Genomic DNA, 240,445 nt, shown 5'->3' with positions numbered 1-240,445 from the left:
TTCCTCTTCGAATACTGGACCAATTGCTTTGAAATTTTCAGTGGTTAAAGATTTATTTTTTTGCCAGAAGGCTATTACTTTTACTTATTTTAAAAATTTCTGTGGACTTCAAGAGAATCGTTTTTTATTTGTCAGAATAAAAAATAGCGACACTTTGTGACGTGTACATATATTTGAGCACAGCTCTCTTGTTAGTATTATTCTTCTCTTTCGTCATGACGAAATCGCTTTCTCTTTAAATACTGGACCAATTGCTTTGAAATTTTCAGTTGTTAAAGTTTGATTTTTTGCCAGAAGGCTATTACTTTTACTTATTTCAAAAATTTCTGTGGACTTCAAGAGATTCGTTTTTTATGTGTCAGAATAAAAAATAGCGACACCATGTGACGTGTTCACATATTTGAGCACAGCTCCCTTGTTTATATACAGCATGGACCAGAGGCCTCGGCGACCTAACTGGTCTGGCATACTGATCCTCACAAATAGGTATCAACCAATTATTGTAAAGTTATATATATTTTTTCAATTACTTCAAATGTATCATAGTGTTGAGTCCACACTGTTGACAATGTTTGTGGTAATAAAATCTTTCTCTCCTACTGGAATATAGAGCATTCACGTTAAAGTGATCAACAAAGTTAACGATAAAAAAAACATAATGTAGTTTAATTATAAGGGTAGATGAAGAAAGAAAGATATTTTGCGTTCGATGTAATTTTTTGTGGGCACTTGCTGAAAATCTGCCCCAACAATGAGTGCAAACTCTGCCAAAACAAAAAAAAGCAACGTTTGTTTTAATTGTGTTCTTCTCTGTTTTTGTTTTTTGTATTGGTCTTGATAGATTTTTCAGGGTGTCCGTGCTTGGTGATCAGTTTCAATTTTTGCATTTGTTTACACCCGCAATCGTTCGTGCAATTCATTGAAAACTTAAACAGCTAATTATCGATAAAAATAGGAATCACGATGAAGAAGATAAATATAATTTATTGTTATACCAACCGAAAAACAGAAACGCATTAAAAATGTATGTGAACAAGTGAGCGCGGCTCGTGGGTGTGGCGCATCGTGCTTAGCGTCCGGAATACGCTCGCCACCACATCTGATATTACCCTGTGTGCGGGTTCATTTCCCTGTGATAAGTATCAAAATCCTATCCTATCCCACGAAAATCTAATCAAACAGTATGTCCTCGAGCAACCATACACGAAATGTCCCTTTCGTTATCGGAGTCCGTTAGCAAACATATGATCGGCTTTTTTCACTACTGTAATGAATATGAAAATCCTATCCTATCCCACGAAAATTTAATCAAACAGTATGTCCTCGAGCAACCATACACGAAATGTCCCTTTCGTTATCGGAGTCCGTTAGCAAACATATGATCGGCTTTCTTCACTCCTGTAATGAATATGAAAATCCTATTCTATCCTACGTCAACTTTCTTCACACAGTAGGTATTCGAGCAGCGATTCACGAAATGCCCTTTTCGTCAACGGAGTCAAATGTTCCTTTCGTCAACATCCAATGTTTATAAACGCGGGAAAAATAAATAATCCGATTCAGATAAATACAAGACACATACACAATGGTCCTTTGGAATGGCTTATTTTATCGAGAAATAGAAATACGTTGACTTTCGCACCTCCCAAAGCCCAATACACGAAATATAAGAACCATATGAAGACTTCGTGTCCAAAAATCAGCAAATCGTTGGATCAAATAACAGGCCCCGGAGAATCGAATATAATAAAAAATATTAAAATGAATTGCCATTTAGCGACTATCGTTTCATCTTTATGTGCTGAACAATTGAAGTCCATTTGCCCATTAATTGCAATTTTTCACATCACCATCAACTTACCATAGAACTTACCAAAACGATCTATTAAAGTTTATCTCACAGCAGACTCGATAAGACGTTATATCTAAAATGTTCAAAACAGGTTTTCACATACATAAATATCAAGTTTTACATTATTAAATTTCAATATCACTTTGTGGTTAGAATATAAGCCCTCCAAGTCGACTTTAATGAATACAAATGAGACAATATATTACGGCAAACCGATGATTTGTAATAACTTTGCCATACATGTATAATTATTTTATTGCCAGGAACGCGCTATTGACAAGAAATCCAATTCAGGTATGAACCACAAGAGAATCTGAAAATAATCGCGTCATACGGATGACGGTATAGGTCACAAAATTTGGCATTTTTCTTATCAGAAAGACAAAGATTGCTGAAGTTGTGAGGAGTGAAGGCGTTTTTCCCCATGTAAACCCCTGAACACAAAAATCGAAACACAAAGGGTATAAGGCCCGATAGCAAAAAAGTAACTTTGAAAAAAGGACTGTTTTATTTTATTTTCGGTATTCAATAATTAAGGCAAATATGTAATGATATTAGGGTGGCACTAGTACCATATCATACGCCGTTCGTGGAGTAATCCCACCAAAATAGATGGTCGGGAATGTTTAGAGGTGTCCCAATAAATGGATGAAAGATAAAATATCTTTGATTATCATTTAACAAGACAAGCAATTTCTGTCCAACAACACTGCTAAAAGGAGTCACACATCCATTTCTTAAACTAATAACGACAAATCACATTTTTGTTCAGATTTTTTTTTTCTATTTATTCATTTGTATCATTTCACATTGTCCATTAGCAATTTGTATATTGTTACAAGTCTGCAATTAGTTTTTCCTTCGGTTTGACAAATACGTCAAATCACACTTTCAATGCGAAATTTACCATCGTGATTGTGTTTTATAGCGTAATATCAATAATAAAAACTTAGCGCTACGTGGAGCAAAGTGTTGTTGAGTCTGGCGTCAACGGCGGTTCAGTTACCACAGCATTAGCCCATTTACCTTGCGCTTAGAAAATAAGTATGACAAAAGAACAATAGGGGACAAAAAAGATCTTTCTGTTTGAACTATTAAGATTTCCGTTGTTCTAATTCATAAAATATAGCCCACAATGGGCATTTGGATTGGTATATTTTATTAAGAATTGGAAATACGTTGGCCTCCGCTACTCTCATAGGCCAATACATGAAATATCAGAACCATTTGGAGATTTCATGCCCATTAAAACAGCACAACTCTGGGTAAAATAACGGGACCATGCATTTAGCGACTATCATTACATCTTTATGCACTGAACATTTGAAGTCCCTTTGACCGGTAATTGCACTACATACAAACGGGTTTATACGTACATATCTTGTTTTACATTATTAAATTTATCAAGTTCAATAATATGAATAAAATCAATATTGTGTTGTGGTTAGAATATAAGCCCTCGTGTCGACTTTATTGAATACAAATGAGACATTATACTATGGCAAACCGGTGATTGTAACATTGCCCAACATGTATATATAATTATTATATTGTCAGGAACGTGCTCTTGGCAAAAAAAATCAATTTAGTTTAAGCACCAACGGATTATATGAACGGTTGCAAATTATCGCTTTATGCGGAGGACGTATGATGGTATAGCTCACAAAAATGTGTATTTTATTTTTCACGAAGGATGAAGCTCGCTAAATTTGTGAAGAAAGAAAGCGTTTTCTCCCCTTGTAAACCTCTGAATAAAAAAAAAATCGAAAGCGAAGTGATACGAGGCCCGATAAAAAGGAATAAGGTTGAAAGGTTGAAAAAAACTGTTTTATTTTTTTTTCAGTATTTAATAAAGAGTAGTTTTTTGCATATCAATTGCTGGTCGTACAGGGCCTAGTTATGAATAAAATTCGCCAAAAGACTTTAAGGCATAACTTTATTGATATTAGGGTGATACTATTACCAGTACTAGAATCCGCAGTAGTATATATTTACGCTAGAATCGATTCTCGAGAATCGTCAGACTTTGTCCCAATTGTTTAAAATCTTCGGTGTAAAGGTGAAAGCACCAGAAAAAAATAAAATATCTTCGATTATCGGTTGACATGACAACCAATTTCTGTCCAGACAACACTTCCAAATTGGGTCATACGTTCATCCTTGGGCTAATTACCCCAAATCACACTCTTTTTAAAGCTTTTTTTTAATATATATTTATTTGTATCATTTCACATTTGTATATTGTTTGTTGAAATTTTCCTATATATGATGAGAGACTGTTGCAAAAGTCTGCCACTGGTTTTTGCTTCGGTTTGACAAATACCTCAGATCACAACTTCATAGCGAAATTTAGCGTTGTGCTTATGCGTTATAGTACTAATATCAAGCAAAGTGATGAGTCTGGTATGAATGTCGGTTCAGTTATCACATCATTACCACCTTTACCTTGCGTTCATAAGATAAGTAAGATTAAAGATCAATATGGAACAAAACAGATCATTCTAGTTGAACTAATAAGATTTCCGTTATTCTAATTCATGAAATCTAGCGCGCGCGATTGAGTGTTGCAAAAGAGAGTTTTTTGCGATAAATAATGAGAGCATTTTGAGGCGATGGAAATTTACATACGTGCGGGCATTCAGATAAAATAAATAATTGGTTGGTAAATTGAGGTTGTATATCGTCGTACGTTTGACTCATCAACATATGTTCGACTTTTCTGGAAATGGTTGGGGATCATCTCACGTTTTCATTAAAATTTAGGTAATGATTAGTTCGATTGAATACAGTATTAGTCGAAATATATGGGCGAACAACCCATGTATGGAGTTTTTTCAATCTTTATTTCCGTGTGTTCTTACTTATTAAAGATAAATTAAAAAATCTGACTCAAAACTAACGGCGATTTACATCGTAATAATTGAATCGCCATATGTTTTTTCACCGAATTCCGACACTAAAATTTAGCTTTACTCTTAACAGGTAGATATTTCTTACATACAAAAATCAAGGAAATATTCACACGAATGTTTGAGTTTAGAAAAGTCTTGCAACCAATCGATTTGTTCTAAATAAACCTGACTTTTACTATGTGCTTGAGAATATGGACGTTTGTTCCTGGTAATGTAAAATGCACGTATTGAGATTTATTGTAGAAATTTAACGCGCGAACTTTAGTGTAGGAAAACAAACTCTGTGTATATCTTGTGTCTCAAATTACATGCAAATAGGATTTAGTTGTTCGGTGGTTGCGTCAATTCCACATCAACGGGTATGATTTATCATATCCGTAGCGTACATGATGTAACAACCAATCTCCAAAAATAAATGAGAGTGGTCTGCAAAATATTTGACATTATCATGCAAAAGGTGATATCGAGATGATGTAGGCTAAGCAGTGACATAATACTGGAAAACAACAATTTGGTACAGGACAGAACAAGTAATTGGCAAGCTTGAGTATTTAGCAAAAGTTTCAAACTATTAACGTCATTGCTATAAAATGTATACACGGTTTTAGGACCAAACGCTCAATGTCTATATAATTGTTAAGGGATATCCGTTAATCCGTCGTTTTGTCGTGGGATAGGATTGGCTTTGTCCATAAATATAAGAAATAGACATCGTACTCAACATATAATCTAGTAAAATGCAATACTATATTGCGCTGAACAAAACGGGTTTCGGATTGATGTAACATGATTTGAATATATAAGTTTATCCATTCTTTTGTGCAAATTAAAAACTGAGTTTATATATTTTGTTCGCTAAGTGTTGACGTGCTAATCACCATGAAAGGTACAGGTGATAATTGAAAATGTCTACTACCAAAATGGAATAAGCTGGAAAACAACATTTTAGTCTGCTTATAGGGTTATTAAAAAAATTTAAATATGAACATTTCATCTTCAAAAACAACAAAATTATTTAGTTGACCGCATATGTGAGTTAGCACTCATTATGCGAGAATGTGAACAATAAAATATAGAAAGTTAAAAGAAATTTTGGATGCGTTCGTTCAACAGCTGTCTATGAAATCATTCTAAATAAAATTGAGACATCTGTAACAAATTGTATCCTGGATAGCTATTAAAAATCTCAAAACTGAGACACGGAGCTTTTGAAAATTTTCCATCTAATCTGTATCCTGATACGGTATAAAACTTTGTCACCACAAATCAATAAACAAGCGACTGGGAATGAGCAACAAAAGAAACATAGATTTGTTGACAGAGTGAGGTTTCCAGAAACCATGATTTCGGATCTCGCGTCTTAGAGATATCTTTTAGAGCTGTTAGTATTTGGTAGTTTTGCAATGTTTAGCAAACTAGCAGACACAAACATTCAATTATAGATTGATCGACGGCCTACTACAGCGTCTACTATTCTACTCAACTTCGTCCTACTATTTGTCTCAAGTTCGAGTTAGCATGCCTCGTATTTAGTCGACGAATTGAGCCATTTATTATCTGGGGACAATTCAACCAAAATCTTTCAAATTTGGCGAATGGTTGGTAGCCTACCTTGTTAAATAATATGAGCTGCGCATGTTTATAGTTATAATACCTTTTCCTCGCTGCATTTTCAGTGTTTGGGATTCAACGAAGTTTTGTAACGCTGTTTGCATTGTTCAGTGTACTATATTAAGGTCACATTGTTCTTCAGATTTTCATACTAGTTCTAAGTATATAACAGAAATATGAAGACGATTCCTGTTTTCGTGATGTTGATGTTTCTTTGTATTCCATCAAGAAATTCAGCTGACATGTGAGTATTAAAACCTTGTGCTAATGTTTTTCCAATGCTATATGAAATAGATATTACCCACAAAATTAACTTTTTTCATGTTTTGGCAAACATAAAAGAAACATTGCTCAAATCTCATAACAATACATATATTCCACTCCTTGACATAACCGCTATCAAAATCATATTTCTGAATATGGTTTCTCGCAAGAATTGAATCACCATAGTAATGCCCGGCATATATTTCAAAACGTATACCAAGTATTGGCACATGAAAAAATAATAAATCTTGGTTGCATGTTCCAAACATACATTATAAGTTTGTTTTAGAGGACACTTAAAACTCCAAAGAAGAGAAGATACAAAGAAACACGAGTTGACTACTATACAAAAGAAACTAATCGTTGATAAACATAATGAATTGAGAAGAGTAGTCAATCCACCGGCAGCCGATATGCTATATATGTCATGGGACAACGATCTTGAAAAGCTTGCTACAAGTTACTCAAGAAAATGCATATTTGAGCATAATCCGGTAAAATGTTCATTTGATATACTAACAGTCCAAGCGTCTTAGACAGTACACTTAAATAGTGACTTCCAAGCAAGCCTCGCACATACGTGAAAAATATATATATAGTAGGGGTGGCTGAATGTCGTGGCTGCGTAAAGTGTTGCCAAATTTCCAAACAGTCATCACCATAAAGCGTATATTCAATAATATTTTACTGGTATGCCAATTTATATAATCATTTCCTCCCGTGCGTTCAACAGAAATTATTCGTATATATATAAATGTCTTCAATAACTCATAATATTAGATAAGGTACGGTAATAAAATAGCTTTTATTGGACTAATAGACTTAATCAGGGATAATAATAGAATAACAAAGAACGAAACGTAATAAGAAAAATGTATTCAAGCCAGTGCGACCCGTGTCTAATCATATTTGCACTAAAGAGGTTTTGCTCCAGCAGTTTTTTATTCTTAGAAACAATCTGTTCCATCTCACTTTTAAGTTGCATTTTGATTCAAGTTACACGAACTGATTTTGACCGGTAGGCTATTGTTTTGTCATAGTGTCAATTAATTTGCTGTTATTACGTAATGAATGCGCGTAGCAATTAATGAGGTTGTAAAATATCATTTCTAGCAAATCAATCATTCGAATTGACCAATCTAAGTGCCTGGTATAAGGACAAATATATTTTCTAAGATAAAGACCTTCGAAATAAGGACAAATCTTAGAAATAAGGACGTTGTGCCAGCCCTGCCTACAGCAATTTTACCCCACAAAAAATCGCCCTAACAACAACAAGATAATAACAAATAAACAGTTGATGGAATTATGATATCAATTCCCTAACAGGATAGAGCGTTAGAAGGATACAATTACATCGGAGAAAACCTGCACGTATCAAAAGGCCACGGAATAACTAATGAGTATGGTGCGAACGCTGTTATATCATGGGATAATGAGAAGCATGATTACACATACGCAACAAGATATTGCACACCGGGAAAGCCTTGTGGGCATTACACGCAGGTATTGATAGATTCACGGCGACAAGGAGTTTAGAAAAGAGATCATGGGTTCTCATCTTTTTTATCAAAAAACTCTTAGGATCGGGCAATGGTCATGATTTCATATACCCAATATTCCATTTTCAGGATTTATATTTGCTTACCAACAAGTTGGGGAACGATATTTAAAAAGGTTGTAAAAAGCAATTTTCAAGTCATCATCATCCTATATATATTTGTTGCAAATATGCATCATGAGCTGTTTTATTTAACCTTTTATAAAAATCTATTTTCCGCAGACTGCATGGGCTAAAAGCTACAAAGTTGGCTGTGGAATGACCACGTGTGACATTATCGACGTATTTGGGGCAATTTGGACAAACGCGATATTATTTACGTGTAACTATGCACCAGGAAGAAATTCTGGAAGTGAGTGTTATTTCCTAATATGTTTGTAAAATGGAACAAGATTATGTGACATGACATCTCAATACCTTGCTGTGGAATAACTCGCCCCAATATATCGCACTTATATGGCAACGAGTTGCATAGATTATCTGCCTGCATCACTCTGGAACCAATATTGATGGAATCATTTGCGATTAGTCTCTTGAATCATCTCTTACATATGTAAGCTATTCAAAGTTCAATTTGCAATTCAAAAGTAATTGGAACATATTAGCTGAATATATATATAACAGTTCACCTAAACATAGGGGGAACATCGACCAGAACACAAAGGTTTTGTTTAATCCACTCTCTGTAAAACAGTTACTGCTTTTCATATACCCAAGGTCAAGCAATTTATACAGCTGGAACGCCATGCTCCAAATGTCCAAAATATGACAAGTGCGTTGAGAAACTATGTACCAATACAACAAGGGACTCATCAGGTCAGACATTTAATATATATATATATATATATATATATCATGCAGTTTATGGTCATTAACTAAATATTGCGACTTTTTCGAATTTAAAACTGTGGTGAGCATTTTCTGCAGTAGCAGCAATTTGGCACGCGCTAAAGATGCTTGGATAAACGTTTTCGTTTCCTCAACTTCGGATTCACAAAAAATTTATTCTTTAAAGTTGTATGCATATATATATATCAGATTCAGGAGTACATTATATTTTACATTACATTTATCACCCAATTTTATTTCTGTATAGCCCTTTTTGACGGCGCGTGGTCTGTGATCTATATAAAAACAAGGCCACATTAATTGATCGTTTGATTTATGAATAGGCTCTATCAGAATGACATCGGCGAACTCATGGAAGTTTGCGTTTATATTCACCGTCATCTTGCAATACGGAATACACATGTTTGACGACTAAAGATCAGCATGACAGGATCTACATGCATTGAAATCTTTCGATAGTAACATGAGACTATTTTTTGTGACACACACGCTGCTATTGGACCTAGAAAATTTGTTAAAAGTAATTTTATAAACAGAAATCTACATTTTCGATTGAATTGTGGACTAAATTTGATTATCTATGAGCGCTGTTCGAAAACGGATTCGTGTGCATAGTAGATGTACACCGCCAATGCGCGAGTCATGATCTACAGAGCTTATGAGCTAATAATTTATATTCTAATTTTTAAATGAAATAACGATACTTCTATCAGTTGAATAGATTTTGGTTTGATTATAGTCACAGGTCGTAGTTATTGCATCTGTTTTCGATAGAATGTCACAATATTCCTGTTTGTCTGTTTTTATTATATATTATTTTGCACCATTTATGGCTATAGACTATTTGCACAACAACATTCGATATTTTGCACTTTACAATAGTTTTTTTTTGTTTGATTTTAAACGCTCCGTAATATTTTGATTGAATGATATAGTTTACCTCAGTTTCGAACTAATTGATCTTCAGAAAGCACTGTAGAGCTTGCAATCAATTGTTTAAAATGAAATATCATGGCGCTGATTTTAGCAATAATTTTTAATGGTTCCATTACATTTGAACCCATGACAATTGCACCTGTATGCTTTTGCACCTATGGAATTTTTTTTGTTTTTTTGGATAGTTGAACCCACACTAACCCTAACCCATGGGTTTTAGCACCCGCATATAGATTGAACCCGTGGATATACACATGGGTTCAAATGTACGGTCACCATTTTTAATGTATATCTACCCCAGTACTCACATGCCTGTCTATAATACCATACCTATCCACATTTGATGTAAGTGAAGATTAATGTCTACTTGGTATATATATAGAGATGTAGGCTACTAACATCGATATTTTTGAACGATAACAATACAATATCTGACAGATACTTGACAGTTGTTGTTTGTTGATATTATAAATTTTATTTCTTATTTACTTTTGATTTAAATATTTTAAAATCCAAATTATTTTGATCTGTCAATGAGTTGTATATATCTAGTCTAAGACAGTAGTATTTCGATTGTAGCTATATTTTTGCTGCTCCCACATATATATATCTCATTTGTGAGGAGGAAATGAAAGAAGATAATTATGGAATCAAACGAACAGCTTGCTTACACTTTTGTACATGATGATATACTTATGTATTTTAATCTTGTTAACTGATGCCGAATTAGAATAATTATGCAAATAAATGATTCACGAATTATTTGAATACTTACTATTAGCAATTTTCCGGCAATAGGAGTAATATGATTCAATTTTAATCTGTCATATCGTAAAGTAGTCGACAGGATATGTCTCAATGGATACATTGTGAACGATGTGTCATACATGATTGTATCGCTATTTAGTTGAATCATTGCTATTGCCTTTGACACAATTGGATGGTTGAATATTTGAAGTTGACATCATTTGTCAACTGGGTAAATAGGTTATTTTATTGTTGGCAACAATCTTTCTAATTACATGGCCGAACACGTCTTTTCGCAGGGCCGACTTGTGCGAGACGAATTGTGCGGGGCCAAGTTTGGTTATGTATAATAATACTAAAAACTGAAAAAAAAAATTCTGATAGAAAATGAATTCTTTTCTCACTTCAAATACTACGATATACTATCAAGTACAATTTGGGATTAAAGTAACGTTATCTTACGGGCACCGCCTGCCGCGGAATATCTTCGTAAATGGCCGACCTCACATATTTTCTTGCATAGTTTGGCGGCGCGAAAAGATCTTTTCACCAGATTCCACATAGGAAAAATGTGTGCATCACAGTAGTTGGGAAAAGCAGTGCATCACCTGGAATTAGCATGGGGTTACGTTAAGTGTGGAGCCCATTGCGGTCGGGTGGGTTTGGTACGTACGGATATATTGATCCAGAATAAATTTCCAGCTGCGAGGAATTCAGCAAACTTTAGGCAGATGAAACTTCTTCTGTAGGACGACTCTAAAGCATTTCAGCAACGACGCGAGCATTCTTGTGGCAGCCGCACATTGACATAATAATCTGCTCTGCATCGGTTCAATGTACACACAAAGCATTAACAGGAAATCATAAAGATACAGAATATGGCCGGTATGATGCCACATATTAAACATATAATTGCGCCGACCGATCCCTAACTACAATCGAACTATTCAATGACAAAAGTTATATTGATACTCTATAAAAACTTAATTATAAAATATTTTATGGCATAAAAACTATGGAAAATTGAAGGTATACAAAATTAATAAAACATTGGATTGACTTCTGCATAAACGTGCATATAAACTACAGGTAAATTTTGTGACAGAAGCAATATTTAATAGGTAAAGCTAATATAGATTCAATCAGTTTAAAAAAAAGGGAATTTCGTCTTTGTTCACAGAGATGTACACATATTATACAATAACAGGAGTGAGGATAGGTAGGCATTACCTATATGGTGGGAGATAAAATTTCAAAAATAAATATTTTCGGTGGGCTAAGGGTATCCCACAAAAATTAGTTTTCAAATTTGTCACAGGTTAAAAGCATGTTTTTAATAATATAGGCAGTAAAAATTATTGCTCTCATTATAAAATTTGCCACTTGGTTATAATTGAAGGTGACCGTACATTTGAACCCATGTACATTTTAACCCATGCGTATATCCACGGGTTTAATCTATATGCGGGTGCTAAAACCCATGGGTTAGGGTTAGTATGGGTTTAACTATCCGTGAAACAAAAAAAATTCCATAGGTGCAATAGCATACAGGTTCAATTGTCATGGGTTCAAATGTACGTGGGTTCAAATGTAATGGAACCATAATTGAAGCCTAATTATAACCATGTATCATATGACTTATATGGGGGATTAAACGCAGTGTGCAGGAATAAAAATATTCCATAGAAAAAAGTATCTACCTATAAAAAAAGATTAAATCATTTAGTGATAAAAATCATTGATGTATAATCATTTGGGATAGGGATACTATCAGTATAAATTTACCATGTATGGTATACCCTTACTGATAATGATTGGCAGTTCATTTTATATTCTAAATTAAAATAAAACAATCACATCTATGACAATTATAGCATTGTTGCACAAAGCATAAGCTACTGGTATAATTCTTGAAAACTACTTTTGAATTTTCAATACATTAGTTTTGATAATGACTAAAAAGAGACATGGTCTAGGCCAAAAAATATGTGGAGCTTAAATAGCTTGCACTTTGATCACTGAGTTTAAGAAAACTTTAGCACAGTGGTCAGGGCGTCCAGCTACCTCTTCCCATACTATGTTTTTTTCCTCTTTTAAGTAATTACCAAGACAGTACAACAGCACCAGGGATCTAAAATTGGCGCTTGTTAGTCATCCACACATTAACCCTCCACCTTGACAGGCACCATGAGCGCCAGCAGATCATCAGGTGGTGGATTTTTCTTTGTTACTATAATAAAAAGGAAATCGTGCACCCTGTCAAAACTATTAATCTCATACAGATCGCCATCTTCAGGTTTTACGAGTTGCATGTATCTGTTGATGAGAAAAATATTTAAAATAAAGGGAAAAAAATAGTGAGACATAAGACTCTTGAAGTTGTTTGCTTTAGTCACAAATTAACCTTAAGCATAGGAAAGTACTATAGTTGAAGCTTTTTTAAGCAGATATGTCTGAAACTGATCAATATGGAATTAAGTATATTCGATAGCTCAAGTTCTCAATTTGAGGATTAACTCAAGAAGTTTTGTTAGAAAAATTGTAAATTTAAGCAATTAAGGTATGACACTATAAATAAAGAGCCTTCATTTCATATTTGTAAACTGTATAAATTACAGAACCAATCGGCTTATCGTCTATCTCAAGTTTTCTGCATTTCCAAATTCAAATTCACGTAATATGAATCTACTCATGTGTGTCTTCTGTTCAAATGGCTTAATTTAGAGTATAGTCAATATTTCATATTTGAAAATGATATTATAGAACATATTCAGAAATGTATATTTTGATATTGACCATCGAAACTTAATAGTAAGTGTTCATTCTATTATTTTACGCAGAATCTTTACCACAAACCTTAGCTTGAATATATTGAACAAAATTTGCACTATATTTCACCATACAAACTACTAAAGTCTCAGCATAATTCATAAAAGGTTTCAAAATAAAGAAATTTTTTTAAAATACAACTTACTTTTCCTCTTCCAACACCTTTTTGTTCATGACATCTTGCATCAAGTTTGGCAGAATATCATTGACATTTTTTTCAAGAAAATGATACATATCTGTGTCAAGCATATCAATCACAAACGGTTTTCCAAACCTTAATAATAAAATGTAAACATTTAGTGAGTTTATCTTATCTCACTTCAATCCAGGATAAGATTTTCATTTTTATTCTGAGGAGGGAAAAGGTAATAGGGTATAAACCAATGTGGACAGAAAGCCAATCTTTAGATAAAAAACCGGAATGATATCAAATGATCACATTCAAAATGTCAACTTCAATTTTCTGATTTATTAGTAACATATACTTGAAATTTATTATATTGAGACAAAGGAAATAATCATATGGAATAGAAAAATTAATTGATGGCATATCTAGGTATCAGGTGAAAATCAATTTTGCCATCAAAAGTTCAAACACTGCTTTTATGTCTCAAGGTTTAGGGAATATATAGTAGTGCATTTATATACGTGGCATGTCTCAGATAGTCAGACAGCTTTTCGATATACAATTAACGTCAAGTGTGGTAGTTTTGAAACTATTACCTTATAGATCCAATGAGGGCCCTTCGAATTGTTTCAGGTTGCATATCATTAGAATTTGCAGTACAGAGATAATTGGTGTCCTGATAGCGTAAAAAAGTAGTAGCATTTCCTGCTGAATCGATCAGAAGTGGCCACTTTCCTGATTCTTTTATTTTAGTTGTAGAATCTTCCAATAGTACTTTACTGATTTGCTTCAAGTTACATGTGACACCTTCAGGTTTTGGAGGTTCAACTAAAAACATCTTAACAATATTAGCTTGATGGTAAAATAACACCAATTTACGAGTAAGAAATCACAGGAGTCAACTTACACAAAACACCACATTGAAGTTAATGACATTTGAATGATGATTCTCTAAAACCCAGTCTCTCGAGATAACTTAGGCCGCAGCCTCAAGCGGTTTCAATTCCTTAGCACAATTTGTTTACCAACAAATGGTGAATATAGAAGTGGAAGAGTTTCAGATTGATATCACTTCAAGTCGCAAACATATTGGAATAATTACTTGTCTGTATGTAATTCATGATAGCTAAGCTGCTTTTGTTTTCGCTGAATAAATTGTTTATAATATATATTGTATTCTTTATAGATGAAATGAATAAAATTACTTCAATAATATGAATGTTTAAAATTTCAAACAGCGTGAGTAAATGCAAGAAGATCTGGATACTATGATGAAGTTATATTATATAGGCATATTAAGCAAAGACAATTTTAAAAATCAATATGCAATATATGTCTTCAGAAATGCAAGGCAATATAACCTGCAGGTGTTGGTGCAATTTTTGCACTGGATGATCCTGCAGGTCCACCCTTCTTTACAACTTTTTCTCCAGTTTTTGCTTTACCTTTAGCAGGACCAGATGTTGGTTTCACTTTGTGTTTTTGTGAATTCATGATATTTATCATATAGCAGAGTAAGCTAGACTATAAAAAAAAGCTTTGTAGTAACAGAAACTCGACTGCTTTGACTGAACGAGTAAATATTGTTTAATGAGATGACAAATACAATGAATAGTAGTCCATCCAAAAATTGATTGATTATTATATATTTTATTATACTTCAATCATATTAAAAAGTTTTCCTATTTATAGTTAAGTATGAAAAATCAAATTGAGTCACACAAATCCATATTTCTGTATTTCGACTAGATCAAATCCATGCATCTGGAACAAATACGGTAACTGACTAACTGATCTCATAACTGATTCCTAACATACATACATACCGGTACTCGACATGGACTGCAGGACTGGTAAATGAATGGGAGGTGACGGTTTGTCACATTATTGAATCTTATGGGAAATATCTTGTCCTAAGTTCAGATAAATAATTCTAGAACTGAAGCTAATTCCGTTGCTATGACAACGTTTTATTCGTGCCCCTTGACCCTTCACCACAGTTTTTACATAAATATAGTGGCTTTTTACGTATTTGTTTGTTCATGTTCCATTGTTGCCTCGCTACGCTTGAATGCGAATGCTCTCTCGGCCACCGCGATTTTGTAGTTCCTAGTCCTTGGTTGAAAACAACGGAGAATATCTGGTATCCAGCATTGGTCTTCTATTTGATGGTAAATTTAAAATTTTCCCCCAAGACCGGAAAAGTTCGAAATAAATCGATTATAGTATAAGTAGAAATGAGTGTTCACATAATTGAGAACATTAAAATATGAACGAGTTTGAATCGAAAATGATTCTCACTCACCACAACTTTTTGTTGCTATAAGTCAAGGGTGGCCAACCTGCTTTTGACCACGATCGACTAAATTCTTCAATATAGCTCGCGATCGATAATAAGTACATACACACAAGGGAACGAGTATTGAATATGCAGATACCTGCGCAATATACAAAAAGGTGCCATTACATTTGAACCCACGTACATTTGAACCCATGACAATTGCACCTGTATGCTATTGCACCTATGGGATTTTTTTTGTTTCACGGATAGTTAAACCCATACTAACCCTAACCCATGGGTTTTAGCACCTGCATATAGATTGAACCCGTGGATATACGCATGGGTTCAAATGTACATGGGTTCAAATGTACGGTAACCATACAAACATTCCACCGCCGCCAATAAGCTCGGCTCTGTGGGCGAATTCTGAAATCGCCACGAAAATTTGTATTTTAAATTTTATTTGATTATGTGATTGTACCGGGAGTAGTATGTTGAATTCACTCAACATCAGACGCGATCGACTAAGCCTCTAGGTCTAGGAGCATAAATGTTCGAAAGTATTCGTGTAAGGTGGTAATTACTTTTTATTTTATATAAAAACACGTTTAAATGGAATTTGGCAGTATGGGTTTATTATTTTGATGGCGTGACTGTAGTCAGCTAAGGTAGGATGTGCTTCTTGGAACGAATTCAGGTATAGCGCTTTCTGGTACGAATACAGGCGGAGCGAGTACATAAGGATAATTAGTGTGGATTTCATTGCTTATTGTTAATAGTGCATGTTATTTGACTGTAACAAGGTCGTTGCTCGATTTCATTTCCTATATGATATTTCCATGTAACGTTTTATGTAAAAAAGTTATTGACGTATTTACCCCCCTCGCTCAATTGTTGCTTGTCTTTGTTTTATGGTTTTGGGTTAGTCAGAAATTAGGTTTCTTCCCGTATATATACTTACGTTAAGGTTTTCAGTGTATACTTCAATATATATCTGTATTATTTTAATTCGATCGTACAACATCGAAATATACGAATATTTGGCATTACAATTGTGTGCTTAGTTGACCTCTGAAGAAGTCACTCCGGGATTACTTCGCTGAAGTACGTTTAATAGTACTGGAGAACAACACGCTGATAATAGTGATTATCTTTCCCTATTCAGGCATCACTGACGGATTGATGCCCTTTGTGAGTTTGGTCAGGATTGCTCAAATGAACAGTGAGAGCTCAGGACATCTTTTTAATTGTCTGTATTTGTGACGACCCTTGTTTTATTTTTTAAATGTTGTCATGTGATAATATTGCTATATTTTGTATTTTTAACACCGAAGACCCTGAGGGCGCTGTGACACTGTCGATTTGTTTTTTGGTAACCTGTTAGCCTATGCTGTGGTTTGCAGCTGTGCAGTTGTGATTGTTTCAGTTAGATTTTGAGTGTTTAAGGGTATTTTATATCTGCAAAAGTGCCTCTAAGTCTCAAGTAGGTTATCAAAGATGTTTACTCTTGGTTTTATGACTATTATATTGGGATTGTTAGATATTTCGATGTTAGACAGTAGGATGATATTATTGTTTAGTACCGGTACAGTGTACCGGTTACAGTTGTTTTGGCGTTGTATTTTTAGTTTATTCATGAAATTGGCTATCAACAATGCTGTTCAAATCTTGTGCACCTGTGGAATTGTTTGTGGTTTTTTTAAAGTGCCCGTCATGGGTTATTCTCAGCCTATTTTGCAAATTGTAAGTAGCTGGTTTAGTGTACCGGATTATAGGGGTTATTTTGGCTGCTATTGAAAGTTGTCTTTGATTGCAGGGTCCGTCTTCAATTTTTATTGTTTTCACATATTGTACTGTCTGGTATTTGTTATTTTTATTGTATGCTTTTTGTTTCATTAATTTGATTGGAGTATTTGATTGTATTAAGATTGTAATTATTAAATAGAGCAAAATAGTATAAATTGAAGTGAATATTGGGAGGAAACCTGACGTCAGATCATATTGGAAGATATTCTGAACTTGGATAATTATTACATAAACTGCCGGTACGCTACAAAATTTGGCGAGAGCACGCCAGGATATCTTCTAAACATAATATGTCACGCAGAAATAGAAAGAACGCTCAAATAAAGGGAGAGGATGACTTCGTTGCTCGAATGAAGGTACTGGAGGCTAAATGGACAACGATGGAAGCGCGAGTAGAAGGGATCGAAGGAGCAGTAGATGAACTTGGGAATGATGTAAAACAGTGTTATGACCAGTGTTAACTCTAAGCAAATTATGAGTGCGAAAGTGCTTCGCAGTCGAAAAAAAAAGTGCGAAAGTGCTTTTGCCGATTTTAACAAGTTAGGTGCCCTAGCCTTTCATATAACCCATTTAAAACGGCATAGATACTCGAAAAAGCGCTCCTCCGGTTAATATTATGAATTACAGAGAAGCCTTTTCGTTAACCGAGTTCCCTTTAAGCGAATTCATGTTTAATTGGAACAAGCGAATTCATCGGCAACGAAATGACATCTGCTAACACCCGCCGCGGACAAAACTTCCATGCAATGTATCACGGTGTCAGTTGCTTACTCGCATAAACAGCAAAGACTTTCACATTTGTTACTCCTTCCATCTAACAGACACGAGGCGGGCTGGAAACCATATTAGTTACAGGGTGGATCGTTTGTACAAATCCCGTGCAAAATAATCCCCCCCCCCCAAATATAAATAGCAGTCAACTAATTAGGGTTAGATGCGCTGGAAATTCAACTTTTCAATTTATCCCTAAACCTAATCTGATAATTATTAATTTGTGATTTTGATCCACTTTGAAAGTCGCCACCCGCTGTTGTAAAAGATAGGTTAACCTACGTTCTCTCCGAAATATTACGCAGGATACTCCCCTGTTTTAGGAGATAGGTTGACCTACTTTCCTTTCAAACTTTTTCCTCCGAAATATTACACAAGATCACTTTGAAAATCCTCCCGGTTCGTGAACTAGCGTGACCTAATTTCTCATTTACATTTATATTATACTATTTCAGAGCTTACCCAAAGACAAGTAATTTTTAAATGTCGACATGCCTTGGTTTGCGTGCGAGTTAGTTTAAATCGGGCAGAAAACATCATATATTGGCAAAATGTTCAGTAATGTCATGTACTTTCAGCATTCATAAATAGCACTCTTTGTAATGCTGCTGACCTAGTATCAAATATTCGCATCACAACGCCACTTGCGAGGTTCCCAAAATTTCAATTACACTAATAGGAACGATGACACCAAAGAGTTTTCTTTTGCTAAGGTACACTAAATATAACGAGGGTGATTCTTGAGAAAAACATGAATATAAAAAATAAACGAATGATATGATAGTGGATCCCAAATAATTTTGAGAGTGTCTCGAAATACCAATCCATTTGATAAATAATTTTTATTCGACCACATGACCGCTGATATCCTGAAAATTAATGTTGAGAGAGAATTACGCATTCTCAGATATCGGACATCCAGTCGCGATATTCAATCGTTTATATGCACAAATCTCACTTTAATAGTAATTGCTACCCAAGTTTGTGAAGTTTAGAAACCAACAAACAGAAAATAACTTATCCTAAAACACAATTAAAATTCAGTCGGCAATAAATTCGTCGCCAAGACGATGTCATACAAAACAAAAAGATTTGGTCGCGAGAGTTACGTGCGTTGTTTTTTAAGCAGAATGTAAAAAAAATTATAATTAATAAACGGGAGTTACGACGCCCTTAACACATCGTGTGTATTAAACTTCCCTGGTAAGTACTATTATTATTGTACTTATACACCTGTTGGAGTATTTCGGACAATTTCGAATTTAAAATAAATGAAAACCCGACACATAATAAAGACGCAAAAGAAAAATGAACATTTATTGAAAAAGTTATTATTTAAGAAAGACAACATGATCGTACAATTCCGCCAAAACCTCGATGTTCGCAAGTGAGATGATAAATAAATACTTCCCTGTATTTGATCAATTAACTTTAGCGTATCGTTGTTCTGCCAACAAACAGCCGGGTGCAAAATATTTCCGTCCTGTGATATGCTCACAAATATTCTCGATATTAATATCATACCCTCGCGTATGTACTTTCTATTAGCTCTTTAGTGATCCCTTCCATCCTCGGCCAAGTCATGTTTCGAATATGTGAACATTTTATTCGACCATACATGGCCGGCGGGATGTTAAAATTGTAAACAAGAGAGAGGTAAAATCAATCGCGAGTTTCGTTATAACGGCTCGTTTACGAATTGTTGCGCCTGTTACCCTCGAAAATGATTACATTTGTTGTATTTTGAGGCATTTAATTAAGCAGTAATAATTAGGGCATGACATCATCAAAATCGTCAAGTGACATCTTGAAATTGCAAATTCCGTAAATAAAATTGTGAATTATTCGGTAACGAATTCAGCTTTAATGACCGTCGGGGTATTGTTTTGTTGAAAATTATTATTAATGTGAGAGCGCCAAAAACATACAGTCCATACCGATGCGACTGCAATTTATACGGTCGCAATTGGTGTGGCGCATTTATTAATAGTGTAAAACAAATTAAACGAATATCAATTATAACCAAGCCTGTCAGCGTGTTTATTTTCTGTGGGCAGGAATCGTGAAATACCACCTTGAGACAAATTCACTTCTATTATAAAATCTTAATTTTCAGTTATTATCGTTATACAAATACCGTGTGGCAACTTTTTAATTTATCGTCGACCGAAAAACCGCCCCACACTCGTCCAAACGTGTGTCGAGCTTGAACGACAGGAACAGATTCATCGACGACCTTAATTAGGGAAAATATGTATTTTATTGGGAATGCAAAATAAAAGTAACAAAACGCATTTTTTTGTGATATAACTTTGTATTTTCGGAAACGGGTTGCCGTGAAAGGTAAAATTCGATCTAAATTAATCGCAAAAAGGTTTTATTTTAAATGTAACAAAACACATTTTTCGAGATACAACTGTATTTTCGGATACCGGGTGTCATGAAGAGTAAAATATGATCTGAATTAACCGTAAATAATGTTTCATTCCAAATGTATCATGACGCATTTTTTGCGATATAACTTTGTATTTTCGAAAACGGGGCGTCACGAAAATTATTAATCTAATGTTTTATCTATCGTCTAACTAACGTCTGGAACACATCATTTTCGGGGAGAACTCTAGCCCGCGAAACGTCATTTAATTTAAAATAGAGAATGTTTCACGCATTTCAAAACGGAAAATCACCAGTAAGTGGACAGGGATTCAACCCTCCGGATTCAGTATTCTATATCCCCCCTGTCAGAACTTTCTGAAGTATGGAACAAAGAACCCGTCAAACCGCCGCCGAAGGAGGGGAGTATTTTTTGCACTAATAATTAGGGCGTGACAATATCAAAATCGTCAAGAAACTGGTGAATTTGCAAATTCCATAAATAAAATTGTGAATTGCTCGGTAACATTTTAGCTATAATTATCGCCGGGGTATTGTTTTGTTGAAAACACGTTGAAACTTGAGGGAATTAGTTACAATTAGCGCCTAACCTCTATTAGGCACTCGAGCACTCGAAAAAAAAGCACTCGAACCCAATCTTTTTAGCATTAAGTCGCATAAGTAAAATATCCTGTAAAAGAAGTGCTGTTCATTAACGTCATCTCGTCTTATGACCACGCAGAAATGCCTTTATTGCCGAATTATTCAATCACTATTTTAAATCAACATTCAGGATTGTCACAATTTCAGATTTGCGAAGTTTATCACCATAGAAATACATGAGAAAGTTAATTATCGTCTTAATAAATATCTGCATCACGGTATGGAGTTATGGACAATAATATTACCATTCCCATAAAATTGGGACGGTAAATTTACAAATCTTGATAGGTAATATTAAAGCCAACGCAAATGTTAATTTGAGTCCTCAATGTCTTCAACAGCTGTTGCCGATGTGAACGAACGGGTAAACCCGAAATATAAAACTTCGATGTCCGCCGACCCACAAGAATTCATATTTGTAAAAAAGAGAGGGCGGGAATATAGATTACCCAAAACCTGGATATCGCCGCCAAAACGATCGGTGACAAGAACAATTAGCGATTACAACGGAATTAACCAGTAAAAAGGCTTTGTTGTCGATTTTATAATGTTTTCACCACGTTTATTCGGTACTCCTTAAAAATATTCGATTCAAAAAAATATTGAATTTTGCCCACCGTCCTCGCATATCAATGAGAAATAGTTGTGTAAATATTGCAAAATTACGGAAAATGACACTCCTTTCAACATTGTGATTACAATAAAATGGCACTTAATGGTATTTTGTGAATTTGGTGATTTTGCAAATCTGTGACATGCTGCTAAAAGTTTCGTCTGATTTGAAAATCGTGCAGTTTGGTCACAATTCATCCGAAGTGACTATAACACATAACACTTTTATAGTCATTTTGAATTCATCGATATCATTGATAGTCACATGACCACTCACTTCAAAGAAAGGCGCACTGCACTGCCTATTATTCCAACATCTGGTTTCAATCACCCGGGAGCGTTTTTTGCGGGAGAAGCGGAATCCGTGTGCTTGTATAATAATCATATTATAAACAAGAATTTTGCGGTTAATGCAAAAGCTTTATCTCCTATGTCTGCATCTCATAGGTTAGAATTCCTGTGAATATCGTTATGATATGCAGATTTGAGTTACAAAAGTACTAGTATGTTACTTATTTGTCAACTTAATACTCGAAAATATTTATTCCATTCAAAATCGGAAAAAAGTGCTATTTCTCTTCAAAATCGGAAAAAAGTGCTATTTCGCAGTCCCTAAAAAAAGTTGCGAAAGTGCTTCGCAATTTTCGCAAAAAAAATTGCGCTAATAGTGAACACTGGTTATGACAGTGCGATGGTACTTAATCAAGATGTGAGAGATTGGCGAGAGGAGCTGCAAGTGACACTGCATGGTTTTCAGGAGAACGTGATTGAGACATTAGTGAAAAGCAAAAGTGCCGAAGTCGGTTTGAACGAATCCGGAGGAATAGCTGAAGGGGCAGGCGAAATGGCACCACAGAGTTATGTGATGAGGGAGGACCAGAGTGGCAAGGCAGAGCACACTGAGTCAAAATTTACACCACCTGACAACAACTGCGGAGTAGACCGATGCCGGAAATGAAGTCTCCACCTATCATGCCCAGGTATCAGGTTGGTTTTTCTACCCCTATGACAAAGGGTTGTACTAGTGCATGTGGGATTATGTTCAGGCCAGAAAGACAGCCGGAGAAGTTTGATGGATCGGAGCCTTGAGGCTCATTTTTGTACCATTTTAAAGCTATAGCCAAGTCTAATGGTTGGGATATGGACACGATGGGTAGCGAATTGGGCCTTTGCATGGTAGGCAAGGCCCTGAGTCATTTATTAGAATTGTCTATGGATGAGCGTGAATGTTTCGAGTCGATCGTACGCCATTTTGAGAAGTATTTTGAAGTGGAAGGTGGTATTGAAGCGCTTCGAGCCGCTTTTAGTCAGCGCGTGAAGTTGGCAAGAGAAACCTATAATGAATTTGGCGTTGCATTGAGACAGATTGCTAGGCGAGCTTATCCATACTTGAGACCCGCTGACCGAGATGACTTGGCAAAATCGCAATTTTTGCGAGGATTAGACGACAAAGTTCGTTTGCACATTGGTCTTTTGCAACCCGCCACATTGGAAGATGCAATGTCGTTGGCTACCAGATATCAATATTATGAGAAGTCATGGGAACCTGCAAAAGAGGTGATCATACCAAGGGCTACTGTTGCAAAGATTTCTAGCGATAAGGCCGAGGTGACATTTGGAGCTGATATAGTCCAGGAGATTTTAAACCGCCTGGCACAACTGGAGGCCTTAGTTGCGGAAATGTCGAGATCCCGCGTATCTCCGACTTCTCGTACCTCGTGTTTCAGATGCGGACAGGTGGGGCATAGGATCAGTGATTGTCGAAGTCCACAAGCTCTTACACTACCGTCCACACCATGTCCCCGCTGTAAGCAAACGGGTCATTGGGCTCGAGATTGTCCAAACAACACGGGTGGACCGACTTGTTTCCGATGCGCACAACCAGGGCATATTAGCCGAAACTGTTCCCAGGCCACTGAACAAAGACCAGTAAGTAGTGCTTCCACTCCCAACCAGTCTTTAAACTCTGAACAGCAGGGATGAGGTCCGCACTCCCTGCTAACATGATTTTAGATGATGATATGGACCCACTTCTCTCGACTATGATTTATTCTCTTACATGGACTAATGGATGGCATGTAAAGACTTGGTCAATAACGTGCCTGTTTTGTTTCTGATTGATACCGGTGCGGGTGTCTAGCTCATTGACACCGCTGTTTACCCGATGTTACAGGAAAATTCGGACATTCCAAAACTGCATTCTTTTCAAGTACCACTGCGTACTGCCAGTGGCGAGTCATTAGTGTCTCATGGTGCACTTGATGTCAACCTGACGATTGAAAGCTGGTCTGTGGAGCACACGGTTGTTGTCGCTGATCTAGGGTCACGAATGGGCATTCTAGGTATGGACTATCTTGGCAAATGGGACTGTGTTCTGTATCCCTCGTCGGGTCGCTTTGTTCTTGAGGGACAAGATGTTACTGTGCAGCACCAAACATCGGTTCCTTGCTGTCGTGTGACGGTAGAGGAGAATGTGGTTATACCGGACGGCTCTGGAATTGTTGTACTCGCTCAGCTACAGCAGCCGTGGCCCGTCCAGAGACCTAACATAGTAGCCGTTGTTGAGCCAGTGGAGATAGGCAACATCAATTTGGTCGCTTCGCTGACGTTGGTTGACCCGTCTAAGAAGGAGGTACCCGTTTGGATGAACAATGAGGCGGACTATGATGCTGTCCTACCCACAGGATCTTTAATTGGCATAGCTCAACCATGCTGCTTTCAGTCTTCCGGGAAAAGGACACTATCAATTTGTAGTCATGCCCTTTGGTCTATCCAATGCACCTGCAACCTTCGAGCGGATGATGGATCGAGTGTTGGGTGGAATTATCGGGAAATGATGTTCTAATTATTTGGATGGTGTTTTAGCCCACGGATCCGATTTTGACACTTCATTGAGCAGTTTACGGAAGGTTTTCCTTCGACTTTAGGGCGCTGGTTTGAAACTCAAGCCGACTAAATGCCAGATGTTTTGTAGATCAGTTACCTACCTGGGGTACGAAATTTCTGCTGGAGGGGTTCGCTGTGATTCTCACAATGTAGCAGCTATAGTCGAGTGGGAAACACCTCAGGGGGTATCAGATGTTAGAAGTTTCTTGGGAACTGCCAACTATTATAGACGTTTTGTACCAGGTTGGGCTACTATAGCTTCGCCTTTAGTCCGCTTGACTCGAAAGAATGTGAAATTTGAGTGGAGTAGTGACTGTCAGGAAGTATTTGGAATCATTAATCGTCTTTTGACATCTGCTCCTATCCTGGCTTTTCCATTGGTTCAGGGAGAGTTTATTTTGGACACCGACGCAAGTGGCTCTGGTACTGGTGCTGTGTTATCACAATTGCAAGATGGGGAAGAACATGGTATTGCTTATTTCAGCAGAACTCTATCCAAGACGGAACGCCGATACTCTACCACTGAAAGGGAGTTGTTGGCAGTGATTCAATCCGTACGACATTTTCGCCATTATTTGTGGGGAAGGCACTTTTTGATTCGCACTGATCATGGTGCCTTGAAGTGGCTTTTAAATTTCCGAGAACCCGAAGGGAAGGTGGCTCGCTGGATCTCTACAATGTTCACGTATGATTTCAGCATTAAACATCGAGCAGGGACTAAACATGGTAATGCCGATGGTCTATCTCGTCAAACCAGATGCTGTAAGCGCCCGGACTGCCCAGATTGTGTGTCTGCTTCACAGGAACCTGATATCAATGTTCGTGTAGTAGCACCTCTGTATAATGCTGACTTGCCTGGGATACCAACAGGCTGTAACTGGATGGACACATACACGGAGGAAAGGATTCGAACTTGCCAAGCTGAGGACCCTCATCTTTCTGCAGTTATTGCCTGGAAGCGCCGTTCATATCATAAACCCCAGCCACACGATTATATGCATGAATCTCTAGAGACCAAGCGTTATCTAGCTCAATGGCATTTATTATATTTGACTGGTGAAATTTTGTATCACAAGTGGATACCCGAAACATTGACTAGTGCTCCCGCTTACCAATTTTGCATTCCTGAGGCATTGAGAAGAGAAATCTTCCAGCATTTACACAGTGCCCGTACCTCCGGACATTTAGGCTCTATTAAAACATTCAAGAGTGTTCGTGCTCGTTTTTACTGGCCTAGTTTTGAAAGAGATATTTTGCTCTGGTGCCGGTTTTGCAAACCTTGCGCTGCGGCTATGATGACTCACGGGCGCAAACAGGGGGATTTACAACAACTGCTCTGCGGATCTCGCATGGAACGGGTCATCATGGATTTCTTGGGACCACTACCACGTACCAAGAATGGAAATGAACATCTTCTGGTGCTATCAGATTATTTCACCAAGTGGGTGGAGTGTTATCCACTTCCCAATCAGACTGCAGAGGAACAGCCGATGTGCTGGTCACCCAGTTCTTCGCAAGATTTGGAGTTCCTCGGAGTATTCACACTGATCAGGATCGAGATTTTGAATCTCGGTTGTTCACCGAGATGTGCGACTTGTACGGTATAGTCAAGACGCATACGACACCTTATCACCCTCGATCCGATGGACAAGTGGAGAGGTTTAATCGAACGATTCAGCAAATGCTCAAGCCTTATGTGAACGATCATCGAGACGATTGGGATGACCATGTTCCCTATCTGTGCATGGCTTACAGAGCTACAGTGCATGAAAGTACGCAGTTTACACCCAATTGTCTTATGCTTGGCCGAGAGATTGACCTCCCTATCGATGTCATGTATGGGCGTCCGACTCAAACTCCTCTACATCCTTGTTATACCGAATATGTGGAATGGTTTAAAAATGTCACTGAGGAATCTTTTGTATGTGCCAGAAATCATTTGAATCAAGCTGCCTTGCGACAGAAGAGAAATTCTGATGTTCATGTGCAACCGCAGAAGTTTGAAGAGGGAGACCTTGTATGGTACTATTACCCACTCAAGAAGAAGAAGCTGAGTTCTCCATGGCAGGGTTCTTTTACAGTTAGGAGATACAACGGAATCCAGGCGACAAGACGCGTGTGGTTCATGTGGATAATTTGCGACCTTTTATTCACGAAGAGACCCAGGAACCAAGTGCTTTCTTAGATGATAGCCCGGCGGATTCGGGGGAACAGACATCGGAAGAGGCGATTCTGCGGAACACACACCAGGAGAGGCGAATCTTCAGCCTTGTGAGGAAATAATACCTTGGTACGAGTTGCCCAACCCAGAAGGACAAACTTTAAGGATGTCTAAGCGTGAGCGTAGACAACCTGCATATTTTAAAGACTTTGTGTAAATATTTTGTGTTAACTACTGCTTCTTTCGTTGTTTAATATTTCTAATGAAGATGAAAACATTCTTTCATAATGTTCCATCTAGAAGAGGGGGGTAATGTGACGACCCTTGTTTTATCTTTTAAATGTTGTCATGTGATAATATTGCTATATTTTGTATTTTTAACACTGAAGACCCTGAGGGCGCTGTGACACTGTCGATTTGTTTTTTGGTATCCTGTTAGCCTATGCTGTGGTTTGCAGCAGTGCAGTTGTGATTGTTTCAGTTAGATTTTGAGTGTTTAAGGGTATTTTATATCTGAAAAAGTGCCTCTAAGTCTCAAGTAGGTTATCAAAGATGTTTAATCTTGGTTTTATGACTATTAGATTGGGATTGTTAGATATTTCGATGCTAGAAAGTAGGATGATATTATTGTTTAGTACCGGTACAGTGTACCGTTTACAGTTGTTTTGGCGTTGTATTTTTAGTTTATTCATGAAATTGGCTATCAACAATGCTGGTCAAATCTTGTGCACCTGTGGAATTGTTTGTGGTTTTTTTAAAGTGCCCGTCATGGGTTATTCTCAGCCTATTTTGCAAATTGTAAGTAGCTGGTTTAGTGTACCGGATTATAGGGGTTAATTTGGCTGCTATTGAAAGTTGTCTTTGATTTCAGGGTCCGTCTTTAATTTTTATTGTTTTCTCATATTGTACTGTCTGGTATTTGTTATTTTTATTGTATGCTTTTCGTTTCATTGATTTGATTGGAGAGTTTGGTTGTATTAAGATCGTAATTAATAAATAGAACAAAATAGTATAAATTGAAGTGAATATTTAATGTACTATAAATATAATTTGGCCAACATGAAAGAATATAAGCATGTTCGGCTAAGATTCTACTTCAAAACGCGACCTTCAAAATTTTTTTACCTAAAATATTAGTGAAAATAATAGGTATGTTCCAATAATTGTGTTGGAACTTCTCATAAGGCGCCGTGTTAAATTGCCGAGAACTATAGGCACAAGATGGCGTCCATTGTCTGAGCGTTGCCTCGCTTATATTATATATACGCTTTGCCCTAACCCACCAGCGGTTAAGTGAACCCGGTGTCTCGAAAATGTCGTGTCCGACTTGTCTTACGTGTCCCAATTGGACAAGTTGCACACACATCATTTTTGAGCACAACACACACTTCTGGAACGCCCATTTAACAATGTCGTTCAATGATCAATTGGTTCTTTTTTTGACTCAGGCATTGTTGAGCTATTTGATATCGAGTAGAAAGTAGAATCGCATTATAAAAATCGCAAAAATTTTGTAAAAATTTTTTTTTGATATCGAGTAGAAGGTAGAATCGCATTATGAAAATCGCAGAAAAATTTTGTAAAAAGTACCGAGGAAATACGTCAAAAAATTCGTCATGTGGATTATAATTCAGCAATTCGGAAATTTTCGTAGAAGTGAGGGGTTTGCACCTTTTTAATCGCTTTTACAGTTAGATAAGTTTGAACTTTTGTTGGTATTTCCGATATAGAAATGTAGCATTGCTATCTCAGGCCGAGGTTTTATCGGATAATACACACGTCGTTGATAAGTATACGGGTTAGAAGCTGGTTCCAGAAAGTAATGTACCGATCAAATATTCTAAACCAGGCGTAGGCAATCAGCCTGCAAGTTTGAATCTAAATTTATTTGCGCATCGCCCTTCAAAACACTTCTTTTACTCAACTTGAAGGTCCAACTAAACTGTATAACGCAAGCAAATTCTATTGTTCGATATTGATTAACGATAAATTTTCTTTGTTGACTATTGATTTGCGTAAACTTATATCATTTCATCAGACCGTGGTCGAATTTGAGATAAACAAATATATATCATGGTCATATTGCCTCTAACGGTTTAATATTGCACTGCTTCCCGATGGTTGCGACCACTGTCTCAAACTACGTACAACGCGTAAAATATATTTTAACTATTAGTTTATTAAGATCGGTAAGTATATGTTGATAGGTATTTGTCCGTCTGTATGTGTGTTAGATGCACGCGATATCTCACGGAAGCGAGGTTGAATCTGCTCGAAATTTTGCATGTGCATTCATCATAGCTCGGATCAGAAGCCTATTGGTTTTGGATGGATTATGTCTTATAATTAGCGAGTTAATATTTAATTAGTGATAGGACACACGGTGTCACTATGGAGTAAGACCATTGTTTTAGGGGATCCTCTAACCTTCGATCGATAAGTCTTCGGTTTCTAACCGATATTCTAGTTTTATTAGTGTTGTGATCTTAAAAGATTTTGGAATTGGAATTTGATGATTTACGACAGTGTGCATAAATATCGTCATCCTTCGACTGAGACAATAGAAGAATATTATTAAAAATGTCTGATTTAGTCAAATCTGAAGTCAGTCGATAACAAAAATCTCTGATTATATTGATAGAAATGTGTATGAGATAATAGGTTTTTTATGCCACCCTTATGTATGCAGGGGGCGGTATGCATGTAACAAGGCCGTCAAAGATTGGTAACCGCCGATTTTCTGTATTTTTTAAACCATAAATATACAAATTGGCAATGACAAAACATTTCATTAAATAGTGTTAACGAATAAGGTTCATTTGTATTGTTTACGTCTACGATGATGAAATAATATTATCTTATCAACGCCAATCAGCCAGGTCTTAAATTTATTTGATACAAAGAAAGCAAACCAACTACGATTACTCGTACGTTCTATCGTCTATTTCGATCCACACGGCGGGGTCTTTGTAACCATTTCCTGTGATTGTTGGGGCAAACCCAGAATCAAAGGTGAATAAAGCGTGCGTCAAAGCGTGAGTATATATACTACTAAGTCAAAGCATAATTTTTGATAAAACTAAACGCTGCGGATAAACATTTTTTTGACTTCGAAACGAAAGCACTTCAATAATAACAGTATAATGAAAACAAGTGGGACACGTGGTGTGACTAGTGTAACAAGCGGCACGCGACATTTTTGAGACACCCAAGTGAACTACCCGAAGGCAGTGGGGAGTCCCAACATCCTCACATAATTATCCCCCACGCGATTCATACTTTGCCGTTACAAAACTTTTGTTTATTATTTTAGGAGTGTTTTCGCAAGTTGACGCTAACAAACTGGTTTACATTGTACCCTGGTACTTTCCGCGTTATGCTGTTAAAATAACGACGCTAACCTTCTGAATAATTATATTTGTCCTAATATCCACTTCATACGCAGAATAGGATATACAAGACCGAGACTATTTGGGGGAAGATTTCTGGTTTGAGACATCCTCCAACCAACCAGATTCGACATGTCTCGTAATTGATGATATCGAGTTTGTACTGAATACTTTTTACCAACTACCAGATTCACTTTTCTGAATTGGTATTCGGAGAGCAATATATAATAAGAACGTTATTGCGAAAGCCCTGATGCGCTTATGTTTATGCTTCAATGTCACAAGAAACGAGGTTTGTACTTTTATAATCTTCGACTTGTTTTTGTACTTTTCTCAAGTTTTTCCAATTCCGAAAAATCCCAGGATTGTTAAGGAGAAAATCCCGATTCCGAAATTGACCTCAGAAAAATCTTTATATATATATATATATACTTTATATTGCAATTTTTATGCTTATTTTGAAAGTACTTCCGACGTTTAGAATGTACGAATTGGTTTAGGCCACATCTTAAGAATCACCTTTTTTTCAAAGTTTTCATTCAACTGTCAAGAAAAATACTACAGGTTGTGACCTTTTGTATTTTAGCTGAGTTATGTGATTTATTTCAAATTTATCGAAGCCCGACTGAAAAACTGTTAATGTTTTTACATAGTTCGCTGTAATCTGTGTGATTGAAAAAAACTTCTGATGCCATCAATTGGCCAAGCATTTTCGGAAATGGCCGGGAGGTTGTGCATCCGAGGGTCTGACTCACAGACTCCATACAAAAGTTTTCTGTTACTTTTTATGGCTTTTCGCGGTCTCGAAAATTGAGCAACTCGAGTGGTCATACATTCCTTTAGAACGTGCCATAAAGGACGCAGTGTATGTACATGAATAGCTCATGTATGAAAAATGATTAACATCCATGGGGAAATCCATAACCTATTGGAATGCTGTTAATTTGGAATCGCTGATTGTTTCATTTCGCAACCCAAACGTTCGACTCTTTTCGTTTCACACATATTCTCACCTGCCACGAGGGTGGCCAATTCAAACGCACAAGTAGCTTCTATTGAAAACGAAACATGCATTCAATAGTTAAATAACGCGCATGTTAGTCCTAGATTTCAGGATTCCATTCGGGCCCATTCCAAGTGCACGTAGCCTACTTCGAACCAACGCTTACATGGTATCGTCAGGGGTTGTCACGCATGGCGTTGATAAATATCTGTTAATTAAGAAAGATTTTACACTGTCGAATCTCATCGGTGGCAGTGGCGCAATGGGAGCGTAGAGGTGCGGCTAAACGTAAAGCCTATTTGTAAGGGGGTTCGCAGAGAGGGCAACGAGTTAGGCAGTAGAAGCAAGGAGTTGAAATTTAGGAAAAGCAAGAGACAGTAGAGATGATGAGAGAGAGCAAAGGCAGAGAATTAGGCAAGGACGCCAAAAAGAAGGGTGCAGCAAAAGGAGGTATAAGTAGGAAAAGCAAGCGACAGGAGAGATGATGATGGGAGAGTGCGAAGGAGAGATATGAAAAGACAGTAAGCATGCAAAGCCTAGGATGATCAGCGAGTGTCAGGAATACAAGGCCGGCGTAGAAAATCTCCCTTTCTTTCACAATCCAGCTACCGTAAAAAGATATATTATATTCCGAGGCTGCACTTTTATTTATTTGCAAGACCCACCCAGCAAACGGAATTTCACGTTAAAAATTACGAATCCCGATTGCATTTTACATTCCCTTACAGACAAGAGGAAAGAAATTCCGAGTTCGAGGCTAAATTTCGTCATTTGCAAGACTCATCCATTGGCATTTAGCGTTAAAATTATGAATCCCAGATGTAGGCTATACGTAATAACAGGTGCTATCACCTGACTATGATATCGTGTGATCCAATGTGCGGTAACACCAGAAATACCTAAAAAGCCCGATCCCAAATAGTTCATCCACCATTTGTTGCTTTGACTTGATTGCATTCTCACAGTAGTAATGAACATCAGTGAGTTTATTCCAGTAATTACACACAATTTAATCTAGTTAGACTACTATCACTTCAAATATTAATTAAATAAACAAAACAAATATGAAAAATAGGACCTACAAATGACAAATTCCGGAGCCTAATGACAGAGGTGCGCTCAATAAAACCACAGAAAGAAGAGAGCGACGTGCAGGAGAATTTAAGGTTGCCAGATTATTGGTCGGAATATATAGCCAAGTTGGCTCAATAAAATATATAGATATTTGCGACTCATCATGTATAAAATATGGAAATAATATATGCGATGAATTATTAGTATCAAATTTTGGATATGAATCACTTCATTTAACCGAATATGAATGTACTACGCTTATAAAATTAAACGATTAACGTAAGACTGTCCCACTTGTGCCACGTGTCCCACTTATACCACGTGTCAAGTGGGAAACGTGGTACAAGTTGGACACGTGGTACAAGTGGGACACGACATTTTGGAGACACCGTAAGACTGGCATGACTGCAAAAAATAGATATTGCAAAACACTTTCCTGTAACACAACCTAGTGCCAAAAATTAAAATGAGGGAACATTTCTTACACCAGATTTCGATTGCATTTTTTGTCTGTATCAATCAACACAGGCAAAAAAACACGATGTCATTCTTTTTTACACCAGGCATTCACTCTAAGTTTGGTTTCGAAGGCGTGAACTTGTCTACAGGCGCAGTTGAGCGAATATCCTGTGTCTAGCTTTCCAAGCTGACAGGTTTTCTGTCAGTACAAATTTCCTGGTGTGGCAGCCATAATAAAAGCCTTGAGGCGCTCCGCTTCTATTCAATATCACAAAAAAACTGGGGTACATTTCAAACTTTCAGCTTATTCGTGCACTTTTTCAAATCTTTTTTTACCCGAATCGTTGAATGAAAATACAAAATCCGAAACTTCAAATTCAGTCCCCGATACACTAATCATCATTTGAGCACCAGTTGCTTAATTTTCAGCCAAGTATTTTTATTTATTTACTTGCGGCCAAGCGACTTGACACAATGTAAAGTTCATTAATGCCGTTTGATATTGAATCAAGTTATTCGGCACCGTTAATTTTTGTTAAGGCACAAAGACGGTTCGACATCTTCAAGTATATATGAGTTATTTGAATACTAGATATAAATCACACTTCCAAAATACCGAAACAGAAAAAAACTCATGACCACGCCCTAATTGTTGTATTGCGGCTTTGTAGACATTGAATAGGAAAATCCCATTCTTCTTTATGTTTCTATATCTAATACGTTCGATATATGTTGGTGCGTGTTAGTAGGCCTAAGCATTTATTTGAATATGACGCTCACTCGTGTCTTTTTCGTCGAACAAGGCCAGGTATGAGCAGCCACTGATACCTAACGAAATCCTAAAACAAGAATATCGTTCGGAGACCGAAGACGTATCGATCGAAAGTTAGGGGATCCCTCAAAACAGAAACTGCGGTTTCGATTCATTCGCTCTGACTCTATAGTGACATCGCGTGTCCCATCACTAATTAATCAATTACTCGCTAATTATAGGACATAATTCATCCAAAATCAATAGACTTCTGGTCCGAGATGATGAATGCACATGCGAAATTTGGAGCAGATTCAACCTCGCTTTCGTCAGATATCGCGTAAGATACGAAAGTGTCTAACAGACAAACAAACAGACAGACAGACAAACCTATCAACATACTTACCGATCAAGATCGATAAAAGTAAAAAGCTCTCTCGCTGTTGAAGTTATCCAATCGAGCAATTTTATTCATCTCGGTTGGTTCGTATGGAGGAACGATCGATAATCAAAACAAAACGTCGAGTTATCCGCGAATCGCTCGCAAATGTAGTAGAATATTATAGAAAAAGACTTACGAGTTTGTGTCTCATTGCACATGCCGCGAAATAGTTTTTCAAAAAAATATCAGAAGCATGTGTGATGCTTTTCAATAAAATCACAACTAAGCAGACTACCACCACTGTATTATCCGAATTCAGACAAGAATCACCGACAGCTGTTCCAAGCAGTCATCATTTATAGAGTATATACACAATATTTGACGTAAGGCAATATTACGATCATCTCATATAGGCCCAGACGTTAGCGACTCAAATTAAGTTAGCTCATTGCTTTGAAGCTGGAGAAAATCACATATTTTGTAACATTAATCGTCATCATATTCGGTGTGCATATTAACTCTCACTAGCCTAATCAGTTGGACAGCTCACACACGCATATAAATCACTAGAAGGCAGGGTTTTTTATAAACCAAAACTAAGTTTGGTACCAGTCATTTATCATACATCCACACCGCCAACCACAAATATAAGCAATACGATCGTAAACTCAAGATAGAAGTCTAAATAAGTGATCGTAAATTTAACGCCATCATGTTTGCTTGCAACATGAGTAAGTCAAACGTGTAACTTACTTCATGACTTATCACACCTTCATCCCGAAAAATTGAATAATGAAGTCATAATAATAATATTACTATAAGCTAATCAACTTCCGCAATTCTGCCGCGAAGCCCGCCAATATGATGCGTAATTTCCTTTTGCGAAATAGATCATCAAAAGTTCCACAGGTAGGCGTAAGTTTTGGATCAGTGAGACCTGAGTTATTGACGTTAAAAATCAATTTTACTTATTAAGTTGATCGTTGGCGACATGGCCTTGAAGTTCCAGTCTATAATTCTCTTACATGTTTTAGCAGTGGTGCTATGGTGCACGAATGACGCTAATACGGTTGAACTGTAAGCTATTTTTCCTGATTATATATGTTTAAAACTTAGTATGTGACTAAGCGGAAAATGGATTAAGAATACAGTATTTTGATTATATGCTTTCTATATTATGTGATTTAGTTTTATGTGAAATGTTTAAAACATTCTCGTATATACAATACGATTTGTTATTTCAGTTGAGACTCAGTAAATATCAAATAAGTTCAAGGTACACCGTCATAGAAACAGATAGATTTATTTATTTTCATATGCAGACTTTTACCTCATTACCATATACCTGCTCATATATATATATATATATATATATGCAAATCTTATTTAAATTACTATGCTGCGGTGTTGAACCTTCTCTGCATTAAATACGATTCCAGAATAATCAACTTTAATGTTTTGGTAAACCGAGATCGCAAGTAGATGCGAGTAGTTACTTTATTTATTGCACACAAATCATCCCGAATCTTCTTTATTAAAGCTAAAAGCATATACATTTTTTGTCAACTTCTCACAAGGCTTAATGGCAGATCAGTCAATATTACCTTGAATTCTTTTTTCAATATGGATGCCGATGTTTAGAAAACAATTTGTCTGGTGATTCAATTTAATGAATTTGCTTCGAAAATTTCAAGAAATTTAAAACCGGTTAAATACTCCAGCCCAAAAATGGCGTTCTTGGCTGCTCTTTCGAATCTCTCAATATTCGAATGTGTGTTTCACAGGCGTTCACATAATCTGGAGCGCCGCGCCACAAATACTCACCTACAACTTACAAATAGTGAAAAGGAATTGATATTGAATAAACACAATGAACTTCGACGAATTGTTTCTCCGTCGGCTGCAAATATGCTGAAAATGTCGTGGAATGACGATCTCGAGCGATTGGCGTCTGACTATACAAAGAAATGCATATATGAACATAATGAGGTTAGAGAACTCAAGACTTGGTATAATAAATATCAAAACTTTCAAACGATTATTTGCTTCAATAAATACCAAGTATGAACAATTAGGTATTAGAGATGCTACGTAATCGTATGATTTCAGACAGACAACAATTCGGGATGTAAGTTTCAAATATTCCATCCTCGAATCGAATTTTGCATCACAATGTTTCAATTTGAATATTTCCGTATCTGATTTTAACAGGTTAATCATAATGAAGCAAAGAATATATGAAGATGGAAGTAGTAAAAATATATTTAAAGGATGCATTAAATGCATTTATAAAACATAAATTTTCGTTTGCAGACATTACCGGGCGTACAGTGAATATTTTGTTTAATTTGTTCCTTGAAATTGATCAAAATGCACTTTTTTTATATGCCAATTAAATGTTGTTTAATTAGTATATCGCAAACTTTGTTTATTATTTTTAACACGAAAATATTGTACATATCGTCTCTCATCTTCCTCAGAAAAGTGAAAAACCAGACTAAATTTTTTTACACCATGAAACATATTATTTTTTTTTGTGTTTGATGTACACATTCAGGATCGTAAATTGGACGGATTTACGTATGTTGGTGAAAATTTGTATATTTCGATGGGGAGGAAAATAGACGAAAATTATGGACCTGGTGCGGTTGTGGCTTGGGATGATGAAAAACGTGATTACTCATTTGATACACTGACTTGTACTCCAGGAAAAGTTTGTGGTCATTATACTCAGGTATGGTATTCTATTTGAATAGGACCTTGAGACTATACGACTTTTCTCGGTGCGGCGCTGTTCTCCATATCTACGAATGCCGGTATATCTTGATGCAGTGATCGGCATTCATAGAGCCGCGTCATGTTGCCAGTTTGCGGGATATTCGTCGCTGGGTCGTTCTCTCTTTCAGGTTACATTCTTTAAAACGTTATGTAATGTTGGACGAAATTTTTGCTGACCTGACATTATGCCAAAAGATCCACGATCGTCCGATTTTAACTTTTTGTGGTGAGGTAATGCGAATTGTAAAACGTATGACTGCGGTAATACAAGCGTACGGTTCTTATTGATGATTAAATACGAATTGAACAAAATTGTCCTCGATGAATATTTGTTACTTCCACTTTTTTTCTCCTGAACTTCGCAACGACGCATAAAAAAATGACAGCACACAAGACAATCCGTCTTACTTTGATTGCGGAATCCTTTCGTTTGAGCATTCATTTTATTATAATATTCCGGACGATAAGATGTTAAAAAATTATATGCAAATTTTGTTTTAAATATTATGTATGTATATATATACATATATACATTTGACTTTATTTATTGCCAAAATTTCATTCCCAGCGCAACACAAAATAGGCAGGATGAAAAGCGGGTAAACTATCCTATTTTCAGGTGGTATGGGCTCAATCATATAAAGTTGGCTGTGGAATGACAACTTGTGAATCTGTCCTTGTCGACGGTAAAATATGGACAGACGCGACTCTATTTGCCTGCAATTATGCACCAGGGGGAAACATACGAGGTGCGCTACCCTACGTTATCTACTGAGTAATTGATTTCATTAACAATATCACTAAACTAAAATCCTCCGCAAAGCCACCAATGGTGGTTTTTGGTGCCCATAAGACATTTTTATCTTTACAACCTTCAAATAATTAAAAAAAGGGTAAGTTTTAACAACACCGAAGCCGTCCTTGGCGAGGTTAATGAATTGATTGTAACTTGATTCATCAATTTACATTGAGAGAATTTTGCAGTATATACTTGACATCATTAGAATGTGCGAATTTCATTTCTCAGGATACAAGCCTTATATAAAAGGAACATCCTGTTCACAATGTAATGACCAAGACGTCTGCGTTGATAAACTTTGTAGTAATCCTGCTAGAGGAGATGTCAATATTGAAGGTATAGTGATAACGCATTATAGACTTTAAACCAACCATCTTTTCGTTTTCCCATACATTATTATATGAAATCATCTCATTTCTCAACCTGCAATTTTTTTAACTAGTTCACTAGTTGCCTAAATAAATCAGTTTGTCCGTGAACGCATTAATTCCAGGAAGGTAAAACATATTGACAAGTTAATAGTTTGATACCCTCGATTATGAGTGTATTGCTCACAACGTAAGCCATTGATTTTATTTGAAAGTAACAACACAAAGCCTGACAACTTCAATAACGCATGTATACCCAGATACCACTACGATTCAACACGAAATCACCTATTTACACGGAAACATGAGCACTGATGCACCAACTAAGACAAGTGAACAAAGCACCACAGGTTTGTGACACAAATGTGCAATGAATGGTGTACATTTACCAATATTTTAGACTTTTCTGGTTTCATAAAAATACATGCCTCACCTTACTATCACAAGATTTTATATGTATTCTTCAGCAAGTCTACCATCGCAAACTGGCTATTCATTTCATAAACAGCATTTCGTTGGAAAATAGTCATAAAATTGGTATTAAAAAATCTGGCAACTTATGTAAACCTAGTCTAGCAGCTTAAACGCAACTCTTTCGAAAACATATTGGCATTATTTCGTTTGGACCGAAATTAGAGACACCTAAATAAAACTCGCAAGTGAAGCCCAAAGGTACGAAAAACTTCAATGCAAAGAACTTTGTTTTCTCAGAATTCGACGGAAAATTGTTCAAAATGAATAATAAAAAATCTTGCCCATTACGCCCGCCACCGCATACGATTGTACGGACTGCATACTGATTTGAAGTGCTAGCACCAGTTTGTGTTTCAACTCACCATGCCTACTGTATTCAGGCATAGATTATATTGATCATTGTTTTTCGTCAAGATAATCGAACATTTCTACTCCATTATGTGTTTTATTTCAGGATCAGCAGGCTGTTCCCGTCCTTCAATCTTCCTCTGGATAGCTTTGTCAAGTATTTGGGGCACTGTAATGAACACGTTTGGCTGAAGCCAGCTACAAATCACGATGTTTTAAAATATATCAGTCATTATACGTTTTTAAAATATAAAATGTTTCAAAAGTAGCGTAGATAACATTCTGTTTATATATAAACTAATGTATATATATACTGTAGGCCTACGACAATTGATTCGGATTCAACTGTTTGCAATCAAGTTTAACCCTGTGTATTAAATACCGTAATTATGCTGCGAGTGGTCATATTAATGTGACGTTCGACAACGGGACACAGTAGGATAAAATATACAAACAAGTGTTAATCTTTTATTCGTAACACAAGAGCGTTGCAAACAACAATATGAAATGCAATAATACCGTGCGTATTCATGCTGTGATACAAACGTTCCGACCGCAATTGACGAGGAGCGCGAACGACAATCAAGTTATCGTGTCAGTGACATAATAATTACCTGGTTCAGCAGCGGATGACGTCAAAACAAGTCAAATGATTTTACTAGTTCTCAAACATGTTATGATGAATAAAGAAAATTTGAAAAAGTAAATTGAAGCGAGAGTGTCAGTCAACGAGAAATGTTTAAATGGAAAATATCCATTGAATCGAGTGGTCAGGAAAGAATTTTTATATAGCCTATCAGTTTTGTCGTTTCCTTTTCCACACCACCATTCACTTCTGTTGAAAATGAAGACTAATTGATGAACACTGTCTTTGTCCGCGATTCAACTTATGTGCTTCAATTTCCCGGCCTTCTTGGTTATTGCGTTTGACGTATTTCTAAAAATTCTTTATTTTTCGTCCAGAAAAGTAGTATATATTATTGGACACGTAGTGGACATAGCGATCGTTTCAATATTATGTTGTTGTTGTTCTTTGACACGTTTTTAAAAAGTCGCTTTTCTCTTCGAATACTGGATCAATTGCTTTGAAATTTTCAGTGGTTGAAGATAAAATTTTTCTCCAGAAGGCTATTACTTTTTTTTCGCTATGACGTCATCAAAATTATTCTCACTGGGTGGCGCTACGTGTCCATATATTTGAGCATAGCTCTCTTGTATTATCCTGAGCTGCTAGGATAGGATTTACATACTCATCCCGAGAGAAAGGAAAGTCGATAATACGGCTTAATCATATGGCAAACCACGGCCTGTCGTCCGGTTACCAGTCCATCTCGGGTACCGTATGGCGTATGGGATTAATTAGCCCAAGGGTCACCAAACTTTTTTGACCGCGGGCCGGGTATAACTCAAACTGTGCCGAAACGGGCCGGATGAATTTTATAAATGCAATACAATAAATTCACAAAAGTTGGAAAATCCATTCAATTTATTCGACAATATATATTCTACATTTCTGAAGACTTGAATATTAAATTATATCTATATCGCAGAATAGAGAGAGATCGAGAACATCCTAGCAAATCAAATATACGAATAGCATTCAAACTCGCAAAAACGAAGTATTGTTTACAACCTCAACCTAAAATCTGTCAGGTTGACAAAAGTGTCCTAGCGCAGGGGTTCTCAAACTTTTGGTGTTGCGGAGCCCTTGAAAGGTTGAATATTATTCGCGGAGCCCCAAAATAAATTTTAAAATTGTTACTTTCAGATTATTATTCCCGAGCAAGTTAAAAGTACTTTATTTATTCTAAATGCTGAACCTTTTTTAATAGGGTTAACACAAGTCATAAATAAATCTAAATTTTATACTAAAGCTGTAAATTTGACACTTGACGAACATATTAATAAATTAGGGATCGAATCTTTTCTTTTTTGTCATTTTTGGAAGACTTAATTAAAAGGCCGTTAGTAACGTGCGCTATTTCATTTTGTTACAATCGCCGATTTTTTTTCCGTCAGCATGGCGTGTTTTAAACATCTTTACGCCGCTGTTTATTCTCCCTAAATCAAAAATTTCCCTCGGCATATACATGTATTGTTACACAATGACGACGTTAATTGCTTTTTTGTTCTCGTGGGGAATTATGAGTTCAATGTGAAAAACATGTTACCATATTATAGTCATCGGCGACGAAATGCTAAAAATAATAATCGATAAAAGGTAAATCCACAACTCAAATTTTTTGATTGAAAAGCGGCATTCTAAAGTATTTATAAACTGAAACTTAAAATGGAAGATCACACTTTGGTTTTAGCAGACTCACCTCAGATTGAAAACGCTTCTATAGACATTGTAAATCACAAAATTTGGTGTTATGTTAGGTTTTCATCGTAGTAGCTGCGAAATCGAAACACAGTCAATTGTGCGCGCGATTTACCTTTTTTTTTCATTCTGAAGCTACCGACGCAGCCGCACGCAATCAATGGTGCGCGCGATCCGCGATGTACCTTTTTTCATTCTGAAACTACCGACGGAGCTGAATGCAATAAAATAATTTTCATTTGTTCGTATTTTCCCCAGACATTGTGATTTTTTAAACAGCGATATCTTGCTTAAAAATAATCTCAAGTGCGAAAGAACAAATCAAGTTTGACAAATCGCAAAAATACGACACCAATTTATTTATAGTTGGCAGTTTATCACATATTTTATGTTATTTTAGAATAGTATTCTTTCATTTTAGTAATCCTAATAGTAATCTCGAATCAAACGTGAGTAACGATGAGCACAACTACATTATACCGACGAGACACGTCAAATGCTCCATCGGTCTTGGATTGAATATTTTACGCAACAGAAATCTCGTTATCCGTTTTTTTAATCGCGAAAAATGTTGCGCAGAAATTTCCGATTCCAATTTTGAACCACCTCCCTCTTAAGAATCCCGGCTGCGCTACTGCTCATAAATAATGTCATTTTTTAATTCCGGCCCTTTACCATATTTCGAGGCTATATTGTTGTCAGATGTTATCAAAGCTGTTATTGCTTCTTTGAACAGTTACAAAATTTTGAGTCAGTATTTTGAAGAGCAATCGAATAGCTCGCGGAGCCCCTGGGTTTCTCTCGCGGAGCCCTGGGGCTCCGTACGGAGCACTTTGAGAACCTATGTCCTAGCGGATGCGAAAAGGCCTATTATTACGTCACTTTCTTTGCATCTTTCTGATTGGCCAATGTTACGAAATAAACAAGAAAGAAGATGCTCGGGGAAAATCTCCCTTGGAAAAAATTTGGTCATTTCTGTGTGCTATTGCAGTATTGCGGGCCGGATAAAATGACGCCGCGGACTGGATCATGCCTGCCGGTCGTAGTTTGGTGACCCCTGATTTAGCCAGTTATTTGTTTTTCATATGCATGAACTTGATGGTGGAGGCAGCCGACCAACGGTTACACGAACCATCCTACGACGGCGAGGAGTCCAGCAATCCTCACATGGTTGTATTCATTGAGGTGTATTACAATAATTTATTGTATGTATTTGTGAATATGTATTTGAAAAAATTGGATGATACTGATGCTGAATTAATGGAACATACAATGATGATGGGGATTATATTGGATGATGATGTGTAATGTGATGAACTTTATTGTATTTTTGTATTAAATGATATTCGAAATGTTTTTTCGGTGCTATTCTAGATTAGTTTAGTAGACTATTCGGATACGGACATCCCTACTGTTAATGTTGTATGTCAGTGACATCAATTAGGCTACTTCTGTAGGCTACTCACTGCAGCACTGTCTCACAACAAAAGGCACTAATAGCTGAATACTGGAATAAACTATTTGACAAAATAATTGAATCAACAAATTACTGAATTACAGTTAAGTCTGTAAGTTAGTTAGGTACAAACAGACCCAAATACAGAAATATTCATTTTGAAAATGGAGTTACCAATTAGAAATGAAGCCAAGATGCCGAAAGAAGCAGCCGAAAAGAAGGTGATTCATCCAAAAAGTATGGCCGAACTACAAAAATTAAAAGTTGAAAAACTCATGAAAAATCCTGATAAACCTGTTTACATTCCTGAACCAAAAAAAATATGGAAGCCACGTGATGCACCTGAATTTGTTCGTGATGTTATGGGTTCAAGTGCTGGTGCAGGAAGTGGTGAATTTCATGTTTATCGTCATATCAGACGAAGGGAATTTGCCCGGGAGGAATATCATGATAAAATGGATAAAAAACAAAGACTTGATCTTGAATATGAAGACAAGATACAAAGTATAAAGGATAAAGAAGAGGAATCAACTGCAAAAAAGAGAGCTAAAAGACAAAGAAAAAAGCAAAAAATGCTCTTCAAGAAAAAGCAATTGAAGAAGCAGAAAGAGGGAGATCAAAAAGAAGCAAGTGATTCTCCTGAATCAGAAAATGATGAAGCAAATAAGGAAGAAGACGATTCTGAAGAACCAAGATTTGTTATCGGAGGAAGATGACATAGCAGGGTTTATTCTGCATTTACTTCATTAGGGGTAGTGAAATGATCCCAGTTATGTATCGACATCAACTGATGATTGAGAGAAGTCGATTGCAATTAATCGATGAAGATGCTGGTAACTGTCAGCAGTTTCATGAGCCATCTTGCAATGATAAATCACAATATGGCATTTACGGCTTCTTGGATTGAGAAACTGAAATTTTTAATGGCGATCAGATCATAACTACTAATATTTAAGTCATCGTATCTATAAATGATTCAGGAACTAGGAAAATTGATAAACTTTGTTTAGTTAGAGCATTTACAAGATATAATGTAATTTAAATCATGTTTTTATATCAATATTGGCCATTTCTATATTTGAAAATGTGCAGAGTTGTCAGTATTCTATCATATCATGTCATTGGGATAGAAATGCATACGGTGCATTATGTTTGAAGCTATGCGTTAAGCTTGCGAAATGTATTTTGGCCATTTGTACTGCTAAATACCTTTTTTGTATTTTTGCAGCTATAACTACAATTTTTGTTAAATGTGGCAATTTATCCATGAATTTTCACCGCATTATGCGCCGGGTTGTGAGCCGTGTTGTGTACAACTTCACAGGTGCAAGACTTAGCATGTATTCAGCTTTGAATAATGGTGATGTAGAAGTTGGCCAAAGCTTGTGGTCTTCAGCCAGTTCATCTGTACCTGATGACAAGGAGACTGAAGAATTTGGAAGCCTTGCGGAAAGAAAAGGTACAATGAGATAATTTGCTTTTGTTTTGTCAATAGGTCTCTAGGTATTGCCTTCATTGTTTAATTTGCTACTTTGGTGGCATAAGTTCTGGTATGAGTCTTTTTGACTTCCCTTTGATCAAATTATAAAAAACGTGTGGGCGAAGTCCCGTCACTATTGATTTGTGTCTTGAGATGTGCCTCACTGAAGATAAAAACACTTTGTTCGAGTGATCCTCATAAGATGTAAATGGGGTCAAAATTATATTTAAATATGAAAAACGACAAAAAAAATGTGAATGCAGATTTTTAATTGATAAATTTTTGTTTCAAGTTTAGGTTTCTCTGTATTCAAGCTTCCAGCAGAAGATAGATTGCCTCCTGAAAAAGATGAGGAAGATATTCCGAAAGCAAAATTGTTTTCTAATTATACACCTTATTGGTATTTCAAACAATGCAAAAAACTGGCAAAACAAGACAAGGTCAGTTAATAATGTTCTACACTATCATGTGGAATTGTATCTAGCATTATTGCAGTGGTAAAGGTGTTGTAGACTCAATGACGGAGCATTTCGTTCTTCACAACATCTGTCATTCCAATACTTATTGTATGAACTTTATTATTGTTGAATGTTTTTACTGTATTGACAAATAAAATAACTCTGAATCTGACTCAGTTGTAGTTGAAAATGATTAGCCCACTGACACCTTGGGTGTATGGCCGGATTAAGCTTCTATATCGACTCATTCCCAGTATAGATATTGTTCGGGCAGTTCATTTTTTATCATTTTTTGGTTGTCTGTTTGGAGTCGACCCATTTTTCATCCTAGCTTGTTGTACTAATTTTACACCCAGAATTATAATATAAAGTCTGATTTTTTCTTATTTTTTAACTTGAATATTAATACTTTTCAGGCAGTAGAATGTCTTCAATTTTTTCAACAAAAAATGCTTAAAGAAGATAGAGTTTTTCCAGAAGAAATGAATTATACAGTTGTTATTGGCGCATTAGGTAGAAAGGGATATGTAAATAAGGCATTTCAACTATACATACAAGTAGGTAGTTTTAAGTGATATTCTTAATGAAGTGTCTTTGTTGGATTTAATTACTTTTCCGATCCTAGCAATGCCCTGGATAAGTAGTCATTTTGGTTTAGTGTGAATAAAGGACAACGTCATTTTTTCAACACATTTCTTACAAATACACGTATTTTGAATGTCAGTAATATTCTTGGTAGATGTTATGTTTTTGATGGATTCAACTATATTTATGCTCCTATAAGGGAACTTAGCAAAGTACTCGCTTGACATATTATCGTTAGGGAGAATTGTTAAGAGATCTTTTTACAGACTGATTATATTTTGATACCATGGTGTAATTGTCTTCAAAATCCTAATTTTAAACGGAGATCTGTAAGACTGTAACCCTAATTAAAATGTCCACCTCTGATGATATGCTAACTAAGAGTGGTCCAAACCCAAGCCTGCGGGCAACATGTGGCCCGCCGCTTCATTATCTGTGGCCTGCGTTGCATTTGAGCGAAAGTGAACAAAAATCGCATTCGGTGTTCTTTTGTCACAAAAATAACTAGAATCTTTCGACATCACTACATGTCAATGAATTGACTAGTGTCATGGTTAGCTGAGGCAACTAGCGAAGTGATAATGTACTTTAAAACTCTAAATTGTTAACTGGCTTTCTATATTTTTGGTCCGGAATATATGCTAACAGAATAGGTTTCATAGTAAACTAGAAATCGAATGGGAAATCTATTAGCCTAGGTTGGGTATGCCTGATAACTAAATATTGATGTAATGGCCGAACATTATAATTCCCGCCGAGTGGTTTTTTGCAACCAGCCTAAAAGCCTCAGTTATTTGTGAGTTAATTTTTAAACATGAGTTTAAAAAGCAAGTTGACTAATAGATTTTGACTGGATATGGGAGATAAAATATCACAATGCTTGCTTGATATCTCTGCAAGTTGTGTCGGTGACAATTTTTTTTCCTTATGGCACTTTTTCCGAGATGAGGAGTTTGAAATCTTACACCAACTGTAGATATAGTAAGATTTTTGCACCTTTTATTGAGTTTTTTTGGTGGCTTTAGCTTGATAATTGCAAATAATGATCAGTGTGTTTGGACAATAAAAGTGTATGTTTTGTATTGCACTATTTACCTATTCTTGGCACCATTGTGGCCCGCGAAGCCAACAACCTTGGACCACCCTGTGCTAACCACTTGATATTTTCTCGAATGAAAGACAAACTCTGGATTAAAGCTGTTATCCTATCTTGGTAGAACTGTCAAGCATTTGCTGTATTATAGTAGCTAAGAATTATCACAGAAATTATATTTTTCGTTTACAGATGCGGAAACGAGCAATAAGCCCTTCTGAAGCTACATATACTGGGCTATTCAATGCAGTCGCACAATCTTCAAACAGGTAGATCTTTCATCTTATTTGGTAATTGAGCTTCTTGCAGTGGGAAACTACATAGCACATGACTGATATATCTAATATGAATGAGTTTGAAGAATAAGTTTGAAATTCATGAAAAGGGATCTGTATAGTTTGCCATAATGGGTTAACATTGTAATTAAAATTTGATATGTGCAATCAAAAAGTACATAGTCTTCTGATGTCCCTTGACTTTTGATTTTGTTAAAAACATCAAAATGAAATGTTCTATTAAAATAATGTAACCTTTTTTTGACAGCTCAAACCTGAAAAAAGCAATCAATTTATATGCAAAGATACATCAATCAAATATAAGAATTTCCAGAATAACATACAACGCTATAATTAAGGTTAGTCACCATAGCAATCTTCCCTCAATTAGGTATAATGAATAAAATATTTCCTCCATCCTCCCGATTTTCAATTCCAGTATAATAAGCGATAATCCAATGAGTTTTGATATTCTTGGTAAAAGTTCACTCTAAATGCAGTTTAATTCATGGTATGTTATTTTTTTTTTCTAATTCCAACTATACAATATTAGGGTTGGATGATGATTGTTTAGTACCGGTATTTAATTCTTCATATTTCTGGTTTAATTATGTTAGTGACTTTCTCTATTTGATGAGTTATGAAAGTCTTGCCATTCATATTCATTGAAGGCTTTCGGTAAACATGGAACCACAGAACAGATGATGGGAATATTTCGTGAATCGATTATGGCTGGGTTTGAACCAGATTCTGAAACATTTAATATGATTCTGTTATGTTTACAACGAGATAAAGAAGCTGGATTCAGGCATGCAATTGAGGTTTGCATTTTATTTTTTATTGCATTTGTAATTATTGCCAGAATACAGACTGTTACTATTTCCTGTATATATTTTTGTAAACTCAACTCTGAAGAAAGACGTTAACCCTTACCTACACGGTTGATATCACCCTCCATGAGGTGGTTGATGCGGAGTCTGATCTGTGAAGCCAACATAATTCAACTTGTTATATTCTGACTTTTTCTTATAGACCAAAGGGTTCTATTTCAGTGTGTTGCCTAAAGCATTTACAATCGATTTATATTCGGTCAAAAGATACTCAGATATACTTTTAACACTATTTTCAGGTTTGGAGAATGATGCTGATGTTAAATATAAAACCAGATGGAAAATCAATCATGTATTTATTGAAAGTTTTAAAACATTGTGGAATTGGAAATCCGGATTTAGCATACAGGTATACAGTGATAGACTTGTGTTGATGAACATATAATCTTAGTGGTCCTTCGCATCAAGTCATATTGTAAAATCGGGCGTTTTTCTCATATTGAAAACTCAATAGTGTGTCTAAAAAGACCGGTTGTTGAAAATATCATTTGGTTAACTTTATCATAGGATGTGTCATGTGTTATCTCATTAAATTATTATTTCAATAGAGTGTGTTGGGTGATATTATTCGACTACTAAACATATAAACACTAAAAACTTTCATTTTACCCAGAACAAAGGTTTCCCATTTACTGAAGTTTAGTTGAAACTGTTGAGTGTTGATGATTAATTGTTGTTTTTTTTTTTTTTTCAACTATCTTACAGTATTTGAACGTATTATGTGATTTTGTAGTGGAGTGTCCTACAATGATATTGCTTCTCTTGGCCTTGAAAGAATATTTATGTTTAAATTAGGTTGAGTGAGTGACTCAATTTAAATATAAATTGTTGTCCAACCGTCACATATTCTTGATTTCAGGAAACTTGTCACTGAACTTCCAGACCCTGCCGAGTATAAAGATTTCTTTAGGGATAATTTACGAAGAGTTTACTGGTTGAAAGGACAGGCCGCCACAAAGAAACAATTACCGGGAATTGATGTACCTTCATCACCAGAGATTTTAACAATCGATGCAGGCATTATTGAAGAACCATTGTCTGAAGATATTCCAAAAATTGAGACAAATTTACAGTCTGAAACTAGTAACAAAATAAACAAAGACGACAATTTTTCTTTGTCATATAAGCCGGTTTCTGATATTGTTATTGATGCGACAATATCAACTGCATCAGACTCATCCAGAAGACACATGAACCTCTTACTACTGCCTTTTCAAAATGATTTGCAACCTGCTCCAAATAATAATATTCCTGTCAGTATTGCAAGGTGCGATCGGCCATGGTTAAGATTACAGTTGATTGGAGGGCACAAGCATGTATTTGAAATATTGAAAGAACACGAAATTAACCCAACCGTGATGGTAAATAAATAGTATTTTTTATGTTATACAAAGACCAAAATCCAAACCAAAATGAGCAACTCTTATGTATTCATTTTTAAATTGTTGATAATTAAAATACTGAATCATGTTAATTTCAAATTAATGCGAATATTCGGTTTGTTTTGTACATCCCTGTCGAGATGCATTTCTACTAAATATGCAGTCGTAAGTCACAGTCATTAGCAATAATAATGAACCATATAAATTCATGTTGAAAATCGTGGCTTTTGAGGTTTGTCACGATCACGACCTGGACTTATAATATAGCATGTGATCTTATTGATAATATGGTTAAGCATCATGTATCAAGAAAAAAAAAAAGTTCAATCATACTTATCAAGGTCTTATATTTCAGTGTTGGTCTTAAATATCTTTTTCTAATCGGACCTTACAATGTACTCACAAGTTTTTGTTTTCTGTCAAGCTCTTATCAACATTAATTCAAGTGTTGGAATCGAATAGAGAAGCTGAAGACGAAGTGATTGAATTTGCAGAACAAAATAACGTAAAACTTGATGCAGATTTTTTCAACTTGATTATAAGGAAAAGAGCAGGAAGATTTGATATGAATGGAACAAAGGTTGTTTAATTTTTTTTACAGAGTATTTATATGCTTTTTGCTTCAAGCAAGGCTCTATACAAGCAAATATTATAGTTTGGGAAAACTGGAATGGTTCAGTATTGCCTATCCGATTTATTACACCCTGACTGAGGTGGTGGGGGTGAGATTTGAATATTCAATTCTAAGGCTATTCAACCATTATTTTTTTTTTCACAATTGGAAGTTTCCCAATATAATTAGGTGTTTTCAGCCTTTATCCCAACTAATGTAAATTTGTTCAATACATTATAAAATCTGATATTAATCATGTGGAACAAGTGAACTTCATAAATGATGTAAAACCTGACTTTGAGTTATGCACATGCTAATGACAAGTCTCAATTTGCATGTATTGGTTTTCATTCTTAATCGAGACGGTTCTATTCTATGTTAAACAAATTTAAATTCAACAATGAAGCATATCTCTTAGAACAAATACTCGATATCACTCCAAGTTGATTTTCCTTGCATGTTTTTATCCAAGTTGTTTTTCTGTTTTCTCGAATTATTGGAATGCCCCCTTTTAAGTATTCTTGGTGATTTTGATTTTTGTTAAGGCAAATTAGCAAATCTAGAAACAATATTTTTCTTTTTTCAGTTGATTTTGAGCAAAATGGTGGCAAAGGAGTTTGCACCAAATTATCGTACCTGGTGCACAATGGCATTAACATGTGTGAAAGGTCACTATGGAGTAGCATTGATAAATGAAGCTAAAAACGCCAATGTAAGTTGGATAATGAGGTGATAAGGATTAGTATGAATAATGAAATGCCGTGCATTGGTTTGGTAAAGGTTCTCCAGTTTAAAAGCAAGTCAGGTGTAGGCCTATGTATGAGCGTTCGTTTCTATGAATAAAACCTTTGTAAATACTTACTTTCAATTCAAATCAGATTACAAGCATCGTGCCATAAGCCCATAACAATGTAAAATTTGTAAGATATAGTAGATTAGAATATTTCTATAAGGTAAGCTAGCTGTGAGTACATGTGCGAAATATTTACTATGTCTTAATTATAGGTAATAGTGGTCTACCAGCCCAAAAGCATAGAAAAGGCAATAGATGGCCTTGGCCCCAACCCTATTGATGGAGTATACCCTAGTTTTGTTACATAACCAATCCCATTCATTTCAAATTTCAGGTTGAATTTGATCACATATTTTTCAACAGTTTAATATCTGCAGCATTGAAGAATACTAGAGGAACCAGAATAACAGGATATGAAGGTTTGCCCATGTAGTCAATGCGCGAATGCGAAATAATTTATTTCGTTTCAAGGTTTTATTAAATGTATATAAATGATTGGCGCTTTTGGAGCCTTCCATAGGCCTACTATCTTAGCGTTTCAATGACTGCATCACGAAATTGTAGTTTTAGTAAAGGCATCTGCATATGCAGAATACCACCCGACATGTTGCTCAACACTATAAAATTGATCTGATAATTTTCATCATTTTTATTTGCTTCTGAGAATATTTTACAGCCTTTGTGAGTCTTGACTATAGTGCTATTTCCGTTTGATGCTTTATACTCAAAGTAAATATTTGTTATACAGATGTGAAGGGATATGATTACAGATATCTCAGTCGAATTATTTATGAAATGAAACAATCTAACGTGAAAGCTGACCATCAAACGATTGAACTTTTGGAGAAAGCATCGGAATGGCCAGAGGGATATAACAGGGTAATAAAGAATAATTTAAAACACAACCTTCATTAACTAAGTATTATTTTACTCAATCAGAAAGTCAAAGTTTATAAACTATAGAACTTCAGTGCACTGGTGTAATTCGACTACTTTCAAATATACCATAGTTTGACAATTTTTTTCACTTTACTCTGTTAGTAGCTTTTGCAGCCGGTTCTGTTACAAAAAGAACATTGACAGTAAACAGTAATGCTAACCGGTTCACTGATCTCATAAAATTCTGTGAGACGGTTCTATAAAAACGGTGCGAACCGGCTGAATCCCACTACTGCTTGTGTCTTCAGAGATATTTGACTCTGTATGGTAATAAATCAGAACAGATTCTGATATTCAGTTACTTCATAAACACCTATGCTTGATTCTGTTTTTTTATGACAGTGGAAATCTGCTGATCCAGATTTTGAACATAAAGTTTTCAATTTTCGCAAACAGTATAAGGAATGGTTAAATCATATGGAAATTGCAACAGATGAAGAGCCTGTTCTTTCATGATACCGGTGGAATGGAATGCCAAGATAAAATTTATTATTTGAATGTTCACTGCCATTTATGCTGATCAATAATAAAATACATTTTTTTCTAGCTTGTTTTTCAATATTCGTCTCTCGTATATGTACAGTATTAAGTGTGATCATGACACTTGACTATGGGGATTAATTATCGTTTAGTAGAATCAGGCCATGTTGGAGTGATCCCAAGTGAACAAAAATGAGCGGTGCTCTTAAACTTTCACGATTCATGGCCCCTTTCGAGCTCGCAACGCTTAGTCCTATAAAATACATAACTTTACTTTTTACTTGTTTGCAGCAGTTGTCTTATACACCACATTTAATAATAAGAATGAAAGCATTACAGTAAATAGGGTTCAAACTAATGTAGTCATTTACCGTAAGTGATCATTTGTTAGTTAGCGCAAGTTAAGAAACCAACTCTAGAGAAGGATAGCGGTGGACCAGGTAAAATTTTTAATATTGAGAAATTCAGGATTTCAAGACCACCAACTTGTAGAGCATGGCTGGCTCAAAACCCCAAAATACTGAAAAGAGTGAAATTCCAAAAATGTGACTTAGGCCCCTTCTGTTCTCATCCTGTGATTTATCAATATGGTCTACGGACATAATTTTTGCAGATATTCTTAGAGGGTTTTATCAGAATAGTAAAATTGCACCTACGTTCTAAATTTTGTTAACAACTAGCCAACTTATGCCAAGAGCGTGGCTTACTCTTGCATGAAGCACCATTTTTTCATGTCTATTCCTAATTAATGATTATAGTACTGTATGTAATGTAGTAAGTACTGTATAGACATACTCGGCACAAAATTCATATCAGCAAGTTAGTGAAATTTTTATTTGTTGAATCATTAACTCCCAAAATATTCTTTTAAAAGTAAAGGTTAAGAGACCTTGGAACGTTGGTGTCAAGAAAATTGAACGAAATCATTAAATATCCAAGAAATATGATGACAAAGCAGTAATTCAATACTGGTTCAAACAATAAAAAACCACCAAGTACTTCGACTCATCTGGTTTCTACAGCAATTGCTTGGTCAAGGAACCACTCTGAGAAGCAAAATAAAAGCTGCATATGAGTTACTACAAGAGCTGTGGTGTTGTTTTTTCATTTTACATGGATAAGATAGTTATAAAGATCAAATTTTCGGTGAAACTAAAACAATAAATTGACAAAGTATTCTCACTAGACGAGTAACAAAGGACAAGGCCTTTCAACCAGGGGTCGTTATTTAAATGGATCAGAGTTCGGAGTCCTGCGTAACTATTTCCGGACTCCAAAGCCCTGGTTCCTAGGATTAACTTGAAATTGTTAGTTTCAATATAGTTGAAATGCATTTAGCAATATGATTCTAATATCAAATAAATTCATAAATAATGAAGAAATTCATCAGAGGTTGTTGACAATCAAATGAGGTTTATTTCAAAGCTAGGAAGTTGTTCATATATGAAAATCACATATAGAAACAGCGACACGTTGAAGATAGGGTCAGGTAAAATAATATTGAGTGTGTAAAATAGCATTCAACTTGGCTGTTTATTCAACTAATTGTAATGACCTTAAATTGTTAAGAAATGAAATACATTTTCAACATAGGGCAAAATAGCAGCAATATATATATATATGAAAATACAAACCATATAATTGATAAAAACTAGTGAAGAATTTGTTAGTTCAAGGGATAAAATAGAAATAGAGCATTGCAGTAAGCATATACAAAAGCATATTACTGCTACTGTGGAAAAGAATATATTACAGTTTGTTTACAATGAATGAGAAATCACACTGCAGATTCAGTTTGTACAGCTTGCAAAAGCACATTTAACAGAAGAAAATTGCAACTTCTTGATGACATGTTCATCATATTTAGCAAGATATGGCTAAATCCGAATATTCTACCGCTCTGAATACATTCTAAATCAACTTTGGTGGAATATTTTCTATATTGGGCCATGGTCAACCACAGTCCACAAGTACACATAAAACTCATTGTATATTTGATGAACTTTTTTGTAAATACAGGGAATTTTCAGATAAACATTATGTCAATTTCCTTTTAGTTTCCATTAATTAAATGAAAGCCTTTCTGTTTATACTGTGAGACTTCAAATCCTCCGAACCCAAGTGGCAATTTATCCAATTAACTATTTTAAATTGTTCTCATAAAAAGAATATGAATATCGAACATGTTCGTTTTGAATGGATTCAAATATCCAAAAATCCTATGCATCACACGAAAATTTTTGTTACCGGTAACGGTAAGTAACAAATTAAAGATGAGCCAATAGTAAATAATTTCGAGATATAGATCAACTGCAATTTCTGGCAATAACAAAAATGACAGGTAGTGGCAAAACAATAATTTTTTCCCAGGAAGGGAGAAGAATCAGTAGTGTCTGAATTCAGTAAAACTAATATACTCAAAGTATTTTTAGGTAAACACAGAATTCTTATTTTTACCATATTTAATGATGTATATAAGCTATTAGTATATGTTATAAATATTCAAAGTAAAGACATATAATTAATAAAAACGACATACAAAAAACAGCCTAGTTTGTAAAAAACTAAACGAACAGCAACCATTGGAAATGAGTACAGACAAGAGAAAAGAACTGAAAACTGTCTTTTTTCTCGAAGCTGGAGGAATATATAAATAGGTGTATCTTGACAACAGACCTGGTACTTTTAACATTCGCATAACAGACACAAAGAAAACGACCAATTTTTGATAAAAAGCTTTACAGCTCTATCTAATGTGTAGGGTGGAGAATTCAACAACCACAGGGGTAAGTGCAATTAGTAAACGAGATATGTAACGAGCCGAGAGTTAGGGAAGCAGCAAAAAATAAATCTGTACATTCTTATAAGCAGGTAGACAAGTTGGGACATTTACAAAATAGGCAGTGCACTGCGACTGAACAATGTAACACAACAGTGAGTGGAGCACCTTTTATCAACCGAAAGCAAAATGTGAAAATAAACTATGCCAGACAAGGTAAAATTGATATAAAGAACAGCTTCACTTGTGGATAAAACACTGTTAAGATGTGAATGGAATTTAAAAAACTATCGATGATTCTTGCTACACTTATCGAGAGCATATAATATCAAATTTAACAGCTATCTAGCTCTGAATCCAAAATGTTCAGGAAATTTTTTCAAATGAAAGATTACAAAGTTATTACTAAGTTGCTTCATTTTTAAAATAAAATATTTAGTTGAAATATGCCGAATCACCGCATTAAATTTTAATATACTTATTAATGCTCTAGCCAAAATGGTCAGGGGATAAAATCACTGGCTAAATTAAAACATTAGCTTCAAGGGAAAAATAGGAAATTGTTTGTTCCAATCGCTCAAACTCAACAAATTAGAAATCAATTGTTAAGTCGATTGCATAATAACATTTTCGACACAATAAAGTTGATGACAACTTCGCATGTCATTGTGTAAATGTTGTCAGTTTGCTCTTTACAAGGTTCCTTGTAACTTTTGTGTAATTTCTGTAATGTCTGTCAACTTATCTGCAAGGTTTCCTAACAGCGCCTGCGCTTCTAGTTTCCTCTTGCTTTTGGCTTTTCCAGATTCATCAAGTCTACCTTCCAAGCGAATGATTTCTTCTTTCAGCTGTTTGTTATCGTTTTGTGATTGCTAAATATAAAAATAACAGAATCAATGTCAGTGTTGCTGGCTTGTTATCACTTGCATGTACGTGCTCTGTCCATTATGACTGAAATTAAGACTTCATTAAGACCAGAGACCTTCTTTATGAGGCACGTCTACATCTATGGACCCTTATGATTTTCCAGAAAGTTGGGGAATCACCCTCGTAAAGAAATCGAAATTGTTGTATGGATGAACTATATAGGATGCGGTATGTTAGAAACTTTTTCTTGTATGGTTAAACGACTCAAGAACAAACAGTTCAAACATCCAATTGAACTTGACTGAATAGTCTGTAGAAGAATTTTTTGAAAGGAATAAACTTATCCGATCACATGAATAATATATCATGTTACACTGTTGCCTGGTTATATCATTTATTATCTTTGTACGCTATATCACAACGACATGTAGTTTCATTTTGTTATTTTATTTCCCCTTTGGATCCGCAGTTGTGAACCATTGCTCTAACCTAACTGCAGAAAATGTCAAACTAACAAAGACTTTGATATTCAATCACACGCGAATCCCACCTTTAATCGAACTGTCAGTTCCTGGTGTTGATTTTCAACGACAGCAAGAACTCCAACCCGTTGCTGCAGCATGTTGCATTCCTGTGCTTTCTCATTTGCATCCTTGCGAGCATACTCAATCTGTTTCCTTAAATCAGCATTTTGATCTGATAGATTTCTTGTTTGAGAGACTTCAGATTCCAGCTCAGCAACCTAGACATGAGAAATGAGGCAAATTTACGATAACCCTTCAGTGAGCCATGCAAGAATGAAGAAGCTTATACAATTGTCCCCAGTCAGTTATGTGAAATGCACTACTGCTGTGGTTTTAATCATATTGACATGAACTGCTTCAAATATAGCGGTGATCGGAATTTTCTAGCTCGTAATGCAACACCCCAAATCTGTGAAGTTGGTCATTGTCCCTTGGCGTTTCAGCCTGTAACTTTGTTAAGAAATGATTCTCCTTTACTTCTATGTGATCTCACTTCACCTTGTTTAGAGAAAATTCATTTAATAAAAGGGCCAGATTAATAAAAAAGACTGAGATCATTCTACATTGGAAAAGTGCCTTTAATGAGATTACTGTATACTCACTGTTTACACATTACATTTACACATTACTGTATACTCACTCGCATATAAGCAGAGTTTAAACCTCGAAAAAAAAAGGTGGCCAAACTAAGGGATCAGCCTTATACGCGCATAACTCTGATCGCACTCAAACGAAATGACATTATGTTAACTTAATTCCAACAGCCACAACTCGAATCATAATAAGTTGTTACAACAAGAGCGATTCGTAGGTTCGGATTATATGCAAATTTTTCTACATTTATCGTTTTATGGCCGTTTTTAGGGGGTCGGCTTATATGCGGGAAAATGCAGTAGTTATTCATACTTGTACCATGCACCGAACTAGTGAAAACATTTAAAATTGTACATGGGATTCAAAATAGTCACATAATATACTTCATATCTCACCTTCTTTTTATGTTTTTCATTTTCCTCTTTATATAAAGCAAGTTGTCTGTGCCACTGATCAACATTGGACATTGATTCTTGTAAAGCAGTAGTAAGCCTGGCATTTGTATTTTTCAATGCTTGAAGTTCCGTTTCCCATTTTTTAGCATTGGCTGAACTGAAGATAAAATATTTTGAAATTTTTCACATTAATGATTTTAAAACAAATTAGAAAAGTCGACAGAGGAAAACCAAAAAATTTAGATGCACAGAAAATTCAAAATTGAGGATACCCAAAAAATGTTTGAAGGTTTTTAATCAAATTAGATCATTGCATTTATTATTAATTAATCAAAATTTTCTGTATTGTATTGAATCAAAGTCTAGTTTTAATTATGAACATTTTAGTGACAGCTATAACAAAAGAAAGACTGAAGCGAGATTCTAAATGCTTTACATAATTATGATACAAAAGCATAGCAACTCCTAAAATATCGCAACAAATAATCATCACATATTACATTTTTAAATTGATTGAAAGTCTCATTTAAAAACGTTGCTCAGAATTAAAATTAAATTGGCAATCTTTATCCATTGACATTTCTCTGATTATCTTCCACACCATTAGCTGCACAGATGTTTCAAGACAATGGACAATTTTAAATATAAAGAAAAGAGAAGGCAAATTGGCATGAAATTTTATGTTCCGAATAAGGAAATGTTAAATTGACCTTGAATATGAATTCCCTGTGAAAAATGTTATTAAATCACAAAACAACAAGGGTTAGTGTGATGTGTGTTTACCATTAATCTGCCATAATGGTTTTTGTTGAATAAATGTAATTTGGTAAATTTATGATATAATACTTGTATGTAGGTGTAAATGTATGTGATGTCCACATTTGGGCGCTCCAGAAGTGTGTGTACCAATATAGAGGTAACTAATTTTGTTCGCCTATTTTATATCAAGTTGTGTAACGGGACTGAAACCTATGGGCAGGGGGGATATTCACTTATATATAAAATTATGGCCTAACCCTAACCTGGTACACATACTACAGATAAACCCATATTTTGAGTATAATACTATGAGATTGTACCATGCAACTGGTTTTAATAGAGAGTTTTCAAATTAAAAAAATCCCTGAGTAAAATAAAGCAGGATACATTGAAGAAAACCAAAAAGAGCAGAATAATCGGAAAATGTTAAAATTAAAATTATATTTGATATTTTAAATTGTTGAAAACTTATAATAATTCCATTTAACAAAATTATCATTTTGAGCAATTCACAGTATGTCTCACAGTATAAATCAAAAAATCCTTCATTTGTTTTTGAAAACTTAAAACCAATCGAATCATTGTTCATCTTCATTTTTTTGCTTTTTCAATTTTAAACTCATTGCACATGACCCAAATTAGAATATAGTCTAAACAGTGAGTTATTTAAATTTTACTTCATCTAATCCAAGTTCAAATTTACCATAAAGAAAATTTTTATTACATGATATTTTAAGGAAATTACTAAAATATTTTTTTTATGCTTGACTGTATCCTTAAGAAATTTGAAAACAAACCTTTGAGCTAGCGCCATTTTTAATTTATCATTACTCATGCGAAGATGTTTAATCTCTGAATTATTCTGATTGTTTGTTGATCGACTGTCATCTGATGCAGAACTAACAAGTTCGTCTTCTGCTTCCTTCACCAGAACATCCTTAAAAAACGGAGAGATTAAATTTCTTAAATATGCATGAAAAGAATATCCTTTTGATATTTCCCATGCTGTATGGTGAAAAATGAATAAGTATAAGTTATGTTAGTGTGGGTAACATATGGGCCTACACATCCAAAATGGTATAGTACTCGAGAAATATATTCGTCAATTACTTTCAGTGAATCTATTTTAAAGCAAATGTCATATGTGAAATTTTATTCCTCGAATAATTTCACTGCAGACAAATTTTACAAAATGAAGTAAAACTAAATTCCCGAAGGTTTTGGTAAATACCATAGACTTGAATTATTGTTCTAACCAATAGTTTTATACTATTAATGAGGAGAGGATATTGATTTTCATAATAACAAAGATTAAAAATGAAGTATAGGCCTATATGTTCAACTTACATCTTGAACAAGTTAAAACAACAAGAAAAGTAAATTTACACCATTTAATATTAGGTACCAAATCTGAATAAAACTCTATTTTTTGTATCTGAAAATCATTTTTGTTTCCATCGTTTTACACCTGGGACTTGGGAGTTTGGATAGCGATGTGGTAAACTAATCAAACATGAATAAATTGCCATAGTTTAGTTTCTACAGTCATGTAATATTGAACACTATTATTATACTTCTTATCTATACTTATCATAACGTTTATTCATAATTCTTCCAGTAAGTGTTTAGTTATCAGTAATGACTATTTTTGTGACCAATGACCAGATTTTGATAATTATGGTTTCTGAGTGATTAGGTGATTTTTTGAAAAAAATGTAGCCATCCGTTTATATGAGAAAGATATTGTGTGTGAAAAAAGGCCCCCAGTTGGAAACGCAGTCTCAAATCACTTTTACACATTTCTTAAAATCAGTTATTACAAATGTTGAATTTCTTTACAATGCAACATTTCAAAATGTCAGACAGTTTGACATGCCGGATTTGGTATATTTAAACCAATCAATTTATCAATCTTTATTAGTACTTTCTCTTTCACAGAGCACAATATAGACAAAAGACTGAATAATAACCTTTAGCTCAAAGAAAAAATCTGAGTGTCCTTGAAGTACATGCAATTGGGAATTAGAAAACGTCATGGAGTATTGATTCACTGACTCACTCTCTTCAGGGGATATATATCAATACAAGTAGAGGGATATTACCAGACCTTGTTAAAAAATTCAATTTAATGCATGACCAAATTAGGCAACGGAAAATTACAGTAAAATTTGCGTACTATTTCGCAGTTAAATCGTATCACTAATAATTACGATATTACGATCAGCTACCAACAATACAAAATCAGAATTATTGTAAGGCATACTCCAAAATAACACATCATAAAGCAAGGAGAAGCTATTCATGTAGAATGCATAGCAGCATAAGCATTAATATTGATCGATAGTATTGACGTATCCCGCTAAACATGGCAGTTAAATGCAAATCAGAAACAAAGCTTCTATTAAACACTCATTATAGGGATGTCCGAAGGTCTTCAAGCGTTTGTTCTCGTTCTGTTCATTATTTAGTATTTGTAAGGAAATGGATTGCAAAGACAGTTAATGATATAAATAATTTATCCTATCCATTCGCTTTTTAAAAATGTGATGCGACGGACCATCAACATTGTACGAGTATTGTGCGTTAACAGGTTTTCATTCATATTGCATGTGAGAGTACAAGGTTCAGAGATAAAATAAAATTAGAACAAAAAAACTTGCGAAAAATTTTGAACTCTCACATAATCCCATATAGGTATCTACCAAGTATGAAGCATCCATACTTGGAGAAAAACCGTTCAATTCTTTAAAGGAGATATCTGGACATTTTAGGATATTCATAACCAAAAATTCTTTTGTAATCTCGTTTTTTTCAAGTACTCGAATTGGGTTCGCTCGCTGTTTATGTAAACCTTATAATATTATTAAAAACTCCAAAAAAAAAATAGGGAGTATTTTTCACATGACTTTGAGAATAGCACTTCTCAATTTTGTTCATCATTTCCTGCATATATAAAGCCCAATAGATAACTATAATAATCTATGTTGATCAATGATTATAAATTACATATGACATAAATTACATGGTTTACATATGACACAAAACTATGATATGTCATTTTGCATTTTTTAGATCAAAACATACCATACTTTATATTTACCATGAAATCTCGAAGAAACAAATTTGTACTTAATGACTAGCTTGTGTTGTAGTCCATACACTTCATAACATATTGCGTATGAGACACTGATTTTCAGGAAACAAAAGTTTGGAACGTCTATATGATTTGCTGCTACTATACTGCTATTTATAAAGCAATCCAGCTTTTAAATTATATAATAATGATTTGTATATTATTAAATTGAAAAAAATTACAAATAGACTATTTTGAAACCTTTTCTTTGGTTGTATTATTAACAGCACGAGGTTCTTCAACTACTCGTGGAGTGACTTGACCATTAGTTTGAGGTGAAGAATCATTCAACTCCAGCTTTGCTGCTCGCTCCCTGTAATAAATGTAAGAATAACAGAATGAAAATCACTGTTCACGATAGCAGATGTATTACACTGAGGGGTAGAAAAACTGAATAAACATTTTTGATTAATATCTCTTTAGTATTATGGTGTTATAGGTAGAAATCAAGTTTATTTTTTGTGTGACTGTCATATGTTGAATGATTTTTTATATGAAAATATTTTTAAATTATTCCAAGTAGTTGCATATAATGTACTAAATTGTGAAAATCTGGCTCAAGTTATTCATAGTCAAGATGTCATTTGGAATGCCAATAAACTAGTTCAAATTGAAAACATAAGATTGGATTGAAGAGAGAATTTAAAATGATATATTTTTATGCTTAAAGAGTCATAACGATGGAAATCAATGTCTGAAATTTCTGTGGCTTACCAACCAACAATCATATATGTATCAAACATGATAATATTCACACGATAATACGATACCCATTATGTTTACTTCGATCAATTATAACTATTAATGAAATCAATTGCAAACAATATAAAATATAAACATCTCAAGTTACATAGCTTGCTTTAAGCCAGCCTTTCCTTTTTATAAAGTCTATCGCTAGTCATGGCTGGTTGCACTTATTAACGCAACCCAATGGATTATATTATTAAAATTCCAAGGGCAGTAAATCAACTGTTTAATTAGTTTCATTCATTGTCCATTAGCTGTACAAACTCCAGGGGTGACTAATTAATCATGAATAGAATTTGTCATGGCTGACTATTGTTGTGGTAGATGCAAATAGGAAAATTTCAAGACAAAGAAGATGTTGCCATGACAGTTTTGAGTGTCAAAGAAAAGAATTTTATATTCAAACATGTTGGCGTTGCGAAAGAATTTTTTTCATTTGTATAATAAAATTTAAAAATGTAAAATTTTTGATGAGACTCAATAAAAAAGTAGATTTGTGCCGTATTACAATATATTTATTTTTTAAAATTTTAAAATGAAAGCTTCATACTGTCTCTTCATACATACAAAATTTTCATTATTACTTTATATTGATGGCCGTTGACCATTCTCGAAAACACCAATGTGATAGATGAAGCTCGTTGCAATTCTGTTTAACGATTCAGATAATTGAATTTGAACACAATTAAAATGAGTTGAAGGTTCAATGTTTAAATGACAAACCTTATATCTTCAAATTGTTCAGCGAATTTATTCAGTAGTGTATCAGATGAGAATCCTAGACCATATACAGTGTTTGCACGGACATCAGCCCATTGGCCAAATTTTGTTGATGTTTTGGTGAAAGCCATGTTTTGCAACACAGTACTGTTAATGATGGCCTGAAAAAGAATATAATATGATTTAAGATTTTTGTCGAATGTATGTTTAAAAATCTATGTTGACTTCACCCGAGTACTTAACTTCATCTATGAACTATATTGAGATGCATAGCCTATATGTATAATGTGTATACATCAATGTTGTTCCACATGATTTCAACTACCTCTACTTAAAATTGTAAGTTCGATTTCCTATAAAGACATTGCAACTTACAATAAACAAACAAAAAACACGAGAGAAATCCAGAAAAGAGACAAAAGTCAAAGTAATGTTTAAAATGTGAAAGATTCTCTCACTGACACACAAATATAACAAGAACCAAAACATGTAAACATACAAAATATATCTTGATTTTGTAAAGTTCAAGAACCTAGTTTTGGAGTTTTAAATATAAACTATTACTAATTTTGACCATATTCAGTGTTACTCCATACTACCGGTAATTGCAATACGTATAAATTAACTTTTTTGGGATATGTTATAAACAAGTCAAATTCAATTAAATTGCATGATCAATTAACAATGTCAGCACCATGATAAAAACAGATTAGCAACATGCGTTTTGTGCTCTTTGAGTGAAACATTTGAGGAGAAACAGATCGATTAATCGTTATAATATTATTAAATGATAATGCTTTTTCTTGTAAGGTTATTTTTATTACTTACGCACGAGTGTACTTCCACAGACGCAAAGAAACTATTTATAAGATGTCTGAAGCTACTAAAGAATGTAGAGCTAGTTTCAACAAGACCATATTATAAATGCCAAAACATGTTTGAGAATGTATATACATTAATAAGTCATAAACGGAAAATCTCCATAAAATTCCACAAATGAAAAATGTGCAAAATTCATGCTATTTTTTTGGGTTACATCACTTAATATTCAGACAAGTTTTTTCAAACACTTGTAGTCCTATAACAACGCATACAGAATACATTAAGCAGCACATGAAAGATTTACAAGATAAATGAAACATCTAGTTCATTAGTTGATATGAAAATTGGAATTACTCATTACTGTTTTTAATTTTTTACAATTAGAGGAACTAAGGTTTGTTGAAACATTTTGAAGAGAATTTGGCATTCATGATTTATCTGTATGATTGATGTATTGATAAATTCTTATACCGGGGTTGAAGGGTTAAGAAGGCATATATATTAATTCCTAAGTCACATGCCAATCGATCGTGCAGTCAGTCACGTATGTGTTAAAAAGGGTTATTTTGCATTATGCAAATAATTTTTGAAGAATGTACGTTCTAGCACTGGCTTCGGTGGGTATTACTTCTCTGGAGATGGCTATTATGTACCGGTAATAATTAGAGAAAAAGCTTACAAGAGTGAAATATTTCTATAAAGTTTACACACCAGTAGCAAACCCAGTTCCCAGCCACAAAAAATGACGATTATGCACAAAGTTGAATAGAACTGAAATTATATGTATGGATGAAGATGTTCTAAAAATCTGATTTACATGCCAATGGAATGTGCAGTACATTGTGAATCTCAATCAACTTGTACATAAAGGAAAGCATCTGAATTCTAACAACTCTTCTTTAAAAATTTAATTCCCCAGATATGCATATGCTAAGTTTAAAAAAATCTCATTTCATCACATTTTATAATAAATTGGTGTTTAAAGTTTAAAAATACCATTTTTCAATGAGATATTCCTAAAACTGGCAAAGTTTTGGCATACACCATTTAAATTTAAATTAAAATATTTCATTCAATAAGAATATTACAGTAACGGAACAGTACTTTACAGAAAGGCATCATATGCATTTTTTTTTCCAAATGAAATTCTTTGGCGTGCATGTTCATCCAATCGAAAATAGTTTTTTTGTACAAAAATAGCCAATTAAAGAGTACGAATTAAAATAGGCGAAACAAAATTAAGGACAAACTTAAAATTGTGAAGTTGATTTTGTTTATTTCCACAGTCAGATCATCTTGCGGAACGGATAAGTTGATGTTCCTAATCAGCACTTATTGTCCCAAGTATATGGATCAAATAACATAAAAACAGATGTATGAAGATTATCTTTATTAAGCTTCAACATTTCTTGTCTTGTGCAATATGCTATATATTTTGTTGAAGTGGCTTAATCTTTTAATAATATAAGGACGGTGACAAGACTAAGGTATAACATGATGATATCTAATGGATGAGTCGGGCATGTGGCGGAATCAGCATAGTATTATTCATTAATTATTCAATACATCTTCAGATAGTCGTGTGAACCTGTTTACAGCGGAATTAAAGTCGATTGTGAATTCAAGACAAGGTGCATACTTCTCTTTAAAAAATCAACACAATGTTAAATACATAAAATGAAAAATGGTTTGTTTGCTTTACCACAGACTTCTGACATTCTAATAATTTATTATCTCAAAATAAATACAAGCACTTAACCCAACTGTTCAGTCCAAATATTTTAAAGCAATTTGAATCTTTTCTCAAGTTTGTGTTATCACGAAACGGAGGGATGTAATTAACACTAGCATGGATGACCAAAATTCTTTCACTATTCTGAACACATTCTAAAGAAATATTTTTGAATGTGGTTATTGAATGTCATCATGCGTCCATTTATCAATGTGTTTGAATTTTTTAATAGAGGATAGTTGATATAAACAGTGATTTGATTTGTCTATTTATTCATAGCTTTCAGAAATTGAAGATTTCAATTGCTCAAAATTATAATTTATTGAATAAAAACATTTTTCTAAATATTGAATAAAATAATTACCGTATTTACTCGAAATTACGCCTATATCGAGAATAGGCCGACTCCCTAAAAACGGCCTTAAAACAGCGATTTTTTATAAAATCGCACATAAGCCGGTCCTACGAATCGTGACACGCCGAACACCTCAAGAAAAACGTAGAAAGAGAACAAAATTACTGTAACGCAAATATTTCTCACGTTTATCATTTCTGCGTGTTAGGGAGGGCCGTAGGTGGATTATTACCCGTAATTTATGTTAAACAAAGTCTTTATTGCTTTTCGGTGCGTCGTGATTGTGTCGGGAGTTTAAAATAGAGTTCCTGAATCAGCATAAAACAATTTCCTTTGATCGCCACAACGGCGATTAATTTCGTTCCTTGTCTGTTTCAAGGAAAGAAATAACGCTGTATTAACACATTCTTATAGATCGCTACGAATCTTAACACGCCAGACGCCTTTTGAAAGGCGCAGAAAGAAAACAAAATTGCTGTAACACAAATATTTCTCAAGTTTATCATTTCTGTTTGTTAGCGACGGCCGTAGATTCTTATTCGTAACTCTCACTTGTAAATTCATGTTAATAAAGTCCATATTGCTTTTCATGCGTCATGATTTGTATTAATGGAAGGGATTGTTGTCGGGAGTTTAAGAAAGTCCCTGAGTCAGCATAAAACAATTTCCTTTGATCGTCCACAACGCGGTTAATTTCGATAAGAGTCCTTATCACCGCCCCTTAACGAATAAAATATCGTAAAGTTATTCGGTCCCTTAGTTTGGCACCTTTTTTTTTTGAGTTTTAAACTCGGCCTATTTGCGATCATATATACGGTAATTACGAATCTATTATCCCTGATCACTGATGAATAGTTAGTGGCCTCGAAAATACATCCTGAATTAACAGGAGTTTAATGAAAACTATTTAGTTTAGGGTATCAATAGTATTTGTGTCAATGTTGATGGAATAAGCAAGTTTAAAATCAGTCAATAAGGAGATGGAATGGGTATAGATGGCTCATTCAATTGTTTTCCATGTAGGCCTACAGTATTTATATTTACTGGATATGGAATGTAGATTGTATGAAAACAACCCACCTTGGGTCCTTCAACTCCAATAATTCTGTATGTATTGCGAGCTGAATCGAAGAAGAAGTTGACTGGAATCGCATTCTTGCTTGCTGGAACCCAGGACTTCTTCGTCACTGGGTCAATCATGAAGACGTGAGCCTTTGTGGTATAGATTGGTACTTCCCTGAACACAAAGTTAGATATGATGAAAGGAAAACCGTGTGGACATTTATTGAACATGACTGCTTCAAATGTGGATTTTTTTTTTAACTTTTGAATTTTGATGCACTATAATATGCACCAAATTTATTGTAAAATCAAATTTCGATCATCCAAGTCTGGAAAATGAAAAGGCCTACTTTTAATATGAATATCACTGCATAACCATTTGACAGTTGAGTTGACAAATTGGGAATTTTTTTCAAACTTAAAAAATGTATTATAATATCCACCTAATTAATTGTAAAATCATTAATAAATTGCAATCTCACGGACAAATTTTGAATAAACAAATTCTTGAAAATGAATGAACTTTTTATTTGAATATCACTGCATAACTATTTGACAGTCATTAATTTTCTCATTCTGACATTCATGCCATGATAAAATTCTTACATTACACAAATTCCACCTACCCCATTGGAGTATCTTGGATTTGTTGTGGTATTCACCCAGCAAATTCAAATTCATCAATTTCTTTCATTATCAATTCACAGAATGATCAAAAATAGCACAACACGAAAGCCATCAGTCATAAAACCTACCATACAAGAAATAACACTACATAAAAACTGTGAAAATAACAAAAAACTCATAGGAATTACAAAAAAACTATTTCAATAATTTTTCATGATATACATTACAACATTATTACCAGATTAAATGAAGAGTAAATCTTTTACCAATACTCAGTAACTGAACATGATCCAACCAAATTTTAAATCATGACAAATATGAAACAAGGACTACCAATCAGCCACTATCGAAGAGGTACATATTTACATAATAAACATAATTATTTGGTATACTTTGGCATGATTCTCTGCAAATAGTTGTGGCCTCTATCTCAATAAATCATAATACAACAATAATATTGAATATTGAACTGTTTTATTTGAATTATAATATAAACACATTAATTATTAATAAGTTACCGGTAATTAATGTTGTATTCATATTGGGCGCATGTTCACTAAAAACGCCGTAAGTTTTCTATTTGGCGCGTCACAACCCCTTTTGCATATGTTATTCCTAACCACTGGCGTATTCGTATTCCTAGAAATAACATATGCAAAAATGGTTGCGCCACACCAACTAGAAGTACTTACATGATCATCGTGTTGTGAACATGGCCCCCATATTGAGATAACAGCGGTTAAAGCGCAGTAATCTTAATTTTAAAGTTTATTTCAATATTCAATACTTATTTCAATACTCCTTACTTTAATCAGGAACAATAGATAAATGTATATCTAGAATAATTTTTTATACACAATAATTTTAGACATAATATGCTGCATAGACTTTGATTATAAATGGTGAATTAGGCACGAAGTGAACAAAAAATGTATTTGAGGATTGGCTCTAGATAGATGCTAAAGATTTTTACCAAGACAAGTTAAATATATATTACCGCCACCGGTATTGCACTGATTTTGATATAACAAAGTATACAATTTTCACACTAACCACCGACAAATTGTAGCAATCATGTTCGTTCAAATTAAAAACTACTAAATGCTAAATTAATTTGCGGTTTCATTTGATAAATCACAATCTGATAACAGTATGCATATTATTGGGATCCGAAATAGCTTGATTATTTGCCTGCTGTAGGCGTGTTGCTCTTTCCTGTTCAAATATACTAAGACAGAAGAATATAACTTCTTTTGTGTCTTCTGGCAAAACAATGCCATCGTACCAACACTGAGACGCACCATAGAATGCTGTAGATTTATGCTTCAATGTTTCATACTCTGAGTACGAAATGTCAGAGTTACTGTTCCACAAAAATTCAGCACCCAATCTAACATTTGGCCACACAAAATGGAATCTTGCACCCATAGATAAAGAACACATCGGATGCATGTGAGGTGAGCCTACCAATCCTCCAACACTGATCACTATTTTTGGACAAGGACAAGTGGCAATACTTTGCATGAAGGAGGCCCTTGATTTGATAACAGAATTGCTGGTATCATTCACAGACAATGTTTCGTCATCACACAAATTTTGAAGAAATAAAACAGGAATTTGTCGAGCTCCACACAATTGCACAAAATTGGAGCCCTTTTTAGCAGCTTTGTCTGTTATGTAGCCATTATTCGCGATAACTCCAACTAAGATACCACTGACGAACATAAAACCAGTGACAAGTGAAGTACCATATTGTTCTTTGTATTCGTGAAATCCATCGTTATCTGCCAAACACTTAATGATCTCATGAGCATCAACACTATATTCTTTATTACCAGCAGCAAGTTTACATATTTCGGTTTTATCTTTTTCATAATAGAAATTCTCTCCCTTCACTTTTGTCAAATTACTTGTTGCTACGATATCCCGAACCCTTTTCAAACCTTCAATTTCGGTTTTGACAAAGTGGTCAGTGCAACCACTCAATCGAGAATGTAAATCTGCACCCCCCAATTCGTTTGGTGTCACTTTTTCACCAGTAGCTGCTTGTACCAACGGTGGACCGCCAAGAAATATAGTACCAATTTGATCAGCTATCACAGCTTCTTGAGCCATTGTTGGAATATAGGCGGCCCCAGCAGTACACGACCCACACACAAATGCGATCTGAGGTATGCCTTGTGAGGACATAACAGCTTGATTGTGAAATATTCTACCACCAGGATTAAAAATTTCAGATTGTAATGGTAGAAATGCACCTCCACTGTCCACAAGATAAATAGAAGCCAAATGATTTTCTTCAGCAATTTGATGGCATCTCAACTGCTTTTTGAGAGTTATAGGATAAATTGAACCACCTTTTACAGTTGCATCATTAGCAACAACCATGCACCATGTGTTGTGAATTTTACCAATAACAGTTACTACTCCAGCGCAAGCAATATTTCCATATTCCATATCATATCCAGCCAGTGTACCAATTTCTAGTACAGGTGAATTTGTATCCAAAATTTTCTTCAGTCTTTCACGAACAAGAATTTTTTTATTTCTTTCTACGTGCCGCTTTATTGCCTTTTCACCACCTCCTTGATAAGCAGTAGCCACAAGACTGTTATATTTGCCCCTCAATTTGTCAATATTTTTCAAATTGAAACTGTACATGTGCTTCATCATGCTACTATCAAAAGACTTTATTTTTGGAAGGGATTCTGAAATAGATTCTGACGAGTATTGGATTCTCAAACCATTTTGACTAATTGAATAAGAGTTTGAAGCAAGTTGTTTTCCAAACAAAGAACTGGAAAGGCTTCCTCGACAGATAAACAATGACTTATATATAGTCATCATTATTGATGCTGCTGATGGTGATTAAACAATAAAATTTATCTATAAAAAAAAAGGTCAAAAAGTGAAAATAGAGTAAAAATTCCATTCGCGTTGTTTTATTGGTAGAGCCTTTATTTTTGTAGTAAGTGAAATTAGCAATATTCTGAGAGAACAAAGTGCTTGTCAGCTTGTAAATATTGAAAAACTAGTCTATCGTACATCAATACTGTTTATTCCCGATTTCAGAGATCCTTCGTCTAAAAAACATGCATGAAAACAGTAAAAAATACAAAAACTGAATAGTGATAAACTCAAAATAAACTGAGATTCAAGATGTTAGCAAGCAAAAATGAACAGAGAAGAGTACTGAAGTACGAATGATACTTTTAGTTAGGTTATATATTCTTTTCGTATTTAGACCCATGGAACTGATACAACACAAAAACATTACCTGGATACTGGAACACAGGGCAATAAATAAAACTACAACAAACAAATTTCAGAGAAATCAAGATCCTGAGAGTAGAGTCTAGCCGAAGCGACAAAAAATTGATGTCAAAACTGCCTGGATAACGCCTAACAAAAATGTGATGTGAAATTTTCATTTTTTCGACGAAATTATTAAAAATTAAGGATGTATAAAAATTGTCACATTACATTTTTGTTTGACATTATTTAAGCAGTTATAGCATTTATTTTCACATCACATTTTTATTTGGCTTCATTCAGCAGTTAGGATTTTTCAGTTTTTACTTCAATAGAACCAAAACTGCCAGGTTGTACAGTCAGGATAGTATTTACATATTTATCTATAGGGAGAGGAAAGCCGATAAGACAGCTTGACCATATGGCGAACCACGGCCTCTCGTCCGGTTATCATCCCATTTTGGGTATGGGACTAGTCAGTTATTTGTTTTCCGGAAGCATGGATTTGATGGTGGAGGAAGCTGAACCGACCAGCGGTTACGTGAACCACCCTACGGCGGCGAAGAGTCCAGCAATCCTCTCACACATAACCAATCCCCGCTTGGGATTCGGTAAAATTAACCAATACCTTTAAATCAATCAATGACATGGAACACTGCAAGAGAGAAAGATTTATTTCGTCTATCAGAAAAAAACAGTCACACCAATAAAAAATAAGGCTAAAAAATACACTTTTCTCAGTATAGACTGGCAGACTGGAGGGTTTCGTACCTAACATACTTCTAGTAGGCGTAGCATAACAATCTTTTGACATGACAATCCTAACCCTCACCTGACTACGCCATCCAAAAATTACAACACTACGACGACACAATCACGTCATAGAGCTTGCCAAATACTCGTACGATCGCCCGAAATGACATCGGCGCCGACGATAAAGAACTGACTAACGTCAGCGATGTCTCTCCTATAGGGATCGTTGCGACGAGAGAAATGGCTGTTCGGGTTCTCGTCTGGGGTTCTAGTATAGTACCACAAGTACTTCCAGTGGGCGTAGCATAACGAATTTTGCATATGTTATTCCGAACGCCCACCTGACTATGTCATCCAAAAATTACGTCACTATGACGTCACCATCACGTCATAGGGATTACCAAAGTATAATTACAATCGCCCGAAATGACATCTGAGCCGCCGATAACGAACTTGCTAAAGCCGGCGATCTCTCTCCTATCGTGATCGTTGTGACGAGAAAACGAGAGAAATTGCCTGCTCGATTTCGGGTGATCGACTGCGTGTTTTGGACGACCATCCGCATACTTCGGTGGGCCTTATTACGCCACTGCAGCACTGTGACGTCGAAATGAGGTTATTTTTCGGTGACGTAGTCAGGTGGGGGTTAGGATTGACATATGCAAAAATTGTTGAGCCAGGTAAACTAGAAGTACATGTGGTACTAAACTATACCAGACCCCTCGTCTGCACATCTTGGATGACAGTTCGCATAGTTTGAAGGGCTCTATTACTGTATTACGTCACTGTGACGTCGTAGTGACGTAATTTTTGGATGGTGAGGTCAGGTGGGGGTTAGAACTGACACGTGAAAAAATCTACGCTATTTCTACGCCTACTAGAAGTAAGTTAGGTACGAAACTACACGAGACCCAATATGGCTATCTAATACTGTCTGACTGTATTCCAGTATTAGAAGTAGTTAAAGTTCTTGAAACAAAATTTGAAAACAAACAAACAAATCTGTATCAGACAACACTACTTACCGGTACCGTACGAGAGGCGGACGACTCATCTACTAAATAAACTTCTGACCTTATTGAATCTCAAATCACCATGCAATGCCTTTTGAGCGGTCGCCGCGTTTGCGCATTGGTTAAAATCATACCGGTACGGTACCGGTACCATAGCCTATGACGTTTTTTTGTAGCGTAATATTCAATCCATAATAACTAAGAGAATTCAGAATTCAAACTGTCTTTAAATTTTAATCTAATTGTGTTCAACTCGCGATTGCTTCCACCATAAAAGAACATTACTTAATACATAATACAATAAGGGGACACAAAAAAATGAAAATTATCATATTCGCCTAAAAAGACCCCTCAAAAGAACCCCTCAAAATCAGGCCAAAAATTTGGGTCTAGAAAAGCGACTTATTCGCCGGGAAATACGGTAAGTCTAAGTTTATTTCGACTCCATAATCAGCATAACAATAAAATGATTGGTAAAAATAAATAAACATAAACTGATTATGAAATCAGGAGAGCAAACAAAACCTTAGATAAGGTTTGAAGCGTACAGAATGTATATAAGATGGGAGGTTTTGCCAAGAAGAAGTGGTACGTGTTCACTCACCTAAAATAATGGAAATATTTCACACACGCACCCACACACACAGCCATACAGAAATTTTAAAGTAAGAAGAACATGATAAATTACATACAGGTAGTTGAAAAAAAAAATACTTGCCACGCCATATTAATAAATTTATAATGTTTTCCACTGCCGAATTGATCGATTTTATAAATGGGAGTGAACAGTAAAGATAAATTGAAAAATATATTGCCAAGCTGATAATAGCTGGAGTCAATTGCCAAAAATGCCCAACCAAAGTTGCCAGAATTGGGTGCATGAAGAGGTGGGCTAGACCAGGGGTGTCCCCGTTAGTCGTTGGGGGTGTCAAACCGTGAATATATACTTAGGCTTACCATACGTCCCGTTTTAGGCGGGACGGTCCCACTTTTCAACGTCTTGTCCCGTCGTCCCGACCGGTCAGTCAAAAGTCCCGCTTTGGCGTTTAGTCAGTCAGCATAATGCACGAACATTACCAATTAGCAAGTTCTCGTTATAGTGTAGCGTACCGGTAACCTACTTGCTGAAGGTGGATGCGTGGTTTTGTTTGTTTCGTTGTTTTATGTTAGCGGATAATTGATACACTTAGTTACGTGTAAGCACCGTACGCCAAAAGGGTGCTTAACGTTAACGTAAATTCCTTTCTATTTTTCGAACCGAAACCGATATTTATACAGACAGCGCATAAACTCTTGATGGCAATATGGTCAGTGAAGACAGTAAGGATAGTTTTAAATGTAGGCCACTAATCTAAAATCGGTGAATTTAAAGCTGAAAAAATCACAGCTATGGTCTTTGGAGGCGTCCCGCTTTGAGGTTACCAAAATATGGTAACCCTATATATACTACAAAAAGGTTTGCGTGATAACCTTTAACGAACGCCATTATATTTGATAACTTTTCTAATCTGGCTACATCAAACGGTAACGTCAAACTCGTGGGTTTTCGAGGGCCGCATTGCTTTTTCGAAATTGTGCACAGGGCGCTAACAGTTTTTGATATATTTTGATAATGTATACTTGAAGCTTATTTTTAGACAGGTGTAGTTTGAGAAATATTTTGTTATGCAATTAAACAGCCGAATGAAGTTTTGTTATTTTCATAAATTTCAAATGCCATTTACATATCAATATTTGCATTTCACTATTATTGCAATTTAATGTATTTATTACAAAAAATCATAAATTTTTATGTACAACTATCCAAAACATTTTTGAACAAAGTTTTGATAAGGAAAGAATAATACATACCCTAAAAAGGACTTAATCCAAATATATAGGCCTAAAATTTACAAAAATATTACAGAATACACTCAATGTTTTTTTATTTCATATGTCCTGATGTTTGGCATCTCGTTTGTGGCACCAGCTTACTAATATCATTCTGCAATGATTTTACATCACCAACTCTAATTAACGAGGTAACAAGATCATCGATCGTTAATCTGGATCGCTGAGAATGTTTAATTAATTTGAGTAATTTTAAAATTTACCGTTTATTATTTCATGTATAGATCAGTACACAAACAAATGACTGTCTTTTTGGACCACACCATTATTCTGATAATGTCTACGTATATTGCATTCTTTCATTGTACTGATAGAAATGTGACAAACTAAACAATGTGCTTTAGAATTTTGAGAAATGCAGAAATATTGCAACTCCCATTTTTCTTCAAAAATGCTACCTTCTTCATGTACGTTGCGTTTCATTTAATTCCTGAAAACCAATGGCGGGTAAAATTTTGCTGCCGTAACCAAGGCATGTCGGTGCTGCCCTGCCCTCATTTCATTTGCAACAACTCACGAATGTGAGGCAGCTTTTTCTACGTTGCTCGCTATTAAAACGAATTGTTGGAACAGAATGACATGAGACACGGTATGAGAGTTGCGTTATTCGAAACAGAACCCAAGGTGGAAAACCAAGTGGAAGCCAAGCAGGCGCAGCCATCTCATTGAACTGTTTTGATGTCATTCAATAAATGAAAAATTGAAAGGGGACCGTTATGCATAATTTTTCTAAGAGTTTGAGAACCACTGGTTTAGCTGGAGTTCTGTGGATTCACATTTGACATTTTTTTTAAAAAGAAGACAAATCGTTGAAGTAAAGATTCTTTCCAATGCAGAAATACGAGCGCTGACATTTATTCAAGAAACTTCTGTTTCCACGTCTAATTTTCGTTTGCTTTCGTTTGCATCTCTGGGCTTTCTCATGGACTGATAACTGAATTACTGCCCTATAATTTAGATACCGATATGATTGAATTGTTACGATAAACACGTTCTTAAACTGTGATAATGACATATCAATAGGCGGTAGATCGCAAAAATTTACAAACAAAATCTGTTGAACACCATTTCGCTTGAGCTCGGCGGGCCATTTTAAATCGTTACGCGGGCCGGATATGACCCGCGGTTTAGGAACTCCTGCTTCAAAGAAATCAATTGTATTTCCACAGTTTGTTTGTTCGGTTCCGCCAGCTTTAGATATAAAATAAATATTCAAATAATGCATATTGCCTTTATTGTTAAGATTCGTCATTATTTATTAAACTATGGTCTTAATTTGTCTTGTTTTCAGCAATGGAATAAAAACGTAGTGCGCACGTGACAATGACTAATTATATCACTGTAATATTCATAAGGGTTATAATCCCAGTTGCTGTAAGTAATTAATTGAATATTTTATCCTCTCGTGCCCTATGCTCCATAAAGTGTCAAGTTGTGAGAATCTTGAATTCTATAAGTGCAAACCAAAAAGAAATTTGCAGTGTTAAAAAAATTTTTCCTCCAAGAAATAGGCTATTTCCAGTTTTTTTGAAAAGTAACTAATCATAACTTGTCTGATAAAAAATTGAACGCTTTTGCTGACCACAATATTTTGAAATTTTGTCGTATATGGGTCTCATTGTCTTTGATGCATGATTTTTAGATACGAAAAATTACCAAGATTTCTAATTGGTATGATATCTCACCCACAGCATAGATTTAGAATTTGAGGGCCATATCTGCCTGTTGATTTCATCGAAATACCTGAAACAAACTGTTTTGCATCAAAAATTTCGTATCAAATGTTTCAAACTTTTCGATTTGTGAATAATATGATCCAATCATATTACTATATTAGTGCTCCGGTTATAGCGTGCGTATTATGCTTTTGTAAGAATAAACGAATCGTTGACTAGGGCGTTTTTTGGCGGGGGCACTATACAAAAGATCCAAAAATATTCTTTCGACGATAAACAATTAAACATTATCAACACCTCTGTACATGCACAGCAAAATACTAGTTAATTAAAGTGTTTTTTGGCATTATTGTAAAGGATGGCATTCACAATTGGCACTTCTCCGCGGGCCGCACAAATTTTCCTTGTGGGAAGCATTTGGCCCGCAAACATTATCGATTATAAAACGGGCGCTAACATATTCTTCAACTGAACCAAACTAAACACTCAAGTCACATTTACAATTGAAACTATTTTATGTGAAAGTTTTTCCAAACATTGTCATATACTCCATTACAAGTATAAATATGATGTTTCATGTTTGGGTTAAGCTAATAAATAGATATATCCGATGAAATCAGATCACCACGCCCGAACGTCACTAACGTGCTTGGATCGATTCCTTACTCAACTGCAAAAGCAACGGTAAAATTTTAATATTAAATAATCATAAACAATCAGACAATCCGATGAAATCAGGTCACCACGCCCGAACGTCACTAACGTGCTTGGATCGAATCCTTGCTCAATTTTGATTTATTTCAATAGGAGTAAAACAATGATGAAACATGTGAACATCAAGTGGAACATGATAAAAATACTGAGGTAACTTCATGAATATTACTCACCAGCCTCCATTGAAGTCAATTGACTAAAGAAAGTTGAATATTCGGTTGAATAGGCATGTGCATGAGAATAGGACCATGACTCTCCTGTAAATAGAAAGTGGATTTGTTTAATATCGCAATTCGTGCTTTAGTAACATCTTTCATAAATTCTCATGGGAGGGAGTGTGGTCTCATCTCTGCGCCAAGAGACTGCCAACAGAAGGTTGTTCTTGATAAAGTTCTGTATCCATCTCTTCCCAGATTTTCTCTGAAAGCAAATTGAATGCCAATTGAATCACTGAAACTCTCATCAATCTTTATATATATATGGATTGTATTAAACGCTATAGTTTGACGATTAATGGAATTTTCAAACGCAAATCGAATATTTGTAAGTATTCTGCCAGTTTCCGATTCTTTGAAACGTGTTCCACGGTTGCGACGAAGTTGCGACATTACTCGATCTTCCGTGGGCACAGCATATGATTCCGAAATATTACAACGATTTTTGTTGATTCTCATCATTGAACATTATCCGGTGTAGTTGACACTTCAAAAATTGGTGTATTCAAAGCGTGGTGTATTTGTGAGTATGTGGCTGGATATACCCAAAGTCTCGAATTTGACTTTCAACTACATATATATATATGGCAATCATACAAAATTAGAAAATGCGATATAGATTCAACTGTTTTAATCTGCTGTGACATTGTTCCACGTTTTAAACACACCTTGCTACATCTATGAGTTTAGCTTCATGTTTAAGTGAACTCCTAATGTAATTTCGACAATATACATTTGTAAATTTTTAATTTAAATTTTCAATGTTGTTTACTGAATGTACGTATATATATATATGTGTAATCTACAAATTTAAAAGGTAGAATGTGAATAATGTTTTTGCCATTCAATAGCAGTGTTCAAGGGAAATGCTAGTGAACACTCGAAAAATATCAAAAACTTCCAGACAAAATAAAAACATCATGACATGTTTGCATCACGATCCATTATATAATGTTCCTATTTATGCTTCTATTTAATATGTTTTATTCCTCTGCACTGTCATTTCAGCAATAGTTCGCATTGAGATATTCACAAGACTGGGATGATGGAGTCAACTTCTTCCTTGTCATTGATTATTCTGTTCTTATCGTTCGCATGGAGTCGAGAAATATATTCAGGAAATGACATTGATTTTGAACGCGTAAGTTAAAAAAAAGTATTTGTCGAACATTAATTGTATATATTATTATTCTGGTTTTGTACCTGAGATGTTCTCCAGAACAATAACACTATAATTTTTCGCCGAAATATGTTGAAATGACACGAAGCATCGCATCATAAGCCTTATATAATATACTTGCTAATTTTATTGCTTATTCAAGGCAGTGACAAAATAATGTGATCTTGTATGGGCATACGTCGTCTCAGGAATAGAGCGCAAAGTTACGAGTTGTAATTGCTACGCAACGTTGCAGTTTTTCCGTGTTACCCTACACATGTAAATAAAAAATACGAAAGACGAGAATACTGCAAAACAAACCCGTGTTTATAAAATACCCGTTTTGAAAAATATAAAAAGTACCCAATGCTCAAGCACTGAAGGCGCAAAAACGTATATTCCGTTTTATATTACTCTCAGTTGCAAGGAGTTTGGTTTCTCACACTTGGCCTGGACGACTCATCCTGGAACGTATTATGGAAATGTCATGTTGTTGCACCTTTCAACGTAACAGATAATAGGATGAGTCAATACTCGTATAACTTACCCAAGTGAGTAGTATTTCAAAAACGAAAACAAAGTTTCTAGTTAATAAAAATAAAATATATCGAGGTACACGAGATAAATTATATTAAACTTCCTATTGTAATTGTTTCATAACAGGAATAAACCACAGATTCCACACTCCTTTACAGAAGATTTATACCGCGACCATCTGGGTCAAATTTGGAATAATCATCAGTTCGGTCAGAGTTTCAGTGATTTATTGTCACCTTCAAGATTGTTATCGCGTACAAATTACGCAGTTTCATTGGGCTCTAGTTTCTAGTGAACCGAACAATCATTCTTTATTATGTAGTTCTTGTCGATTTTCAATAAAGTGAAGTCACAGAGTTGATCAATCATACCACGATCATATGATTGGCATTTAATTTCTTTCAGAGAAAAGCTGGGAAAAGATAGATACAGAGCTTTATCAAGAACAACTTTCTGTAGACACAAAGATGAGACTTCCCTCTAAAGGTAAAGATTTGATCAAATCATGAATTGCGATATTTTACAAATCCTCTTTCTATTTACAGGAGAGCCTTTGTTCTACTCTCATCCACATGACTATTCAACCGACTATTCTACTTTCTTTAGTATATTGACTTCAATGGAGGCTGGTGAGTTATGTTTATGACCTTTGACTCTTTATATAGTTATATGTCTCATCATTGTTTTACTCCTATTTAAATGAATAAAACTGCAGTTGACTTTTCCTGTCTGATTGCAGTTTATGAATATTTTATCACTATCATTATTTCACCGTTGATGTGTTACAGGTCAGAAGCTTTTACAATTTTTTACCAGAACGCCGACAATAAATGATGACAATCTTTCAGAGCTCAAAGCTTTTGCAGTTGAGCAAGGAATCGACCCAAACACATTAGTGACATTCGGGTGTGGTGACCTGAATCCATCGGATTATCTGTTAGCTTAACCCGAATCTGAACATTCATGCTTGTGATAGTGTTTGTAACAATGTTTGGAAAAACTTTCAAAAAAATATTTGCATTTGTATATGTGACTTAAAGTGTATATTTAGATAAATGTAGAATTAACCAAGTTGAATAATTATGTTAATGTCCGTTACATATTTGATAATGTTTATACTCAGCTTTGTTTTATGCCCGAATGACCATTTAGACTTCGAAATCTAAGAAGAACAAGAATCACCAAACAAAAATATCTTGAAGTGCATATACATTGTATTCACCACATGCACGATGTTGCTGACCATGCCAAATTAGAATGAACGGAACATTTCTGTTAAACTGTGTTGGGAGCAATTTCGTTTTGAAGAACAGATTTTTTGACTTTAAAAAAAATATTTCAATGGCAGCCTCCGGGATTTCAAAATAATTTTAGAGAGGCTCCTAATATCGTTTAATTGGAAAAAAACTTGGCATAACCAATTTTTGTCATAAACATGTTCATTTTTGGCTTTCCTAACCTGTAAAATTTTGATGGAAGACGTCCATAATCACTCCAATATACAGAGAGCCATAAAAATCTAATACTTCATATTATAATAAACAGTTTAAAAGTATTGATGTGTACCCTACCTTCCATATTCGTATATAATATATGCTTTAAAAATCAAGGTAGTCTACAAACTATAAGTATAATCCTGAACAGGGTCGCTATGTGGTAGTAGTAGTGTAAAGATCCTATTACGATGCTGCAAATTAATGCAACGCGATCGAGTTAACAACTCGCATACGACATGGAACAACACGGATGCGACAAGGAACAAGAGAGTGATGACTCAAATATATGTACACGGAGATCAAAACGAAGTATTAGTCTACCTTATATTTTACAGTACTGCCAAAAAATCTCCGACTTTCAGGTAGCAAAAAAGTTGCATTGGTCCAGTAGTAAATGATAAAAGCTAGGGGTTTTTCTGTTCCTGTATGAAACCGCATTTCATAGATTTTTCTGTCTTGGTGCTACAGCTTTGCTTTCTTCGTTCGTTACGCATTAACGTTGATCATAAAACTTGGGGTAATCGTTACAGGGATATCATCAATTACGCAGCTCATGCACTTCTCTATCACAAATTCTCGAAATAAATATGAAATAAAAACGATATAATGTTGATTGTGGTACTGTTAGGTAAATATTTATCAATTGCACAGTTTTTTCTAAATGCGTTACATTCTATCATTACATTTCTTGAAATAAATTTTGCGTGCCTGAGATATATTTGCAAGTAAACTACGCTCTGTACAAATCAATCTTTGTCAAACTTTTGACTTGAAAAGGGAAATAAAAATCAGTAAAATAGCTATGACTTTCGCTATGAATAAGTTAGAGTCAAACGATTTCCGTCATATTATCATTCACCGACGAATACCGCGCAAGGCTATTTGGCGATTGATCAACTAGAAATCGGTTGCTCGTTTGGTGTATTAACACATTCAATTTGTGTAGACTCAATCTCAAATTATTGTTGTCTTGAATAAGCCAGATTGTTAGACTAATGATTGAAGCAGCAATAGGTTTAGAAAAGGGTTGCACATGTCATTTCGATATCATGAATATGATATATTGACTAGTCGATGACAAGAAAAAATATATTAAAACTTCTTTAACATTTAACGCGTTCGATCTTCGATACCAGAAAAAAATCTATTGTCTCCAAACTTGATATTTGAACTTTGACAAAATCTAGTTTAGAACAAGAGAACTGAGCTCAAATATATGGACACGTCACAAGTTGTCGCTATTTTTTATTCTGACACATAAAAAACTAATTTCTTGAAGTCCACAGAAATTCTTGAAATAAATAAAAGTAATAGCCTTCTGGCAAAAAATCAATTTATAGTGGTAATATCAAATTACGATTTTATGGTGACGGAGAAGAACATGAACAATAACAACATAATATCGAAACGATCGTTATGTACACTGACGTGTCCAATAATTGGAAAAGATAAAATGGCTAAATTTTGTTGAATGATGCAATGCAGCCACCCTCTGTACAGCAAAGCAACTGTGACGACCCTTGTTTTATTCGGTAAATAATTAAATGTTATAAAAAATTAGTGTAGAAATATCTGTGATAGACTAGGCTAAAATTCTTTACCGATACTTTTAAAAATCAGATTGTTGTATGCGATAAATCATAATGATGGTTTGAAACACATACCCTATTTTACAGGCGCCAACTCGCAAAAGCACTTTTAAAATAGCCCCAAAAGTTTTGCAATGGTAAAGTATGGGAAGAATTTTTTGGGGGTCAAAGGTCCATAGGAGTAAAACAATGATGAAACATGTGAACATCAAGTGGAACATGATAAAATTACTGAGGAAATTTCGTGAATATTACTCACCATTCTCCATTGAAGTCAAATGACTAAAGAAAGTTAAATATTCGGTTGGATAGGCACGTGGATGAGAATAGGACCATGACTCTCTTGTAGATAGAAAGTGGATTTGTATAATACCGCAATTCAGGTTTTACATCTTCCATAAATTCTCATGGGAGGGAGGGTAATCTTATCTCTGCGCCAAGTTACTGCCAACAGAAGGTTGTTCTTGATAAAGTTCTGTATCCATCTCTTCCCAGATTTTCTCTGAAAGCAAATTGAATGCCAATCAAATACGTTTTTGGTATAATTGATTGATTCAGTGATTTCACTTCAATGAAAATTGCCAAGAACTACTTAATATACAATGATTTTTTTGGTTTCCCGGAAACTAACTACAGCAATAAGCCAATAACAGTCTTGAAGGTGAAAATAAATTACTGAAACTCTCATTAATCTTTTAAAATGAATGGTATTAAACGCTATATTTTGACGATTTACAATTCTTTGAAACGTGTTCCACGGTTGCGACGAAGTTGCGACATTACTCGATCTTCCGTGGGCACAGCATATGATTCGGAAATATTACAACGATTTTTGTTGATTTTCATCATTGAACATTATCAGGTGTAGTTGACACTTCAGAAATTGATTTATTCAAAGCGTGGTGTATTTGTTGAGTATGTGGCTGGATATACCCAAAGTTCCGAATTTGACTTTTACCTACATATATATATATATATGTAGGTAAAAGTCAAATTCGGAACTTTGGGTATATCCAGCCACATATATATATATATCAATCATACAAAATTTGAAATTAGAAAATGCGATATAGATTCATCTGTTTTTTTCTGCAACACACCTGGCTGCTGTGACATGGTTCTACGTTTTAAACACACCTTGCGACATACATAAGTTTAGCTTCATGTGCAAATGAACCCCGAATGTAATTTCGCCAATATACATATGTAAATTTTTAATTTAAATTTTCAAAGTTGTTTCCTGAATCTACGTATATAAGTGTAATTCACAAATTTAAAAGATAGAACGTAAATAATGTTTCTGCGTTTCAATAGCAGTGTTCAAAGGAAATGCTAGTGAACACTCAAAAAATATCGAAAAAGTGCAGACAAAATAAAAACATCATGACATATTTGCATCACGACCCATTATATAATGTTCCTATTTATGCTTCTATTTAATATGTTTTTTCCCTCTGCACTGTCATTCCAGCAATTATTCGCATTGAGATATTCACAAGGCTGGGATGATGGAGTCAACTTCTTCCTTGTCTTTGATTATTCTGTTCTTATCGCATGGAGTCGAGAAATATATTCAGGAAATGATATTGAATTTGAACGCGTAAGTTGATAAAAAAGTATTTGTTGAACATTAATTGTATTATACCTCTAATTTTGTACCTGAGATGTTCTCCAGGACAATAACACTATTGCTCTTTCTTCGAAATATGTTGAAAATGACACGAAGAATCGCATCATAAGAATTGTAAAAAATATTTTCTAATTTCATTGCGTACTCGAGGCAGTTACAAAATAATGTGATCTTGTAATGGACCTACGCCGTCTCACGAATGGAGCGCAACGATTACGAGTTGTAATTGCTACGTAACGCTGCAGTTTTTCTGTGTTTTTTACTGAAAAAAAAATACGAATACTTCGAAACAAACCCGTGTTTACAAAATATCCGTTTTGAAAAATATAAAAAATACCCAATGCTCCGAGCACTCTAAGCGTAAAAACGTATTTCACTTTCCATCTTACTCTCAGTTGCAAGGAGTCTGGTTTCTCACACTTGGTGTGGACGTCTCGTCCTGGAACGTATTATGGAAGTGTCATGTTGTTGCACCTTTCAACGTAACAGAGAATGGGATGAGTCTATACTATTATAACTTATCCAAGTGAGTAGTATTTCAAAAGGAAAACAACGTTGCTAGTTGATAAAAATAAAATATATACCGTATTTCACCGGCGAATAAGTCTACCCCGTAAATAAGACGAGGCCCGTTTTTGAGCCTGAAAAAATGTTTTTTTGCATATAACCTGCCAATAAGTCGGGGTTATAATATCGCGACAATATCGGAATCTCAAATTACCATGTAATGCCTTTTGAGCGGTCGCCGCGTTTGTGCATTGGTTGAAATAGCCTATAATGACGTTTTCTTGTATTGTAATATTCAATCCATGATAACTACAGGAATTCAAACTGTCTTTAAATTTTAATCTAATTGTGTTCAACTCGCGAATGCGTCCCCCATAAAAGAACATTACCTAATACATAATAAGGCGACACCAAAAAAATGAAAATTACCATACTCGCCTTGTAGGACGACCCCCCTCCCCCCAAAAAAAATCAGGCCATAAGTTTGGGTCTAGCAAAGCGACTTATTCGCCGGAAAATACGATATATCGATCTACACGAGATAAATTATTAAAATTCCTATGTTATTTGTTTCATAACAGGAATAAATCACAGAATCCTCACTCCTTTGCAGAAGATTTATACCGCGACCACCTGGGTCAAATTTGGCATAATCAGAAGTTTGGTGAGAGTTTCAGTGATTTATATTCACCTTCAAGATTGTTATCGCGTACAAATTGGGCAGTTTCATTGGGTTCTAGTTTCTAGTGAACCGAGCAATCATTCTGTATCATGTAGTTCTTGTCAATATTCATTACAGTGAAGTCACAGAATTAATTAATCATACCACGATCATATGATTGGCATTTAACTTCTTTCAGAGAAAAGCTGGGAAAAGATAGAAACAGAGCTTTATCAAGAACAGCTTTCTGTTGGCACAAAGATAAGACCTCCTTCTAAAGGTAAAAGTGTTACATGAATTGCATGAATTGCGATTGCAATTTGCAAATCCACTTTCTATTTACAGGAGAGCCATTGTTCTACTCCCATCCACATGACTATTCAACCGACTATTCTACTTTCTTTAGTATATTGACTCCAATGGAGGCTGGTGAGTTATATTCATGACTTTTGACTCTTTATATGGTTACATGTCTCATAACTGTTTTACTCCTATTGAAATTAATAAAACTGCTACGAAAAAACTGCAGTTGACTTTTCCAGTCTGATTGCAGTTTATGTATATTTTATAACTATCATTATTTCACCGTTGTTGTGTTACAGGTCAGGGGCTTTTACAATTTTTTACCAGAACGCCGACAATAAACGATGACAATCTTTCAGAACTCAAAACTTTTGCAGTTGAGCAAGGAATCGACCCAAACACATTAGTGACATTCGGGTGTGGTGACCTGATTCCATCGGATTATCTGTTAGCTTAACCCGAATCTGAACATTCATGCTTGTAATAGTGTTTGTAACAATGTTTGGGAAAACTTTCATAAAAATAATTTCAATTGTATATGTGACTTAAAGTGTATATTTAGATCAATGTAGAATTAACTAAGTTGAAGAATTATGGTAATGTCCGTTACATATTTGATAATGTTTATACTCAGGTTTGTTTTATGCCCGAATGACCATTTAAACTTCGAAATCTAAGAATAACAAGAAAAACAAATAAAAAATATCTTGAAGTGCATATACATTGTATTCACCACATGCACGATGTTGCTGACCATGCCAAATTAGAATGAACGGAAAATTCCTGTTAAACTATGTTGGGATCAATTTCGTTTTGAAGAAAAGATTTTTTGACTTAAAAAAAAAATATTTCAATGGCGGCCTCCGGGATTTCAAAATAATTTTAGAGAGGCTCTTAATATCGTTTAATTAAAAAAAAACTTGGCATAACCAATTTTTGTCATAAACATGTTCATTTTTGGCTTTCCTAACCTGTAGAATTTTGATGGAAGACGTCCATAATCACTCCAATATACAGAGAGCCATAAAAATCTAATACTTCATATTATAATAAACAGTTTAAAAGTATTGATGTGTACCCTACCTTCCATATTCGTATATAATATATGCTTTAAAAATCAAGGTAGTCTACAAACTATAAGTATAATCCTGAACAGGGTCGCTATGTGGTAGTAGTAGTGTAAAGATCCTATTACGATGCTGCAAATTAATGCAACGCGATCGAGTTAACAACTCGCATACGACAACATGGATGCGACAAGGAACAAGAGAGTGATGACTCAAATATATGTACACGGAGATCAAAACGAAGTATTAGTCTACCTTTTATTTTACAGTACTGTCAAAAAATCTCCGACTTTCAGGTAGCAAAAAAGTAGCATTGGTCCAGTAGTAAATGATAAAAGCTAGGGGTTTTTCTGTTCCTGTATGAAACCGCATTTCATAAAATTTTCTGTCTTGGTGCTAAATCTTTGCTTTCTTCGTTCGTTACGCATTAACGTTGATCATAAAACTTGGGGTAATCGTTACAGGGATATCATCAATTACGCAGCTCATGCACTTCTCTATCACAAATTCTCAAAATAAATATGAAATAAAAACGATATAATGTTGATTGTGGTACTGTTAGGTAAATATTCATCAATTGCACAGTTTTTTCTAAATGCGTTACATTCTATCATTACATTTCTTGAAATAAATTTTGCGTGCCTGAGATATATTCGCAAGTAAACTACGCTCTGTACAAATCAATCTTTGTCAAACTTTTGACTTAAGAAGGGAAATAAAAATCAGTAAAATAGCTATGACTTTCGCTATGAATAATTTAGAGTTAAACGATTTCCATCATATTATCATTCACCGACGAATACCGCGCAAGGCTATTTGGCGATTGATCAACTAGAAATCGGTTGCTCGTTTGGCGTATTAACACATTTAATTTGTGTAGACTCAATCTCAAATTATTGCTGTCTTGAATAAGCCAGATTGTTAGACTAATGGTTGAAGCAGCCATAGGTTTAGAAAAGGGTTGCACATGTCATTTGGATATCATGAATATGATATATTGACTAGTCGATGACAAGAAAATATATTAAAACTTCTTTAACATTTAACGCGTTCGGTCTTCGATAGCGGAAAAAAAATCTATTGTCTCCAAACTTGATATTTGAACATTGACAAAATCTAGTTTAGAACAAGAGAACTGAGCTCAAATATATGGACACGTCACAAGGTGTCGCTATTTTTTATTCTGACACATAAAAAACTAATCTCTTGAAGTCCACAGAAATTCTTGAAATAAATAAAAGTAATAGCCTTCTGGCAAAAAATCAATTTATGGTGGTAATATCAAATTACGATTTTATGGTGACGGAGAAGAACATGAACAATAACAACATAATATCGAAACGATCGCTATGTACACTGACGTGTCCAATAATTGGAAAAGATAAAATGGCTAAATTTTGTTGAATGATGCAATGCAGCCACCCTCTGTACAGCAAAGCAACTGTGACGACCCTTGTTTTATTCGGTAAATAATTAAATGTTATAAAAAATTAGTGTAGAAATATCTGTGATAGACTAGGCTAAAATTCTTTACCGATACTTTTAAAAATCAGATTGTTGTATGCGATAAATCATAATGATGGTTTGAAACAAATACCCTATTTTACAGGCGCCAACTCGCCAAAGCACTTTTAAAATAGCCCCAAAAGTTTGCAATGGTAAAGTATGGGAAGAATTTTTTGGGGGTCAAAGGTCGGGAAAGGTCCATAGGAGTAAAACAATGATGAAACATGTGAACATCAAGTGGAACATGATAAAATTACTGAGGAAATTTCGTGAATATTACTCACCATTCTCCATTGAAGTCAAATGACTAAAGAAAACTAAATATTCGGTTGGATAGGCACGTGGATGAGAATAGGACCATGACTCTCTTGTAGATAGAAAGTGGATTTGTATAATATCGCAATTCGTGCTTTAGTAACATCTTTCATAAATTCTCATGGGAGGGAGTGTGATCTTATCTCTGCGCCAAGTTACTGCCAACAGAAGGTTGTTCTTGATAAAGTTCTGTATCCATCTCTTCCCAGATTTCCTCTGAAAGCAAATTGAATGCCAATCAAATTGTTGGTATAATTGATTGATTCAGTGATTTCACTTCAATGAAAATTGCCAAGAACTACTTAATATACAATGATTTTTTTGGTTTCCCGGAAACTAACTACAGCAATAAGCCAATAACAGTCTTGAAGGTGAAAATAAAATACTGAAACTGTCATTAATCTTTTTATATGAATAGTATTAAACGCTATATTTTGACGATTTACAATTCTTTGAAACGTGTTCCACGGTTGCGACGAAGTTGCGACATTACTCGATCTTCCCTGGGCACAGCATATGATTCGGAAATATTACAACGATTTTTGTTGATTTTCATCATTGAACATTATCAGGTGTAGTTGACACTTCAGAAATTGATTTATTCAAAGCGTGGTGTAATTGTTGAGTATGTGGCTGGATATACCCAAAGTTCCGAATTTGACTTTTACCTACATATATATATATATATATCAATCATACAAAATTTGAAATTAGAAAATGCGATATAGATTCATCTGTTTTAATCTGCAACACACCTGGCTGCTGTGACATGGTTCTACGTTTTAAACGCACCTTGCGACTTACATAAGTTTAGCTTCATGTGCAAATGAACCCCTAATGTAATTTCGCCAATATAAATATGTAAATTTTTAATTAAAATTTTCAAAGTTGTTTCCTGAATGTACGTATATAAGTGTAATTCACAAATTTAAAAGATAGAACGTAAATAATGTTTCTGCGTTTCAATAGCAGTGTTCAAAGGAAATGCTAGTGAACACTCAAAAAATATCGAAAAAGTGCAGACAAAATAAAAACATCATGACATATTTGCATCACGACCCATTATATAATGTTCCTATTTATGCTTCTATTTAATATGTTTTTTCCCTCTGCACTGTCATTCCAGCAATTATTCGCATTGAGATATTCACAAGGCTGGGATGATGGAGTCAACTTCTTCCTTGTCTTTGATTATTCTGTTCTTATCGTTCGCATGGAGTCGAGAAATATATTCAGGAAATGATACTGATTTTGAACGCGTAAGTTGATAAAAAAGTATTTGTTGAACATTAATTGTATTATACCTCTAATTTTGTACCTGAGATGTTCTCCAGGACAATAACACTATTGCTCTTTCTTCGAAATATGTTGAAAATGACACGGAGAATCGCATCATAAGAATTGTAAAAAATATTTTCTAATTTCATTGCGTACTCGAGGCAGTTACAAAATAGTGTGATCTTGTAATGGACCTACGCCGTCTCACGAATGGAGCGCAACGATTACGAGTTGTAATTGCTACGTAAAGCTGCAGTTTTTCTGTGTTTTTTACTGAAAAAAAAATACGAATACTTCGAAACAAACCCGTGTTTACAAAATATCCGTTTTGAAAAATATAAAAAATACCCAATGCTCCGAGCACTCTAAGCGTAAAAACGTATTTCACTTTCCATCTTACTCTCAGTTGCAAGGAGTCTGGTTTCTCACACTTGGTGTGGACGTCTCGTCCTGGAACGTATTATGGAAGTGTCATGTTGTTGCACCTTTCAACGTAACAGAGAATGGGATGAGTCTATACTATTATAACTTACCCAAGTGAGTAGTATTTCAAAAGGAAAACAACGTTGCTAGTTGATAAAAATAAAATATATACCGTATTTCACCGGCGAATAAGTCTACCCCGTAAATAAGACGAGGCCCGTTTTTGAGCCTGAAAAAATGTTTTTTTTGCATATAACCTGCCAATAAGTCGGGGTTGTAATATCGCGACAATATCGAAATCTCAAATTACCATGTAATGCCTTTTGAGCGGTCGCCGCGTTTGTGCATTGGTTGAAATAGCCTATAATGACGTTTTCTTGTATTGTAATATTCAATCCATGATAACTACAGGAATTCAAACTGTCTTTAAATTTTAATCTAATTGTGTTCAACTCGCGAATGCGTCTCCCATAAAAGAACATTACCTAATACATAATAAGGCGACACCAAAAAATGAAAATTACCATACTCGCCTTGTAGGACGACCCCCCTCCCCCCAAAAAAAATCAGGCCATAAGTTTGGGTCTAGCAAAGCGACTTATTCGCCGGAAAATACGATATATCGATCTACACGAGATAAATTATTAAAATTCCTATGTTATTTGTTTCATAACAGGAATAAATCACAGAATCCTCACTCCTTTGCAGAAGATTTATACCGCGACCACCTGGGTCAAATTTGGCATAATCAGAAGTTTGGTGAGAGTTTCAGTGATTTATATTCACCTTCAAGATTGTTATCGCGTACAAATTAGGCAGTTTCATTGGGTTCTAGTTTCTAGTGAACCGAGCAATCATTCTGTATCATGTAGTTCTTGTCAATATTCATTACAGTGAAGTCACAGAATTAATTAATCATACCACGATCATATGATTGGCATTTAACTTCTTTCAGAGAAAAGCTGGGAAAAGATAGAAACAAAGCTTTATCAAGAACAGCTCTCTGTTGGCACAAAGATAAGACCTCCTTCTAAAGGTAAAAGTGTTACATGAATTGCATGAAATGCGATATTTTGCAAATCCACTTTCTATTTACAGGAGAGCCATTGTTCTACTCCCATCCACATGACTATTCAACCGACTATTCTACTTTCTTCAGTATATTGACTCCAATGGAGGCTGGTGAGTTATATTCATGACTTTTGACCCTTAATATGGTTACATGTCTCATAATTGTTTTACTCCAATTGAAATTAATAAAACTGCTCCGAAAAAACTGCAGTTGACTTTTCCTGTCTGATTGCAGTTTATGACTATTTTATTACTATCATTATTTCACCGTTGTTGTGTTACAGGTCAGAAGCTTTTACAATTTTTTACCAGAACGCCGACAATAAACGATGACAATCTTTCAGAACTCAAAGCTTTTGCAGTTGAGCAAGGAATCGACCCGAACACATTAGTGACATTCGGGTGTGGTGACCTGAACCCATCGGATTATCTGTTAGCTTAACCCGAATCTGGACATTCATGCTTGTAATAATGTTTGGGAAAACTTTCATAAAAATAATTGCAATTGTATATGTGACTTAAAGTGTATATTTAGATCAATGTAGAATTATCCAAATTGAAGAATTATGTTAATGCCCGTTACATATTTGATAATGTTTATACTCCGCTTTGTTTTATGCCCGAATGACCATTTAGACTTCGAAATCTAAGAATGACAAGAAAAAAACAACAAAAATATCTTGAAGTGCATATATATACATTGTATTCACGACATGCACGATCTTGCTGACCATGCCAAATTAGAATAAATGGTAAAATCCTGTTAAACTATGTTGGGATCAATTTCGTTTTGAAAGAAAGATTTTTTAAATTGAAAACAAATATTTCAATGACAGCCTCCGGGATTTCAAAATAATTTTAGAGAGGCTCCTAAATATCGTTTAATTAAAAAAAATCTGGCATACCCAATTTTTGTCATAAACATGTTAATTTTTGGCTTCCCTAACCTGTAAAATTTTGATGGAATACTTCCATAATCACTCCGATATACAGAGAATCATAAAAATCTATTATATACTTCATGTTATAATAAACAGTTTAAAAGTATTTATGTGTACCCTTCGTTTCATATTCGTATATAATATATGCTTCAAAAATCAAGGTAGTCTACAAACTATAATATAACCCTGAACAGGGTCGCCATGTGGTAGTAGTAGTGTAAAAATCATATTACGATGCTGCAAATTAATGGAGCGATTTAACAAGTTGCATACGGCAACATGGATGCGACAAGGAACAAAAGAGCGATGTCTCAAATATATGTACACGGAGATCAAAACGAAGTAGTAGTCTACCTCATCCTTTACAGTACTGTCAAAAAATCTCCGACTTTCGCGTAGAAACAAAAGTGGCACGAGAGAGATCAACGAACCGCTACAAATAATGTTTATTGATTTTGAGGTCATCACACGAAATGTAGAAGTGAAAAACAAATAACAAATAAAATTTTAATGTCATTTTTTAATCACTGACAATTTCAAAGCAATTGGTCCAGTAGTTAATAAAAAAGCAGGTCTTTTTTCCAACAAGAAGGAGAAAAAAAGAAAACTAAACTAACAACATGATAAAAAATACCATAATAACATAACTATCCATATGTACACTTCTTGTGCAATACCAAAACGATTCATAGGTCCACTTCGTGTTCAATTAAAACGTGGCTCATGATAGTTAATCAACTAAAGTTTTAACTCATACTGTATCGTCATATTCTAGGGGTTTTTCTGTTCCTGTATGAAACCGCATTCCATAAATTTTTTTCTCCTGGTGCTACATCTTTGCCTTCTTCGTTCGTTACACATTAACGTTAATCACAAAACTTGGGATAATCGTTACAGGGATATCATCAATTACGCAGCTCATGCACTTCTCTATCACAAATTCCCAAAATAAATATGAAATAAAAACGATATAATGTTGATTGTGGTACTGTTAGGTAAAAATTTATAAACCCAACAGTTTTTTCTAAATGCGTTACATTCTATCATTACATTTCTTGAAAAAAAATTTTGCGTTCCTGAAATATATATTCGCAAATAAACTACGCACTGTACAAATCAATCTTTGTCAAACTTTTGACTTAAAAAAAGGAAATAAAAATCACTAAAATATCTATGACTTTTGTTATGAATAATCTTGAGTTAAACGATTTCCGTCATATTATCATTCACCGACGAATACTTCGCAATAGTATTTGGCGATGGATCAACTATAAATTGGTTGCTACTTTGGCGTATTAACACATTTAATTCGTGTAGACTCAATCTCAAATTATTGCCGTCTTGAATGAGCCAGATTGTTAGACCAAGAAGTAGTAAGCAGATGACGACGAAGAATATAGTTGTAATATACAGACAGTTAAGCCGTCGAATCAGCCACTTGATTCTGATTGTTTTAGGTGTTCGTTCCTCGTCGTTTTCTTCAAAGTTTCGCATGTTAATGCTTTCAACCATTTTTTCTAAAAATGATAAATAACCAAGGTGAACTACAACGTTTCCTAAATATTTTAGTGCATATGGATAAGTATGTATGACTTAACTGACACTATAGATAAACATATTGATCCCTTTTATAACATTTACCAAAAGAATTATTCGTTATGATATCACTTACCTATATCATCTCCTTTTACAATGTCTTGCTTTTCGATGGTTGGGCTCGCATCAAAATCGTATAAAGTCTATATTTTAAAAATGAATGTTATGATGTAATTTATTATAACGTTATTTTTAAAATACTATGTTTATGATGCGCCAGATGGAATATGCATATCAAATAAGTAAAGTTACATGTCTATGTGAATTTTCACTACAATAGAGCAGAAATTGGGCCATACTACATCCCAAGTGCTAATATTGGCAAAAATCTTACAAAACACAACAATCAAATTGTACAGAGACCGCGGGAGGTAGTGATTTGGTTGTTTTTCACGTGTTCAAAATTTGTTTGCAAAACTTTTACCGTATGCATCAATGTGAATTCGTTTTGTCTATTGAAATGGTTTTCAAATTTATTCTGCTATTCTGGTTAAACACAATAGTTCTTTTGGAATAGAATTTAGTTTTTAGGTCATTAAAATTAGGCTTTAAAAAAAAAAATTAGGGGTTAAATGCGGACGATTGATTCATAAATTTGGTACAGATACACTTTGTACCTGAAATAACTCATTGTACTTTGCCTACCTTGTCTTCCGAATAAAATACGGATGATCTATTGTATCCTCGAGGATAGAGTTCTGATTCTCTAATTACTGATGACGCAAGCGATGGTCGTGACGTGATAGATCGAGAAAATGTGTTATTTGCAGTGGAGTGTTCTCGATCGTACATTTTCGTTTTACCAGGAAAGTTATAAGCTCTTCTCAGAAGTGTTGAATCATTGATGGTTGAACCTGCGCTACTTTTTGTAGTCGCCGATGTTAAACAGGTTGTTGTTGAAGATCTAGTTCGTCTTGCATTTGCTGTGTCAATTAAAAAATCAAATGAAATGAATATACCGCAAAGTTGATTTTAAAACGTGAATTAAGTGCCCGAGTAGTCTTGAATCGAATAAATATTATTACAAATAACCCGTAGATTGACCTGATTTCATTGTGACAACAAACGATTTTTCGGCTTCAAGTACATATGAATATTTACGTTATATATATACGCTTCAGGTAAAATGATAACAGATAAAAACTTAGTAGATTGTTCAAATCGGAATTTTGTTTTGGTAAATCGATCTCACACAACCTCAAGGGTTACAATTCTGTTTCATCCCATCTCTTTGTGGTATCAATTTATAACTCAGTTCAAGGTAATCATAAAATGAACATTTACCATGCGATGACTTCTGGGAACTGCTTGATTTAAACATTCCAGGATCTGTTGAAACGAAAAGAAGGTTTACATGGTTTACTGCGATATTAAAAAGGGACAAAACCAAAGATCGTGCTTTATTTGCTTATATTAGTTTATTTATTTGAATGTAAATAACTAGAAGACAAATATTTTTTAAATCATTTATTTTGCTTTACTTGTACTTTACTTTACTTTAAAAACAAAAAGCTAGTGAAAGACATGTGTCACGTCACATTTGTAATTTTGTTGCGCGTGATAAGAGTTGCTCATTTTATTATTCTAAAGAGTATATATATTTTGACGATCGTGATTGACAATGTGTGCCGTTGGTGATATTTATAGGTAATCATTATGATATTGATTGGTATTAAACGTTAAATATCAAGTTACCTATTTAAATGTCAGTTCCATTTTCGCTTTACATTAAAAATCATAATATATATATAATAATACATATAAAAACGTTTGAAACTTTTTATTGTCGACTGAAACATTTTTGTCTGTGAAATTACCCAAATTCCCACAATGACTAATCATGTATTTTTTGGAGTTGATAAAAACAGTGAAAAATATCAATAAATGTGATAATCACCTGGCCACATCACGTCATCATCATCGACTTCAATTGCATTTGCCCTCGGCATTCTTTTAATTCCAAAAGATGACCCTCGACCGGTAACTGCGAAATAACAAAATTACTGTACTGTGGGACCATTTTTTTTTATAATTTTGATTTTCAAGTAATATTATAAAAGTAAGTGTTCAAAATAAAAAAAAATATTGTGATCGTCCCTTCGAAATTTTTTTAGGGTTATTATTGGTGTGTAGACAAAAGAATGAATGGTTAATATACTATCATATATCAGGATCTATAAGTTCGAACAACGGATACTGGTTCGTTGGTTGGAGATATCTGCCAAGAAACTATATATACTAGTGTCACCCTCTTACAATTATATATCGTTAAAATCGCAAGACACATGAGTGAGCTTGACAATATCTTTGTAATGTATTCTGTAATCGGACAAATCGGTATGTGTTGGAAATGTAAAGCAAAGTTCACCACATTGAGTAATTACAAAAATACAATTAAAAGATCATTTAGCGCTTATGACGATATTTCGGGAACCACTAAAACATTTGAAAGACCCATTTGCTCATTTTTAAAGCAATTAAATTTTTATGATATATCACGAATAAAAAGCCCCACCTACGTTGTCATGTCAATTGTTAATATTTAATCATTATTACGAATGTGAACAGCTTGTCTTCTGGATGCGCTGATGTTCAATTGTTTGATTCAAAGATTAGCGTGACGCGAACTTATAACTTTTTCAAGTAAAAATGGCCAGCTATCCTCACGGCTCAATTATTCTATAACAAGATTATATTTTCATTCAAGCCAGTAGTAATAATGCCAAGATGACGCTCATTGATATCGTGAACCACTGCGCCACGTCTTGTTACTAGCCCGGGCAAATATAGTACAGCCAGTCTAACGTACTATATACATATATATATATATATATATATATATTAGCAGGGTTGGTAAAGTGAACTCTAACCAGATATTACAACGCTCTTCCAACGACAAATAGTTCAATAATTTTACCTGGATAGGAAGAGAGTATGTTCCTTCCCCCTTGCTTAATGTGAAAATCAAAGAGTTCATTAGAAATACATTATGCCATTCGATCCTCCAAGATAAAATTTTAACATTCGAAATTATTTTATAGGTATCATCATATTTAATGTTGGCATAGTTGATACAAAAACGGGTTCTGATTTTCAGGAATTACCTTAGCTAAGATTTCCCTAATATAGCATTTAGCGTTAGTCGCTGTGAACTGTTGAAGGACGCTTCACATATGAAACATTGGAATAAGGCTAGAATTTTATTCAGTACATCAAATCAAGGTTTGAAGAAAAACTATCCACTATATGAACTCAAATATATGCATACTTTCAGCCCTGCGATTGTAGTTGAAGACTTTTGAAAATGATGACGATCTTCGTTTTCTTGAAAGAACTGGTATTTTGACCGAATCGTTCGTTCCTCGTTTAGAGGATTTTCTTTTGAAACTTCTTTTGAATTTTTGATGGGAATTGCTTCTTGATCGGTATCTTTCTGTCGGTTCAATTTCTTTTACGTCTACTATTTGTACATCTTCCGAAGCGTCGACAGATCCTCCACTAGGAATGAAAAAAATCTCGTGCTATTATTTACTATGATATATATAAGATAAGCATTCAATGAACAATATCATACATATACAATGTAAGGATGTAAACCCAGATTGGACCATAAAGTAGTGTTTATTTCGGCTGCATTGTAGGATAACACCAAACCATCCTTTTTATTGGACACGTTAGTGTAAATAACTATCGTTTCACTATTATGTTGTTGTGGTTCTTGTTGTTCTTATTCTTGATGTTCTTGTTCTTTAACACGTTTTTAAAAAGTCGCTTTTCTCTTTGATTACTGAACCGATTGCTTTGAAATTTTCAGTCTTTAAAGAGGGAATTTTTTTCTAGGCTGTTACTTTTATTAATTTCAAATATTCCTGTGAGCTTTATGGGATTTGTTTTCATTTTGAGCTATGACGTCATCAGAATTTGCCACCATGTGGCGATTCCGCAAACATATATTGATCACGTGATCAGCGAACAGGTTCCGTGATCAAGCCTGCTGGTAAGTTACCGTACCCTACCACGGTGAATTTCAGCGTAACGTGTCCATATATTTAAGCATAGCTCTCTTGTTTTTACTGTGATTTGTAAGCACTCCTGCTATAATTATTGAGAATGTTTGGATGCCCAATAGAATTATAGCGAAGTCTTTACCTTAACCATGAATGTCTGTCTACACATGCCTTGGGAAAATTTGCTATGAAAATGTTAATCGAAACATTAATTTCGAACGTTTTGTCGCGGGCTAATTGTCTGAATATTATGGCAATTTGTATTGAATTTTCTCTATTTTAAGTAAGAGTCAACTAAAATAGAAATGAAGTTACAACTTGCTGCCAAATTTTCGTTTTTTTATTACTTTCAAATTGTAATATATGATTTTGTACTAAGCTATTGCCAATTATCCGGTTTATCTATTGTTAGTCAGAAGATAATTTCGAACTACGCAATCAATCCTTATGACGTTTATCAAATAATCATTAAAATGTTTGTTCTAGGCGCATATGGCAACGTTACAATTTTCAAACTGACGCAAAACATTATACACACGTAAGTTATAAAAATAGACAGTGTGTACTTTAATTGGTAATTGTATTTTGTTGCCAGTTTTTATTTGATGTGGACTTGAGATTGCAATCAGCGAACAACGCATGATTCGGTGTCAGAATGCTACAATGTACACGCTACTTTAAGTTTAATTCAATGTCTATGCGACACTAAATTTTTATTTTATTTATTTTTTTCTTCCTTTTATATTATCCATTTGCAACTTTTGTTTAGTCAGAAACTGGTTTTTGTTTTCCAAATATTAAAAAAAAACATCAATGTCAACCTCTCAAATTGTGTATTAAGTAAAAAGCTCCAAATACTTTTTCACTTTTGAGTCATAATGTTATTAACTTAACATAACCTATTCTATCAAACTCGTGATAAGTTTACTTCACGGACACAAATGCTTGTTGATTTGCTTCATTACAGAAATGGACCAAGTCGCTAGAAAGTTATGACATTTACTGTCCTACTGACCCGAGTTTTCATACGTAGTTTCACTGGGTTTTGTAATTCACATAGACATCTTCATATAATACTCGATACATTTCTTTTAACGTTTAGCTCGAATTATACGTTAGAAATGTTTGTAATTTGGTATTCATACCCATGTATATATATTTGAGCATTGCTTTCTTGTTTTCATGAAGCACACTTTACACCTATTGTGTTTTTAAAATAGATGTATTCATTAGGCAAAAATAGCATTCGTGAATACTCAATCCTTACTTACACAATTAGTAAGTATTATCTATAAATGAAGTTACCACAATCACGATTCTGTTTTTATAAACAAGTTTCAAATTCTTGGAATTTCTTTTCTTTATTTTTTTTAAATCTCAGACAAATCAATGTGATTAAAACTACAGACATTTTTGACATATAAACTTTTTGAAATAAACATTAAATCTAATGGAATTTTCTTGTGTGAAATATAAAATATTCCAACGTGATATAATATATACGTAAAGGATGCATTATTGACCGAATGGAAATAATAGTTGAAATTTGGAATATCTGACGACACGAGTTAACAGTTCATCATTGCATTTGCATACAGTTTCTATATAGGTTTCAATTTATCACGCTTCTGTCAGACGATATTTCGGGAACAACTTTGTTGCGTCTTTGTTTCATGCATTTTATTTTCGAATCGGTTGATCTAATCTAATTGCTGCTACAAAACAAGCAAATTATTGCATCTTGCAGAGAATTATAGTATATATCCATTTAAATGTAATATGCAATTCATTAAAATTCATTCAATTCATTCAAAGCTACACAAGAAATATGAGTTTAATTAGGTATAATTTTCTGCTTTGAAAACGTTGATATTTTACATTTGATTTAAATATATTTCAGAAGTATAAAGCACCAAAAAATCTCCAGCCATTGTACTTGATACACAGTAAGAAAGAACAAATTCACGGGCTAGTTACTTTCTTATTACCAAAAGTTTCAACCTATTAGTGAGCTTCTACATTGAACTCGCTTCAAGATTTGTGTGGATTGGCAAATTAATTGATAAATTATTTTGAATCGTAGCATTTTACTTGCAAGTTAACTTTTGAGTGAGTTATGTTCAGGTACTTTGCTGCGGCTTTGCTGAGTTGAGTTGGTTTATCTGATTTTGACCAATTCAATTGTTTATAATTGAAAAATTTGTACAAATACGCCGGTGAATTCTCTTAAATTTTTATTGGTTACCTGTGCTTGTTCAGAACATTTTTAATCTTTGAAGAAGATCTTTGTCCGGTCCCAATTTCATTAAATTCGCCTCCACTGTCTTCTTCTCCACACCAAACTCCACTTTCTTCGAGATGTGAGGTACTATTTGGCATTTTGTGTCATATATCATGTACTGACATATGTACTCTATTCTTTAACAATTCTAATCTTTAATCAAAATGTAAGCTCATTTAGTCAAAAGAAGAATTTTCTGAAGTTTTAAAAGATTTTTAAAAATTAGAGACCATCAACTTTCAAAAGCACATTAGAAATTAAAACCCCACTGTTAATTATAAACTAAAATCTTGCGAAAATATTTTATATTATTTAGCCTACTTAAAAATGTGTGATATTCAAGTTGATTTATTATAGAAAATATGAGCTCATACGAGGTTAGTAAATAGCTTTCAAAGCTTTTTTTTAAATACCACTTGAAACGTCAACTGTTATAACACCTGGATAAAAATATAGAAGTAACAGCAATTTGTCACATCTTGCAATAAAATTTCTATTTTTGAACGCCTTTCCTCTCTAATAAACGAGCCATGGCTCTCATCGACATATGACATTGAACTCTATGAACATATGACAAAGAACTCTACGCTAAACTGAAAAGCGACGAAAAGAAAAACGGGCGTAAGTGAAATGCATTAGCGCTTTCCGTTTCACGGTGTCACAACGTTTACACAAAACCATCGAGCGCAAATAACTACCAATATTTAAGCGACCATTAGCACTATGCTGCGTCCTATGCTCCTAATGAAAGCTAATGATATAACTGCGTCATTAACAGTTGCTTACGTTTAAATTAATTAATTAACAACATTTACATTTTCGAATTGTTGTCTGTTCAAAGATAGAGTAGGAAATAACCGCTTTTAAAAATTCACATTGCTTTTAAATCAAATTGAAACCTACCGTAATGCATGATTTGCTATATGATCAATACGGCATACTAAATATCGTAATTATTCACACGTTTATCAGGGTAATCACTTCAGTGTGTAATCAAACTTGATTGCATAAAGGTTGGTAGTAAATCCGATCGTTGAAATTGAATTTTGTGAATTTTAAGCGCGGCCAAATAAGCGATGTGTAGATAATGAGACGCAATACTAATTTGGAAATAATGTCTCATTACAAAATGTTGTTGTTTTGTCCGAATATCTCAGACCGATGGATATACGTGATGTACTTCAGATATAAGATTGACTAAAATGAGCTATAATGGAATTTTGTGTTACGTGTGTCTATTGCCGAGCAAAATATATTTCTTCATGTACGGGATCAAACATATTTAGCCGGAAATTAATCTAGCCTATCACGTTGGTGCAAATGTGTAATTTGTAATAGATTTGAATTTTGTACATAAATCAAGTTTAATTTAAAAGGAAATGCCAAGCAAATATGTCATATACACGTTTATTGTGCAAGAAAGTTAACCCATTGACTTCGTTTGAAACGGGTTCTTTATGTAAATCTATGTAAGAGTTGAACCAAAAACAAAACCCATAAACTTTTTAATTACCTCAACGAAAATGAAAAACAAATTATTCAAGTATTTGTAGTCGAACTATCAACAACTAAAATTTTCAATGGTCACTGTTTTCGCTAACGTGTCTACATAACAAAAACTAGTTTGAAGTGATTGTCACCAGTCCACAAACACTTGAAAGAAATTTCGCCAACGTGAAATTAGAATGAGATTGAAAAATAATATATTATAACCACGACAATCCAATTCAAACGCTTCGATTCTACGCCGTATAATAATTCCCATTACCGCAGGTATGGCCATGTTTGTGTACCTGGAATATCAAAAAGATGGCGGACTAGTTTCACGTAATTCGCAAAAAATGCAAAAGTTTGGGTAAAATATCGAACCCCATACAAACATTAAAGTATTAGTCTTCCAGTGGCTACTTCTATTGCAACTCCCCCACTGTAAGTTTGTATAAATCCAGTTATATTCCTGAAAAAGTTTTAATTAGTCATGTAATTAATGTATTTGTAAGTTAATGTGCATTTACCAGATCAAATAACTACGAACTCGATTAGGAGCTGAGAAAGTTTGAGAATTTGGTGTCTTAATTAATGCCATAAAAGTATTAGATTTTTCCTCAATTTCTTTCATCACTATATATCCTTGATAAAATTATTATCTACGTGATGACACCAAAGTTTGTCACCTTTCTTATACATCTATATTTATCAGACTAAATATATAGTATTAGGACAAATTTTTGTCACGCTTATTTCTATTTATATTCTCCACTAATAGCGCCCTAGCGCCAGAGAGTCCGCAATCAACAATCGTGTGAACTTAATCGTCGAATTAACAGTTCTGTATTCATTTGATAATTTGTCGTTGACATAAAATAATCGTATGCTATATTATAGAATATGAAAGATTTGAGATTTAATTATATACTTTTTACGTATAATATTGTATGATATTATATATAAATAAATAATATAATATTGAATATATAATATAAATATTTAAAAACAAGCACAAGCCAGTCCGGCTTACAATTTCCAACTTTCAATAGTTCCACTTCACAATTCGTTTCAAATACAAAATGAAATAGTAAATGGAGGGATACAGTAGAATACCGAAAAAGTAAACGAGAACCGTTTCATCTCGTTAGATTAACAGCTTGGTATTAGTAAGAGCTTGTATGTGATTTTAGAATTGCACAATATGTTTGCTTATTGAGACCTCTTCCTGTATTCACCAAACGTTTAATTTTTCATTTTGAACTTGTATTTTGCGTTTATAAACTAATGATGCACAATTTCTATGGCAACATAAAATACCATCGTTCTGGACAGGAGTCCATATTTACTGAATTGTACAGTCAACATGTTCAGTTTGAAAAATGTCGACAATCTGACTCTGTCAATGTGCCTGTTAACGTTTCTAGTGCATTTACAATTGTGTACTCCTGCGGTCTGATGTTTGGAAAATCTGTGTCGCTACCCGATATTTGCATTAGGCCTACTGATTTTGTATTGTGTTCTGAGATAACATTCAATCAATGCCTTTTATATCAACTTACGTCAAGTCAAGTTTATTTTTTCCAACCCGTAGAAATAAATATATAACAAGCACAAATTACGAGAAAATGATAATTCACACAGTTTTACTGAGAAAGGGAAGTCGCGAGAACTAAAGCTGGTTAGCGAGCTGGGACACCCGAGGTTCTAATACCTAATTCAAAAAGTTGGTATTTTAGATTTTTGAAACTACTGATATTGACGGTGAGTAACCTATGAAATATCTAACAAACATCGATTACCATAGAATATATAGTAAAGGTTATAGTAATTAAAGAGCCATAATACCAACAGATGAATGGGTAATTTCCCATTTCGACGGAATCACTTGAAGCAAGTGCTGTTCCAAAAATTAGTCTGGGGAATTTTGGAGGTGATCTAGTCCCATATAATCACGTGTTTACAATGTGGGGTGCATTGATAGAAAAAGTCTGGTGTAGACGTTTCGAGAGTAGATATATCAATATAACAATAAAAGATCGAAGTTTACTCAACACACCTACAGAACGCGAAAATTGTTCCGAATATCATTGACGTCAAATGACGTGGATATCCCAACGTAAAAGATTGTCTATATTTAGTCCCAGATAATTGTAGAAAAGAACAGATTCTAACTCTGTTCAATTGATGTTGATAGAAATTGACATCACTTGGGAGCTATGTTTAGGGAGTATGTGAACAATCTTGAACTTATTCATATTGATTGTTATAGCTTGCTACGAATTATCCAACCAAAGACCTTTTTCATTTCTATATTTACATGTTTTGCGGGGTTGTCGATTTTGCACTGTCAAGAAGACCTGTGTCATCTGCGAATAATTTGGTCAATAGATTAGGGCAATTGGAGATATCATTGATAAATAAAATAAAAAACATGGGACCAAGACAACTTCCCTATACAATTCCTGTAAAGTCGTAAGATAGTTAAAACGTGGTTAGTTATAGCGATTGGACACGGGGGTGGACCTGTTGATCGTTTTACAAACTTGTCGCAGTGGTTCTTGTTGTGGGTATTGGGGTTGTTGTTGTGCTCTTTTCTCTGAAACTGATAGACCAATCGATTACAAATTTTCAGTACTTAAACATGGTTCATGCAGTGGTGGGATTCAGCCGGTACGCACCGGTTCTATGAAACCGTCTCGCGGGATTGAGACGGAATTATATGAGATCAGCGAACCGGTTAGCATTACTGGTTACTGTTAATGGATTTTTGCATCTTATCTGACACACAGATTGTTGAGATCAAGTAGCTCACGTGTTTTATTTTTTCATTTCGATGCTGATTTTGACATAATGATGCTTACTTAACCATTATTTTGAAATGTTAATTAGTAAGTAAAAATAATCAGTTTATTTGCTAAAAAAATGTGACTTTTTGTAACAGAACTGGCAGAAAAATGTAACTTTTGTGATGGAACCGGCTGACAAAAAAATTGAATCCCATCACTGGGATCATGTCTATAAAAGATTATTACTTCAATTATGTTAAATTATTGTCATTATCACCCGGGAACCAATCTTTCACTCCCCGTTTTCCTGGTATTAATAATTCTGCGAATTCTGTTTCAGCAGAAGCATATCAGAAATTTGATTTCAATCGTGGAAAAAACAATTCAGCCTCGAATTTTGTTATCATTAAATAAATCTTTGAATTCTGTGGCGTACAATTATACAAGAAAACATTGCTAAACTGCACGCTGTCTCGTGAACGTTTCGTATAGTCGCTGGTTAGTTTTGACTTTTTCCACCCTCAGTGTCTCTGAAACGTTAATTAGGTAACTAGTTGGTAACTTTTTGTAATTACAATTTTCGTGTTTTACCTTCATCGGGTTTCTAAACAGAGGCTGTATTATTATAAACACATCGGGGTTCTACTCTATAGGAAAAGTCTGCTCCATTTATATTGAAAGCATAATAAGTTCATATCAAAAACTGTATGAGAGCACCATCTATTTAATTTGCCGTCATCTGGTGCTCCAGGTACCGCTGGTTGGTTATGAGTTACAACTCCCTTATTTTCTCTGTCCATGTCTTCGGAAACAGTGACACAATAGTTTCAAATTTTTGTAATTGTAACCCGGGGACAGGCCATTGCTCGTCATCTATCTAAAATATTTATTGATTTTTGTCGAACTTTTTTTTGATTTTTATTAGTACATTAATTATAATTATCCTTTGATATAATCGAATAATATTATTCCTTTGATATCAAATGCTTACTTTCATAAATTTCCTTTTCATGTGGCATATCCGCAAGAGAGCGATCTTCGTTCCATAGCAAAAGCGGTTATGGAAGCATTGGCAATTATTTCGTATTTTGCTTCTTGAAGAAGATAATCATGTTTAAAATGAAATGGATTATTCTTTGTCGTACTACATACAATTATACACTGTTTAATTGATCTCGAGTGAAGTTCTCGGCTTTGTTTGGGCGCTGGGGTCTAGATCGGACTTCAGATCAATACCAACATTAACTTGAAAAACTAGCATTCAATACATTTAGCTTTGGTATTCTACAATGTGTCAAATCAACTCTGTGCATATAAACTACTGACAATTAATGGAGTTTTAAATCAAATCAATTCAGTAATTTCAAAGTATTTAAACTATAACATCTTTTTAAACTATTCATCCATATAACACAGTTTCAAGATATTATACAGCAAATGTGGATATTCGTAACGCATTCTATACCAATAAAAACAGAGTGTACAAAGTTTTCCATGGCATATTTATGAATGAAAGCGAAATATTTTTCTGTTAATGAAAATATCAGTAGTAAAGTGAGACACGTATAAATAAAATTCCTGATGACGTTACGATCTGATCAATAAATTATCAAAATGTGGAAAATAGTAAAGACAGTTTACGCGTATTATCGGAAGTGACCGAGCAAAAGATTCTCTAATCATTCACTTAGTATCCGACGTATAGCAAGCAAGCTGTTTAGACATTTGCTGCTGCATGGTTTGACTGTTTGAAAGTTATTTTGAAAAAACTAAGGGAAAGATACTGAAAATGCTTCGTGCTGCTATCGCGGTTTTCGTGTTGGCTTTAATCAGCTGTGGTAAGCATAGCAGTTATAATGATTTATATGTCCTGTAAAACTATTGTATCATACTATGTAAGTGGATACCACTAGCCCTTGTTGAAGATTGTATTGTAATCAACGATTCTTGTTCAACACTGTTTTACTAGAATTTTGGTTTAAGTTTTTGTTGTTGAAAACTTCATTAGGATCTAAGCTTCGTATCTTTCAAATGAAATTGAGCGAAAACTTTGAGTTTGGTGATTCACCCCCGCGATAAGTGAACGTAATAGGAATACTGGGTTATTGGGTATTAAATCAGTCAGTGAGTCTATTTTAATATTACTGTAATGAAAGCGGAGTTATCATCAGCAAGTTAAGTTAGTTCATGCTGAGCCAAACTTCAGAAAAGTTTTTGTAACACATTTATGATAGATAGCGCCAGGCTTGAGAAGCTCTAAAGCTAAGCGATCAACATCTACATTTACCTGAATATATCGTAAAAAGTGAATCCAAATAAACAAAATTAAAGGAGTTTTAAAAAAGCAGAACCCGGTAGAACACAGAGTTAGAATACATCACGAGAATTGCAAAAAAAATCAAAGTCGTATTTTATCAAGCAAATGAGCTGCCGAATTAAAATTGAATCAGTCAATTATAATCAGTAACCAATTGTGCATATTTTGAATAATAATGTGTTCATGTCTAAGATATCGTAAAGTAGAAGTTCCTATGGGGCATTAGTGATTTTTTAGGATTTAATACACGCTGATAGAGTTTTTGACAATGTAATTAAACTAACGAGGTGACAGTCTGTGGTATTGAGAATATGATGATGCAAACAATAATAACAAGTCTAATTTAGTTTAATAATGGAGACCTTACTGAATTGTACAAGCAAGATCGCGCTTGTTAATGCGACCTTCCTATATGTTTTAAACTTTATTCGTATAGATGAAAATCTATTTTTATCAATGTAGATTAGATGGCTTGTACATGTCAGGATTAAATTTGAAACCAATGCTATGCCTGAATTACCTTATTCGTTTTTACTACTCGTTTCTCACTCCATCGAACAATATATTCGACAAATTAACCCTATTCCCAACATTATGGACCCCCAAATTTTTTTTTTATCATCCAGTCTAAAAGATATAGTTAAACGTTTACTAAACCATTTCATTCCAATAATTTTTGCATTAAAAAATTGGCGCTCTTGTATCAGTTCTTCTGTCTTGCACATTTGATTACAACTTATATATACCATATTAATTTTCAGGACTTGGTTCGACTCCCATCTCCATCACGGATCCATTTCGACTTTTGACACTTTTTCGACCGTTTTCAATCAATGATTGGCATTGCAATGGAACGAATAAAACCATCAGGGAAAGCTGGGTTTGTGACGGTGACATCGATTGCCCGAACGGAATAGATGAACATATTTCTTCTTGCAGTTCAGTATTTATTTTTTTTATTTTTTTATATAGAGATATTTTTATTCAAGTGTCAATCCCTGAATTTATCTCCATGCAATGTAAACTTCCAGCCTTAAAATAAAATCGAATTGAAGGCAGTACATCAAAACTCTATTGACGACTCAAAATGTCATAGAACTTGAATATTGACGGGCATCAAATTCTTCATGGTGACTGAATGACTGTATATTGGATAGCAATTTTCTAAAAATTATTTAGTTCTCCTTGCGTTTAGATAAAACTGAATGTGCTTCCGATGAGTTTGATTGTGGTGGTTCAACATGTATTGTTGGGAAATGGGTTTGTGACGGCGATCCAGACTGTATACAAGGAGAAGATGAAGAAAATTGCAGCGGGGACGTGAGTTATCAACAAAATAATTACAGATAAAAACAACAAATTCACTGGCATTAGCTGTGCAATTTCATTTTACAAATTTGTAAAACAAGTAACTATGTTTTAGTAGTACCTTTGCATTTCAAACAAACTTCATTTGTTATTTCACAGGCAGACCAATTAGAGAATTGCACTTTCGATCAATGGAGATGTGCAAATGGTCAATGCATTGAAAATCTTTGGTTATGTGACGGAGATCTTGATTGCGATGATGAATCAGATGAACATCGTCAAATGTGTACAAACATGACAAATTGTGAGGAAGATTTTGCAGAGTATGTATAAGTGCCACATTTTAAATTTAACATTGAATGTTGTTATGGCATATTTTCGACATCTACACTAGATTTATTTTCAATATTTGCAATGTAGATCTTAGATATCATGTTAAAAATGATTGGCACCTAGTGTTAGAGAGTTTTTAATATTCAGATTAATCTATTTATGCTTCTTACAACGTACACAATCTACTGTAAGTAAGCTACTGCTACTGCACCCTAAAAAGGGTGATAATATAATTACTGGAGACAGTATAAGTCATCCTTATTCACCTTTCTCTTAATTTCTATTTTCAAGTTTGAGTATACAAGTCTTTCTTTTTAATTTTAAATGAAATTTATGATCAGATATTTGTTTAGGGAATATTACGATAATATAATAAAATACCAATAAATTCCTATTACAGTAATAGAGTGAGGTGCGACAGTCCTGCAATGTGCATGCCAGAATTTTGGATTTGTGATGGAAATATTGATTGTAACGACAAGTCCGATGAAAGCAATTGCAGCACAGGTGCGATTATTTGTTTTTTTTTAGTTTAATTTAAACATTGTACACATTTTGCTCTTTTTCATTTCAGGTGTAATTAACATTCTCTTCTTCTTTGTAATATTAATTATTCATTAATTAATGTTATTTTCCGCAAATTGCACGATTTATATTCAAAGTAAAATACAGTCGTTCTCAACAGCGTCAAACTTTTATTGATTTTGCTTAATTTGTATACTTTAATTATTTTTGAATCAGGCATATTCTATACGATTCGGAGGGAACGATACATTTAAAGTGATGAGAAATTGGCTTGACGGACAAAAATAATTGTTTTAAAAGTCTCTCAAAATTAAAAATATTTGGCGCTCGGTAAAAAGGGCATAGTATTCACTAATCATATTTCCCTATGTTTTGTTGCAATTACGAAATTTGAATTACTCATCACAACCCCCAACTGGTCTTACTGTGCGATCTTTTTATTAGGGAAGTAGAACTAGTAGTCGAACTGATAAAGTAGTCTAAATAAATATCGCTGCAAAGGTGTATCACTCAAAAACTCACATTGAACACAAAGGCAAAAATATGGCGCTCAGGAAGTAGTACCAAGATGACGCACGACCTGAACAACCCTAACCTGGTACACATACTGTGTTCAGGTTATGCGCAATTTTGGTACGAATACTTCGAGAGCACCAAAAATGTACGTACACAAATTCTTGCATGGACGGATAAAAGCAATTGTTAAATATTATTCCAAGTGTTTCAAGCGTCTTGGTGCAACCAAGGCCTAAACATTTATATTACATTAAAAAATAAATTTGTTTTATTGTGCTGATAGTCTATTTAAAAACTTACAATAGTTGTACTCATATATTTAATACCATCTTTGCGTTATATGCATAAGGATACACCAACGCAAAGTCATAAATGAGGGAGGGATAAATGGTTGGTCTCATCCAACTAATAGCTTAATATGTCATATTTTATATCATCAAGATGAAGGAGATGGCACCGAAATTACCATCTATGTCAACAGCTGTAATGTCAGTGAGATTGCATGTCAGATATCTGGAACCATGAGCTGTGTAGGGATTGCAAAACAATGTGATGGATCAAATGATTGTGATAACGGTGAAGATGAACCAGCAGATTGTTTGGAACAGTGTGATACAGTTGTACGGTAGGTAAATATTGCTTTACAATGTAAGCCATTTCACAGAGCACTCTATTATTTACTATTTTGGCGTTCACTACGTTTTCATTGTTTTCAAATTTATGTACGTGCAACTCCGTCACGAAGTAGACGCATATGATCAATTATATAAATTTGTTTAAAAATACTAAGAATGTGAAAACGTCGACGTCAAATGACGCAGATACAGACAGCATGATATCCAAAATGAGCTTTTCTTTGACACCTCTCTTCCTGTTTTTGAAATTGCCAAGTATTTGTAAAATGATCTTAACATTGGACTGTTTCAGACAGCAAAAAGGCAAAATGAAGGAATCTCTAAAATAACTTAGTGAACAATATACTGTTGTATTCCAATACTGTATACTGTTCATATTGGTATTTGAAATAGAACTACCCCGGGAAGATTATAAAAGGTATATTCAATAACTTAATATATAATTTATGTTACAGCGTGCCAGAAATGCCAGAATGTGATCATATTTGCAAGGAAGCGGTGAATGGTCCACTATGTTCTTGTCGTGAAGGATACAGGTATGATTATGAATGGCATTTTCGTGATTTTACTGCATTTTTGAAAGAATATAAAAGCAAAACTAGCATATAGTATTAGCCATTGTCTAAGTCAAATGAACAATTAAAACCTGACATTTGTTTTCATAATAACAATATAAAATCCCAAATCTTTACAGCGTTTTTAAAACAAAACATTTAAAATTTCTCTATTTCTAACGATGGAAAGTAGATAAGATTAGAATATCACCAATTGGTATGGACTTCTATCAATTTCAGGTTAACTTGGTAGCCAACAGTGAACACGACAAACGTAAGAGCGATTGATTACACACTAACATTTTTGGATGATTTTAACGCCGGAAGTCCACTTATTTTTAGACATTAAAACCTAAAAGTAATGCAAATTAAGTAAGATAAAACTTGCCATTGGCTAACCATAACTATTTTCACTCTTTGGCGTAATTAGTTTTGTTAAGTCATTAGGTTCACATTCAAGCCATTATAGAAACGGGCGTTTTTTCGTTTTGTTTTTCGCTCACGATGTAAGCAAAATTATGAATGGCGAATGACATGACGTTTTACGTGGAAAATGATTAAGCAATTGAAAAAGTCCAGCTATTGGACAAAAATATATAATGAAAACACCCACAATAACGCCCCCATTTATAACACCATAAAAAACTCGATAAAAACGATGAGGCAGGACCTATGTTTATCTAGGCTAGGAATATGATCATAAGTATTATTATTACATGTCCTATCGGGTGTATATTCAATAGCAAATAGGCATCGATGTCGCATGAAATCTGCCACGAAGTAACGGGAATTTATTGCGCGATGCCATTATATATATCTTCTTTTGGGGTGTTCAAACTTATTTTTTCAATTACTTTCTTATACTGTACACTCAATAATGGGCTGTAGCAGGGTTTTCGTGGATGAATTCCGAAAATTGAATTTTGATGTATATTTTAGCGAATATAATTCTTTCTTTCTCAATCCTGTGTCTTTCTCAAATAGTGCACAGAAAATGCGATGAAGTCACTTTTTTTACTTCGAATTAGAGTTATGAAATGAGATAGTCATTTCCGTATTGTAAACTGCATTAAATGATGAAATTTTCCAAAAATATCTAATCAATATTGAAACCAAGGCGAAACCATTGACGTAACTCATTTTTGTCAACATAAATGCCAACTTAAATAACATTGTCATAGTCAACCACAAAATATCAATAAAAAGTTTTTCAATAATTAATGCTGCGTGAAATTTCCTTCTTTTAACTAGTTTATCATATTAAAGTATGTATTTAAAGTACTTCTAACGAAAAAAAAACAATCTTCAATGACATCCTTATGACAACAATAAATGTATATGCAGCATTTAGAAATTCAGTGATAACTTGAAACTCTTTTATCACTCAGTTTCTCTTTATGGTGCTATGGCATGTCTAGTCCTAATGAAAATTATAACTCTCTTCAAACATGGACATTTAAGCCATAAATGTGTTAACACCTGGTTCAGCCATAACAACAATGTTGCCTTATCATGCAAACAGCCTTGGCATAATCATCAATATTCATTCGACCAACACCGTCAAAAAGAAAGAGAAAGTATAAAAGAACGAATATATATGTCTAAGTGAAATAGCATATTAATTACTTGCTAAACCCATTTAGTTAAAGTATAATTTTGAATATTCATCACCTTAATGCTCTTTTCAATTATTAAGATTAATGGAAAACAACAGGACGTGTATCGATATCAATGAGTGTGAAGAAAGGGTGGGAGAAAATATTCAAAAAGTTTCTTGCGATCAATTATGTATCAATACAGAGGGAAGCTTCCGATGCGCTTGTGGTCCTGGTTATGTCTTGATATCAGACGAAAATCGATGCAAAGCGGAAGGTACTCATTGTATAATTTGCCACGCTTTCCAGTACATGATATAGACATAAAACAAATTTTCAGCATGCATGAATTGGTGTTTCATATTTTTATCAAATATTATCTATGTGTTTGGACTTTGATGCTAATTTGTACTAGTACTGTTTTGGTATATGCAAAATAATTTACTCGATGGCAAAAGGTTTGGCAAGTTTTCGGCGGCTGTACTGTGTTTTCGGTTTCTATATAAAGAAATTGCCTAATTTGATTTTGGAGTTCTGACAAGCTGGCGTGTTATGGGCGTCTGCCAAAATCTGTACGGATCTTAAGTATATTGTAAACTTCACCGATGATGCTACAATTGGGTTTATGAAAAAAAGTTGTTAAAAATGTACTTGGGAAATTGCTTGTTGTTTCACCTACACGTTATATTTGCTTTAATATTAAAATGTGAGTGTGCAGTCGAGATCGAGAATAAACTAGTGCTGAATGGTCCAATTGCTTTGACAGCTTCGTGTTCAACTCGATTAGATCGATTCTTAGTCATTTGTTTGTTTTATATATTCTACGGCCCATATTAATTTTATAAAGATTTAACCAAACAAACGTTGGGAGGGGTTTTGTAAGTTAGGCGTGGGCTACCTAGAAAGTAGATTTAAAGCAAGGCGAATTGCGATTCTTCGTTTTTAAATCTACCTGATTGTGTTCCATGCATAGTTTTAACGCCAATTGTTGGAAGCCGGGAAAATTATTTTCACAAGTAATATTTTTACTTCCAGATGGCAGCGGCGCAATTCTTCGTATCGGTTTCAACGACGCTTTGAGGGAAATGGATTTGCCACATCATCACAGACTAACCAGTTACGGGACTCCATCATTTCTTCACTATTCAGATGTCGATGGAATTGTGAGTTCTGTAGCTGCATTGGAGCTTTGCCACATTTATACATTCTAGTACTCTGCTTTTCAGTCATTTTCTTATACCAAGGGTAAAGACAATTATACATTGACATCTACCACTTTTTCATAACAAAGATTATTCTATAGACTTATTTTATTTTTGCATCCAGGCTCTTAGGCATCGAGCAGTTTCACAGAAACTTACTTTTGATTAGTAAGCGGTGTATAACACCATTTGAAAAATGGTTGATAAAAAACGGCGTAACGGTAACGTAGATGTAATAAATATGGATTATTATACCGTATTTTTCCATTATAGTTCTACACTGTTGTGATCTCTATCGCGTACATTATATGCAAATTGATACCCACCTAATAATTGTCAATCAAATAAATATTACATTTTCATCCTCTATGACTATATGCATAAATATATTATTCAGCAGTAACTTTGCTTCAGATGCCGTCTATTGGAGGACAAATAATTGATTTCGATTATCTTGTCGAAAATAAAACGTACGTATGGCTGGAACAATTAGATCATGCATCTGTAATTAAAGCAAAATCTGAAAATGAATCTGCAAAAGTTTTGCTAAGCGTTAGCTCAATTGAAGGTAATTCTATTTTGTATAAACCAGAAGATCCATTATATTATATATATAACATAAAAACACACAAAACGAACTCTTGGTTATCATTTTATTACGTTATTTATTATTTTATAATGTCAAAACCGCACTGATTACAACAAAACACACCTGTTGTCCGTATTACGATGAAAATATACTATTTTTTATTATATGGAGAAATTTTACCAGCAATAAGAAAAAGCCTCTTTATAAGTTATAAGAAAATTTGTTTGCTTTTTGTTTGTTTGATTTTACTCGATTTAACATTATAGAGGAGGCTCGAGTCCGACTTGATTCGTACTCAACTAACCTACCACCTGTGAGACTTGACGCGATGATTGACTCAAATTCGGACTCGGACTTGTCTCGAGACGAGTGATTCAACTTGGATAGCGACTCGTGGTATAGGGACTTGGAATTTTTTTACATCATTATTCGATAAAAAATGTTAATGAATATAAACTTAACATTTCTAAATTTTCTATCATTCCAGCAAAAATTCAAAGAATATCAGTTGACTGGATTGAATATAATGTATTTTTCACTGCAATTCAAAAAAACTCTACAAAGGACGAATGTTCAGCATGTGGACGTATTGGTCTTATTCCCATTTCTAGTAAGTTGTTCAGAGGTATACGTAGAAAAGGAAGCTAACTGGAGAACATAAATTCTTCAGAATGCTATTTTATGTTTTTTTTTTATATATCATATCTTCCCAATATTGTATATTTCAGCACCCAAAGCCGAATCTGTTGACGATGCATCAGTGATTCATGGAATAGCAGAAAACTTTAATAACGTTTTTGACATTGTTGCCGTACCGCATAAAGGGTAAGATAAAGTAGTGCATAAAGTAATAAATAATTGGTGCCGTGATCAAAAGCACTTCTAGTAATGAATTCGTTTATCAAATTGGGTTTTGTTTCAATCGCAATTGCTGTGTTATACAAACAAGGTTTTACGAACAAAATGAGCATTCACCATAAAACCTGTATCACAGAGGTAGAATGTTACTTGTTCATTTCAGTCGCTAAAGTGAGTCCTTCATGCAAAACGGTCAATATTCTTCCAAACTGAAAATTATTACTATTGGTATTAGTCAATTATCATTGAATTATTAATACTATACTATTCAATCTATCTCAGGATGGTATTTACTTGTGAATATTCTCGATTTGGTCGAATAATCGGAATAGCTATGGACGGATCAGAATCATGGACAATACATCGGAACATTGCATGGCCCATATCATTGACATACGATAGCGCAACAAATCATATTTACTGGGCACAATCTCCGCCTATACAAACATCATACAACGATGTACTTTATTCAATTCATAGAATATCAGTTCGGCCAAGTAGCAATGACGCTTCTGTAAGTTTTTCTGTTTCTATTGATGCATTATTGTCAAGTTCATGTCACACATCGAGAATATTGTTTCCCCATTAGTTTTTGGATCCTTCATGAAAACCTAATCAAGTTTACTCTTTTGAGAAAAAAATTATCAAAAATATAATGTAACAAATTTTCGTGCGAAATGTTATGTCCATCTGATTTTTTCACTAGTTTATAAATTTTGCTATCAATTTATTGTAAAGTTCAATACGCTGCCATTCAAGCGAATGTCAAATTAGCTAATCTTTCCTTATTTTAGAATTAAATAAATATTCGAAAACGAGAAAAAATACATGACAACTCTGATGAAATATTGCGACTGCCAAAACTCTTATTTACATTCACTTTCAGGTCCTAATATCTCGGTCAGTTCCATACTTTAAAACGCCATCTTCTATCGCCATCTTTGAGTCTCGACTGTATTGGTATGATATCGCTCGACATGAAGTTTTATCAGTTGATTCGACGAACGGAAAAAATCACCACGTCATAGCCAAAGTCGGCGTCCGGACAAATTATTCTCATCCGATAATAATTTCCCACTCTGCTCTCCAACCAGCATTCCAAGGTATGAAACAGAGTAATTAATGAGAGAGCGATTGTCTAGTAATTTAGTCGAGCTATTTTGGTTCACTGCAAAAAGTTCAACTATGCCGAACCGACGATACTATCATATTTCGAAAAATATGTATGATTGCTAATTGTTGAAAAAAAAAATTTCATATGTCATACTTTCATCATACTTCTCAAATGGTCGAATGCTTTTAATGTCTAGACTGAAGGGTAAAACGTTGGACTATCGACAGTAAATTGGATGCTATGCTGATGTGTTTTCCCTGGCTTTGAACTAGATTTCAGTTCCAAACATGTTTTGTTTCAATTTTGAAGTTCAATGGTTGACCTAATTTCAAATTCTCTGTTGACTTCTGCATTGATTATGTTTGAGAAATTATGTTTTCTACAGCTTTATATAAATTACTACTTCTGCGTAACCGCCCGATATTATCACAATTTTGCTCTACCTTGTTAACACTGACAAATTATATATTTTACAGAAAATCCTTGCTCAAAATTTAACTGCGAGTACGCCTGTGTGCTTGCGTCTACCAATATTAATGATATGAGTTCAGATGCGAATCTAGTTGCCGAATGTGTTTGCCCCGATAACAAAGATTATTTCAGACTGACATCGATGTGCAAAGGTAATTTGATTTAGTAAGAAATCGACGCCGCTCACACAACAAAGCATTAATCAATAAAACTAATTAATTCTTATTCTTGACAAAATAATATTTTATATATACTGAAAGATGGCATTTCTAAATCAAGTACAGCAATGAAGTATAAAGTTGTTATTTAAATAAAAAAATTATATTTTCAGAAAAATTCCAAGACAATTTTTTGATAAATGTTGAAGGTGGTATCATAAGACTGATGTATGAGGGTGGTTTGGAAAACAGAATTAACCTGATTGGTAAGTTTTTATTGAATAAACCCTGATGAACCTATATATCTGTCAGCTTCAGCGTTACTATAAGCAACAATATTGTAACTTTCTTTTATAGGCGACTCTTCTGCATACGCTATAGCTTATGACGTCACTCGAAGAAGAGTTTATTTTCCAGGATCTCAGCAAGATATTCATTATGTTGATATTAATGATTATAATTACAAAAGGTAAGTGTTAATTCTCTCAAACACAAATCACTGTGTAAGTGATTGTCTCTCAATCATTTGGTGTAAATAGAGATAGAAATAAAGTTTTGACGGTCGTCAATGTTCATACCAAACGTCATTTGACCGCAATGGCGAGAAGCCCGCCCGGATTTGCAAGCGGAATCCATTCCTTTTCGTATAACGAGTCCGACCAGAAAATTCATTGTTCTCAAAGGCCGAAACGAAACCAATATTAATTCGGCTTACAACTTCGAACTTGGTTTATTCAATACAATATCAAATTTAAGATTATTTCTTTTGTTTCTCAGTTACACCATGATTGACATACTAGTATCAACGAGGTATTTCACGATTGATCCAACTTCGGGAAATATTTATTGGTCTCCGAATGAAAGTTGTGAAATAAGAGCGGCATCACCAAATGAAATCACAGAGAAGGATAGTGAAGATAAAGTACAAATTTTTCCGCAAAAGACAATTTTGGAAAGAGAAGATTTTTGCCCCGAGGGACTTGCTTTTGACACGAATCGAAATTTGTAAGAGCATATTCTGAAATTGATAAAGATATCGTGATAACTTCGTAATATTTTGAAATTTATAAAGATATCGTAATTACTCATTGTAGGAAGAAATGCAGTGGGTACTAGTTCAGAATCTAGTTTGGAGTGAACGCCCGTTTTAAACAAAAATTACATATACGATCTTGTCGGTGCATATAACAAGATTATACAATCACTGCTTACGGTCTACAATTCTGCGGTGTACGTACATTTCTTCGTATCTAGGCACCTATACTTGCACAGATAGAATCTCCGTAGGAATATGAGCATTTTTTTTAACACAAATTTGATTTAACGATGACTTGCTCGATTACAATCACATAGGGAAAGTGATATTTTGCACTTTTATTTTTTTCGCTCGTTTTCGCTTGTTTCCAGAGTCAGAGATATCAATGGCAATGGCTGGGTTACGGCCAAGTTCAATTTAACCTATGTAAAGTTACTTTTAGGTTAGGTTGATACTAAGTCTGACTACGTCTATTTTTGCTATTTTATAAGTATTATCACAGCCCAACAACAGTTTATTCACATTTATTCGGTTGATTTTGGGATATTAATATAAGATACCCACAAGAAAATTAGGTTGAAGAAAATCCGGTACTCACGAAGTATGTGTACCAGGTTAGGCCATCATTTTTTTTCGATTTTTTTCATTTTAGTTCTATTACAAGTTTGGAGACTAGCCAAGTGACTCCCGTAGTATTTGTACCTGAAAATATGGCCTAACCCTAACCTGGTACACATACTACGTTCCGGTGTCCGCCATCTTGGTTCACAAACTTCAAGAGTACCAAAAAAAACTTGAAGAACTATTTATATGACACAATTTATGGGCTCGATGGAATGTTGATTTTAATGTGATAGACTAACATATTGGTATTGAATAAAATCTATAGTTGATACTGTTTCTTAAATACTGATCATAAATTTCAATTGCACATCGAAGTACTTGGAAAATAATAACAAAAATCAATCAAAAACCAATTTGTGTTAGCTTTTGTAAAGCTAATTTTTTTTTCGCAGAATCTACTTTATCAATGCCGCAAACAAACCCGCCCTATACTCAGTAAATCTTGATGGAAGTGACGTCAAATTAATTCAAACAGTTTCTCCAAGTCAAGAAGTGATTCACATGACTTATGACCCCTATGAGGATCGAGTCGTTTATATTGCTGGCGGAGTGTTTGACACTGGTAGGTAATTGTTCAGTTGCGGTTCTGATATATTTCAAAAAGTTTATTCTAACGTCTATTCCACTTTTCGATTTTATTTGATAATTTTCAATTGTAATAATTTAAAACATAGGGTAATTTAAATCCATATTCATAATATCAGAACGTTTATTTCCATTTTCATTCATTACAATTGCTTCTTGGTATTTTATTTCCTATATACTACATTTACCATGATTTGCTTTACTTCCGAAAAATATTTAAAAAAATTGAGATATTTTCTTTAATGGCTACAGTTGTGTATGAGTAAGTTATATCTTTGCTGTGACATTAGAATTTGCTTTTCAGTTTTGATATACAGTCTGTCAGTTACCAAGAAAGACTTTGCGCTGTATAAACCATCGTCGCCAAATATAACTGCTGTTGCTGTCTCTCCTGATCTACTGTTTACATATGATCCTGAATTGGGTATGGATAATACTATTTTCGAATTTATTGATTGTTGTACATATATAGTCTAAATATTAAATCCATGGCGTAACACAATATCGTTACTTATTTTACTTAATTTTTCATAATATTTTAAAACTGGTATGACGGAGCTGATGTTTTGCTTAATTAATATGCGAAAACATGTACCTTATAACATGACCAAACCTTGATATTGGTCCACCTTTTATTTCAATACATTTACTATAACGGGCCTTCTTAGAAATAATTAGAAAGGATCATTTCGAGATTTTTTCTAAGTAGAATACATTTTAACTATTTTCTTGATAAATTAGATTTGAAGCTGTTCGTTTTATCCCCAAACTATGATGAATGACACCCATGTTGCAATAATTAATTTATACTTCATGCTTTTGATATATAAAATAAGAGACAACATTTCTTTTATGGCATGAAATTTAGATCAAGTCCGCAGCCAAAGAAAAAGTAAAGTCGGAGCAAATGAGAGAGATGAGATAAACGAGAATCGGACTTATATCAGTGAACATGCAAAAAAGCGAGGAGGAGGATTAGTTTACGTGGACAGAGATTTGATAAATTTTGAGAAGGAAGATCACCCTTGTTGGATAAAAAGCACCAAAAAGGCTCCATGCACTCATTTTTGTTTCCCACACAATAACACAGGTTAGAAGAATGCCTACAGTATTCTATTATAAAGTTATTTGGACGTCTTATATGTTTACTGATGAAAAATGGCAAAATCGAAATGAATAAAAATATATTTTCACGGAATTATAACTAAGATTATCGTTTTGACTTATCTTCGCATTGTCATATGTTGTTGAAAAAGAGCAATTATGGAAAATTAATTGACTTATTGTAAGTGTGAAGTCTCTTTCATAGCTTATAATAAACTCATCTGGGTCTGGGAACTACAAATGTTGAATTTTATAATTTTGTTAATTCTAAATCGCTATTTCTCCTAATTAACTAGGATTATGAATCAAAGGTTTTTGAAGTTAAATCTCTCTTGTTTCTATTTTTGATTCAATACATATTGTCCAATATGATTTATTATGTTTTGCAGATGGATATGTGTGTGGATGTTCACAAGGCTACTCGCTTTCAAAAGATGGGTTTTCATGCACAAAAGCTATTTGCGGTATCGGTGAATTTCAGTGTAAGCAGACAAACATGAGCACAGGTATAAAATTATTTTGATAATATATAGTTATGGGATTTTTGCTTCACGATAAATACAAAACAGAACGTCTTTGAAGCCGAATTAGCTTAAAAAGGAGACTTTTTTTATATTGATTCAGACCAAACTCATAACAGGTTATTATTATTATATTTCATTACAAGCTTTTGTGAATATGATTCTTATAAGTTCAAAGCCATACATGTTTACATATTTAAGTTATTTTATACATTTTGTTTAAGTTGGTTTCAAGAGAGAGTTTGGTGAAGAGATGTATCCTGTATGTATCCCACAACTACTTGTGTGTGATCGGAGAAGTTCAAATTGCTTCGATGCCAGTGACGAATCAACTGCTATATGCGGTATGTATCACATTGTGGAGCATTATTGTAACATATCTGCTATAAATTGCGGTGCATTGTGTTTAAAAACGAAGATAATGGGCTGATTGCCCCAAGCAAGTGTTCCCGTGGTCCCATTTTCGCGCAAATTATGAAGAACAGGTTGAGCTAAGACATAATATAAAATGCTATGGCTTTTTTACATTTGGTTGACGCTTTTCTATATATATAACCGCTTGTTCTTATGTCGTTTATACAATAATTATCCGCGTACAATTATTTTTTAGGTCGAAGGAAGGTTTTGAAAAATGTAAAATGATATACGGAGCAAAAGCAAAAAAGAAAGTTTCGTAGTCTTTATAGACATAAAAATTGCTAAATATTGTCTTGATAAAGTCATTATAACTCTAAAATCTGATTTTTCCACAATAAATAAAGCATACCTTCCATTTTCAACAGGTTGCGAGTCACCAGAGTTTAAAGAATGTATTCCACCGGGAAGTTCGCCTGATGCCGGTGTAAGTTTGATGCTTTATATATAAAAATTGATATTTTGCTCAAAATATTTACTAAAAATAGCATGCTGACAAAAATTTGTTGTTGCTTATAACTCATATTTGGCACGCGTCTGGCGAAATTTTAAAATAGGTCAGTATATTCTAGTGAAGTTACATATTACACCGAATCTTTTCTGGACAGAACGAACATACGCTAACTGTGTTATTAAAAATAATTATATCCACGTATCTAAGCATTCTGTTTCAATTCGTTTCAATGGATAGTTCTTTGAATCGAATGAATAAACTTCATTCTTTATAATTAGAACAGGAATTTAAGTTTTCCTTAATGTTTTGCAACTCAATTCACCAGAATTATCAATGCATACGATCGGCGTATTTTTGCGATGGTGGAATCGATTGTTTGAATCAAGCAGACGAGATGAATTGTACTTGTGACACTTCGTTAAATTTCTTGTGTCCAGAAGAAGGAACAGATAACTTAGCTTTGTGTATTCCCAACGAATGGGTTAATGACTACGAGGAAGATTGTATCGGGGGTGCTGACGAGGTAAAACGGTCGATATAAAATCTAACAAATGTCAGTTAGAATGTTATGTATTGCATATGACTAATGAAAGCATAGGTAATAAAATAGCGATTTACAGTGATTTTTTTTTTATCAAAATATTAATATTTATGACTTGCGAACAACTTCGTGTAGAAAATTTCCCCACGCGATTGCACATTTAGTTTATTCTCCAATTATAGTAATGAAAAACAAAATGAGTAGTTATCATTTTTAGTTAGTGCGTCTATTTGCAATAGGGCAAAGAAAATTTATCATAGTCATCATTTATAGATATTAATTGTTACTGTGTACATAGTATGTTTCAGTCATAAAGATGTACCTAATGTAATTTTTATCACCGGTGGCTGTCTTTTAGTGAATATTGACGAAATACTCATTCATTCTTTAGACCACTCCTGTATGTTACGATGATGAATATGAATGCTCCACTGGAGGATTTTGCATAGATAAAGAATTTTTATGCAACGGTTTCTATGATTGTCCCGAACCTCATGATGACGAATGGGGGTGTGAAGGTTATTTTTTTTATTTATACGTGACAATTACTCATTTTCTCAAGTTAAACAAGAAAAAACTAATGCTATTCAACAATCCCATATTTTAGGAAATTTTATCTCTTTCATTGTTCGTGCTTATTGAGTGTAAATGAAATTTCCTGAAAATTCACTCACTCACAACATCAATGCTCAAAACTATCGACATGAATTTCCAATAACTTATACCTCAGTGCCGGTAGACTGCGCGACTCACATGGAAATGTAGCTGACCACTAAGTCGGCGGTCGCGCTTGAAGGAATAAAATAGCGAAATTGGGATCACATTTCGTATAAAAAATTTAAAAAAAAATGAAAGTAATAGCCTACCAGCACATACTTACATCTTTAAGTACTGGAAATTTGAATCGATTGGTCCCTCAGTTGCGGAAAAAGGCAATTATTTCCACACCAAAAATTTGCTGCAAAAATGCTTTTTTGCGTGCTGATAAAAAAAGTGCTTTTCATTATTTATTGTAAGACAGTTAGAAAGAAAAATGTCTTTGCATTTTTTATTCCCACTTCGGTGTTGTTCTGAAAAATATAATATTTATCGCATTAGCACAAATTTTGATGGGAATTCTTTTGATATTGTAGATGCCGAAACAACCACAGCAACCAAGAACAGTTCTGAAATAACTTCGTTTAATACAACGAGTGCGACCACTGCAACGACTACACCGCCTACAACGACCACAACAACTGTAGTTACAACAACAAAAGCACCTTGCGGCATGCATGAATATACATGCGATGATGGAGATTGTATCAGGATGAATTGGGCAAGTAGAATAAAATATGCATATGATTAGCGAACTCATGACCAGTGAAAAATATGACGCTTCATCTTTTTTATATTTGAAAATGAGCAATTTATCTAATAATTATGTCAAAGTTGTATGAAGTTTTAGTCAGTTTGTTTAAATTTCTCCAGTCAAGTTTGATCAGAGCAAAGTTACGCGCTGCCATGTAAAACAGGCAAATTTAATGATAGAATAGTGCCACGTTTCCTAATCGGGTGGAATTCCTCTAAAGTGAGAATGTTAGTCGTTCTTGGCTAGGAATTTGAATCTTTTTTTGCTGTAGTATTACAAAGCTTGTCAATGACACATATTTTTCTGCCCCATTCCGATCACATAGCAATTATGTCTGTCCCATCCCATCCCATTCAATAGATATTGTTAAATTTAGATTTAGCGTCTACTAAATAGGACTACATGTACTAAGGGATATGCAACACAACAAAATTTTATATTCATAAAACAAAATATTATATCCAAATTTTATATTCAACTTTATATTTATGACTATTATGCATGTGTCTATCAGCTCCTTCACGAAGTATATTGTTAAGGCTGAATATGTTTTGCTCTTTATAACTAACAAGGGAGCTATGCTCAAATATATGGACACGAAGTTCATAATAAAATGTTTTATCATCATTTTCCTGAAAACATACGGTTTTCGTGTCCCATGGGAAATATAAATGTGTGCTATCCCATGGACAAGCCTGAGTATTACTAATGTATATTTCTTGGTTTTTAATAATACTATATTACGTATTTGTATACACATGATAAACTACCTAAACTTGCAAATGCAGAAAGTAAGACTTGTGCAAAACACTAACTAAGGGTCCTTAAAAAAATCCAAATGAGGCACTTTGTATGCCATGTGAGGTTGGAATTGAGAGTTCCAAAATAATCGGAAAGAGTAATTTAAACAAAAAAAGTTGGGAACCACTGAAAAAGTGAATACCCTGAGTGAGAAGTTAAATGAGATATGACTCATTGTTGGATATCCTATTTTATGTTATGATTACAGTGGGGCGGAAATAACTAACTTATTTGAATATTTCAATGTACGAAATAACATGACTGATATATATATATATATTTCAGGTTTGTGATGGAAGACCGGATTGTGGAGATGGGTCAGACGAAGGCCAAAATTGTTCTAAAAATTGTATTGATCATCCTGTTGTTAATCAAAGATGTCTGGATCACTGTCACAGAACTCCCAGAGGACCAAGTTGTAGATGCATGGTTGGATATCAGTTTGACGTCACAACGCAAATTTGTATAGGTTTGTACGATCTGGTTCAATACGCTCTAACTCGCGGTATTCTCAATAGCAGCAAGATGATTTTTTGATCTAGTATAGTAGTGCAAGTATTCAAATTTGAAACAATGTAACATACGTTTAGGTTGCTATCAGAAAGAATCACATGAGTTTCAGAGGGTGATATACAATAGAACTGGTAGTGTGAGATCGTCTGGGGCGATGTACTTAACTCACTCATTTAATTTATTTCTACTAACTTACTTGTTTCTTCTTTTAAGATATAAATGAATGCAAAGTTAACAAACACCAATGCGATCATGTATGCGCGAATTCTGAAGGATCTTTTAAATGTTTATGTTTACGCGGATACTTATTAGAACACGGGCACCGGTGCAAAGCTAAAGGTATAAAACTTATCTATAAAATCGTTGCAGAATAAATTTGTATTAAACTTATATATCTTCAAATTCGGTACGGTTTGACAATTGATTTTTGCTAAAATGTGTGCAGCAAGCTTGGGGCTTAGCTTTAGAATATCGAGTGACATCAACTTTCATTAGTTGTTGGCATGGCTGGTACTATCAACCTCACTATGAATTCAGTGTTAGATTTAAAACATAGTAGGCGAACATATCAAATTTCGAAGACATGTTGCAGGCCTAGTCCAATCTAACTGGATTTGCAAAAACATGTAACGGAAAAGCGGTATTATTGACATTTTCTCATAATTTTAGTACTTCTCATCCCCGCCTACAGGTGACGAACCGTTTTTGCTATCTGCATTTGAAAAAGATTTTCGAATTTTCACCGCGAGATCTAAAATACATTATGAAGCCGTTCATTTGAAATTCGACCAAGAAGTTTCAGAAATTCAACCAAGAACGTTTGCAGTGAAAGGTCAAAACGAGTTTTACTGGATTGATGGAAATTCGGTAAATAATACAAAAATATTTCTACTGAAATATATTACTGTTTATTGTATTTTTATAAAATAAAAAAATTTAAAAATGCTTCACCCAACATCAAATTTTATTTACACATAAAAACCTAAACGATTCAATGCCTTGTTTGAAATTTACAAAATATCTGTGTAAAGTGTTTTAATTGAATTGAACGCCGAATTAATGTTTAATACCTGGAATTTCTTTGGCGGTTTTGTCTATTCAGGCCCAATGATCAGTAGAAATTTCATTACATAAGTGACAGCAAACGTTTTACTTTGCAATATTGTTTTATGAAAACAATGCATTGCGTTTATATTTTACAGTCATCATTATACTTGACCAACATATGGACTGGAAATACTACACTTTTGACAAGATATTTACCAGATATTTCTGTTATTCAATGGGACTGGATTGGAAAGAATATATTCTGGACCAATCAGAAGGTGATAAATGGATTCTATTTCTATGATACGAGATTATCAATGTTACATACTAGTGAAACATGTATAAAGAAGTGCAAAACGATTACAAATACCTATATCACGTCATGACTTGATGGCTATAGCTTCGCAAAATTATTGAGAGTTTTCATAGTACACTGGGCAGAAAGGTGAACTAAAATTTTTGGTATATTTCATGTAATAAACGACAGCATTGCACGTTTGTTGCTATCATTGAGATATCCTTTTATTTCCCCATGTAAATATCTCAAACTTTAAATTCGGAAAATTAATTTTTCATTTAAAAGCCATATCTTTTGACATTATTCAGCAAATCGAAATTGTGACAGCAACAGGACAATATTCAGTGAGCATCATCACAGCTAACTCTAAAATAAATGGATTAGCATTGCATCCAAACTTAGGCAAACTATTCTATTCGTCGATTGAGGGAATTAATCACGGAAAGTGAGTAGATATGGAGCTTACAAAAATATTAATAAACAAAGTGAATCAACAAATTTTTATAATGATTTTGATGAAATATTTAAAAATATTAACAATATATTCATGAATAAAAGTTTAACTAAACTGTAAACCCATCAACGGTAATAAGTTATATATATGTAATGGATTTGTATTTTGTTGTGAGTTTCACTACATTTGTTCGAGCCAATTTCCCCCATCATTCTGAAATATGAAACTACTGCATCTGATGAGATAGAGTTATGGTTTTTCTAATCATATCAACTCCTACCGCCACATAACCTAACATTTTCACACTAACTCAAAAAAGCTTTGAGAAAGTACTCGAAATGAGTTTTGAAACTATACAGAGAAACGTATAATATTGCATAGTGTGTCACGTAATCAGACAAACCCAAAAATTAAACTATAATTCCTATATGCATTCCGTATGATTCATAATAAGGAACTGCTTTCAACACAAATATTTCTATTTCAGACTCACCCGCTGTTCGAGTTCTGGAGAAAATTGTGTAATATTCGCCGAAGAGAACGGTGATATTTTCCGTACCTTGGCCATCGATGTTGTTGAAAATGTTTTGTACTGGGTTTTACATTACGGAAATAAGATAGAAAGTTCACCGATGGACAAATTCCAGAGGTTAAAAATGTTTTCGGTTGATAATTGCTGGCTTCATTACGAATTATTGAAGTTTGTCTACTGCTTACACATCGATTAGACTTACATTAATGATCTTTAAACTATTGACATATTCTTAAGTTTGACGAGGGTATTTAAATCCGAAAATTCAAACCATCATATTCGGCGGGGACTGCAGAATTTGAGCTACTCAAGTGAAGTGACTTCTATACTTATTCTTGTTTTCAATACGTCTCATACCACTTTTCATGTCCTAAAACGTAGAATCGAATGAAAGTCACCTAATTCAATTTCTTTTGAAAAGGAAACAACTTGACTGATAATTTGGTCCCAGTTATTGAGAACAGAAATGAGATTGTTTTTATATTTGAGTTTGTTTAGAATATCCAAACTGGTTTTATGGTATTAAAAATGAATAAAATGAAATACTACGTCTAATCTGTTAACTTAATTTCTTTTAATTTGTTCTTTTTTAAAACTGTTCTAATGTGACATAATTATATATTTCATACAGAAACTTTGTTGTCTCAGCCACGGATGGAAAAACTGTCACGGGTTTGTCTGTTTTTGAACATAATTTTTTCTGGATTGAAGCCGATGCCATGAAAAGCGAGGTCGATGGAGTTGGTTTGGTACATATAGGAAAACATGCGTATGCCCAAGGGAGATATGCCAGAGTATACTCTATTGATAAGAATACAAGAGATCTGCAATCTAAGAAAGTTATCCGAGAAACTTTCATGGCTCACGGATTGGGTGTTGTCCAAGAATGGAGTCAACCCAAATTAGGTGAATTAACAAATAAGGCTTTTATAAATAATAATAAAAAAAGAGATAAATTACAATGTTTGGATATAATATAATGTAATCAAGTGTGGTACGATTGCGTTATCGTTTCCCCAATAGCCCTGTATCTTAAACATAATATTTTGACATTAAGAATATCATCGTGACAGAACACATACTTGCTGGGATATTTTATATTCATCAGTTTTTAAATATTAAATGAAAAATGATGAATTACCATGTTTGAATATAATAAAATGTAATCAAGTGTGATACGATTCCATAGCTGTTCCCCAATAGCACTGTATGTTAATAATATTATCTTGAATGATATTGAGAATATCAACGTGACATACCACATACTTGCTGGGATATTTTATATTCATTGGTTTATCTATTGAATCGTAAATTTGGCTAAGTTAGGGATGAATTTATGATCTCAATCCTGCTTTGTAGAGAAGAGGCTGGCTAATGGAGTGTCATAAGACCGTGTCAATGCACAAAAATTTTGAATTTTTTGAACACTTTAATGTTACGATAGTGATAGTGATGATGATTCATTTTACGCATTTAGATATATATATATTAAAGTGTATACTTATTTACTTATATTGTTGTATTGGCTGAGATTGCCAATATCCATGGAAGGTGAGGTTTTTAGATCTTTCGAGAAACTTAAAATTGCAGTACAATAAAAACATGAAACTTTTATAAATATTTGTGCAAGATTATTAAATTTACTCCATTGAACTTTTACCTACTGTATATTTTATTTATTTAACATTTCAGAGTTTAATCAGTGCGAAATAGTAAATTGCATGTACTTTTGTTCTGGTGGACACAAATCAAACTGGCTTTGCAAATGTCCGTCGGCAAAGTTACACAGCACTTCAGCATTTCCTCTGCCAGAAGCTGTTCACAACTTTTGTGACGAATTTTGTCCAACACCAATATCGAAAAACAAGATTATATTGGAAATTAAGGTACAATAACTAGTACTTTTATTGCAATTAATTACAGATTTATTTATTTTTCATTGTTTTTATACATTTCTTTAGTGCTTATCCAGAATTGTATACAAGTATTTGTTTTAGAATCCTGAAACAATTCAGGTAATGCTATAGTCAATTTTAGTTGAATTTGTTTTAATTTTTCATAGAGTGGCTATAGAAATTAGTTTAAAAATTTTTCAATATTTCCATATTTTGTCATATTATTTGAATAATTTATTTAATCGTTTTATTTTTTTTTATCTGTGATGGTAAATTGTGTCAAACAACTAAACAGATATTCATTCTTGCCTTATATTCAGAAATCCGGGAAAAAAGTAGGGGAGCAAAGCATAGTTCATTGTCCAGGCCATTCCACAGAATACACTTTGGTATGTGAACCATCCGGTACATGGAGCAATATACCAACATGTCCAAAAAGTAAGCTCATGCATTTTAATTATTAAAAAATTCCTTCATGACTCACTCACTTCAGGAGTATAGGCAACTCATATAAAACTAAAGTAACTAGCAGCTTAGAAATTTGAAATATCAGAAGTTATTGTAACATGCACAAAAAATGCCATGGTCAGCAAAAGTTCCAGATCAATTCTACATGAGTTTGAATTTCCGATATTAAATTATAACATATAACTGGTATTTCGTCTTCACCAGTATGATGTGATCAAGCCTTAACTCCGAACCCGGACATTTAGAAGCAGTCACCAGTATCACGGTAAAAATATTTGCTCGTAAGTTCAATTAAACTTTATATTTTCAGATCGCGTTCAATGCCAACCGCCACAATTACGAAATCACCAAAATGTCAAAATATTATCAAATCCAAATGCTAAATTAGTTATGGAGGCAAAAACGTACTTTGAAAAGAGCACGATTCTCGTTTCATGTACAGATGGATATGTATCAAATGATACAAATATTTCAAATTCTACAACTATGGTTTGCAATAGTAAAGGGACATGGGAAGGAGTGTATTTTGACTGTAAATTACAGGTACCAGTTTCAGTTGTAGAATGACATATATATTTTTCATTTGATGATTACTAAATTTAAGTGCAGGTATTTTCAAACATCTCGAATCGATTTCTTGTGCCGTCCGAAACGCACCAACTTACGACCGAAGAAGGGCTTATTGTTCATAGCCTTGTCCCATTGCTCAACAACCATGAATTTGATAGAAGATTCAGATTGAAAATGAAATATTGTTTTCACCGCCTTTTAACATCTCTGAATACGCAATATTATTACGAGCTTTAATAAAAAATGCCTTCGTAAGTAATGATATACTAGGGTACTCCCGAAGTATGTGAACCGGAACGTAGTATGTGTACCAGCTTAGGGTTAGGCCATAATTTTATTCCATTTTTTCCTATTTTAGTTCTATTACAATTTCGGGGACTAGCCAAGTGATTTCCATAGTATTTGAACCTAAAATTATGGACTAACCGTAACCTGGTACACATACTACGTTCCGGTGTCCGTCATCTTGGTTCCCATACTTCGGGAGTACCGAAATAACAAACTGATGAATAGAGGAATAATAAACCATTCGATATGCTGTTCCTATGACTAACATGTGCGAATGTGTTAATATATATTACTTTTTGTTTTTTTATGCAGACGACAGAATCGCAAGGAAACGCAAATGGTATGCAAACATTTTTTCTTTTCAAATTTATTATGGGTGATAATTGGTTCTATCACGAAATACACTTCACGTGCTTACTATAACACCTTTCCTTAGGTTTTATGCATATTCTAACTAAAATAAATTCATACCCACCTTTAAGTATCATGCTCCGATTTAGTTGGTTGCCCAAATTAAAATATTACAGAAGAACAGGGCCTGCGACCGCAATGGGGTGGATAAATATTTATTTAATTTTAAGCAAATTATATTTCAAAGAAAATCATGGAAATTTAGTAAAGCTTCATTAGTTTACACTTGGGAAATATTCTAAAATGGTATATTAAAAAACAAATGTTGAATCACCAAATTCATGGATACGAAAGTTGAAAAATCAGTTAAGAATTGCGTTTTGATTCCATTTAAGATTAAGCTATTATCGTGACGTGGAATATTTGTTGAATATATGGCACTGGGCTTATTTATTCAATAATCCTAATGCTTTCATTAATCCATTTTGTTTTAGATTCAAAGAGTACATCAAGTAAACATGACAATGGAAATGCAAGAAGTATAGCTGTGGCACTTGTTGTTGTTATTATGCTCATCATACTCTTAGTCTTGTTATTATGCTGGTGGCGACGGAAAAAGTAAATATTAACAAGTTTTTTTTATCATTCCGTTTTCTTTATTCAACCAATAATAGAACATTATGACACCTCTTTCGTTTACCCTTGATTGACTCCATTTTTAAAATGAAGTTTTGAATTAACGTTTATTAAATGAAGGTAGTAATGATCGATTAAACGAGAATATCGGTCAGAGACCGAAGACTTATCGATCGAAAGTTAGGGGATCCCCCAAAACAGCGCTCTTACTCCATAGTGACACCTTGTGTCTCATCACTAATTAATTAATAACTCGCTAATTATACGACATAATTCGACCGAAATCAATAGGCTTCTGGTCCGAGATAAGATGAATGTACATGCAAAATCTGGAGCAGATTCAATCTCGCTTTCGTGAGATATCGCGTGCATCTAACTGACAAACAAACAGACATACCGACAAATAGCTTTCAACATAATTACCGATTAAAATCGATAAGTAATAAATACAAAGGTCGAACGACTAGAATGGCTACCAGAAATATTTCATCCCCATGTCATTAGGCCAAAAATTGTACAGTATTTCATTTGTGTTCATTACTTATGAAAAACAAAACAAAATTTAATGTGAAATCATGGGCTTGTAAACATCATGTAAAATTTGAAACAAAAACTCACAACTTCCAGTGATTTCCGCCATCTTCTAAGACTCGGTAGTCAATAATAAAAATTTGAAATCGGTTGGTGCATTAGTTTTGGAGTAAAATGGTTTTTATACAAAAAAAACTGCATTTCGTTTTCGGATATACGACAAATTGAATGTTGCAAATCACAAGTTTGTGATAGCGAATTGGTTTTTTAATGAATCAAGAAGAGTATCTTTTATTTTGAGCAACTTTGCAACGTAACATACTTGATAACATGCTGGGTCGCAGTATTTTAACCCAGTCAGTTGCTACATTTTATCCATTTTATTCTACAATATCTATCACTGATTTTTATTCAATACCCAATTACTCATTTATGTAACACAATTAATATGTCCTATTTTTTTTCAGGGGATACAGTTGTCTGTTTTTTCGTAAAAATTATTTCTCTCCTCAAAAATTACTGTCTCCTCGCACATCAGTTTCGGATGTGGCTGGAGTCAACAACCCCGGTTACGTTGTTTCATACAAGCCGGCGGAAAGCGGCGTGTCCGTGGAAACTGGTAAGTTTTGTTTGTAAATTAGGGAAATTATTCCTACAAGAAATTGTTGCTAAAAATTGCAAAGATGCTTGCGAGAACTGAAATTGATGCCTGGAAGGGGTATTACGTTATCAAATTTTAAATACAGTCGTACTATGCTATATTTGATATGAATTAAATACTTTAATGAAATATAATATTCATTACAATAAATAATTGATGAATATGTGCCGATTTATTATTTTTAATCTTTTTGAGAAATGAGTCGACTGAGCAATGCGTTTTTTTTCATTTAGTTGTTTGGGTAATTTAATTCCTCGTGGCCCGAAATAAAAAACCATTGCTAAAGTATTTATTCAGTAAAAAAATACATCAAGAGTGCCTTCCTTTTTTACTTGAACTAAAATATTCAATTCGATAAAAACGAATAATGACTTTCTACAGGAAACAGCAGTGGGCAAACAGCGAGGTAGTGAAGTTGAAGAACGTTCAATGAATTTATCAATAAAATCATTGGTGTGCAAATCCATTCAATCTATATATATATATAAAACATTGCTCTGGTTCAATAACCTGATATCAATCTGTTTATTGATGTCAAAGCAAAGTAGAACAGTATGTTTAAAGACGCTACACGTTATGTATGTATGTTACGCAAGTATTTTGTTTTCCTCCTGTGAAGAGTTTCAAATAAAAGTTGAATTTTGTTGAAGTGTTGTATAATTATGCTGTATATCCTACTGATGTTTATTTAGCAACCATTTTTTGAACAAATTTTATACAAAGCTGAATATCAGGGATGTTCACTCAGGTCTATGAGCTGAACAAGGCATTCGATAAGGTATTCATTTTATCCTGGTGGATGGTAGAAAGCAATGTGATAAATTTCTAATAACGACCGGTCCCGTCTCGAATTAGCCGCAGATAGTCTGCATCAGTCACCAACCTGCTGGCATTAAATTAAATAGCAAATTCGTTTTTCCTAAGTTTCTCTATACGAATATCTAAGAAGTAAAAATCTAATAACGGCCATTGCGAATCAGATGGAATTCCAGACAAAATATCTTTGAATTCCAGATAATACAAATATGTATTTAGCACTGTTCAAGTATAACCGACTCCCGACGGACTTCAAGTTGTAAAATGGCCAAACGTGTGCCGAATTAAATTGGTAGATAACGGTTTGGCACTGCGGTCAAAAAGCTTATCATTGCTTTATATTGTATTTAAGATATATATTCATTAATAATAATATATATATATATATATATATAAGACGCATAAAATAATTAATTTCGTCATAATATTTTAATATAGGGACACAATATCAAACGTAGATTGAGGGAAGTAATAAGCATAAAAGAATTTGAGGATCCTTTCCTGTTAAATAAGTAATTAAAGTTGGCTCATATTAATATTGACATAATTATTTCATATGAGCTAAAAATAAGACGACATAAAATAAAGTTTCATATTACTATACTCAAAACCTAATATTCTTTTTATATTAGCGATAATAAAAAATCTCGAAATATTTGCTCAGGAATCTTATTTGATCCACAGTGACCGGTAAAGTTGAAGGCATTTTTAAAAACAGAAGTCGTGGAGCATTAAGTCTTGTTATGCGTACACTCAAGAATACATCTATAGGTAATAACTTAAGTTTTTGAAAACGTGTACACAACAACGTATCAATCTTCAGGAATTTATTACGCGCCCTGTGTGGGAACTATCGTGTTTATCAAAACGAAACCACGGCGTAAGCAACAGGGTTTTAATAAAATCTGTTGTTATGCTACGAATCATCCAAGATTTTCGGTAATCCTCTCAAGCCCCTCATGTTATTCACTATCGCAGATATTCTGTGAATAAAGAGAAACGGAGCACAATAGCCCTTATTCGTCATTTGTTTACTCAAAAAGAATCTATCGATCATGTTTACGTGACGCGGGTCAGAGTGGAACTGCCAGATAATATTCGCCAGTTGATAACAACTGCTATAAGATAATAATAGAATATAACATATTTTCGGTTAGGATTGTGGTTGAGGTCACTACTTTTGGGCGGCAACGTGAAAGGACAAGACCAATTTTGATGAAACATATTTGAAAAGTATTTGAGCTGTAAATGTAATACGGTAAAACATATTCTAAATATGATTGTTAAATCCAACTAAACGTAATCATCCCTTTAAAAAATTATATACACATTACTTCATAAAAAAATCTATGCATTCCTTCATTCATGATTTCGCCTTGTTAAACGAATATCTTCAACCTGTTTGCCAATGTACAGTACGATTCGTTTCAAAAGATTAAAAATTAGATTTCAATTATAATGATGAAAAATATCAAAAAAGCTGAAGACGCAATCATAGGATGAAAAATCACAAGTAAATAAAAATGTATTGGGCGTAGTCAGCACATTTATTGGAAGAAAAGCATGGCATTTGCTTTTCTTTGTGGTTTATTTAATTTGAGTCTTGAAAATAAATTAAAATATAACTGTTGGTTCATATACCAATACAACATAAGACAATATAATATATATTGCTCATATAAATATGTAACTGACGTTGTAATAAACTAGGTACTATAAACCTGAATTATTGCTATCGCGGTGTTTATTTATTTTATATCTGAAGTTTTCGTTTCCGGTAAATATATTTCAGCTTCGAAACCATACAAAGGTAAGCAACCCTAAAATGTGCTTGGTTTCTATTCAATAAAAGTATCTGTGGGTCTTTTCAATTTATTCATTTTATCGTCCCTCATTGTCCTTCCAATATAGGTGCGCCAGTCATATAGATTCAACAAGGTATATTATTGTCGAATATTAGTTATGTTGTTGGCTCAATGGCGATGTAAAAAGTTTAATCTCATCGGTATAAACTATATATTTCAGACTTGATATTTATAAGTTAAGAGACTGTAAATGGGACGGCATTGTGTATAAGGGTGTTAACTTTCAGAGCATTGCAAACATGTTCAAGAGTAAAGTGAAGTACAAGCAAAGGCTGAAGTTTTTACTGTATTAACTGAATTAGTATAAATCAACTACATTATAAAATTTCCCAGTTTAGTAAACCCAAAACTATTTTATCATACCAATTGAAATGCCCAAATATTGTTGGAATTTAGAGAAAGGAATTACTATTGCCTATTCCGACGCTTTTCCGATTTGTCTACGAGAATAGTTATTGCGCAAAACCCGGATTTGAACGAATAAGTTTCACTAAGGGGAATCAGGCAATTAAAAGTTTGTGTTTTGTTTTTACTCAAATTACATGACTAAAGATAGTTGAATGTTCACAATGGGTTAAAGGCAATCTATCTAAAGGCGTGCCGAGTTCAATTTAGGTGTCGTGGGTTTGAAACCGCAACGAAAGAAACGTGTTTTTTTTTCTGATTTATATGAAAAAGGATATATATTCACTTATTGTATTTTTAGTTTTTCTTGACTTCAACCTTATTAAAAACGCCCAATCTTTTGTTCGTTGCAAAATAAAACACAGATCAACGAAAGGCTGTACAGCTAAATAAATAGGCTGGAGTCTAGTGGCCTCAAGCCTTGGCGGCCGCGACATTCACTTACGAGTTGTTATTCATTTTTCAGTAATTTTTCGAAGTTTTAAGGCTTTTTCAATGATTTTACCGTTTCAAAAAACTTTGAAACTGACATTAATTCATTTTTTTACTCAGGTTTATAATTTTTATGATAAATATTTTTCATTTAAATGGTTAAAAATTAAATACTGTCGAATGAAATGTATGTACTTACTTAACTTAACAAAAAAAGATGATAAAATATCTATGTATGCTACAAGAACGAATGTAGGGACAATTAATTTTGTACTACTTTCGGATCTTTTTTTTTATCGCAGACCTGTTTATTACAAAAATTCAAGTGATATTATTTTATTCAATGAGTAATTGCACCTAGCCCGCATTATCTATAGCGCGCATTTGGCAACAGTTAAATCATGTCGATTAGATATGATAATAGAAGTAGATAATTTTGTTTTAGAACTACTCTAAAAACTGAACTGCACATCATGTACTCAGAGGTTGTTTATCGCACGATTGAACAAAACAAAATTCCCTAAATGTAGTTGTTATGCTTCACTGACAGTCGCACCCTTTCAATTACTTACCGTGGGGTATACAACCTGAGTTTTTAGGGTTTTGACGTCATCGTAAATGCACCCGACCGAACCCCACGTAAATCGACAGAATTACTTAAAACTGTTCACAGAAATTAGTTGGTAGGGTCAGCAGTTACTGTAAACTTATGAAGTGGAAGTTGAGTCTATGAACAAAAATTTTTAAAGCCAAAATAATAACAAGTTCGTGAATTCAATTAAGAGTTTCCAGGATTTCATAAAGCCAGAATGTCAAGTTTAAACTTGATATATTTTACAACAAATTTCATTCGTCTTTAATAACGACCCTAGGTTGTAACGAGTTGGAATAACTCTTCATGGTTTTTCAATCAAATGATTTACTAGCCGAAGCCGGTTGTACTTGTAGCCTACGTTATTGAAGATGAGGATTGAGATTAGTGTCAGGGTTTGGTGACCTAAATAATTAATATAATGTACAATCATTTTTACTCACTAACATAAGATGAGAATTTCCAAATTCACATCAGGAACGCCAACTTATAATACGCTGAATCATGGTAGAACCTTCTTATTTTTGAACGACCGCGGTGTTTGTTGTTGTCTGTACTTTTAAAGTTTCTGCATGTTATATTTGAGTATCAGTCGACGTCCTCTTATTTTTACTATTAGGGTGGTGCTAGGGCAGTTATTACGGATGTCGCAATAGTTACAATCTTTCGTGAATAAGTAGCAAAAATGTTGATATAAAAATTACCGTCTAAACTGAAACTGGTAATAGCTAATGCCAAATGTTATTTTCATATGGGATCTGACGTAACCTATTCGTTGTTAACTTTACTAACTTTATTTTCAAAACAATCTATTCCTAATCAACTTAATTACAGATATATACAATATAAATTGCTACAGAGAAGAATAAACATGAAGAGTTTATTCAGTATTTTCTTGCTTATCGGCTTCGTTTCAACCTGTTTTGGTCTCAGTTGCTTACCGTGCGAAAAAGCCGGATGCAAATCGGCTGTTTGTACAACTAAAATTGTTAAAGACGCATGTGGGTGAGTTAAACATATGCACAGTCAATTGTATTTTTGAATACCTAATTTGAAAATTACATTTGAATAATGCTTTCAGTCAGTCACCTTCATCGTACGCTCTGATATTCATGGGCCAAGCACTACTCAATTAAATTATGAATACGAAGCTTACTGCTTGTGCCCTGGAATAATATTGGTTAATTAAACCAATTTTTTAAAGAACGGAATGTAAATCTTTGTCCAGGTTGCGACCACAGTATTTAATTCAAAAAAAAAAAAAATGATAATACTAATAAATTAAACAAGGGTATAAAATCATGTTTAAATTTTTTTAAAATGATGTAATAAATATATTGGAAGCTTTTAAGTTTCGTTTGAATTTATGTAAAAGATGTTGCGACGTCTGCTCAAAAAGCATTGGTGAAAAATGTGGAGGACCATGGAATATATCTGGTTTATGTGACAACGGTTTGAAATGCCACAGGTTGGTGAGACCTGGACAACTGGAATTCAACATTGAAGGAACGTGCGAAAATAGTGAGTGAATACATTTGTTCAACTAATTCAATGACAGATACAGAAAATGATGCTAATGTAGATTAAATCTTGTACACATGGTCATATATGTTCAAGTAAAAAATGTTAAAGCATAGTAAGTATATATAAGACGATACGCGAAAAATAATTCGTTGTCCTGTTATCTAGCATAATAAGGAAAAATTAAGAGAGCATATTAGGTTATGATAAAATTTCGTACATGCCTCGAATATCAAGAATGTATGTATAGATAACTAGTTGACATATTCTAAATTGGCACAATGCCGATTGGATATCGCACAATAACAAAAATTTCATTTTATTGCACAGCTGATTTATTGATACGTTGCTTTTCCTAGATACGAGAGGAGGTTGCCTGCACCCAACCAAGTTCTCAGAATGTGCAAGTGCATGCCAATCTCGTTGCGATGAACGAGAACCTTTAATTTGCACTCTTCAATGCATCGCGAATCCATGTGTATGCAAACAAGGATTTATCCGAAGAAGTGCCACAGACGACACCTGTATTCCGGTTGATGAATGTTAGAATTTATTTTATTGATTGAATATGGGAGTATCATCTAGGAAATAATAAACCCGGAATTTTAGGCATTTGAGGCAGCCCTGAATAAAATTGAGATCTTATTTGATTTTTTTCGTACCTATCTTGGGCCGGATCATGGCCTTTAGAGGCAGGCCCTAAGCATTTGAGACCTTGGTTTCCAATATATAACAAATATTAATAATATGAATTTAACTAGTGCCCCGTGTTATGTGAAATCGCAAAAGTAAGTTTTTGTATTCATTACTGATTGAAGGCCTAATTATGAATAATTTACATAATATTTTTTTGGAAATACTTCACATACCTACAAACATTTATAGATAGGTTTAAGGTGATTATGATTAATTTGAATGATATTTTATAGTTCTCAAACAGCCTTCAAACAGATATTACTTCAGTACCTGAGAACGAAAATAGATAAAAATTTAATTTGACCCGGCCAATATTGAGGTCCGAGTCTTCAGGCCAGCTCGAATTATTTGATCAAACACTGAGGCCTATTGAAAATTTAACTACAAAACTTTCTGTGGCGCCCCCTTTTTGGTGTCTTGACCACGTGATTATTTTGCCTTATGGTTGTACCTGCCAACGGAATCAGAGAAAAATAACTCTCTCTTTCGAATGTTAAACAATTAACTTTAAGAACTTCAGAGCTAAAGATTTGAAGTGTTTTGAAGTGTGAAGTGTATTGTGATTTGTGTTTATGCTTTACTTTACAAACTATTTGTTGTTCACCTGAGTAACAAGAGAAGACATTTATAATTGTAAAGGTACTGTAAAAGTGTAATGCGGTGCTATATAATGTAGATGAGCATTTTACTATATGTTACAGGTCCGCCTAAAGTTACGTGTGAGTTTCCGAAGGTTTTCCGTTCTTGTGCCACCGCTTGTCCAAAAACTTGTGGAAATCCATATCCGTATAGATGCACAAAAAATTGCAATTTGGATCAATGTGTTTGTCCAGAAGGATATATATTGAACAGTCTAACAGAGAAGAGATGTATTCGTAACTATGAATGTGAAGGTAAAATTTGTTTTACTTAATTTGATGGCAGAGGACAAGAAAATCAGTTATATATTGTTTCACTATCTGGGTGTTTTTGTAGTGAAAGATTACCAAATTCAATAGCAAACTAAATTTTTTGCCGAGAAACCAAATAAATGCCTTCTACATTCTCAAAGTACCGATGCACTTGGTTCAGTCCAATTAACTCAACCTTCTTTTAAGATTTCTCCTTCTGCAGAATGGATTGCCTTCCATTGACTATTGGCGCCTCTACTTGTGATTTGCCAGCAAAGTGGGTTTGCGAATTGACTAACTGGAAATGTGATGCTTACGAATGGAAAATGGAAATGGAAAAGTGGTGGTAGGTTATTGATTTTTTTTAACGTAGACAATAGAAAGGCAGGTATGAAGGAGCTTATTTCAAGATGAATAAATGGTATACATGAATTGTTCTATGTTATTCTTTGAAGATGTTTTACAGTATATATATATATATAAGACAAACACAATTTACTTTAAAGGTTTGGAAGCGGATGTTCAGTTGATGACAAAGGTTTATGGGACATGTTTGATAAAATAATATCGGATTGTCCATTACAACCAACTTGTAAAAATCTGGATGCCACGGAATGCAAGTCTGACGGATTCGGATGCAGGTCTTGCACATGCAGTGATGGGAAATATGAAGGTATCATCAATAAGAATTGCACGCTTTTCAAACCAGATTCTATATTTCTCCCCAATTCAATACGAGTTGGTATTTAAAGAATCCAACAGTCTTATCTATCCCTAATTTTTGTTTAATAACATTGATTTATAGGCTAACCTATTCCCACATAATATTATTAGTTTTCGTATAAATATATGCAATTAATCACATATAAATCATGAATTATTACTTTTGATAAAGTACTTGTTTTTATTTTCAGATATAAGTCAGCTACCAGTAATTGCTAGTAGAAATCACGCCAGATATCTCGAGCTTATGAATGTTTACAGGAGCGCTCGAGATAGATGTCAGAGTATGACTGGTTGCTGATTAAACTGATTGACTGATCGTTGTATATATAATTAAACAGTAATTTTATTTTGCGATTAATTCGCAGTTGAAGAGACGCCAAATGAGGCCAAATGGTATTCATTCATATGGTTGAGTTAATAATAAAAATTATTACCGTCGATCAAGAATGTTTTCTGTTCAAAATGGCAAACTAATTTACTATTATTCCAAGTAGCTGATGTAAATCAACTTATACATTTTAATGATGTACTTACTAATAAACATAATCCAACCACAATGAAAAAAGATTCTTTTTATTTCCAAAAGGCGCTTTAGCGAGAAGATTTTCCATCAGTTTGTCACAGGTTTTATGTAAAATATAGAACCCAGCATATGATTAGATGCGGATTTTAGAAACCCATTCAATAAGTTAAAAACCAGATGTAATATGGGATTCCGTATATCTGTAGATCTAGAATACATGTTTAGCATCTTCCTGCATTTATGATTTTTCCAACGGGTATTCGGACGGAAAGTAATCACCAAAGAAGTTGCTTTTAAAAAATGACATAGAATGTTTGCTAAAAATTAAAAACCACCACAGTGTTTCCAATAATAAAACGTCAGAAATTATCTATTGTGAAAATTATCATATCGGTAAAATCCGACACAGTTGATATTCAAATTAAATCAACACTGAAGGGTAATAGTATTGCATTGCTATTAGTTTTATTTTCAGAATCGTGAACACAAATACGATAATCACACATCAGAAAAACTGGCAAACTCTCAAATAAGGTTAAACACGCAGAAATAGTCCTGTCAATGCATTTACCGCAATATAATAAGTTATTGAGGTTGAAAAACATGTTTGGAATTTTCACCTGCACCTTTCAAACAAATTATTTTTTTAACAAAGAAGCTTGCTGAAAAAAACAGTGAGAGCATAGCCCAAAATCCTAATCCTCGGCATGAACTAAGGCCATTCAAATGCGTTTCCGATTTCACAGCTGTAGGACAAGTTGAAATTATTCTAACCAATCAGAGGGTTATATTCACAGTATGGTCTTAGAAGCCCCAGTCACAATATGGCAATAATATTCCTTAAAATTATGTATCAGTAATCTGTACAAGTGAGGTATGCAATCACGGTACAAATACCAGCGGACGCGGTAAATAGATCCAACTTACACTGTTGCGTTTCGGGCCACTGACATTATATAGTATTCTATTTCAATTTTTAGAAATGATGAGTTCAGCCAGGTGAAATTTAGAGATTCTCATAGTATTTTATAATATCTTCAATACATGGAAATTGGAGACCTATTAGGATTAATATAATGATTGATCAAAAAGACTTCGATTTTTTTTCATCTCAAAGACCTGCCACTGATCACCCGATTCGGAAACCGGAATCAAGTCTGTTTCCCTATATTTAGTAAGTTTAAAATGTTGTTGCTAATCGGACTTCAAAGCAATGAAAAAGAGTAGTGCTAGCATAAATCAGTGAATTGTAGATGAGATTTTCTAAAAGATCATTTATAAATAATAGAAACAATGTAAAAATTTGTTCTTTTTTTTTCGTATACAAGATATATATTTAATTTGTTGGTTTTTCAGTTTTCTTGACTTTGACCTTATTAAAATTGCTCATTTTTTTTGTTCGTTGCAATATAAAACGAAGACCAACGGAAAGCTGACGGGATAAATCGAGGATCAGCGCTGAATTTACCATTAGGCAAGGTAGATTGCCTCTGGTGGTTTTTTAACTTTTTAGGCTTGACAATGATTTCCCAGTTTCAAAAACTTTCAAACTGACATTTCGTTATTTTTTTAATCAGGTTGATAATTTTTATGGTGAATATTTTCCGTTTAAATAGTTAAAAATTAAATACAGTCAAATGAATTTGAAACTGTACCCTTTTAAAATACACTAATTTAAATTAATTGAACAGTTTTTACTCTGATAAATCTTTTATTTTTGAAAAAAAAAGATGATGAAATAAATATATATAGCGACTATACAAATTCATATAAGTTTCAACGAATGTAGGAATAATAATTCTTTACCCCTTTCGTCTCTTTTTTTATCGTAGACTCCTTTATTACAAAAATTTAGGTGAAATATTTTTATCCGTAATGCTTTATTAATTAATGACTAATTGGGTCACAGCCAAGAACCCCCCCATCCGCATACACACAACTCTCGCGACTAGAAATGGTAGTTCGCTTTGTCCTACAATAGCAGTGGGATTTTATTGTATAAATTGTACGAAAAAGGAATATTTTCTTCAATCATAATGTGATGGGATAAGAGTTCGATTCGGTTTATCCCCGAAATTGGCAAAAGTTAACACTGATAAAATTTTCACAGCAATATGAAAAAACAGAGAGTATTTACAGTATCTCATTTTTAGAAAACAATTGTACAATTGAAACCTATCTAAGTTTTTATAAATTTGTAAGAGTTCGGTATTTCGATGTTTTAATCAAGCCTAACATATATTAATTGACATAAAATGTATAGGGTAAACGTAAACGGTTTAGAATCAGTACTCATTTGGTCATTTTATTGAGCAAAATATATCTCGTGGAAGGTATTATGCAATAAGGGTTTATCATCTACAGCCCGCTTGTGGCAACAGTTAAACCATGTCGATTGGCGAACGAGTTGATTAGCGATTAGAATTAGTTGTTTATCGCACGCTGATACACTGCCATTCGCACCCTTTCAATTATTTACCGTGAAAAAGACAACATGAAGTTTGCAGTTTTCGACGTCATCGCAAATAAACCCGATCGAGCCCCACGTAAATCGACAGAATTACTTGAAACCGTTCACGGGAATCAGTTAGTAGGTTCAACATTTAGTATCTTATTAAGTAGAGGTTGTGTCGATGAAAAAATTGCACCTGCGCGAAAGTACAACAACCTACGCTGTTAACATGGCATAAAAGCGTAGCCACAAAATGAAGCTTGTAGGATGGATCTATAGGATGGTGCTAGGGCAGTTGTTACGGATGTCGCAATAGTTTAATATTTCATGAATACGTAGCAGAAATGTCGATATAATCCTTGTCGAATTTTGTTTTCATATGATATATGACGTACATATTCTTTGTATAAAAAACAATCATTTTCTACACACTTTAGTTACAGATACACTAAAAAATTGCTACAGAAAGGAATAAAAATGAAAAGGTTGTTACGCATTTGCTTGCTTATCGCTATCGGTTTCATTTCAACCTGTTTTGGTCTCAGTTGCATTCCTTGCGAAGATATTGTGTGCAAAACGCCTGTTTGTACGACTAAAATTGTTAAAGATGAATGTCGGTAAGTTAAACCTATATATGCACAGTCAGCTGTATTTTTAATAGCTAATTAGAAAATAACATTTAAAAAATGCTTTCAGTCACGTTCATCGTACTCTTAAATACGTTATTTATCGGCCAAGCACTACTCAATTAAATTGAAATCTGAACAAAACTTACTTCTTGTGTCCTGGAATGATATTAGTCAAACCTATTTTTTCGAGAGAATAGGCTATGTTGCAAATCTTTATCCAAGTTGCGATTACAGAATTTGAATTCGATCAAAAAATAATACTAATAAAATAAACAAGGGTATTGAATTACGTTTAAACTTTGTTTGAACTGTTGTATAAAATATCTTGAAAGCTTTCAATTTTTCTTTAAATTTATGTAACAGATGTTGCGACGTCTGCTCAAAAAGCATTGGTGAACGATGTGGAGGGCCATGGAATATATCTGGTTTATGTGACAACGGTTTGACATGCCATAAGGTAGTGAGACTCGGAGAACGGGAATCCAACGCCAGAGGAACATGTGAATATGGTGAGTGGTTACATTTTCAACCAATTCAATGACAGGTACAGAAAATGGTGCTAATGTAAATTATTTCTCGTACACACGATATTATATGTTGGGCAAAAACATAAATAATCAAGTATATATATATATGACAATACGCAAAAATACTTTTGTTTTGTTATCTAGTATATCAAAGAAAAAGTTAGGAACATCAATATCGCCAATAAGCTAGTTTATGTAAAGTATCGAGCACCTACCTTCCAATAGAATCAGGAAAGAGGTATATCGCTATTGTAGCGTCAAACAAAACTTTTTCATTCAAATGTTGGATAATTACAAGAAGAATTAGCTCCAAGAACTTCAGAGCTAAAGATTGGAGTGTGCCATAGAAGTCTATAACTTTTATATATTTTTAATCAATGTTTCTGAACCCCTGTGAACCGCATAAGAATAGTACATGAATGTCAACAATTCTAAATGTCCTGTTAGTGTATAATCCAGTGCTACACAATGACCTTGAGCATTTCACTAAATGTTACAGGTCCGCCTCAGGTTACGTGTGAGTTTCCAAAGGTTTACCGTTCTTGTGCCACTACTTGTCCAAAAACTTGTGAAAATCCATATCCTTTGAGATGCACAGAAAATTGCAATTTAGATCCCTGTGTTTGTCCAGAAGGATATATAATGAATAATCATTTTGAGCAGAGATGCATTCGTAGCTATGAATGTGAAGGTAAATTTTATTTTACATAATTTGATGGCGGATGACAAGAAAGTCAGTTGTTCATTGTTTCTTTATCTGGATGTTTTTTTGAAGGAAAATGCAAATGCAACAACAAACAAAATTTTTCCTTAGAACAATTTTATGAAACAACCTTTTTTACACGTTAACACACTATTTCTGCACTATTGATAATTAAAAAAAGAAATTAACCAGAAGAATGAAAACGCCTTAATTAAAAGCGCTTCATAATGACCGCGCATAACAACCGCCGACGTGCCAAATAAATGCCTTGTACATTCCAGAAATACTGATGTACTTGGTTTAGTTAGACCAGAGTTTCCCAAACTTTTTGGGCCGCGGGCCCCTGTTTCTGGATATTATTCTTTACGGACCCCCATCTTATACCAATTTATGTGCGTAACCAAGGAGGAAGGATAATGTTCCATTTGGATTTAGAACACAACAACACAAACGATATTGATGGGGCGGATCAATTTGTGACAAGCAAACTCGTAGGCCGAACTCTACAACAACGAACTAATTTAATTGTGTATACTAAGATAGTCTCTCACAATTAACTGGGTTTCGCGCCTCGTCTTGTAGCAACGAGGCACAAATGACCTTGGCAAAGTCGAACAAGTTCTCGACTGGTGATAACTCGATAACGCATACAATCAATTATTACCGACGATGTAGCTCTGTGACAGAGGTTAACCGCACTGACGCTGTAAGCCACGATCATCTACATTTACAACAACTTTTTCACTCCATTGTTTGATTGCGTTAACTTACGACTTCATCTCGTTTATGAATGTCTATGTAACAGTAGATATACGTTGAATGTATAGATTTCAGACACTTAATATCGTTGCGGACCCCCTACGTAGTCGTCACGAACTCCCCGGTGTCCGTGGACCCCAGATTGGGACGATGTAGCTCTGTGTCAGAGGTTAACCGCACTGACGCTGTAAGCCACGACCATCTACATTTACAACAACTTTTTCACTCCATTTTTTGATTGCGTTAACTTACGACTTCATCTCGTTTATGAATGTCTATGTAACAGTAGATATACGTTAAATGTATAGATTTCAGACACTTAATATCGTTGCGGACCCCCTACGTAGTCGTCACGAACTCCCCGGTGTCCGTGGACCCCAGATTGGGAAACCCTGAGTTAGACTATTGGCAGTTTAATAAACTTAATCTTTTTTTAAGATTTTTCCTTCTGCAGAATGGATTGCACACCATCGACTATTGGCACCTCTTCCTGTGATTTGCCAGCAAAGTGGGTTTGTGATTTGACTAACTGGAAATGTGATGCCTACAAATGGAAAATGGAAATGGATAAGTGGTGGTAGGTTATTAATTTTAACACAAACAATAGAAACGAAAGTATGAAGAGGCTTATATTAAGATGAGTAGATGTTATAGGCCTACATATATTGTTCAATGCTATTTTTTAAAGATGATTTACAGTCTATATATATATATTACAAACACAAATCATTTTTACGCAAGGTTTGGAAGCGGATGTTCAGTTGATGACCAAGGTTTATGGGATGTGTTTGATAGTATAATAACCAATTGTCCATTACAACCATCTTGTAAAAATCAGGAATCCACGGAATGCAAGTCTGACGGATTCGGATGTATGTCTTGCACATGCAGGAATGGCCAATATAAAGGTATCATTAATAGGAATTGCACGCTTTTCAAACCAGATTCTGTACTTCTACCCAATTCAATAAGATTGGTGATTTAAGAATCCAACACTATATCTTCAATTTATTTTAATATCTTTGTTATAGGCCTGAATAAAAATATGCAATTAGCCACAAATATATCATGAATTAATATTTTCAATAAAGTACCTTGTTTTTATTTTTAGATATGAGTCAACTATCAGTAATTGCTAGTAGAAACCACATCGTATATCTCATGCTCATGGATGTTTACAAAAGCGCTCGAGATAGATGTCAAGGTTCGACTGATTGCTGATTAAACTGATTATCACTAGTTGTAAATAAAAAATGTTGTTTTTAGTTAAACATTAATTTTCTTCTGCAATCAGTTCGCAGTCAAGGAGGCGCCAAATGGTTCTCCAAGGTTGAATGGTATTCATTCATGTGCTTGAGTTAATAATAAAAATTATTATCGTCAATCAAGAATGTTTCCTGTTCAATCTAAAATGGCAAAACTAATTCACTAAGTAGCTGATGTAAATCAACTTATACATTTTATTGATGTACTAATAAATATAATCCGATTTATTTCCAAAAGGCGCTTTATAAAAGTTAAATAAAGCCGCGCGCTTCGTTACAAATTACGACACCCAATAAATTGTCTGAAGACCGAGCTCGAAATTATTCTCAACAATCAAGCCTCATCAATTTTGTTCTTAGAAGAACACGGCCAAATATTGAAGTACCTGTGAAATAAGCACAACGATCGCAACATTTTGTTTATGGGAGGGAGTTTGTAGTTCTAACTCCAGACGGTCTAGGAGTTTAGTATGGTCTTGGAAGCGCCAGTCAAAATGTGGCAATGATGCTCCTTGCAATTATGTATCAGTGATCTGTACAAGTGAAGTGTGCAGTCACAGGGCAAATACCTACGGGCGCGGTGAAGTAATCCTACTTTCACTGACGCGTTTCGAGGCACTGACGTTATATATAGAGTTACCATATTCTTTTGACTTCAAGGCGGAACGCTTTCAAGGACACGACCCCTTAGCTGTGATCCTGTAACTTTACAGTTTCCGATTTTACTACATAGGCCTACATTTAAAGCCACCATGACTGTCTTCGTTGATCATATTGTCATCGAGAGTTTATGCGCATATTTTCTGTCTAAATATCGGGTTCAGTTCGAAAAATAGAAAGGAATAGACGCTAACGACACAAATTTAGATTTTTTTGTGTATAGCAAGAGGAATAAAAAATAATGAAATAATAGTGCCGTTTTCAAGCACTGAGAATTTACTTATTCGCTCAACCATGCTTTTCTGTAGATAACACCGTCAAAAAGACGTTGTTCAAATGAAATTTACATTAACGTGAACGTCCGAACAATTTTAGCGGCAAACAACGAAACAAACAAAATAACGCATTCACCTTCAGTAAGTGAGTAGGCTAACGTTGCGCTACACAGCGACAACAGTAATAAGACATTTCGGTGTATTATGCTGAATCTGGATGGCTGTCTTGTCGGGACGGCGGGACAAGACGCTAAGAAGCAGGACTGTCCCGCCTAAAGCGGGACGTATGGTAAGCCTAGTTATATAGCATAGATAGGCAAAGTTGTTGGACCGGGGGCCAAAAATTTCGCCCACCTATACTGGCGGGCCATGTAAGTAGAACGTAAAAAGTTTTATGAACAATATTTACAGTGTTACAAAAACAACCGTGAGAAACAATAGGCCTCGTGCCAAAACTAAATATATTCGCAATCTCAACAAATTCCTTAAGCTATTTTTCGCTAAAACATCAAAATTCGGTTTAAGTTTGGTTGTGGCAGCGTCAGGCGGGTCAGATATAATCACTCAACAGGCCGGATTTGGCCCGCGGGCCGTACCGTGCCCATGTCTGTTATATAGTATTCCAAATCAATTCCTTAGAAATGATGAGTCTAACCAGACAAAATTTAGAGATTCTCATAGTATTTTATATTTTTTTCTTCTACGTTGAAACTGGAGCTATATCGGGATTAATATAAGGATTGATCAAAAAGACTTCAACTGTGTTTAATCTCAGAGACCTGCCACTGATCACCCGATTTGGAACCCGGAATCAAGTATGTTCCCATACATTTAATAAGTTCAAAACGATGTTACTTATTGGACTTCACATCAGGAGAAGTATAAAGAGTAGTGTTAGCATAAATGAGTGAATTGCAGATAAGATTATCTGAAAGATCATTTCTAAATAATAAAAACAATTTAGGTCTCAGAATTCAGCCTTGAGGAACTCCAGAAGATATGAGGTATATCCGAGAGCGTTGGCAATCTAGAACAATATTGATTTTTTTGACCAGACAGAAATGATTTTAATGATGTCAAAATCTCACCAGATATACCATGAGATCAAATTTTATGTGTTGTGCCTCCAGCAAAAACTTTCGAAATATCTAGTTAGGTTGATTTAATCACATCACTTAGATCCAATGAATATAAGAGAGAGAGCTTTATTGACAAAAGAAATGGCAGATTTTCCGTTGTTCAATACATTACTAATGATTTTTCGAGAGTTTTCGTCAAATTTGCATATCTTTTTTTAGTCTTTTTTTTCTGCAATTGTTTCTAGACTTCAGAAATATTTATTTCGGAGATATATTGCGCTGATAGCAGTGGAGCGATCTATTTTGCTCCGATAATGCTGCAGCTCATTCAGAAGATTATCATGGTGCATAGTGTGGTAGTTGGTGCTGTTTATGGGATATAAACTCTTCAATTCCATTTCGAAGTCAATTTGCAATATCTGAAGTGAAGGATTCAGCAGGTAGCAAATAAGTAAACCCGTGGGTGGCGTATCACCAATATGTTCTCTTAGTGAGTCGCCTTCCGTATTATCATAAAAAGATTCAATGGTACGAAGACTTTTGACATGGATTTTGTTTTTGAATAAGTCCGCAACAGCACATGGTCCGAATTACAGAAAGGAGGTTTTTGAAAGGTGAAGGCGATTTTTTGGGTTATCCGCACTAAACGGGGAAATTACATGATAGTATCTGGGCAAGACCGTTATGTTAGAGTTTAACCAATTAAAATCATGACGTTAAACTCTCCCAATGATACAAATTTGGCAGCTGGACAATAAGTGGGGATTCTGTCAATCTGATCGGAAATTTTGTCAATACCTGAACAGTCTTCTTTTGACGACGGCGATCTGTAAACAAAATATATAAACGATGTAGCACAAAGTAACATCACAAGAACGGACAAAAATGAAAGTTTCGATGAATCATGGGTACAAGAACAGGCTACTGCAAACGTAGAAGAAGAGGTCATGCATGTGCTTGGACGAGAATTAATGTTCGTCGATTGCAAATGAGGGGGTCGGGGCAGTACAGTAGAGTTTAAATTTGTCCCACAAGGAGCAAGGAATACCATGTTGTTCACCAGTCAAAAACGACTTAACGAAATCAAAATTTCTTCGCATTTCGCGGACATTTGCAGACAGGATATTCGGGTCAGACCAATGAAAAGTTTTTTTTAGAAACCGTGAGATTCTTTAAACTCTCTTCCACTCCTTTATTCTAGCGCGGTTACCAAGCTCCGCTGAGATCCATCTACCATGGTGGAAAGTTCCTTGGCACGGAGCCCATTACCTAGCCTGCAGGCTCATCCGCCCGAAACCGCTGGTCCAGCAGTCCACAAAGTTTGGTATCCGCCGCTTTTGAGTTCGAGGGATAGAAACAAGTAATAGGCCCACTGCTTACTATCATAGAAGCAGCAAGATAAGCCTCTGACATGAACCTCTTTCTGTACGCATATCCGCTTGAAGGCGTTAGACCTAGCAGACTACAACGTTTGGTATCCGCGCTTAACTCTCTTGCTTTTATAATGAATAAATTGATGAGCGCTTGTTTGTAAACATGACTGTCAACAAGTTGATGACCGGTGCATAAGTCCGATGTAATTCACATTAGTCTAAAGTGAGTTAAAGATCGCTCATAAAAACGCTGCTGAAAACTGATGAGCAGTGCTATTTTAGTCATATCGGAGAACGGAGAGTTGACCGCCAGTCAGGAACTTCGATAAGTATGTTTGAACATGTCATTTTATAGCGGTGAGTAGTATTTGTTCAAAATATGAGCGGTGAAGTCATGGCTGTCACTCGTACCGGCAGTCTCCCTGGGCAGTCTATTAATACTCTAATTGGGAATAAAAAGTCACAAACCCATGATTATTTTCATAAACTTATAATACCTGCGGTGTGGTGTGAGTCATCTTTGTCCTCGAAAATTTCGTGAAGGGTCATCGGAAAAGAAGTCCACAGTCATTTGCATCTAAACCATGCAATAAAAATTGCATATACTTTTCTAAACTCAATAACTGGCGGATACCGAATCGGAGTTTGTTGTAGGCTGTAGGTGTTTGTTGCTTCAGGTATACGAGACTACATGGTGAGCAGCTACCACAGAAAAGTTTCCACCAAAAGGGGTTTTCAGTATTAGTATTGTTGTTATTCACAATCAGAGATTTCATTGTTCTGCTGCTGCTATGATACTAATCAACAACCAACCATCTTTATATGCCATAAACGAGGCGGCTATCAAAATTAGGGGTACATCATTGCATGTAAATCTACATGGTGGATTGTGGTCTCTGTGATAAGGAAATACCTGGCAAGTCGTAGGTCGTAACTTAAAGGATCACATTTCAACGAGTTCCCATGACCCTCTGACCGGTATGTTAGTCGTTGCTCTGACGTAGCATTCGAAATGTCCAATGTAGAATCTTGTTGTCTGTTGGTGTTAGATCTCCAGCGCCGGTAGTGTATACTTCTTTATTGCTGACACGTTTGCATCTTTTCGTTTGTCAACGTCGCAAACGTCTCATTTCATTACTCGCATTTGATGCGTTTATGATCATCCTAATAAATCACTCATTAAGCAGTCTTGGCATGAGTACTATCCAGACTCTGATTCTTTTGTAACCTTTAATATGCTCTCGACCTCTCGAATTTTCTCTAACATAGTTGTCAACAACACTAAATTTTTTCCCATTCCACCCTGGAATATGCCTCCGACTGAAGTGGATACAGTTTTATCAACTATGTCTGTTACATACAATAATCCTACTGTTTTTGTGTTACAATGTTTGGAGTATATTGAAATGGAATATCCAGGTTACCTGGAGATCTATACTGACGGTTCAAAATCTGAAACTCGCTGTGGTTCTGCCTTTTTTATTCCAGAATACGAATTTTCGAATAAATTCCGCCTCGATCCATTATCTACTTCCTACTGTACGGAATTATATGCCATATATCAAAGTTTGATATGGATATCGCAAAATAGGCCTTCAAAAGTATTAATATTGTGCGATTGTCTTTCTGCCTTGGAAAGCATTCAGGATATTTGGAATGTTAAACATTTTTTATCAACAAAAATACAACTACTTTATACTATTATTTGTCACACGACCGATATCAAGTTTCTGTGGATACCAGCACATATTGGTATTAGCGGTAATGAGGCAGTGGATCGACTGGCGAAAGACGGAGCAAATAAAATTGTCATTAATGCTGTTCTTCAACGGTCATTAAAAGAAGCTAAGACATTGTGCAAGCAAGCATGTCTTGCGAAATGGAATTTAACATATCAAGCAAACGATACTGCAAGCCATTACAAAAACTTTCGACCTCAAATAGCCCAAAATAATGTTTATTTCAAATTTTCCCGCCAAGAAGAAATAATATTTTTTCGTCTTCAAACTGGACATATCAGACTTAACTATCATTTATTTAAAATAGGGCTACATCCCACAGGGCAATGTAGTCGATGTGACACAAAGGAAACTGTTTCCCATTTTATTTTATATTGTCCCAAGTATAATAATTTACGATGCGAATTAAGACGTGAAGCAGCAAAAATGAATGTACCCTGGGAATTTATTTGTATTTTCAATGTTCCTAATTTGATTCCAATAATTATTAAATTTGCTATATCCACCAAACGAGAGTTGTAAACATGTTTTTATTGTATCATTCTGACTACTCCTTTTGAAAATTGGCGTAAAAGACCGAGTTGTCAAAGACGCCATTAAACCCTTTACCTTACCTTACCTTACCTATTTATTATCTGTAGACCGAGCCGAGAAGGTTTCTGTCTACTGCAATTGGCGTGTTTACATCGTTATTGTATCGCCTCGCGTTATGGCCGAAATTGTAAATGTGCACAGTTAGTTTGCTGTTGCAATGCGTTACTTCTATGGCGATCCAGCATTAGGAAAAGCTGTATCATATTAATTATAGTGGGCTAATTATGGTTTCCTTTGTTTCATGCTTATTTAACTTGCTAATAGTTTAAAATTTGCTGCATTGAACTCTGGATTATTGAACTGTATTTTGTGAATCTGTACTGCGTTTTGATTGTTTTGTGAAATATTCTTGGTGAGTTTTCTGTATTTCATTGCATTCGGCTTGTTATATAGTAGTCTTATTTGGATGAAATACTGTTGGTATTATATTTATTGCCACAATTAATGCTGTAGGGTCAAGTACTGTTACTGTAGTGCTTCTTTGTTCATATTTATTTTCAGTGTTCTGCAGTTACATAAAAGATTCGATATATTGTTGACCTTGGCTAAAAACAGTCGGTAAGCGATATAATTTGATTGCATGTTGGTTATTTATGCGGCAAATTCATAGTATTTATAGTGTAGGCTGTTTTTTTTTTTAGGAAACCTCTCTATTTCATCTCTATCTGTATTCGTCATCTGTTTCCGTAATCTATTTGGCTCCATCTGACATCTAGATTATATATTTTGTGATGAGCAGGTGCTTGATAATTTCACGACACATTACAATTCTCCTGTGTTTAATAAAGTTGCGTATTGTGGGCTTGTGGACTTCAGTTTGCTTATCTCAGTTATAAGACGGGATAATTTGGAGAGGATTGTCTGGACCGAACATAGACAAATATTGCTGTATTGTGATAGACTAGAGCGTTTAGACTGGAAAATATTGGCGCACGGTTCAGCGCCCTTCGTCTTCGTGTAGCAAGCAAGGTGCATAAGGTCACATCCCGTCAAGCTTCTACAGTTGGGCTAATATCATCAATGGTGGACGAGTCTACTGACAGCGAGGGGTGTATGATTTTTTCTCCAAAATCAACGGCATTAGAAGAGATTGACTGCTTGCAGGCTGCCTATCGACCTGTAAAAGGAGTGGTGTCCCCCTGGCAATAAAACGATATATTGTTTTTTGTTCAATCCTCTAGTTGTGATGTCACAACAGCGTGTTTCAAAACGGTTTTGATAGTGACAAAGATTTGAAAAAAAATATGAAATGAATTTCTCATTTCAAGTGAACTTGCCAAATTTAGAAGCAGTATTGCTTCTGGAAATGTCTGCACCAAAGTTTCTTATTATAATTCCTTCGTTTAGAAATAAAATCCCATTTTAGAACAATATTGTTCCACATAAATAAAAACTATCGGTTTGCTACATATAATTTATGCATTTTCTTATATTACGCTTCAAAGTTTTTTTTACATAATATAGTACTATTCAAGGCTTCCTGAGAACCAGTATTCACGGTTTATAAGTTTTCCAGCTTGAGTTAAGCAAGTATTTTTTAATCAATTATTTTTTTTTCATCAGTATACTACCATGAATCATTTTTGAAGTCGCTTGATTGATTACCCACCTATCTATAACCTGTCTGGTGAAATTAGCGACGTCTAATAATGGTCAATAAGTTGACACTCTTTTGTCTATTCGATTTGACACTTACACTTGCCCGATTTAAAAAGGACATCCTGCTCAGCAGTGTTTCAGATTGATAAGCTCAACCATCGCGAAAAAAAATACAAATGCACAAATACCATGCAAATTTATTTTTGTGAACATGAACTAGAATACTAGACTGTTTTGTGATTCTAAAATGATAATTCTGCAGAGAATAGAATCTACGTAATATAATACGAATATGTTATATCTTTAAACTTTATACAGTTTAGTTTAGTAAATCAAAAACTAAACGGAAAAGAATTAAGCCATCGAACATTTGTTTATTTCTGTAATGTAAGCTGAGTATGGAGTATTGGCAAATTGATCTAAAAGTTAGGTTTCATTGCCGTTTATATTCAAACGCTAACACTTAACTACCGGTATTTAAACCAGTTTAAATCACAACTTACTTACACCCACCTCATAAAACGAGTGTGGATAAACGTAACCAACTTTTAATTAAAACCCATCAGTTTTCTGTAATTTGAAGTCGGCAATTTGAATTTAGTGATTTGGATATTATCGCTTGCCAGAATCGTCTTATTCGCCGATACCGAGCACATATACATACATCACTTCGAATCTCTGTTTTGAACCTAAATACTAAGGCACATTTTCGAACTCTTTTCAATAATTACAATAAATAAAACCAACTCGAACAGTAGTATTGAATGGTCTTTACATATCATACTTTCACTCGGTATTAGAAAGTATTGAGCAGGGCAAAAGTGGTTAATTCAATACTTTAGGCAAACGACATTGATAGGAAACTGTGCATATTTCAATCAAATAAGTAGATTAGAAAGATATGATTGTATCTGACAAACAGAAAATGGTTTCCCGCGTTAATCCATATAGAATAAGATCACAGCTATACTTATAAGTCAGGCATACACTTATTTTCTAACTAAAGATACACAAACAAAGTGAGTACACGACAAACAAGCCGCAAAATTTTTTTGTGCAAGTGAAGAAACTGAGCTGCTCTTAAGCAGCTGAAATTAATAGATATGATAGCTTCAGTCGTACACAAGGGCAAGAAGAAGTTTTTTATAAGACCCACTCGTGTCTCCTTCGATGTATTTTTCTAGTGATTTCCCGTGCTTTTCCGCAAAAGATTTCTTGATGTCAATCATGTCAATCTGAAAATGGAGGAGAATAACATTTGATATTTATTCAATTCGTCAGTTGTAACGCAAAATCCTTTTTTCCGACACTCCAGAGCAATAAAATAATACATCTTGTTAAAACAAGCGGGTGCTTCAGTTAACAATTCAATTTGAACCTCATTAAAATGAGTGCAAGATCATCCTCATAACTTCAATTACCCTACTTGTTGAAATACCGTTAATGATAAGTTTCCTCAATTTAATTACCTCATTAATGATATTCGTTACATGCAGCTGGTTTATATATATGGTCAACCATTTATTTATTTTTAACCCTCATTATCCTGCAATTTTCGTATACGATTTTGCCGATGTTATGAATGTAAAATAAATTGTGTGACCATATGGGAATAATCAATGAATCACCGTACAAAATAGCAGGTCTTATGTTCTATCTAATTTATTTATACTTAAACCAGATGAGTTTAAAGTGCGCAATTCTAAATTTGGTATTTAGACCATTTTTACAATAAAGAAATTCAATCAGATTGATTACCTCTGATCGTGTTACAACTACACGAATCAATGTTTTATCGTCAGTTCCAGCCCCTTTCATAGATCGATAGAGTCTGTCCGCAAAATAATCAGGCGGATAGGTTGCAACTTCACAAATTGCTTTCAAGCCATCCTTCAGATCGGTCGAGAACTCCGAGGTTATGGTTTTCGTGATATCGCGACCTGCAAGCTGAGATTGAAAGATTACTTCAATGATGGTAAACGAATTGAATATTCCTTTTTATATCACTTTATAAGGACATTGGAAGATATCGAGAAAGCAAGTGAGTGGCAATATCAACTTAAAATTTATAAATTCGTTACGTTTTAAAATTACGACATCATGGTTCGTATATGCTACGGAATATCAAAGAAATGAGGTAAAATTTTGTACAAACCTTTTTATAATCGTAAAATGCTGCATTTAGTTGTGCAAAACTTCTCGAGCAGAAAATTGAAATAAACGTTGCTGACATTTCTTCGCCATGTTTTTTGACTGCATTTTGCAGTGAAGTTGCATCAAGCTTCGCCTTTTCTGCTGATACTGCTTGGAAATCTTCACGTTCAGTCTGTGTTGTGAGCATTTGATGAATAGTTTTTATCAATGCATTTGAAAAAAAAAAATAGCTGATCGAAAGGTTCCAAATAAAGTACGATAGCAAACAGTTTATGATGATCTAAGTCAGCCTTTTGTCCGTTTGTACTTACTAGTTACAGTATTTGTCATATTTAGATCGGACTAGCAAAGCTAGTTATTAAAATACTACGGAGATGCCTAACCGAAAGAAGGGTGTTGAGTATCGTAGATTCCAACTCGTGCTGCGTGTGAGCAGCCGTTCAAGCGACGACATGCAGCATCAATAGTCACATTGAATGTATATTGACATTGTATGTGTGGGCTTTCGAATAAAAATTCAGGCTTGACTTTCTCGACCAAAAAGGTTCCCGACCCCTGAATTCTAAGCTATTGAAATTGATTAAAATAAGATCGAATTGGATAACATAGTTTTCATGGATTAGGAGACTGTACATTGGCCTATTTAAGTTGCCATCGCCGATCAAAAACTTTGGAATCGCTCATGATCTTTCCTTTGTCCGAAGCTTATAAGCTTGCAAATATAGTAATTATATTTGGTCCGCAGTGTAAAATCGACGAGAAAAGACCGCCCTCTCAAAGTCTAATATATCTTCAAATTGCCTCTTTCTCACATATTGAAAATTTAATTATAAGACACAAGCCCACCGTTTGATTTCATATATGTATATAAAACACAATAGGTGATTTCTTACCGTAGCTAAAGTGAGCAAAAATTTTCGAAACTCTCCGGAGCAATCCTCTTCGATATCTTTAGTGAGTTCACGACTAAACTTTTCCAGATATATTTCTTTTATCTTCTTAATTTCTTCTGGAGTCCTTGTCATCAGTATTTCAGTCATGGCCTTGAAACACAAAAAATAAAATAGTTGCAAATATAGATATCTGTAGCCTATATATATATATATATATTAAACGTAAATTATGAAAATGAAATCGACAATCTGTGCAATTACGGAATAATATTGAATTTTCATACACAATAAAAACTTATTACTCAGTAGTGTCTGCGTACCCATATTTTCCTTTAGGCTAAGAGTGTGAAAACACATAAAATGTGAATATGAACAAAGCGATACATAATCGCTTTCGGTTGTTGTATATATGTCCCAGTATGATTCGCAAATTAAATTATTCGTTACAGATTTATTGGTATAAAAATGGGTATCTTAGGTATAACGTCGATCGAAATGATCTAGAACAGGGGTCGGCAATTTGTTTCGGCCCTCGAACGACCCGACATTTAATACATAAAACTAAAATTGATCCTAAATTTATTATTGTCTCCAGACGGCTTTATGTGGTAACAAGTGCTGCTGTACGGCGGTTGTTTTGTAATGAGTAGCGTCAGTTGTATGTCGTTCGAGTTAATTTTGATTTTTAATATTTGGAAATGTCTGGGAAACGGGGGGAGTTCGCGACGAGGGTCGAACATTTCAAAGTGCTTGGCCGGAAAAATATTTTTCTTTCTTGCGCATTCCGAAATCCGTTTGCTCGATATGCCCATTCAGTATCGAAGTTATTAAGGAATTTAATGTTAAACTCGTTACGAACGGTGTCATCGAATATTCGACCCCGAGACCCGGGACTGCGCCACAGCTCATCTGTGCGACAGTGCAAAAGTGCACGTTCGGAAGCAAATATTGCTATGGGCAGCTTTATCCAAAATGCATTACATTTAGAATAAATTTCGTACTCGCTTGTCAGATCGTCATTTGGACGACTTACCGCGGGCAAGTTGTCATAAAAACATCAGCCTTCACAATGATAATAAGTAAATAAAAACAATGTATTGTTAAACAATATAATAAAAAAGGCAACATACACATCTTTTTGTGGCAGGCTTTCAACGCAGCAATAGAACGTGCGAATGCGCCATAATTTGAAGTTTAATGTGGCGATTGTTCGAAGGCGAAATATTGCGACCCGCGCGCTATCGGAAAAGTGTATATTTGGCCCGCAAGTACATAAAGTTCGCCGACCACTGATTTAGAAGCATTTCCTCATATCTTCCATATAAAGGTGATAACAAATTTTTTTCCTATATTAACCAGAACGTTTATTCGAACTTCAAATTCATTGAAAGGTAGAAACATAGAGCCTAAAAGTATAATTGTAAGTCGTGTCTAGTCTTCGCATGCTGGTGATTATCTTGTAGGCTATATGGGAATAAAATTCTTCTAACTCAATTTACTATTTTTTGTTTTACCTTCGGATCTTTTATCAGTCCTTTAATTGCTTTGTTCAAGCATGTGGCATCGTATACACGCGGTGAATGGAATAGCGCAAGCAAAATAGTCTGAAAATCGCCCTTTGAATGAATCTTCAAGTCTTGTATGAGATTCTTGTATAAATTAAGGAAAACATAGATAGTTATATAAAATTGATGCGAAAATCAATAATTATGTAACCGAGAATCGAGAGTTTATGAGAATCTCATCACAAAAAAGCTTGTTTTGCTAAAAATAGTTTTAATTGTTTAAAACATGAAGGATTGTAGAAACGGTGACATAATAAAAATAAATCTTGACTCTCTCATTTTTTAAGTAATGAATTGACGTGAAGTGTCGCGAAAGTTGGCTCGGGTGATCAATATTGGCGCTAAGTCGCAAACGCAGCTTCATAACACATCGAAATAGATATGTACAAAACATGAACAATTGTTAATATGCAGAAGTTTTTCTTACCCTTTCATAAGCACTGAAGTAACTTCTGGCAACTTCTTGCCGTTGAGCGTTGGTTCTTGAAGATAAAATTGAAATGACACTCGCTTCATCGTTACCTGTAACATTTACTGAATTGATGCAAATTCTGAATTAAACATTTTTTTCTGTTTTGTGACTTTTTCTTTTTGAAAAATTTCTTTTTGTGAAAATAATAATTTTGATTGGTTAGAATTAACAATAGTGGTCACTAGTGAACAGGATAAAGCCAATGACAACAGAACTTCTATTGACCTAACCAATGTTTACCAATCAGATATCATCTTTGTGAAAAAGTCAATGAAATATGACGGAAAATCTACCTTACCTATCCTTACATTACATTAAATTCGTAATCTAATTTTGATTTGAGTTTTGAGTTATTTCAAATATCAATAGTGGTGTTTCACCAAATGATGGATAATTTTTAATGCTATGTTACTCGCTAAATTATCTACAGAACAGACAGAACAGAATAGAATTTACCGATTCCTCGTAAGTTTGAATGTAAAGTTCCGGCATCTTTATCTGGATTGAAATGTGGGGCTTGTTTCACGCTACCGGTGAAACGATTCAGTCGTTTTCTTCCAGACATATTTACTGGTAACCTGGCGATGTTGATATCGTAAATATCGTCGTCGCACTACATTAAAACTAAAAAAAAATGTTTTTTTTTTAGAGAAAAAATAACAAAAAAAATTCTATTTTTAATTAGAAAATATGATGCAGCGGTTTACATAAACATAAATTTTTTCTATGTATAAATTTATTATAGAACTGACTAATGGTACCATTTTAATGCCATTTCAATTTTAAAATAAAATGTAGATTTTGCAGGAAATTCAGAACTTTAGCGTGATCAATACCCGCCAGACAAACATAATGTATTGCTATAACATTCAACTACTTTTCTGGTAACTTAATGATATGTTAGTCTCATCGGGTGTGATTGTTGGGTTCACTACAAAGGTTTTTATATTTAATAAATATATTATAACCAAATTATACGTTAAAACATACCAATGCTTCCAAATATGGAAAACAGATTGTGTTTATGTTTTTATAAATTTAGATTCATTTGATTTTCTCGGCATACTACCGCTTTAAAACGAATCGAATAATTTTTGATTATTGTATAAAAAATAAACCGCTCACAATAATGAACAATTTTTTTGTAGCGTTTGCTGCAACCTGAAACCTGCAATGTTCATAAAGATTCGTCCATTTGCTAATTTGTAGATCTCAATGACAGTTGTCATTTCATTCACTATATAGATGGTAAAATAATTTGAATAACTTAAGCATTATCACAGCTCAATAAAAAAATTGCAAATAAAAGTGCTAAACAAATAATAGTTCGAATCCGCAATCTAGCTTCGACGATTAAATTGCACATGCCTACAACAATACAACGTTGCTACTATTTGCATTCAAACAGAACAATCGCTTATATGCTGATTTTTTTTGAAAAACCCTATACTCATAAATTATCGACACAACACATTTATTGACAATCATATTCATTCATTAGTCAAATTCTTAATTTCAGTCACATCATCCCTTATACATATGACAATTGATTAGTTCGTTTTTCTCTTCCACGCGGTCATGACTACGTGTGAAGCCTTCGAACAAAGATTATTTTATGCAATGTTATTGCTGACACTATATATATTTATTTGGGTTGATCATTTTAGAATAGGTCTCGGGCCCAATTTTGAAAACACGGGACAATTTACCTTCAGTATTTCAGATATTTAATTCAATAATATTTCAATTTGAACTGTAATTGTATATTTTGGTTTAATATTCAAACTGAGATATCCTCGAAAATCTGTATATCTTTCAGTGGCAATTTAAAGTTTAGTTTGTCTCATTCGCTTGCATATTACATAGCGAATAGAATTATCTGTGCACTCAAATGCCTATCACAGAAAAATCTTTTTTAAATGTTATACCCAAATTGTTTAGATAAGCCATTCAAATGGTAGCTAACCTTTACCTACCACCTTGCTAGCTGAAAGTAAACCTTCAGAAATCGATATATCGAGCGTTGACTTTGTGGAATACGCAAAATTCAGCTCATTTGGGAAAATGTATATAATCCGATTCAAAGGTCTGTATCATGAATAAACAAAGCAGCGCGAGGCGACTTGAAGTACGTATCCTCGAAAAATTAGGCAAGTTTAAAACATTTTTATTACAACAATGTCGCTTAATCGGTGTTTTATGATTGATTGCCAACGTATTTTCTTCTCGTTGACTAAAATACAACAGAGCTTTCGCTCATCTTCTCCTACTGTATTGATATCCTAATTCCACAATTATATTATTTCGCTCTGATTATTAACACTTACAGTTTCCAGCAATTTCTGCCACTCATCTGTATACAAATCGTAACATGATTTAAAGATTTAAACTCTGTAATATTTGATCTTCATGCACTGTGATTGGTATTCTAAGCTTCTTTCTGAGTTAATTGGACACGATTAAGTTTTCAAGGCAAAAAAATAATTTTAGGAAATTCTGCTTTGATCCATATTTTTCTGAAGCCACCTGACATCTGAAACATAGAGCAAAGCCGAAAAATAAGATCAGTTTTCAGGCATAAATTTCGTTTTGCTATTAGACATCGAGACTGTAGTGACAGATCAATACAAGGAAATGAGCTAACAAAAGCACACGCATACGCTTAAAAATAATTTAGAAATAGCGTCGTGTTATTTTGGTCACGGCCACTCAGCGTTGCTTATTTTTGATAAACCACAATTACTCTCTTTTATTTCACTTATCAAATAAGTACAATTGATGCCTTTTTTATAACTTATTAGGCCATATTCATATTAATCCATATAGATGACCACCATCATAAAATTACAGGGTAGAAACACAAAATGAGAACGTATGAAATCGCGTTTCCATTGTGGTTTCAACATTCTGGTTTGTAACAATTCCAGCAAATGTTATTAAGGTGGGGTTTATTATATTTTTCCGGGTCATTTTAATAATTTATCAATTTTTAGGCAACTCATTGTGCTGTAAATCTGCGGTTGACTACTCAAGCGTCGTTACCATTAAACGTTTGAATAATCAATATTGGATTGTTTATGAGTGACGCATTTTAAAACGTACGTCAAGTCGTAAACCTATAACGTAACCTTCCTTCGCACTGTTTCGGTCTTCAAATCCAACGTTTTATGGCGGATACAAGTGATTTTAAAATCACTATGGTGTTTTTATTCCTTTTTGCATTTGCTAATACAGTACTCGATATAAAAGTACTTACAAACTGTTATTATATTCCAATTTCCACATATAGCTTATAGCTATGCATTTTCATTTTTGATCGGTAGTTAATGAAATGGTTTTGCTTTGAGCAAAATGATTAGGAAACATTCTTCGATGTTTTGAGTTTGACCATCTCGAAACACGATGAAATTTACAGGTAAAATTTAAAAAAAAAACTCGTTTTTTCGAAAAAAAAAACTGACGATATTTCCGTAATATTTATTTTATATTATGGTATTTGTTCAGAACACTTTTGCAGTACGCTACATGAATTTTAGCCTCATATTGTAACGTCTGACCTGTCGTTTCTGAAATTGCGTAACCGCCATAGCTTTGATTTGGTTGGTATAGTTAAATGCTTAACACAATGCCATTCTTATGCATAAAGCTTTGACTTATGTTAAAATAAAGCATTGCATCGACATTTCTATGTTGGTAAGTTTGGCCATTCTGAAAATTGGCGAAATCGAAAACAAAGCAACTGAGTGATAGTATTTTAGAAAGTTTCGACTCTTATTTTCGACAGACATAAGTTCATCTAATTCCACCATCTCTCCAACTCTATTGCAAGCTATGTCGAATTTTCTTAGCTTTCTTTTTTAGTGTATCAATTGTTAGGATCCCTTTTAATTTTCCAAATGCCTAGTTTCAAAATGTGGACAAAAGTGAAACGAGATAGAGGTCGGAGGCCGCCGACTTATCGATCTTCCACAAAAAAAAAAAAAAAATTATTTAATAACTAATTATAAATAATGAAAATTAAATTAAAAAATGATTAAATAAGTTATAACTCGCCAATTATACGACATAATTCATCCATATATACGCGCAGTATCGCGTAACATACGAAAGTGTCTAACAGACAAATACCTATCAACATACTTACCGACCAAGATCGATAAGTAACAACGGAAACAAACCCACAAAATTAGAAATATTTTATGCTGATTACGAGTCATAATGTCCGCTTGGCATATTTGCAGTACAATGTTTCGTCAGCTTTAGTGCCTTGAATGCCGATATCGAACATGCTGATTACATATTGCATTATTGTCATCATATACAGTTGCACTATGTTTTTTTGGCACACTGTTGTTGTCATCAATTCTAATTGCAGCTTAGTTTTTTCGTTTCTATAATGCTGATTGTAATTCATCATTGACATCGATTCGATTGATATTGTAAGTTGAACGAGTGTTGAAATCTTAACGAAATGTTATACTTATTTTGAATGAAAACAGCGGATCGTTTCGAAAATATGCGTTGTATTGATTTTCATTGTTGGTTGTATTGTTTGTTATCTAAGGTTTTGGAACATTTATTGAGGTACATCACATCGAGCTAGATTTTGCCAACCCATATTTTTGGTATCTTCACAGTTGTTTTCACTACTTTGATTTTTTAAACTTCAACTTCAAATTCAAAATTTTTTCGAAGCGTTTTATAAAATTTATAGTATATTTGTCTTGAAGATTTAGAGTTGTATTTATATGTTTACGTACAATAAAGGCTTAGTTAGAACAATGCCAAACCCGAGTACACACATATATATATATATATATATATATTAATGTGATTTCTGCGTTTTTGAGTTTACCCGTCCCGAAAAATGGTGCAAATCGTATTTATAGATTTCAACATCTATACTTGAAAACGGTTAGTTAAACAAAGCGCCATATTGGAAATATTTCCTGAAGGTTTCAAGTCCTAATGTTGTAATTTTGTAGTACATTAATGCTAATTAAAATTGTCGGTTTTAATCCGTAGTTTCTGCATTACGGTTCTGGATTTTTTTCATAATATTATATCATCAATGTTGCTTTAATATAATTGGTGCTGTAACCATTGTCCAACATATTCTTTTTATTATTATTCGATTTTTTGTTTTTCAAAATATGTTTGGCAATGTTGAAGTTGCAAACAAAGCACCAAACTGGTATTATTTTCCTCTTCAAGTATTCATTTTCAGCATACTTTGGCAATACATCGAATTTAACTATATTTTCCCAGTTGCAATCTCTTGAATTTCAATGCTAGACAGACATATTGCATATCATCCGGCGACAATGCTCGTATCGCATTTTCTCGATTGTCGATGACTTCACATATGAAACGTAAAATCTGATGCAATCTGAAACAATTCCCGAAGCAATCATGCCAACTGGGTATACTTCCCTAAATGATGGCTGCCAGGAACAAGCTGTAGACAAAAGTTTGTCTAAGCATTTTAACTAAAGGCATTATGATCAACATTTATTGATAATATTCAACTACAACAAAAATTGTAAATTAATGCTTATAACCGGGGTGTCTTTACTATTACTGAGATCTTTATATTTCAGAACAAAAATACCATTTATATCACCACCCTACAAGTATGAGTATTTATTTTTATGTTAATGCAGTTGCAGTTGCAGTATATAATTACTAATGAGTAAATGAACGAATAATAAAATGAATGCAATGTATGAATTTCTAATACGATGCAAATGCTAAATTCCAGTATTATTTATCTGTCCAATCAAAATGGAAGCGATAAGTTTAGGGAGAGCAGCCTCCCTTTCCATCTGGGAAAAACCCATTGTTGCATCGGCAACTATTATTAGCACAACTTCCATTTGCTCCACAAAATTCAGCAGTGCAACCTCCTACAAAAAAGAAAACATTAGAATTTACTTTTTAGTTTTATTCTTTATTTATAATATATAAGATGATTAAAATTTTTATAATGTTAGCAATTGTTCTTGCATGATTCAGATTTCAAGTTACTCGGCTTAGTCCAGTGCATTCATAAATGAAATGCATTCTTTTTCTATCTATATATATACATATTGAAAGTCAGTACGATTCTTAATATGTAAATTTCTAGCATAATAATCATACTTTCGCATCTCGTTCCTGAGAAGGGGCTTCTACACTGACAAGAATAACCGTTTCCACTAACGCTACATACTCCTCCATTCAGGCATGGACTCGATTCACACGGACCAGAAGCTGAAAATGAGAATATTTTACAGAATTGTTGCAAAATACATCAAATACTACAATACTTAAGTTTTAAGTTCAAATACTCATTTATTACAAATTTAAAGTCGATTTATTTGAATGGCGGCTTTTTTTTGCCAGAGAGTTTAGGAATGTACTAAAAGATTATAATATATTGCCATTTTTGTCGGCTGTCGGCTGATTTATATATGTAACTGAAACGTTCTGTTAAAATTTATTTTTTGAATCATTAAAGCTAGATAAAAACAAGAAATACGAAATCAAATTTACTCATATAAATAACAATATTTGGCCGTACCCGGACAGCTACTTGGATCTCTGCAGGTCGAATCTGTCGAGCTTGTTTCTACCTGACCCGGTCTGCATACGCACGTAACACCTGGCCTGCAGCCAGCCGCACATGAAATGGAAGTACCTCGATTTTGACAAGTTTGTGGGCACATTGTTGGGCATGCGTTGAAAATTTTGTTTCCGGTACAGGCTGAAAGTATGATTGAAAATTTACTTTAGTTCTCAACGCTGATAATCGACGTCAGCATTATCTTCATAGTGAAGCATTCTGCTTTAAAATAGACCTTCAAGCTGCTTTTGACATTGTTAGTTTTTCTCTAAATATTATTTGTGAATTTATACTTGTTTTCACTTTTTGTAATTGTGCATATATTACTTCTTTTGTGTTTTTGAAATATGATATGAAAAAAAAAATTCTGAATTAACTGAAATCGACACCAGAAATCAACGTACCACTCGTGGGTCGTTGACAGCCTCTTTCGCCAGGTGGGGTTGGAACGAACCCATCCCTGCATACGCATCTTCCAGCTTTGCACTCCATGTTTCGTTCACATTGAACCCGGTCACAAGAAGCTGAAGTTCAAAGTTATATGAATATAATATTAGGTCTTAATAATGAGTGAAATTTTGAAACATTATGGGAACAAAATCAACAATTCAGGAGAAAAAAACATTAATAGATATATTACATATATGATATAGCAGTCCTATGTCAATGTGGTAAAATTTTATATTCATTGAAATATGCTGATACTTACTGACGGTAATTTGTTCGCACCCACCGCCTGATGGATCAGGTACGTGCCCTGACGCGCATTCACATCGATTATTCTGACATACCATGTTTTTGTCACATCTTGTGCCGCCACATCTAACAACTAAAAATATTTGAATAATATTTATTTTTAACTAATACAATCAAATGTATGCTTGTAACTTTATAGCATGCAAGACGCTGTTACGTAATTCAAAACCAAAAATCCATGCAATGCTATTGGTCACTATGATACTTTTTTCACAGCTATTGTCTTTCTTGTGTTAAGTTATAAGTGAAGTATATTTTTTAAAAAGTCTGAACCTTATTTAGAAATAGGATGAAAAGCCTATTTTCTGAAAATTTGCAAAGGTTTTTTTATAAACATCTGCAGATGCATATTGAAATATACCGAATATATATTTTGCTAGTTTCTAAGTGCGATGATATATAGGTCGATTGTGTATTTCTTTATTTATCAAAACAATATTTAATAACATATACATTACCAGGTGTCACGCATCCGTTTCCATTTGGATCTCTTATGAAGTTAGTTCTACAAAAGCAGTTACCATTCCTGCAATCCATATTTCTCCCGCAGGTAACTCCATCACATGGATCCGTTGCTGAATATAACAAAATGAGTGTTTTTTTTTAAGTCAATTCAGTGAAACTCAATTTTTTTCCAAGATCGTTTTTACAGTAATTTTGCAAAAGGAGATTGGCTCATGGCGTGTGCCTAATGCATTTGATGGAATTTTTTCTCTTTTGAACTATCCAGTAGGGAGCCAGCACCGAACAAAAAATCATCTCATTATTCAAGCTATTTTAAATAGCTTACTTCTGTTTTCTCGGATTGCATGAATCAAAATGTGTCGGGAGTTGTTTAGTTGTAGGCTAATGTTTAGCATTAAATAAGGCGGGGTTTTGATATAGATCCATGTTCTGATTTTGACGAAAAAATCTGGGTAGCCAATGAATTTATACCAATGATAAAAATTTGTGAAATTAATAAAGTAATTTCAATCAACTCATCCTGAATGAACGATGTATCTATTTCTAAAACACGAAAATATCCAATACTCCTTACTTCTCGTTGAAAAACATCTCACTTGTGATTTTTAAATTTATTGCTTCAAATTTTTTTTAGTCGGTTAATTAAATTGTTTTAGAAATTCTTAAATATTTCATGAATTGAATTAAATTTCATTTTAAAATTTGAATCGATTGGAAAACTCTCAACACAAAGGGGATTCAATATATCTTAGCACCATTAATCCATAGCAATCTAAAGTAAATATTTCATGTTCTATGCTTCGCCTCGAGGATTAATAAAGTATACAAAATAGGATAATGGTTAGTTTCAGTGTGTTAAAAGTGCTTTTTATATTCCAGATATAGGTAGATAATATAAAAAAACATATTGTGTGTTTTTAATTTGTAAAAACACAAAGAAAAAGAACTTTTTTGCTAATTCGGCGATAAAAACGTGAATTTTTGTATTCTTATGGTAAATGCATATTTTGAACATTCTTTATTTTGATCTTGTTTCATCTAACACGTTAATGTCTAAACATACTAACTTTCTATTGGGTGATGGACTTGAATGTTTTGTTTACAAATGAGGTAAATGGCCTGTTCTCTTATTAATTTTCATTTCAATTACTATCTGGTGGAACGGATGAATATACATCTGAAGGCCATAATGCGAATGCCTGCGACTCACTTGAAGGGACACATTCTCGGAATTCATTGAGTGTAAATCCTGCTTTGCAGAAACATCTTGGTCTACCAGACGTAGCTTCGCAGTCTTCGTTTTCTCCACAGAAATCTTCGCATACATCGAACGCTATAAATGAACAAAAGATTTGCCTAATATCATTGATGTGGCACTGGCATACCGTGTTTCATTAGCATAGAAGATTTCAACCATAACACGACTGTTCTCATGGACTAAATATGCGGCAAGCTCCATGGATAGTAAAACTATTGTTTATTCATTTATATCATGCGTTAACGCCGGGTTCTTGCATAACTCATGCTTCTACCTAAGCTACGATCAGAGCGAAATGGAAAGCGTCAAAATGTTTCCTCATTGCATCTCACTTAATTCTAATATAGGGAGTATCTATAACCAAAATGATGGGTTACAAAAAATGTATTTCTACACATAGGGTTGTTGATTGCTGTTGAATAAAAAGAATAAAGAATAAAAAGACGTACAAACACAGTTTCCTGAATCGTTTTCTCTAAATCCTGGCGAACATCGGCATCTTCCTCGAACACAGACACTATTATCTCCACAATCCAAAGTACTGCATGGATCTGTATTTGAGAAATTACGTAAAGAAATCATATTCGTGAAATAATACATTCAAGTATTTTTGCGAACATTTTTAGAAATACGGAATTGTAAAATTGGAATAACTTGATGGAACAATGTCTTTTAGGCAAATACAATATTGTTGATATGGTTGGGATCGATATGTATGAAGTTGTGCGGAATATTAGAAATGTTCAAGTCAAAAGTATAGAAACTGATTCTACAAACGAACATTTATTTATTCCTTAGGCTCCGTAGGCTTGGGTTCTTCCCATTTGTATCGGATTTTTCAAAGCTATTCAAATCATCAACCATTAGGCCCTGAAACTTCACTCGCGGATCTTCATTAGCGTATGCCTACGTTTTCTCAGCTATGTGGCCATGGTGCCAAAAATTTGTGAAAGTTTTATGAACGTGTGTATAGCAAAGGGTCAAATGCTAATACTAGATTACTATTTGCAGCCTTATCTTTTTCTTATGTAATTTTCACACAAAGCGTTCTCCAAAACTATTGATATATATGAATAAAATCGTTGTCAAGAAATTTACAATTGGATTTGAGGAATTTGCAAATTCAGCGCTTCAATTGATGACGTCGCCCTGCTACAGAAGAATTCAGCCTGCTTTTACGTTCTATTTTTGTTTTAAATTTTACCACTTTACTACCACCATGTACGGTCCAAACATCACAGGGAATTGTTCCAATACTGCCTTCTCTGGTAATACAGTGTTAATGTACTATGATGCGCAGTAAAGTTCGTAAGAATATAACGACACTTTTTGAATTGAAAAAATTATACACAAAATGTTTGCTTCTTGCAGTGTTGAAAACACATCTGTGTAGACTTACAAAATTAAAATACTTTACAACCATCCATATATTATCAAACCACCTTACCTGCAATACAACCAGATCCTCTTGGATTTCTGATGAAACCTGACATGCACTGGCATTCAGGCAAACCATCAGAATTGATTCGGCATTCTTCGTTTCTTCCGCATGGAGGAAAGTTGTCGCATAGACTTCCACCTGAGTTTTTACAAATAACACTTTTTCAAGATCAACCAATACTTAAATTTATTACAACCTGAAATAAGTCTTTATTACACGTCAGTGGAATTTGGTCCTTCCGCAGCGATCGAGAGTGTATATGTTTTTTTGTTATCAGTCAGCGTGACATTTGTTATAAAAAAATAATATGAACAAAATATTTTCTAGTGAGTCAAATTAATTTATCCAAAATGAAAAATATTGAGATTCCTATTTGATTACAAACCCCGCTTAAATCCAAATTTTCTACAAAGTACAGAAGATCGGCACATTTTTAAATATTTAGTTGAGATCAGGACGAACAGACGTCAGATTCTAATATTAGAGAGAATTATATTGTAACTCGTGATACTTACTGACGCATTGACCAGATTCATCTTTTCTTAATGGTGGCTGGCAGATACAATCTCCATTGATACACACGCTGTTGTCCGGACAAGATATTCCCGCGCACGCATCTGATTATAGCACAATAACAGTTGAAGAAACCACGAATTAGGACCCAGGCTTTTTTCATTACCATGATAAAATTTAATGTTGATATTGTGACATCACATTATGGGTTTGACAGTATTGACAGGAAATTTTGCTCAGAATGTCGCCCATTCGGTTAGACTTTGTTTATGAACCCACATATTTGTTCGGGTAAAAAAGTATGATATATAAACATACCTCTTATGCATCCAGGAGCATTAGTAGGGTTTCGTATAAAGCCAGGTAAACAAACGCATACTTGACCTTCCCCTCTAACTTGACACCTCATGTTTGTTGGGCATCTAAAACCTTCACATGGGCTTATTCCTGAAAAAAAAAGTTGTAACGACAAAATTGGAGAATTTCACATTGAATTGAACATTGAATATCGAAAAATCATTTCGTTGCAGAGATTAGGTTTAGAGAATTAAACTCTGCAAACAAACTGTGTACTTTTCGGTCTTTGGGGCTAGATTCTTGGCTCCATCATGATCTTATTTCGACCACGAGTCATCGGTTGAGAATGAGCTAATCTTCCCATACACTATCAACGGTTTAATTTGAAAATGCCTATGATTATTACTAAGTTATAGTTTAAAAAAAACGCCAGCATATTTTTGATGTTTGTTAATTAAAGCACATAAGTACTACATCACAAATAAGCATAAAACGGACTTACTTGTACATTCTCCATCTGCATTTTCTCTAAATCCAGATGCACACACGCAGTTTCCGTTATCGCAGACCTTGTTACCGGTGCATGTCACACCAGCGCAACGGTCTAAGTAATGAATCGAAGTGATAGAAAAATGAAGAGTTTAGATTTCGTAACCCTTTGACGAATGAACTCAAATTTTATCTATCCCCAAATGGAACTTTTTTTTCAATTTTTTGTGGTTTTACCAGAAATGGATTTGTGTAATTTTCATTTATTTGAATTTATACAAACTTAGCTTTTGGCTTGATAGTTCACGACTAAACAATTTTGAGGATCAATATTTAAAAGATATAATGAGTAATTTTATATATTTCTTTTTCCGATTTAGTTCAAGGTTGTTGGTATCCAAAATTATTTACACAAAGATAAAGCTGAACAGTTGTAGTATTGACGCACGATGGGAAGTAAAATCAATGATTCCTATTTTTTGTGTATATATTTAACAATATCTGAAACACTTTGGAGAAAAGCCTATACAGGCGTAAATCTTTATAACAAAACACATGCACTTTTTAACAAAGCGGCTATCAACACATATATAAAGTTATTACCTCTCGGTACGCATCCAGGTCCGACTGGATTGGGAATAAAATTAGGTAAACAGACGCACTGTCCAGTTCGCCTAACGCACCTCTGATTCCTTTCGCATGTAACTACGTCACAAGGGTTTATTCCTGAAAAAAAAATCGATACCTATTGAAAAATTGTATTTACTTTTAATAATATGTATCAAACCTATATTTCCACATATTTTCGTTTCTTAGCTTTATAAACTCGTTTTGGTACGTGTTGCAGTTATATATAAAAAAGACAGTTAGTAACTGTATGCTAAAATTAAAAAAAAACTTCATATTATTTAAAATAAAGCATTGACTGTGAAAATAAAATCATTTACTTGTACATTCTCCATCTGCATTTTCTCTAAATCCAGATGCACACACGCAGTTTCCGTTATCGCAGACCTTGTTACCGGTGCATGTCACACCAGCGCAACGGTCTGAGTAATGAATCGAAGTGGTAAAAAAAATGAAGAATTTAGATTTGGTAACCCTTTGACGAATGAACTCAAATTTTATCTATCCCCCAATGAAACTTTTTTTACAATTTTTTTGTGGTTTTACCAGAAATGGATTTGTGTAATTTTCATTTATTTGACTTTACACAAACTTAGCTTTTGGCTTGATAGTTCACGACTAAACAATTTTGAGGATCAATATTGAAAAGATATAATGAGTAATTTTTTCCTTTGCCGTTTTTAAATCAAGGTTGTTGGTATTCATTGGTATTATTTACACAAAGATAAAAACTGAACGTTAGTAGTATTGACGCCTATAAGAAGTAAAATCAATGATTCTTATTTTTTGTGATCAACTGTATATATTTAACAATATCTGAGAAACTTTGGAGAAAAGCCTATACAGCCTCAAACCTTTTCAACAAAACACATGCTTTTTATAACAAAACGGCTATCAACACATATATAAAGTTATTACCTCTCGGTACGCATCCAGGTCCGACTGGATTGGGAATAAAATTAGGTAAACAGACGCACTGTCCAGTTTGCCTAACGCACCTCTGATTCCTTTCGCATGTAACTCCATCACAAGGGTTTATTCCTGAAAAAAATCGATAACTATTGCAAAATTGTATTTACTTTCAAAAATATGTATCAAACCTATATTTCGACATATTTTCGTGCCTTAGCTTATAAACTCGTTTTGGTACTTGTTGCAGGTATATATATATATAATAAAAGACTGTTAGTGACTGCATGCTAAAGAAATGCTAAGAAAAAAACTTCATATTATTTAAAATAGAGCGTTGACTGTGGAAAAAAAAATTCATTTACTTATGCATTCTCCGTCTGAGTTTTTAGAAAATCCAGAATCGCACACGCAGTTTCCATTACTACAGGCACTGTTATCTGGACAAGTAACACCGTCACATGGACCTGTAAAACATATCGAAAATTGCGTTAAACGAGGCAAAAATGCTCATTATTTTAGCAGATTGTAAGATTACGCATTATAAAAACACAATGGAATATTCGTATAATTTTTGGAAAATGCCTAATATTGTATGAACATTGATGGTAAAAATTGCTTTTGTGAATCCTCCATTTTGAATTCATCGCGAAAAGTGGAATAGAAATCAAGAAGATCCATGTTTATTCAACGATGATCTCATTTTTTTTTTTTTTATAATATCATGATTATGTAGACCAGCGTGGTCCACACCCAGGCCCGCGGGCTCATTGTCTGTGGCCCGCGGACTCATTGTCTGTGACCCGCGTCGCATTACGAGAATATTAAAAAAAATCGCATTTGGTGTTGTTTCGTCATAAAAATAACCCCAAAAAATATTTCGACAAATTGTTACATCAATAATGTCATTGAATTGACTAGTGTTATGGCTAGGCAGTCTAAATTGTTATCTTGCTTTCTACCTTTTTGGTCGGAAATATATATCCTACCAATTTTGGCATCATAGAAAACTAAAAATCGAATCCGGATTTTATTAGCCTAGGTTGGCTATGCCTGATAACTGAACGTTAATGTTATGGCCTAATAATATAATCCATGCCGGCTTTTTTGCAACCAGCCTAAACAGTATTTTAAAAAATGCTGCATATCAGAAAATTTTGTAATTACCCTTCCGTACCTCACAATTGGTAATCGATCAATCTGCAGTTTTTTGTAAGTTATTTTGTAAACATGAGTTTGAAAAGAAAGCTGACGAATTCAAACAGATTTTTAACTGGATGGGTGAGGAATAATAAATACCACAATGCTTGCTTGATATGTAGGCAAGTCGTGTCGGTCGGTGACAAAGGAATATAATTCAAAACAGAATTTTAGAATCGTGTGAGCAATGAGCATTTTCCAAAGTTAAGATTTTGGTGGTTTGAAGATTTCATCGATGTTCGAAAGCACTTAGATTTTCGGAAGCGCTTTTTCCGTTCTGAATAGCTTGAAATCTTACACTAAATGTAGATATGGAAAGACTTTTGCTGGTTTTAGTACGTGTTTTGGTATTTTTTGCATGTTCTAGCTTGATAAATGACAATGCGTTCAATGCGTTTGCACAATAAAAGTGTTTGTTTTTTATTGCACAGTTCACCTATTCCTGGCACTATTGTGGCCCGCGAACAATGCAAAAATAATTTTGTTCCCGCCGAAGCCGACAGCTTTGGACCACCCTGAATTGTAAACATTGACGTTTATATTAAGCCCACCGTGAGCCATTGGTCACCTTCAGACTTCAAACCTGACTCGAGTGATAATTGTTGTGTATAATGGAGAGCTATGCTGAACAATCTTTTAGCTAGGAGGATAGTTGTTGCGAATTATAAGTAAAATGATATAAGTCATCTTATAATGTGATTGAAGGTGATTGAAAATTCAAGTCTATCGCGATATAAATAGAGCGACCAAATAACTATCTGTATCAAATACGTAACCACTATAGGATTTATTATTGACTTACCAACACATCGTCTGTTAACTTCTACAAAACCTCTATCGCAAATACAACGCCCTCTTACGCATCTACCGTTTGGCCCACAATTAATGTTTTCGCAAGGATCTAAAAAAAAAAATTTTAGTTTCCTTTTTCAGATGCATTTCAGAATTAAACTATCATCAAGCAAGAAATTGTGATAAATAAATAAAAAAAAAAAAAAAAATTGGGATAACTTACCAACACAGCGTCCGTTTACTTTGCTATATCCCGGATTGCAAACACAGTTTCCGTTTCTGACACATCTACCGTGCGGACCGCAATCAACATTATCACACGGGTCTGTTATAAAAAAATATCTAAGTTCAACTGTGTGATTAAACACACTGTCCAACGCAACATACTTTTGGATAACTAATCGGATTGGATCAAGTCTCAAGCACTTTCGCGTTATAATTATCAGTCTGCACAAAGGTATGCCCTATCAATAATTAAGCTAAACTCGCAGTAGTTTTTATTTAACTTTCTACTCACCAGGACGCTTGCAGCCTACTCCATTCATTTCAGGGTCAGGAACATATCCAGCAATGCAAACGCAACCTGGTGCACCGAATTGATCGACTTTACACTCCATATATCTACCGCAACGGACAGTTGCACATGGATCAATTACTGTGGAAACAATAAGTCGTATCAAATGCTGGGTTTTAAATTAAACTGAATGTGTAAAAAGATAGATATGCGTTACATTAAACTGAATTTTCAATTATTCCACGACTCCTTCTTGAGGGTATAAGGGGGGAGGACGAAAACAAAATTGTGAGTGGTAAGTGGTTCATTTTCTATATTATCATACATTATGTATCATTTTTAACTCACCCCTTCATTTATTTAGTTTATCAAGAATAAGCAAAAAGTAATACCTTCTGGTTCACATTTGCCGCCTTTCCTGATATACCCAGGATTGCAAAAACAAACCGGCCGCCCCTGTCTCATTCTACATCTACCATTAGGCCCACAATTCGTTTGGCGACAATTGTTTGGCACTGCAATTTAAAGAATTACGTTATAATTAGAGTATTAAAAAAGAATATTCACAAATGACACATGAATGTTAATTGGAGTATTCATATTAATTCCACCGATATAATGAAACCGCGTCAATAGAAAACACTATTATATATAAAGCTGAAATAGCATTAAAATTTATAGTAATACCGACTCACTTCTGCATATTCCAGGAACAATTCTTTCGTAACCTTCCATACAAACACAAAACGGGGATCCTTCATATACAACACATTGTTCACCAACGCCACAAATCTTTCTCCGACATGGATCAGAAGATTGTTCTAAAAACAACTAAAACTTTTACAAAGATAAACTATAATTTCTGCAGTAAATATTCAAGTAGAGAAGAGAAATAAATAAGTGGGTATGAAAACAACGAGCTAAGGTAGTACAGAAGAACCAACAAGGACAAAGTCAGGGAATAAAGAAAAACGAAGCGACAGAATTGATGGGACTCACCACGACAAATACCGTTCCCATCTGGAACGTAACCTTCCATACAGACACATAATCCTGTTCGTTCGTCACAAGTTTTATATTGTCCTCCACAAAATATCAATGCGCATCTACTCAGCACTAAAATTGAACATCAGACATAAAGAGAGTGAATAAAATAAAAAATCACCAAATAATTGATAAAATCGTAAACCACTAAATTTATTTTTTATGGTGTATTTAGAGAAACGTCGAGCATCACTTTATTCATTGTACAACAAATCGGGGTATGCTATTTGGCAAAGATTTAAAAAAAATACCGACTCAGACTGCGGAAACATTTCACAGAAATTAGAATATTATTGTGTTTCTGCCTCTGTCAATTTAGAATATTGTCTAACCCAGGGGTCTCCAACACGCGGGCCGCATGCGGACCGCCAACCATTTTTTTTTTGCGTCCGCATCATGTTTGGCATTTTTCCACAAAAACTAAGATAGTACGACGTTCACTATTAGTAGGTTTTATCGCGTCATTTATCATCAAGAGTCCGACAAACTGTGAAAAGTGAAGCAAAATTCCCCCCTGTTGTCCACGTTCATGTTTTATAATTTTGTTATGATGCAATTATTATAGATGCGATAATTTTATTTCGCATGTTCATTGTGACGAAATAAACGAGTTTCGGTCACTCCATTGTGCCCGAAGAATGGTTTGCAAAGCTAATTGCACATTCACTTTGCATACCTGCAATTTTTGGCAGTTCTTATATTTGCGAGCAGTTATGAAAGCACTATGAAAGTTAGCAAGTCAGCCCTCCGCACACGACTAACGGACGAGCATTTGCATGCTGTCTTAAGACTAGCACACCAACGCAAAATAAGGCCAAACATCGAGATCAAATATCCAGCACAAGTGAATGAATATGTTTCATGTCTCGTTTGCTGTGAGATTCAAGTGTAATTTCAACACAATACATTCAGATACCCATTTTTATACCTGATTTCTTGGTTTGCGGCCCGCGTAGTCAATAAATTTTAAAAAGTGGCCCACGACATGTTTTGAGTTGGAGACCCCTGGTCTAACCCATTACGAATAAAAACCAATCAATGAAAAAGAATATTTTTTTTACAATTTCGATAAAAAAGTAACAAATACGTACTGACGCAATCACCGCGTGCATTCAAGACGTAGTTTTCCTTGCAGACGCAGTTTCCCGTATCTGGATCACACACTTTGTGTAAGCCACTGCAGAATCTGGCCCGGCATTTGTTTTCTTCTGTTTAAAAATACAGAATTTAAAAAAAAATAAAAGTGGAGATGGAGAGAAAACAGCAACAGCCTATTGACGTCTTACCAACACAAGTTCCTCGGTTATTTTTCTCATATCCCGGCCGACAAATGCATCTTCCAGTTGATGGGTCACATTGTTCATACGGACGCCAGCATTTCACATTTTTGCATTTATCTGCAGTAAAAATAGTGATAATACATAGCGATGCAGCCCATAAATACGGATGAACTGCAGGGAAAGCGTAAATTTGATGCTTAATCCACCATCCATATTTAATTAAGAAAGATGAGACAACTTGCAAAATGAAAATTTAAAAAAATTTTACTTAAAATTTTAGCACAGCGATAATATTCCTCTACGTGTTTGCTCCGTCGTTCAGAATACGGATTAATTTATCGATCCCGGGGCTAAATTAATGCTGTATTTATTTAATTTATGTAATATTTAATGTAATTTAATTAATGTAATATTTAATTAAGAAAGATGAGACAACTTGCAAAATAAAAATTTAAAAAAATTTTACTTAAAATTTTAGCACAGCAATAATATTCCTCTACGTGTTTGCTCCGTCGTTCAGAATACGGATTAATTTATCGAGCCCGGGGCTAAATTAATGCTGTATCACACCTCGTGTTCATTGAGGGCGCTCGAAACAAACCAAATACATGCTGAACTACCCACAAATATTGCGCAAACGTTAACAAAAATGACGCGTATGAGACAAAATCAATATGTGTACATGTAAATTAAAATAAAGTTCTCACCGTTAGAATATTTTTGAATACAAGTTTTTGTTGCAGCGAAAAGAGGCGATGAAGTTCGTACAATTTCCTTGAACGTTGTTGACAAACATGTAGGCGTACGAGGTGCTGTATTGAATGATGGATTCAAATAATGAATTGGACAATTTTCCATGTAGACATTTCCAGTAAAACGGTTGTACCGAGATGTGATTCTAAAACAAATTGTTAGCATTTGATTTAACTTTTTTGCCATACCGTGAAACACCAAACGAAACTGACCAACCCAGTAAATATAATGGAATAGCAATGGAGAGTCACAATAGTTTGCTGTAATTTTACATTGTTACATTGTACTCATGCACAATTATACTAATATATATATATATATATAGGACGTTTTTACCTATCAATTAGCAATGATTTTTCAGTTCATGTCGTAATAGAATCTCATATGTATGTTTTTATAATTCAGTTTAATTGATTAATAATTGGCTGTTGATGTACTTCCAGGACACATTGTAGTCTAATTTCTTAGATACTTGTGAAGATCTGTGGTGTTATGTTTGGTGAAATGCCTGTTGAAAAATAGTCTCGCACAGTGTAATTTAATACTTTCACCTTGCGCGTGTACTTTTCAAGAAAAAATACTTGTAGCACTTAAACGGTAAAGTGTTAGTTAATTATGCATTCCGGTATATTTCTTATACCAAATATCGTAAGAGCTCAATCAATACCTGCACTCAGAATAGTGATCGGATACAAAGTCATCAATGGACTTCTGGTTATATTCTTTCAATGAACCATACATTGCAATATTTTTTCTAGTTAAGAGATTATCTTCCACGCAAGATCCATATTCCTTTGTGGAAATTCCAAGACAAATATCAATTTTTAAGGTGGTTCGAGGACGTCCAGGTGACGCCACGCCACGTTTTCCACGGATAGGTGTTTCTAGAAAAGAAAATAATAAAAGGTAATAACAATCAAAAATACCACCGTATCCTCATTGCTTCAATTTCCAATCACTTTGGGGTTTATCAGGCTGTACAAGTTATGCATTCGAAACCACTACATGAATTGAAAATCGGGTTGGGAAATTATTTATGATATACTCATTTTTGTGGGCATTGTTTATATCTTCATTTACTGACACTTCTAAAATCTTCGAAATTTCCATCCGATGTCCAACGGGATTGTCATGTAAATGGCAGATAAGATTTTCTATTTATCGTAACAGAATAGGAACATCCATACCTTACCCTTTGTATGTTGCTGCAACGCTTTTTTATAAGAATATAATATGGAAATTATATCTCCTACCTTTCGACCAAGCATATTCTTGCATGCATTCCTTCGCTTTTGGAAGCAACTTTGAATCTAGAGCAACGAGCTTTTCAAAACGATTCTGCCAGCATTCAACAGGAATTTCGCGGTCATAGTTTCTGTAAAATAAGGTGGTTTATTGTTGCTTTCATTTAATTAATATTGGATTGTCTGGAAACACAAATTAAATTATATTTAATCCTATTAAAATGGTAAATCATTATTGAATTCTATGAATTCATAGACTCAAATTATTATTTTCAAATAAACTCACCGTTTACAAAACTGTTCGTCGGATGCAGAATACCATCTTGTATCACGAAGAACAAAATCAATAACGGCTCTCCACGATGAGAAAACACTTCCGGTTTTATCAAACAAACATGTAGTGAAAAAGTCGCTCAAAACATGGTCAACGTCGTGGGGGTTAGTTACCACGTGCCTTTTCTTTCTGCCTTGTGAATCCCCATCTTGATCGCCTTGGTCGCCATGTTCGGGGAACGCGTCTGGTGGATAATCTTTACTTGGCATTCGACACGCTGGAACATAGACGAGGAAAGTTAAAACTCGAAATATTGCTCATAAAAAATGTTACAACATCAACATAAAGAATTATTCGTCATATGCTCAATTTGGGAGTTGAAAAATTACAACACAGGGAAAATTTAATAATTTAATTTGGCGTACATTTTTAAAAATTAAAAAATATGTACATACGAAGCTATTTAATAAACGCTGTTCACAACATAAGAAACTGCTACCATCAATCTGAAATATTTCACTAGCTCGTGGTATTTCATATGCCATCCGAAATTTTTTCTAGTATGAGTGTCTCTTATTTCCGAATGAGTGCGCAAGAGATTGCTTTCATGTTATTTCAGAAAAATGTTGAGATACCACATTACATTTTAATTTTGAATTTACGAAATATTTATTCATAACAGCAGTGCCATTTCTTTTGTTCTCACAAATAATTTAAACCTATCTTGCGACAGTATTTAAACATTAATTTGTTAATTTAGAGAATTGAACTTCTAGATTAATATATTCTTATGATTCTAATGAAATGTAAGATTTTAAGTGAAGATGTAAACGTAAAAATGTCGAGATTTCGATGAATGTTTAGAAATGGATAGTTTTCCTATTTTCTGTAATCTACAATATCTTATATTTTTATTGACTAAGAACAATAGAGAAAACTATTAATGGACCGAATCACATTTCTATGCACCAAGAAAAAACGTTACTATTTTTGAATAGCTTGATATGGATAAAAACAAGTTAATGTCTGCAAGTGGAAAAGTTTATATGAAACTGTTGGAAACTTATAATCATGAAAGTTGGTATGTTTCATTGATAAAGAGTATTTCACGTACGTTCCATGCCTGGCAATAATATATTCGTTCGGAAATGTTTTTAGCATCGAAACCCTGTACTTTCCATTCAATACAGAAATCGAAAATTAAAATGACTCAATATGTTTTAATTAAATTTTGACATGAGATGAGTCACCGATTCGTCTCAAAATGCTCACGTCAAAATTAAAAATGTAACGAAAGCATTTACATGAAATGGCTTGAGGGCGAGTCTACATGAAAATTTCCGTATCGCGGTGGTTGTAAAACTATAAATAAATGCTTTTAAATATTAATGATGATATCATTATTTACCACAATATTTTAAGTAATATTAATTGATTACGATATTAATTATTTTATGAAGCATTTGAATCCGATCGATGGTAAACATCTTTAATCATGTTCAACTGACAATTCCATCTTCACTGAACACTGATTTTATTCTTTGATGCTCAATAATATTCATTCTTGTTGAAGCGCACGGATTGTGTTTAAAGGAGAGATTAATGGGTCTTTGTTACAACTTATCGTACTAAGTGTTGTTTGACAGAGTTTATTTATTTTTGCAAAATACGTTTGTTCTGAATGCCATTTTACGTGCATACGCTGACCATGTTTCTCATGTCCGTTGATTTATGGCCATCCTCTAATCAAAATACTAAAAGCTAGAGGAAGAAGATTCGATAAACCAAAAAATTTTCTCCATTCAAATTTTTTTCTTTTCTTATCTTTTAACAATAATTATCGTCATTCTCAGTGTAACTATTTTTCATTCGTGATGAATTGCGTCCGCAAGAAAAACTACGTCTCGAATGCACGATGGGAATGCGTCAGTACGTATCATCGTAAATTGGGCATTCAGTGTTGGATAATTTGTCGGAATTGTCAAAAAAAAAATTTCTTAATCGGTCGGTTTTTATCCGCAATGGCTAAGACAACATTCTAAATCAATAGAAGAAGAAGCACAATAATATTTTAATTTCTATGAAATGTTTCTGCATATTTACCTCAATAATTCTCCATATAAAAAACGCGCAAAAACAAATTTTTTTTGGCACAAATACCAAATAATGAACAATGTTATTAAACCAAAAGCAAACTTCATTCTTATTTTTGCGCAGGCAAATATTCGATAGATAATAATCATATCGAATAAATTGTCGTCCGGGCATTTTCAGATAAAAAACAAAAATGATAACTTACCTTCTACTCCCATAAAAACGAAACACACAAGCAGTAAGGTTTTTTGAAACCACATTTTTTGTATTTTACCAACTCAGTTCAAAATCTGACTGTTGTCTTCTGTTGTCAGTTGGTTAATAATTCAATTCGCACTGGCGTATATGCTGTCAAGTTCGATGACATATTTCATTTCGTTAATATACCTTCAGGCCTTCCTTAAGGCAGTAATATGTTGTTGTTTTGTTCACCACAGCCTTTACGTATTTAGTCATAGTATTATATTTGTGCACGATTAAATACCGAAATCAACCATGCATAAATCTTGTTTGCAACGTGTGAGGTAAATTGCTTTCTGTGGAAGTCATAGCCTATAATATTAACAAAATAAAAAACAACGAGCCGATACTTTTTAAATTCTCTCTATATGTCACTTCAAAACTTCAAATGAATGCCAAATGCTTAATTAATTAAAGATGGTCACAAACTTATTTAATTGGAATTGAAGTCTAGTGAATGTACTTCGTACTGAGACGTCACTTCGCATCCAAATCTAAGCAAAAACATTTTTCACGCGATTAAAAATTTCAATCTTCCTTTGTGCTCATTAAAATGCTAGCTTGATACATTGTAGTTTAAGCATGTTCTTAAGTTGAGTTTGGATTATTCTAAATGGGGCAAGTTATAAAAAAGTATTTGTAACTAAATTTGTATGAAATTGTTGCAAAGTCAGTTCCCGTCGGTTTTGAAAGAGTTTGCCGACACCAGCATGATGTGTGGTGTGAGCTAATTCTGACAAAGTCCGAAGAACTCTTAGATTTGTCTTGTCTTATTTTCTAATGCAGCACTGCATGCTATGTATAGCTTAAGTATGTTACTATTGTTTTTAATAAATATATAAAAAGCAACTCTGAAAAGCGCAAAGAAGTTAGATTTGGCGATATGGCCATTTTGTAATACAATAATACAATGATTTCGTGTATCGCTACTGTTGCGTAGATGTAATTAGAGAATCTTGGAGTTTGCTTGTCATTACCTAGTTTTTATCCTTGTGGTCACTAGAGAATATCTTTGCATTTTTTTCTAGTTTTGTTGAAACTGCGTCTTTGATTCAAGTCTTGCAGCGCACTAACACAAATGTATTTCTAGTTTTAATAACTGGAGGTATTGATATATTTGCGTGGAAGCTCGATAAAAAAATTTGGTACACCGCTCATTATTAGAATTATGAGAGAGTTTTTTTTGCTGAATTAATAGTTGTCGGAGTCTGTTGTGGCAATCTCTTGCGGAATGCCAGTACTGAACTTTTTTTGTTCATCTTGCCGCATATATAAGATGATGAAAATTGCACTCCTTTTCTCTGTTGTGTAGCTAGCTAGATAATTGTCTATAAACGTAATTTGTGCCGAATATCGATAATCATCTGGCTAACCTTGGTCTACTGTCCTATTAAAATATGCTACGTCATGATCTGGGGACAACATTTTCCTTATGCCCAAAATATCTTTATTCATGCCAATTTTTATATTTTCCCGAAGGGTGATGGATCTTAAATGACTACTGTCTACTATTTAAATTACCTAATTTTACAAGTACTATAATTCCAAAATGACAATGCTGCTTGCTCGATTAAACTGATATGCTATTTACCACCTCAAAGAATTTCAGTCCTGCATTTTTGCCCTGTCATCATCACATAATCATCGATTGAATATGATATAACAAAATAATAGTTTTAATTTGTGATTAATACTCTTCAAATACATGTATTTACTAATACTGCTAATTTGTTCAATTTAATATTACAGAAAACTGAAACACTGAACACTGATAGAGAAAGTTAAGGTAATACAAATGTGGTTTTTTCAGATATCATCAAACTTAAAAATATATTCAGTAAAAATCTGGTACAGCATTGACTACATAGCATTGAGTAGTTTACTTCAGAGTTGTACCACAAACTGCATATCCTTCGTGTTTTTGGCACAAAATTATAATCAACATGATTGGGAAATTCAATTTAACATATGCTGTGCTACATTGATAGTAAAGGGCAACAGAAGGAAACAGAGTAGTCCCTGCAACGTCTATCACTTTGATCAGCATCCCGACAGATTAAACCAATGATTGGTGAAATCTCAATAATGTTATTTCCAAACCAATATGGCTTCTTACTGCCATTCAATCTCGCACGTATTGACAGCGGGTGGTCGCAAACATTGTTATTGGTCTTGTGGTATCCCAAAGTTTCTCTATCCCCGAACGAACGACCACGTTTCCTGTTTAACCATCCTGTCCAAGAACTGGGTTCTTCGCACAAGGGTTGTTCTGAAATACAACATTATTATTATTAACATGTTATTTTAGTCTTCATAACAAGGAAAATCAGACAATGGCAATCCAGTTCGAGTAGGACTCGAGTCTCCTTTTGTTGGAGAATAGACAAGCTCCAGTGTGACTCGTATAAATAAGTTTAATTGCCTGGACCCATATAGTATGGTTTTGAGAGTTCACACACGATCAAGTAAGGCACCGAAAACCTTTTGACTCAATATTTATCCAACATAGGTCAAACCTGTGTATACCCAACTCGGGTCTGAGTTGTAATGAACTTGGGTCGGATAGTTTTTTCTTTAAACAATTCTCCTCGTGGATTGAGGTTGAGGATTTGAGCACAGGGAGCGGGAAGATGTGGTTTACAATATAATTGTAATGAATAGTAGATAATTTTGAAGATAGAATAATACAATAATTTATTGAAAATGATGACTTAATGAGAAAATTGTGATTTTCCGTACACATAAACGTAATGACCTTTACCCTTTAAAAAAATGAAAAAAAGATGCTCACTTGGGCAGCAAAATCGAACTTTGTAATCCTCACATACGCCATCTTTTTGCTCGTCATTGTAACATCTAAAACCATCGGCGAGAGAAATATAAAGAGACTCCTTCGATCTAAAGTGAGGTTTGTTACCTTTTGCGATTCGTACGTCAATTGCTTTTGGGGAATCACAAATAAGTTTTGGAAATAAATTGCGAAGATCTTCTAATGTTTCAAAGTCACCTTCTTCGTCTTGATTGTCAACGTTGTAATACCTTGTCCATGCGTCATCCTTGGTACACGATCCTATTTTTCCTGAAAAGCATATAAAATCAAGCGACTGGTTACCTAATGTAATATTTCATGAACATGTAGCTAAAAGTAAAACATTGTAACTAAAAGTGCTGTAGCGCAGATATATTTTGGCTCTACATAACAAAATCAAAACTCTATACCCTCAGCGTTGCGTCGTTTAATATTAACGACAAAAGATTTGCAAGCTCAGCGATCTTGACAGCTTATAGTTGAATCATTCATATTCTGAGACCCGTATATGCTGCTAATTGACTAATTATTTCAATGCGTTTCAGCACGCTAAATTTTTCTATATTTAATAATATGTAACTTTTTAAAAGCTTTACCTTTAGAACTTGGCCTCTGGTACATGGATCTCTCATTTGGGTCAATTGTTGGAATCAGATCTAAATCTTGGTCTGTTTTATTAAAAAATGTTCCCAAATATTTCTCCGCACATAATGTGATAGGTACACGAACAGGTGAGGCTGGTTTGACAACATCTGGATAATCTATTATCAGACATAGTTCTGATGGGAAATGATAAGTTGGTATGTATAAAGGTTTGTTTCCTGGCAAAGATGGGCCTGTGTCCGTTACTGTATAAATTTCGCCTCTGTTCAACAAAGTATTTGGTTTGAATGGCGATTGCCGTTTTGTTCTTGAGTTCGATACGGGGCAGTTTTCAATGTAAACGACGTTTTTCCCTCTCCTTTCTTTAGTTATTCTGAAGGAAAAGTTATGTTTTACTTATATGTTACAAAAAATAGTATGAACATATCAATTATTATCATTGTGCATAAATAAACTGAATGCATTTTACACCGTCCAGTTAAAAAAATGTAAGGAGAAAACAAAACATCGTGTTATATCACAGCTTCCACAATGTTATATGCCCCGACAGATCTCGGAAGAAGGGGAGAATTTCCCAACAGTATTACGTAGAGTAGCATTGATGTAAATCATATTAGAAATGGGAATTTTTTCAAATAAATTTTTAAAACGAGGCTTACCTGCAGCTGGACATATGATCTTCAAAAAACTCTATGTTCGACTTCTCGTTAAAATTTCTTAAAGACGGATATTTTTGTATCAACTGTGTTTGGACTAATTCATCTACTCGAGACTGGATACAATTGTTGAACTCGATTAAAGAAAATTTGGGACATTCCCGTTCTTTTTCTGTCTTTGTCAAAGTAGCGGGCTCACTTGTCGTTTTGCCTTGAAAATACGAGCGCGGTGTTGTGAATTTTGTATCCAAAAAATCATCCAAATTGTTCAAAATATCTTCTGCTCGTCTCAGTGTGTCATCAATGCCAACTATTTGTCTTTTGAATCGTTTGAATTCTCCATAAACTGGTTCATGCTGATAAGAATCATAATGAGTTCGATAAAAAATTTCAAATGCGGGTCCCCCTGGAAGATGAAGATAACCTGTTACGATGATAACGATAATGTATACTATTATTTTTGCACTAAAGTTTGGTATAATACCATATATTCACAAAATTTTGCCCTAAGTTAGAGTAACATTCATACATTGTTGTATTTTAAACCAAGATCAGTTTTCAATGAAAATTGAGTTTAAAAACCTCCACCGCCCAAAATAAGTCAACAAATAGGGTGTCACAAAGTGACCGTAGTTTTTCGGTTCTCGATAAGTTGCGAATTAATGAAAAAACAAACAAGCATATCTGTGATAAAAATTGATAATAAAAGCCGCCCAAATTGAATCTGACAGTAAGTGAAATACTGTTGTTATTGGCACATCCACGTGCGTTCCTTCCCCCTCCTGAATTTTAGGGAAGAATGTCAGGATATCACTATTAAGGCGTGTAATTTTTACAGGGTTGATTATTGTTTATGTGAACGTGACTGTTTAGGCCGTGAACATCTTTATATATCGTTTCGGCAAGATGTACGTCGTGAGCCACAAGAATTGTAACGTCCACGGAGAAATGTCTACTACGAAGGAATAAATAAGGATAATTAAATGGTAGAATCCGCAATTAAGTGAACAACACAGTCATTAACGTCTCCCAGATTTGTATTTCCGTGTCGACGACGACAAGGAGGTAAAATTTACGCTGCGCATTATGCTCCTCTACATATTGAAACGTGAACGTGTAAGACCTAGAATTTTTACGCGAGAGCGCGCATGTGCTGGGTGTGTGTGTGCGATGCGCAAGTTTCCGCCAAGAAAGTTTCGATCGATAAGTCGGCGATGTATGCTATCTCGTTTACATATTGAAACGATATCATATGCACAAAATAAAAACGATAAAAAGAACAAGAAATTTGTTTTAGAAGCTCCATGACAGATATAAAATGTTCTCTTGGCGCTATATTGAATACTATAAATCGCAAATAATTGGCGTGCCTACGTTAAGCATTTTGCGGACCCAACTAACAACAGATACGGTACCATACGTACTGAAGATAACGAAAGTTGTACGCAATGTGCCTTATTATGTATTATCGGTTTCAAGCAAACCCGTTCCAAACATTTTCTTAAATGAGAAAACTTGTTGTTAGTTGATTCGATACAACAGATAAACCGTTTTTTAAATTTCGGATCTAACCATTCATTGAAAAATGTTCAAAATACCTGGTCTATATTATATTATGTTAATCAATAGATTTATAATAATAAGACAAATAAAAAACTTGTCTCATTTTACTAAAAAAATCTCTTGTGCTTTTGTGGTGAAAATTAAAATCAACCAAATATAATCATTAATTGAAGCGACTGACATCCAAAGTCAACTATAAAATACACCCATTTTGTATTTATTGCTTACTTTCACTTTTTATAGATTCATCGTATTCCTGTATACATTCCTTTCCCGGTATCATTAGAGAAGATTCGAATTTAAGTAAAAAGTTCAGTCGTCTTTGCCAGCATCTTGCTGTATCTTTATAACCTCTAAAATATGTTGAATATAAATACCGTTTGAGTAATGTGATTAATCGTAACAAACACATCTTGCTTGTATTCCTAGAATATAATAAGATGAAATTTTACTTTTCATAAGGGATGAACTCAAAAACATGAAGAATAGTCACACGTATATTATATACGAAATAAGGAATGAAAAACAATGCAAAGTTCTAAAAATTTTTGTAAAACTGTTTAGGTTACACTGAGGTTAATATTTTATACTAATACATTTGTTCTTCTTCAGATCGCAATCAAACTTTCAAAATTACTATATTTAATTCAATATCATCCCAAAATTATATCCTTACAGATTATGTTGTTATAACACCCCGGGCGTACAGTTTTACCGCAAAGAATGTTTGTCATTCACTTTGTCATCAACATAAAACTCAATACACAGCAGAAAAGTATACTCATCTGTTTCACTGACTGGTACCATAAAACTTACCCACAATACGCAATATCGCTGGCTTCAAACCAGTATAAATCCCGTAGAATAAAATCGATTACACTAGGCCAGGATTCGAACATTGGCCCAGTTTTTTTAAACATACAACCAGAGAAAAATAAAGACAATTCTGGGTCTGCGTCCTTCTCTGATGAGTGATTACTGTGTGGATGCGGATGCGGTCCAACATGACGCTTCCTTCGTCCAGAAATATCCAATCCAGACTTTGGCTTCACATGTAGAGCGTTGTGACAAGCTGGTAATTAGTACGTATACATTGTATATAATTTAAACTGTTTTACAATCAGTTTATATTTTTGGCACGATTTATGTTGAAGATTTTAGCCTACTTGATAAACTATAATCGATTAAAAGTTTTCAGGTTGGTTGAAAACAATTTAAAAGCATCAATTGTTCTTCAACGTGATTATTAAACTGTAAATATACCCGCGGGTAATGAATGTGTCATTCATATCATAGCGGCTTAATATTTAACCTAAAACTCGTTTAAAAATAAAACGGAAAAGAATATAATAGAAAAAGGCTGTTGATTTTTGTAAAAACTCCATTAGAAACTTTTACAGAAATAACTTAGCAAGAAATGGCCAATACTGCATTGTTGCATTGTTTCTGTATTGGTGGTGCCTAAGCAAAGGCACACCCTGAATATGATCACTTTTATATTGTGTTTAATCGAAATTCAAATTAGACGACCTGACCTCCGACAAAAATTTATAAACAGATGCTCACCATGTACGGTTGGTTGTAGAAAGAATCCCAGTAAAAGTATCAGTAGTATACAATAAGATCTCATACTGAATTTTCTACAATCTAACAAGTAGCTTACTGTTGTCGACCGGCAAACTCAAGCTGCCGATGAGATCGCCACCTGTGTCTGCGGCATTTATAACTAAATGGATGGTCGCGAATTTCTTATTTTCTTTTTTTTTCGTTAAGGTGTCTCGTGATTAATCTGATATAAACACGCCTTATAGTTAGGTAAACATTTGTAAACATCAGTATATTACTGTCTTAGATTATTAGATTTTGTTAAGAATATATAAATGATCACTTATAGAATACAGTATATCAATAGTTTTATTTAATAAAAAAATAATATGCGACGAGATAAAATACATTGATACCATTGTATGGGCGATACGAGTCACATGGCAAAATTGAACCGCAATTTTAAGCTATTTTTATAATCAATTATTTTCTGTCGGAGGCAAGTTTTATTTGCAAGCAAGCTGAAGGAGGTATGCAAGCAAGGTATATACACGAAACCAAAGTTTAGCGATATAAAATGGAAAAGAGGGACTTTACATTGTGTCATCAATTTTCTCACAGGAGTATTAGCAATCGCTATACGAGTTTAGGAAGACTATGTAGAAAAACCTCAAGTTTCGCGGATTAAAGTGTCTGGAAATGCTAAATACAAAACGTCAAGTGTCATGTCAAACGTTAGCGGATTAAGAGGTATATCCACGAAAAAATACATTATCGATTTACCTATTTTATTATTTTAAACTTCTTGGGTGTGAAATAACTAAAAACCTTAAGGTTTGTAATTGGTCTGGACAGTCAATCCTGATCAAAATTAAATTTTTTAATTTCTTTTCTTATACATGCCCACTTAAAGCAGAGCTTCTTGAAATTTTTGCTTTGGATTTAAATAAAAAAAGTTACGTAAACCACCGCCTTTATTATATCATGTCACATCATTCAACATGATATATTCATTCCGTGACGAAAGCTTCAAGATTGTGAGTAATATCTTGAGTTTGTGGTTGGAAATCGTTGAGAATGACTTTTGCTTACCAAATACTTAAATAGATTGAAAATCATTAGTACAGTTGCCCACACCAGTCAATTCCTTGAAAAATCCAATAAAAAGCGAAAAATTAACCTTCAGCGTTAAAACCGCAATAAATGATATTAATCTATATAGTTCCGGATTATCAACAATTGATCTTCTTGTATGAAAGGGCTATCTTTTTCATCGTGTGAGTTAATGAATTATTGGTGAAGTATCAAAATATGCAACGGTCGACACATGACATGAACCTTTTACAAAGTCAGATTTGAGAAGAAAAATGATTTGCGGAATAGAGTTCCTAATTATAGAAAATTTGATCTAGATTTACAAAGCTTTGTTGCTTTTTTACTTCATTTTTTTTGCAATCTGAAATACTTGAATTTAGCACAAATTTAAAAAAAGATATTTAAGGCATTCCGGTAATCACATATTTAAACGGAAATTACGTGAACCAGACGGTTTTTTGCTCAAAAGAAAAATGAATACCGGGAAATAAAGCAAACCCAGACATTTTAAACAGATATTCCCTTAGGCATATTTTTCCCTTCAAGGTCAAAATTAAACAGTAGAGTATGCAGGATTTAGGATAAATTTAGAAGTAACTAGTAATAATATGAATGATGGAAATCATTTTTTTTTTATCTATTTTTTTTCCCAAACCGGTCCAAGTATTTTTATTTTGTTATTCCATTTGTGCTATATTAAGTTGAAATAATTTAATCTACAACTTTTCTTATTTGGTCATTATAGAATGTATGTACTATAATAATTGTTTAGTAAGACTTAGTGTATTTTAACTCCAGTTACCCAGTTATATTCAGTGATCAGTAATATCATAATATATATATATTTACGTGTACTGTGTACTATTCGTCCGTCCTCATATAACTAGATCATTATCTGAAACGAAGACAAGAGACTGACATTTCGATCAAATCTATAATGTGAAATCAGGTCCAGAAGTTCTTCATGTTATGTCATCATTGATGGATACTAACGGGGCTTGGTCGAAACTTAAAAAGAGGTTTTTCTCAAATCAAATCTATTATATGTAAACAGTAAACGACAAAAATCTGTGTCAGTCCAGCTCCAAAGCCGAGAATATATTCCATATTGTTCAAAGCATAACTTATATAAATACAACTCGGTTATCGCCAATCTCTTGTTTATTTTCGGATCTGGGGTGGTTTGACACAGATGTTTGTGTTTGTGGCATACATAACATTCACTTCTCTTTTCAGAATCAATCTCTTCTTTGAATTGTGATGAAGTGAAAATATAACGAAATTATTAGCAACCGTTGATAGCAGAGAAGGGGGGGGGGGGGGGGGGATTGCCGCTTCATGTTTTTTAAATACCGGTAGTTTTCTTTTTGTATGGAAAATCGGGACTGACGTTTCAATACTAACAGCTTTTATTAAGTATTTCATTTCGAAATTGCTAATCATTAAAAAGGTTGGAAAATTCGGTTAAGATATAGTATCTTTTCGTTGCTGCGCTTAGTCTGCCTGTGTATTGCAATGTCTTATTGATGTGTAAATAGTGGTTGCCAAAAAACTCGAAAAGATGATGTCGCACATATTCCCTCAATACCAAATTAAAATAAATCGCGAGGCAAGTTTGTTCGACCAATTAAAGCATATATATAGTGCACAAACAACCATAATTTGCCATAACAATATCTCAATATAAAATTTCCAAGCGTTGCAAATATATCACAAAGTGCTTGACAAAACAACTTATTCTCTTTCCCATTGCATAAGGCGTTTAGATGAATTGCCATTCGCAGAGTTGCCATAAAATAGTTGTATAAATATATAGTTGTATAAGTATGCTCGTTTTATTGGCCTCACTATAACAGATGAAAACAATAATCACACCACGAACATTAAGATAATTGTTTTTGAAAAGATGATATTGATAAATTGCATAATAGTCATGTCATTATTCGATGTTTAACATCGTGACTTCCACGATACAAAAAGTGATGTTAGTTTTTTTTTATGGAGCCGAGGAATGGGTTCATGAAGCTTATTACCCGGAAAAATCTACTTACAGATGTAATTTTATTTTCTTCCATCAACGATCGCCATGTCACCTGAATAATTTTACTTCTATAGATGTGGAGAATTTAGACGCTCTGTCCTTCCAGAGATCCTGAACTTTGAATTTTTTAATTTTTTATGTACCTACTTATTCACATAACAAAAAAAGCTTCTTTCACATATTATTGAAAAATCGAAATAGAAATCATCTAAAGAAATTTTCACAATTTTTAGATAACAACGATTACATAATATTCTGTGATTCACAGTGAAATGACAAACATTATTACGCACATTCTGTTGTATTAACTGATAAATTGTTGTTTGAAGCTAAATAATATTGGTATATCGTTTCATACACTCTCACGAGTCAGAATCAGGGTACTTCGGCAAGCTCACTTATCGATACCTTATTTGCACCCTAAGACTGTAAAAAAGTAGCAATACAATATCACGTTTGTCATCACGTTTGCCGCATATTTGTTGCCACGAGTAGAAAGACAAGCCTGTGTCTTACCTAGATCATTGACTTGAAATGAACGATGGGCTCTGAATATTCAGTTCTTGTGATTCTCGCAATCTTCTCATTTGCATGGTGTGGAGATATATATTCTGGAAACGAAATAGATATGGAACGTGTAAGTTGAAATGTTTTTATTTTCCAACAGCAGTTAAAAATATGTTGTGTGTATTTTTGGCGCTCCAGAAGTATGTGTACCAATACGGAGGTAACCAATTTTGTTCGCTTACTTTACAACTGATTATGTACAGGAACTGATTACTATGGGCAGGGGGTGTATTCATTGAGCTAACATATACAATTCCCGAACTCGTAATAAAATTTAAATAGGGAATATCAGAATAAAATTATGGCCTAACCCTAACCTGGTACACATACTACGGGGGTACCGTTCTTTTTACTTTTTACTCACCTATAAAGTTTTATTTAACAATAATATTGTTTGTTTAATATAAGCAATTTGTCCAATCTATTCCGCACCGAGCGATCAAAACATTGGGAAGACGTTTCCACGTTTTAATTTACTTTTAGTTGCAAGGAGTTTGGTTTCTCACTTTTGGTGTAGACTACTGGTCTTGGAACGTATTATGGAGATGCCATATTATTGCACCTTTCAACGTGACTGAGAATACGATGAATTTCTACACCTACAATGTTCCTTGGTACGTTTCATATTGTGTTACAAGCGGCACAAAGCTATCTGTTTTTAATTAACTAAATTAATCCGAGTGCTCTGAATATGCAAAAATCTGTTGGCATTTTCTTTTATATATTAGGGACAAATCAGAGTTACCGAATATGGTTACTGAAGAAATAAGGCGCGATTCTTTGGGTCAATATTGGATGCATCCTCTCACGCGTGAGTGTCTAAACAATAATAATTTTCATTTCTATAATCAGTAATTATGAACCATGTTTTTTTTATACGAAGAAACTCCGTTATGCGGATGAGATTATTGGTTTTGAATTAGACTTACTGAACAATCAAAAACTTCGATTTCATTTTTCAGACGGGAAATGGCATGAGTTAGAAACAAAGCTATATCTAGAGCAACCACCGGTTGACACAAAGATAAAACCTCCCTCACATGGTCAGTAACATAAGTGCACAAATTACAAATGTAAAAATATCCAGAAAAAATGAATTCCAATTTTATATCTCCAGATGAACCTTGGTTCGATTCTCAACCCCACTTTTTTTCAACTGACTACAACACTTTCTACAGTCATCTGACATTGTTGAATGATGGTGAGTATTCAACATAGGTACTTAATACATTTTTAAATCAAAATACAAAATTCGTTATAGTATGGGGTGCGTGATCATGTCGTAATTTAATACGTTTGGACTTTTCATGATGTCATAATAAATATAGACATCGAGAAGGTTTGGCAAAACTGTTAGTTATTTTCCACAAGTATGACTAATGGGTTTATTATACATTGTATACAACAACGTTATATTCTACCGATAAAATGAATAAAAAGTTTAGACTGATTCATGCAAATTATGGAAAGAGCACAATATTACTGTTTTCACTTCGCATATTTTGCAAACTCAAACTCAAAATAAACTCAAATATCTTTTCACTGCTGTTACTCAAAAATAAAGCATTTACACTGTTTTTAGGTCAGAAGCTGTTTCAATTTTATACCAGGACACCCAGGATAAACCAAAAAGATATGTCTCAATTCACAGCTATTGCAGTTGATCACGGAGTCGATCCATCCACATTGACAACATTTGGATGTTCCGACCTGATCCCGTCAGATTATTTATTAGATTAACGGATGTTTATTATAACGTTAATCGGGACTAAAATTAGTCATTTATTAACCAAAATTTTTCGGTAAAATTATCGATTGAATCATTATTATTTTAGGAAAGTAAATTATTTGACTATGTTTGGAACTCAATGTCACTAATTAACATTACAAACACGATGATGTTAGATTTATGTAAGGTGATCCATACTGAACTGACCGAATTTTACCTGTCCTTCCCTGTTTGCCTTGTTTGAAATGATTAGTATCGTATTTTAATTTTTGAATCAATGTAGTTAATGCTCAATACGGCTCGCCTGCTTCAAACTTTGTACAGCAGTAGCGTGTCTTGTATCTCTCAAATATCCCAGGTTAGTAAATTCAAGGTAGAGAAGAGCCTTCTTGTTTGAACTCAAATTGGTAAATACAGTTACAAGCTCTTCGCTTGTCAAAACGCTGCGGCAAGAAACCGATTCCACAAATTACTTTATTCCAGATGTCAACTGAAATTCACTTTTGTACGGTACGGTAACTTAAATGTAAGCGATTTTTTATCACTTCCAAATGTCATATAACGTTCATTCTTATATTGATGTGTAGGAAACTAGCTCTTCTTCCAAGCAAGGCCATAACAAACATTCCAGACCTAATGGTTTACACACAGCATTGCAAAACGTCTGATATTGCGCACATGCGCTAACCAGATAAAAGCAAGTTGATCTATATTTGTTTCAACAAGTTTCGAACGCGAATATCGGTCGGAGACCGAAGACTTATCGCTCGAAACTGCGGTTTCGATTTATGACTCTATAGTGACACCGCGTGTCCCATCACTAATTAATTAATAATTCGCTAATTATACGACACGCTTCTGGTCCGAGATATGATGAATGCACATGCAAAATCTGGAGCAGATTCAACCACGCCTTCGTGAGATATCGCGTGCATCTAACAGACAAACAGACAGACAAGCAGACAAATACCTATCAACATACTTACCGATCTAAAGATCGATAAGTAATAATATGTGCGTTTGTTCAATGTATCGTATACTTTTACATGCTCCTACGCACACATCTCCACAAAAACCTCATGGAATATATATGAAAAGTTTATATACAGGTTAAAATAGGTTATTGATCCCTTTCTTGTAAAATTCCTATTCGAGTTTATACTTATACAGCCAGTAAAAATAGCATGCAAAATCAGGAGAAAGCGAAATGAACGCAATTTTACTTAGGAAACAGGAAGCGCAGGTAACCAAAGCTTGTTATCAAGCATCGAGACCAAAGGTATATTTGACTTAATTAAATTTATAAAGTTAGGGATTTTAGTTTTCAGGTTACTGTTATTATTGGTGAGTTTGGCTTTGTCAGTTAATTAACCAACACGCCCACTGCTGCACGCTGGTGGTGTTTTGGGGGCTAAGCATTGAAACACGTATGATGGGATTTCGTTGAAAAAACCAAATACTGGATATAGATCGGTTCATTATTTAGAAGTTTAGCATATATACTATACTGTTTTTTTTTCATTTTATTTTTATATAACTGTTAAAGTCATTCAATTATCTTATTTTATTTGCTGTGTATAATACGTATTGCAATAAACTAAAACAACTAAAACTAAAGACATAAACTCACAATCATATAAATTATTCTTGGTCGAAAAAATATGATTGGTTTTCTTCAGATGTATAGTTTTCCTAGTAAATTTCCAATTGAATCGCAACTAATTAAATTTGTTTTGGTAATCAAATTTTTTACGAGCTTCAGAATTTTTCATCCGCACGGCCGATTTATTTCTCTTCATTGGTAATTTTACACGAAAAAGACTCTTTAGAGTAGACCTATTAAATACAGTTCGTTTTATCTGAAATGAAATTTTGGATCGAACAATAATGACCTAATTTACAGAAATAAACTTGTACACATGTCGAAAATGATTCATTTTCACGTGAGAATTACTGCCCAAAGCCATTTTCACTTGGTGTCGAGCTATGTCATTGCAACACTCGTTCGAATGAGAATTTCCACCTCGAATTCGAATTATGACATGAATTGAAATTAACATCTAATTTTTATTGGCTAATAATCGTTAAATTTTGTTAAATTAGATGCAATAATTAATAGGTCCTCGCTCGGGTCCAAACACCCTTTTTATTTATTTTAAGTGTTGTAGTCCCAAATAGCCACAAACTACACTCTCAGTTGAATCGCTCAGGTTCTCTTACAAACTTGAGTTCTCTTACTCGAATTGTTTTAGAAAATATTCTAGGAATACGCTGTAAGAATTCAACTGATGCTTATGGGAAAATTTTTGAAAGCAACATACAACATTTGGTTAGATGCCTTTCAAATGAAAACGCAGTACCCTGGCTCAATCAATTTCGAAGATATGAAATTTAAATAAACAGATGTCACTCTAGGCCTGGGAAAGCCCTTCCAACCCCTCATAAGGCTATATTGACTTTATTCTTTAGGTAGCAAGGGCATAAATAGTCAGAGGAAGTAAATATGATATTTATTATAAATTTTGATCTGGTAACACTACAAATAATTTTTAGGTCTCTGTCACACGTTCCACGGACCATTGAAAAATAAAACCATCGAAATATTTTTTTTACAAATTATCAATAACACAAATTATCAATATTTTCTAGCAAAGATTAAAATGACAAACTAATTTCATTTACTCCTGCTATATAAATCCCAAATATTTGTTTGAATCTGAATGATACTGAATGTCATATAATTTTCCCAGTCAAAATCAGTGTAGGCCTACGTTCGATGAGCTCACAGATCAATACCCTTCATATGACGGAGAAGGATATCAATTCATCACATTCCATGCTTATCTCAATTTGCCTCGAAGGAAGTTCCAAATCTTTGTCTTCACTGAGCTAATGACAAGGACAAACGATGGGCTCTAAATTTTCTGGTCTCTTGATTCTTATGATTTTATCATGTGCATGGAGTCTAGATATTTATTCTGGAAAAGAAATCGATATGGAACAGGTATGTTAAAATGCTTATTCCGCCCAATAGGTAATGGTAATATTTTGTGTTTTCTCATTTTTTTCCCCAATGGTGCTTGAATATAAACCGAAAGATCATTTTCACACAATTTTTCTTATATGCAGTTGCAAGGAGTTTGGTTTCTCACTTTTGGTGTGGATTTCTGGTACTGGAACGCATTGTGGAGATGCCATATAATTGCACCTTTCAACGTAACAGAGAATACAATGAAGTTCTACACGTACAATTTTCCCCGGTGCGTTCAATTTATTTTTACACAATATGAACCAAAACGCAAACGCCTTAATTCTAATTAAGAATAAATTATGCATAAAATAACTCATGCTATTGTTTTACACTAGAATGAACTCAGAGTCCCCTGAGAGTATTATTGAAGACGTAACACGCGACTCTATGGGTCAATATTGGATGGGGTCGCACACAAGTAAGTATCGGATTAGATATAATTTTTTTTTAATCATCTTTTATTATGGGACAGAGCTTGCTCTTTCAATATTATAGAAATGGGTTTGAATAATCAAGTTTATACTAATTAAATTTCAATTCTAAATAATCCGTTTCTAGAGGGAACATGGCAAGAGTTAGGTGCAGAGTTATACTTCGAGAAAAGAGCAGTTGAAACAAATTCAGGTGCATGAATTGCCAAGGAAAGCATATCGAAACAAAACAAATTCGAATCTTATACTTTTAGATGAACCATGGTTCCGCTCTCATCCGCACTTTTATATGACTGACTATTCCAATTTCTATAATCATCTGACAACAATGCGCGATGGTGAGTCTTTGAATATAAATTAATAAAATGTACAATTTGATATACTCTAAGTTGAGGGAGATCATTTTGTGATGGAATAGGTTACACAATTTGTACTTTCATGTAATAATGTAAAATGGATAATTGCGTGTTATACATGATGCTACTGGTCACATGGAGGCTCTGAAAAGGTTTGCAGTACATAACATTACTATAGTAATCTAACATAGAGATGATTTATACTTGAACTTAAAATGTGTGAAAAGAGTATACGAATATTATAATTTTGTTGCAATTGAATCGCATTATTTGTAATTAAGCTGCTTCAAAGTAACGTACAATTTTCTTAATTGAATGATATGGAAATTAATATATTTACTATCGTCAGCGTTAACATCTGTTTTCAGGTCGTAAGCTTTTTCAGATTTTAACCAGGAAGCCCAAAATAAACAAAGAAGACATTTCCAAATTTACAGCTCTTGCAGTGAAGCAAGGCGTCGATCCAACAACATTAATGACATTTGAATGTGGCGACCTTATACCTTCAGACTATTTATTACATTAATAATTGTTCATTACTATAATACCTTTATTTGGATTACTCATTTACTCAGAAGAAAAATGCTAAAATATATGAATCATATGGCGTTTATTTCTGCACAACAACCACAACAACCGTTACCATCCCGGAAACAACATTAGCAATTTAAGAAAACGACCCATAAGTCAACTTCGTGTTGAATATTATTTTTTAGTAACGTTAGCAATTGAATTTTTTTTTCTGAATGTTTGCTGTGGGGATTTGTATCTTGACATCTACTAACGCTTTATACAATCACGATATTTGACGCTTCTTACGTATACCTTTCTTCTGTTAACGGCACGGTGTTTTGATTTGAACTTCTTTCTTTGATTTGAGCTGCTTTAGGACACTTGGTTGACGTTTGGGATAATAAAAGCATGGAGTACAAACTTGTCTATTTCTGTATTAGGTTTATCGCCATTTTTATCTTGGTAATTCAAATATTGATCCCCTCATTAAAAATCATATCTTTCACAAACACGATAGATATAGTTGGATTTACTAAAACTGCTTCTGAATGAATTAGCTCTTATCAGATATCTTTGCACCCCGAAAAGCGGTGCTCCGTAAGTATGTATACACAACCCAAACATGGTACGTGTACCAGGTTAGGGTTCAGGTTGTGCGTCGTCTTGGTACACATACTTCCTCAGCGCCCGAAAAGCAATGTTTTTGTTACCATTTTCATGGTGTAATTTGTACTATGCAAAGAATTGTTTTTTAACCAATGCCAAACCGGAGGCATATCAGAACAGAAAGCAATCACTCATTTCTCAACATTTCTCAACTTAAGGACTAAATTTTATTCGTGAGTTTGTTGATGAATATTCTAGAAGGAAAGCTGCTTGGGATAAAATGAAAAATTATATTTGTCAATACACGTGGATGGCTAGCTGGAATTTCCAGTTCCTGATAAGCCACACGTTAGTCAATATGAAAGTATTAATTATCTGCAGCCCCATGAAAATGCGACTAAAGAATATATATATTGAATATTTACCTAATTACTTTATAATATTTGTGAGACAATGTTAAATAGAGTCGTTTAAATAGAAAAGCTGAAAGTAACATAATGAACACAGTGTCGCAACAGCACTTTCATCGTCATCGCATTGCCAGAAGGCAGTTTTACAACTTCTTTTTCTATTCATTCTTACGTTCTGCACTGTTTCTGTATCCGTAACAGAAATAAATGATCAATCCTGTTAGATCAAAAATAGAACAAATTTATTTGAAAGAGTATATATTGAAATGTAGTGGGTAAATAGCTGTTGAAAGAAGTCGTTCGTAAACCAATATATAATGCTTAACAAAACTCTAGATTGATTGCATATATTAAACGTATTGTATTATTAAAATGCTTATTCTTCACATGTTTCATGTACTCGTCATATCGATAATGACATGTGATATTTAATACACTTCAACTTTTGGTTGAACACCATGTGTTTCAGAATCAAATACATTATATATGAACAAAAGGATATTTGTATATGGACAAAAGCTTATTTTGCCAAAAGGAAAATTAATTTTGTAATTTTATTGACATTAAAGAATTAAATCAATGGCATTTAAGTTTCTATATTTGGTTATTTTTATTGTGTTTCATTGTTTTTTAAAAGCATATAGAAGTGAATGATAATTAAGGCGTGGTATTACAGAGTTTATTCATCAATTCGGTCCTTTTTACGAGAAATCGGTAATATGACATATCTTTTCAGAACGAGTTACGTTAAGCGGTTGGATTTCACTTTTCTCTTACCTATTGTGCACCAAATACCAAGTCGTATCCACGTCATTGGTTGGAGTTTCAGAATAAGAACAATGTTGATTATTACACTAACAAAAGGTAAAAATGGAACTGCTGGAACCTGTGGTAAGATAAATAAATTTTGGTTAAATTAGGACAAACCTCATTAGATGCGTCTATGATTGAACTCGTTGCTTACGCAAACTTACCGTAAATGTTTTGATAGTTTCGTCTTGGTTGAATGTGAGAAGTAGAAGAAGCGAGACAACAGCAATTAGAGAGAATATGCAAATTATTAGAATACTCCACCACGAAGTGATATACTCGTGCGTGAAGAGGCAGAATGCAACAACAATTGTCACCGCGAATGTGGAAATAATAAGTAGATAGCTTGGAACGGAACCAGCTTCATATATAGTCAATGGCTGAAAAATATATCCAAATCTACTAGATAAAACTTCTGTTTTCACGGTGCCCACTATATGTTCGCTATTTAGCCAGAGATCTTCGTCTGTCGTGTTCGATTTTGTTGTTTCACTTTTAGGGGATGCATACGAGGCATCGTTCGATTCTATTTCCATTTCTGAAATTACAGAAGTTTCAGTCAGGCGTGACCGATCAGTTTCCACTACTCTTCCATTAGATGAAACCTCATTTGTTTCTTCTGTATCCAAAAGCCGTTCATAATCTCCAAAATGATGCAGTTCTACAAACCTGAATTTTTGAAAATTGAAATATATTACTGTGCATTCCTAGCGTTTTCTGACCATTATCCAAGCATTTAAAAAAACTCATAGGCACTTGCTTTTATTTTGAGATAATGAGTGGCTTGATCTATATTTATCACAAACTGTGCAGAAACCAATACTTCCATCTGCGAATTGTGGCAGATGAGTTTGGGTATCTCTTGAACGCATTTCAGACGCAACTAATTGTTGATGGTCTATTCTGGCAAAGTTGTTTTATTACCCGTTTTTACCTTGTTATAGTATTTGGTTGGTATCTGAGCTTTATGACGCATATTGAAACAAAAGTACAGGCAAGAAGTTGCCCGATAGAAATGAATTCGACGAGGGCATGCAACTCAAAAACTACGGCAAATAATATACACATGATCCCAGTCACAACAATCGCAAAAATAGGAACCTGAAAATACATAAATTTTTAATGTGAAAATTTATATGAAGCAGACAAACCACAACAACAGATTTGATAAGAAGCATTAGGGCATTTCTAAGTAATTGAAGTTACGATCGTAGTTCTAACCACGAATCAATCATATGAACTGAAACTCGAACGCGTTCAATATTTATAATCCGCTGTTATATTGAATTTGTCATGCTTTTAGAATACTCATATATACTTTGGGCTTTGACTTTCTTTTGGCAACGAACGATAAAATCTCATTTCACATAATAAAAGAATTGTGATACAACTTGGACAATGGTCTACTAGGTACTGACAAAAAATTTGGTCGAACGAACTCACTTGTGTTGTTCCACTGACTTTTGCGAATATAGTCATCAACAAACCATCCCTAGACATGGCAAAGAAATACCGAGGAACAACGTACATTGCTGATAACATTGCAGTGGACATAGCGGCAATTGAACCAACCGCTACGATATACCTGGCGTATATCGTGAAAAAAACATGTCCACCTATTAAACTCATGCGGTAAATTAGTTCAAAATTGGGATCATGGACTCACTGGGATAATGATATATAAGTCCATGGTTTTATTTTTTAATACAAGTAAATGATTGAAGATATTGTTGGCAAGACAGAATTATATATGTAAAATTATTATTATTCATTATTATTACAATATAAAACATATATTCATTGTGAATTTTTAATTGACACTTTCATATTGTCTTTAATGATAATTATCTTTTTATAATCGCTGATTATATCAACGCTCACTAGCTGTGCATTACAACGGCAAAATTAACATGTTATGAATTGTTATGGGATTTTGGTACATTCAATGATAATTGTATAATACCGTAATAAATAATTAATAAATAAATTTCCATTGCTGTTTAAAAACATTAGTAAACAATACACACCGTGCCCAATTCCATCCGTATTCAATATAAGCATCAGGAAAAGGTGATAATACAGATATTAAGTTGTATGGAACCATCAGAGTTAAAGCCGACGAAGCACCAACATACGCTAGCACAACTGTTGACATAGCAATGAGGAGTGAGAGCGGAATATCTCTGAAATTTATTGAATCAAAATATTTGAATATTGAATGCAAGCTGAAAAGAATTCACTACAACCATGTAGGCTTGCACGTAATTTACGGAATTACGGAATTATTTCGAGTTACGGAAGCGAAGTTACGAATTACGTAAATTCGCACTATTTCGGCCAAATATGTCTTTACAAAATCTTTAAGTCTTTACCAAATGCGGCAACTTATTTTGATTTATCGTCGACTCAAATACCACCGGCACTCGACCAAACTTGTGTCGATCTTAGCCGATAGGATTGTCGACTTGAGTTAGAAAAGTAAATTAATATTTTCGTGAGTGCAAAATAAATGTCACAAAATGCATTGTTTTGCGATATAACTTTGTATTTTCGGAGAAGGCATGTCATATAAGTACGGAATTTAAATTATGCGCAAATAATTAATATTTGATCTAAATTTATCGCAAATAATGCTATAACATTTAGGCCGCGAAATGATTTGATGTAAAAAGAAGCATGGTAATCGGAATATCGTCAATAAGTCGGCATCAATAATTATTATAAAATGCTAACTAGGTAGTAAAGTCGGATAATGTAAAATGACGGTATAATAACAAGTCTTCGTCGCGAGGCAAGCGCAAGTATAATCAAACGGGAGAATACGCTCGTCGTTGATTTATAAATTAGAAACCCGGAATTTTTATTCAATACGAAACTCGTATTAATACGTTAATACGATTTTAAAAAAGTCAACTATCGTTTCATAAATATTACCACTTACCAGTGTTGGTAATGATAAAATTGATCGCATAAAATTGGGTGATAAAGTTGATAAAGGAAAATCAAAGCTAACACAAAAGATAAAAATCAGAATAAAATTAATTTGAATTCACTCCTCGATATTTGTCTTTAGCATCTGTCGCCGGCGTGTAGTACTGGCGGAAATATGAAAACCAAACTGTCCCAACTGTCGATATCCCATTCGGAATAGAAGTGGATTAAATTGGTTGTTATGATAGGTTTAAAAGTGTGAAAAAAATATCGCAATTACGGGGTCATTACGTAATCGATTTGGCCGTAATTACGGAATTGATTTTTGTCAATTACGTGCAAGCCTACGAACCATGGCATTTTTCCAACGAAGTTGTGAGTTACTTCATAAACCTCATTCTACGTAATTACATTTACCTCAATTAAACGAATTAAGCAAGAATTTTCACCTCGGTTGAGAGGAAAGTCAGTAAGACGACATAAAGATGCGACGAACCACGGATTCTTGTCCGGTTACCTGTCCATGTCGGGGATGGGACCAGTTACTTGTCTCGGATGTACGGCGTTATTGATGAAACAATTGTCACGTAAATCACCCTACCTCTATGAAGAGTCCATAATTCCTCTCGCATATAGTTATCCCTCAGGGATCCTAACCTATAAACTTGCGCAGGGTGATTAGAGGTACAATGGCAAGGGTGTTCTTAGCGATTAGCTCGATGTGACAACCACCGAGTATTGAAAATACACATGCTAGCCTTTTCCACCCTGTAATAGATTGGTAATAGTTCAATGTACTATACTATAAAAACGCTTTATATCGTCTTCGCTAGAATTCTGAAACTAATAAATTTAGTCGAGGCATTATGAGTTAAAAATGGGAAAACTGTTCGTATGACCCCGTAGTATACATATAAATAATAATAGTAACGCGTATACGATTATAAATGACAAGTTGCTGCTGAAATCATTTTACAACTTTGCGTATGTATTGAAATTGTAGTGTAAATATTTTCGTGATTTATAAATAATGCAACTCAACCTGTTTGGATTTATTGCCTCTTCCGTTGCCGAAGCTAGGACTTCGTATCCCACATAAGAAAATATCAAAGTAGCCGCACCGGCGATTGTCCCAGAGAATTCATACGGAAAAAATCCTCCTTTCACTTCAGTCCAGTTTTTCAAATCACCAAGATAAAAACCAGTGCCTGAATACATTTAACAACGTAATATGCAAAGACTCTATATGTTCCTGGTGTCAAAAAAAGAAATCATTTTTGGGAAATACTGTCCGTGAATCATCCATTTCCATAACAGTTTTTCAAACTTCAGTCTGTCCTCGTTGATATATGTAACTCTAGATAACAACTTTTACCTACATGATGCTACATCCCTTGGTACATACGAGTGTTGAATATTTGAGAGCCGTAGTATGTGCTGACAGTAAGCAGAAAAGTAGATGAATGGCGCTCATAGTTTGGCCTAGCTCTAGAACACTACATGAGTGGTCTACCAAAAGTTGAAGTACTTGTTGTAGTACAAGAGAATATAAAAAGGATATAAGTTGTCTCACCCATGACAAATACAACGACAAGCAAGTTCAGCCCCGCAAATCCAGCAGTTACTTTACTGGATAATTTAGCTCCTGTAGCTAAGATAATAGTTGCCACAATGAGAATAGCAACAGCAAGTAAGTCTGGATATTTTGCCACTAATCCCCCTCCAATCATCGGCGCATGTTTGATCAAGTATTTACGAACAACATTGTTAGTTAAACCGTCGACGTACCTTTATTGAAAATATGCAATATGTGATAATAAAAGTGTTTTTTTATTTAAAATTCATCTGTCTTATCTGCAGTGTGCTTAAGTTTGGCAAAGCATTGAGATAACATTGCCAATACCAAATTAAGTTACTTTAAGTTTGGCTATTTTCTTCAAAGGATAGTAGGAATAATACAAAACAAGAATATCGTAAGATTCGTAACTGAAGAAAACTTCAAAATTCCAAAATTTTTGTGTGACAAATTTTGTTGGAAACTTATGCAACAGTTCTTACCCGCTAAAAGCTTTGGCAACTGCAGCACCAGAAACAACATGCTCAATCAGTACATTCCACCCGATAATAAAAGCCCAAAATTCACCAATACTCAGGTAAGTGAATTGGTAAGCTGATCCGGTAATAGGAATTCTAGCTCCAAATTCTGAAAGGAAAAGTTACCAGTTTTGACATATGGTTTCTATATAAAAGTATAAACGAAAGTTAATATCAAAATGTTTTTCAAAAATGAAAATTCGATTTTTCGAGTGCCAATGGCAACGGAAGTGTTGAATTGCACCAATTATGAAGGTATGACTAGCTTCAAATCGGCTAATAATAACAGGATTGAAATTGACGTATATTATTTAATTTTTTATTGACGTAGTTTAACGAACAAACATGACGACTTCATTTACGTGGACGTATAGCCGAATTGTAATCAAACCATGCTACTCTGATATATAAAATGTCATTTCTCAACTTACCAGCATAGCTAATTGCAGATAAACAGGATGCTATTGCTGCAATAATGTAACTAATGATAACAGATGGACCAGCAACGTCACGAGCTATTGTGCCGGTCAGAACATATAATCCACTACCAACCATTGAACCAATTGCCATAAATGTGAGATCAGATAACGTTAAACATTTTTGCAAATCTGAAAGAAATGTAGTATCATATTATGCTTTTTACAAAGCTGGTATTAGACTGTATATTTATTTTACCAATGAATATGTGAAAATATTATGGTGTAAGTGGCTTAATGTCTTATGATGGCACAATTTTAATTCTTCATGATGCTTTATTCAAGTTAAATTGTATGCAAAAAGTATTATATTACAATACTCAAAAAAATATTTTTAAAACCTTTTTTCAAGTTCGAACTATGAGATTTGAATGAATAATAAATGCCTTGGATGGAAAATATTGGTTAAATGGTTCTAGCTAGACTATGTTTCAATACAATATTCGAGTTTCACTGTCCACCATTCTAAAATTTATGCACATCGGCCTGTGTTTCAATATATTATAACATATGCATTCCCCCAATACCTGTTTTCATAAGATCTGCAGTCAACGTCTTTTTTCGGAGCAAATTTTCCCAGAATGAAGTACGAAGAGTTGACATAACTTTCAAATTATAATGTAGGGCTTCGTTTCCATAAGCAGCTAAATCCAAACTTTCTCTCGTCAAATAAAAAAAATTATCTGCCGAGTGTATCACTAAATGGTGAACAATGCTTATTCTGGTGAGACGTAGAAATCAATTAACTTATCATGATCGTGTAAAGAAATCAAAATTGGTTTTTACCTCTAATAATATCAAGATAATCTTAGATTCGGATAATCTCTTAGTTGTTTTTATTTCCATTACCACTTTCGCTATTATGTAAACTAGGTTCTTCACTTGGTGTTCACCCAACAATTTTCTGTCTTTATTACCTCATTATCAACAGTTTAAGCACGGTGTTTAATAAAGCTTCAGTGACCATACTGCATTCCAATCGAAACTGCTTCCCAAAATTAAATACCCTATTGATATAAATACATCAACTACGACGCTGCAACGATGATATTGAAACGAGACAAACGGGACACATGCGACCCACAAAACGCTCTGCTCCCCGTAGCTCTGCTATACATTAATTCAGAACGAGATTCAATACTGAGCTGAACTTTAAATCATATTGTGATAATATCGACATTGAGATATATATGTTTATGAGACCATCCCGATATTAATAGCACTTGACTATATAAGAATAATTATGACACATTAAAAATTATTAAAAATGTTTTTTACAATTTTGTTGACGTTTCATAAGTATATATTTATGAACTTTAAGCACTAAACTAAAACTACATTGACCATTTGCCTTTTCACTTGTTTCTTTAAAAAAAATACAACTTGTAAGGTAACAACAAGATCAAAGGTGACCTACTCAATCTCTCAATCTTTGATATGACCTGATAAATTTTAGCACAAAATGCGTTGAGGCTGACAACGCTTACGCTAACAACAACTTATGAATAACGTGCACAAAATGCGTTGAGGCTGACAACGCTTACGCTAACAACAACGTATAAAAAATTGCAATTTCGGCACCTTGCAAGACTAACGGAAACAGACACCAGACACCTTAATTTCATGCATCTCTCAAATCGGGAACATATCGTATTGTATAGGATGCATCTTAATGGTATGTTGAATGCCTCTTTGCTTCGATGTACTAATATAAACATATATTAAACTGAACTGTCTATCAGTATGTCGAAACTTTGTAATACTGTTGTATTTCTGCAAAACAGTATTTTTATAAAAGTCGATTACACGCTATTATTGTTTTCTCAACTTTGCGCCGGTAAGTACAATCAAAGGGCTGAAAGGTTTGACAGTTTCTGCTAGACAATCCGCGTAATTATATGAATATGTATAAGTAATACCAATGCTTTATGATGATTACTCATTTTAAAGACGTTGAGTCAAGAGTTATATATTATTACTATATCCTTCCGCTTCTTTGTATTCAATTTCTATGACCACATTACTGAAATGTAATAAACGTCGCATTGAGCAAATTATCAGGGGGTTCACGTTTCAAGTACCGAACCTTTATCTTGCTGTTCGAAGAGACCGTAAGAATCGATTCTGCACGATTTCCAGCATATCTTTGGCACTCTGAGACTAATTATGGCTATGAGTCATGTCGTAAACAAAACATATTTTGTTGACATAGATCGTGAAAGCATTTTTTGTATAAATACCTCTATAACTATATACAGGTTACCCCACATTTCTATCTTGGCGCTTTATTTTGCTATCAACTGCAGAAATATCTGTGTATAAGTTTAACTGTACGGTTGCCTTGTGGCATATGCTTCCCAATGTTGCATGACTGGAAAACGTGCAGCTATTACGCCGGGTATATATCCGGCTTCATTGGCTGTTAGAACAATAGTACTATTGTATTCACCGGTGCTTATATCCAACACGCTGTAGGTAGGCACTACAAAAAAAATTATTGACGAAAAGGCATATGAACCTGACAAGTATCAGGAAAGCAACTCCTATTTCGTCTGTGAATTCATAGTACATGTATAGTGGTATTTGTATATAGATTTGCTTATCCAAGTGCTGTGTTATTTTTATTATACTGGCAGTTTGGTCAGATTCGTCACTTTAAAAAAGTATGGATAAACACATTCAAAACATTTTGCTGGCGTGAAAATTTCTATGTAAACTATGCATGCATGATACTATTTTATTTAACAAAACTTATGTCAGAAAATATTAGATCCAACGAATTAGTTTCAGTGTTATCAAATAACTCTGACCCATGAAAGCCCAACACTAAATCGTGATGAAATGCACTCAATCGCTCCCAACAGCACAGTTGCATATCAGAATTTTATATTGTCTTTCTCAAAGCTTTAGACTTTATAGTCTTGTCGAATATTATTTATTTTCTCAAATTTTTTCTATTTTGCCTTTGTGTTAATTTCGTAAGATTGATTTATTACATGTGTTCAAGTACGGGGATTCCAAAACGCAGATTCTTTCTACATTTCAGACAAATGCAGGGTAATTTGAGAATTCGTGAATTACGTTACAAAATACAATAGTGCGGAAGTATCCAGATCTCTTCCGCTTCCGATCTTTTATCAAACTGAATAATCAAACGCTAATTAAATATGCTATTTACTTGCTGAAAATTCTGAAACGATGTACTTTGATCAAATAGACATGTACTCAACTCAATTGGAATAAGCGTAAAACTCAGTAGCATAGTGCTAAGAAGATATATATCTCCCAGGAGGGTGAAAATTTTGCTCAATCCCATCCATTTTGCTGCTAATGTATTCTTATCCACTTGAGGATCGAATTGCGATATATATAGTAAATTACTTTTGGATACCTGTGTCGATGGTTTCGTTTTTTTGCGGCATCTATCTTTTACTTTAATTACTATACTCCATATCTATGACAGATTTGACCATGTTTTTTTTAATATTCCCATTTTCAAAAGAAATTATCGACGTTTTTTTTTTGCAGATTGTATCTAATAATTCAGATAAAAATGGCATCATTACTAATCATTATCTCGTTTCTTGTGAAGATATGCCGTAATATCGTCTGAATAGATAATTTCATATTACTGGATCTCCGCTCTACTAGATCCTTATTATCAGTCGTTCTATTGGATCTCCGCTCTAGGAGACCCTTGTTATCAGTCGTTCTGGCTGTCTGTATACGCTTTGGTAGCGACTAAACGACTGGGCCGATCTGTACGAAATTTCTCACGTGGGTTATCCTGTAACTCCTGTTATGTGCGTTTTGTCAAAAAAGTTTAGATTGAAGTTTTGTTTTCATGGCAACAGCAAAAAAAAACGTGCCGATCGTTAGAAAATTTCGAATTTCGTTACAATTTATAGCCATTTTCTCATCAACTAAGTTGAAAATAAAAATTTCAACAACGCTACTCCCCGCAGAAGAGAACACTCTTTCAAACAAACAAGTTGTCTTTCATTTCGATAGTCCATAAACTGGAGAAGCCTTTGGGGATTTTGATGAACTTGTTACCTATCGATTTTAATCGGTAAGTATGTGATAGGTATTTGTCTGTATGTATAATTAGTGAGTTATTAATTAATTAGTGATGGGACACAAGGTGTCACTATGGAGTAAGAGCGCTTTTTTGGGGGATCCCCTAACTTTCGATCAATAAGTCTTCGGTCTCTGACCGATATTCTCGTTTTAGCTATCAGGCATCAGCCAGATTAATGTCACGCGAGAAAGGATGCCAAAAATACGCGCAGCGCTCAAAATGAACTGGCAGTTACAATAAACTGTTCATTGCAGTGTGATGTCACTATTGATCTGCAATTCTGCAAAGATAATGACGGATTACGGGCGTATAATTCTAGAGTATTCAGCAACTTGAAGAAATTGCCCATTTGCATTGCACTTCAAAAATGCGACGAGGACTGTAATTATCGATTAGGCCAGACAAGCTAAAAAGAGACTGTCTATGTATTATTTCAAATATTAGCTCAGGTTTATCACTCACGCAAGAATGCATACAAAAGCGCAGCGTTTAAATGAACTGGCAGTTCCGGTAATTGGTTCACTTTATCACGATAGTGAATTCATAGTACATGTATAGAAGTATTTGTATATAGATTTTCTTATCGTGCTGTTATTTTTTTTAAATATTTTTAATATACTGGCAGTTTAGTCAGATTCGTCACTTTAAAAAAGTATGGATAAACCCATTCAAAACAGATTTGCTGGCGTGAAAATTTCTATGTAAACTATGCATGAATAATATTATCGAAATATTTACTAAACTATCAGTAAAAGATTATCTAAAATGCTGCCCATTACATAACATGTATTGTAGCTTTGATATATCGCCAAAGCATAATGCGATCAGCTTCTTTTCTGTATTTTTAATCAGATAGTTTGATAATACGTTAACGATGAACCTTACCTTGATTTGACCTTGAGTATAGTCACGGGCATATACCACGGATGTATTTCCAGTTCAGTGGCATATACGGGTATTATATACAGTATACGCTTTGGTCACGGGTCATCCAATACAGTACCAATTATGACATCACACAGATGTTACGAGCCCGCGGTTTTCTTCGCCCTTCACCGACTAAGACCCAAGGTTAGATCAGTTCGTTGTTTCAGGCTGCGCTTTGCATTTAGCAGCCCATTTCTAGTTTAGGGGTGGAGTTTAAATTTCTGCATTCGCCTTGCTGTCAGTGAACGTATATTTCCATCTTAATATTGATACATAGGCCGTTAACTTGGTCTAGCGACAATCAAACATGTTTGTCCTACATCTGTAAGAAATTCTAAATACACAGCACTGCAGCAAGCAGCATCTACTAGGGCTATACATCAATGACGGACGCTTATATAATATCCTGTATCGGAGCCTATCAAGTATCAAATTAAATGCACGGAATTGTTCATATTGGAATAATTGTTTCACATTGTAAGTCGGTGGCAAGCGTATTAGGCAGACAAATGAATTTGGGAATGCGTCCAGCCAGTATGTTCCCCAGCTTTTCTCTTTAGGGGGGGTGTTTCAAAATTTAGGGGGTGGTAAATAATTTGCTATTAGAGATAAAACTAGGCTATTTGTATTCTTAAAAAAAATGGTATGTATTTAAGAAACGATGTACATGGGGGCCCCCAAGTTGATTGACGGCCAGCCCAAATCCACAGCAGAATGAAATTGTAGGGCCAGAAAAGGGGAGCAAGGAAAAGTGCGGGACGACACGGCTGGGGTTCAGGGCGCGCTTAAGCGGGGGGAGGGTTGGAAATCACTGCGTCCAGCTACTTAATCTACAAGCCGGCCATGGCTATCTCAGTTGGAACTTATTTGTCGCCGTCACAGCTTCCCAGGGTCACTTGCATTGGATCTAGACTAGATGATGGTTTATTCACAATGCCAATCCACAATGTGTTGCAGTTACCCCACGACAAAATCAGTCCCTTCTGCTGTTAGTTAGAAAATAAGATATTTTTATCATATCATACTGCTGCAAAATGGATACCGCGCAACTCGAGTTGACATCTGTAACCAAACGAGCGTAATTTGATCAGTGCGCAGTCTCGGCGCGCACGGGTCTTATATTAGAGAAACAGCCCTAGCATCCTATACAATAAATATATTTACATACGTTTAGCTATCTGATTTCAACTATATTTAAAGTCTTTTCAAACCATGTTTTCAGTCCAGGTTGATATTTGTCATATTAATTTACTTCCGTTGTGTAGACAAATTATATTACAGAAAATGATATTCAAATGTTAACAAACAAAAGTGTAAAATATATTTAGATGAATATGGTTTAATTAGAGTATACAATGAGAAATATTATAAAATATGTCCTTTGAAGTTAATCTCATTTTCAAATTATACGTTAATTGCAAAATTGAAGGTACTAACTAATATATTCGGCAACAAGTTTTTTTATAATTCATTATAATTAAAAACTGAGCAAAGTAAATATGATAATTTAAAGACCCAATGTGGTCGATAAAAGTTTCTAATCAATTTTTTTTATTCATGTTCTAGTTTTTGACATGTAGTAGGATCAGAATTATACCAACTGCATGTATGTTTTGAAGTTCTACTAAGGGATTAACTTCTGGTGCAGAAAGCATTTTCCGTTGAAAGAGTGACCTAACCAGCGGACAGACAGTGTACACTATTGACGGCCCATTAACAGGCTAATTTCATCTTGGGATAAATAGCTACTATCTTTTCCTGATATAGTGTGCAACATACCAAGGTCATTCGTAATAAATTGCATGAACCAATACAGTTACAAAACAATGTCTGCCTTCTTTCTTCACACAAAAGGAATTATCAACGTTAGTATCCCAAAGACATCTACTGGCTACCCGTATCCCTTGAAATTTTAACTGTCCTATCATGACGTTGACAACGTATTTATACCTGAAAAAATAAAAGATATGAATATAATGACTGCACAATATGATAAAATACACTTTATACCTTGGAAAATCAAGTTGTTTCAACTCATCTTTAACTTCATCAGCCATTTTCAATGTCAATTTTGATCTTCGCTTGTGCTTTGCTAATTCGTACGCCGCAAGTTCTTTCATTTCATTCGGTGGCGTACCTACAGGGATAATACATTTTACACAAGTTGTTGTTTTGGTTGGTGTATCTGCATGACATAGACAAATTGCCCAAACTAAAGAAGTTTCTCAAACCTATAAAAACGACATCTTTTCAGTATATACCGAATTTCACCTCTTTTAACATGATAAATATGAGACCTTTCAAGGACGGGGGGCGCTTAATCCAACCGCGGTTTAATTATTTTCACCGCTAAATATCAGTGCAAACACGATCAAATTTTACAACCAATATATATTCACTGTAATATTAGGCAGTAAAACTTATAATTTTGTTGACGAATGAGCATCTGTAAAACTGGCACAGGGTGAGTAGATGAAATTTTTATTTTTAGGCTTACCGTCATCTGTTAAAACATCATCATCCCAATAGAGCAAATCGTCGATAACCTGAAGGAAATGAATGCAGTATTTTATTGATTGCCAACAAATGGTGCTTATAAATTTTACTGCGTTCGTTGTGTAGAATAGATATAACGACAAATTTGACAATGTGATTTGGAACTTTTTTAATAACAAGTTATCTATATTTTCTTATCGGATTTTTCTGACTTGAAATTATATTTTTAAATATGTAAGAATACGATAACTTGGTAGCTTATGTATAAGGAAAAAAATTCAATTTTAAAATAAGACCTCCCTTTGAAGACCTATTCAATAACGCGATTTTTTTTACCTAGTCGATAGCAAGAAATCCCTCCTACAAGTATATAATAATCAATGTTTAGCAGTTATTTTGAATAAAAACGTGTTATTTATTAGTAAATGGATATCGGCTCTCATATTTTGTATGTGTTAAAATCTCGTAATTCTCTACTTTGTAATTTTGTTTTTGATAAATGAAAACATAAAACATCCCCCGAAAAAAGCCCTAGTGTTATTTTTCGAAAGAAAATTGAAATAAGACCTAGTCTTATTTTCGGGGATACACAGTAATTTATATAGTTTCGTTAGTTTATAGAAGACGTTGTCTTCATGGTAGTACAACCATGCTTCCGTGAGCGCGAGAATAGATTTAAAAAAGTTCCTTCTATATGGATGGAATATAAAAAGTATGTGCCAATATATAACTTAATTTCCAATATCTTCGTTGCGGATTTACCCCTGTCTGCTAGATTTACCTATATGCAACGGAGTTAGTAATATATACTCACGTTGGAAATCGGCATTACTCTCAAGTTCGGATATATTTTGAAATTTGATCTTTATTTACAACCGCCGCTCAACGTTCAAATTGAGAAAAATAATTTTTTAATGATGCTTCTGTTTGCCAAACATACACAACAAAAGACCGACTTTCAAATATATTTGCACCTTGTTTTAGGTATGTTATTGACAGAGTACACACAATATCAAAGTCCTATGGGCGTGTAAATTGTCGCCTTGAAAGTGGCGCTTTATTTATTTATAGAACCTTTTGGTTTTGTCTCTCTTTCTAGGAAGTTAGTTCCAAACAAAAAAGTTTGGACAAACGAAATATGGGTCTCAATTATTCGGCGCTCCGGAAGTATTCGTACCAAGATGACGCACAACCTGAACAACCTTAACCTGGTACACAAATTATGTTCATGTTGTGCGCCATCTTGGTATGGATACTTTGGGAGCACCAATTATTCAATTCAATTATTCAACCCCTATAGTCAGGCGCGTACCTTCTCTACAACTTTTCGAGCGACATGTGGTTGAAACTTTTTATCAGGCTGCATTTTATATGTATTTTCATAACCGATTACGGGATCTCTGTAACTTGTCATCGGCAATCCACTGAATGTAGAAAATCCAAAAACCTGCAGAAATTTTTCTTGGTTACAATATCTCTGTTTATAATTAGTACACAAAACGCAAAAAACATCAAATGTTATCCGATGATTTTCGCAAATACCGATCAGTTAGTAACTTTAAAAGTTTCAATTTTATAGAAGTTTGTAATTCCCAGAGATCAACGAGTGAGATGAATACAGATGTAAGATGTTTTGCAGATAAATATCGGATTAACTCTTCTACAGAGTTGCCGTAGATATCATTTATAATCTCTGAAAGAAGTTTCCCTGTTTCAGTGTCCAGTTGGATTTTGATTTGACCTCTACCATCAAAAACACATATTACGAGAGAATATTTGGATCCGGATTTTATATACTCTATCGGTACCTGTGAAAATCTCGGCAACTGTAGCATCTTCCTTTGGTCGTCTGTTATGTCAATTGAAACTCTTCGTAGTGCATCTGGTCCAGCCATAAGCGAATGCCTACGATTGCGAGTCTATAATATTGTTTAGAAATAATATTGTCTACGAGATACTCACAAGGATAGGTATAATGGACCATCTGATCCCCATGTGAAAATTCAATGTAATTGATGAATTTACATCTAAATGGTAATTTTAAGGATGACCAGGTCTTTAAAACGCTTTTTATAAATGACTAACGAAGCAAGAATGCATGATCTAGATACACTCATTCAAATGTATGTTTTATCTTAAATGGTGCTTAATGAATTATTCCTTCTTTATTCCTAAATTTCATAGTTTTAGTATTGATCTTGCATATAATATCATTAGCGAGTTTATTTTTGTCAACCTTTAATTCTGAATCAAATCTCACCTTGCTCTTGTCGCTGCCAAAACTTGGAAGCAAACCTGGCAAAAATGAAAAAATTTTACAAAATGCTCACAGGCACATATTTATATATAATTCATTTTAATATTTTTCTCATATTTTACAATATTTTTGTAGTTATTTTGATGTGCAACAATAACAGCATAAAACATACTTCGATCAGCGCATTTATTTAGCTATATCTATTTTTTTGCAAATATTCCTCAATACAAATGATGCTTATGCATAGATATCAAATGATAAAAGAATTATGGAATGATATGGTACTTGTATACCTCTTTTGCTTTGAACTACACGATTTTTGTCATTTGTCTAACCCCTTATCAGTTATGCTGTTCGGCCAAATCATTACCTAGCGTATCTCCATTTTTGCCTGCAGCACTGTGTCTTCTCTTGTTGTATACTAGTTGTGGTGCTTCTTCACTCCTTGATGTGTTTGTTGTTTCGATACTAACTTCCATTACTGTAAAAAAGAACGAAGTAATAAATATGAAATAAAATATACTGTCGGAGAGGATGATCATCCTCGACGCGACTTACAATCCCATAAAACTCATTCAATGTCATGCAGACTTGACTTTATTGGATGAATTATCAACATATGCTATTCACCACGAATTTATTGAATTTCATATAGATTTCTCTGTTTGCAATAAGCAAGTTTGTAAACGTATGTATTATGTATGTAAACATCTACCTACTTGGAGGTTCAAAACTAGTCTTCGCTACCAAACTCCTGTTTCTTCTGTTATAGATTAATCCAGGTGGGAAGTCATTTTCTTTAGACATTATGCAAATTACGATCTTTATTGCTTTTGAAGCATATAAATACAATTCAAAAAGTTAATCATCACAGCAGAACGTGCTCAAAACGACTGAATTCTAATTTCTAAGGTTAAGCTCTCGCATTCAATATTCCACATTTCAGCCTATTTGCAACTGCCATTATTACAATATTGAGTAATGTATATTTGTTTAGATTTTTAGAAGCTTAGAAACGTGCGAACATGATATTTCAATAGTTATTAAGTTATTGCAATTGCTGGTTATCCCTTCTCAATTTGAAAACGGGTGGATGCATGACGCATGTCATGATGCTAATTATCTCGCACTTCAAATTGGAGATGAAGATGAGACCTCCATAAACATTATGGAAATGTCTATATTTTCCTAGCATATCACGGCGAATGTTGTGACGACTGGGTACTACCCAAGCTTGATTGATCTTCGAACATTTTCATTGGACATGAAGTGGACCTATACATCGTTTAGTTATCGTGTTGTTGTTGTTTTTAGTATTTCCTATTTTAATGTTGTTGTAAAAAATAGCTTTACAACCTCGGTGAGTTGCCGAATAGTTTTATTCAGTGGTTCCCAACATTTCTACCCTGGCGGACCGGTAAAACTAAATTAAATGTACTCGCGGACCGGCAAAAATTGAAATGACCGGAACAGAAAAGGATAACATATATTTGCGTGATATAATGCAATGTCGGGCACTTAATATGCTTCTAGACAAAAAAGGCACACTTAAAAACATTTCACACGATGAAAAACTATCAAATAATGTGCACATGTACATGCCAAATCATGTATAAAGACAATTAACCCTAGTGAGAATTTTGCTGCTGTTTCGTTTCCAATATATGATTGCAAACGAGGCCTCAAAGAAGTTTCTGCAACACGTAGCTCTGCAGCGGTGTGCAGCCGATTTCTCTTCTTTGTTTTACTTTAAAGCCAATGATGAGAATATTTTTTGCATAACGCATAAGTAACTGGTTAAAAATGCGGACAACATTTTGATTGCTCGATTGCTTAGTGATGTGTATTCGTTATCAAGATATAGATATCCCAAATTGTCACGATGGTTCTTTTTTAAATCTGTACTGTAAAGTTGAATCACAATTTTAATCAATCTTTTTCTTTTTCATCGGGTTCATCATATTAATCCATCAGCAGTTGATCGACGCCTCAAACGAAATTAATTTTCATTACAATGACAAAGTCGTCGGTAACTTTGCACCAGGCTCAAAATCCTACTGTGTCTGCTCGAAATGCTGAAAAAAGATCTCAGCGGCCCATGCGTTTTGCGCGTTTCGGGACCATTTGATGGAGCGCATTTGTGATGAATCGGGGACGAAAAGCCTCAAAGTTCAATTACACGGCGCCAAGATGTTGCGAAAGACGTCGCAATATGACGTCGGAAGAGAAATTGGGTAATATACCGACGCAACCTCATCTTCGGTAAAGCGATTGAAACGACATAAAAACAATAAAACAATGAAATTTCTCGCGGACCGGCGGTTGGGAACCACTGGTTTTATTTATCGTATTTTATTACCTATATAAAGTAATTAAATTTTAAGACTATTTGAAGTGACACACAAATACCTTAATAAGCATATAGCTGAAATTACAACCGGCTTAGTAGAGTATTGTACTGCATTGAGAAAAGTTAGAAGACCCGAAAACAATACCATTTTACATTGTATTTTACAGCAGTCTGAGCCTCGACAAACCTTAATAAAATTAAGGGTATGTGTATTCTACCTCACTGAGTCTATATCACTTAAGATTACTGCCCTCTTTTTTGTTTGTTCTGTATTTATGACAGAAATTTTCAACTGTAACGCGATATCTCTTTTACGTTATATATGGAAAATTCGTTGAAAATTAGAACCATACACGATAAATGGATCAGCATGAGTTTACTGACATTAAATGAAGAAATATATAACAGTGAAACGTAGATTGAAGCAGACAATCCCACACTCGGCGCCATGGCTGTTCCATTTAAAACTTTCCTTAGCGATTTTACAAAGAAAATTGTTAACAAGCAGGGGATTATTACTATTAGCTCGTAATTTGGAGGCATAATCTTCCCTTTGTGATGGAAGGGATTTTACAATTCAATGTTTGGCCTCATGCCAAGAATATTGTACGTTCACCTCGTTTGAAAATCTAGTTCCCGGGACCTGTTCCTTTTATTTTTGAAAATTGAGGAAACACTAGCCTCAGTTGAAAAAGCTTTTTCGAATTTTAAATATCATGTATTCATATCATTTATTATGCATTAGATATTTGAAATTGCCGATTTACGTGACATGACAAACTAACAAAAAATTCTACTACATATGCACCTTACTGTGTATATAATTTAACATACTATGGGAAATGAAACAAAACGTGTAATTGCCTATAAGTACAAACGTTTCATATTGTAACTACTAGCTAGTAAATACAATCTTACTATGTAAACGTGACTACTATCTTAGTGATAATATTACACGGAACAATCTGGCGAACACGTCGAAACAACGCCCGTTCATCAAATATGTTTTCATCGACTTGTTTTACCAATATGTAGGGTTTTATGATATATATTTGTATTCTGGTTGTGATGGCATACAGAATTGCTATCTGAAATAAATATTACTTGGTAAATGTGAATGAGTTAAAAAGAGTAGAATCATAATTTGTTCGGAAGGCATATTACCTATTCATACCCCAAATGAGGTACAATATTCTTAAGTTCATTCCGCAGTATTAGCGCGTTGGGTGAATATTAAAATGTATGTCAAACTATATTTTCGAACGACATATATAAACGACATTTTAGATCTCATCGTTTCTACTTTTCCGAAACAAATTTGATGTAAATTTGGATTATCTTAAAAAATTATCGGCCTTAAATATTTACCTCAATTTCGCATTTATAAATCGTCATCAATTTTCTTGAAAAGTGCTTGAGCAAAACCAATACATAAAGTGCTGGGTATAAAATGCCCGAATGATGATTATATAGCACATAAACGAAATCTTAAATGAGATAGCCATGAAAATGACAGTATCGATGAACGCCAATTGCCTGCATTGTTCATGTAACTTACATGAAACAAAGTACTATGTAGACTTAGAGCAACATGTCATGGCTATAGGAATGAAAATTGTATTCTTTTATCACAAGGTTATTTAAATACAAAATTGCTGTCACAAGTGAGAGTAATGGAATAATGAATAGGTACATAAATATCTCTCTGAGTAACTAAAACTATGTAAAAATAATTTGCATTTACATAAAAACTTTTGTACATACAAAGCGCAAAAGGCACTCTTTAACTTTGTCTCCAGAGCTCAATCTACACCCATTCGCATTGGTGTAAAAATTCTATAATGTAAATGAATACAATGTTGAAATTTTATTTCAAACATTGAAAAATATATGAACATCAATTTCTTCTTCATTACGAAATTCACAGTAATGCGGAAAGTCCAGAGCTACCTAAAACCAAATAGATTAATTTATCTATCAAAATATTTGTCATCGGCTATAGACAATTTACGCCTTTCTGATTGGTATATTACTGAAATTAATAGATATGATCAATTTCAAATTTTAGGTTAAATATAACAAAGTTCTACTGCAGACTTGTGTAAATATTGAATTTCTCTTGTACATCGGTGTTACGAACACTTAAAACTGTAACATTGATGGGAACAAAATGACTTTAATAGTACGCAAATATGTTTATGCCCATCAAACATTCCCAACAATTCTTTTAGCTAATGTTATCTGTTCAGTATAGCAGGCGAACACGTCCTGGACAATGACTTGACCCGAAACAAATTTTCAAGCTCACACTATATAATTATTTTATTCGACGAAGATTTCAATACGGTTCGCTTCTTCAGGGGTCAAGACTTTAAACTAGAGAAGTACGACTTTTTATCGCAATGGGCTAAAACTTAAAATTAAGTTAGCACTGAAGGTCAAATCCTCGAACAACTTAGCTATCGTTACTAGCAAATTGTGTCGCAAAATAGCGTCGCTTGATGTGGAACTCATTTACTACTGCTATAGTGCAGGGGTGGCCAACACGTCGATCGCGTCTGGTGTTGAGTGAACCATAGCTCAAAAATACACCAGTTCCATGCAACGCATGTTGTGTGTTTTCAAACACGAATATTACAGTACTGTTCATGCGCAAAATACGATATATGCATATTGTATCTGAGCCTATAATAGCCTATTATTACGTAACAAATGCAAGTTTAGACTCTGCCAAGGTTAGAATAAACTTGCCGAATATTGTGTGTCTTGACTGGCAAACGATCCAACAATAACTTGTCTCGCGCCTACAGCAGCGTAATAAATTTTTTTTTCTCAATGGTGGCAGTGGCATCAGAATGCCTGATTTTTTCAATTTCAAGCGAGTGAAAACTCGGACTTGGAAGAAATTGTAAATTGGAAAGTTTGAGCAGTCACATATAGCATTTACGGTTTTTGCAAAATTTATTTTCCGCTGTTTAGATAATACATAGATACTTGGCAATGTTTTCTGAGGAATTTTCAACACTTGCGACTAAAAATTAGGCAGGTGATAAATCTGAATTGTATGATTTGAATAAATCTCAAATAAATGATGCGACATTTATTCCGGGTACAAATACATATTCAAATTAACAAATTCAATAAAACATACAAAATACAAATTTTTGTGGCGATTTCAGTAAAATGCGCCCAAAGTTTCGTTGGCAGCAAGACTTATTTGTATGCATGTGTGGCTTGTGTGCAGTTATCTGCATATTCAGTATTCATTTGTTTTTGTGTACGACCTTATTACCGATCAGTCGATCGCGAACTATTTTGACGATTTTAGTCGATCGCGGTCGAAAGCAGGCTGGCCACCCCTGCTACAGTACCTTTACAAAACAGACAAACTGCATTTTGATTACGTTGATTACACTCAGTGATGAACTCCATAATATATTCAACCTTGCTTTTCTTGTTGATAGACGTTTTAACTTTACGATCCCTTTTTTATTCTGAATAAGGCGCCAATAGAGTAATAATCAACTTAATGGACACTCGGCAAACGACATTTCATCACTTTGTGACCTGATTAATACACGAACAAGATTACCGACTGTGTTCTTACAATTAAGAAAGTATTCCAAAATATTCGGAAATGGAGTTTCTTACGCGCTGCGTAAATGGGATCCATTGGCCATACTATGTGTTGTAGGCATCTGTTTCAAACCTTGAATCAAGTCTACAATTGAATCAAAACTACACCTCATACATGGAATTTGATTAAATTATTAAAATAACCCAATCAATTATTCTGTGATACAAATCGAGCGACACTCATACAAATACTGAAATTCAAAAGTTTGTCCGCTAATTCGAACTCAAAATTGAACACAACAAAGGAAGAGTGCAATCCCAGTATAATAACTCTGATTTCACTCAATTTCAAACATCGAACAACATATAGTTATGCCAGAATCCAAAGATCAATATCGTTAGGTATATACATTCACAACTCTGTTTATAATTATATAACAAATAAATCTCTGCTCTTCACCATCCTGCAGAACGGTGTAATGACTGAAATATAGCCGACATGAGTTATATCACCTTGCTACAATTGCTATGCGACCGATTTCACAACTATTTACCGAATATTGTAATTTGTAGGAAGGTGACTTTTACGACTTTGCCTTTACCGTGACGAATCTCAAGAGAAACGTGGTGTTCTTATTACATGCTCTTATTTGTGTAACTGTGCTCATTTCTAAAAGTGTCAAAGTACACCAGAAAATCAGTGTTATTTCACTTCTCAGGAAAGCGCCAAATGGGCTATAATAGTCAATCTTCCACATTTTCAAATGTCGTAAATCAGAAGTTATTTATTCGATTTGACGGTACTCATAAAATACCGTTTACAAAAATTGTAAATACGACAATTATACGACCAGACTCATATATCATATTTTAATGACTTTTTAATATTCCAATGGAAATAAAACTAGTTAAAACAATCTTAAACGGTGCTCAGCAGTTTCTGTCTGTTAATGACCAAAATTAAACGTTTCACATAAGATACCTAACCGCGTAAGCCAACGAAGTAGTTATATCATTAGGATAAAACAAATAAAAAATATTGTTTGCTAAATGGCACAACGAGCCTTCATATTAATATCTCCAAATTATCGTGAGCCAATAAATGTTATATATGTTATATAAAAGACATATTATATTGGGTTCATTGCTGATTGGTATTTTTTAGAATGCATCCATTGGTTCGGTGTAATTGTAACGGTGTTGATATAATTTATATTCAGAAACGTTGATGCTGGCAGAGGGAATTACACAATTACGGAACGACAAAAAACTCTGGCATTCCAGGTATCTTGATGTTCTGATCAGTGTTGCATGTGTCTGTATAGCAGCAGAAGTGGCAAACTCTTTGCTGAAAACAATTACATGTTGAAAATTTACAGCACTTGCTGTCTTCAGTTACGTGGTATTAATTGGTTTATACGTGAGTTATCACATAAACAAATCCTATCCGAATATAAATAAATATGACTTCGTTTAATATTACTTACTCTATTTTCAGCGGCCAAACCAGAGTAACATTGTTGCATGTTAGGTTGTCTCAGATTTTGACAAGCGCTTTTCTGCATACATTGCTTATATATTCTGTATGTATCTCCTGAAATTTCAACTTTAGTCATGCAGGCGCTCTAAATAAAATGACATTTTCAACATCAGCAGATATTAATGATGAATGAGAGCTACCAAGCAAAAAAACGCTTTCGACTGGGTGTTGTTGTTTCAACTGAATATAAGGCTGTATAATTATTTCCATCAGTATGCTGGATTGAAGGTTATGTCTCGCCTTGAATTATTCGTCATCCCCTTTTATTTCATCGCCAAAAAATTTAAGAAAATCGGCACTTTACCACTTTTATTATATCATATTTCTTTTATGCGATAAATGAATAATATGAATATAATCAGGTATTACTAAATCATTTCAAACCTGGACGACCATCCACTAATAATCTAATGAATGCTATCCACGAGGTAAAATCGCAGTGATATTTTATTGTTGGACAAATCACTTTACGCATTGGATACAAACCCAGCTTTTTGATGATCGTGTGGACAAATATTGATTCCGTCATAATATTTTTGTTAATACCTTGTTATACATGCAAAACTCCCATTCATCAGGTTGATTATTTGTATCTTCAGAATCACGACTTCCCTTCCAACATGTTAATCCTTTAAATCCCGGAGGCGGTGTAACTTCATAAGGAGTTATTTGAGATTGGGTTGTAGTTTCAGAGGCATCTTCGTTAAGATTCAAAAAATTGTAATGGAAAACTCGTTAATGTTTTGAACCATTGACATTTTTATCAGACTGTTCCTGCTCTTTTGACTAACTTAGGGTGGTCCAAACCCTGCATGCGGGCCTCATGCGTCCCAAGGACACATTCTGAGCGGCCCGCAGAACAATTTTAGCGTACGCTAAACCATTGGCAGATATTTGTATTTATTGGTAGAAGGTTTTATTAACTATTTCAACTCTGGTTGAAATCTTAAGATTTAAACCGTTTACTTAATCCCGATGTCAGGAATGATATTTGGTAAAATAACGTAATTTCAAGGTTGTATCTATAAACGTCAAGGCGATGTGAATGACGTCCTGTGGTCGGTACGATAACGTGTCTAGAGGTCGTTACCGCAGGGGCGCAGCTATGATTTATTTATCAGGGGGTTAACGATGAAATTAAAACAGTGTGCCAAAGGTGCAATGCGCGACGCCGTAAGGCAAATAATGAACTAAATATTGGGTGTCGTTAACAGCGAAAAGCTGTTGAAAAAATTTCAGAGTTGCGAATGAAACAGTACTTCCTAAGAAATTGATTCTTATGTCGCCAGATTTAGAAATAAAACGATACAAATAGTAAAAATTAATTTTGAGAATATGATTTACGACTCGTGAATATTGTATATGCAGTGGCGTTTATAAGCTTTTACATGCACAAAAACAAGATCACGTGTAGCATCGAATAAATGTGTATTAAATGTAATACTCTTACTAATTAATCTTAAAAAGTCTATTTTTCTTCCGATGCGCCGTGATTTGTTATAATTAAAGGGATCGTGCCGAGAGTTTGAAAAGAAGCATGTGACACTCTCTACTTTTTGATCAACCAATTATTAATTAATATGAGGGGTTATCATCAGTCAAGGAAAAATATCTTTCTGTGGTATATTTTCAAAATACATTTTTTCGATGCTGCCATTAATGCGTTTTAATTACTTTATTTGTCACCTAAATTTGAATTTAGTTTTAAACCTTGTACCATCGCTTGTCAATAATCAGCATGAACGATGGGTATGCGTACATATTTCAATTAATAAGGAGATATACCTCATCATCAACGCCAACAATAAAAAAGGATTATATATCGTAAAGACGAAATCCTGGCGATGTTCATCTTCTTAGTGTGACAACGCACAGTTGATATCGTTATGAATAAAAATCCGTAATGCACTGACCGTAAACCGCTTTTTAGTAGAAGGTGGAAATTTTGCATTAAAAAAAATTTATACGGGAGAGTTACGACACCCGTAACCGCCCATTGGCTGCGACCCTGGTAAATGGAAAGGAAGTGGGGATGGGGACAAAGAGAATAAATTGTCCATTGCAGGACCCGACCGATAATAAGCTGATTAGAACGGTACTCTCGTTCTTTGATATATTTAAAGTACCTAAACTTGCAGTATTTTGATTACATATTTTAGACTGCGTCCCGCAAGGCTTCCTAAAATCTCGCAACCTTGGACCACTCTGGACTAACTTATCGAGAGTGAAATTTATTTGTTGATTATATTAGACAGCGTCATCTTGTGACCGGTAAGCATGGTATTGATGCGATCACGGCTCACTTTCAGCTTCAGTAGCAATTTTAATGGCAACAAAACAAAAAAGTATCATCTGTGTGCAGAGATAATCAATTCGATTTTCCACTGGTTATACAATAAAATGGAACAAAAAGATTACTTTATAATACCGAACGTAGCGCTATATTACCACCATGGTGCTCAAGTTAGGTATTCAATATCTTTCCCACAGCAACGATAGTGCTCACATTACAGCATTTATACATATATTCAATTTTGTTGCCGTGTTCATATAATTGTAAATTGCTTACCTTGTGCATCAGACAAACCAAGTGAACCAGACAAAGCAAGCAATGATATTGCAAGAAATATCTTCATTATTGAGCAGTCAAACTGTACCTAGCACCTCAAAACGTTTTATTTCAACGAGCCCCAATCCTGATAGTTTTAGCAGATTTAATCATAACAGTTTACAAAATAAAAACGTGGCAGTTCAGTTTGATAGAGTATTTTTAAACACTTAACTAACAGGCTTGTAATGCCTAAAGGTATATTTCGGTCATAACATGATCTGCTTATGGTGTACATATCGGGAATTATATGTAAGAGTGGTTTTTATTAGTTTTTTTTTTATCAACATTGGATGTAAGAATAAACGTCTTTTTATTAGATTGGCCATTACTGAACATGATATCTATAAAGCTAGTGATTATATTTTCGATTAGGGGTATTGTTACTCTTCGAGTTGATACCAATGTTTATTTATAGATCCATGATAACTTGCGCTTAATCTAGCACGCAGAAAATAAACAGCCTACATAATCCGGTCGATCGGGTTTACATGAACGAACTCGTAATACAGACGGTAATATAGCCTACCAGTAATTATGAATGGAGATTTCTCTATCAAAATAACAAGAGAGCAATGCTCAAATATATAACTACGAAGACTATAAACTAAGTGGCATGGGTGATATCTAATCGTGTACAGTAAACTACCAGTACCGTAGCTGCATGCATAGCCTCCCCGACTACGCATGACCACCAGATATCAACGAACGCAAGCACGATACTTTTACAATAAGCGCAATTTTTCATTTTGATATCGTCATGGCATACAAACAAGAAAATCACATAAAGCCAACAAAAAAATATTAAAAGCAATAGCCTACTAGCGACAACAACAATTTTTAACTACTGAACAATGAACATTCCAAAGCAATAGGTTCAGTAAAAAGCTTGTTTCATGACAATAACAAGAAAATGTCACAAAGAACAACAAGAACAAGATAGAACACGAGAGCAATGCTCGAATATATGGACACGAAAGCTAAATCGAATTTTTATCTTCACAATTCCGCAAAAAATATATCCTGAACGTTGAAAATGTGAAAGTTGGAACTGTGGAACAGGTACGGTAACTTACCAGTGCGTGTATCGGAATACCGATACCCGGACTGCCCTAGCTTTTCCAAGTCGTGTGACGATGATGGTTCATGCTCTCAGGCTTCAACTTGAATGAAATACCAAATGATCCGAGTCCCAACTGTATTATCAGATATTTTACAGAACCGGTACTGTAGTCTTTTGCACCCCAAAAAAACTTCCTACTTTCGCTAATCATCTTCTTGTTTATCTTGCTAAACGGTTTGTATGACATGATTTAACCTTGGAAGCAGTTGAACTTTGACCGTACTAAGTTTGATTTTTATAATTTGTCAACAGATATTGTAAATGACCAATGAAAAATATGAGCAACTTCACTTCTTGCTTGTGAGCGGACATCACGTTGTTAATTTGATTAATGTTTTATCACAATTGTTGCCAACAGCAGATTCCAGATCGCGTAATCCAGGTCTAAAGCAGGGCGGTCCTAGGCCGTCGATCAAGAATCATCTAATCCAGGATCTGACACCAAATTAAGGTAGTATGTGCATTCTACTCTTGGGCAATTGTGATTTGACACGTGTCTCTACTCTTTTAGTGTTTATAATAGCGATTTCATTGTCTATTAATATTTGTATATATTTGTTAAAAATATTTTATGCAATGGAGAGGTTTTCCTATATTTAACATAACGATAGAAACACTGTATATCCGCAGAAACTAACAATTACATAGAATCCATCGCAAACCATAACTGTAACTATATTTGTATTTCTTTATTGTCGTTTTTCACATGAAAAGATCCACATTCCGATTCTAAAATTATATTATGCGACTATACTTCACTAATTCATAATTGACAGCTGCTGACACAAAACAAACATTCCATAAATAGATGCATCTTTCTTAACTTTTATTTTCACTAAACTTGATAGGCTACAATTTTTCTTCTCACAAAATACATGGATATGGAAATAAGCATTCAATTTTAGTTCACATTCTTTAACTATTATTTTGCAGTTGCGCATCGAGAATTCATTATTCAAAAAATACCATCTTCTTCAAGTAGTGTGTCACTGTTACAGTCATTTCCGTAGCAGCAGTGATGACAGACGCGATTCTGAAAAATATAATGTTCATGTTAATGAGTAAAAATGAAGAAAAAATTACGTATTTCATTTTATCCTTTTCAGTAGATAGCATTTGAATATAGCTTGAAAATTAAAATAGCGCTGTCAGGGAAAGAATTTGCTTTATTTAAACTTTTGGAATTTTTGAGCATGAGAGCTGCGCACTATAATGCCCTCAATATCTAGTTGTAGCATTTTAGAACTACATTTTGCTTAATAACTCATTCGTAAACGTGCTTTGTCAAAAAATTTCAAGGACGTAAAAACTCACTGTAACTCCTTCTTCACATTGTTTCTGATTGATGATCCGGTTCATGTTACACGCAAAGCGTGTCTTGCATTCTTTATAGACCACAGGATCGCTTCTAGGGTGGAATTCAACTTTTGTCTGACATATCTATTGCACAGAACATGTTTTGTTAGCATATTTTTCGGAAAATTAACGTATTTATTAGTACTGTTATTGCAATTTCCCTTGTGCCATTCGACTTAATTAGTACGTTAAAAATTTAATTAGGTCAGATTTTTATAAATTAAAATTATTAAATTTCATAATAATTTTCATATGATAAAAAAAATATGCTGAAAAATTTGAAAGTGAGCAATATCGATGTCAAAGTTTCAGAATTTTTTATGTTCCGTTGGGCTTACCTCACCGACTGGGCAGGCCTGTCGCACGTTTTTATAGTTTCTCCAATCAGTATAGCAGACAATCTGATTTTCCTCAAGTACTTCTGGTATTGCGGGAAATGTTACATTTTGGGGATCGGAATCTGGAACTTCTTCTTCGTCTCCTTCTTCTTCTTAACTCAATTACATACCATGAAGTAATGACTTAGCTTTACAACCAAGCTTTTACTAAAACCATCGCAGGATGGGTTAACGTAACAACTGTTATGTTAAGGCGCTCACCAATTACAAGCATTGATTTGGAATGTTCAAATCTTTAATCGTACCAAACTTGACCTGGCAATCGGGTACAAGGTTGTATATTTCACAATAAATAAATTTAAATTCAAAAATTTCTTCCATGAATATCGATTTAAAATTTAATAGTCTGAAAAGTATCTTTTTTGTCACATGTATGGCAAAAGGCAATTGGACTTATGAAATTAGATATGCCATATACTCTAGTTGCTTTAGAAGCAACTATTTCCTCACCTTGAGCAAAAGCTCTGTTACTTGCAAGAGCTAACAGTAGAACAAAAATGTAGTATTTCATGGTTGTAGTTGTTTGCGTTGATTGCCACAGCTTTACAGTTGTAACAAAAACTTAATACAAAAAGAAATAAATTCGCATTATAAATGTACATTTAGACATCACACTGAATAGCATACTACTAAGAGGCATTGTATTTGCAAACAAAGGAGACTTCTGAACATAGTCGAACAAATCACAAATGCCAAATATTACTAGTAATTTAAATATAAATACATCCAATCCAATAACAGCAAGCGGTGCGTTATTTCATAGGTTTTCTCATATCCTAACTGGATCGCTAACCGACGAGGCAGTGAATTGAATTCATACCAATTTTCTTCCATATAAGCCTAATGCGGTAAATAAAAATGGAGACCTATTCTTTCCGGCAAATCTATCTCAACAGATAAAAGTAAAATTGAACATATCAACAATTGTAATTTGGTATAAGATTGACACCTCCTACAACTATTCTTTCAAAACTGATATCTTATTGAGTGTCAGTATAAGTACGTAGCACAATCGTTTTACTAGTGAAACCGGTTTTGCTGTTTTTGCGAGGTAATCCGGTAAAATGCTATATTTTGTTCAGACTCCGTTTGTATCAAATATGGTTTGGTATTTAGACTCCCGTTTTATACCAAAATCATTACTGGCACGGCAATAACAAATTCAACTTGAAAACTTCTTAAATATCCCTTCAGGGTGGGTCGTTCTGAACGTTTTACATCTCAACCATCGCATGGCGAATACGTGTTTTGTTTTCGTACGTTAGATTAAAATCTATATTACTAGTTTTACGTCACGGACACTAGGCGTACATTGTACTTCAAAAAATGAATTATATCTTATACAGTTTATACCATATAATTCCTAGTATTGTTTTTGATTCATTATTTACGAGGGATGGACGTTAGCTGCTATATTTATTTATAGACAAAGAAACGGTTATGATAAAATACCACTTTAAAGTCCGGTCATGTTTGATGAAATCTTTCGTGGGTTCTTAATCTTTTTTCATCAGAACGATTAAACTAATATGTGATTACAATATTAACAAATATGTGAGTCATGAAAAATCTAATGACAATTACAACAATACAACGAAAAGCAAATGAATCGAACATTATACTGGACTTTTGACGCACGTAGTTACGATTATTCACTGGCGTGTAACGAAGCTTTTCAAATCTGATACTCACACCGTTTTGAAAAGTATATCCTCGTTCTCATTGCAGATAATTTTGTTCCGGGCAACTAGATTTTTCACCTTGAGTATTTGTCTAATACAAATTAGGTTACCTCCTCTACAATAGCGACATCTCTACCATCTTTTTGTCGACTCGCATTTGTTCTTTCCTCAACTTTCTATGGCTAAATTCCTCAATCTTGAACCGCTCCCAGAAGTTTGGTTTGTACAAGCGTTCTCCCAGCGTATTTCGCGTTTACAAACAAATATATGTTTTTGATATTTTATTATTTTGTCACTTACGAAGTTGATTTATCTTTGGATGAAATATTCCAATTGACTATATGCGTTCCTATTACTTTCCCTCTCACATAACCTTCTTTTTAAATCTCTTTCCAAACAAATTGTTGTCTCCGAATCCCGAAAGAAAAAATACAAAAATAGAATTCCAGGAATCAACCTAATTTATTTCCATTCAAAATGTGATATCACAATAATAAAAATATCGCTCAGCATTTATTTTACAATTAATACGATTTTTTTCTGATGTCCTTGTAAAAGTTTTATAATCAGATTCTTAACATGTGTATATGAGTATGCACTACTTGAACTATTGCTTCGGTATCTTGGTTTTTGCATTGAAATCAATAGGGATAAGATCGTTGACATTGCATAAGTTTCCATCGCAGCACCAATGACAAACTCGATGCTAAAAAATAAAAATATATTCAGTGTTTAAATATTTTATTTCTCAAAATTTGTTTAATTGCTTCAGTTTATGTGAGAACGAGAAGTCTGGAGACATAACAATGAAGAAGTGTAGCTGGAATACTAGTAGAAACACTAGTAATAATGCGATAAAAAAAAGGTTGAAAAGATGAATATAAATGCATCTCACAAATACACTTATTATAATGCGAAAATTTTCTTACTTCCATATTAGCTGCGTACGGTTCTTTGCATTGTTGTGGATTGTTTGCAATATTTCGTTCACAAGCTTCAGGTTCCTTGCAAGTTTTGAAAATACTGTAACCGGTTGGTCGGATTTCAAGTTTGACTTGGCATCTTGACTAAATAAAATTAAAAATAAAATAGAAATGTAATTATATAGAATTGCCACTTACACCGTTTATATGTGGAAGGAAGGACCTTTCCACGGAATAGCTTACCCAATGACTTGCACTTGGAAATTACTAATTAATTGGAAATTAATTTATGTGAAATGAGAAAGCTATGTATACCAACCCAGGTTTTGTAAGGAAATTTAATTTTATTGACTTAGTAAAAGCATTACCTTCCCCCAAGAACATGCAACTTCTTTTTCAAATTTGTGATCTATGTCATTGATTCCGTCATATTCATTTATCCCCCAGTAACATCGATTAGATTCTGAAGTGATTGGCGATGAAACTTTGAATCCTGCTCCCGTTGCACCACCGATTCCACCAATTCCGCCCCCTACTTCCGTCCCATCTGCAACAAAAGTTTAATGTAAAATGCTGAACATTTTGTTGTGTCTAAGAGGAAATAAATTTGATTGTATTTATCGTGACATTCAACCTATGAATTAATAGAACAATATGAAAAATCATAACAGAATCTTTTCCTCTTAATTTTGAGTTTTATTAGAAGGTAGCATAACTTGTTTTATTAAAACCTTACCTTGTCCATAGACTGCACAATAATTAAGAACTATTGTGAGAAGGATTTGCACACCTTTCATGGCGTATCCGTATCTGATTTACAGAATCTATACTAAATAAAAAGAAATAAAACCTCATAAAATGGTATAAATTCTATATTTGTTTTTCAAAATTTGAAAGCTATTTCTGTAAATGTTCCATCATATTCATGTAATCATCCCATAATCATCTTGATTTTACAGTAATACTATAGGAAATTATTCTACAACATAGGGCTGCATTGAAAATAGCTGTTCTATTTGCAACATTTTAGCTTTTCTTTCTTTCCTTACTAAAGAATTTACGCACCACAAATAATTAGGTATCAAATTCCGTGAACAACTCTTTGACTTTCCGCAACTGAAAATCTGACTCACCAATATGAGTAAAAAAATGTAGATGTTATTTTTTTGATACCATCAAAACGAAATGTTACAAAATTTTTGTTTATATATACGAGATCAAACGTCTTTGGGTTGGGACGAAAATTCGGCATTCCAACTTGAATATTTCAGTAAAGCTATTAGATGCAATGTCGAAAATGTATATTGGATTATTATTTATCTAAACATGCTGATTTTGTGGTATTGATTTAAAATGTTATATACAATACCAAACAATGATATCGATTTACTATTATGAACGAGTAAAATATATCTCATTTTTAAAATTGAAACATTCACTTTATTACTGATAATATGAACAACTACATTTCAATTTGCCTCTGGCAACATAAACTTGATCAAGATAAGAAGTTATTCGAGTGCATATTACCACGGCTTATGCTTAATATTGAAAAAAATTGTACAATTATGGCTGTGTTTCATGGTATCTCAATTTCAAAAACATGTCTATTTATTGGTTATTTCGTTTTCAGTAAAGTATGAGCATTTGATAAAGAAAATTGGTTCTCTTATACTACGCAATCAATTTGCATGGAAATTCTAAAATAGACTGAATTGAATATTTGTATTTTTTTCTAAAAAAATTTTACTTTGTAGGAATAACTATGAGAATATTGAAATCTATCAAAAACCTGTTTTAGCGTTTTGTTGTAACTTTCTATTGAGGTATCAATTTGGACGATCATTTGTTGAACAAAAAATGAGTACTTATACTAAAATTGTACTTTTTCCATTGGAAGTTGCCCGTTTATCTTTTTATTTTGCGTTAACTAGACTCATTCCTACTCACTAGGCTAAGTGGCGGGAATTGGGATTGAAGATCATTCTGCGGCGCTAACATATAACAAGCGAACCCGAACTTTTGCTAAAATAGTAATAAAAGACAGGTTGAAATGTGGGACTCCATGTTCAACTTTACCTTCAATTGATCTCAAAATTATCGGTGTTTTAGAAGTCACGTAAAAAATAAGAAATTCAAGGGCTTCATTCAGTATTGCCTATATTAAAGGAAGTTAAATCAGAATGAAAACAAATGAAATATATGAGAAATGAATTTTGGTTGCCGTACATTTGAATCCAGGTACATTTAAAACCACGACAATTGCACCTGCATACTTTTGCACCTATGGAATTTTGTTTTGTTTTGCGGATATTTGAACTCATACTAACCTTAACCCATGGGTTTTAGCACCCGCAGATAAATTAAACCCGCGGATATACACATGAGTTCAAATGTACGTGGGTTCAAATGTACGGTCACCATGAAAAATTAGTTACCACTAGTGCTTTTATTGCTCGTAGTGTACGGGTAGGATCGGACCGGTTATAAATGGCTAATCTGTGTCATAATTTGGAATTATGGCTGAATTAAATGTATTTTGGGGGGTCAATAGTATTTCATAGTGGTCTGCATGTGAACAAAACCAATTTCAAAACTCAAAATGTTTGAGTTTAAATTATCCATGCTTGATCCGAGTGTTCTTAATTACGTTGACGTCATCATATTTTTTTATGTATAATTTTTATTTAGCAACAAGGTCAATTTTATCTGTATAAGTATTTCAAAGCTTAAAAATGAACAAAGAATCTGTTGTTAGTTGAAAACGAAGTATTTTGAACGCACGAGCAACGTTCTCCGGCTCATAATAAACAAACAAAGATACCAGACAGCACTCGATCAAATGCTCTTCGATAAAACGAATATCACTTCACTTACTAATCCCACTTTTGTTTTATTTTGAAGGTGACGTAAAACTCGTCCAAAGGAAAACTCTTTTTCTCGCATATCAATCACGTGTTGACCACAGCGTTAAAAGTGAGAAACTTTTTCTCGAATATTTTTGAAATTTCTCTCTTCTTACCGGCATATGGGCGGACGCATTTACGCTACGTAATTTGGGCGCGTTTTAGTGGAAAGCGACAAAAATAAGCTTTTTAGGGACACATTAATGATGTCTTTGGCATTTTTGGTTGGTGAAATATTAAAAAAATTATAGAGGGGTGTCAAAATGACCCAGGGACACCCGAGATCATTAAGTTGATTAATCTATTGTAAAGTACTATTCAAAAAGATTCCATTGATATGAAATTACATAAAAATAGTTAAATGATTTGGCGGGTAACAACAGTAATTTTTATTTCAAATTTCCCAAATTTATTTTCTCATATTCTTAAACTGTGAAAGAACAAATTTGTAAGCAGGCTCGATTCTAAGAGCGACATGCTCTGAAAGTTCTATTAATATATACCAACAAATATTTCCACTTCTATTATGTTTAATATAAAGCATCATTACCCGAAGAACGGAAATACAGTTAATTTTAATATATTGTGGCTGTTTGTGTCGTGAGTGAACAGCTTGACAGTTTAATTGTTGCCACAAAGGTTGATAAATGATATGGCAAAATATGACAAAAACTATTGAATCTTTGAATCGATTTATGTTATTTCGGACATCAAAATATAAAACTTGACAAATAGTATAAATCGAAATATTCAGGACATTGAGCATTCATTAAACAGTTTATTGAAAATTGATTGAAATTAATAGCATCATATACATCCTGAATGTTTTACTAAACAAGGAAACTAATTTTAAGATTTAAACAAAGGATTTATGATGTAAGGTCTTCAACAAAAGTCAATAAAAGAAAATTCAAAAATCGGTATCGGGTGGATAGAATACATATAATTCAGATTTAAAGACCATCGGTTTCGTCCATTTGAGGTAATGCTCCTGGTAACAATACGTCGATTTCCTCTCCATCATTGCAAAAATCTCCTTGACAGCAAAAATAGCAGAGTTGCTCCTGTTTATGAAAATAAATAATATTTCAGAAATTCCATTGTGTATGATACATAACTGTTATACAAATACAAGGGGAACGGCATAGAAATTGGAAATAACAAATGAGAGGATGAGAGAACGTTTAAAAGTGTGGATAAAGGACGTGCTTACTTCTTTCTCTTTTGCTTCTTCTGAGTAGCACACTTGATTGTTATTTGCCTGATTGTTCTTACAAACTTCTGGCTCTTTACATTGACGAAAAATTTTGTAACTTTCTGGTCCAATTTCTACTTTTGTTTGGCATGTTTTCTAAAATGTAGCAATTTGTTAAAAATCTTATTGCAAATTTCAAAAAGAACGAATAAAAAAGTCATCAAATTCATAATTCAATTTAAAATCACTACAAACTCGACAAATACATTCCTGATCATTGTATTAATAATGATTTTGTTGTTTCTTTATTATTTTAAATCTTTTTCAACAAATTTCGGAACACTAGAAATTAGGATCTGTAATAAATTCTAATGAAAAAGTTTTACCTCGTGCGGCAAACAGACTTCACTCGTTTGATTGTTCAATGTAATATGAGTTCCATTAAAAAATGTTCTACCGATATAACATTCTGGATCTTTAGTGGGTGTTGGAAGAACTGTTGCTGGTATATCGTCAAATAAATCACTGAAATCATCGAAGCCATCGTTAAAACCTGGATATTTGAAATATGATTTTAATAAAAGCAGCCTTTACTCAGAATCCAAAATAACATGGAGTTACGTATGGACGTCATGCTTGTAAAAAGAGTCAATCACCAGTGTAAAATTAGTGCCGATTCGTGACAAAATGAGTACAAAATTCTACATATATTATAATGAACTGTAATATTCTGAACTGAGAAATACTTTGGATAAAATAAATTTCGGAGCTTGTCTCTCCAAGTAAAGTTTCCAGCCAATTGTCAGTAAACTTCCATCCGTTTGCTGCAGTGTACCTATTTCACTCAAAAATTTATGCCCAAAGCGTTTCACCAAGAACCTCAGTTATGTGGAATACACGTCATAGCTTTTCGGATCGTATTAACCTAAGCTTTCCGGTATTTGGTATTTAATAATTCGTATTTTTATGCTATAATATTTATTATAGTATTCGTAACTTTGCTTGGAGATGAGGCTTTTTCATTTCTGACTGGGTACGCGCGATCACGCTTTAAGCAATTCTATTTAAAACAATCATAGTTAACATCCTTTGACTACCACACATGAAGGTATTCAGATACGTAAACATGTTTGTTACATGCTTTATTAAGATGTCGTTTAGTGATGGTGATCACCTATGTCACATGTACCCTATTAATTAACAGCTTGAAAGAATCATCAGTTATAATGAGTATACAAATAAACAACTTACCTTGAAGAACAACTTTCTCAATGCAAATCGCTAAACACGCAGTAAAAAGTAGTTTGACGTACATTGTGTTTCTTCTTCTGGCTGAACAAGTTATATCTGACAATATTGTTTCCTATATATAACTTGAAAAGAAATTTCAAAACAGATATTATGCTGAATACACAAAAAAATAGCGTCAAACCTGCGAACGGGTAATTAGAGAAAACGAAAGTAAATAGCGTAACAAGACGAGGAAAAATATACAATACATATCCGTGATGAGTATGTTTCGTTAAGCGTGCAAACGCACAAAATTTCAAGATAATATTCATATTGAGTAGTATTTATAAAACTAAGCTTACTAGTTTTTATATATTTAAAGTAAATTATTCTTAGATTACTTTGAAATCGCGTCATATTTTGATCAATATTTCTCACAGTTTTCGTGTTAGTATTCAGGCTAAATTGAAACCAGTGAGTCATGCTCAGACGTACTAATACATGTCTGTTTAATAAACTTTGGTTTTTCTAATCTTTACAATAATGATAGATTAATTACGCATTGAGATGACGTGCAAGTCGACATTTACGAAAGTGTTACATTGTGGTATATGTTTGTTTGATAATTTCTTCTATTAATTTCAGTTTGTCAATTTATGAGAAGAATATATTGCTCATGCTGATTAAAATGTGTTATGTAATAACGTGTGTCGCTATTTCTCATAAAATGCGGTAAACCAAGTATCAAATTTTAAATAAAAAGCAAATGATATATTCGATAGTTTGGTCATTCGGTGTCTCATATAAAATATATTTCAATATAATAGAAAAACATCTTCGACTTTAATAAGTAAATGGTGTGAAGTAAATGTCTAATGAAGAAATGTCAGGGAAAACATTTGCTGTTAACCAGTATTGAATTCATACTGTGTTATCAATATGCAATTGTTTGTGATAGGTCATACATTTCGACATAGGTTACCGTTACCTATTTTTAAAGATAATTTTCATATGATATCTCACGTTGCTGTGTTAGGATAAGAAATACTTTGGATACAACAATTTTTTCTTTACCTGTTTACTACAAGATTAAATTAATTAATTTTGAAGTTAAAATTTAAAAAAAGGCGTTATTTGTTCTAGAAACGCATTGTATGCATTTCCACTAACATAGAAGCTTTCAATGTTTTAGAAACAACCAAATCAATCATTTCGAAAGAATATAAATTATGATTTTTTATATTTTTACTTTAAAACTACCCGTTTTAATGGTTTTATATGGGCACAGCAAAATTTATTGCTAGGAAAATTGTACAATTGAAAAAATCTACCCAAAATCATATCTAGCAGAGATAAAACGAATATATTCCGTTCCGATCTCCACATATTCACGAACTATTTTAATAAAATCGCCAATTTTTTTGTTTATAAGGCCTTTTTTCATGACAAAATGGAGATAAAAATATGGCATTGAACAACAATATTCTGTCCAATATATGATGGAGGTTTGTTATATATTTGATTTCCCTATAGCTGTTGATCTCATTCTACCTATGATCGAGTTATTTTTATCTCTAATTGATTGGTTTTAGTTAGAGTTATTCATAACAGGTAATTTTTTATGACATGTAAGCGTTCAACTAAGATTGACTTAGATGTTCACAGAAAAAATCTATACAATTCCTTTTTTTGGTGGATTTGAATCCACCACGCTTTTACTCTTCATTTACTTTACTTTTTGATAAAATTGTAACCTCTATTTACAAGAAAAAACAACTTCATTGCTAGTTAGAGTAATAAAAGTATGATTCATGCATTGTTATGGGATTGCTCTAATCATATATTCTAATAAAATATGTCACATAAATACCGGATTGTTAGAAAAATTCAAAAATTATTCAGCAGTGAATTATAAAATTTCATTTCTACAAGTCTTATGCGATTCAAATAATAAATACCTTGTTTTCAATATTTGTTCTACCCCCCTTATATATTTGGTCGCTAAATCTATCAATATAAAATATCAATTTCACTTTCGTTGTTACATAAATCATTTTGACGGCAGAAATGACAAACTTTTTCCTTCCAATTTGAATAGAGAAAATGTAGTGTAAAATTATTAATGTAGAAAACGCAATCAACTATAAACTTCAAACAATATATTTAACTCCGGCAGTTTGTTTGTACAAAATTAAGCGTCTAAAATATATATAGTATGGTAGAGCCAGTATTCAGATTCACTAAATAAATTATTGAGAAACATGTGTGCTGGATCCCGGTAATAGAATGACCAGATTGAATCTACCATGCTAGCATAATAAAATTATCCAGCCATCCCGAATCGTGTTTTTAAACACGAAGCAAACTTATGAATTTTTTTGATAAAATGTTGTTACTATTAATGTGGCGTCCTTCGTTTTACCAGAATTTTGCTGGTGTTAAAAATGTTTCACCGCGTTATTTTGTGTGCGATAGCGTCATCAAAATGAAAAAATTGCGCACCTTGTGGCGTTTCCACGTTCGCGGTCAGGCGAAGTATTGAAGACTGCGATACCGGTATAATCTACTGTGACAGGTTTCGTATCCGTACTACATCGTTTTCGCCTTCGTGTATATATATATTTGATCATCACTCTCTTGTTGAATGATATAAAATAAAATATTCAATTTTTTTCTTACTGCCTTTCATTTCAAAATTCGTATATTTCCGCTGTAATCATCTACCATGGCAGCATTATAGTCATATTCTCATTGATCAAACATTCAATAGCTATTAAACGTAAAGTATTTTTGGCACGTTCCTGCATTTGTTCAGTCGTATGTAAATTGACATTTCATCATTAATTTGACAGCAGGCGCTGATATATGCATTGTAATTATATATCTTTTATAATGAACATATAACAACAGGATGCTTGCAACCATTGATGAATGTCACAGAAAAACGTTGCTTTGCAAAAAGAAAATAGAAGCCGCCAAAATATTCTCTGTAATGTTTTGCTGAAATTGATTAAAATACGCTAAATATTTGTAATGGTAATATTCAGTCTAAGTTCATATTGAAGGACATGGTTGGTATACCTCTGAGACATATCAAGATTGTGGTTCCTCATTCCTCATATGTTGCCAAAATCCCATTAAAAAAGAAATTCCTACTTTATAGTTCCCCAATTCCTTATTCTCGTGAACAAGAAAATAAAACAGTCATTGAAAAATATCCGTGTACCAAAACGTTGATAGATTTAAGTTTTTGTATTGATATATTAAAAATCTTAGTAGTTTTGAGCTGATTATTCAATTTCGAGTGACAATTTATTTATTTTTTTACAATCATCTAGGAGTAACATCAATTTTAAAATATAATAATTCAAGATTTATCTGAAAGTTTCAGTTCAGATAAAATGAACCTCCCGAAGTATGTGCATCAAGATGGCGCACAACCTGAACATCATATGTGTACCAGGTGTACCATAATATGTGTATCACCAATTTACACAGAAAAACACCTTATTGAAGAAGCTTACAATCTTGAACGGGCCCCATCCATGACTCAAATCCTGATTACCTAAAAACAAACACGTGATGGGCTGATTGGTTTGAAGTTTATCATAATATTCATACTGTCAAAAAAGTTTAATATAATATTAATATTAATGCTTTATCAAAAAATAATCTTGCCCAGAAAAATTTGCGTGTCGGAAACAGTGCATGATTCTCAGAATAAACTAGTTGTTAACAGAGGTTAGCTAGGTCAGACTAGTTTGTTGGTGACGTTATTATCCGCAAACCAACGTATGTTGTTTACATGCCTCCAAGCCATAAAACAAATTTCATATGGGTGTAATCAGAGGCGAGTGTGATAACACAGACTTTGGAAATATACTGGATTACATTGTGTTATCCACCTTACTCTATGTATGGCTTAAAATTGTGTGACATTAAAAATTATTATAAGTTTATAAACTCAGTTTTGCTAACTTACTGACACGAGACAACAGGGTAGCCAACACGTCGATCGCAATCGACCAGTCGATCGCCGCGTCTCGAGTATACGATATCGAATATACATCGCGTCTGATGCTGAGAAAATGTGATAACATCCCTCAAAAAATTGCCCTGAACCAGTTTTATGCAAGGTTTTTTGACGAATTTCCAACACTTACGTCTAAAAATTGAGCAGGTCTTGAATCAGAATTGTATTATTTGAATAAATTCTAAATAAATGATGAAGCATTCACAAGGGGTACAATTATATAATCAAATTACCAAATTAGATGGAACATGAAAAATAAAAAAAATGATGGCAGTTTCATTAGGAATGCGCCAAAAGTACCAGGCTTATTGGCAGCGGCAGCAAATTTCTGAATACGTGTGTGCAGGTATCTGCATATTCAATACTCATTTACTTTTGTGCGTGACCTTATCGATCAGTCGATCGCGAGATATTTTGACAATTTTAGTCGATCGTGGTGGCAGGTAAGTTGGTCACCCCTGCATTATATCATATTTGATTATAACAATATAAATAAGTCAATGTAGATTCTCAGATTTGAATGGATACTTGCGAAATCACTGGGCTG

At 34.1% G+C, this 240,445-nt stretch overlaps 23 protein-coding genes, 1 long non-coding RNA gene and 1 pseudogene across 36 annotated transcripts; 12 read left to right on the top strand and 13 right to left on the bottom strand.

Moving 5' to 3' along the window:
* The first annotated feature begins 6,457 nt into the window (after window positions 1-6,457).
* On the top strand, window positions 6,458-11,079 carry LOC120343121 (GLIPR1-like protein 1). The gene is made up of 6 exons (XM_039412235.2): window positions 6,458-6,619; window positions 6,929-7,133; window positions 7,969-8,145; window positions 8,423-8,552; window positions 8,918-9,016; window positions 9,373-11,079. Exons 1-6 carry the CDS (start codon window positions 6,552-6,554, stop codon window positions 9,462-9,464), a joined length of 771 nt encoding a protein of 256 aa, XP_039268169.1. The 5' UTR covers window positions 6,458-6,551; the 3' UTR covers window positions 9,465-11,079.
* Window positions 11,080-11,708: 629 nt separating this feature from the next.
* Window positions 11,709-15,417, bottom strand: LOC120343122 (IQ motif and ankyrin repeat domain-containing protein 1-like). The gene is made up of 4 exons (XM_039412236.2): window positions 15,050-15,417; window positions 14,285-14,516; window positions 13,707-13,835; window positions 11,709-13,048 (listed from the first exon to the last, which is right to left on the bottom strand). The coding sequence occupies exons 1-4, from the start codon at window positions 15,192-15,194 to the stop codon at window positions 12,895-12,897; spliced, it is 660 nt and encodes a 219-aa protein (XP_039268170.2). The 5' UTR covers window positions 15,195-15,417; the 3' UTR covers window positions 11,709-12,894.
* Window positions 15,418-35,163: 19,746 nt separating this feature from the next.
* On the top strand, window positions 35,164-39,458 carry LOC120343097 (GLIPR1-like protein 1). 2 transcript variants are annotated; one of them, XM_039412206.2, is made up of 7 exons: window positions 35,164-35,376; window positions 36,084-36,288; window positions 36,857-37,033; window positions 37,697-37,826; window positions 38,105-38,212; window positions 38,505-38,594; window positions 39,173-39,458. In XM_039412206.2, exons 1-7 carry the CDS (start codon window positions 35,291-35,293, stop codon window positions 39,256-39,258), a joined length of 882 nt encoding a protein of 293 aa, XP_039268140.2. In that variant the 5' UTR covers window positions 35,164-35,290; the 3' UTR covers window positions 39,259-39,458. The 2 variants fall into 2 exon arrangements, with proteins under 2 accessions (XP_039268140.2, XP_077967107.1); XM_078110981.1 differs by having other exon boundaries at window positions 35,166-35,376; window positions 38,460-38,594.
* Window positions 39,459-42,847: 3,389 nt separating this feature from the next.
* Window positions 42,848-44,073, top strand: LOC120342550 (PRKR-interacting protein 1 homolog). The gene has a single exon (XM_039411430.2). It carries the CDS (start codon window positions 43,010-43,012, stop codon window positions 43,559-43,561), a length of 552 nt encoding a protein of 183 aa, XP_039267364.2. The 5' UTR covers window positions 42,848-43,009; the 3' UTR covers window positions 43,562-44,073.
* Window positions 44,074-44,183: 110 nt separating this feature from the next.
* LOC120342517 (pentatricopeptide repeat-containing protein 1, mitochondrial-like) lies at window positions 44,184-51,899 on the top strand. The gene is made up of 13 exons (XM_078110539.1): window positions 44,184-44,304; window positions 44,623-44,765; window positions 45,200-45,340; window positions 46,654-46,730; window positions 47,005-47,095; window positions 47,408-47,557; window positions 47,866-47,975; window positions 48,486-48,987; window positions 49,433-49,588; window positions 50,208-50,333; window positions 50,749-50,833; window positions 51,163-51,293; window positions 51,696-51,899. Exons 1-13 carry the CDS (start codon window positions 44,184-44,186, stop codon window positions 51,807-51,809), a joined length of 1,947 nt encoding a protein of 648 aa, XP_077966665.1. The 3' UTR covers window positions 51,810-51,899.
* Window positions 51,900-52,645: 746 nt separating this feature from the next.
* Window positions 52,646-67,105, bottom strand: LOC120342528 (homer protein homolog 2-like). The gene is made up of 8 exons (XM_039411398.2): window positions 66,949-67,105; window positions 66,341-66,497; window positions 62,355-62,512; window positions 61,086-61,197; window positions 58,549-58,688; window positions 56,993-57,149; window positions 56,030-56,221; window positions 52,646-55,484 (listed from the first exon to the last, which is right to left on the bottom strand). Exons 1-8 carry the CDS (start codon window positions 66,951-66,953, stop codon window positions 55,305-55,307), a joined length of 1,101 nt encoding a protein of 366 aa, XP_039267332.1. The 5' UTR covers window positions 66,954-67,105; the 3' UTR covers window positions 52,646-55,304.
* A 285-nt stretch (window positions 67,106-67,390) lies between these two features.
* On the bottom strand, window positions 67,391-73,120 carry LOC120342516 (biotin-dependent 3-methylcrotonyl-coenzyme A carboxylase beta1 subunit pseudogene; annotated as a pseudogene). The gene is made up of 2 exons (XR_013474741.1): window positions 72,925-73,120; window positions 67,391-70,032 (listed from the first exon to the last, which is right to left on the bottom strand). The product of XR_013474741.1 is annotated as a biotin-dependent 3-methylcrotonyl-coenzyme A carboxylase beta1 subunit pseudogene (transcript).
* Window positions 73,121-77,470: 4,350 nt separating this feature from the next.
* Window positions 77,471-79,804, top strand: LOC120342545 (uncharacterized). Its single transcript, XM_039411422.2, has 6 exons — window positions 77,471-77,603; window positions 78,042-78,172; window positions 78,285-78,367; window positions 78,564-78,644; window positions 78,704-78,787; window positions 78,947-79,804. Exons 1-6 carry the CDS (start codon window positions 77,505-77,507, stop codon window positions 79,102-79,104), a joined length of 636 nt encoding a protein of 211 aa, XP_039267356.2. The 5' UTR covers window positions 77,471-77,504; the 3' UTR covers window positions 79,105-79,804.
* A 2,880-nt stretch (window positions 79,805-82,684) lies between these two features.
* Window positions 82,685-85,645, top strand: LOC120342541 (uncharacterized). The gene is made up of 6 exons (XM_039411418.2): window positions 82,685-82,843; window positions 83,269-83,399; window positions 83,962-84,044; window positions 84,241-84,321; window positions 84,387-84,470; window positions 84,644-85,645. The coding sequence occupies exons 1-6, from the start codon at window positions 82,685-82,687 to the stop codon at window positions 84,799-84,801; spliced, it is 696 nt and encodes a 231-aa protein (XP_039267352.2). The 3' UTR covers window positions 84,802-85,645.
* A 2,688-nt stretch (window positions 85,646-88,333) lies between these two features.
* On the top strand, window positions 88,334-91,217 carry LOC120342542 (uncharacterized). The gene is made up of 6 exons (XM_078111040.1): window positions 88,334-88,491; window positions 88,917-89,047; window positions 89,610-89,692; window positions 89,889-89,969; window positions 90,032-90,115; window positions 90,289-91,217. Exons 1-6 carry the CDS (start codon window positions 88,393-88,395, stop codon window positions 90,444-90,446), a joined length of 636 nt encoding a protein of 211 aa, XP_077967166.1. The 5' UTR covers window positions 88,334-88,392; the 3' UTR covers window positions 90,447-91,217.
* Window positions 91,218-91,367: 150 nt separating this feature from the next.
* Window positions 91,368-99,021, bottom strand: LOC120342524 (uncharacterized). The gene is made up of 7 exons (XM_039411393.2): window positions 98,794-99,021; window positions 95,810-96,039; window positions 94,439-94,525; window positions 93,826-93,870; window positions 93,187-93,464; window positions 92,618-92,684; window positions 91,368-92,462 (listed from the first exon to the last, which is right to left on the bottom strand). Exons 1-7 carry the CDS (start codon window positions 98,925-98,927, stop codon window positions 92,146-92,148), a joined length of 1,158 nt encoding a protein of 385 aa, XP_039267327.2. The 5' UTR covers window positions 98,928-99,021; the 3' UTR covers window positions 91,368-92,145.
* A 5,762-nt stretch (window positions 99,022-104,783) lies between these two features.
* On the top strand, window positions 104,784-131,596 carry LOC120342503 (vitellogenin receptor Yl-like). Its single transcript, XM_039411355.2, has 41 exons — window positions 104,784-104,941; window positions 106,182-106,358; window positions 106,616-106,740; window positions 106,888-107,051; window positions 107,462-107,568; window positions 108,544-108,727; window positions 109,193-109,273; window positions 110,988-111,163; window positions 111,922-112,049; window positions 112,503-112,656; window positions 113,165-113,287; window positions 113,406-113,502; window positions 113,818-114,049; window positions 114,422-114,638; window positions 115,126-115,272; window positions 115,452-115,544; window positions 115,636-115,747; window positions 116,056-116,283; window positions 117,331-117,500; window positions 117,828-117,947; window positions 118,392-118,613; window positions 119,017-119,133; window positions 119,373-119,492; window positions 119,931-119,989; window positions 120,342-120,539; window positions 120,949-121,075; window positions 121,691-121,875; window positions 122,995-123,178; window positions 123,436-123,561; window positions 123,914-124,089; window positions 124,425-124,547; window positions 124,876-125,012; window positions 125,509-125,670; window positions 126,185-126,459; window positions 127,246-127,439; window positions 127,769-127,886; window positions 128,227-128,459; window positions 129,087-129,114; window positions 129,620-129,743; window positions 130,760-130,911; window positions 131,335-131,596. The coding sequence occupies exons 1-41, from the start codon at window positions 104,893-104,895 to the stop codon at window positions 131,361-131,363; spliced, it is 5,973 nt and encodes a 1,990-aa protein (XP_039267289.2). The 5' UTR covers window positions 104,784-104,892; the 3' UTR covers window positions 131,364-131,596.
* Window positions 131,597-135,901: 4,305 nt separating this feature from the next.
* LOC120342529 (cysteine-rich motor neuron 1 protein-like) lies at window positions 135,902-145,893 on the top strand. 2 transcript variants are annotated; one of them, XM_039411399.2, is made up of 7 exons: window positions 135,902-136,068; window positions 136,439-136,584; window positions 136,944-137,126; window positions 137,982-138,173; window positions 138,378-138,516; window positions 138,677-138,843; window positions 139,085-139,461. In XM_039411399.2, exons 1-7 carry the CDS (start codon window positions 135,935-135,937, stop codon window positions 139,192-139,194), a joined length of 1,071 nt encoding a protein of 356 aa, XP_039267333.2. In that variant the 5' UTR covers window positions 135,902-135,934; the 3' UTR covers window positions 139,195-139,461. The 2 variants fall into 2 exon arrangements, with proteins under 2 accessions (XP_039267333.2, XP_077967449.1); XM_078111323.1 differs by lacking the exons at window positions 136,439-136,584; window positions 136,944-137,126; window positions 137,982-138,173; ... (1 more) ...; window positions 138,677-138,843; window positions 139,085-139,461 and adding exons at window positions 142,864-143,009; window positions 143,527-143,718; window positions 144,928-145,066; window positions 145,231-145,397; window positions 145,601-145,893.
* Window positions 145,894-151,554: 5,661 nt separating this feature from the next.
* Window positions 151,555-152,274, top strand: LOC144421062 (uncharacterized). Of its 2 annotated transcripts, XR_013474926.1 has the most exons (3): window positions 151,559-151,826; window positions 151,976-152,032; window positions 152,116-152,274. It is a non-coding gene; the product is annotated as an uncharacterized LOC144421062 (long non-coding RNA). The 2 variants fall into 2 exon arrangements; XR_013474927.1 differs by lacking the exon at window positions 151,976-152,032 and having other exon boundaries at window positions 151,555-151,826.
* Window positions 152,275-153,459: 1,185 nt separating this feature from the next.
* LOC120342531 (annexin A4-like) lies at window positions 153,460-158,780 on the bottom strand. The gene is made up of 7 exons (XM_039411401.2): window positions 158,614-158,780; window positions 158,113-158,207; window positions 157,635-157,769; window positions 156,121-156,270; window positions 155,229-155,399; window positions 154,832-155,020; window positions 153,460-154,308 (listed from the first exon to the last, which is right to left on the bottom strand). Exons 1-7 carry the CDS (start codon window positions 158,720-158,722, stop codon window positions 154,186-154,188), a joined length of 972 nt encoding a protein of 323 aa, XP_039267335.2. The 5' UTR covers window positions 158,723-158,780; the 3' UTR covers window positions 153,460-154,185.
* A 4,873-nt stretch (window positions 158,781-163,653) lies between these two features.
* LOC120342508 (uncharacterized) lies at window positions 163,654-181,114 on the bottom strand. 5 transcript variants are annotated; one of them, XM_078110857.1, is made up of 29 exons: window positions 180,917-181,114; window positions 178,630-178,894; window positions 178,353-178,474; window positions 177,767-177,983; window positions 177,054-177,244; window positions 176,353-176,463; window positions 176,158-176,274; window positions 175,022-175,138; window positions 174,718-174,843; window positions 174,415-174,537; window positions 174,026-174,163; window positions 173,732-173,833; window positions 173,519-173,617; window positions 171,882-171,983; window positions 171,526-171,648; window positions 170,928-171,029; window positions 170,584-170,706; window positions 169,994-170,095; window positions 169,513-169,641; window positions 169,197-169,298; window positions 168,688-168,819; window positions 167,690-167,791; window positions 167,193-167,315; window positions 165,976-166,092; window positions 165,471-165,590; window positions 165,166-165,285; window positions 164,720-164,902; window positions 164,299-164,409; window positions 163,654-164,063 (listed from the first exon to the last, which is right to left on the bottom strand). In XM_078110857.1, the coding sequence occupies exons 1-29, from the start codon at window positions 180,969-180,971 to the stop codon at window positions 163,957-163,959; spliced, it is 3,681 nt and encodes a 1,226-aa protein (XP_077966983.1). In that variant the 5' UTR covers window positions 180,972-181,114; the 3' UTR covers window positions 163,654-163,956. The 5 variants fall into 5 exon arrangements, with proteins under 5 accessions (XP_077966983.1, XP_077966984.1, XP_077966985.1 ...); XM_078110858.1 differs by having other exon boundaries at window positions 176,158-176,271; XM_078110859.1 differs by lacking the exon at window positions 170,928-171,029.
* Window positions 181,115-182,600: 1,486 nt separating this feature from the next.
* On the bottom strand, window positions 182,601-188,305 carry LOC120342514 (uncharacterized). Of its 2 annotated transcripts, none has more exons than XM_039411379.2 (7): window positions 188,149-188,305; window positions 187,399-187,654; window positions 186,811-186,935; window positions 185,023-185,443; window positions 184,357-184,736; window positions 183,743-184,030; window positions 182,601-183,220 (listed from the first exon to the last, which is right to left on the bottom strand). In XM_039411379.2, exons 1-7 carry the CDS (start codon window positions 188,210-188,212, stop codon window positions 182,928-182,930), a joined length of 1,827 nt encoding a protein of 608 aa, XP_039267313.2. In that variant the 5' UTR covers window positions 188,213-188,305; the 3' UTR covers window positions 182,601-182,927. The 2 variants fall into 2 exon arrangements, with proteins under 2 accessions (XP_039267313.2, XP_039267314.2); XM_039411380.2 differs by having other exon boundaries at window positions 182,602-183,220; window positions 185,023-185,425.
* Window positions 188,306-191,401: 3,096 nt separating this feature from the next.
* Window positions 191,402-194,076, top strand: LOC120342546 (uncharacterized). Its single transcript, XM_039411423.2, has 6 exons — window positions 191,402-191,900; window positions 192,314-192,444; window positions 192,559-192,641; window positions 192,793-192,873; window positions 192,948-193,031; window positions 193,413-194,076. Exons 1-6 carry the CDS (start codon window positions 191,805-191,807, stop codon window positions 193,568-193,570), a joined length of 633 nt encoding a protein of 210 aa, XP_039267357.2. The 5' UTR covers window positions 191,402-191,804; the 3' UTR covers window positions 193,571-194,076.
* Window positions 194,077-196,169: 2,093 nt separating this feature from the next.
* Window positions 196,170-198,343, top strand: LOC120342560 (uncharacterized). Its single transcript, XM_039411442.2, has 5 exons — window positions 196,170-196,563; window positions 196,689-196,819; window positions 196,926-197,008; window positions 197,276-197,359; window positions 197,746-198,343. Exons 1-5 carry the CDS (start codon window positions 196,468-196,470, stop codon window positions 197,901-197,903), a joined length of 552 nt encoding a protein of 183 aa, XP_039267376.2. The 5' UTR covers window positions 196,170-196,467; the 3' UTR covers window positions 197,904-198,343.
* Window positions 198,344-198,714: 371 nt separating this feature from the next.
* On the bottom strand, window positions 198,715-206,026 carry LOC120342513 (cationic amino acid transporter 4-like). The gene is made up of 11 exons (XM_039411377.2): window positions 205,745-206,026; window positions 205,173-205,349; window positions 204,706-204,850; window positions 204,221-204,435; window positions 203,690-203,855; window positions 201,744-201,899; window positions 201,160-201,301; window positions 200,651-200,817; window positions 199,881-200,385; window positions 199,684-199,792; window positions 198,715-199,123 (listed from the first exon to the last, which is right to left on the bottom strand). Exons 1-11 carry the CDS (start codon window positions 205,818-205,820, stop codon window positions 199,065-199,067), a joined length of 1,917 nt encoding a protein of 638 aa, XP_039267311.2. The 5' UTR covers window positions 205,821-206,026; the 3' UTR covers window positions 198,715-199,064.
* Window positions 206,027-211,408: 5,382 nt separating this feature from the next.
* Window positions 211,409-215,941, bottom strand: LOC120342533 (dynein light chain Tctex-type 5-A-like). 3 transcript variants are annotated; one of them, XM_039411405.2, is made up of 8 exons: window positions 215,698-215,937; window positions 215,349-215,459; window positions 214,982-215,016; window positions 214,530-214,640; window positions 214,034-214,168; window positions 212,723-212,771; window positions 212,236-212,362; window positions 211,409-212,175 (listed from the first exon to the last, which is right to left on the bottom strand). In XM_039411405.2, exons 1-8 carry the CDS (start codon window positions 215,783-215,785, stop codon window positions 212,010-212,012), a joined length of 822 nt encoding a protein of 273 aa, XP_039267339.2. In that variant the 5' UTR covers window positions 215,786-215,937; the 3' UTR covers window positions 211,409-212,009. The 3 variants fall into 3 exon arrangements, with proteins under 3 accessions (XP_039267339.2, XP_039267340.2, XP_039267341.2); XM_039411406.2 differs by having other exon boundaries at window positions 215,694-215,804; XM_039411407.2 differs by lacking the exon at window positions 214,034-214,168 and having other exon boundaries at window positions 215,698-215,941.
* A 5,268-nt stretch (window positions 215,942-221,209) lies between these two features.
* On the bottom strand, window positions 221,210-225,173 carry LOC120342555 (uncharacterized). The gene is made up of 4 exons (XM_039411436.2): window positions 225,014-225,173; window positions 222,991-223,142; window positions 222,392-222,529; window positions 221,210-222,252 (listed from the first exon to the last, which is right to left on the bottom strand). Exons 1-4 carry the CDS (start codon window positions 225,078-225,080, stop codon window positions 222,157-222,159), a joined length of 453 nt encoding a protein of 150 aa, XP_039267370.2. The 5' UTR covers window positions 225,081-225,173; the 3' UTR covers window positions 221,210-222,156.
* A 1,807-nt stretch (window positions 225,174-226,980) lies between these two features.
* On the bottom strand, window positions 226,981-228,851 carry LOC120342559 (uncharacterized). 2 transcript variants are annotated; one of them, XM_039411439.2, is made up of 4 exons: window positions 228,380-228,851; window positions 227,870-228,021; window positions 227,490-227,615; window positions 226,981-227,208 (listed from the first exon to the last, which is right to left on the bottom strand). In XM_039411439.2, the coding sequence occupies exons 1-4, from the start codon at window positions 228,438-228,440 to the stop codon at window positions 227,131-227,133; spliced, it is 417 nt and encodes a 138-aa protein (XP_039267373.2). In that variant the 5' UTR covers window positions 228,441-228,851; the 3' UTR covers window positions 226,981-227,130. The 2 variants fall into 2 exon arrangements, with proteins under 2 accessions (XP_039267373.2, XP_039267374.2); XM_039411440.2 differs by having other exon boundaries at window positions 227,870-228,018; window positions 228,380-228,539.
* Window positions 228,852-230,063: 1,212 nt separating this feature from the next.
* On the bottom strand, window positions 230,064-231,428 carry LOC120342553 (uncharacterized). The gene is made up of 4 exons (XM_039411434.2): window positions 231,271-231,428; window positions 230,903-231,081; window positions 230,541-230,678; window positions 230,064-230,317 (listed from the first exon to the last, which is right to left on the bottom strand). Exons 1-4 carry the CDS (start codon window positions 231,329-231,331, stop codon window positions 230,219-230,221), a joined length of 477 nt encoding a protein of 158 aa, XP_039267368.2. The 5' UTR covers window positions 231,332-231,428; the 3' UTR covers window positions 230,064-230,218.
* Window positions 231,429-233,900: 2,472 nt separating this feature from the next.
* LOC120342552 (uncharacterized) lies at window positions 233,901-236,020 on the bottom strand. Its single transcript, XM_039411433.2, has 4 exons — window positions 235,887-236,020; window positions 235,022-235,188; window positions 234,654-234,791; window positions 233,901-234,504 (listed from the first exon to the last, which is right to left on the bottom strand). The coding sequence occupies exons 1-4, from the start codon at window positions 235,948-235,950 to the stop codon at window positions 234,394-234,396; spliced, it is 480 nt and encodes a 159-aa protein (XP_039267367.2). The 5' UTR covers window positions 235,951-236,020; the 3' UTR covers window positions 233,901-234,393.
* Between the last annotated feature and the right edge of the window lie 4,425 nt (window positions 236,021-240,445).

This window comes from Styela clava, chromosome 3 (genome assembly GCF_964204865.1).
Source record: "Styela clava chromosome 3, kaStyClav1.hap1.2, whole genome shotgun sequence".
In the NCBI taxonomy this organism is placed as follows: domain Eukaryota; kingdom Metazoa; phylum Chordata; class Ascidiacea; order Stolidobranchia; family Styelidae; genus Styela; species Styela clava.
This window is presented reverse-complemented; position numbering and strand designations above follow the sequence as displayed.

Bases quoted from the DNA above. Each gene is read 5' to 3' on its own strand.
- LOC120342517 (XM_078110539.1), top strand. From the start codon at position 44,184: ATGTATTCAGCTTTGAATAATGGTGATGTAGAAGTTGGCCAAAGCTTG. The intron at 44,766-45,199 runs GTCAGTTAATAA...AATACTTTTCAG, and splicing joins AACTGGCAAAACAAGACAAG to GCAGTAGAATGTCTTCAATT. The intron at 46,731-47,004 runs GTAGATCTTTCA...TTTTTTTGACAG, and splicing joins GTCGCACAATCTTCAAACAG to CTCAAACCTGAAAAAAGCAA.
- LOC120342545 (XM_039411422.2), top strand. From the start codon at position 77,505: ATGATGGAGTCAACTTCTTCCTTGTCATTGATTATTCTGTTCTTATCG. The intron at 77,604-78,041 runs GTAAGTTAAAAA...TATTACTCTCAG, and splicing joins ATGACATTGATTTTGAACGC to TTGCAAGGAGTTTGGTTTCT. The intron at 78,645-78,703 runs GTAAAGATTTGA...TTCTATTTACAG, and splicing joins GATGAGACTTCCCTCTAAAG to GAGAGCCTTTGTTCTACTCT.
- LOC120342555 (XM_039411436.2), bottom strand. From the start codon at position 225,080: ATGAAGATATTTCTTGCAATATCATTGCTTGCTTTGTCTGGTTCACTT. The intron at 223,143-225,013 runs GTAAGCAATTTA...ATCTTAACGAAG, and splicing joins TGGTTTGTCTGATGCACAAG to ATGCCTCTGAAACTACAACC. The intron at 222,530-222,990 runs GTATTAACAAAA...CATTTTATTTAG, and splicing joins AGTTTTGCATGTATAACAAG to AGCGCCTGCATGACTAAAGT.
- LOC120342553 (XM_039411434.2), bottom strand. From the start codon at position 231,331: ATGAAAGGTGTGCAAATCCTTCTCACAATAGTTCTTAATTATTGTGCA. The intron at 231,082-231,270 runs GTAAGGTTTTAA...CTTTTGTTGCAG, and splicing joins TTGTGCAGTCTATGGACAAG to ATGGGACGGAAGTAGGGGGC. The intron at 230,679-230,902 runs GTAATGCTTTTA...AATTTTATTTAG, and splicing joins TTGCATGTTCTTGGGGGAAG to TCAAGATGCCAAGTCAAACT.
- LOC120342514 (XM_039411379.2), bottom strand. From the start codon at position 188,212: ATGAGATCTTATTGTATACTACTGATACTTTTACTGGGATTCTTTCTA. The intron at 187,655-188,148 runs GTGAGCATCTGT...ACTAATTACCAG, and splicing joins TCTACAACCAACCGTACATG to CTTGTCACAACGCTCTACAT. The intron at 186,936-187,398 runs GTAAGTTTTATG...AACATATTTTAG, and splicing joins AGCGATATTGCGTATTGTGG to AGGTTATAAAGATACAGCAA.
- LOC120342559 (XM_039411439.2), bottom strand. From the start codon at position 228,440: ATGAAATACTACATTTTTGTTCTACTGTTAGCTCTTGCAAGTAACAGA. The intron at 228,022-228,379 runs GTGAGGAAATAG...AATTGAGTTAAG, and splicing joins TAACAGAGCTTTTGCTCAAG to AAGAAGAAGGAGACGAAGAA. The intron at 227,209-227,489 runs GTGAGTTTTTAC...TATATTTTTCAG, and splicing joins AATGTGAAGAAGGAGTTACA to AATCGCGTCTGTCATCACTG.
- LOC120342508 (XM_078110857.1), bottom strand. From the start codon at position 180,971: ATGTGGTTTCAAAAAACCTTACTGCTTGTGTGTTTCGTTTTTATGGGA. The intron at 176,275-176,352 runs GTAAGACGTCAA...ATTTTTAAACAG, and splicing joins TAACCGAGGAACTTGTGTTG to AAGAAAACAAATGCCGGGCC. The intron at 174,164-174,414 runs GTATTACTTTTT...TTGTTTCCACAG, and splicing joins CGGCAAATGTGAACCAGAAG to TAATTGATCCATGTGCAACT.
- LOC120342550 (XM_039411430.2), top strand. From the start codon at position 43,010: ATGGAGTTACCAATTAGAAATGAAGCCAAGATGCCGAAAGAAGCAGCC.
- LOC120342552 (XM_039411433.2), bottom strand. From the start codon at position 235,950: ATGTACGTCAAACTACTTTTTACTGCGTGTTTAGCGATTTGCATTGAG. The intron at 234,792-235,021 runs GTAAAACTTTTT...GCTACATTTTAG, and splicing joins AAGTCTGTTTGCCGCACGAG to AAAACATGCCAAACAAAAGT. The intron at 234,505-234,653 runs GTAAGCACGTCC...TTTCATAAACAG, and splicing joins AAGAAGCAAAAGAGAAAGAA to GAGCAACTCTGCTATTTTTG.
- LOC120342503 (XM_039411355.2), top strand. From the start codon at position 104,893: ATGCTTCGTGCTGCTATCGCGGTTTTCGTGTTGGCTTTAATCAGCTGT. The intron at 107,569-108,543 runs GTGCGATTATTT...TATATCATCAAG, and splicing joins TGAAAGCAATTGCAGCACAG to ATGAAGGAGATGGCACCGAA. The intron at 109,274-110,987 runs GTATGATTATGA...TCAATTATTAAG, and splicing joins TCTTGTCGTGAAGGATACAG to ATTAATGGAAAACAACAGGA.
- LOC120342541 (XM_039411418.2), top strand. From the start codon at position 82,685: ATGTTTTTTCCCTCTGCACTGTCATTCCAGCAATTATTCGCATTGAGA. The intron at 84,045-84,240 runs GTGAGAGTTTCA...AACTTCTTTCAG, and splicing joins TTGGCATAATCAGAAGTTTG to AGAAAAGCTGGGAAAAGATA. The intron at 84,471-84,643 runs GTGAGTTATATT...GTTGTGTTACAG, and splicing joins ATTGACTCCAATGGAGGCTG to GTCAGGGGCTTTTACAATTT.
- LOC120343121 (XM_039412235.2), top strand. From the start codon at position 6,552: ATGAAGACGATTCCTGTTTTCGTGATGTTGATGTTTCTTTGTATTCCA. The intron at 8,146-8,422 runs GTATTGATAGAT...TATTTTCCGCAG, and splicing joins CTTGTGGGCATTACACGCAG to ACTGCATGGGCTAAAAGCTA. The intron at 9,017-9,372 runs GTCAGACATTTA...ATTTATGAATAG, and splicing joins TACAACAAGGGACTCATCAG to GCTCTATCAGAATGACATCG.
- LOC120342533 (XM_039411405.2), bottom strand. From the start codon at position 215,785: ATGTCTAAAGAAAATGACTTCCCACCTGGATTAATCTATAACAGAAGA. The intron at 214,169-214,529 runs GTACCGATAGAG...AAATTTCTGCAG, and splicing joins AGTTGCCGAGATTTTCACAG to GTTTTTGGATTTTCTACATT. The intron at 212,176-212,235 runs GTATAAAGTGTA...TTATTTTTTCAG, and splicing joins AAACAACTTGATTTTCCAAG to GTATAAATACGTTGTCAACG.
- LOC120342529 (XM_039411399.2), top strand. From the start codon at position 135,935: ATGAAGAGTTTATTCAGTATTTTCTTGCTTATCGGCTTCGTTTCAACC. The intron at 136,585-136,943 runs GTGAGTGAATAC...TGCTTTTCCTAG, and splicing joins TGAAGGAACGTGCGAAAATA to ATACGAGAGGAGGTTGCCTG. The intron at 138,174-138,377 runs GTAAAATTTGTT...CCTTCTTTTAAG, and splicing joins TCGTAACTATGAATGTGAAG to ATTTCTCCTTCTGCAGAATG.
- LOC120342542 (XM_078111040.1), top strand. From the start codon at position 88,393: ATGATGGAGTCAACTTCTTCCTTGTCTTTGATTATTCTGTTCTTATCG. The intron at 88,492-88,916 runs GTAAGTTGATAA...TCTTACTCTCAG, and splicing joins ATGATACTGATTTTGAACGC to TTGCAAGGAGTCTGGTTTCT. The intron at 90,116-90,288 runs GTGAGTTATATT...GTTGTGTTACAG, and splicing joins ATTGACTCCAATGGAGGCTG to GTCAGAAGCTTTTACAATTT.
- LOC120342560 (XM_039411442.2), top strand. From the start codon at position 196,468: ATGGGCTCTAAATTTTCTGGTCTCTTGATTCTTATGATTTTATCATGT. The intron at 196,820-196,925 runs GTGCGTTCAATT...GTTTTACACTAG, and splicing joins TACACGTACAATTTTCCCCG to AATGAACTCAGAGTCCCCTG. The intron at 197,360-197,745 runs GTGAGTCTTTGA...ATCTGTTTTCAG, and splicing joins TCTGACAACAATGCGCGATG to GTCGTAAGCTTTTTCAGATT.
- LOC120343122 (XM_039412236.2), bottom strand. From the start codon at position 15,194: ATGATAAATATCATGAATTCACAAAAACACAAAGTGAAACCAACATCT. The intron at 14,517-15,049 runs GTTATATTGCCT...AGATGTTTTTAG, and splicing joins AATTGCACCAACACCTGCAG to TTGAACCTCCAAAACCTGAA. The intron at 13,836-14,284 runs GTAATAGTTTCA...TTTATTATTAAG, and splicing joins GCCCTCATTGGATCTATAAG to GTTTGGAAAACCGTTTGTGA.
- LOC120342524 (XM_039411393.2), bottom strand. From the start codon at position 98,927: ATGCCAAATAGTACCTCACATCTCGAAGAAAGTGGAGTTTGGTGTGGA. The intron at 96,040-98,793 runs GTAACCAATAAA...TTTCATTCCTAG, and splicing joins AATGTTCTGAACAAGCACAG to TGGAGGATCTGTCGACGCTT. The intron at 92,685-93,186 runs GTAGGCAAAGTA...TTTAAAATATAG, and splicing joins TATTTTATTCGGAAGACAAG to ACTTTATACGATTTTGATGC.
- LOC120342528 (XM_039411398.2), bottom strand. The intron at 61,198-62,354 runs GTTTGTCATTTA...CATTTATTACAG, and splicing joins GAACAATTTGAAGATATAAG to GGAGCGAGCAGCAAAGCTGG. The intron at 57,150-58,548 runs GTTTGTTTTCAA...TTTTATCTTCAG, and splicing joins AAAATGGCGCTAGCTCAAAG to TTCAGCCAATGCTAAAAAAT.
- LOC120342546 (XM_039411423.2), top strand. From the start codon at position 191,805: ATGGGCTCTGAATATTCAGTTCTTGTGATTCTCGCAATCTTCTCATTT. The intron at 191,901-192,313 runs GTAAGTTGAAAT...ATTTACTTTTAG, and splicing joins ACGAAATAGATATGGAACGT to TTGCAAGGAGTTTGGTTTCT. The intron at 192,642-192,792 runs GTGAGTGTCTAA...TTCATTTTTCAG, and splicing joins TTGGATGCATCCTCTCACGC to ACGGGAAATGGCATGAGTTA.
- LOC120342513 (XM_039411377.2), bottom strand. From the start codon at position 205,820: ATGTCAACTCTTCGTACTTCATTCTGGGAAAATTTGCTCCGAAAAAAG. The intron at 204,851-205,172 runs GTAAGTTGAGAA...TTTTCCTTTCAG, and splicing joins ATCTGCAATTAGCTATGCTG to AATTTGGAGCTAGAATTCCT. The intron at 204,436-204,705 runs GTAAGAACTGTT...TTTTCAATAAAG, and splicing joins GTTGCCAAAGCTTTTAGCGG to GTACGTCGACGGTTTAACTA.
- LOC120342531 (XM_039411401.2), bottom strand. From the start codon at position 158,722: ATGTCTGGAAGAAAACGACTGAATCGTTTCACCGGTAGCGTGAAACAA. The intron at 156,271-157,634 runs GTAAAACAAAAA...TTGTGTTTCAAG, and splicing joins GACTGATAAAAGATCCGAAG to GCCATGACTGAAATACTGAT. The intron at 154,309-154,831 runs GTAATCAATCTG...CTCCATTTTCAG, and splicing joins TAGTTGTAACACGATCAGAG to ATTGACATGATTGACATCAA.
- LOC120343097 (XM_078110981.1), top strand. From the start codon at position 35,291: ATGGCCTTGAAGTTCCAGTCTATAATTCTCTTACATGTTTTAGCAGTG. The intron at 38,213-38,459 runs GTATAGTGATAA...TTTATTTGAAAG, and splicing joins AGGAGATGTCAATATTGAAG to TAACAACACAAAGCCTGACA. The intron at 38,595-39,172 runs GTTTGTGACACA...GTTTTATTTCAG, and splicing joins AAGTGAACAAAGCACCACAG to GATCAGCAGGCTGTTCCCGT.